This window comes from Natator depressus, chromosome 2 (assembly GCF_965152275.1).
Source record: "Natator depressus isolate rNatDep1 chromosome 2, rNatDep2.hap1, whole genome shotgun sequence".
Taxonomy (NCBI): Eukaryota; Metazoa; Chordata; order Testudines; family Cheloniidae; genus Natator; species Natator depressus.
Window position 1 is genome coordinate 21,263,487 of NC_134235.1, and position 288,358 is coordinate 21,551,844.

General features: G+C 42.9%; 4 protein-coding genes and 2 long non-coding RNA genes across 7 annotated transcripts; 2 read left to right on the top strand and 4 right to left on the bottom strand.

Moving 5' to 3' along the window:
• Positions 1-284: 284 nt before the first annotated feature.
• On the bottom strand, positions 285-9,438 carry NDUFB9 (NADH:ubiquinone oxidoreductase subunit B9). The gene is made up of 4 exons (XM_074943879.1): positions 9,282-9,438; positions 6,714-6,906; positions 1,740-1,853; positions 285-531 (listed from the first exon to the last, which is right to left on the bottom strand). The coding sequence occupies exons 1-4, from the start codon at positions 9,365-9,367 to the stop codon at positions 400-402; spliced, it is 525 nt and encodes a 174-aa protein (XP_074799980.1). The 5' UTR covers positions 9,368-9,438; the 3' UTR covers positions 285-399.
• TATDN1 (TatD DNase domain containing 1) lies at positions 9,417-38,689 on the top strand. 2 transcript variants are annotated; one of them, XM_074943877.1, is made up of 12 exons: positions 9,417-9,532; positions 10,235-10,300; positions 14,764-14,813; positions 18,427-18,490; positions 20,686-20,829; positions 20,921-20,963; positions 29,678-29,763; positions 29,870-29,910; positions 31,082-31,158; positions 32,083-32,153; positions 34,826-34,952; positions 38,283-38,689. In XM_074943877.1, the coding sequence occupies exons 1-12, from the start codon at positions 9,511-9,513 to the stop codon at positions 38,383-38,385; spliced, it is 894 nt and encodes a 297-aa protein (XP_074799978.1). In that variant the 5' UTR covers positions 9,417-9,510; the 3' UTR covers positions 38,386-38,689. The 2 variants fall into 2 exon arrangements, with proteins under 2 accessions (XP_074799978.1, XP_074799979.1); XM_074943878.1 differs by lacking the exon at positions 9,417-9,532 and adding an exon at positions 9,615-9,808.
• A 787-nt stretch (positions 38,690-39,476) lies between these two features.
• RNF139 (ring finger protein 139) lies at positions 39,477-50,059 on the bottom strand. The gene is made up of 2 exons (XM_074943880.1): positions 49,733-50,059; positions 39,477-41,915 (listed from the first exon to the last, which is right to left on the bottom strand). The coding sequence occupies exons 1-2, from the start codon at positions 49,911-49,913 to the stop codon at positions 40,111-40,113; spliced, it is 1,986 nt and encodes a 661-aa protein (XP_074799981.1). The 5' UTR covers positions 49,914-50,059; the 3' UTR covers positions 39,477-40,110.
• A 5,037-nt stretch (positions 50,060-55,096) lies between these two features.
• On the bottom strand, positions 55,097-112,480 carry LOC141981276 (uncharacterized). Its single transcript, XR_012637713.1, has 3 exons — positions 112,044-112,480; positions 55,881-56,047; positions 55,097-55,177 (listed from the first exon to the last, which is right to left on the bottom strand). It is a non-coding gene; the product is annotated as an uncharacterized LOC141981276 (long non-coding RNA).
• Positions 112,481-112,997: 517 nt separating this feature from the next.
• On the top strand, positions 112,998-163,080 carry TMEM65 (transmembrane protein 65). The gene is made up of 7 exons (XM_074943881.1): positions 112,998-113,361; positions 142,994-143,038; positions 145,799-145,866; positions 147,132-147,186; positions 149,717-149,759; positions 158,363-158,468; positions 160,503-163,080. Exons 1-7 carry the CDS (start codon positions 113,013-113,015, stop codon positions 160,596-160,598), a joined length of 762 nt encoding a protein of 253 aa, XP_074799982.1. The 5' UTR covers positions 112,998-113,012; the 3' UTR covers positions 160,599-163,080.
• Positions 163,081-192,728: 29,648 nt separating this feature from the next.
• Positions 192,729-236,109, bottom strand: LOC141982118 (uncharacterized). The gene is made up of 3 exons (XR_012637968.1): positions 235,944-236,109; positions 208,188-208,289; positions 192,729-192,854 (listed from the first exon to the last, which is right to left on the bottom strand). It is a non-coding gene; the product is annotated as an uncharacterized LOC141982118 (long non-coding RNA).
• Between the last annotated feature and the right edge of the window lie 52,249 nt (positions 236,110-288,358).

Here is a 288,358-nt window from a genome sequence, read left to right on the forward strand (position 1 = left end):
ACCAGAAGTATGCAATCAGGCAACAACAGATAGAACAAAATCAAGTACAGTACGGTTAAACTAAAAAAATAAAGGGAAAGTAGCATTCTTCTGCTGCATAGTAAAGTTTCAAAGTTGTATTAAATACATGTTTAGCTGTAAACTTTTGAAAGAACATTTTGTTCATAATTACGAACAACCTCCATTCCTGAGGTGTTTGTAACTCTGAGATTCTACTATACGATAGGTAGTTTTGATGCTAGAGTTAAGGTAGAATATCACCAAATCCCATCCAAAGTATATTCATGTTTGTTTGTTTTATTGTGCATTAAGTACAGTAGCGCATGTTACATGGAATTCCTACTGGTCGTAGAGAACAAACCACTTGAGTGTAATTCTCTTGTTCATGCACGGATTCTTTTACATTGGCTGTTCTCGGGGTCTGGTTACATGATGCCACCACAGAGGTGGCAGATGCCCTTCTTTGCGAGCTGGGGGCAAGGCTTCATTCAAAGGACCACCAGGTGGAGTTTCATCCTCTAGCTGCTTAACCTAAAACATACAAGAAAACAAACTTCACCCAGTATACTTAAGTCTTGAATCCTGGTTTGTTTCGTTTGGTATTTTGCTTTGCTCTCAAATATAGGCCCAGAACACTTCTTTATGTCACAACTATAACCAGATGAAGAACTGACTTCATGAACAGGATAGAGCCAATACAAATAAAATTCCCTCATTTAGGTTGACTGCACTATCTAGTGCTCATTTGCAATTTCAGTCACAGATCTTCTGCCCCACAATTTAAGTTAAAACTTATTAATGACAAAGCAATATTTTAAACAGAAGCTTATTCCATTATTTGTTACAGTTAATAAGTATCCTCCCTCTGCTTTGGAAGCCTATCAGATACTTTAATAAATATTAGCGACGCAAACCAGCACCACTGGACTCAATAAGTGTCTTTCCATTGCCTTTAATGGACTTGCTCTAATGTCCTTGCAGGATAAAACCTTTTTAAAACATGAAACGTTCTATATGGAGCCAAGAGCCTCAGCTCCCATTTCTGTTATTTTGAGCTGATTGTTTTTGAAGTTAAGAATGTGACACCTAGTGTTAAGGTCAGCTTCACCACCTCTATGTAATGGCATAGTCACAAATCCACTCCATTTGCCTAAACATTAATGTTTGGAAAAAGTTCAAGATTTCAACATAATTAGAAACTTTTTTTCTCCTGAAAACTAAATGAAAAATGGCCCAAGATGGTTTTGAATTCTTTAAAAGCATGTTGACAAAATGAGCTTTGCAAAAGCATGTACCTATTTCTTCAGAGCTTCTACCCACAAAAGGTATATTACAATAATAATAAAATAATAATAATTATATAATAGAGTTACTGTCCTATTTGTCCCAGTGTGACACTTACAACTTTTGTGGCTAAGTGTTGCACCCGGTACACTAGAGGATGAGACAAGGATATAATTGCAGCTTTAACTCTGAAATGATCCTTTGGAGTCCTTATGAAGTTGTATCATTAAGATATCTGCATATGGAAAGCTGTCAGTATTACAGAGCTAACAACTTTATTGGAGTAGTCTAATTAAGACTTCTGTAGGGAAATTTAAGTATCATGCCTAAATCAAGTAATCACTTTTAAAGTGTTTCTTGTCACCTAGTTGGAGTTTGGAATACATTAAATTTGCTTCTTTGAAAGCACAGAGTCAAACTAACTGAGCTTCGCTCCACAGTAAAATAGTACTGACCTCTTTTTCCCAGCTTTCTAACTGCAGCCTCTTCCACTGCTCTCTTTTGGAGAAGTAATCAGGATACATTGCCTTCTCAGAAGGATGCCAGAAATCCAAGCACCACTCAGGAGCCTGTCAAAAATCCAGGCACTAGAGATGAGAAACTACAGAATATACAGCAACACAGTTTAGGCAATCACATTAATAGGACATTGGCAAGTGGCCCATAAAGCAAAGCATTACATAATACTACCTCTTATATAGTACTCTTCAGATGTAGATCTCAAAGTGCTTTCCAAAGGATGTCAGTATTTTTAAACTCCATTTCACAGAAAGGGAAATGGAGCCACAGCAAGGTGAAGTGGCTTGCTTAAGGTCACCCTTAGGTGGCAGAGCTGGAAATAGAACCCAGGTTTCCTGAGTCCCAGTCCAGTGTTCTGTCCACTAGGCCAATTACTTTCATCTTTCCCCTTGAAAGAATGCCAATTGCTTATACTATGAGTTAACAGTTACAGAAGAGGTGTAATTAAAAAACAAAAAACAAAACATGTCCTCCTAAATTTGAGGTTTAGTTACCAGCATCTGTGATGCAAACCAGATGAAGTGATGAAGGCAAAATATAATTATAACACAGTGGTCCAACGTTCAGTTTATTTCTGCTTGTGTGCTCAGCAATCACATATCCAGAAGATTATAGTACAACCTGAACTCTGAAGTGATGTCTAGTCGAGATGAGGTGGTATATCTGGATTAAAAGGTGGATGTATCTTCTGGGCTCCAAGTAGGATGCACAGAACCCCCCCAGGAGAGAAAGATAAAAATCATAGTTCCAAGGACTACACCTGTCCAAGACCTCATGAGAATTGTTATATGGTCCAAGTTCCTGTTGTAAATATTTTCTCTCTCTGTTGTAGGGTGAAAGATGCACATCATCAAGAGGAGAAAAGGGACTATACAGAGGAAACAATGAAATGGACTAGTGCTATCAAGTGCACAAAGTAAAAACGAAAAAGATAAGAGAAACCTGTTTCTCTAACCCCTTTCAGTTTGTCTTCTTACGTGTTACTTATCTCCAAATAAGCTCTCAGACAAAAGTACCACTTCTAAATTGATGGTGTCCCCTTAAACAGCATTTTTGCTGCTATTTGTTTCAATCAGTTACTATACAAAGTGCTTGAATCTCAACAATGGACAATTTAATCTTCTCCCAGGAAATACACTTTAAGAAAATGGGATTTGAAAAACTGTGAAATGCATCAGACCAGACAGTTAGCTACATTTACAATGTTCAACCATGATGGAGTCATTAATGAATCCATTCTAAGTGCAATAGTTTTTTTTGCACATGCAAACAAAAGTGTTCAGCTTGAAGCTTTGCATGCTTCATCTTAAATCAAATCAGAATTTTGGGAAAAGCGGATAAGCTATTTAAGTTGTGGTTCTTACAACTCAGAACATGGGAAGTGCACATTTTTGTTTACGTCTCTAGGCACAAAGAATTCAGACACTTGGTACGCATTTATCCTTAATTAAAACTAGAACATAGACCTAGCTTTACTTTGTGTCTTGAATTCTTTATAAATTCTCAATGCACAGCAACAGGCAACACATGCTGTCATAAATATAAAGGGAAGGGTAAACACCTTTAAATCCCTCCTGGCTAGAGGAAAAACCCTTTCACCTGTAAAGGGTTAAGAAGCTAAGACAACCTCACTGGCACCTGACCAAAATGACCAATGAGGAGACAAGATACTTTCAAAGCTGGAGGGGGGGAAACAAAGGGTTCTCTTGGTCTGTGGGTTGTTTTTGCCAGGACCAGAGCAGGAATGCAGGTCAGTAAAACTTTCACTCCTGTGAAAAGTCAGTAAGCAATCTACTTAGATATGTGTTAGATTCTGTTTTGTTTACATGGCTGGTAAAATAAGTTGTGCTGAATGGAATGTATAATCCTGTTTTTGGGTCTTTTTGTAACTTAAGGTTTTGCCTAGAGGGATTCTCTGTTTTGAATCTGATTACCCTGTAATCTATTTACCATCCTGATTTTACAGAGGTGATTCTTTTTTTTTCTTTAATTAAAATTCTTCTTCTAAGAGCCTGATTGCCTTTTCCTTGTTCTTAAGATCCAAGGGTTTGGGTCTGTGTTCACTTATGCAAATTGGTGAGGATTTTTATCAAGCCTTCCCCAGGAAAGGGGGTGTAGGGCTTGGGGGGGAAAGACGTTTTCAACTGGGCTCTTTCCTGGTTATATTTGTTAGACGCTTGGTAGTGGCAGCAATAAAGTCCAGGGACAAAAGGTAAAATAGTTTGTACCTTGGGGAATTTTTAACCTAAGCTGGTAAAAATAAGCTTAGGGGGTTTTTCATGCAGGTCCCCACATCTGTACCCTAGAGTTCAGAGTGGGGAAGGAATCTTGACACATGCGAACACTGTTAAAAAGTTCTCATGTTAATATTCCTATTCTGGGGTCTGTCTTCCTTACAACACTGGAGCATAAATTTACATGGGATTTTCAGCTCTGGCCAAATCCCTCAACCCACAATCTGGGGACAGACCCCTGCAGCAAAGTGATAATATACCAAGGGAAGAACAATGAAAAAGATGGAGTGAGCTTTAGTGAGCCTGTTACTGACCCTTTAAAAAAAAAACCTGCACTTAATCAGAGGGGTATAAACTCTGCAGCAAACTCCCACTCCCACCCAGCTGTGGCATTTTTTAGGAGGGAAAAAACAGTCCATTCCCAGGCCAGGAGTCCCACCCTGGAAATTGTCATCTCTTGAGAGGTGAGGAAGACATAGGCAAGTCTCCCCTTTCCTGGACTCCTAGGGCAACTGCTTTCTGAAGTAGCTGATTCCTTTTCGGACAGCCAGTGCTGTCCATCTAGTCTCATCCCCAGCAATTATGGTTCTACTTGGGATTTAGCCAAAGAGAAGAGAGACATTTTAAAAACAATTATGTTGAGATGTACCTTGTCCATTTTTCTTTCATGATAAACAATTCCCATTGTTTTGATTCTGTCACTGCTGACACCACTATCATCCTCCCTATCACTTAGGCCCATGACCTGGGCATCATTGATTCCTTCTCCCTCACATCCAGGCCCTGTACTGTTGTACCAATAAATTAAAAACCAGCAGGATCTTATTAAAGGGAAAAAGGCAAAATACCACATTTATTGTGAATACAGAAAGAATCATAGTAAGCAGTTAGTTACAGCTATAACATTCCATTCAATCTCATATTTATTCACACATTCACACACACACACACACACACACACAGGTTCTGCAAGGTTGTCATCATAGTTACCAGTTAGTTATAGCTATAACATTCCATTCAATCTCATATTTATTCACACATTCACACACACACAGGTTCTGCAAGGTTGTCATCATAGTTACCAGCCTTAGAGTTGCTCATGCCAAGCCACTGGCCAGGTGGCCTGGACATGAGGAGGGAGCAGGGCCTTGTCAGATGCTCATCTGATGCTCCTGGAAGTTGGTTTGCAGAATCAGACCCCAAAGTTCTCACTTTTTAAGAGTCTATTTTTATAGGAATTTCTTCCTATGCCAGTCTATGGGAATTGCTTCATCATGCTGTTGCTGAATCAATCAGCAGATAGCACATTCCTGACGGCTCCAAGAAGTTATCTTGTTCTTTGGTTCTCCCATTCTTGAGGCTGTTGGGTGGATTCCAGTCTGCCCTCCGGGGGTCCTCTGGTTATTTCCACTTGACGCCTTCTTCAGCCGATGGACACTGGATTCTTAGGCTGGCACCTCCCTGATCATTCAGTTGTTATCCACACCAAGCATCCGTCCACATACATCCTCTATCTCTATTTTAATCACAATTGTTAATACAACAAAAGGGCGGGGAGTCTCTGGGTGCTGTGTCTGTTGTTAGAGTATTGCTTTGAGTCTCTCTCTGTGAATTGCTTTGAGAACAGACTCTGTCTTAGAATGTACTAACACAATTAGCAGCTTGCAAGTTTCACATACAGAGGGAGAGAAACAGTACCAAAAACCAAGAGACCTCTTAATTAGTAATACCCTGGAATTTAAACTATGGGGAATCAAACTCATTTGTGATTTTAATACAGAACTTCTTTAATATGATCCAACAGTACAAATCCTGTTGCTTCTCCCGCCATATCATTTCCCAAATTGACTGTCTTCTGTGCATACTGTTAAGACTCGTTCATCCCTCAACCTTGATTATTGTAACCTCCTCTCTAGCCTCCCACAACCCATGTCCCTCCCAAGTCTGTTCAAAGCACAGCTGGTCTTTTGCATTGATCATGGAAGCCCAACCCCCTTTGAATCCTTCCATCACAGCAAATTCAAGCTTCTTTCTTGTTTTCAAGATGTTTCACAGCTCTTCCCTTTCTTATGTATTTGCTTGTTTATCAGGTTGCTGTTCGATTCCCACGGCCATCATCAGCCTTGATTTCCATTTGTTTCTTTCTTGCTACCCTTTATGCATGGAACATCCTGCTGGATTTATCTGGAAGGCCACTATCCTCTCTGCCAAATCCTCTTTACTGATGTAGGAAAGGAGGAATCTCGGTTGTACCATACAGAACTATAGTCTTATTGTAATGCATATAAGAAACAAAAAGAGATCAGACTTAGAGTTCACATAAGAACTTTATTTTTAATTTTTTTTATTAACTTTACCGTTTTTCTTAGTGCCCATCATACTATAGTATTCAAGTAGCAAACCTATAATTGAGATCTACAAAGCATCTTCTGAACATCTACAAACCTAGTTCATAATATTAGCGGAGTAAGGCAATTGGGGACTGAAATAGCAGAGGTCCTTCAATAGACCAAACTGAAACTAGAGTCCTGACAGACCAGCAAAAGAGCAAGACATTATAAACAGTGCTTGAAATTCCCATCTTCCACTCCCAACAGAACAAGAGACAACTCATTAAGACAGGAGAGAACAACATAGGCCAAACATTCCACTGATACTACTTTAGAGCCTACCTACCTTGTAACATTCATATCTCTCATAAGATGTGCCTCCTGGAGAATCAGGGAAGATGTAAGGTTGAGGATGCTGGTTTGCCCAAAGTTCTTCCTCAGCAGCTCTCAGCAGTTTTGTTGCTTTGATCATATCCTTCTCATTTTTGTGTTGTTCGAACCGTTCTCTCAGCACACAGGCAAAGAATCGATAATTGTCCCTATAGATACAAATGTGCAATATTTCTAGTGGTATAAATATCAAGGTTGTTTTCTGCATTGTTTTCTAGTATGGGAATATTAGAAGTTTCCTCACCACAAACTAAAAGACTTGCCCTTGACCTTTTGAGAATTCACATCATTATCACCATTCTTCATGGAAATCAGGGATGGAAGAGCTTCCTTGGGTCATCTAGTCATTGGATGTCTACAGTAGGTTCTCCTTGTTTATGATCTAGTCTGAAATGAGTCAAACCCTTTATCTAGTTATAAACAAGTTAAGCCCTTTCTGCAGTTTGACCCATCCAGGTGCTGTCTAGCCAATTCCTTCATAACATCTCCACAATCCTGTATGTCCTCTCTGTCCACATCACCAGAACTCCCATAATCTTGCACCTTGACTACTGCAACCTCCCTGGGTTTGATTGCAAATTGAACTCAAGTTTATTTGAAATGCTGATGCTATGATAGTTTTCCTGGCTCACCACTTATCACATCATTGCACTAACCTAATCCCTGCACTGGCTCCTTCTTCATTCTTGTATCAAACAATAGTTCTTGTCTTTATCTTTAAGGCCTTCACAATTTGCCCTGCTCTAGCACTTGAGACACTGCCCACGGATAAGCTTCTCCCTTAAATTTTCTGCACTCTTCCATGCTGCCTGTTATGCAAGTAACAAAACTGTGGCCATTTCAGTTATTTTTATGTTATATCCCCATCCCTAATCCTTTGTCTGCTCCTGTATTTTTTTAGACTCATGCCTTCCTGGGCAGGGGCTGTCTCTTTATCCATGTTTGTAAAGCAGACGGCACAATGGAGCCATGATTTTGATAGGAGCCTTCTGGCTTATTGGAATGCAAAAGTTTGTTAGTAATAAGCAACCTACCCTAAAAAAGTTGTAAACCCTTTTGGGCAGAGAACATCTAAGTATTTGTATGTCAACCAGCACAGTAGGGCCCTGATGATCCTGACTGAGGCCACTGGACACTACTGTAATAGAAATAGATTAAGGCCAGAAGGGACCATTATGTTAATCTAATCTGATCTTCTGCAGAACACAGACCATAGAGCAGTGATGGGCAACCTGCAGCCCATCAGGGTAATCCGCTGGCACACCATGAGACAGTGTTTACATTGACTGTCCACAGGCATGACCACCCGCAGCTCCCAGTGGATGTAGTTCACTGTTCCCAGTGAATGGGAGCTGCGGGAAGCGGGGGCCAGCATGTTGCTACGGCCTGCGCCGCTTCCTGCAGCTTCTATTGGCCAGGAACAGCGAACCGTGTCCACTGGGAGCTGCGGGAGGCCGTGCCTGAGAACAGTCAATGTAAACACAGCCTCATAGCCCACCAGTGGATTACCCGGATTGCCCACTGCTGCCATATAGCCTCACCCAGTAATTTCTGCATCAAGTCTGTAATTTTTTTGAGCAACAGCATATCTTTGAAAAGAATAGGGAGTCCTGATTTGAAGGCCACAAGTCATGGAGAATCCACCACACCTAATATTCCATGATGTAGTGGACACAGCACTGGAGTGGAATTCAGGAGACCTGGGTTCTACTCCTGGCTCTGTCACTAATCTGCTGGGTGACGTGGGGTAAGTCCTGTCAAGTCTGTGCCTCAGGTTTCCCCATCTGTTAAGTGGGGATAAGGATACAGACGGCCTTCACAAACCTTTTCCAAGACTCTGGGTGGAAAGGGCTAGTTTAGAGCTGGGTATTAATACAACAGACTACTGTTTAAACTGAAAACTTTAAAGCCACGGAAAAGTTCAAAGTCAAGTAAGACTGAATAAAAGAGGCTTTAGCACATCGCCAATGCCAAAGATCTTCCAGCGAGTGGAGATGGGCTGAAGCCTGTAGTGTCCCGTCTCGTTTCAATACCCTTTCCTTTCCCGCCCAGCCCCAGCCCGAACCCACCTCACACCCACCCGCCTTCCACCCGTTTATTACTGACCGTTACTGGCGTCAGAAACGTCACCTGTGGGCGCAGACAGCGACCTCCCCGCTCAGCGACCCCAGCCCCCGAGCTCACCTCCGGCCGGCCCGCCCCACACCGGCCCCCAAGGAGGGGAAAGGGGCCCGAGGTGCCAGCGCTCAGGCCCAGGGGCCTGCGCGGCCAGGAGCTCGCGCTGCGGAGGGATGAGCGCCCCGGGGGCGGGCGGGGGGGGATGGGAAAGGCAGCAGCCTGAGGCACCAGCTCAAGCCCTGCCTGGCGCCCAGCCCCCCACGGAGACGGCTCAGGGGGCGCCCCACCCCGGCGCTAAGAGGCCGCTTCGGCGCGGGGACCGTGCGCGGCGCTGCGGGAGTCTCCCCCCAGCAGGGCCGAGGGCGGCTCGTAGGGGCCTCAAGACCCACCCGCGCCCCGCACTCACCGGAGGATGCACCAGGACTCGAGCTGGCGCATCGCCCGCTTATAGAGCCGCAGCACCTTCTGCTGGTGCGTTAGGTACGCCGCCATCTTGAGCTTCGGCCCTCACCTTCGCCAAGGGGGCGCGTGGGCCGACGGGAAGGGGGAGGAGCCCGCGACGCTCAGGCCGGGCGCGCGCTTGCTTGCTTGCTTCCGCCGGCCCGGGACAGGGAGGAGGCGGAGCTGCGGCCGCCATGAGCCGCTTTAAATTCATCGGTGAGGGGGGCGGGCGTGGCGGCGGCGCGAGGTCCGGGGCCGTGGGGAGTGCGGACCCCGGGCAGAGGGTTCCAGTGTGCGGGTCGCCGCCGCCCGGGGCTGGCCTTCTGCGTGCGCTCAAGAGCTTGTCTCGTTCACGGGCAGAAGCTGGTCCCATAAGCGATGTTTCCTCCGCCGCCTCGTCTTTCTGCCCTGCGGGTTGTCCCGGGGGCAAGGACTCGGGAGGGGAGGCTGGCAGGCTTGGAGAAGCTGCCTGGCCTGCCCCTTACCCAGCAGGTGCGGGAGATGCTGCCTCTTTCCCTGTGCTGGCACGAGGGAGCGCTGCTGGAGATGTGCCAATACACACCGTTCCCTAGGAGGCTTATTATTTAGGTGTTTGCTTTGCTGTGGGTGGAGTCGGGTTTTAAAAATATTTATAAGGTAGCACGAGCCTGATGCTTATTCCCAAACAGGCCACAATTTGTCATTCTTTCAAGCCTAAGAAGGATCAGTTAAACTTCAGGATGGTTGAAGAAAACCCATGCTTAAGCTTTAAACTATCCCTCTATCTCTGTGGTATCTGGTGCCCCTCGGAACTATCATGTACACAAAGATATATCTGTTTCTCCATGTCTTACTTTCAGTACCAACTCTGTTGAGCTACATGGGGAAATAGAAAGACTATAACAGCTAATTCAGCCTGCATTGTTTTTCTCACTGCAGATATCGGTATTAACTTGACAGATCCTATGTTCAGAGGCATTTACAGAGGTACACGGAAACATCAAGGTAAACGTAACTTTTGACAGATTCAAGGAAATCCTGTTTCTTACCTGAACAGTAAATATGAAATATTCATCTTTTTTTCTCATCAGTTGCTTACAGTATCTAAGCATTATTATCTATAGTATGAGATTCCAGAAGTGTCATTCTGAAGCTTAGATTAAATCTCAGGAAAAATTTCCTAACTGTAAAAACAGTAAGACAATGGAACAGCCTGTCTCGGGAGGTTGTGGAAACTCCTCACTGGAGGCTTTCAAAAGGAAGCTGGATTGCCATCTGTCATAGATGGCTTAGACACAATAAATCCTGCATCTTGGCATAAGAACAGCCATACTGGATCAGACCAATGGTCCATCTCACCCAGTATCCTGTCTTCTGACAGTGGCCAATGCCAGGTGCTTCAGAGGGAAGTAACAGGGTTATTGGCATGGGGTTAGACTACTAGACCCTTGCAGTGCCTTCTAACCCTATGATTCTAAGCTTAGTGTGAAATGATGGAAACCGCTACAAGCATGGTTGAGAGCTCTTCTTGTTTAGTTTTCAGAGTAGCAGCCCTGTTAGTCTGTATTCGCAAAAAGAAAAGGAGTACTAGCGGCACCTTAAAGACTAACCAATAATAATAAATTGATTAGTCTCTAAGGTGCCACTAGTACTCCTTTTCTTCTTGTTTAGTATATCACTAGGTTCAATCATCACTGGAATTTGTGGTATGTTAATGTCCAATATTCAAGTTCTCAGACATTGTCCACTTTTTTACACTTACTTACACCCATACAACAGCAATAGGCTTTCACCTAGTTGTTACTTGTTTCTATAGTGTTCAAGGTGAGGTTGGTGCTTTAAAAATACATGTTTATACCTTCCAATTAGAACATGTATATTTTGTAATATAACTTCCATACAGATTCAAATCTAAGTAGCTGAACATTTTGGTAAAGTCTTTCCGTGGTAGTTTTACAAGGTTATGCAGACAGATCTGAGTTTAGACTTCCAGCCTTTGTATTCCAGCTGGTATACTTTGGTGTAACTCCATTGTAATCAGTGGAGCTACTCTGATGTGCCCCAGCTGAGGGTCCTGTCCTATGTGTTTAGACTGTAGTGTCTGTCTGGTTTATATTGTAAGTTTTATGTGACAAGGTCCATGACTTCTGTTGTCTATGTACAGAGTTGTATACACTGTCTCTCAGTAAATATTTATTAGTGATAACAGTCAAGATTTCTTTCTATAAATCTTCAAGCTTCTTTTTCTCTTTAGCTTCCATGTGAATTATTTTGTGATACATTGTACTACAGGGCATTAATTTCATATTTGTTGGAGAATTCTCTCTTACACATTCCTTTTCTTTTCCACTCTCTTCTTTCAAAAAAAAAGGGGGGATTCAAAAATTTTAGGTGTGAGGTTTCATACAATGTACTGACATGAATTCCAGATAATTATAATTTCAATCCTAACATGGAGCAAATTTTCTTCTATTTTTCTTTGTTCTGGGTTTTTCTTCCTTTTTATTGGTCTGATGCTCCTCTCTGATTAGTCCTCAGAGGAATTTTAAGAGAGTGTGAGGAACACCTGCTTCTGGTGGCATAGGAAAATGCAAGTTATTTTCAGTCATGTGCCTAACTTAATCCTTGTATTAAATACTCCTGAGGGCATTCTGTGCCAAAAGGTTACAAATTCTGCTCCTAAAAATTATGTGCACAAGATTTTAAAATTCTGCAACTTTTATTTGTCAATAAATAAATGCAGAGGCTCCAGCATGGCAGTGGGGTGCACAGGCCACTGGCTGTGTACGAAGGTGGGAAATCACCCTACAGGCTCCCCACCCCTAATCATCAGGGCATGGATTCAGTGATGAGGTTGCATCCAACCCTGACACAGCACAAGGCCTGGGCCTGCCCCTCTGTGCCAGGTGTGGAGCAGGCAGGCTCAACTAGGCAGGATCCAAGTGTGGAGGGGCTTAGTGTGGAGGGATCCAGGTGTAGGGTGAGAGGATTCTGTGTGGAACAGTCTGGTTGCAGGCAGCTCAGTGGGGGGGGGTGTTCTAGGTGTGGGAGGAATCTGGATGCACAGAGGCTTGTTGGGAGGAGTTCCAGGTGCAGGGGCTTCCAGGTGAAGGTGGTTGGGGCTCAGCAGAGGGATATGGGTATGGGGGGCTCAGCAGGGGAGTCTGGATGCTGGGGGAGTGGGGCTTGGTGCCGTGGGGGTTTAGGTGCAAGGAGCTTGGGGGGGGGGGTGGTCTGGGTGGAGGGATGGGGGTCCTGAGGCAGGAGATCTGGGTGCAGGGGGGCTCCAGATGCAGGGGTTGAGGTTCAGTGTGGTGGGGTTTGGGTACGGAAGGCTAGGGGGATTCTGAATGTCTGGGGTGAGGCTTGGTGGGGGTGTCTGGGTATGGGAGTCCAGATGCATGGGTATTGGGTAGATGGGGGAGCAGCTCCCTATACAGTGACCCCTCCCCGGCAGCTGAGGAGTGATGAAAGCAGGGGAGGATGCCGAGTTTCCTGCAGCTGGGGGAGGTTTTTGGGGGTGGGTCTGACACAGCCCCAGCCACTCCTTACAGAGGAAGAGCAAGTCCTGTCCTCGCCTGCCTCCAGCCCAGCCTAGCCTGGGCTAACAGCTGATCCCGGCTCAGGGTAGGAGCTACTGGCTGGGGTTTCCCCAGCCCTGCAGTGATTTACCTCTCCACTATGTGCTTGAAACAATGTACCTGCGCAGCTAGGGAGTGGTGTGTGACTGCTCTTGCAGCTTCCTGTTGCTTCCCTGTCAGAAAGTCATTTTTCTGCGGTGAAGCAAATAAATCTGTGGGGAACATTAATTCTGTGCATGCACAGTGGCACAGAATTCCCCCAGGCATAATTAAAGAAACCAGATAAAGTAAATTGTATTATATGGTACAATTTTGATGTTTTTTCCTTATATTCACACACAATAAATCTTTCAGATGGTCACTTCCTTTGTAGCAGAGACGTTTTCCTTTGTGCTTCTAAAAGGAAGGCACAGTGCAGCATATTATATGCTGTATATTTTAATTCCAATGTTTTCCTACTATCTACTTTTTTTTTTAGTTTGTGGGAACTTAAACGCTAATCCAATCCAACTGTTCTGCTGAAAACAAGACAGCTGGATTCACTTTGTTCTAGCTAGCCAATTATTTAGGTCCAAAGACTATTCATACCATATTAAGCATAATACATCAAAGTTAAACAGCAGTGCATATGAAATGCACAGAGGTTTTTAGAGTGCATTTCTGTATGCTACAGATTCACAGGAATCAACTTTGTCATGTCAGCAGGAGTTGCATTTATGGCAGAGTTTTTAATCTTTCATTGGTCTATTTAGTAAAGCTTGTAATTTGTTTTTATGGTACATGGGCAAATGATAGGAGCATATTCAAAATACAAGTATTATTTTGTTTAGATTACTGAAGATCGTTTCCCTCAGTCTATTGCTGTTTTATGAGGTGGAAGGATAAAGTAGCTGAGCAGTATGGCTGTAAGAAATATACAAAGTTATTTTATAACTTTGTAATAAAAGATACAGAGTAGAGCCATATCTTTTTTTTTTTTTATAAATGGCTTTTTGACTAAATTTTTTCCTTTTTTTGTTTGGTGGCGAAAATTTCACTTTTTTTATTCTCTCGTCTCCCTTTCTATTGGAAAACAGTGGGGGAAAGTTTAAAAAAAAAAGTGCCCCCCCCCCCCGAAACAAAACTTCTTTTGGTTTTTTTTAAATAACCTTTAGTTTCTTTTGAAAATTTTCATGAAATATACTGACCCTTTTTCCAACCAACTCGAAAGAAGAGTTATTTAGAGAAGCTAAAAGGAAATCAGACAATTTCCCCGCTTCCCAAAGAACTTGTAATTCATTTTCATTCTTTTCTGTTCCTTAAATAAGCAGTATTTCATTTAACTGCAGTCTTTCATTTGGATTTAATTTCAGTATTGGAGAACAAGTATTGACTGACCATGCAGACAGCCCAGCTCTTGAGGCAGGAACAGAAAATCGGTGGGGTTAGTTGGCCTACAGCTACTTACAGACTCGTTAAGTGACACAGTCTCTACCCATAGAGACAACTCAGCAGATGGGGGTCCATGCAGGCGGAGTGAGCTATCAGGCTGTTGGTGTGCTGGGGCACAGTGACCCACTATACCTACTACTTTCAGCAAACACAGTTTTCAGACATAGAGCTCAAGACAAGAGGCATTTATGTAACTAGGGCCTGATTCAAATCCCATTGAAGTCTATGGAAAACATCCCATTAACTTAAATGGGTTTTAGATCCGGTTCTTAGTCATTTGCATCCTCCTCCTATTTGCCTTCCTAAAGATTAACTAATTGTATGTGTCCAAAGATTATTCACATCATGTTAAGCATATTACTAACTGTACATAAATGACTTTATAGCAAAGGAATGTGCAAGTTAAATTATGTGTTAAGAACTGGACCTTAATTTACCAAACTCTTACTTTTGCAGATGACTTTTTGGATGTAATAGAGAGAGCAGTCAAAACCGGTGTTAAAAAGGTAACTTCTCTTATAGATCATGCATATATGGTTTTGTTATGATGTTGTACATTTTTAAAAATGGATTTTAACAGCCAGGGTTTTTAGGAATATTGAAGTTGTAACAAAAACAATTTTCTGCTGAAATTAGCAACTATAAAAATACCAGAAACTTTCTTTAGTATTGCAGAGTTCTCTGCAAAATCCGAATTCTTTGTACCCAATATTACATCTTCCTGTGCACAATGATTAGCTGGTCACAAAAATACATGAAAGGGCATCCTTTTTGCAAAAAACTTCTGTATGTAAAACTGGCCATGGCAAGTTCTAACGTAAGGGAGGGGGAAGTTTTCTGGGTGTTTTTTGTGTTAAAGGAGGCCAGTATTGACTTCCATTATCTATGTAACTCTCTCACTTTGTGATTACCTCTGTCAGCCTACACCAGATATTCATGTGGCCTTGATTCTGTAAACATTTTGAGTTCAGTAGTTCTTAAACTGGGGTCCGCGAGTCATGTCCAGGGCCACAGGCCCCACTGATCAACTCCTCCCCCGCCTCCCAGTGCCTCCTGCACGCCTCAGAACAGCTGTTCAGCGGCGTGCAGGAGGCACTGGGAGGGAGGGGGAGGAGTGGGGACAAGACACGCTTGGAGGAAAGGGTGGGAAGAGGAGGGGCAGGGGTGGGGCGGGAAGTGATGGAGGCTTGGGAGCAGGGTCTGGGGCTGAGCGGGGGTTGAGCACCACCAGGGAGAATTAGAAGCCGGCTTTAATTCAATCATCTTTATGTGCTTTTCACCTGTGTAAAGTTAAGTACATCCATAGATGTTTGCAGGATTAGGCCCTTAGCTGACTCTCTGTTAGTTGATGTACTAACGGTAGACGTACAGTTAGTAGAGTTCTTACCTTTATTTAGATTTACATCATTATGTGCAAACTTGTAACTCTATGACAAAAATTCTTGGCCAAAAGCTCCTTCCCAACTACAGTGGCCAGTGAATATTCAAGAAACAAGTATTCAGTCCAACTCCTTTTTAGTGGACCTCTGTAAAATCAAAGATATTTTGGTTTTCCAAACAAAAAATAATATCACAAAACTGCTGATTTGAGCAAATTCATAAAACGGTATTTTACTATGTTAATAAAGCATAGATCTTAGTTTGTTTTAAAAAGAAAGAACCCCCACCTCTTCCACAGGAGGTTTAATAAATAAAAACATAATCTGAAAGGAGTTAAAATTTGGAGAGCAAGGGAAAAGTTCAAAGTAACTAATGGAGAATCAGTAATACTTAGCACTTATGTAAGTGCTGTACAAACATTATTCAATCCTCACATTCCTGTGATGTAATTAATTAGTAATATTCCTATTTTGCACACAGAGAAACTGATAAGCATAGATTAAGTAATTTGCCCAAGAGCACATCATTATGTCACAATCACTGTGTTGCTGTTTTGTGGCTCTCCTGATTAGTCCTAGAGAAGCTTGCATCTTTCACAGTAAGATGTTTCTGTTTCTCCTCAATAGAGCACAGTGACCAGTAACATTCATGGGAATTATTGACATATAGCAAGTAGATAATAAACCCCAGTTACATCCAGAGTACGTGAGAAATTGTTTCGCTATCATGAGCATTGTTAGCCCTGATTCTGAAAAATGTTAGGCACATACAATACATGTTTTATTATATGCTCCTGGAGGAATTCTATGCAAGTGCAGAATTAATGTCCCCCACAGATTTTACCCCACAGAAAAACTGATTCATGCATCCCTTCTGGGGAGCAGTCAGGGTTGGAGGGGCGCATCTGGTTTGGGTGTCAGGAGTAGCGCGGGGGGGATGTAAATCGCCACCTTGTGGGACAGGGCTGGGCTCTCTCTGTCCCTCTCACTTGCTATTGAAGTAGCTGGGGAGGGACAGGGCTGGGGATGCCCCAGCTGATAGCTCCTACCGGGCACCAGACTCTAGCTGCTAATCCTGGCTGAGCTGGGGAATGGGACTTCCTCTTCCCGTCCAGTGGCCACTCCCGAGGCCAGTGTCGGATCAGACCCACCCCTGGAACCTACCCTGGCTGCAGGAAGCTCCACCTCACCCCTCCCCCACCCCCACCCGCTTCCTGCCCTCATCGCTCCCTGGCTGCAGGGGAAGTGTTCACTGTATGAGACACTGACCCTGGTCTGGCCAACCCCTCTGTATCTAAACCTCCATCCCTGCACCCAGAATCCCCCAACAAGCCCCTGTGCATCCAGATCCCCCTTCTACCCAGACCCGCCACCAAGCCACTGCACCCAGATTGCCCCACACAGAACACTGTGACCTGGATCCCCCCACACTAAGCCCCTCCATATTTGGATCCTGCCAGGCTGAGCCTGCTTGCCCCACACCTGGGTCAGGAGGACAGGGCTGGGCGTGCGGGTGTGCGAGACTCTGTCCTCCTTGCTCGCTCTGGAGCCATATAGATGTACTAATATGCCTACTATGCAATCTATTTGTCAAAAAACATTTCCTGAATCTTTTTTGTAGTCTGTATTGTTACAGACTTACTTGCTGACCTGTATTTTGAAATAAATTACCAAAATAATTGAAAAATGTGTGATTATATTGTGTTGTTTTGACAAATAAAATACGCAGAATTTTAAAATATTGTGTGCAGATTTTTAAATTTTTGGTGCACAATTCCCTCAGAACTAGTAATTGCACACCTTAACTTGTATGTGCAATTGATGATGTGATTGCGTATCCCGATGAAGTAATTATGTAGTCAAATGGCCAAATCTTGGCATTTGCACATATATTAACCTATTTGCACATGCTGTCACAGCTATCAACTGTTCATTTTGCATGAGTAACTTAAAATCCAGTCCTGTGTTTCCAAAAACAAACAATAGAAAATGTTCTATAGCAAAAGCATTACCTGGTTTGAAGAAAAACTAATAGAGCTGAACAATCGTACATTTAAATTGCCTTTGTTCTCCCTTGGGAGAATGAGACATGGTTTTATTGCAGAGGCAATAAAACGCTGGATGTACATCCAACATATGAAAGGTTAAGAGGACACTTAAAACTACAATGTTAATGTAACAAGCTCTGATGCTATGGTTGGAGCATGACGCTGAGGGCCCAAAACTCCTGAATTTTTAATCCTGGGGCTCGAATACTGATTCCCTGGATGGCTCTTTAAAAATCACATCATCCTTCTACTTTGATTTCCCCAACTGTAAAATGGGGATTATACTTTACAAATGAATTAATCCTCACAGTACCCAGAAAAGTGCCTTGAAGATGAAAATCAAAAAGGTCAATACTGTTATTAATAGTGGTATTGCAATAATTGAATGGACTGTGACCGACATTATGGTGGGAGGCTAATTTATGTACTACTGATCAAAAGCCATGATTTGGCATATAGTACATTCGCTAGTATGTCTGCTGAAAGTCTTAATGAATCTTGAGACACTTGCGTGGTTTAACAGAATACTACTATATTCATAATACAAATAGCTACTAGGCTTTCCTCTGTCTAGGTTCTTCTCTGATTTCTATCACTCTGGTATCTGAGTGCCTTTTAAAGCATTTCCTGGTTGTTTGCTGTTTGTTCAAAGTTGAACACACATTTACTAACAATATTTTTCTTCGTTTCAGTTTATGATTACAGGCGGAAATCTACAAGATAGTAAAGATGCATTGCAGCTGGCACAGACAAATGGTATCCTTACTTTAAAAGACATGATATATATTTAATCCCTGTAGCTGTAGATTTCCACCCTTCCCCATGGTAATTAACATTTAAAATTACTTATTCCTGGAGCTATTGGCAGAATCCACATTATTCAGATTCAAAAAAAGAAAAAATATATCCAGGTCAGATGGATATATTCTACATAATTTATTTCTTGTTATTACAGAGGGCATGGGGTATTGGTCGATATCAGTCCTTCCTATCTTCTGTTTCTGTATTTCTAGATAAAACAAATCAAGGGTGTTTTTGGAGGAGGAGTACTTCTCTATCATAGAAGAACGTACAGAATAGCCAGCTCCCCTTATTATCTATTTCAGGGATTTTCAAAAGGCATTTGACAGCCTGCAAAGGCATACATTGCAGAATATTCTTCAGTCTTATGGAATTCCAGCTAAAGTTATCAATATCATCAATGCTATATACAGCAATGCAAAGTGTACTGTAAGAGTGAACTACCAGACAGAGTGGTTCAGTGTGCACAGTGGTATGAAACAGGGCTGCATTGTGTATCTGATGATAAACCACCATGTTACCAACACAAACACTGGCATAGCATGGGTAGTTACCAAATGCCTAGAAGACCTAGGCTTTACTGGTGATATCGTGCTATTGAACGACACCCCCAAAAGCTACAAACAAAGACCGACACCTTGGCAAAAACAGGAAGCCAAGTAGGGCTCAAAATCAGTTACGCCAACACAAACATCCTTGAAACCTGGATGTTAAGCTGTGGCATCCTATTGGAAGGTAAAAACATCAAGAAAGTAGAATAGTTCATTTACCTGGGTAGCACCAGACTAGCCAATGGAGACCTCAGGAAAGAAATGACATCAAGGATAGGAAAGGCACCCACAGCATTCACTAAACTCAACAACCTATGGAAATCAGAGATATAGAGTGCAAAAACAAAACTTAGAATTGTCAACTCAAACATAATCTCAGTGCTAATATACAGCTCTGAGAGCTGGAGATCTACCAAATGATTAAACAGAAAACCAGGTGCCTTTGAAAATAAGTGCCTTTGAAAGATCCTGGGCCTTGGATGGAAAGGTTTCATCACCAGTGAAGAGATCCAAGAAATCACGAACCAGCAGCTTGTCTCTACCAGAATCAGAAGGAAGTGCTTGATGTATTTGGGGCATGTACTCTGGATGCTAACACCCAGACTTTCACACGAACCTGTCAAGTGGAAACCAACTGGTGTGAGGAAACAAGGGTGCCCAAGAAAAATCTTAACAAGAACCCTTACTAGGGAGGGCAGAACAATTGGTCTGAACACCATAGAGCAGATGGAAGCAACAGCCAATGACAGAAGGGGATGGAAGAGACTTGCAACACTGGTGTGAGAAGGATGTAATAATACTTCTCTGGCCCCTGCCCTTCTGGAGCCAACTGTAATGTTCGTATAGTATTTACTGCTCAGGCTTGCAGTGCCACACGGTGTGGAGTTTTGCTGTTTTGTGCTGATTGTACTAACATGATTACCATGTGGAATGGGGATATTTTTCTCTTTATTGCAGTGTTTGCAGGTTCCCCCTTCTCTTTCTGTTTGAAAGCAACCTCCATCCACTGTTCACCTAGATCCCTATTTAGCAGATCATTTAAGCATGTGAATGATCCCATACCTATTCAGCAAAGCAGTTAAGCCTGTGCTTAAAATTCAGTATATGCTTAAATGCTCTGTTGAATAAGGCTGGGATTATTCATGTGCTTAATTGTTTTGTTGAGTTGTGGTATTAACTTCCTTCACAAACATACCCACAAATTCTGAATACCTAAACTCACTCGGCGCATAATTTTCTGCTATAAAAGTTCCATAGATGCCTAAGTTGTAGACTCTGGGACATGTGCACTGATGCCTCCCTTTAGGCTTCCAGTATCAAAGTATCAAAACTTCTGGACAAGTTATCCCCTTACCTAGCTGGACTGAATCTCTCCCACCCCAACAAGAATTGCACAGGAGATTGGAACAGGTGGGAGGAAGAAAGTAACATGTTAAATCATGAGCCTTAGAGCTGAAGGTCACCTGGTTTGCTTAAACCAGCCCCGCGTCTGCTCAGGGTTTGCCCCAAGGAAAAAATAAATTCAGTATGAGTTGCTGTTAATTTGATATAAACTTACTGTATTCCTGGAAATAAAATTCTAATACTGTTATGCACTAGACATGTTTTACAGTACGGTTGGCTGCCATCCCACCCGCTGTGGCGAATTTGAGCAGAGTGACCCTGACCAATATTTAGCTGAATTGCAAAATCTCGTTATAAAAAATAAGGGGAAGATCAGAGCAATTGGGGAATGTGGCCTGGGTAAGTATTGTTGGGATTGCTCAAGATTATCCTCTTCGTTGAATTCTTAAAAAAAACAAGGAATTAATTGTGTTTTTTTTTTCTTTTGTAGATTTTGATAGATTAGAATTTTGCCCTAAAGACACCCAACTCAAGTAAGAAAGATCTGATAACTATAGAGATTGATGTATAAATCTTTACAGTGATTTACAACATTTTTCATTTTGTATTATAGCAACTGGCATTTTGTTGGCTACATACTTATTCTAACGTGAAGTCTGATAAGCTACTATTTTTTGACCAGCAATAATGATTTTATAGGAAAGAGACCTATATTTAAAAAAAAAAAAAACAGGTACTTAGGGTGTAATTCACAAAGCAATTTAGGTGGTTAAATTCCAGAGAGTTAAACATGTAATCCCATTGCACAACCTCACTGCAATCCATGAAACTCCTTCTTGGCTGCCGCCTAATACTCTGGATGCCTAAACTCACTCAGCACCTAACGTTCTGCTGTAAAAGTTCCATAGATGCCTAAGTTGTAGACCCTGGGACATGTGCACTGATGCCTCCCTCTAGGCTTCCGGACACCTATCTCTCCCCAAAGCCCCAGAGCAATCTATGAACTGGGGGAAGATAGGCATTGGCCGCCTAAGTTGCATGTAAGGTCTGATGTGGTAGGCAACCTCTGAGCACACCGAACAGATTGGGTTCCATTCCGAATCTGTCCAGAGGAGGTTGTGGTGCCCACCTTACAACTTTTATCCCTGTGTTTAGAGCACTCACCTGGGATGTGGGAGATCCGCATTCAATTTCTCCCTCTCTGCCAGAGTTGTAGAAGGGATTAGAACAGGGGTCTCCCAGCTCTCAGGAGGGTGCTCTAACCATGGAGCTATGGGATATTATGATGTGGCGCTCCCTCAGTCTGTCCTGTTGAAGCTGTTCCGCTGTGGATAAATAATGAAAGAGTGATTGGAGCAAGGGGATTGGCACCCACTTAATGTGCTGGCTTTTGTGGATTGCAGTGTTGTTCCTTTGATTTTTCTAGGTACCTAAAAGGCGCTGTGATGCTCAGCGTTGCAGTGCTAAGCTCCTTCATGGAGTGTTGTGTCCAGTTCAGGGCACCACATTTCAGGAAAGATATGGATAAGAGGGAGAAAGTCCAGAGAAGAGCAACAAAAACGATTAAAGGTCTAGAAATCATGACCTATTAGGGAAGATTGAAAAAAAACTGGTTTTGTTTAATCTGGAGAAGAGAAGACTGAGAGGGGATATAACAGTTTTCAAATACATAAAAAGTTGTTAGAAGGAGGAGGGAAGTAAATTGTTCTTGTTAACCTCTGAGGATAGGACAAGAAGCAATGGGCTTAAATTGCAGCGAGGGCGGTTTAGGTTGGACATTAGGAAAAACTTCCTGTCAGGATAGTTAAGCACTGGAATAAATTGCCTAGGGAGTTTGTGGGACCTCTGTCATTGGAGATTTTTAAGAGCAGGTTAGACAAACACCTGTCAGGGATGGTCTAGGTAATACTTAATCCTGCCATGAGTGAAAGGGACTGGACTAGATGACCTCTTGAGGTCCCTTCCAGTCCTATGATTCTATTCCACTTTTAATATTGCAAAACTACTCTTATACCTGACATTGAATCAATACTTCCTTTGCTGTAAAACCAATCAGAATTTGAGAGTTTCTGGATGGAAAAGGCATTCACTGACTTTGCTATTCAAGAACTGTCTGGAGCTCCAGTCCAGAGGGAAGCCTACAATAGGGAGTGGCATAGAAGGGAGGCTTGTAGAAGGGAGTGGAACTGTCACAGAGGACAAAGCCTGCAGTGGATAAGGGGGCAAGATATTGGCAAGGGAGGCCTCTGGAGCAGGGCAATCTAGGAAAGCTGGTGAGGAGCGGGCTAGTTTGTCAGAGGGCAAAGCACGCATTAAGGAGCAGGGAAGGGACTGAGTTGTTCTGATGCTGGCACTGCACCCAGAATTGGGTTGTGGTGTTGGGGAGGAAACCCTGCAGAAATGAGTAGGGCTGTCTAGGGAAGCAGTTGAGAAATACATCTTTGACAGCAGATGATAAATTTCAACAAAATAACCTTTGGACTTGTGGATGATGCTTGTGCATTGCTGTCCGAGTAGGGAGAGAACTTCCTCCCGGTATCCCGGGAGGAAGCACAGGCAGGAACGTCTGTGAGGGGAGGGCTCCTGCCTCATACTGAGAATGAGGGGCGATCAGCAGGTTATCTCAAGTGCTTATATACGAATGCACAAAGCCTTGGAAACAAGCAGGGAGAACTGGAGGTTCTGGTGATGTCAAGGAATTATGACGTGATTGGAATAACAGAAACTTGGTGGGATAACTCCCATGACTGGAGTACTGTCATGGATGGTTATAAACTGTTCAGGAAGGACAGGCAGGGCAGAAAAGGTGGGGGAGTAGCACTGTATGTAAGGGAGCAGTATGACTGCTCAGAGCTCCGGTACGAAACTGCAGAAAAACCTGAGTGTCTCTGGATTAAGTTTAGAAGTGTGAGCAACAAGAGTGATGTAGTGGTGGGAGTCTGCTATAGACCACCGGACCAGGGGGATGAGGTGGATGGGGCTTTCTTCCGGCAACTCGCAGAAGCTACTAGATCGCACGCCCTGGTTCTCATGGGTGACTTTAATTTTCCTGATATCTGCTGGGAGATCAATACAGCGGTGCATAGACAATCCAGGAAGTTTTTGGAAAGCGTAGGGGACAATTTCCTGGTGCAAGTGCTAGACGAGCCAACAAGGGGGGGAGCTTTTCTTGACCTGCTGCTCACAAACAGGGAAGAATTAGTGGGGGAAGCAAAAGTGGACGGGAATCTGGGAGGCAGTGACCACGAGTTGGTTGAGTTCAGGATCCTGACACAGGGAAGAAAGGTAAGCAGCAGGATACGGACCCTGGACTTCAGGAAAGCAGACTTCGACTCCCTCAGGGAACGGATGGGTAGGATCCCCTGGGGGACTAACATGAAGGGGAAAGGAGTCCAGGAGAGCTGGCTGTATTTCAAGGAATCCCTGTTGAGGTTACAGGGACAAACCTACCGATGAGTCGAAAGAATAGTAAATATGGCAGGCGACCAGCTTGGCTTAACGGTGAAATCCTAGCAGATCTTAAACATAAAAAAGAAGCTTACAATAAGTGGAAGGTTGGACATATGACCAGGGAAGAGTATAAAAATATTGCTCGGGCATGTAGGAATGAAATCAGGAGGGCCAAATAGCACCTGGAGCTGCAGCTAGCAAGAGATGTCAAGAGTAACAAGAAGGGTTTCTTCAGGTATGTTGGCAACAAGAAGAAAGCCAAGGAAAGTGTGGGCCCCTTACTGAATGAGGGAGGCAACCTAGTGACAGAGGATGTGGAAAAAGCTAATGTGCTCAATGCTTTTTTTGCCTCTGTCTTCACTAACAAGGACAGCTCCCAGACTGCTGCGCTGGGCATCACAACATGGGGAGTAGATGGCCAGCCCTTTGTGGAGAAAGAGGTGGTTAGGGACTATTTAGAAAAGCTGGACGTGCACAAATCCATGGGGCCGGACGAGTTGCATCTGAGAGTGCTAAAGGAATTGGCCATTATCTTTGAAAACTCGTGGCGAACGGGGGAAGTCCCAGATGACTGGAAAAAGGCTAATGTAGTACCAATCTTTAAAAAAGGAAAGGAGGATGATCCTGGGAACTACAGGCCAGTCAGCCTCACCTCAGTCCCCGGAAAAATCATGGAACAGGTCCTCAAAGAATCAATCCTGAAGCACTTAATGAGAGGAAAGTGATCAGGAACAGTCAGCATGGATTCACCAAGGGTAGGGCATGCCTGACTAATCTAATCGCCTTCTATGATGAGATTACTGGTTCTGTGGATGAAGGGAAAGCAGTGGATGTATTGTTTCTTGACTTTAGCAAAGCTTTTGACACAGTCTCCCACAATATTCTTGTCAGCAAGTTAAAGAAGTATGGGCTGGATGAATGCACTATAAGGTGGGTAGAAAGTTGGCTAGATTGTCGGGCTCAACGGGTAGTGATCAATAGCTCCGTGTCTAGTCGGCAGCCAGTGTCAAGTGGAGTGCCCCAGGGGTCGGTCCTGGGGCTGGTTTTGTTCAATATTTTCATAAATGATCTGGAGGATGGTGTGGATTGCACTCTCAGCAAATTTGCGGATGATACTAAACTGGGAGGAGTGGTAGATACGCTGGAGAGCAGGGATAGGATACAGAGGGACCTAGACAAATTGGAGGATTGGGCCAAAAGAAATCTGATGAGGTTCAATAAGGATAAGTGCAGGACCCTGCACTTAGGACAGAAGAACCCAATGCACTGCTACAGACTAGGGACCGAATGGCTAGGCAGCAGTTCTGCGGAAAAGGACCTAGGGGTTACAGTGGACGAGAAGCTGGATATGAGTCAGCAGTGTGCCCTTGTTGCCAAGAAGGCCAATGGCATTTTGGGATGTATAAGTAGGGGCATAGCGAGCAGATCGAGGAACGTGATCGTCCCCCTCTATTCGACATTGGTGAGGCCTCATCTGGAGTACTGTGTCCAGTTTTGGGCCCCACACTACAAGAAGGATGTGGATAAATTGGAGAGAGTCCAGCGAAGGGCAACAAAAATGATTAGGGGACTGGAACACATGACTTATGAGGAGAGGCTGAGGGAACTGGGATTGTTTAGTCTGCAGAAGAGAAGAATGAGGGGGGATTTGATAGCTGCTTTCAACTACCTGAGAGGTGGTTCCAGAGAGGATGGTTCTAGACTATTCTCAGTGGTAGAAGAGGACAGGACAAGGAGTAATGGTCTCAAGTTGCAGTGGGGGAGGTTTAGGTTGGATATTAGGAAAAACTTTTTCACTAGGAGGGTGGTGAAACACTGGAATGCGTTATCTAGGGAGGTGGTAGAATCTCCTTCCTTGGAAGTTTTTAAGGTCAGGCTTGACAAAGCCCTGGCTGGGATGATTTAATTGGGGATTGGTCCTGCTTTGAGCAGGGGGTTGGACTAGATGACCTCCTGAGGTCCCTTCCAACCCTGATATTCTATGATTCTAATGTCATTCACAGAATTGGAGAGGTTACTTAGGACTTTGCACCTGCAGTATGAAGCTGTAGCTTTCGCTACAGAAGGTATAGTGGCTTGTAATGCTGTAGCTTTTAATCTATTTACCATGCTACTGCACTAGCCTCTTGTAGTAAGAGGATCAGCCAAGTGGCCAGCATATTTTTTCTTGTTCTTGTTGTTAGTTTCCAGTAGCAACCAAAATGTGCTGAATTCAATAAAGCACAGCTTGGTGAAGACTTGTTCAACCATTGCTGTGAAATGAAACACTGGAATAGTGAGCAGGAGTAGATGATGTCACTTTGAAGATTCTTCTGTTTCCTAAACAGAGCCTGAGCCTACTGAAATAAATCTTTAGAGTCTAATTGTTCCTTCCCACTGCACAAGCTAACAGATAGCTATCTGAATCAGCATGGTCAGTGATGCAAGTTCTTGACTTATAGCTTTAGTGGGCTAGAGGAAAACTTCTAATCAACCATACTTAAATTGGCGTGGGAGGGTAGAAGAGGGAAAATAGAACAGGTAGATCATCTGTTGAGTTGCAGAGGCAGAAAGTCTCTACCATCTGATTGTTCAATGGATTGTCTGAAATAAATTGGTTTTGTCAGTTCAATTCCTGTTGGCTCCACGTGGCATCCTTGCTGGAAATCACCATAGAGAAAAGGAGGGTGGGTGGGTGGGTGGAAGGGAGGGGAATGAGAGCAGGCAACAAAGAAATGTAAAATGGGGAAAGACACATGCCACTTTTAGGTTTGTAAATTTAATGATGTTGTTTTTTCCTAGATATTTTTGCATTTTGCTGGTAGCTGTCCTACATACGTCTGGGAAAATTACTGTTAAGAGAGTTTTAAAATTGCACGCCATAGTGTTAGGCATTTGGAGTTTCAAACCAAGATAAGGGAAAGTTTTTTAAAATTAATAATTTTTAAAAAAGCCCATAAGGACACTGAAAGAAAAAAAAAAAGAATGGAATGAGTGTAGCCAATTTGCCAGTTGTCAGCTTAGATGGAGTCAAACTGTTATACTACTTATTAAGATTGCTAGCAGTCAGCCAGATGTTACTGGAGTAAATTATACTCAGGTATAATCTACTGGGAAACGGTGTTACTTCTAAGTTCCATTTCATGCTTAAACATTATTTTCTGTTGTAGTGAAACTTTGTTTCCTTGGACAATTTTCTATGAAGACTAGAGAATATCTGTCTCCTGTCTTGCACAGCCATTCATGATGAAAGTCCTTTGGTAGAGCTGCCCCAGGAGCAGTTTCTATCAAGTTTTCCTTCTTCCTCTTTCTCACCTGTTGCGGTGTAGAAATTATAAAAATTGGCCAGGAGATTCAGGGACGTGTATTAAATGTAACATGAATAACTTTCAAGTTGATGGAATTCCTTTAGTGTGTCTGGATACTGTGTTTATATTAATTTGGATTCTTTGGTTAAATAATATTTGGTTGTTAGCTATTTATAGCTTTTGTGGTTAAATAATTGAAATGATTTAACAGCTGGTTTTTTATTTATTTATTTTTTTAATAAATAGCTGTTGTTGTTTTTTCTCCCCTCTCCCTTAGGAAGAGTAGGCTTTGTGTGACTGTCCCTTGATTGATGCTAGTTCTCTGGTGCTACCACTCACTCTTTTTTTTGCATTTGTCATGCTTTTCTTTCTCCCTGTTCTGTATGTATGGTTATCATATTAAGTATTTATTACCATATGTCCAGTCCACTCTGGTGTTGTGCATCATACACACCTGCATGTGGACTGGATCTTCCCTTTAAAGGATTTTTTATGTGTGAGGATAGGAATACTCTGTGCTTATTAGTTTAAGCAACAAAATATAAAGAAACTTGGCAAATGCAGTAAGAATCATTTTGTTGGGCAGGCAGCAATGTTCTCTTGCCTTGTCCAATTAATGTTATCCTCCAAAGGGCTTACTCGCAGTGAGTCTATTTATTCCTGTCCCTATCATGTTTCCTGATCGGTTCTAATTTGCCAGTCTGGTGACAGCTTGGCAGCCAAAACCAACCAGAAATGACCAATGTAGCAATCTAGAGACAGAACTAGCTACAAATGGAAATTGACATGGTGTTGAAATATTAATTGGTTTGCTTTGGAAAGTGTGTTGGGAAAACTGGCACCCTAGTTGGTTTCTCTCCACCCACCCTTCCATATGTCTTTATAGAGCTCCTGCATGACTGCTACTGGCCCTTCATCCAGCAAAGATGAGAATAGCAGGGGGTAGAAAAAGCAGGGAGAGGGAGAAAGATGAGAGAATAGGCAAACCAAATGCAGAAAAAAGGAAGGAGGAGAGGAGATAGATAACAGAAGACCTGAAGAGGGTTAAGATAGATAGAAGGAGAAATGGGGCAGAAATAATAGTAGTGATCCTAATGTTGGTACCTCAATCTTCCATTGAGAAATGACACACCAACATTTAAAGTCTTTCTTGGTAGCCTACCATACAAGTAAAATAACTGGCAGCCTGCTACCTAATTATAGTTGTTTGAGGATATAAAGGCCAGGAGAATGCTCCCCTATTTTCTCCAACCCACAGATACTCAATTTGATTGTTCTTTGTGCTGTTGATATCCAGATGACATTAACCCCCACCTGTTTCCTAAATTTTTTGGGAAACATGCTGCAATTATGCTAAATTTAAACCTAAAGTTCCTCAATTTTTAAAGCTTCCTGGAGATAATTCAGTTATCTTTAAAAAAAAAAAAAAAGGGGGGGGGGGCGGGGGGTCACACTTCTGATTCAGTGTAAACCCCTTTGCATTCCCCCAGTGTTGCCATTCCTGGCCTCTTATTAACTGACTTCCAAAATGTATCACTTAATATAGTAGTGTGTCCAGGGAAGACTTCCCTTTAAAGATCTATCCTTTAGTCATTTCACAGGCAAAAACTCCCATTCAGTGGAACCGTTAATGCGGTGATACTCAGATTTCAGTGGTTCAGGAGCCAAATTAGCCATCCACATTATCTAAAAGAGCCACAGTAGTGCAAATTCATTGTTTCTTTACTATATATACCAGTGGTTCTCAAACTTTTTTTTAGCAAACCACTTGCTCGGGGTCTCAGTGGACCACTTAATGACCTTTCCAAATGTTGTTTATATCATTAGCTATTGAAAAGCGCTTTGGATAAAAACATTCTTTTAAAAAAAACTTAATAAACATTTTTTTGTTCTACAAGTAAAAGCGCACAATTCATATTTTAATAACAGTAGTCTTACCTTTCCAATGCGATGGATGTACCCTCTCTCCCCCCGCCGCAGCAGCCCCCAAGCTGGGGCTGGGAAGAAAGGGAGTCTCTCCCCCACCACAGCAGCCACAGAGCTGCCATCTCTCCCCGGCAGCTGCAGCCCTGGAGCTGGGGAAAGTCGCCTCTTTCTCTGACCGCCACAGCCCTGCATGTCCTAAATTCCGCCCACCCCCTCTTCTCACCTCACTGTCCTCTCCCACCTACCTCCTACTTCCCCCCCCCAAGGCTACCACCTCACCTTACATGTGGGTCTTCTCCAGGGTCCAGGCTCGTAATTAGTGGAGGTTACGCCTGAATGGCTCCACTAATTAGGTGGGTGGCCCTTCATTCTCTCATGTGTGACCGCCCAAGCGCGCACCTGAGAGGGAACTATCCACTATCCATCTGAATGGAGCTTGTGGACCACTGGTTGTCCACAGACCACAGTTTGAGAACCTCTTTTTTTTTTTAAAAAGACCATTCTGTCTCATGGCCTCCTTTACACCATTTTTATTCAATCTTGCACCCAGTTTCTATCTAAAAACATATTTTTTTTTCTTACAGATACTTTGAAAAGCAATTTGACCTGTCAGAGAAAACAAAATTGCCAATGTTTCTCCATTGTAGAAATGCACACACTGAATTTTTAGGTAGGTTTTGCTCAGGACTGAATGTGACAAAAGTTTGTAATAGTTTGCTTTTGCCCTTTAGCAAATAGTTAGTTTTGCTTACATTGTTCTTTCTTTTAATTGGCAGAAATAATGAGAAGGAATAGAGATAGATGTGTGGGAGGAGTGGTAAGTATGACCAATCTTATAATAAACTCTATTCAATCTAACACTCATTTAATTGTTTTGAGTACTATTCTTTTGTTTGTAATATAATCTCGGTAGATTTCCGGTTAAACCATTTAAACCGCTACAAATCCATTGTAGCTTTACAATCCCTTTCACTACTTTTATCCTTCTCACTGTTGCTTTTCCAACAGTTTCTTGCAAGGTATGAGGATTGGTCAAGGAGAGAGAGACTTTGCAGCTGACATCAACAGTTTTTATTGGCTTGCCAGAAATGCAGCTTTAAGCATTTTTTGCTTAAACTGGCTCCTTCCCAATTCTGAAGTGTCTACAGCTGCAGTTAGTTTTAAGGAGTACTAATCCTGTCTAGAAATTGAAACCCAATATAAAATGGTGGATTTTGTACATGGATATGGGCAGGGTTCAGTTTAGATATTGATTGGTAGGATACCAGATCACCAAGAGTGTGTGTGTGTGTGTGTGTTTAAAAAAAAAGTCATACTTTTAACATAAGGGTCATGCTTACATCACTCCAAACCAGTCTGTTTTAGCGATGAAGTCCTCTCCATTGTTGGTTCTACTACCACTAATGTCTAGGATGCCTTTTCTGTGATTGACAAACTGCACTTTTTCTGGTGCAACTAACTTTGTACCACTGCATTTTTAATTTCTTGTCTGTTGCATGCTCCAGCAGGAACGGTAACCACAAACGTTCACTTTTTATATCAAAACACTTTGTCAAAACCATGTCCATATGTAACTTTCAACCAGTATATATCTGCAGAAATTAAGGTTTTATATTTTAATGTTAAAAATAGTAACTGCAAACAAAGGACAATTTTTTAAAAAACTCTTGTAGGTTACTTTAAGATATAATCATCATCCCTGGCTGAGAGAGAAGAGCAGGCCATCCTTCTGAAACGCATTCAGAACCAACGCTACTTGTCAAGGGGCTGCACTCTTGGGGTGCAGAATTCAGCCTGTGATCCTCTTGCCCAAAAGCGCTATCAGATGAGCCTTACTTACTCTATAATTCACTGAATTCTATATAAATATATCTTGCATATTACCTCTGGTTTTTACTTTACAATTAAGAACTATAAATATTTACACAAATATTAATTTTGGGTTACAGGTTTTCTTACATGATAAAGTATATAAACCTCTTTTCTAGGTACATTCATTTGATGGCACAAAGGAAGAAGCAGCTGCTATAATAGATTTGGATCTCTATATAGGAATAAATGGTTGGTAAGTTCTTTTCAACAAATGATATTTTTAAAATAGTTTCATAACTTGAAACGTAATTACTTTTTAAAATGAGGTTAAGTCTTCAAAGCCCATTAGACTAAGTGATCATTTGTAGACAGATTTAGATTTGCACTTATTAATCTGTTAACTGCAAAAAGTTCTCAATTCACAGGTCAAATGCATTCCTCTTTACTCACTGAGATAATCTAGTCTTGGGCCCTTTCTGAGATGCTCCATGCCAATTCTAGTTTGTAAATAAATGAGGTGGAGTGTAGAGGCAGCTGTATTTTAGGACAGAGTAATTAAAAAAAACAAAACTACATTGTCTAGTCCAAAAGTAACCAAGAATTAATGTGACCAGCCTGATCTACCAATGGACTGGGCTAAAATCACACTATTAATTATACTGAGACCTAACTGTTTGATTTACGTGAGCTCAGACTGCTACACCTTTTGGCAGGAGCCTTTAAATTATCCAGGTATCGAGCCAGGTGAACACAGAAACCCAGCAGAAGCTTCCATGTGCTTTACCAGGCCAGTGTGGCTGTAGAAGCTGATTTGTGGAACTGGAATTAGGACTGGGACAGCGGGCCACTTCCCAGGGTTGTCATTTTTAGCTGTGGCTTGGACGCACAGCTGGGAGCTTTTTTTTAATATAAGTTGAAGCAAATAATACTTACACATTATTTAGAAATTAACTCTTTAAGAAACCACTTTTGCTAAGAAACCATTTTTGTAAGCAAGGTAATTAAATACCAGCCAGAGAACATTGTACTTAGTTTCTAAAAGTTATGAGCTTCATAAGGCTCTGAGAAGATGATTCCAGTCACACGTGGCTTAAGTATGGTTTGAACAAAAAACCACAATCCTCTAACAAAACATCAACTTAAGTCCAAATTCACTCCCTATTCTTATGATTTCTAGCTCACTGAAAACAGAAGCCAACTTAGAAACACTGAAGTCAATTCCTAGTGAAAGATTAATGATAGAAACTGGTAAGTTGCTGTTCTGATGGACCATATTGCGTTTTTTTTGTTTTGAAAACTTTATTAGAAGTGGAGTTATGCTTGTATGGCAGTGAATATAAAGGGCAGTCTTCAGACACAAACTCACCATTACAGTAACAGGGGTTAGGAATGGGGAAAGGATTACCTTGTTCTCTATGGGTATGTCTACACTGCAGTGTAAGCCCAGGGTTGGAATTCATGCTCAAGCCTAGCCCCCTCTTCCTTCTAGACACAAATCTCGCTAACCCACGACTCAGACCCAGGACCCCAAGGAGGTGGAGGGCCTGAGCCTGAGTCAAGCCAGGACCCACAGTTCAAGCCCTATTGCTCTGCAGCATAGACGTAGCCCCACTGGGCTTCTGGTCCGGAAGACTGCGAAAAGTATTCCACAATCCCACAGGCCAACTTTTTGTCCTCTAGACAGGCACAGTGAGGTTTTTCCACACTGCACCACAATCAAAGGGTGAGAGCAGCCACATTTTGGGAGGGTGTTAAGAAGTCTGGAATATGGGTGGTTGGATTCAGCCCCACATAATGCAGTGTAGATGCTGGAGCCCCAGGTTGGGATGCAGGGTTCAACAATTCCTAACATGGGGTTACAAATGAGTGTAGATGCTCAAGCCCTAGGTCAGGGGTCGGCAGCCTGCGGCACGCATGCTGATTTTTAGTGGCACTCTGCTGCCAGCTGGGGTCCTGGCTGCCAGCCCTGCTCAACCTGCTGCCAGCCTAGATGGACGGAACCCAGGGCCAGCAGCAGGCTGAGCGGGGCCAGTGGCTGGGACCCCAGCTGGCAGGGGCTGGCAGATGGAACCCCAGACCAGCAGCGGGCTGAGTGTCTCAGTCCGCTGCCGGTCGGGGTTCTATCTGCCATCCCCACTGCTGGTCTGGGGTTCGGTTCGCCGGCCCCTGCCAGCCGGGGTCCCAGCCACCAGCCCCGCTCAGCCTGCTGCCGGTCTGGGGTTCCAGCCCCTGGCATGCAAAACCTTAAGTTACAGTAAATAAATGAAGACTTGGCACAGCACTTCTCAAAGGTTGCTGACCCCTGCCCTAGGTTATAATAAACCCAGTGTCTGCTAAGTGGAGTTCTATTAACCCTGGGCTTACATTGCGGTGTAGACATACCCTAAAAAACCCTCTGGCAGACTCAATGAGCAGAGTTCATAGGCTCCAGCAGTAGTTATATTCAGCCCTCTTCTGGTAGTAAAGAACATAGATCACCTTGACAGAGACTGAGGGCATGAATGAATAAAAGGGGAGACGCTAAGGCCTGATCTACACTGCGGGGGGGGGGGGGGGGGGATCGATCTAAGTTACACAGCTTCAGCTGTGTGAATAATGTAGCTGAAGTTGACATACTTAGATCGACTTACCGTGGTGTCTTCACCGCGGTAAGTCGACTGCTGCTGTTCCCCCCCGTCAAGTCCGTCTGCACCTCTCACGGCGATGGAGTACAGGAGTCGATGGGAGAGTGCTCGGGGGTCGATTATCATGTCTAGTCTAGACGTGATAAAATCAACCCCCGCTGGATCGATTGCTGCCTGCCAATCCGGTGGGTAGTGTAGCCATACCCAAAGCAGAGTGTAGATATGCCAAACACTATGGTAAAGAACGTGATAAAGGCCATCCCATTATCAGCAGTAATGGCACTTGGGTGCATACCAGGAAATTCCAATTCATTAAGCAAAACAATATGAAAGAGGGCCTGAAAATACCTCCTGGAATAATTAGTTACGATTGAACTGATCTATTAGTGGATATTGGTTCTACTCACATTTATTTCAGACATCAGTAGTAGGACAGTTAAAAATAGATTAGGAGATTTAGTCAACAGTTATGTAATTTGGCATATCTGAAAAAGGCTGTTTTTAAAAACCCTGTAAATCCCTGCATTTCATTTGTGTCTTAAACAAAGGCACATCAGGGTGTATATCAGTGATACTCAGACTTCAGTGGTTCAGGAGCCAAACTGGCAATCAACATTACTTAAAAGTCCCATAGTAGTGTGAATTCATTATTTTATTTACTATAGTACTAATATTCATATTTAAACAGTATGATGGGGAAATATTAGTTTATACTCACAGCAAAATGACTGACAAAGTATTATTATTTTATCAACTACAATTGGTTAATATAGTAAAAGCATCCTGATTGATTAATAACTTAGATTGGTTAATAATTAAATCAGTGTTTTAATATCACGTGCTGCAAAGAGCCGCAGGAGACCCATTAAAAAGCCACTTGTGACTCATGAGCCTCAATCTGAGTATAACTTGTGTGTATAAACTTTCTGTGGGTTACACAAGTGGTTCACTGGCTAGCAGCCCTTGTCATGGTAGCATTTCTCTCTTTGCTTCTTTTATTGTACTGCATTATTGCTGAATAAAGTGGCTAATTTTATAATATGTAAAAATCTTACAGAATTTAATATAATGGAATAGTAATTTGAAGTAATTTATTAATTATTATGGATGTTAAATGAACTAATCTCATAATCATCCCTTTATCATTTGGGAGAGAAACTGTGCTTAAGAGGAGTGATTTCTAAAATGGGCTTTGGTCTGTGGAAGGTGGGGAGGACATAAACTGACAGAAGAGCAAACAATTATATGAAATTATTAACGATTGTATACATTTAACTCTTGTTTGAATCATGCAAGATGCTCCCTGGTGTGGTGTGAAAAATACTCATGCTGGGTCAAAGTGTATAAAAACAACATTTCCCACAAAAAAGAAATGGGAACTAGAGCATTGCTTGAAGGACAGAAATGAACCTTGCCATATAATGTAAGTATGTAATTTTTATATTTGAAACAAAAGGTTTGGAAACATACGCAAGTACATACACAATTTAGTAGGCTTAAACCAATGACAGAGTTATTGAATCGGGAGCAAGGTGTTGTACTCTAAGATATGTTTTACAGAATACATTGTGACTAACTTTTCAGAGGTTCTTGCATCTCCATTGATTTCAGCAGGAATTTCGGAAGCTCAGCAAATCTTAAAATCAGGTCCTTAGTGATGTCTTTTCATTTGATATCCCATGTATCCCTTCCCTCTACTTTGTAGTTCTCCCCTTAGCACTACCAAAATAGAGTCCAAGTACCCAGATTCTAATTCATGTCGCTGTGTTGCTCCTCCAGATGTAGCTGTTAGAGTACATGCAACACCAGAAGAGCCAACTGTGATATCTTTTAAAGTGGGAGGGGCTAGTGGGACACAGAGTGGATACAAATTGTTTTTCTCCAAATCACTGCTAGTTTAAGAGTACTTCCAGCAGATGAGGAGGCTAGTGTTGGTGTAGCTGTAACCTGAGGATCAGCAGCAAAATGAAACTGATTAAGATCACATCAGTTTCGTTCTGCTCTACAGTGAGTAAAGACACCAGTTTGAGGTTTGGAGATGAACAAGAATGCCCCAAAGGGGCGTTTGGAGAGGGAAATGCTTCAGGTGCCTATGGCCCGCTTTGCTCTAGAATCTACATGTCTAGAAAAAACAAACAGCAGGGGGTAAAAGTGCTACTTTTGATTTTAAATTTGTATTAACTATAATCACTAAATGAGAGTGATGGCTGAAATACTCAAATCTCATCAAATGCTGATCCCCTATTGTTTCAGTCTGGTTTTGGGGTTAGATCTGCTTTCTCCTGTTTTTACCCACCACCACAAAACATTACGTGAAATGCTCTGATTATAAGTAGGCTTAGAGTTTGATTTTTATTATTTTATAATGTCAACTGAGGATGATTTTTTCTGTTTTTATCAATTTACATTTCACAGTTGTGGGAAATTAGGCAATTATTTAATGACAGTGGATGTGGAGAGTCAAAAAGTTAAAGCTGTATAATTGTAAAAAACAGAAATAGTCAATATCACATCTAAATATCCTTAAATCAAACTCTAATAAGTTCTCAAGCAGCATTTTTCTCTATCTGTACATTTCAGTTATCAATGGAAATATTTTTTTCATCAGTTTGTATATGGTGAAATTGACATTTACCTAAAAATCTAATTCTCCCAAGCCTAGTTGTAAGTGACTTTAATTCACTTTTGGCCCAATAACAGTTTGCAAGAGTGTCTGTCAGCAAGAATGTAAATACGTTTGTAGTAATCAAAATCTGAAACTAGTTTACTTGTAGAAATGTTCAGTTATTTTGGAAAAAAAAAAAAAAGTTTTATAGCTTAATTTTTAAAAGCCAGTGTCTTTAAAAAAAAAAAAAAAAAAAAAAAGTCTTTGGATGCAGCTACTAAAGAGTCCAAATAAATTTGGCAGATAATCCACAAGAGAGTTGATTGATCTTACTTTGATATGGCATCATCTATTATAAGAGTGTTCAGAAGCTCTTTGTGCATAGCAATTTGTAGGAGCCTTTGACTAACGTGTACTTTCCATACTTTTCAATACATTATCAGACCTTTATAGGGACACAGTTTGATTTAACAATTTCTAACAATATTTTGACAAACTTATATATGTCCCCAGCTTTACAAGTTGATCTCCTGTTTTAGAAAGGTTATCTGGATGAACCTCAAATTATGTTAAGAGTCTGTTCCTCCCCCTCTCTACACACATGCTTGTCAGCTGCTCCTGTTTCAATTTAGCTGTTAGCAGTCAATACCTTGTTACAGAGAATGGGGGAGAATATGCAGGGGAGATCCCCCCCACCCCCCCCAAAGAGCAGTACATGAGATGTGAAGTGCAACTAACTATGGATAAAATTTTATTTATTTTTTTACTGGGAGCGGGGGAAGGATTTTCTGATTTCAGTGACAGTCAGCAACCTGTAACATTAGGTATAAAATGTTTAGGTCAAAATGGGACTAAAGTCAGTCACCCTTTAAAATGATTACAAATAGCATGCAGCCAACTTCAACCCTGAATATCAATTCTAAGATGTAAATTGGACAAAACAAAAATCTTTAGTTGGTTACTTTATGGACTTCAGGTTGAGATTTTCTATTCAGGAAGCTAAATAGGTGGCCTGGTTTTTCAGAAGTGCTGAGCAGCTTCTACTGAAGTTAAAGGGTGCTGCTGGGTGCACGGAACTTTAGAAAAGGCCACTTATTTATTGGCCTAAATATGGACTTCAGCTTAAGATTTCCTAGTGAGACTTCCTGAGGCCAGATCCTCAGCTGGGGTAAATTGGTGTAGCTCTACTGAAGCTAATGTATCTACAACCAGCTGAGAATCTCTCCCTCAGTGATCACTTTCACTTACTGTTAATGTCTTGTACCTACAACAAACCACCTGTGCAGAAATTTTTCTTGTGAACTGAAGCTTTAGTGGCAATAAAGAACTTGAAAGGGCAGCACTGTAGAACTTAACTGAGCTTTTTTCTAAGCAGAAGTGTATCCACTAATTCAGCTGCATCTAAAGAAGCACAATATTGCATTAATAGTCAAAGGTAGTCTTAAGGGCTATCAGGGATCACCAAGTAGTGGAAGGAACAACTATTCAATCCTTGTTTTTCAGCTACTAATTGGAAACCTGTATTTTCTAAATACAAATAAGTGGTAGTGCATTGCTCCACCTGTCAAGACTTAGGGTAACAGTTTTTGAAAAGTGTGAGTATTTATTTAGTCTTATCCTTTGGCTTCTTCCCCATCCCTTATAACAACCAGATTTATTAAAAACCATATTCTTGAAGTGTTAAATTAACAAGCTATTGCTAAACACCTAAGAACTTGTTCATTAGAAATAAAAAATGTGGATAGGACGCAAGAGTATAGGCTATTTAATTGACTACACTCTTAACTTCACCCTCTGAACTTCTGATGGCCTATGTGAGAGATTTATACTGCACTTTATCCAAAATAGCAGAAATTTCACCCGTCCAGCAAAATCACTTTCATTGGAATGTAAGGTTGTTTAACTACCTATGTAGGCCAAGCAAAAGTTGTCAAAGGATCAAAGATTAGGAGACTGCCAGTGAGTGGCTGATGTTTTAAGTGGTAGAAGCTAATTACTGTGTACAAATGAAACTAAAGTATACTTGCACCATTAAGTCCTGACCATCTTGGTCCCCTCATAGCTAGTTCTGTACACATAAACTAAACTGACATTAGTATATTTACCATTACACGTAACTGAGTAAAATTAACTTTTTTTTCTTTTTAGTCAAGTACTAGAGATAATGACGACAGTAAGAGAGGAAGACCCACTTGAACTGGCCAACACTCTTTACAACAATACTATTAAAGTCTTCTTTTCTGATATGTAATGCTGTTCCTTACCCTTTATTTTGTATAAAAGTATGCAAAGTCTGTTAACCTTACTATAAAACTTAAAAAAAAAAAAAAACCACCCCCACTCCTGCCAAAAAAAAAAAAAATTATTTTGAGGTATGACAAGATTAAACCTGTCTTTGTAAACCTCAAATACTGAACATCTAAAGCAGGGGTTCTTGCAACAAATTTTTTGGTGGCCTCATAGTGCAGCCACCAAATCTTTCTGGTGACCACTCTGACCATTTTCCTAAAATACTTAACGAAAAAATAATAAATATGCATATATACATGTCCAAATCACTAATTTATTTGTGTGGGTTTTTTTTTGCAGACTCAATAAAAAATGTACAGTTATGTCTATTCTTTACTGGACCTAAACAGAATAGAAACAGAAAGTACTTTGCATAGTGTTGTGGTTTTTTGGGGGGGGGGGATTTTTTAAAGATTTGCTAGCTAGTAAGTCTGTTTCTGTGAAAAGTGATATTTGTATGTTAATCACTTTTCACAGCAGCAGGCTTGTTAGCTAGCTGGGAGACAGTGAATAACATACAAATATCACTTTTCACAACTGACTTACTCAATTTGTCCTCCAGCTTGCCAGAGCTAAGCCCTGGATAGGGAGGTGGGTAGGAAAGCAGCAGGGGCCAGGGGTAATGGGGGTTGAGCCTAAGGAGAGGAGCCCTGCAGCTATGCAACAGGGGTAAGAGGCCATAATGGGGGCGAGCCTGGGGCTGGAGCCCAAAGCCCCATGTCCAGGGGATGGAACCTACTGCTGCAAGGCTGAAGCTGCTGCCTGCCACCCCAGGCCTAAAGCCTACTCCTCTGGTATTTGTGGATCCAAAGGGGGTCGGTCCCAACACCTGCTGGTGCCCCTGGGGAGGGCCATTGCTTTGCCCCCCACCTCTATCAGTGCCAAGGAGACTGTGGCTGCACAAAAAGCTGCTGATGGCCACAGACCTAATGCCTCAACAAACTTGGTCTGCTTTTTGTACAGTCAGTTTTGCAGCTCTACTTCCCTCACAATGTTCTAGGATCAATTTTAAGCATAGTCTGTAGCAGCTATGCTCTCGATTCATCTTTTCTAGTACTTTGCTTTTTACAGACTTATTTTAATCTGATTCAAAGTTTTTACTTTGCATGGTACCTTCTCATATTAATGAAGTTTACCTATCCACCATACAGCTTGGTTCTGAGAAAGTTTTCCAGAAAACATAGCAATTTCATTCCTATATTCCACACACACAAGTACTTTTAAGTTTTCTACAAACCTGAACTTTATTTTGAGATAGCTATAATGTTCTGCTAATGTTTTTAAATTTATAGGTTCAAAACATTTCATCTCCAATTGTGTCTTCTAGGAATACTGAAGGTCTTTTTTCTCCAATAGTTTAAATCACAGCCAAAAATCATTCTTCTAGAATTTAGCATGCAGTCTTTGGCACAGCAGATGGATTACATGTGTCACTATATCAAGTGTTCATCCAACTTTGTCTTAAACATGTGAAAACATTTTATTCCATGTACAATAATGTACACAAGTTTAAGGTAGTCATGAAAGAGACTGGAAATAATTAGTGGTATATTTACAGTAGCACACCAGAGTAAATGACAACCGTTCACAGACAACACTGAGATACCATTGTTGTGCTTAAGTATACAGTGAAGTGAAACTTTTATTCTGTTGCTGAACTCCATTTTAAACAAATACCTCAGTGATTTTAGTCACCCAGGGAGTCAGAATCAACATTAAGAGTCTCATTCTGGTGTTCTGCCACACAGTCATCATCATCACCACTGTCGGTACTGTCATTATCTTCATTTATTTCATGTGCAGCTTCAGCAGCTTCTTCTGCAACTTCTACAGGATTTTCATTAGGTGCAACAAACCCATTGTTAGAGATATTTGCATTTTCCTTTTCTTCAATATATACTTTTTGATGGCACATTGGACAAGTGTCTTGAATATAGAGCCATTTCCGAAGGCAAAGTGCATGAAAGTAATGGTTGCATGGAGTAATACGAGCAGATGTAGTAAACTCATGGTAGCAGATTGCACATACATCATCTATTTCATGTAACCGACTTCCTTTTACTTCAGGAAGTGAGTTTATTTTCTTAACAGCTGTCCTCCGATTTATAAAAGTTTTCCAGCCATTCTTTGCTTGCAAGTAGATGTTGAAATACGCATGTAGACACATCATGCAAGCCCGAATCTTACTTCCTGATTCAAATACCATGGTATAAGCTCCATTTCCAAACATGATCACACCAAATATAAACTCAATAATATTGCCTGTTGAACGAACATAGTAGACATAATCATCAAGCTTTTCCCATAGGACATTATAGTAACCATCAATCATGAATAGTACATAAACCGTGATAGAAACAATTACTTTTAGGCAAAGTTCCACACAGAATGCTGTAACTGCAAAAAGCCATGTATTTAGTGCATAGTGGTGCCAAAGGATATAACTGAGCAGAACTGGAAGAATAAAAAGGCAAGCTGAAACAAGAAGTACAGGGAAGTGTCTGCGAAATGATGACACATGGGAGGCACTGAGAGACATTAGTACAGGGTCTGTCATTCCATGGATAAAATGCAGGACTGCAGTTAACAAAAGGCACATATTTCGACTTAGGCGAACTAGTCTCTCTTCTGGCTTTAGACCACTTAAGCCAGTCTGCAGAGCCAAAATAAAAAATAAAACAGGTGCTACAAAACCAAGCCTCTTGTCATCTTCATCAGTTGATCCAATAAAGGCCAAAATACCCAGTCCCAAATAATGGGCTATTGAAGAAATTACAGCGCTCATGCCTAAGACAGTTAAAGTAGAATCACACCCACTTATTATAAGACTGCAAACTAGTTCCCAACAATTTTCCCAAGAAATCAAGTAGAACTTCTCTTCTGTATTAGTTTCTGCCATCTTGACAACATAAGTTAACACAACTGCTTGTGCTGTAAGTCTCGTTAGCCAGAACACACGCAGTACAGCTGGAAAACGAATCCTTTTCCACGTATCTTCCATCAATAACTGTAATCCATAAATGCGATACATATGCCTTAAAAGGAGATAAACGTATCGTGTGGAATAATAGAACCATTTAATTTTCATAACTAAATTGATTGTGGTATATAATGTCAGAATTAGGCCTGAAATAAAAACTAAAATCTGTCTGACATTTAAAGGTAATTCAATGATCAAGCCTATTATAGGAATCAGTATATCGAGTATGATTAGTTGGGAGTATATGGACTGTACGTTTAACAATGTAACATATCCAATCCCAAAGGAAAGCTGAAGTATAGAAAGTGCCATCCATAGTGAGGGTCCTTTATGAGGGAGGAACTGAATTCCAAAAGCTGCTGTGTAGTAAGCACTGTAGAAGTTTATGTGCAAAGAAGCATAATAATTCACCAACACTGAGGTTGCAGCTAGCAGAAATGCTGAGCTGATCATATAAAACTTGAAAAGTGCTCGCTGTTGCAAGACCAGAACAACACTGGATACAAAGACCCCTAAAAAACAGAATGAAATCATTTAGTTTTCAGCAGAAATTAGACACACACATTTTACCTATTAACTCTCATGATACACAGTTCAGAGTTTTTAGCTTTGATGCTTTTATTTACCTTTAAACATTTCTAAAAAACATTTGTGAATAGAGCTACTGTTTAAACTTTAGCTTTTTCTGTGCAAGAGGCACCAGGGTACAGGATTACTTAATTTGCCTTTAATATACACAAAAAGTGAGCCCCACACCAATTATGCAAAAACAGTAAGTCACCACCACAACTGTCCGTCTTTTTTGCCATTTCAATACAAAGACTTAACTACTTCCCCCATCTCGGTAGAGTGGGATCCTTCCAGATCAGTGTTGAGACACAATGCAGGGAGATTCATAGATTTTAAGACCTGATGGGACATTTGTTCATCTAGTCTGACTTTCTGTATATCATACACCACTAAATTTCCTCTCAGCTACACCCGTATTGAGCCAAATAACTTATTTTTGACAAAAGCACTGAACTGCCAATGCCTGAACTCTTCAAGTACTGTGAATCTATAGAGGACTTCAGTCTGTAGGACAATTAATCCAGAGCCTTTCACTAACTTTTTTTTTTTAATTATTTTTAAAATTTAGAGAACAGTATAAGTAAAATGTTGCTATCAGAATATATTTTGAAACCTTCAGACATTCTTAAATTGCTGCTATTTTGAGGTGTTCACTTCAATCATTCTAAAAAGTCAAGCTATTACAACACCTTAAATAATCTAGTGTCCAATTAGTTTAACTTTTTAGTTTGACGATAGGAAACCAATTATTTTTGTAATATAAAAGTATGATAGTAAGAGAGAAAGCCAAGAATACAACTGCACATTCATGTTCATACAGGATACCATATTCCTATCCAGATCTGTAGAAAGTTGCTGAAAACCTAGGGTAAAACCTACAATTTTTTTTACATATTTCTAACAGCTGTTTGACTCAAATGACAAAACAATTTGCTTGAGGCAGCATTTTTCAACCTTTTGAGATTGGTGACCACTTATTCAAAGTCAAATTTTGCAATCTAACATTTTCACTCTTACTTTTATAGTAAATGTATTAACAATGATAAACCTATATATTTTTGTGTGTGTCGAGAGATTGGTAGGGAATACTTGATTTGAAGGGTAAGGGTCTGCAGGGAACAGGGGAGGAAGATTTTTTTTGTTTTAGACTGTGATACCCCAACCTCCCCAACCCAATTCCTTTCATGACCCTGCTGCGGGTTACAACCCACTGGCTGAGCAACACTGGTCTAGAGAAACCAAAAACATACTGCTCTTACAAGCTGGGAGACAATCACAGAAATTAGACCTAATTGGAAAATAGAATAGATACTAGTCACTGTAGGACATTCCCTATAACACATTTTAAAGTTTGTTTTCCCAATCTAGCTAGATTTAGTTTTCCTACATTATGCAGGGAATTTTAGGATTCCATTCCACAGCTTAATAGATTGTTAGGAAGTTTTTAGAAAAAATGTTTATTAATTTCATCTTGTAACTCCTAGATATACATCCTTCTACTACCATAAATAATTTGACATAATTTGATATTTATACTATTCAGATATTTTTGAATTGTTATGTCTCATCCTATGTAATTTAATCTTTTTTTTTTTTTTAATAAGTGTACAGATTTACTTTTATTGATCTTCTTTGAACTCCCTCTAATTCAGAGGTGGGCAAACTATGGCCCATGGGACACTCCTGCCCAGCCCCTGAGCTCCTGGCCTGGAAGGCTAACCCCCAGAATCCTTCCCTGCTGTTCCCCCTCCCCCGCAGCCTCAGCTCACTGCACCACCGGCACAATCCTCTGGGCAGCGGAGCAGCAGAGTCGCAGCCTGACCCGGTGCTCTGTGCTGCCTGGTGGTATGGCTGGCTTCAGCCGGGCGGTACAGCAGCCTGTCCTGGTGCTCTGGGCAGCGCGGCTGTAGTGCCACCAGCGCTTCAGGCAGCGCGGTAAGGGGGTGGGGGTTTGGATAGAGGGCAGGGGAGTTTGGGGTGATGGTCAGTGGGCGGGCGTGTGGATAGGGGTCGGGGCGGTCAGAGGGCAGGGAACAGGGGAGTTGAATGGGGGCATGGGGTTCCGGAGGGACAGTCAGGAAGGGGGAGGGGGGGTTGGATGGGGCGGCGGGGGGGCAGTCGGGGCAGGGGTTCCGGGGACAGTCAGGGAGAAGTGGTGGTTGGATGGGGCGGCGGGGGGCAGTCAGGAATGAGAGGAGGGGTTGGATGAGGCGGGGGGCTGCCAAGGGACAGGGGGCGAGAAGCTGGGGGGGGTCAGATGGGGGCAGGTGCCAGACCTCTATACAATTTCAGAAACCCGATGTGGCCCTCAGGCCAAAAGGTTTGCCTGCCCCTGCTCTAATTTATCTCTCTCTCTTATAAGGTCTTGTAATAAGGTGTTCAGAACTGAACAAACTCATACAGAGAGGAACTATTACCTACTTGTTTTGTGACATGATACAATTTTGTGACGTGTGTACAAAAGCATTGGTCTTTGCCTGCCATATCACAGTGAAAACTCACACCGAATTTGTTGTCTGTCAATTTCAGGTCTCAGCATATCTGTTTGCCACATTTTTCCCTCATATAGAATTTGTGATGTCTTTTGCCCCAGATTTAAAAGCTTGCATTTTTCCATGTTTAATCTTGTTGTGTTTTTCTTGGGCCATGTTTCTAATCTCTACAACATATATTTGTATTATCTCTGTCCTTCCAATGCCTCCTTCTTTAGTATCATCTATGAATTTCATTAGTGTGCCATTTATCACCTCAACAACCACCTCCAAGTCATTAATGAAAATGTTAAATACAATGGGACTCACACTAGCCTCTGTGATACCTCACTTGTCCATAGCCTTTCTGTCCATGCGACAGTGTTCACGTCCAAACCAGTTTGAATAAATTTTGACTAATATCGTGAGGATTTTTTTTTTTTTTTTTTTTTTTTGCTTCTGCAATGACACACCATTATGGGTAACGAAGAGCTGCAGGCACCTGCTCGGGATAGGATTGTACCCAGTACCAGTGTAGTTCTAGCTATAAACATATCGTGAGTTGCTAGCAACTTCATTTGGAAAATCCAAATATATCATACCTGGTTCATGTGTTTTATATAAGGACAGAACCCGGTTGCTTTCTGAAAATAATATTTTAAATTGATTGTTGCACAATGCTCTAAATCCTCTGAGAACAAAGATTTACGAACAGTAAAAAACAATTATTACTAATAGTGTAATTTGTATCTTCCCTTATACTGTAATCAATACCTCTAATTCCCTTGTTTCTATTCTCAACTACACTCCCTGCAATTTGTCAGTATCTTTCTGGTAATGTGGTACCCAGAATTCAACAGAGTATTCAAAAGTCAGTAATATAAGAGCTATATTAGAAGGAACTATTACTTGTCCACATACTATTTATTTTTTAACTCTTTAATCAGCCACTGAACTGTCTTTCCACCCCCAACTCTGTCCACCTCAAGCTCAATCTACACTTAGAAAGCAACATCTCCAGTGAAACTGTCAAATCAGCACACCCCAAAGAAGAGATATTGCCTTCTGAAGTGACAATGTAATGCATTAGACACACATGACCCCAGAAGTGATTTTAATGCTTAAAGAAAACTGGGAGCCAAAGGAGATGGTGAAAGGAGAGTGTCTAACTAGGGAGATAAAGTGAGAGGTTAAGCAGAAAGGTTAGAGAAAGCTTGGAAATAGTTTTAGGACTCCATTCTGCCCTGACTTCCTATTCACCTAATCCCAGTTGAAGCCAATGTGGTTACTTACATAGGAAGCAAATCAGGGCAGAACTGAATACAAAATTTAAACGGAAGCAAAAGGATTCCATAATGTACCATAACTGTACAGCATTCCATTCATTCTTCTCAAAACAAGATATACTATCTGGAAGAGCGTTTCAAAACTATTCAAACAGCACTCTCCAACAGTATCAATGAAATTTCATTGGGACACATAACCTTTCCTCCCATCCATAGCTAAATTAGGGTATTTATCCTATTTTTTTAAAAGTCAACTTGTTAAAAGTAGAATCAGTCCAGACAGTCACTGCCTACATGTTGGAGTTTTACCAACAAAACTCTTCCATTATTTCAATATGGCATAATCTATGGTATTTCAGAGTCAAATAATATTTCAGTTTATGTTGATCTCAGTAACACATTGTCAGCTGCAAAATGAAAGTCTTCAAGTAGTCAGAATATAGCTAGTTAACAAAATACTGTCTTAAGTATGTCTTAATAAAGTTGTTTCTGATTGCGAATGTGGACTGTAACAGTTCTCTTCTTATTTGAGGGGTAGGGAAGAGAAAAAATTAAATATAGGGAGAAACAGTCACATCAAGTCACTTCATTACTGATCAATATGAAAAATATCAATATCTTAAGGAGGTTCTCCAATTAAAAGTGGTCAACATCACTTTTGGGTAGGAAGTGTGTTTATATCAGTGCAGGATTGTTCCTACAGTATATCAAATGCTGCAACCAGTTTAGTTTTTAAAAAAAGAAAAGGAGTAGCTGTGGCACTTTAGAGACTAACAAATTTATTTGAGCATAAGCTTTCTTCCAAAACTTTTCATGGAGGAAAAAAAAAACAAAGAACAAAATGATTACCCTCTCCTTCTCCAAAAACCTATCATACAGACACCATTCTGAAGAGTGCCATAATCATATTATTAGACACTTAACAGAGATCATCCAATAACAAACACACCAACTCTCATTTATGTGGGATTAATTCCAAGGCACTTTCTAAAGCATCTGCCTCATACAAAACAGGACTTTGAAAGGTGTTTCAATGAGACATTTAGAAGTATCACTTTAAAAAAAAAAGGTAATTTATCAGTTTGAGGTAGTGCCCACACCAGCTTAGGGAACAGAGGGAGTAAGTCAGGGCCTTCCAGTCCCGCAAGACAAAGAGAGACCTTCCTAATGAACAGGAACCATTTATCCCCCTCCCTTTCTCCCACCATACAGAAAAGCAGGAACAAGAAGGGCTCCTTCTCCAAAAGCACCACCACCAGCTTCAACTGAAGGCACAGTGGGCATATGGAGGCTTTCTAGCCTGCATGCTACAATCCATGAACTCACCTAGGCACTGAGCCATGTAGCCTACCCAATTCTTCACATGAGGAGCAGCAGCCACAAGAAGCCTTTGTGTAATGACACATCCACTCCAGTAAAACTATTTCTCCTTGTGGAAGGGAGGGATAGCTCAGTGGTTTGAGCATTGGCCTGCTAAACCCAGGGTTGTAAGTTCAATCCTTGAGGGGGCCATTTAGGGATCTGGGGCAAAAATTGGGGATTGGTCCTGCTTTAAGCAGGGGGTTGGACTAGATGACCTCCTGAGGTGTCTTCCAACCCTAATAGTCTATGATTCTATGATTTCTGCTTCTACTGTTCTTGTAAAGTGCTGGAAATGGCCCACCTTGATTATCACTACAAAAGGTTCTGCCCCCCGCCGCTCTCCTGCTGGTAATAGCTCACTTTGTCACTCTTGTTACAGTCTGTATGGTAACACCCATTGTTTCATGTTCTCTGTGTATATAAAATCTCCCCACTATATTTTCCACTGTATGCATCCGATGAAGTGAGCTGTAGCTCATGAAAGCTTATGCTCTAATAAATTTGTTAGTCTCTAAGGTGCCACAAGTACTCCTTTTCTTTTTGCGGATACAGACTAACACAGCTGCTACTCTGAAACATTGTATTTTGTGTTCCTTTCCTCCACCTTCTGCCTCTCTCCTGTCTTTTGGGATTGCAAACGCTGTACAGGTGGGAACTGCATTTGTACCGTGCTTAGGACAATAGTATCCCAGTCCTGTTTATGGGACACAGGGACACTACTGTAATATAAATATATTATATATCACACAGGAAAACAATGAAAAATTCCCCAATATCAACCATGACTCCTGCCAAGTTTCACTTTTTCCCTATCTGGGAATTCTTTTTCATGCACTTTATAAGCTATATGATTGAAAAAACTGGGTTTCTTTAAGCTGAGGAAGAGAAGACTGAGGGGAGACATGATCATAGAATCACACGGTTGGAAGAGACCTCAGGAGGTCATCTAGTCCAACCCCCTGCTCAAAGCAGGACCAATCCCCAATTTTTACCCCATCCCTAAATGGCCCCCTCAAGGATTGAACTCACAACCCTGGGTTTAGCAGGCCAATGCTCAAACCACTGAGCTATCCCTCCCTGCTCCAGTTTTAAAATACATAAAAGGTTGTTACAAAGATGAAGGTGAAAAACTGTTCTTGTTAATCTTTGGAGATAGAACAAGAAGCAATGGGCTTAGATTGCAGCAACGGAGGTTTAGGTTTGACATGAGGAAAAACTTCCTGACAGGGTGGTTAAGCCCAGGACCAAATTGACTACGGAGGCTGTGGAATCTCTGTCACTGAAGGTTTTTAAGAACAGGTTAGGAACACCTGTCAGGAATGGTCTAATTATTATGTAGCCCTGCCTTGAGTGCAAGGGACTGCACTAAATATTAGATGACCTCTTGAGGTCCCTTCCAGTCCCACATTTCTGTGATTCTATTACATTCAAAGATTTTGAAGTATGTTTCAACAAAGCATATTACACTTCTGGTGGTTGTTTTTTAAAGTCTCTCTTATTAGAATGTGATTTGTGTAAGATCACTAAGCAAAGGACTGTGGAAAATCTCCAGACTACACAGAACATTACAATCTCAAATATGCAGAAAAAGAAAAACTCTAAAGAGAAATGGATAGTAATGCAAAATGGTCACATAGCAGAAGACCCATTACCACAGTGTAATCTATTTTAGAGACACTGAAGGTATTAGCTTCAGCATCACTTGCAGGCCTTGTTAGCCGGATAAAGTTACAATCATAATTCCTAACACTTCTATGGAATTTTAAAATTTTCTAGGGTTCTCAAATTGTTACTGAGGGGCAAAAATATCTCATTTGAGGGCAGGTTAGGAGCCACACGCAGAAAGCAAAAGAATGAGGAAAGAGGAGCAGAAGAAATCCCTTCAGTTTACTTCAGTTAGGAGACATGTAGCAGAAGGAATGAGCTCTCAACTTGCTGCTGTTAGGAGGGAGAGATGCTGAAGCAGAAGGAAAAAAATGATGAGTGGAGAATAAAAAAGAGTGAAGCGCTATGAGCTCAATGAAGTCAGACCAGCAGCAGGAGAGGAGGGAACTGCAGACATATCTGCTCAGTACAGGTAAAAGAGAGAAGTAGGGCAACAGAACAGAGACTAGAAGCTGGAGAATTCGGATCAGCTGGAATTGAAACAGGAAGGAAAAGAAACGTGGAGGAGCTCAAGGGAAGGGACCCTAGGTATAGAGGGGTTGCGGGGAAACAGGCGGCGTAAGACACCGAGAAGAGTTATGGGGAAAGCAGCAGCCACGAGAGAGAGGCTGGCGGGTGACTCGGCTGAGCTGGAAGTGGGGAGGGAGGCGGCCGGGCGGTGTGCGGGTGCACCAACAAGGAGGGTGGCGGACAGTTGGGAAAGTGCAGGTATCCCGGGGCCCAGGGGGATACCCAGCCCCCGCGGCAGTGCCTCCAGGAGCCGGGGTGGGATAGGAAAGGAGATGTAGAGTGGAAGAGGTCTCCCCCAGCAGCACCCCCAGGAGCCCGGTGAACAGGGGGAGGAGAGGAGAGGAGGGGGGGTCTCTCCCCCAGCAGCACCCCCAGGAGCTCAGTGAACAGGGGGAGGAGAGGAAAGGGGGGTCTCTCCCCCAGCAGCACCCCCAGGAGCCCGGCGCACGGGGGGGGGTCTCTCACCCAGCAGCCGCAGCAGCACCCCCAGGAGCCCGGCGCACAGGGAGCCCCCCGGCAGGGGGTAAGAGTTGAAGATGGCGTCGATGAGGAAGAGGCTGGGCACCCGCAGCGCAACTTCCAGCCCGGTTCGGAGCCGCGGGCCCAGCCCCAGCCCCGGCAGCTGCGGGGGGCCAGGGGCCGCCATCCCCCGGGACCCGCCGCCTCGTACCAGTCTCTGGCCCAGGCACCTCGCTATAGTCCTGCTCCCGCCTCCTGGACGGGCCAGGCCCCCCGCAGTGCGGCCGCCTCCATGTTCCTTTCGCGCTCGGGCCTCGGCCTGCGGCAGCCCGCACCACCCTACAGGGAGGGGGGAGGCGGAGACACGGCGCCGTCACAATGCGCGGCCCCGCCCCCGGCTTCCACCCGGGGCGGGGGGCTGCTGCCGCCGGTGGCTCGGGGAGTGTTTCCGCCGGGAGCCCTGCTGCCCCCGGGTCTCGCACACCGCCCCATAGACTCCCCGCACACCGGGCTGCCGCCTCAGCCCCCCGCACACCGCCCGGCCGCCCCATAGACCGCCTCACACCGTGTTGCCGCCTCAGCCCCCCGGCACACCGCCCGGCCGCCCCATAGACCCCGTCACACCGGGCTGCCGCCTCAGCCCCCCGCACACCGCCCGGCCGCCCCATAGACCCCCTCACACCGTGTTGCCGCCTCAGCCCCCCGGCACACCGCCCGGTCGCCCATAGACCCTGTCACACCATGCTGCCGCCTCAGCCCCCCGCACACCGCCCGGCCGCCCCATAGAGCCCGTCACACCGTGCTGCCGCCTCAGCCCCCCGCACACCGCCCGGCCGCCCCATAGAGCCCGTCGCACCGTGCTGCCGCCTCAGCCCCCCGCAAGCCACCCAGCCGCCCCATAGAGCCCGTCACACCGTGCTGCCGCCTCAGCCCCTCGCACGCCGCCCGGCCGCCCCATAGAGCCCGTCACACCGTGCTGCCGCCTCAGCCCCCCGCACACCGCCCGGCCGCCCCATGGACCCCGTCACACCGTGCTGCCGCCTCAGCCCCCCGCACACCACCCAGCCGCCCCATAGACCCCCTCACACCGTGCTGCCGCCTCAGCCACCCGCACACCGCCCGGCCGCCCCATAGAGCCCGTCACACCGGGCTGCCGCCTCAGCCGGCCGCCCCATAGACCTCGTCACACCGGGCTGCCGCCTCAGCCACCCGCACACCGCCCGGCCGCCCCATAGAGCCCGTCACACCGGGCTGCCGCCTCAGCCGGCCGCCCCATAGACCCCGTCACACCGGGCTGCCGCCTCAGCCCCCCGCACACCGCCCGGCCGCCCCATAGACCCCGTCACACCGTGCTGCCGCCTCAGCCCCCCGCACACCACCCGGCCGCCCCATAGACCCCGTCACACCGGGCTGCTGCCTCAGCCCCCTGCACACCTCCCGGCCCCCCTATACTCACCCCCCCCGAACACCGCCCGGCCGCCCCATTGACTCCCCACACACCACACTGCCGCCCCAGAGCCCCCCTCACACCGTACTGCTGCCCCCCATACCCTTCACAGTGCATTGCCGACCCATAGCCCCCCCACACACTGCACGGCCGCCCCCTCTTCCTGCGGCCCCATGAATCCATCCCTCGCACTGCTGCCCCATAGCCCCCCCACACCGCCCGGCCCCCCCAGACTTCTCCCCCTCACACCGCCCGGCCGCCCCATAGACTCCCTCACACCGTACTGCCACCTCACCCCCTCACATTGCACTGCTGCCCCCACCCCCCCACACTGCACTGCTGCCCCATAAACCCCCATCACACCCTACTGCTGCCCCCATCCCCTCACAGCGCATTGCCGACCCATAGCCCCCACACACGCTGCATGGCCGCCCCCTCTTCCTGCTGCCCTATGAATCCATCCCTCACCCTGCACTGCCGCCCCATAGCTCCCCCACACCCTACTGCTGTCCCCTCACAGCACATTGCCGACCCATAGCCCATCACTGTCACTCCCCTCACACCCTACTGCCACCTACAGCCCGTCGCTGTAACCCCCCCTCACACCCTACTGCTGCCCATAGCCCATCACTGCAACCCCCCCTCACACCCTACTGCCACCCATAGCCTGTCACTGTAACCTGCTCACACCCTACTGCCGCCCATAGCCCATCACTGTAACCCGCTCACACTTCACTGCCGCCCCATAGCCCCCTGCAAACCCTACTCCCATGGCCCCCTATAAGCCCCACTATAGCCACCCACATGTCCTACTGCTACTCTGTCTACCGCTCCTCCTCACACACCTCAAACCACACTGCTGCCTAATTGCCCAAACCCTGCTGCAACCCTCTTAACCCCCACAAACTCCACTGCTGCCCCTCGCATCTCCTAATAACCCTCAGACATCTCAGATGCCACTGCTGCTCCACATCCCCCCTGCAAACCTCACTGCAACCCCCTCTCACACCTACCTACTGCACCCATCACAAGCCTCAAATCCCCCCTGCAGCCTCATCCATAATCCCCATAAACCTTATTGCAACCTCCCTCTCACACATCTCAAAATCCCAGTGCAGCCCCTCTAAAACCTCCACAAACCCACTTGCAGTCTCCCTCACACACACACTTTAAACCCCCTTTGCAACCCCCTCATATGCCCCCAAACCCCACCTATACACAAACACGCACGTTGAAACCCCACTGCAGCCACACTTGTACATCTAGGCCCTGTCTACACTACAGAGTTTTGTTCACAAAAGTTATGTTGACACTCAAAAAGCGCTATAATAAAAATCGGTATTGCATGATCACACTTGTTCCCTCTGTCGGCAGAGTGCGTCCACAGTTGGGGCGCTATCATTGACAGTGTGAGCAATGCACTGTGAGTACCTATCCCACAGTGCAGTTTAACACCTGCCGTTAGGTCTAGTGGGAAGGCGGAGCGGATCGGGGCACATCTTGAGATCAGGTTCAATGTCCCATGATGCATCATTTTCCATCCCAGCATTCCATGGGCTTCTGGCTTTCTTTCACGGCATTTTTCAACAGCCCTTGTTTGCTGTGCACTCCGGCATCTTTGTGGATGGATCACGCACTGCTCTCCTGTGCTCTGATAACTGTCATTAACACATCACGAATGGCAGTGCAGTTAATCATGAAGTTCCTAATGAACAAGACTCGCAGTTGCCTGACATGGTGTGTGATATGGCTAGGAGCAACTTTAGATTTCTTTTGGCATTCTCAGAACAGCTGCAGACAGTGGATCATCGCTTTTGGGTTTAGGAAGCAAGCACCAAATGGTGGGATTGTACTGTCATGCAGGCCTGGGATGACAAGCACTGGCTACAGAACTTTCGGATGTGGAAAACCACCTTCCTGGAACTGCGTGTGGAGCTCGCCCCAGCACTGAGGCACAAGGACACCAGAATGAGAGCTGCCCTATTGATAGAGAAGCGTGTGGCAATTGCAGTGTGGAAGTTTGCGACTCCACACTGCTACCTGTTGGTCACAAATCAGTTTGGAGTTGGGAAGTCTACCGCTGGGGCTGCGTTAATGCAAGTGTTCAAATCACTTAATCACATCCTGCCACAAAGTACCGTGACTCTGGGAAATGTGCGTGAAATAGTGGATGGCTTTTCAGAAACAGGTTTCCCTAACTGTGGAGAGGAGATAGATGGCACACATATTCCAATTTTGGCACCAGACCACCTTGCAACAGAGTACATCAATAGGATGGGGTACTTCTCCATGGTGTTGCAGGCACTTCTGGATAACCATGGGCAATTCACTGACATCAGCATTGGGTGGTCTGGGAAGGTGCATGAAGGGAATGTTGAAATGCCCATAGTGATCTTGGGAGACACAGCGTTCCTCTTACAACCATGGCTCATGAAACCTTACATGGGAAAATTGGATCGCAGTAAGAAGCAGTTCAACAACAGGCTGAGTAGGTGCCAGATGACCGTGGAATGTGCCTTTGGCAGATTAAAGATGTACTGGTGAGGCCTTTATGGCAGGTTAGACCTCAGTGAGGGTAATATACCCAGGGTCATAGTCACGTGTTATAGCTTCATAAATATTATGCAACATAAAGGTGAAAGGTTTGCTCAGGGGTGGAATGTTGAGGCAGACTGCCTGGCTGCTGATTTTGAGCAGCCAGATACCAGGGCTATCAGAGGGGGGGTAATTCGAGGAAGAAATTGTGAAATTTTGGGCCTTAAATTCAAGTAAGTAAATGATTAAACTGCCTATGAATGTCTTGGTAGTGCCTGCTATCTCAATTTGTAAGACACAAATAAAGATTAGTTATTGTTCAAAACTTTGCTATTATTTCAGAAAAAACAACACACACACACAGAGTTGGTGGGAAAGGTGGTACCAGGGAAGAGCAGACTTTCAGAGCTGTGTGTAGGTCCAGCTATCATTTTGAAAGTTGTCTGAGGAGGTGGAGTGAACGGGAAACCGAGAACTTCCAGAAAGCGGAAAGGAATGTGCAGGTAGAGTTGGGTGGGGGAGGGGAGGACATGGAAAAGAGTTTTGAATGAGCTGCAGGGGAGGGCGTGCACACATCTGCTCAGTCTGCAGCATTATTAAGGACTTCAGCATCTGCTTGTTTGTTCCTCCATGATTTTAATCATCGACACGGTAGCGTCCTTAACGAATTCCTGATTTTCTTTTCTGTCCTGCCTTTTGGCTTCCCTCTACTTCCTGGAGAGGGCCGGATTAAGGCAGGAGCTTTAGGGGCTGCAGCTCAGGGCCCCGCAAAAATAAATTACAGGCAGCGATCTCTGGGATGCTAAAAGGGGCTCTCAGGCAGGCTGCCTGCCTGCCATAGCCCCACGCCGCTCCCAGAAGAGGCTTGCTGCTGGCATATCTCTGCAGCCCCTGGCGAGGGGTGGGGGAGGCACCTCCGTGCGCTGCCCCACCCCCAGCACTGTCCCCACAGCTTCCATTGGCCAGGGGCGGCACTTGCAGGTGCGGGCAGTGTATGGAGACCTGCTGCCCCCCTCCCCCAAAGGGGCACCTAGAGATGTGCTAGCAGCCAGCCACTTCCGGGAGCGGCATGGGTCTATGGCAGACAGGGAGGCAGCCTGAGCCCTGCTGCACCGCTGGCCGGGAGCTGCTTGTGGTAAGCGCCTCCCAGCCAGAGCCTGCACCTCGCACCCCCTCCTCCACCTGAACCCCCGTCACAGATCAGAATCCCCTCCTGCACCCAAACTCCCTCCCAGACCCCGCACCCCTCCTGCACCCCAATCCCCTGCCCCAACCCCCATCCTGCACCAAACTCCCTCCCAGGAAAAAGACTGGTATACAGGGGCCCCACAAAATCTAATAGCCCCGGGCCCACAGGAGAGTTAATCCGGCCCTGCTCCCGGAACATATCTTCTTTGCTCCATCTTGGGCGCTTTCTTATCTCGCGGAGACACTCTGCTGGTGTGTGTGGGGTGTCTCTAAGGTCACATCTGCAGAAGCACAAGAAACAATGCACAGAAGCATAATTGTTAAGTTCATGCACAGCATTGAAACATTTCAGTAAAATACACCTCTGGTAACATTACAATCACTCTCTCACTGACCCTTGGCAAGCACACATCTCAGCAAATACCCAAAGCATGATGAGTGTTGGCTGGATGGGAGGGCTCTCTACATGGGGAAAAGAGCACTGTAGAAGGGTTGCGGTGCAGCTGACCAGGGGAAAAAAATCTAAATTCTCCCACATTTTCCACAGGCAGGGGTCATTGTAGCAGATCTCTCACTCCTGAGGGTAAGCAGGGAAACAAGGGCACATCTACTACACACTTGTGGATTCCGCCCTGGTCCCTGTGCTGCTCGTCTGTGTGCCGGTTTGGTCCCTGCACAAGTGATTGCTGAATGGCGCGGGAAGTTTCCTACAATGGGGGAAGGAACAAAGCAGCTCTGCCAAGGAACCTTCAGCAGAGGAATGCCGAGAACTCCAAGGAAGTTTCCTAGAGATCTCTCTGGAGGATTCCCACGAGATCTTGGCATGCATCAACACCCTGTTCCGCCATATTGATTAGCTGCCCAGGAAATGTCTGGGAACACAGTAATACAGCCAGCCTTCCCATTTTTATACCCTGAGCCCACCTCCGCATTACACAAACCTCAGTCACTTACCAGGCGTCTCCTCTCTTTCTTCTTGCTTACCTGAGAGCAACTGCTGAGATTGGCTAGACACCTCTAGAGTGGTAAACAGTTCCTGGCTGCCTGCTCCACCAGGAGACCCTGTTGTGGGCTCAACATTGTCGTCTAACTCCATTCTTCATCAATGACTTCGTCCTCCGGGTTAGGTCCTCTTTCTGCCGCCTCCAGGCCTGCCAAAATATCAATGGGGGTCTTGGTGGTGGTGGTGGGGTTGCTACCAAGGATAGCATCCAGCTCCTTGTAGAACCAGCAGGTCTTGAGTGTAGCATCAGAGTGCAGGTTTGCCTCCTTTGCTGTATGGTACACCTGCCTCAGCTCCTTTATCTTCGCTCTGCACTGCAGTGTGTCCTGATCATAGCCTTTTTCGCACAAGCCTTGCACAAGTATCAAAATTCCTACGGCTGAAGCACAGCTGGGATTGCACAGCCTCCTCTCTCCAAATACTGAGCAGATACAGCAGCTCCGCAGTGGGCCAAGCGAAAGAGCGTTTGCTGCATGAAGCCACCATGGTCACCTGGGAAGATGCTATGAGTCCTCTCCACACCGAGCAAACAGGAAATGGAATTTTAAAAATTCCCAGGGCTTTAAAGGGGGAGGGGCAGATGGTTGTTTACCTGGCTGCAGGGCAGCGGAGTTCAAACCGCTGACCAGAGCGGTCAGGATGGGCATTGTGGGACACCTCCTGCAGGCAAATTAAAGCAATAAAATCAAGCATGGTGTCTACATTGGCACTTTGCCAACAAAACTTTTGTGTATCTTGACAGGGTAGTTTTATTTTGTTGTGAAAACAGGGCATTTTTGCCACCAAAAGTCGCATTGTAGTGTGTATACATCCACTGTTTTTTCAACAAAACTCTGTAGTGTAGACAAGGCCCTAGAATGCTCTCATACACACACCCTAACCCCAAACTCCCACAGGGCCCCTGACACAGCCCAAACCCCACCACAATCCCACTCACACATATCCGTAACAATGATCACAGTGCCCCTCCCACACACGCCAACCGCACTGCATCCTTGCATACTCACTCATGTACACAGCAAACACCCCCTCAGAAAATCCACCACATCCCTTAGCCACCCTCTCTCACATACACCCAGCATTAACCACCAGTACTGAAGTTAAACAGATCATCTCCTCACTGCACAATTCATCCACATATACTAAAGTTACACAAATCCCCATGCATTACTAACATTAATATGGCAGTATGACCCATTTCACATAATACACTCCACACACATAGGACATATCAAAAATGACATACTATGTATGTATATGAAACTCATATGCCATTATACAGAAGTTACATATAGAAAAATTCCCCAACCCACAAAACAGGTTTTTTTAAATGAGGAATCCATTTTTTAAAAAAAGAAATGTGTGTTTGTTTGATTTTAATAGCAATGGATCTTGAACAATCCTGAAACTCAATCTAAGGCTGGAATGGTTTCAGTTTGTTTCAACACATAATTATAAAGACTGCCATCACTCCCAGCATACCAGTATTGATGTTTTTCTGTTTTTACTAGCTCAGCTATCTTATTTTCTCACAAGAAATTGTATGTAGTTTGCACTTCAAGGCTGTGTCTACCCAGTCCTTTTTAATACAATTTCTCATAGGTGCCAGCATTTTTACCACTATATTGTCTAACCTCATTTAGATACAGGCAAATTTAGCATAGTCATTTCCTGACTTATGAGTGAGTCATTCACCTTGAAGTGTCAATGTTCTTTTAATGTTGGGGGAGGGGGCAGAAGATGTTGCATGGAATTTCCTATTTTTATGTGTAATCAGTAATGCAGAAGCTCTTGCCTTATTTCTCTGCACACCTTTCTATATCAGATGGAAGAAGGCAGTACTCCTTTGGAATCATGTCTCCTTTCCCTCATACATATTTTTTTTGGGCATGTCTACACTTACCTCCGGAGCAATCGATCCAGCAGGGGTCGATTTATCGCATCTAGTGAAGATGTGATAAATCGACCGCTGAGCGCTCTCCCGAGTGAGAAGCGTAGGCGCAGACAATGGGGGAGCGTCAGCAGTCGACCTACCACAGTGAAAACATTCTAAGAAGCTCTAAGTACGTTGACTTCAGCTATGCTATTTTCGTCGCTGAAGTTGCGTAACTTAGACCGACTTATCTCTCCCCCACCCTCTCCCCGGTGTAGTCCAGGCCTAAGAGACAGATCAGGCCCTACAGCATTGCATACAAACTTTCCTAAGCTATGTCCACATTAACGGAACCAATAGAACACTGGCAGTTTGCTAAAGGATTGCATTACAAATCCAATAAACATCCAGAAAGAACATTTAATAAAACAGACAAAACTTATCTTTGACAATTCACAACTAATTTCCACTAGATACTGATAGGCATATCTGCAACCCTGGAACTATTTCCATGCCAAATAAAAGTTGTAGGTTTTGGTTTTTTGTTTTATAATGAGAAATGTGTATTTTTTAATTTCCTCATTTTTAAAGATGCCTGATGCCTATAATAATATTGATAATATTGTTCAATTTGAAATAAAAATAGAGAGCAATACAGGCTTGAGACGAAGTATTTGAAATAAATCAACACTAATAATTTTTGAGGAGGAAAGGACGAGAAAAGGGACAACATGTATATACCTGATCATTCTGAATAAGATATATTGAAAATGTTTATCTGTATGGGGTATAATTTAAATTAACTAACAGCTGCAAAGTCTTCCTTGCAGAAGGACCCTTTGGTCTGCCTGGGGCCCCATTAACTACAGTTGGGTTCCTCACTGATGGAAGGTACACCTTTGCAGAACAGCTTGCTTGATAGGAATTTACATTGCTATTTTCATGTTGCTTTAAAGGAGTTAAGCCAACGGTCCCTAAACTGTGGGGTATACTCCCTTAGGAGGGTGCATGCAGACAAATGCTCGGGGGGGTGTGGCGGGACCCGGGCCAGCCCCCAAGGGGGTGGGAGCACCACCCAACCCCACTCTGCCCCCAGCTCCACTCCAGCTCAGGCCCTAGCTTCGGCTCCACTCCTGACTGCAGCTCCCGCTCCTAGCTGCAGCTCCCAGCCCCAGCTGCAGCTCCAGCCTCAGTCCCCGGGGGCGGACAGATTACATTACAGATGGGGGCGAGCGCAACATAAAAAGTTTGGGGACCACTGAGTTAAGCGTTAAACACAGTGGACTAGATTCACAGTGATTCATAGTTCAAGGCCAGAAGGGACCACTGTGATCATCTAGTCTGACCTGCTGAGAAACAGAGGCCAGAGAACTTACTCAAAATATTTTTTGTTGAAATACATATGCATGTTTACACACATTTATACAAGCTAATTTAGGCACACAAGTACCATCAGGTGCATGTGCATGTATATGTGTTGGGTCTTATGTGTAAAACAACTCCAACTTGTGTGTGCCCATCAGGTGTAAGGTCTAAGGTGGGTCAGATCAAATGAGCACACAAATTTTTGTACATACACTTCTGAAAATCTGGCCCAGTGTTTAACATTGCTGCTGTTATTTTTAAAAACCTTCTAAGCTCGATTATTAGCAAGCATATAGTATGAGTAAAGATAACATCTATTGCATATTTACACTTTGTGCTCCCAAATGTGGTGGTGATCATTTGGAATAATGAACCAAATTCTGCCAGTTACTCTGGTTTGGAACCTCACTGAAGTCAATGGGGTTCTATACATGAAGTGACTCTTCCCCTGTGGATAAATACTTAATAGTCATTGGGTGAAAAAGAGAGTGAGCATAAGAAGGACTATAGTTCAGTGATTAAGGCACCCACCTGACAAGTGGGAGACCCTGGGTCCACTCTCTCTTTTCCAATCACTCTATCATTATTTATTCATTGTGGAACAGCTTCAACAAGAGAGGTTGAGGGAACCCTAACATCAGAATATCCCATTGCTCAGTGGTTAGTACATCCACTCCAGCAGGGGGGAGATCCCTGTTCAAATCCTTTCTGCCTCTCTGGCAGGGGAGAGGGAGAATTGAACCTGGGTCTCCCACAACCCAGGTGAATGCTCTAGGTATTGGGCTAAAGTTATAAACTGGGTTCTACTTCTGGCCAGATTCTGAACTAGACTCGATCCACTATCTGAGCATACCTATTGGATCAGACCCTGCAGATGACTTTGGCAGCTGAACACCTATCTTCTCCTGATACATGACTCACTTTGGCATTTACATGGGAGACAGACCTTGAGGGAGGCAGCAGTGCACAAGCTCAGAGGCAGAAACATAGGCACCTAGGGAACTTTTCCCTGAAATCTTAGGTGCTAAACTGAGTTTAGGAGCCTACTGCATTCAGAAGGAGTGGAACTAATCCTGGGATTTAGGGCCTAACACTGGACCTTAAGGACCTAAATTCCCTTGTGGATCTGAGCCTTAGTTTCTTGCTATATAAATTGGATATAATAATTACCTGCCAAATTGCATTCTGAAAATTAATTAGAGTTTGAACAGTACTTTGAGATTAGAGCCAGCTGAGGATTTTTAAAATTTTGACAAAATGAATTGTGCAAAAATGCTTTAATTTTTTTTTTTTTACAAATGATTTTTACTGTTTTATAGCCAGATCATCGATTGGTCAAAATTCATGAAAATTTTCAAAAATTGTTTGAGATTTTGGGTGAGAGGTGCTATATAAATGAAAAGCATCAAGTATGGACTGCAATGGTTTGCTTGAGCTATAGCTGGTTTAACAAAATGAATGCAAATAAATTGGACATAAAAAAAAGACATTTGCTGGAGCTCAAAAAACTCCTTAAACTTGCAAATTAAAGAATGCCCTGGTACAACCACACACTTCTCACACCAGGCCCTCTATACCTTGTCACTTCCAGAAGTCAAATTTGTGGGCTTCTGTGGCCTTATGAAACTGCCATAGCTACATCAGCTGTTGGGGAAAAACTGCTGACTCATGATGACTACTTCTATTGCTGTGGTGCTATAATGGGCCCTACACCCAAAGGGCAATAGTTGCCTTAAGGCCAGCACTCAGATTGCACATTATAAAATGATAGGATTCTGCAAAATGCTCATTCATAAAGGTAAAGAAAAAGAAAAATGGGGGAAGACTTTGTGGTTGCATTCCTGTTTCTAGCTACAAATTCCTGAGAAGCATGTAAATGTATTCAGAGACCTTTTACCCTGTGTGGCCAAATGTTAATTTAGCCAGATCTAAAAAACATAAGTTACGTAAGAATTATAAACACTTACTATTTGTTAAAAGAGACTCAACTCAAAATTTGGGTATTGAAAAATTGAAGTTTGTACACAGCTTGCAAATGATGAAATAATTAATGTCTTGCTGTATTTCAAAAAGAGCTTTTTTTCCCTTCTAAAGGCTTAAATCTTTTGGAACCAATGATCTGAAAATGATTTAACACTTCTTATTGAAAAGCTCTGTGTAATAGCTCATTAATTTATCACCGGGTTTTTCACATTAGGAAGAGTGAGGATTTTTGTTCACTGGACTGGAATGAATGAGAACTGTGAAAGGAATTTGGAGTTGAGGGCAAAGGGTTTTTTTTTTATTCCCCTAACTGAATGATTTTGTAGCATTAGATAGATTAATATCTGTACATTCCTTTTTAAATGCTAAGTATTACTGTTTATTAGTATGGGCTTTGATACGCTGAGTATGCAGATGACATCCAGCCTCTTATAGAGGGACAAATTCAGTTCCCAGTTATGCTTGTGTAAAATGTTAATAGGTTTGTAACAGGTGTACTGACTACAAGGTCAATAAAATACATTTAGTGGGTACTGCACGTAGAGACTTCATATATCCTAAACCTGCACCTGTTGTTTTGCAATTCGATATAGATGGACTTTTGCACATGATACTAGAAGCATGAATGATACTTAAAGACCAGAGCAGTTGCTGCTTGGGGCTTAATGTAAGAAAATTACAATTACAGTGTATATTTTACCTGTGTCTTTAATTATAATGTGAAAAGTCTTTGCCAAGAACAAACAGTTTATATCTGCATCTGCTACTTAGGAGCAAAATAATGAAAACACAGCAAACTAGAAGCTCCTTTGAAAAAGAAGAGCAACTGACTATAACAGTAGTAGTAGTAAATATTTGCAAATGCCTTAGGGACATCTTTTTGATATTTGGTTCTCTTCCCTTTTCCCCACCCAGAAAAAAGCACACGTGTCCAAGATTCAGCTAGTAAACACAAACCGCAGGAAACTGTGTTTACCCTTTGATCTTCTTCTTCTCTGCACTCCAAGCCATGAGTTTGGTTTTCACTTTTAAAGCCAAGTAAAAAGTGTGTGAAAAGTGATTTATTCCTATTAAATACGGACAAGTCACATGGTAATTTATTTCTGTGTAAAAAAAACCCCATTTTTATTTCACATTTCTAAGACACCTATCACTAGAGTATGTAGGCACCCATTATATAACAATTCTCTCAAAAGGGAGATGAAGATCTCTTACCCATTGTCTGGCAAAACATGCTCACTGAAAAAAGGGAACAGGAGAATGTTTCTTTTGTACAAGGTAAACTATACAATGGCATTTGCGAGAAAAAAAGACACTGCAAAGTGCTTTAAGGATCCAGTAATAATGATCTCTAGGGGCAAACGTACAAAATAGTAAAGTATATGTAAAGTAAAATATAGCAAAGTAGTATAGCAGTAGCTATAAAAATGTCAATTTATCCTGGGCTGACAGAGTCAGTGTTTCTAGATTTGTTTTGGTTTTTGCTGCTCTTTAGAAGTTTGTAGTAAATAAAATACTAGACCTGCTTGTGCATTGTAACATCATTTAAAAAAACAACAACCCTCAATAGCAACTTTCCTGATGATTCAATTTGATATATTGATTTCCATAGCTAAGGAAAATGAAAGTATTTTACGCTCTAGATGCATGTAGTGCACTGATTATGTAGGTAGAGAACTTAAGGACCTGATCCTGCTCCCCAGTGACTTTGGTGAAGCAGGTTCATACCCCATTTACTTAGTTTCTGATAAATCTTGAAAACTGGAACCTGTTTTGCTTTGAGAGAACATGTGGGGAAAGACACTGAAGTCCCCTTTGTCTTTCATTGGCACCTGGATGGAGACACCACAATGGAAGAGGTCATTAGGAGTTCTGGTTCCTGTGATGTTTTGGCCCATAATGAGTGAGTGCCACCAAATGACTGATCATCTTTTTAACCAGTAAAATTTTGGAATGCAAATATTAATCTTGTGAAAGTAGAATGAATTATATTGAAATTATAATTCATTAAAGAAATGCATCTGGTAGGTTCGTTGAAATATAGTTGTCAGGAAGAGAAACATTAAGGAGTGTGAGACAATAGTCCTCAAACTAATTAACTTAGAGCTCCTACTGAGCTAGGAGATTGGTAAATGTTAGTATGCAAATAAGATATGTATCTATATTTGTCAGTTTCTGCTTCCTTTTGTCTCTTATGTTAAATTGGCTTTGGCTTATCTGTATAAATAAGTTAGCTTGAGCTTTTGCAGAGGGCTCACATCTGGGTGCATTGACGAAGCGCTTTGCTAATAAACAGAGTGGTCTGACAAATTCTGCGAGCCTTGAATCTGACTTTGACAATTTGGAGGTCCCACCGAGATGGCAACCGTCTTCACTGGGGCCGTGTGACTCCTGACCATTCTTAGGATGGCCGTGGCAAGCTGGCACCTGGGCATTTGGCCCGAGCGGTCCTCCACCAGAACGGAAGGGTGCATGACCACAGTGAAGTCTACGGCATCGAACCTGTTGGTTCCCACTCTGTTCTGGTAGGGATCCCGGGATCTGACATCAGGAATCTGGTCAGGTAATTATTTCTGTGTTTTGTCCAGACTGAGGACTGTCTTGTCTCTGTGTCTATCCGTCTTCCCTGTGGTGTGTTTGAGTCTGGGTGCCGTCTCCGTCCGGGGATCGGCTGACCAAAGGGTTCCTGTCCCCACGGTCTGAGTGAGTGAAATCTGTACAATCGCAGCCGCACCGCGCCTTGGGTAAAACCCTTGGTGTGAAAGCAAGGGCGATTGAGGCAGTAGCCTGTGGGCTCCTTTTGTATGTTGCACCGGGCATCGCTCTGACAAACCCAACTTTCCTTCTTGTGTGATTGGTGTGTAAAGTCCTCCTTTATGTGTAACCAGATGTCTAAGTCGGGACAGTTCCCTAAAGGAACGCCGGCTCATTTTATGTATTTTAGGAAGGGTCTGGACTCCTGTAAATTTCTGGAAAAATGGTCTGGGCTAACTCAGGAGAATCCCAAAATTCAGTGGCCACTGTTAGGATCTTGGGACAAAGACTGAGTAGACGTCTTAAAAGACAAAGTCGGCCAACCTAAAACTAAATTGGCAAAAGGAGAGGTTGATCGTTTCATGCAGTGGTGGGAAGAGGCAAATCATAGGTGGACAGAATCAAAACTTGCTTCTCTCAAAGATTCTGGCTTCTATCCCACCAGATGCAACTCATTTTACTGTTGTTGATTTGTGCTCTGCTTTCTTTTCTGTCCTGGTTCACCCTGACTCCCAGTTCCTTTTTGCCTTTTCTTACAAGGGGCAACAGTACACATGGACCACACTGCCCCAGGGGTATACTGAAAGCCCGTCATAGTTTTCCCAAGCGTTAGCCCGAGACCTTGCTGACCTTGTTTTCCCATCCAGGTCCACACTAGTTCAATATGTAGATGATCTACTCCTCTGTTCCCCTTCATTGTCTGCCTCTGAAACTGACTTTTAGTGCTCCTTACTGCCCTAGCAAATAAGGGTCACAAAGCTTCTCGCTCTAAACTACAACTCTGTCAAGCTTCTGTCACATACCTTGGCTTTCTCCTCTCCCAGGGTTCCCGTGCACTTTCTCCCACCCGCGTCCAAGCTATCCTTAGCTTTCCCTGACTCCGCTCCCCAGGTCCAGAAGTTTTTAGGCATGGCTGGATTTTGCAGACAATGGATTCCCCAATATGCCTCCCTTGCAAAACCTCTCCAGGAACTCACTGGATTCTCTGTGCCTGACCCCATGCCGTGGCCCCCTGAGGCCAATTCTGCCTTTATTTCCCTCAAACAGGGTTTGGCTTCTGTCCCTGCCTTAGGGCTGCTTGACTTTTCTAAGCCTTTTACCCTTTTCTGCCATGAACAATCTGGGTGTGCACTGGGAGTTCTCACTCAGATGCACGGAGAAAAGAACCGCCCAGTGGCTTATTTCTCTGCCACTTTAGACCCTGTTGCCCAAGGCTTACCCCCCTGCCTGCGTGCTGTGGCTGCTGCAGCACACCTAGTTGAAATGTCTGATTCCCTTGTTCTCTGCTCTCCTCTTACCCTCCTGGTCTCTCTCTCTGTAGAAACTCTCCTGCTACAACGTAATATAGGCCACCTCTCCTCTGCCCGCCTTACCAGGTACGAACTTTTACTACTATCAGCTTCATATATCACCATAAAGCACTGTTCTCAGTTAAACCCTGCCACTCTCCTTCCTTTGTTTAATGACGGTGATCCCCACGACTGCCTTGCAACTGTCTCTGCTGTCACCGTCCCGCGCTCTGACCTTTCTGATGTCCCTCTCCCTAACTCTGATCTTGTTTTATTTACTGATGGTTCCTGTTTTCGAGATGACCAAGGTCGTCTCCTTGCAGGATACGCTGTAGTTTCACTCTCTGAAACCCTGGAAGCTGTGCCTTTACCTTCTGTAACCTTAGCACAAGTTGCTGAATTAGTTGCCCTCACCCGTGCCTGCTTTTTGGCGGAGGGACGCTCCACCACCATTTACACTGACTCCCGCAACGCTTTTGGGGTTGTACATGACTTTGGTACCCTCTGGCAAACTCGGGGTTTCCTTACCTCTGCCGGTACCCCTATTAAAAATGGGCCCTACATCGCTGCCCTTCTGTATGCAGTTTTACTTCTGTCTGCCCTAGCTATTGTTAAGTGCCCTGGCCACTCAATGGCGGATACTGATGTTGCTAAGGGTAACGCATTTGCTGACGCCTCTGCTAAACATGCTGCTGCCATAGAACCTTCCCCAGATGCATTTCTAGGTTCCCTTTCTGTTTCTATACCGCTGCTGTCCCTCACTGACCTCTCCCTGCTCCAAGACTCTGCCCCAGAAACTGAGAGAGAATCCTGGGTTGCCCAAGGTTGCTCTCTACATCCCGATTCTTTTTGGCGCTCGCCTACTGGCGCCTTTGTAGCCCCCTTTTCACTCTACCCGTCTCTGGCCGCCCTGCTACACGGTGTTTCACATGTCGGAAAGGAGGGGATGGTCTCTGCTGTAACTAAGACAGGATGGTGGGCCCCCCATTTTAGCTCTTTTGCAGCCCGCCACTGTGCAGCCTGTACCACTTGCCAAAGCCATAATATTGGTAAACCTGTAAAAGTGGCCCAGGGGTTCCAGGATCTGCCTCAAGCACTGTTCTTGCATTGGCAACTTGATTCTGTACAAATGCCTAAGTGTCAACAATATGAATTTATATTGGTTATGGTATGTTTAGTCTCTGGTTGGATTGAAGCCTTTCCTTGCCGCAAGGCTGACTCACTGTCTGTTGCCAAATGTTTGTTAAATCATATTATGCCTGCCAAGGGAATTCCTGCTACTCTGTCCAGTGATCGGGATACACATTTTACTGGACAACTTGTTCAACACCTGGACCGTATATTGCATATCAAACACCTGTTGCACTGTCCCTACCACCCACAGAGTGCAGGTGCAGTTGAAAGACGAAATGGTGTACTTAAGAATAAGCTTGCTAAAATTTGTGACTCTACAGGATTAAGCTGGCCAGTAGCCTTACCATTAGCCCTTATGGACATGAGATCCATTCCATCCCAAAGGCATAAATTAAGTCCCTTTGAAATTGTTATGGGACACCCTATGCGAGCTATGACTATCATTACTCCTGTTCCAGATTTGAACTTGACTCACAGTGCGCTCCTTCAGTATTGCAAGGGACAAATGCAAGCTGTAAGTCACTTCCATTCACAGGTTCGCCTGGCCCACAGAACACACCTCCGACACTTGCCACAACCTTGAGCCAGGTGATTGGGTCTATGTACGGTGCCATCATCGAAAGCACGCCTTGGAGCCCCGGTGGAAGGGTCCTCATCAAGTACTGCTTACTGCACAGATGGCTGTTAAACTATCTGGCATCACAGCGTGGATACATGCTTCACAGTGTAAGAAGGCATCATCCCCAGAGAACCAATCATCACCTCAGGACAACGCAGTGTCAATTTTGACTCCAGAAGAAGACGTAGAGGAACAGTCTGCAATACCTTACAATCTACGCTCTCGTAAGGGTTGCCAGAAGCAGACGAGAAGGAAAAAAAAAAAAAAAACCTGGTGGGAGTAAAACTGTGACTGCAGTTCCCTCAGTTGAGGTTGTCAGAACCAGAAGAGCCTTGCCTCCAACATGCGCCTCTGCCTGTTCCTCGGCTGCTGGTATCTTACGGTCTGGGGAGACCATGATGACAATTCTTTTATCCAGCAGCAGGTGTGGATAACTCAGACCCTTAATATTTCTAATTGCTGGGTCTGCAGCCACATCCCAGCCTACTCTCAAACTGGTGTTCCTGTCCTGGCTATCCCACTCAAGTCCCCAGACCTCACTGGAGGGCCTCGTCCGTTTAACAAAACATGGAACAGCAATGACACTTGGGAAGCGGTGGGAATAAATGCATTTAATGGATAAGTGTGGTGGAGGGAAAAGGTCATTGGTGTTGGGTGTGTAATGGGCCAGGGATCCAGGCTTTTTCCCTGGATCTGGGGAAAAGCCGTTGCCTTCAGCATATTGTGGTCAATGGTGTATGGGATTATTCAAACAAAACTAAAAAGTGGCGGGCCGGGTATGGAGATATGAATTTTTTTCTCAACCTGGGATCAAACAGAGAAATCAATCTCATGTTCCCCCTACAGTCATGCAAATAACACCACTCCTCGTAAGGAGAATTACCCTGTACCCTTTGGGGGATACTCCTCCTCCTTTGCAAACACCTATATGACAAATGGGTGCAACCGACCCTTCCTGGCCTTAATAGGCCATCCCTGGGTGTGTGGGACCAGAGCTTATACTGCACTACCAGCTAATTGGTCAGGAATCTGTTATCCCGCCCGACTCTTCCCACAATTCCGAGTGCTAGGAACCTTCCCTCGAGAATGCCTCCACAATTTCAGGCGAAAAAGAAGGGACTTGACAGATGCCCAATGGTATGTAAATAACATAAGCCCCTTAACCTGGCAAGAGGCCATTGGCGGTTCCTTCATACCATTAGGGGGAGTAATACACCATGCAAAAAGGCTCCTAAGGTTACAAGCAGTAGTTGAAATAATGGCAAATGAAACCGGAGAAAGTTTAAGAGCCCTGGCCAAAGAAACAGGAGCAATCCGACAGATGGCCCTCCAAAACCATCAGGTGTTGGATATAGTGCTGGCGGCAAAAGGAGGGACTTGTGCTCTCATTGGAAAAGACTGCTGTGTGTATATACCAGACAACACCAATGAGGTAACAGACCATGCTAGCCACTTAGAACAAATCACATATCTTCCCCACAAAGAGCCAAGTTCTTTATGGAAGTGGCTAAGTAACCTTTTCAATTTCTCTGGCATAGGAAACTGGTTGTTTCAGGGAGCCCTACCTCTCCTGTTTGGAATCCTAATAATTTTTGTATGTTTTCAGTTACTTTCCTGTTGTATCCAAAATTGTGTCAGGCATACTACACAGATAGATGCCCCAAACCAGAGTGCTAATTTGATGATTTTAAATGTTACTGATGAACAAAGAGATAAAGAACGATTGATATGTGGAACCCAGTAATTGTTGGTCATTGCGTAGCTTGACCAAAAGGAGGGATAAGTCAGATTCAAGGCTCACAGAATTTGTCAATCTATTGGCAACTTCCAACAAATGTATCTGAAAACCCTGACCCCTACTCTCAAGTAGAATTGTTTCTTAGGGTATGTCTACACTACGAAATTAGGTCGAATTTATAGAAGTCTTTTTTTTAGAAATCGGTTTTATATATTCGAGTGTGTGTGTTTCCCCACAGAAAATGCTCTAAGTGCATTAAGTGAATTAACTCGGCAGAGCGCTTCCACAGTACCGAGGCTAGAGTCGACTTCCGGAGTGTTGCACTGTGGGTAGCTATCCCACAGTTCCTGCAGTCTCTGCTGCCCATTGGAATTCTGGGTTGAGATCCCAATGCCTGATGGGGCTAAAACATTGCCGCGGGTGGTTCTGGGTACATATTGTCAGGCCCCCGTTCCCTCCCTCCCTCCCTCCATGAAAGCAAGGGCAGACAATCGTTTCGCGCCTTTTTTCCTGAGTTACCTGTGCAGACGCCATACCACGGCAAGCATGGAGCCTGCTCAGGTAACCGTCACCGTATGTCTCCTGGGTGCTGGCAGACGTGGTACTGCATTGCTACACAGTAGCAGCAACCCATTGCCTTATGGCAGCAGATGGTGCAATAGGACTGGTAGCCGTTATCGTTGTGTCCGAGGTGCTCCTGGCCGCGTCGGCCGGGAGCACCTGGACAGACATGTGCGCAGCGACTAAATTTGGAGTGACTTGATCAAGTCATTCTCTTTAGTCCTGCAGACAGTCCTATTGAACCATCTTATGGTGAGCAGGCAGGTGATATGGATTGCTAGCAGTCCTATTGCATCATCTTCTGCCGAGCAGCCCTGAGATGTGGATGGCATGCAGTCCTTCTGCACCGTCTGCTGCCAGCCAAAGATGTAAAAGATAGATGGAGTGGATCAAAACAAGAAATAGACCAGATTTGTTTTGTACTCATTTGCTTCCCCCCCCGTCTAGGGGACTCATTCCTCTAGGTCACACTGCAGTCACTCACAGAGAAGGTGCAGCGAGGTAAATCTAGCCACGTATCAATCAGAGGCCAGACTAACCTCCTTGTTCCAATAAGAACAATAACTTAGGTGCACCATTTCTTATTGGAACCCTCCGTGAAGTCCTGCCTGAAATACTCCTTGCTGTAAAGCCACCCCCTTTGTTGATTTTAGCTCCCTGAAGCCAACCCTGTAAGCCGTGTTCTCAGTCGCCCCTCCCTCCGTCAGAGCAACGGCAGACAATTGTTCCGCGCCTTTTTTCTGAGCGAACGCCATACCAAGGCAAGCATGGAGGCTGCTCAGCTCACTTTGGCAATTAGGAGCACATTAAACACCACATGCATTATCCAGCAGTATATGCAGCACCAGAACCTGGCAGAGCGATACCAGGCGAGTAGGCGACGTCAGCGCGGTCGCGTGAGTGATCAGGACATGGACACAGATTTCTCTGAAAGCATGGGCCCTGCCAATGCATGCATCATGGTGCTAATGGGGCAGGTTCATGCTGTGGAACGCCGATTCTGGGCTCGGGAAACAAGCACAGACTGGTGGGACCGCATAGTGTTGCAGGTCTGGGACGATTCCCAGTGACTGCAAAACTTTCACATGCGTAAGGGCGCTTTCATGGAACTTTGTGACTTGCTTTCCCCTGCCCTGAAGTGCATGAATACCAAGATGAGAGCAGCCCTCTTAGTTGAGAAGCGAGTGGCGATAGCCCTGTGGAAGCTTGCAACGCCAGACAGCTACCGGTCAGTTGGGAATCAATTTGGAGTGGGCAAATCTACTGTGGGGGCTGCTGTGATTCAAGTAGCCCACGCAATCAAAGATCTGCTGATATCAAGGGTAGTGACCCTGGGAAATGTGCAGGTCATAGTGGATGGCTTTGCTGCAATGGGATTCCCTAACTGTGGTGGGGCCATAGACGGAACCCATATCCCTATCTTGGCACCGGAGCACCAAGCCGGCGAGTACATAAACCGCAAGGGGTACTTTTCAATAGTGCTGCAAGCTCTGGTGGATCACAAGGGACGTTTCACCAACATCAACGTGGGATGGCCGGGAAAGGTACATGACGCTCGCATCTTCAGGAACTCTGGTCTGTTTCAAAAGCTGCAGGAAGGGACTTTATTCCCAGACCAGAAAATAACTGTTGGGGATGTTGAAATGCCTATAGTTATCCTTGGGGACCCAGCCTATCCCCTAATGCCATGGCTTATGAAGCCGTACACAGGCAGCCTGGACAGTAGTCAGGAGCTGTTCAACTACAGGCTGAGCAAGTGCAGAATGGTGGTAGAATGTGCATTTGGACGTTTAAAGGCGCACTGGCGCAGTTTACTGACTCGCTTAGGCCTCAGCGAAACCAATATTCCCACTGTTATTACTGCTTGCTGTGCGCCCCACAATATCTGTGAGAGTAAGGGGGAGACATTTATGGCGGGGTGGGAGGTTGAGGCAAATCGCCTGGCTGCTGGTGCAGCCAGACACCAGGGCGGTTAGAAGAGCACAGGAGGGCACGGTACACATCAGAGAGGCTTTGAAAACCAGTTTCATGACTGGCCAGGCTACGGTGTGAAAGTTCTCTTTGTTTCTCCTTGATGAAACCCCCCGCCCCTTGGTTCACTCTACTTCCCTGTAAGCTAACCACCCTCCCCTCCTCCTTTCGATCACCGCTTGCAGAGGCAATAAAGTCATTGTTGCTTCACATTCATGCATTCTTTATTCATTCATCACACAAATAGGGGGATGACTACCAAGGTAGCCCAGGAGGGGTGGTGGAGGAGGAAAGGAAAATGCCACACAGTACTTTAAGCACAGCACTTTAAAAGTTTACAACTTTAAAATTTATTGAATGCCAGCCTTCTTTTTTTTGGGCAATCCTCTGTGGTGGAGTGGCTGGTTGGCCGGTGGCCCCCCCACCACGTTCTTGGGCATCTGGGTGTGGAGGCTATGGAACTTGGGGAGGAGGGCGGTTGGTTACACAGGGGCTGTAGTGGCAGTCTGTGCTCCAGCTGCCTTTGCTGCAGCTCAACCATACACTGGATCATACTGGTTTGATACTCCAGCAGCCTCAGCATTGAATCCTGCCTCCTTTCATCATGCTGCCGCCACATATGAGCTTCAGCCCTGTCTTCAGCCCGCCACCTCTCCTCCCGGTCATTTTGTGCTTTCCTGCACTCTGACATTATTTGCCTCCACGCATTCGTCTGTGCTCTGTCAGTGTGGGAGGACAGCATGAGCTCAGAGAACATTTCATCACGAGTGCGTTTTTTTTTCTTTCTAATCTTCACTAGCCTCTGGGAAGGAGAAGATCCTGTGATCATTGAAACACATGCAGCTGGTGGAGAAAAAAAAAGGGACAGCGGTATTTAAAAAGACACATTTTATAAAACAGTGGCTACAGTCTTTCAGGGTAAACCTTGCTGTTAACATTACATACATAGCACGTGCTTTCATTACAAGGTCGCATTTTGCTTCCCCCCACAACGTGGCTACCCCCTCAAGCCTCCCCCCTCCCCGTGGCTAACAGCGGGGAACATTTCTGTTCTGCCGCAGGCAAACAGCCCAGCAGGAACGGGCTCCTCTGAGTGTCCCCTGAAGAAAAGCACCCTATTTCAACCAGGTGACCATGAATGATATCTCACTCTCCTGAGGATAACACAGAGAGATAAAGAACGGATGTTGTTTGAACGCCAGCAAACATACACTGCAATGCTTTGTTGTACAATGATTCCTGAGTATGTGTTACTGGCCTGGAGTGGTAAAGTGTCCTACCATGAAGGACGCAATAAGGCTGCCCTCCCCAGAAACCTTTTGCAAAGGCTTTGGGAATACATCCAGGAGAGCCGCGAATGCCAGGGCAAATTAATCCTTTCACATGCTTGCTTTTAAACCATGTATAGTATTTTAAAAGGTACACTCACCAGAGGTCCCTTCTCCGCCTGCCGGGTCCAGGAGGCAGCCTTGGGTGGGTTCGGGGGGTACTGGCTCCAGGTCCAGGGTGAGAAACAGTTCCTGGCTGTTGGGAAAACCGGTTTCTCCGCTTGCTTGCTGTGAGCCATCTACAACCTCATCATCATCATCATCTTCTTCGTCCCCAAAACCTGCTTCCGTGTTGCCTCCATCTCCATTGAAGGAGTCAAACAACACGGCTGGGGTAGTGGTGGCTGAACCCCCTAAAATGGCATACAGCTCATCATAGAAGCGGCATGTTTGGGGCTCTGACCCGGAGCGGCCGTTCGCCCCTCTGGTTTTCTGGTAGGCTTGCCTCAGCTCCTTAAGTTTCACACGGCACTGCTTCGGATCCCTGTTATGGTCTCTGTCCTTCATGCCCTGGGAGATTTTGACAAAGGTTTTGGCATTTCGAAAACTGGAACGGAGTTCTGATAGCACGGATTCCTCTCCCCATACAGCGATCAGATCCCGTACCTCCCGTTCAGTCCATGCTGGAGCTCTTTTGCGATTCTGGGACTCCATCATGGTCACCTCTGCTGATGAGCTGTGCATGGTCACCTGCAGCTTGCCACGCTGGCCAAACAGGAAATGAGATTCAAAAGTTCGCAGTTCTTTTCCTGTCTACCTGGCCAGTGCATCTGAGTTGAGAGTGCTGTCCAGAGCGGTCATAATGGAGCACTCTGGGATAGCTCCCGGAGGCCAATACCGTCGAATTGTGTCCACAGTACCCCAAATTCGACCCGGCAAGGCCGATTTTAAGCGCTAATCCACTTGTCAGGGGTGGAGTATGGAAATCGATTTTAAGCGCCCTTTAAGTCGAAATAAAGGGCTTCATCGTGTGGACGGGTGCAGGTTTACATCGATTGAACGCTGCTAAATTCGACCTAAAGTCCTAGTGTAGACCAGGGCTTACAAGTGTATTTGTAATACATTTTACATAGAAGCAGGAGGAAAATACCAAATGGATTTGATCTTACAAAAGTTTTATAAATGCAGCTCAGTAAAAATGATTATTTATTTGTCTTTTGGATATGATAGTGTAACAAGAAAGAATATGTCAGTGCACAGATATCTATCATCAGAGATCTAGAACTGATAGGTTAGGTAAAGTTAGGTGCCGTTAGCTTGAATTTACCAAGCCACTTAGAGTGACAGGCTAAAACAACACCTTCAAGTGTGCTTAGAAACAAACTGGAATCTAATGCTGACTATGAGCACATCTTTAATTTGCTCCCTGTGGGAAACACTGCTAAATAAGTGAGCAGCAACATTCTACACCAGTTGAAGTTTCTAAGCGGTCTTCAAGTATCACTCCCTGTAGGGTTTATTTTAGTAACCTAAGCTGGATGGGGGGAAAATCATAGGTAACTGTGGTGAAATCTACATCTAAAAGACAAGATCATAACATTCTAGCTAAGCATACACACAATAAAGCCATCTTGGCAACTGCTGCTGTCAGATATTCAGCAGCCATCTAAGATATAATTACAAGATCACTCCCCCATCTGTCTCTCTAACAAAAAGCAGGCCGATATTTCCAAATGAGGGAGCTCTCTACTGGTTTCCCTCAGTCTAACATGATCTCTGTCTTTCCTGGGCTGAATGTGACCCAGCTATGTTTTCCTGTGGGTCCCAATCTGACTACACTGAGAGAGCCAATCAACATTGCTGACACAGAGCTGGGTGTCTCCTGCCTACTGAATGCACCAAAGCCCACACTATCTCCCCAAGTAGTCTCTTACACATACTGAATGGAGGGGATGACAAGGCCCCCTACCTGGGCCTGCATGCATATGCAGCACAATGCCAAATTAAATTCATTAATTGACAAATGCAAGGTAATGCACATGGGAAGCAATCATTTGAACTATCCATATACATAAATGAAAACCCAGGTAACTATAACCACTCAGGTTAAAAGAGCCAAGTGGCATTTGTGGGCAGCTCAGGTGAAACCTCTGCTCACTGTGTAGTAGCAGTAAAAAACAAAACAAAACAAAATATACCAACAACAGGATAGAAATAAATATGAGCACAATTGTGATGTTCTTACAGGTAGGTCCCTACCAAATTCACAGCCATGAAAAACGCATCACAGACTGTGAAATCTGTATAGTATATGGTAAAAGTACACAAAAGACCAGTTTCGGAGTGGTAGTTGTGTTAGTCTGTAACAGCAAAAAGAACAAGGAGTACTTGTGGCACCTTAGAGACTAACAAATTTATTTGCGCATAAGCTTTTGTGGGCTAAAACCCACTTCATCAGATGCATGGAGTGGAAAATACAGGAGGAAGATATATATACACACACAGAGCACATGAAAAGATGGGGGTTGCCATACCAATTCTAATGAGACAAAAGACCAGATTCACTGGGGAGACGAGCGTTTCTCAAACTGGGGATCCCAACCCAAAAGAGGGCTGTAAGGGGGGTTGCAAAGTTATTGTAGGGGGTTGCAGTATTACCACCCTTACTTCTACACTGCCTTCAGAGCTGGGTGGCCAGAGAGTGTTGACTGCTGGCCAAGGGCCCTCCTCTGAAAGCAGCAGCGCAGAAGTAAGGGTGGCAATACTGTACCATGCCATCCTTACTTCTGCATTGCTGCTGGCAGTGGCACTGCATTCAGAGATGGGTTCCCAGCCAGTAGCTGCCACTCTCCGGCCACCCAGCTCTGAAGAGAGCACTGCCACCAGCATCAGTGCAGAAGTAAGGGTGGCAATATCACGACCCCCCTACAATAACCTTTTGGGTTGGCACCCCCACAGTTACAATGTCATGAAATTTCAGATTTAAATATCTGAAATCATGAAATTATTTTTTAAATCCTATGACTGTGAAATTGACTAAAATGGACTGAATTTGGTAGGGCCCTACTTATAGGTCAGTGATTCATTCTCACCTTGAATGTTGCATTGATAGACATCTAAAGGTGAGGAAGATGATTAGAAGCATGAAGAGATTTTTGTATGAGGAGAGATTGGAAATACCAGAATTGTTGCGTTCAGGCCACTATTCTGCAAGCTGCTTCATGTGGACAGAGTCCTATACCATGTGGGATCTCATTGACTTCAGTCAGGCTCTGGTTTATGGCTGCATGGAGCATCTACAGGTTGGGGGGAGGAGTTAGAGATGAGAGGAGAAGAAATGGTAAACCAAGAATTCCTGTTTACCCTTTTTCATAATAAAAGAACAAGTAAATAGTTAAGGAAATTGAAAAGTATAAATTTAAAGTGGATAAAAGGAAATACCTTTTACAAAATGTGTAATTAGCCTTTGGAACTCATGGCCAGAGGATGCTATTGAAGCCAAGAGCTTAGTTGGATTCAGAAAGGAAGTAGGCATATAGATAATCAGAACATCCATCGCTATATTAAGTAGGATACATTTTTTTTAAAAGAAGGGATTAAAATACTCATGCTTAAACCTGCCACTAACTGATGAGGGGTTGGAGGACACCTCTCTTATAGGCAGACTATTCCAAAATTGTCTGCTCCAGGATTTCTTGCACCTTCCTTTGAGATATCTTGTAGTGGTCACTGTCAGAGACAGGACAGTGGACTAGATAAACCACTGGTCTGATCTGTTATTGTGTTGCCCATGTCCCTATGTTTTATATTTTTAATGACTGATTTTAATTATAATTTATTTATAAAGAAGGCCTGATTAGATTCAAGAAGACAGAACCTATGCTTTTCTCCATAACTCAAGGGCCATTGAAATCTCATAAGCCCAGGAATGTAAGCTCCAAGGCAACTTAAAATGAACTCAAAACCCTTACTATGGACTCAAAATCTTGTCTCTTTCACCAAGAGAAGTAGGTCCAATAAAAGATATTACCTCACCCACCTTGTCTCTCTGCATTCACATGGCATTTACAAATTGGCACAAAGTCTTCAAATATTATAGATTTCAGAGTAACAGCCGTGTTAGTCTGTATTCACAAAAAGAAAAGGAGTACTTGTGGCACCTTAGAGACTAACCAATTTATTTGAGCATAAGCTTTCGTGAGCTACAGCTCACTTCATCGGATGCATACTGTGGAAAGTATAGGAGATCTTTTTATACACACAAACCATGAAAAAATGGGTGTTTACCACTACAAAAAAAAAACAACAACCTGGATTTGTGCTGGAAATGGCCCAACTTGATTATCATACACATTGTAAGGAGAGTGATCACTTTAGATAAGCTATTACCAGCAGGAGAGTGGGGTGGGGGGAGAGAAAACCTTTTGTAGTGGTAAACACCCATTTTTTCATGGTTTGTGTGTATAAAAAGATCTTTTGTACTTTCCACAGTATGCATCCGATGAAGTGAGCTGTAGCTCACGAAAGCTTATGCTCAAATAAATTGGTTAATCTCTAAGGTGCCACAAGTACTCCTTTTCTTTTTGCAAATATTATAGAGCTTCCCAGGGTGTATCTTCCTCATGGATTTTGATAAATAACCCCCATATGTCAAAGCCTTTCAACTGTAATCTTTCTCAGCTATGGGGGGAGCCTGGTACAGAACCTGTATGAGGATCAGATTTATGAGATCTGAGAAGGTCAGAGCTACTTATATTCTGAACACGCATATATCATCAGCTTTTTGATTTTTTTCTCAGGGAGCTAACCAGCTCCAGATGACACCAGAAATTAATCAGCTCATTAATACTAGCTTCTATTTATAGAACCAGTTGAAAGTGGCGACTGCTTTGGAATGTAACAGTTTGATTAATAAACTGGACATTTTTCAATTAAAAATTATCTGCTTCCTGGGAAGATTCCTGTCTCTGGTCTAGCTAGCCTTAAAGGTATCTGTTTTCAGCCCTTTCCTGAGTGTCAAGCGAGGAGCTTGTCACTTGCCTTTGGAGTTATTTGTCTGTGAAATTTTGCATCTAGATGGCAAGACAAGAGTTTGGCTGGGGAGGTGGAGGGGATGAGTGTAAATAGTTGTAGGTTGGTGGTAGCATCACAGATCCTGTTACTACAATTGTTCTTCACTGATCATTAATACCAGCTGTCTTCAGTGGGAATTCCACAAATAAAATGATCTCAGGACTGCAGTATCACACCACTTTCAATAGAGGATTGTGGAAAACATATTATGATGCTACATGATTAAGGGTATAGCTCACTCTTGTGCAGAGGGCACACAAGACTCATGCTAGATTTAACGCTTAGGAGGGATTTAAGTGATGCACAGATTTGATGGCCCTCTCTGTACGGGGTGAATTTCACCTAAAATAATGGGCCAAATTCTGACTGGCAGCATGCATATGCAGATCAGAAAATTATGGGTGTCAGGGGAAGAGCTTTGTGGAAGTTGTTCTCCTTGATTCCACAACCTCCAGAAAGTTACGTAGGGCTAGGTTCACAAAGGAACTTAGGTGTGGCGATGCTGAGTGTCACCATGCCTAACATTTAGGCACTTAGAAAATCCCTGTGATTCACAAAGCCTGAATTAGGTGCCTAGACTCCCTCTACAATAGATAGGGAGAGAGAGGCGCCTCAAAGTGCTGTGTAGACATAAAGAAAAACCCAGAGCTGGCCTGTGCCAGCTGACTCAGGCTCACGGGCTCGGGCTTGTTTAATTGCTTTGTAGGCTTCTGGGCTCCGGCTGGAACTCAAGCTCTGGGACCCTCCCATCTTGTAGCAGATTGGGTCAGAATCCATGATGGAATTAACAGGTTGCTGTGTTAACACACATGTGGCTTGCCGCTTACCATGTTATTACTGCATGCAAACACGCAGCACTCTACAGGTTTCCTCCTGCCCATACCTGGCACAGTTTGGGGCAAAAACTGACACCCCACTCGTACTTGGGAGAAATGATTTGGTGACCCGCAGACAGCACAGATTACCTTTAGCTGAAATGGACTAGATTTCAGCTAGAAATAGAACACTGTTTCCCAAACACACACACTGAGTTCACTGTTTCCAGGCAGCTCCATAGACCGAGGAGCAGGGATTACAGAGCAGCAAATTTCAAGTCCTTCCTACTGAAAGGAAAACATGAGTGACCCTAGCAAACATCTGTGACTTTACACCGAAAATACTCTTTTCAGCTGTTTGAAACAGTCACCATTTTGAACTCCACATTGCGGGGGATGAGGGGGAAAGGCGACACCAACGTGCTCTGAAAAAACCTGCCATTGGCGGGCACATGCTGCTAGCTGGGGCTTCTCATAACTTTTGCATTGCTGCTTAGAGCAGAAATTCCTCCCATTCCTGTAATAATAAACTGTTAATCGGAATCATAAATTTACTGAGCTCTGGAGTGTCTTCTGTCTCCTCTGAGTTTGCTACAGGTTCAGCAGTGGGCTGTTCCTGGTGGTGGTGGTGAAATCAAACTGCTCTTCTGAGTAGGGTTGCCAGTTTTGGTGGGATGTATTCCTGGAGGTTCCATCACATGGCATAATCTTTCATTAAAGATTAATCTTCAATTCCTGGAGACTCTAGGACAATCCTGGAGGGTTGGCAACCCTAGTAGCAACAGAGAATTTGCTGTTGATCCTGATCATCAGCCTGCTCTGGTTTCATTGAGAGTAACATCATGCTCCTCAAGGGGAGCCTGCTGCTGGCTCCCTTCAGTCCCCATGCTGGATTCAGAGGCCAGCAGGGCACCATCCCAGCTCACCAGGTCAAGTTGGCTCAGTGCTGGGTGCAGTGCCTCGCACCCAGACAAACTGCTCATAAAACAGGCATGTCATTGGTGAGTTGTTCATTGTGTGGTTCTTGTCCCTTGTCTTCTGGTACTCAATCTTCAGCCTCTTACTATGCTCCCTGCACTGATCACCTGTCTGGAAAATCTGCAAAGCTGCCAGCTTTTTAAGCTATCTGCTGGTAGGCGTCATCATTCCTGGTGCTTTTGCTAAAGTCCACAGTTTTACTGACCTCATACCAGAGAGTCACCAAAATTTGACTGTGCTCCCGTGACCATGAAGCAGCGTGTTTTGTAAAAGGCATGCTCTGCTTGATCTCCATTGCAAACCCAGGAGGCTCTGCAATAGTGTGCTTGCAACTCGGTGATTAGAAGAGAACGGGTTAACGCTGCCCTGAGCTGCTGCCCTATGCCAAGATGAGGGTGGCAATAGAGTCAATTGGAGATTGTTTGGTTAGCAAGGACTAAGGGAGTTGGCCCCTGGAATTGTGGGATACTTCTGGTGGTCTCCCAGGACACGAGTCAAGAGTCACTGCGTCTGCACTGAAAAGCAATAGGGCTCAGACCCTGGGTCCCAGCTGGACTTGTGCTCAGACCCTGCAGCCCTACAGGATCCTGGGGCCCTGGGGCTCAGGCTGGGTTAGCACGATTGCAGTGTAGATGCAATGAGGCGGCGGTTAGACTTGAGCCTGAGCTTAAGCATGGGCTTATGTTGCAGTGTATACATACCTTCAAAGCCCAGGTCAATTGACTCAGGCTCATGGGGCTTGGGCTCTGGGGCTAAAAATAGCAGTGTAGGTGTTTGGGCTTGGGCTGGAGCCTGGGCTTTGAGACTCTCTCCTCTTGATGGATTTCAGAGCCCAGGCTTCACCCCAACCCCGAATGTCTATACTGCTATTTTTAGCACCTCATCCTGAGCCCTTTGAGTCCTAGTCAATTGACCCAAGCTCCAAGACTCAGTGCTGCAGGTGTTTTATTGCAGCTAGACATAACCTGTGGTTGGAGCAGTCACCTGGGTGTAGGAGTCCCAGGATCCAGTCTTCCTGCTCCAATTACTTTTTTATGTTATTTATTCCCAGTGGAACAACTTCAACAGTAGAGCCTGAGGGAGCTCTGAGCCCACTTACCAGACTGGTCCCTGCAGGCAAGTTAGGTGATTTCCCCAGTTCATGTCTTCACTGGGAAGCCTGGACACCAAGAGTGGAGCAGCAGCATGCATGTGCGGAGGCAGACACCTAGGCACCTAGGGAACTTTTACTGCAAAAATGTAGGTACTGAGTGAGCTTAGGTGCCTACAGGGTTCAGCAGCAGCTGAACGGGGCTTCTGTGAATCCCAGTGGGGCCTGATTCTTGGACTTAGGCACCTAAGTCCTTTTGCAAATCTAACCCTTAGAGACTGTATGGAAGGTTTTCATGACTGACATCAAGGAAGGGAGATAAAGGTATATGAGCAAGCCAGGTGGGAGATGTAGAAATTGGCATACTGCGCTTGTATTGAGCCTTTATACGGCTACTTAGATAAGTATACACACACCATCCCTCCCAAATTAGAGCTGTGCAGAGGACAGAAATTCCATTTTGGGAAGGATTTTGAGATTCTGAGATTTAAAAATCTGGCTTTATTCCAAATTGGAACAAACTACCAAAATTTTTAAATTCTCCGTGAAAGAAAATGTCCCCCTGCCCCTCCCTCCCCCAAATTCACTGTGGGTCAATTGAAACATTTTGTTTTGACAAAACTGAAATGTTTCGTTTCTATTTGGACTTTTTTATTTCCTTAATAATATAATATAAAAAAAAAGACATCAAAACAAGAAGTCATTTCAAAATGAGCAATCAAAATGTTTCATTTAGAAAATAGAAAAACAGGAGGTTTCAACATTTCTGGAACTCCCCCCCCCCATTTTTTCTCCAAATTTAAATTTTGGCAAAATTGTCATAATTATGTGAATTACTTCTGTTTCAATGCAATGCCTTTTCTGATGAAGAATGCTTCTATTAAAGGTTTTCTGACCAGCCTTATCCTGGATTATTGCTGCTCCTGAACACATGATGGGGCTGTATGTGTGGTGGGTCTCGAGCAGAATAAACTGCATGTCAACAATGTTTGTAGTGTACATACATGTCATTTGGTGGGGTTATGGCACTCTCACTGCATTCACCAGAATGTAGCCCTATATGTTTATATTTTAATAGATGATATTTGAAAATTAGTTTCGGCTTTGGCTAAGTCCTGAGTTCAGAATTTCATGTTTCCCTGCAACAACTGATGATTTCAGATATATATAAAACAGCTTTCCTAGACCTGAGTTCAGATGCAGATAAGTGAAGAAAGAACTAACTTTCAGATATGTATTTAGTTGTAAACTTGAAGATTTTGGGATCTCAGATAGTTCAAGGTCATACAAAACTCTGCACTGCCCTACACATCCAGTTAGTCTCTTAGTATGTCACCCTGTGCCCACCAAAAATGCCAGCCTCAATGCTCCATTTGTCCATTCCTTTCTATGTCTTTTTCCAGAGTCCTCCTTATGTATTGAATACCTTCACAATTCTGGTCCATCAATCTATTACCTTATCCATTAATATCCCTTCTGAAATATTGTCTCTCTCACCAACAGAAGTTGGTCCAATAAATGATATTACTTCACCCACCTGGACTCACTTCTTCTGTGATGCTCACAAAAAGACAATAATTATAACATTTCTTTCTAAAAATACTAGTTATTTCCTCTTGCAGGCTTCCTAGTGCATCTTGTCTATATCTGTCAGATATATGGTATATCTGTTTATACCATAAGCTCTTTGGCACACAGAGTATCTGTATTTTGTGGTTTGCTCTTCCCCTTTTAGATACTTAAGGTGGATGAATCAAATACAGAACCTGACATTCCTGAAAATGATTAGCATGATCTGTCTGGCTTTCTGGGTGATTCATAGATTTTAAAGCCAGAAGGGATCATTATGACATCTAGTTCTGCTGCCTGCATAACACGGGCCATACAATTTAATCAAGTAATTCCTGCATCAAATTTAATAACTTCTGGTTGCAGTACATCATATCTCTTAGCAAGACATCTAGTCATGTTTTGAAGACCTCAAGTCATGGAGAACTTATGTTGGAGAACTTATGTTACCTCTGAGCAAGCAAGCAAGTTCTTCATCCCCAGTTAAAAATACTTCATAAAGTTTTCTTGGGTGGGGTCAAATTCTAGTGAGTCACAAGGTTACTGTGCTTTGGCTTTTATTAGAACTGTGTGAAATATTTGCAGTGGAACCTGGCACTGTACAAACTCTACTAAAAGTTCTACTTCAACCTTGACATTTAACAAAGGTTCATCCAAATGTTCTATAATAGTTTGTGAACCTTGGGCCCCTTTTGTGGGCAATCTTGGTTTGATGCTGAAGCCATCAAAATTTGTGATTTTAATGCAAAACTAGATTAATTTTGGTTGTTTCAACAACGTGTGACTCTTAGAGTAACTGCAAACCTAAAGGAATGCTCAGGGAATGTAAACGCTGCAGAGAGAAACCAAAGAAAAGATTAAAGATGAAGCCTTGTGAACCAAAAGAGAGAAGTTTTGCATAACTCTAGGGCCAAATTTGTCCCTGATGTAATTGGGGGAATCTGTTAACATCAATGGCACCCAGGCTTAATTTGGGCCCCAGTTTCCTTGTGTCAACAACTCTCAGTATAGAAACTTTCATGTGGGAGTATTTCCAGTAATCCAGCCATTTCCATTAATCCAGCCATTAATTCAGTTTATACCTTGGTTTGACCACAAGATGGCAGGCATGTTTTGTATGAAGAATTAAAATAGCCTCTACAGAGTTTTTCAGTTTATAGTTTTTGAAAGGTTTCCAAGCAGGCTTGTGTTTTAGTTTAAGAATAAAGTTATGCAAAAGCAAGACTTTTTGACTGTAAATTACACTCCTGGGCAATTTTTAGTACTCTCAAAATTGTTAATTTTTAAAGATAACAATTTACAGTAACAGTATTTATAAATATCCTGAAAATAGCACACAGGTTTCTTTATTGAGCTCAGAAGAATAAAGATGTCCACAATTACTTTGCTGATTTTAAAGTTAATATATTCTCCCTTCTAAATCTGAGCCCCTCTTAACTTCTTGAGTCTGTATCCACTTTCACAATTGGAAGGAGCTAATACTTTTCTGGATTAGAAAAAACACAGGAATTATCACCAGTGCAAATTCTTTGGTTCATGTTATTTCTATTTTCTTCACCTTTCTATAATTTACCCAGGGATGGAAGGGAGGAGAGAAAAGGACCTAGGGGTTGAACTTTCCCTCTCACACAGGGGTGCTGAGAGCCACTGAATCAAACTGTAAACCCTGTATATAATGGAAACTACTTCAAGCCAGGGGGTGTGGCTGCACCTATACCCTCGCAACAACCACAAGGACAGGCCCTTTACTACCTTAGAAGCACTGCCTGATTATCCTTCCAGCTGGTAGTGACTGGATCTGACTTCTAAAGTTTATAAACATTGTTTCTGAGTTGGCCAAATGTATGACAGTAGAGCAAAGCTGTTGGAATTATTAATAATATTTGAAATTATGGGAAATTACCAAACACCAATTTAACCATAAATTCCATTATTAAATCCAAAGGCCAAATGGTACTTTATGTAGTTGCTCTAAACATGTCAAAAAAGCCTAAATAATAAGCAATTTACTACATCCAAATAGTAACAGAACATTTATAAGCATTAGATCAAGATACTTTCAAATGGGCTAACTCCAGGGGTGCTCAGACCCATGTTGGTCAGCTTCAGCGTGGTCAGGCAGGTGTTAGCAATGAACCCGTTCAGAGCTGACTTTCTATACCCTTTAACAAACAAGTGATGTCGTTACTGACTTCAGCTAAAAAACATTTAAGACAGTTCACCCTTATTTCCAGTTTCAATCCAGATAAGATGTATAACCTTCTTTCTTCCCAAGGTCTTTCCTCCCCTCCTTGTTGCTGTCCAACAGTTTTCCCATTGCACCTGGGTTCACACAGGCTGGAACACGTGTGTGGGTTGGGGAAGGGCCGTGTTGGCTCATTTTAGGACAGATTCTCTTTGATTTAAAACCATTTGCAGTTAGTCCTATTGGTCAGCTGCCTTCTTTTTGGAAACTTCCCCTTATCTCATTAGTTATTCTTTGAGCCAGACATCCTCCCTACTTCATTATTTCTGGCATTATAACTCATTATTTCCAAAGTCTTCCTTCTACTTGCTAGTCAGGAATGTTTTTTTTACAACATATACATATTTCTTTAACCAAACTTAAGCTAACTTTAATGTTATACTTCTCCTACAAAAGCAAAACACTTGCTTCCTCCAGGGGCTGAGCATTCCGCCTCCGTAAGACTCCCAGCCACTCACAGAATCATAGAATATCAGGGTTGGAAGGGACCTCAGGAGGCCATCTAGTCCAACCCTCTGCTCAAAGCAGGACCAATCCCCAAATAAATCATCCCAGCCAGGGCTTTGTCAAGCCTGACCTTAAAAATATTTAAGGAAGGAGATTCCACCACCTCCCTAGGTAATGCATTCCAGTGTTTCACCAGCCTCCTAGTGAAAAAGTTTTTCCTAATATCCAACCTAAACCTCCCCCACTGCAACTTGAGACCATTACTCCTTGTTCTGTCATCAGCTACCACTGAGAACAGCCTAGATTCATCCTCTTTGGAACCCCCTTTCAGGTAGTTGAAAGCAGCTATCAAATCCCCACTCATTCTTCTCTTTTGCAGACTAAACAATCCCAGGGTATGTCTACACTACGAAATTAGGTCGAATTTATAGAAGTCGGTTTTTTAGAAATCGGTTTTATATATTCGAGTGTGTGTGTCCCCACAGAAAATGCTCTAAGTGCATTAAGTGCATTAACTCGGCGGAATGCTTCCACAGTACCAAGGCTAGAGTCGACTTCCGGAGTGTTGCACTGTGGGTAGCTATCCCACAGTTCCCGCAGTCTCCGCTGCCCATTGGAATTCTGGGTTGAGATCCCAATGCCTGATGGGGCTAAAACATTGTCGCGGGTGGTTCTGGGTACATATCGTCAGGCCCCCGTTCCCTCCCTCCCTCCGTGAAAGCAAGGGCAGACAATCGTTTTGCGCCTTTTTTCCTGAGTTACCTGTGCAGACGCCATACCACGGCAAGCATGGAGCCCGCTCAGCTCACTGTCACCGTATGTCTCCTGGGTGCTGGCAGACGCGGTACTGCATTGCTACACAGCAGCAGCAACCCATTGCCTTGTGGCAGCAGACGGTGCAATAGGACTGGTAGCCGTCATCGTCATGTCCGAGGTGCTCGTGGTCGCCTCTGTGAGGTCGATCAGGAGCGCCTGGGCAGACATGGGTGCAGGGACTAAATTTGGAGTGACTTGATCAGGTCATTCTCTTTAGTTTTGCAGTCAGTCCTATTGAACCATCTTATGGTGAGCAGGCAGGTGATATGGATTGCTAGCAGTCCTATTGCACCATCTTCTGCCGGGCAGGCAAGAGATGAGGATGGCTAGCAGTCCTATTGTACCATCTTCTGCCGAGGAGCCATGAGATGTGGATGGCATGCAGTCCTTCTGCACCGTCTACTGCCAGCCAAAGATGTAAAAGATAGATGGAGTATATCAAAACAAGAAATAGACCAGATTTGTTTTGTACTCAATTTGCAAACCCCCCCATCTAGGGGACTCATTCCTCTAGGTCACACTGCAGTCACTCACAGAGAAGGTGCAGCGAGGTAAATCTAGCCATGTATCAATCAGAGGCCAGACTAACCTCCTTGTTCCAATAAGAACAATAACTTAGGTGCACCATTTCTTATTGGAACCCTCTGTGAAGTCCTGCCTGAAATACTCCTTGATGTAAAGCCACCCCCTTTGTTGATTTTAACTCCCTGTAAGCCAACCCTGTAAGCTATGTCGTCAGTCGCCCCTCCCTGCGTCAGAGCAATGGCAAACAATCGTGCATCTGAGTTGAGAGTGCTGTCCAGAGCAGTCAAAATGGAACACTCTGGGATAGCTCCCGGAGGCCAATACCATCGAATTGTGTCCACAGTACCCCAAATTCGACCCGGCAAGGCCGATTTAAGCGCTAATCCACTTGTCAGGGGTAGAGTAAGGAAATCGATTTTAAGAGCCCTTTAAGTCGAAATAAAGGGCTTCATCGTGTGGACGGGTGCAGGTTTACATCGATTTAACGCTGCTAAATTTGACCTAAAGTCCTAGTATAGACCAGGGCTTAGTTCCCTCAGCCTCTCCTCATAACTCATGTGTTCCAGTCCCCTAATCATTTTTGTTGCCTTCCGCTGGACTCTTTCCAATTTTTCCACATCCTTCTTGTAGTGTGGGGCCCAAAACTGGACACTCCAGTACTCCACATGAGGCCTCACCAATGTCAAATAGAGGGGAACGATCACGTCTCTCGATCTGATAGCAATGCCCCTACGTATACATCCCAAAATGCCATTGGCCTTCTTGGCAACAAGGGCACACTGTTGACTCATATCCAGCTTCTCGTCCACTGTAACCCCTAGGTCCTTTTCTGCAGAACTGCTGCCTAGCCATTCGGTCCCTAGTCTGTAGCGGTGCATGGGATTCTTCCGTCCTAAGTGCAGGACTCTGCACTTGTCCTTGTTGAACCTCATCAGATTTCTTTTGGTCCAATCCTCCAATTTGTCTAGGTCCCTCTGTATCCTATCCCTACCCTCCAGCATATCTACCTCTCCTCCCAGTTTAGTGTCATCTGCAAACTTGCTGAGGGTGCAATCCACACCATCCTCCAGATCATTTATGAAGATATTGAACAAAACCGGCCTGAGGACCGACCCTTGGGGCACTCCACTTGATACTGGCTGCCAACTAGACATGGAGCCATTGATCACTATCCGCTGAGCCCAACAATCTAGCCAACTTTCTATCCACCTTATAGTCCATTCATCCAGCCCATACTTGTTTATCTTGCTGGCAAGAATACTGTGGGAGACCGTGTGAAAAGCTTTGCTAAACTCAAGGAACAACACGTCCACCGCTTTCCCCTCATCCACAGGGCCAGTTATCTCGTCATAGAAGGCAATTAGATTAGTCAGGCATGACTTGCCCTTGGTGAATCCATGCTGACTGTTCCTGATCACTTTCCTCTCCTCTAAGTGCTTCAGAATTGATTCTTTGAGGACCTGCTCCATGATTTTTCCAGGGACTGAGGTGAGGCTGACTTGCCTGTAGTTCCCAGGATCCTCCTTCTTCCCTTTTTTAAACTCAACTCCATCAACCTGGCAGTGCTCTGTTTATGTTAGAAAAGGGAAGACCAAAGAAGTGTGCCTGGCACTCAGAGTGTAAGGTGGTGATATTTGTGATAATCCTTAGCTCCTGTGGGAGTTGATTATACAGTCTTGGGCTGGTCCCTGAGAAAACTCTGTCTCCTGCACAGACTACCTTTATCCTTTTCGTAGATTGTTGTTATTGTGCCAGAGGAGCAGAGCTTTGGTGGCTCGTTTAGATACCCTGGGCCCAGGCCATTGAGCGCTCAGAAGAGAGGGACTGAAACCTTGAACTTGATTTGACATTCTATAGGAAGCCAGTGTAGAGAGTGGAGGACTGGTTTGATGTGTTTGTGGTAGCTAATGTTGCTAAGGAGATGTGCTACAGTGTTCTGTACCATTTGTAATTTCTTCATCACTGAAGGCTTCATGCCCATGTATATTGCATTGCTGTAGTCCAGCTGAGAGGTGAGGAAAGTATGAATAACTGAGTTAGGTCATCATTTGCCAGGATGGAGTGGCGTCTCCTACCCAACTGGAGATGGCAGACAGCGCTACTGGCAAATGCTGTTATATGAGAGTTTAGTGTCAGTCAGAAATTCAGAAGCACTCCTAAGCTACAAACTGAATTCACCAATGTGGATGTATACCTTCAACCAAATAAGACTGTACCATGGCTACAAACTCTTCAAAATGCTTTCCTCTGCCCACCAACATCACCTGTCTCATCTGAGTTTAGCTTCATACAGCTATTCTTCATCCATGAACTGATCTCATCCACACCCTGGGCCACATTGGAGGTAATAGTATGGTTATATGTGGTGAAGTATAGTGTAGATGTTGAATAGGACTGGAGGGAGACTTGATCCTTGTGGTACTTTACAAGTGAGGAGTTTGGTAGTACAGGTGCACTTTCCCATCACTACTCACAGGGTGAATTTTTCCAGGAAGGATTCAAACCATTAAGGCTGCTAGATAAGCCTTGTCTACACTAGCACTTCTGCTGTTGCTTCTTTCAGTGGAGATGAACCACTGGTAGCAAAGCGTGTCTTTTTTTTGAGGAAAAAAGCTAGTGTTAAGAAGGCAGGATCTCCGGAGAGAGAGGGCAATGGCCTACTTCAACGGATATTATTTTCATGTCTTTACCACTTTGGTTTCAATTCTGTCAAGATTTCAATTGTCCTGACTTCTTGCTGACACATCAGTCCTGGGGAGCCCAAACTTGCATGAACAATAGAACAAAGCTTTGAAACTTATCAATATGTGGAACTATATTTAGAAAGGGAGTAGGAAAGACAGATTTCTATATATGCTATTCTGGATCAAGTCTCAAGTTTGGAAGCAATATTGGGGAGTTATACTTGAGTATGGGGGAAGAACCAAGTCCCTTTGTATTTGATTAATGATATAATAATCTACTTTTAATTTCCTGATTTAATATTAAAGATACCATTCGTACCTTAGTTATAGCAAGAGGTACAAACTTCCAAGCAAAATATATCAATAAGCAGATGAAGATGCCATGCCACTGCCTAAAATACCAAATGAGTAATTAGGCTTTTCCATTAAAGAGGTTTAAATGATTTTTAAAACGTTTTCATTTTAATCTGTCAGCTCTCAGGATAGATTATGGGAGAATTAATTCCAACCCATGTCATGGCATGATTACTTAAAACAATGCCTTTAATAGCAGGCTTCCTGAACTATTTCACTTGAATTTATTTTTAGAATAACTAAACCCTTGATTAAGGCTGAGCACTACTACAGACGATTGTGAAAGATTTAGATGTACACAGATGTGTGGTAAATTGTACATACACCCTTTGAAAATGACTCTGAGGAGGATAGAGCTGTATGTGAAAGTTAAAGTCCTGAAAGTACTTCCAAAAGAAGAGATTGCAATCCAAATGACAAAATTAGCCTTGAATCAAGAAGAAAATCCAGTTATTAGAAAATGTCCCAAGAAGTGAACTTCCACCTTATCTAGGCTGATTGGTCAGTGGGACATCATCACAATCAAAGCTAGTGGTTCATATTTCAATACTGACTCTCAGCAGTCCCTCCACTGGCTCCCCCATGCTCACTATACTAAATTTAATCTTGTCAGACTCTTCCCAAGGCCTGTAATAACTGCTCTGGCCTGTACCTCAGCTCTAATTTCTTATTATTTCTCCCCTCCTCTGGCTTTACCACTGAAGTCAGTCTTGATGAGATGTAGTCTAGCCAAGGAGTCCATCCCATGGGAGAGAATGGGGGGCATGAAGAACCCAAACTACAACTCCCATGAGGCACTGTAGCACCCTACACAGATGCAGTTTAATGTTGGCCAGACTTGAAACAGAATGCAATTCAATAAACTGAAAGGTTTTGATTGGGGTGAAACCTCCCTAAAATAAAATATTTCATTTAGATTTTCCTGACAGAAAATAGACAAATTTCAGCAAAATCATTTTTTGGGGGGCTGAAACTGCATTATCTGTTAAAATCATTTGTTGGTTAGCAATTATCCAGGTCTAAAAATGAACACATTTTTCATAAATACTGAAAAAAACAAAAAATACTGAACATTTTATTTCTATAAATAAAAATAGTGGACCAGATTCTCAGCTGGCATTAATCAATACAGCTCCATTTACTTCAGTGGAGGCATGTCAGTTTACATCAGGTGAGGATCTGGCCCAATACTTTTAATCTAAAAATGCAGAAATTACTGCTAGATACTTTAACCCAAAAATAAATAAAAACAAACAGCCCCTAATAATAAGGTGACTAACTCTTGGTTATTGTTCATCCTCTTACACATAATGCTATGTGTAACTACTTTCCTATTAATATTTATTGTTGTTTTCACTATTATTATTTATTAGTTTGTATAGCACCCAAAGGCTCCAATTAAGATCAAGGCCTTTTTGTGCTGGGCACTGGACAAATATGCAATAAAAGACAGTACATGTACCAATTTGCTTACAGTTTGATGTCCTGATTCTGCAATTAACTTCTCAATGGCAGATCTCTGGGCCTGCTCAGAGCTCATTGCAAGATTGGGGTTTAAATTAGGGTTGCCAGTTTTGGTTGGGCATATTCCTGGAGGTTTTATCACATGACAATCTTTAATTAAAGATTAATCTTTAATTCTTGCAAGATCCAGGGTTGCAACCCTAGTTTAAATAGGTCGTGTACAAGATGCAAGAAGGAGTGAAGAACACAACATGGGGTGAAATGGCAGGACAGTGCTCATGGAAATAGAAACACAAAGTTGCTTAAGGCTTCAGTGTTGCTCTATAGCTAATGTGCTATATCTCATTCAAAGTGTTCGGTTTAGGAAGCTTGGCATATTGCTGTTTCTGGGAACCGCGGATGATGATCAATTAACGTGCAGATGCTACAGCCACTTATCCCAGTATCCTGTTTCAGTGTATTGACTACATTTCATTATTAATACTATAGCCAAACTAATGGTGTGTATCCTGCTTTACCATTCAGGTTACCCCATTATGATGCATTATGTTATAACACACTCTGCAATATAGGAAGATCTGAGGAAATGTTGTACACATCAGCAGACCTGACAACCTGTAACTGAATCTTAATTCTGTGATTGTTTCAGAATCGTAGGTGGAGAAACCACAGGCCCAGACAGGCTCATTCCACTCTTCGCACACAATATGTTTCAGTGCTCTGTACTCTTATTTATAAGCTTTCCCTCATGAAGAGAAGTGATTAGTCTTTAGCCTTCATGCAGCTGGGCATAAGTTGATCAGCTGGAGGCTGTGACAGATTTCCCTTTGGGTACAGAACTGAATGGTTAGGTATATTATAGAGATTTGATGCCATCCTCAAAGTATCCGGCATTAGCCATTATGAGAGGAAGGGATCTGACGATGTTGTTAACGGAAAAATGTTGCTATTCCAGGATGACTATCCCTGTACTCTCAGAACAGTTTCAGTTAATTATTTCCATTCAGTGAAAACAACTGGCCATTTTCTTTTTAAGGGCCAAATGCTTAATCCCTGCCCAGAACCCTAATAGATAGGATTCCTTCCCATACGGCCAGCTGTGGAGCACCATGCAGAGCCACTCTATGGTTGCCATGGAAGCCTCAGGACTGCAGCAGCATCTCTGGCCCCAGATTTTGGCCAGAGGTTCTACATAGTTGTTGACCCTCTCTCATCACCCATCCCCGAACCCCTCCGCATTGGCCCAGAGGAAAGTCACCATGGTGCACTGCTTTGCTGCCGGTGGTTGGTGGAGTCTCCCTGTGTGTGCTGCTCACAACTTGGGCAGCAGAACCATGGCAGTTTTGGTGTATTAGGGCCCTTCCCTCTACAGAAGGGGATGGTGCAGAATATCTCCTCACATATTATCTAGTTGGATGTTGTAGCAAGTGAAGAAAATATAATTTACATTATGCTGGTACACAACATAAATTCATCACTAAGGGCCTGATCCAAAATCCATTGATGCCAATGGAGAGACTCCCATTGACTTCAGTGGGAGTTAGATCATGCCCTAAACCATACACACATGTCTACTCTTATCCTCTGGAAATTGATGGTACTGTTTCTTTTAATTAAATGTGGCCTGTCGGACACCTGTAGTATTACAAGATCTACGCCAGCCTATAACTGATGCTGCAATAGCTCCAATAAGCCTCATGATAGGTTTTTTTTTTCCTAGTAGCACTCATAATATGTGACAGAGGCGGTTGAAAAACAAGTAAAAAAAATTGACTTAAAAAAAATTGGATTTTCAATATATATATATATATATATATATATATATATATATATATATATATATATATATATATATATATATTTAAATAAATTAATCAAACCAGCAATCAAATTGATTTAAAATGATAACCTCTCTATGAAAATCTTCATTGGGAAAAAGATTTTTTTGGGGAGTGATGGTGGTTGAAATTAAAATTTGTAAAATTCATCAAAAGGCAGAAGAAGACATGGCCCCTGTCACAGTTCAGGGCAACGACACCTTTAGTTCCCCTCAGTGGTTCAACAAGGGGTCCCACATCAGTCCTCCAGCTCCCCAGCTGTTGGGTCTATTAGGTAGAGACATGCACCTATCTCTGTTCTGACTGGGTTATTTCCAGGCTGCACCGGTCTCTGCCTTCATTGTGTTATCTCTCACAAAGACAGTCTGCCTAAACAGACCCGCTTGCTTTCTCTTCAGATACTGATCACAGACTGATTGCTACAGGTATAAGTTACCACACAGCCCTTTCTAAGCAAGCCTCCTTTATTCTTAAGGTAAAAATCATTACAGAGAAAACACAGGAAAAAAAATAAAAGAACCTACACACATACTAATAAGTTCACCAGAGTCCATCCCAACTCTAACATGAATTCTTGCAAGAGATGTCCTTTAACACACACCCCTCACACCCCCAAAGGGATTCCTTGTGGTTACAAGTTCACCACAGCTTCAGTTCAGAACAAGCACCCAGTCTTATGAGGCCTCAGTAGGCCAAGTCCTGCCAATCTTCTCCTAAGGATTGGGGCCCTCTGTGGACCAGGGGTCCTGCCCATTTCCTGGATCAGGAAGAAGGCCCTGAGTCAGCTTAAAAGCAGGTTTTTTATCCAAAAGTCCTTTCTTTGTCTGTTGGTCTCTGGAGAATCCAGTTTGATCTAGAATATGCATATATCCCCAGGGAGTGACTTCATAAGGGTTAATAAAGGAGGAAATGCATTAGGATCACCCCTCCCTACTAGTGAAGAGACATACAATGCCACAATGCCACATACACAATTGCATTTTTAATACAATGTACCCCAAAGACATTCAATAAGGTTTAATTTCAATAATAACCTCTAGGTCAATAAAGTTTAACTTAAACTTTATTAAATTATCTTAATCCCATAAGGTTTGTTCTGGATATTGTCAGTCCATCACAGTCCCTACCCCAAAGGGCTCATAATTTAAAAAATCCTGAAAGAGAAGCTGGTAGTGATTGTGGGAATAAGATAGGTAGTAGAAAACAGGGCTATAGTATGGAGTTTGGATACCCTGTGGCATGGACATTCTTTGGGGTACCTGACCTTAGAAAAAATTGCATGGTTGCTATGGATTAACTGGCCTATTCCATATTTATTCTATCCACCTGCTGCTGCTTTCTGAGAGCATTTCATCATTGTAGCACTTTGCATTTGCAAAACATAGATTAAAAATAGAAAGCATCTCAAATGGAATAATTTTCTTCTTGCCTCAGTAAGTAACATCTGTAGGAATTATGAATGCACTAATCAAGAAATGATTCATAGATTTGTGTGTGTGTGCATGCTTGCATATCAAAAATATTGCAACTCTAAATGACAGATTAGTTTCCTGGAACACACAAAATAAAAATAGCCAATCCCCAAAGCCTTTGTTACAGGAGGACCATCTCCATTTCAGATAGATTATTTCATTCTTGCGCTATATTTCTGGAATAATTCAAAAGTGTGGGCATCCCTCTGACTGACAAACTAGAATGCCTAAATGTAATTAACTCTTTAGTTCTGGGAGTCATGTTTTTTGTTTTTGTTTTTAAATACCGCAATTAGCACAATGCACCAAATCTTAACTCTTCCTACATCAGGTATTGTGCATTGGATTAACGTATTGTAGCTACTTTGGGCGAGATTCTCAGCTGGTATAAAATGTTGTCATGCCATTGATTTCAGCAGAACTACACACTAGCTGAGGATCTGACTTTATTTATTTTGTACTAATACTTTCTGTTTAGTCATCACACATGGATGGCTTTGTATTTTTGGCAAATGTTGATACAGAATTTAAATATTTCTGCTCTAACATGACAAAATCAAGTCACGACATTCTCAAAATTGCCAGAATCTCTTCTTAATTTAAAATTTTCAACCACCAAGGGAAGATTTAGAAAACAGCCTTTACTTAAAAAGAAAAGGAGTACTTGTGGCACCTTAGAGACTAACCAATTTATTTGAGCATAAGCATCCGATGAAGTGAGCTGTAGCTCACGAAAGCTTATGCTCAAATAAATTGGTTAGTCTCTAAGGTGCCACAAGTACTCCTTTTCTTTTTGCGAATACAGACTAACACGGCTGTTACTCTGAAACCAGCCTTTACTTAGTAGGCTTTCTTCTGCTGCAGGAGAGTGCATTTTAGCTGCAAAAAACACTAAGAGCTCACCTTAACTTGTTTTCCCATTAAAGAGTTGAAATTCCATTTTGCTAATAATATGGCACACGCTGTCTGACCTATGATAAACAGTGAGTATTCAAATAATTTCAGATACAAGCTATTGCTAGACATTTTCACCTTGGGTGAAACCCAGGCTTCATTCACGGAAGTTTTTCCATTGATTTCATTGGGACTAACATGTAATGCAGGCCTTCTATTTCTATGGAGTTTAGATAAGACAGTGACCAGCATCCTAGAAATACTTAAGCTACATATATATGTATATATTTGTTTAATGTATGCTGATTTCTTCAGCCATGGTAATTCTGAGCCTTCATGGCTTTATGTGGTTGCTAGAAATTTCATTGTTTGGTCAGAAAACTGGAGACTCTTCTTCAATCTACCTGTTCAAGCTCTCATCAAACATCACTTATTTCAATTAGCCTTCCATCACTGACCTTGGCCCCTACTCCAGCCACTGTACCAAATCTTAACATCTTTTATAAATAAAGGAACCAACAAACCTATATGTAGCAATAATCATACTTCATGTTGTTGACGTTATCCTCATAATTCTATCCTCTTTCCCACACCCTTTGTTTATTGCCATTCCTTACTGTGTTATTTTTAATTTAGACTGCAAACTCCTTAGGGAATGGACTAGTCATTTTATTTGACTATTAAGTTGTATGCACACAAAGGGTGATCAGTCTAGCTGTTTTAAGAGTTGGTGGAATAGGAAAGTGATAGGTCATTTTATACCCGGAGTGAATAAAGTACCAGAGAATAATTTGTAAAGAATGTGCCTGCACTGGACTCCAGGGGTTAAACTAGATTGGCCTAATAATGATTAGTTTTCTCCATCTCTCATTCCTACCCTAACTTCGGTAAAATAATGGCAAAATTCCCAGTGTCTTCAATAGAGCCAGGATTTTACCTTTTGTTTCTACAAGAGTCTTAGGTGCTATATTTAGCATATGGAAAGTGTGTATTCTTTCCCTCTCTTTTTTAAGTTTAATACTTTTATTTGAATTTGGAGTAAATTCGTTTCATAGAAAACATTCAGTACTCTTAGCATCTCAACATTTATACAAGGTTAAGTGTAGCATATTGAATGCTATTTTCCAGTACTAAATAATTGTTCCATAGCTACTCAGATGTATACCCATAGTGATATATATGATTTAAATACTTAAAGACGGAGATTTCTATGTCCAGTTCATAAATATTGTTACATGGGAGGATCAACTTCTTAATGACAAAAAGTACCCTAAATTTGCTGCGCATTTTTACTCACCATCCACATTTCACCCCAGAGCTGGCTGCATTTCAGTGGTAGGTAAATCACCATTCAATATTCTAGAGAGAAAATAATTTTGCAAAATGTCTGCCCTTTATGCTTTGGAAAGGAAATATATAAATTCAAAATAGATACCATGCCTAAGAGAGCCTTATTCAGTGGAATGATGCAGAGATAGTGATAGTAAACTCTTCAGGGCATGACTTAAATGCGTTAACTTTATGTTTAACAAGTTTGGGTCCCATTCCAGTTGGTGCTGATCTTCCTGAACTCCCACTGAGTTCAACAGGAACTGAAGGTGGTAGAATTTCACAGGAAGCACTCAGAACCTTCAGTCCTTTATTTTCCCCACTGCAGATTTCTGCAACGCTTGCTCCTTGTAATGGCAAATACAGGTAGTTTCTCACATTAAAACAGAATCAAGGGGAGCACTTCACTACTATGCTATTCGTTTTTAATTTCTTCTCCAAACCCTCCTGTTTTTCCGCAACATTTAATCAGTACTCCAAGCACAACCACCTCCTCACCTCTGTCCCTTTTACTGTATTGTTCTGCCACTGAATAAGGCGTTAAGCTCCTCGTGGAATATGTTTTCCTCTACAAATTGTTGTATTACCTGAGAGGCTGGCTGGGGCAGGGACCATGTCATTTTCTAAATGCCAACAGTGCCATCATACATGTCTGTATACCTAGATCCCATTGAAAATGATAAAGTAAGAAAGCAACGTGAACAGTTAGCAAACAGAGAGAAAATTCTCTCCTGAGCCATTAGCTGCTTTTCACAATTCTGTTCTATCTTCACCCAATATGATTTGAGGATATTAGACTCAATCTACTGCCATCCATTTTAGGAAGTTGTGGAAGCCAGCAGCTTAATTCAGTTTTTAAGGCTTATTCATTTTATTAAAGGACAACTTTGATAGGACGCTGCTGTATTACTGGACGTGAATAATCTCCTTTTTCACCCACCTTTGATGCACTTTACGAGGAAGCATGTTCTAGAGGTTAAATTAGAAAACAAGGGATGAAATCCTGACTCGATGAAGTCAATGGGAGTTTTCCTATTGGCTTCAATGGCGCCAGAATTTCATTATAGGTATTAAAAGATGGGTCTCCATCTAATTTGCTTCCACTAATTTGCTGTGTGTTTCTGAGGAAGTCACTTAATTACGCTACTGGGTAAACATGAGTGTGACACTCTATACCTCGGGGGAGCACCCTGTAACCTCCATATTAATCATTTATATATAATTGTGATATTTCATAAAAAGCATGCCATGTAAGCCATAGACGCCGTCTTTATGAGTTGCCGGGGGGTGCTCGACCCCCCACTCTGCCCCAGTCCCCTCCCCCACTTCACCCCTTCCCCCAAACCCTTATCCCTGCCCCTCCTCTTCCTGCCCCTGCTCCACCCTCCCCCCGCTCTGCCCCCTGGCCCGGCTCCTCTCCCTCCCTCCCTCCCAACACCTCCTGCATGCCACTGAACCGCTTATCTGTGGTGGGTGGCAGGCACTGGGAGGGAGGGGGAGGAGCTGATTGGGGGACTGCCAGTGGATGCTGAGCACCCACTATTTTTTTTCGGTGGGTGCTCCAGCCTCAGAGCACCCATGGAGTTGGCTCCTATGATATAAGGAAAGGTTATGATCTGCTGAAAGCCATTGTTTCATCTAACTATGTATATTATTAGTGCATATCAAGTTTTGAGATTGTGTTGTACGTTTGTCACTAAAATATGTTGTGAGCTAGGGAATCGCCCAGATATTAGATCCCCAGAGACAACAACAAGGGAGGTAACCAGCATCTGAGCAGGTGTTGAGCAACCATCAACAGCCATTGTCCAGCAAGGGAGTTACAATTCAATGACTCACTTGCACAAGGCCACACCAGGGGAATTGCTCAGCCTTGCCTGGTCACTCAGCAATGCCCACCAGACATGCCTGGACTTGTGTTCTCCAAGCACATGAAATGAGAATATAAAATAAAGGACAGAAGCTGCATGGTTTGTCCTTTCTCCTCTTCCACCTACACTAAAGGCAACAAGAATACTGGAGCTGAGGAGACTGGTCCCCAGGCTGACAGGGAGAGCCTGTGTATGAAAGGCTGTAACCAACCTGCAGTATCCAGTAGGGTGAGAAAAAACTGCTTAATCTAGCTATTCCTAGTCTAATAAAATTGAAACGTTAGACTGCATGCTTATCTTTTATTTTCTTTTGGTAACTACTCTAACTTTTTGCCTATCACTTATAAAAATTTAAAATCAATCTTTTGTAATCAGTAAATTTATTCTAATGTTTATCCTTACCAGTGAGTTTGACTGAAGTGCTTGATAAATCGTCTCAGGTTACAAAGGCTGGTGTATGTCTGCTATCCATTGATGAAGTGGTGAACCAATTAATAAACTTGCATTTGCTCAAGAAAGGGTTTTGAGAAGTGCAAGACAATATAATCCTGAGGTATAAGGCTAGGAGCTGGTGGCGGGGGAGGGAGTTTGGCTGGTACCTTTCACTGTGTGATTTGTGAGTGGCTCTGGGAGCATTCATGCAAACTAGCTGGGTGTGGGGCTCCACATGTAGTTGTACTGAGTGGCAAGAGCACCTGGTGGGGTTTGCTACTTGTCACCAGTAAGGCATTATGAGAGACAACCTAGATTAGTGAGTTAAGGTGGCACAGCAGTCTCACAGTGCCAGATTGTACCCCGGGGATCCCGTCACAATGGGAATCCAATTTTGAAATTTGGGAGCTTAAATCCTTCCTTTGGGTGCTCAAACCACCATTTACAAGGGTTGCCTAAAAGGGCATTTAGTTTCCCAAATGCTTTGTAAGTGCTCAGCTACAGGATTTAGGCAGACAACTTTGAAAATTGAGTCCCATCTGAACGGGAAATAGGTAGCAAAAAAATTAACTACTGGAGTTGAATATGAAGAGAAGATGGGAAACAGAAAGCTGTTGTTTTCTGAATGACATGATTATATTTATGACAGTTATTTTCAGTGATTTAATATAGTTAAGGCTTCCTCTTTGGGAAAATTATTTGTGTGTATATTGGTGGAACTCCTCAAAATACTTGAGCTGCCAGTGGTACACTGCTCCTCAATCTGAAATGGACAGGCAAGTGTGTGGAAGCTGCATGACAGATATTAGGAGAATGGATTTAATTGGCCATATATGATTTCTGTTTGGAAACCAGGAGGAGTATGCCCCCATCTGTCCTCAATCAGTGGATCTGATAGTCCACAGCAAATGTTAGTTCATTTTCCTCCCCCTTTCCCCTCACCCCTGCCAGGTGTCATCTCACAATAGATGATCATGTGGAGACTAGGATAAAACCGCAATTTAATTTTCACATATGACCAGAGACAGGACTTGAATTTAAGTGATAAACTAGTGCATTAACTAACCCCCAATGCCATATCAAGAATTAAAACCAAATGATCAGCATTTTAATAGAACATCCCTGATTTCTGATAAGGATCCAAAAAGCACTTGGCAACAAAGGTCCAACATTAAATTAATTCCAAGACCAGGAAATTTACAGGAAAGCAAGCTTGAATCTACCACACAGTGCAAAAATTAGGCTTCTGAATCTCAGTTACTGTCTCAATATGCATAAAAGAAGTCACTTTCAACATATTGAGATAATTACTCTTCTGTGCACAAAGCCACGAATGTTTGAAGACCGTTATGGGTAAGGATGCATGTCACAAACTTTCACAGGAAAAACATTGCCAGTAGGTTTCACTCCTCCTCCTTATCTTCCCTCCTCCATAATCAGCTAAAATAACATGAAATGTCAAGTGGAACACCAAGACTAATTCAAGGGTAAATTGTTCCCAAAATGTTTATAGAAGCATAAAAAGTTAAATTTGTTTTATTGTGTGAATTTTCATATCATGCAACGGCAGCTATTGTGGCAGATTCCATCCAGTTATTGTGAGTGATCTTAGTGTGATCCAAACATATACAAAGACGTAGTCTGGGACCCAAAGTACTTATATACTCAGATGGACAGTCAATACAGTATTGCCACAAAATCTACAAGTTGGCTAAAAAAGCCCACAAAACAAGGAAGGTAGAGATTCCTTCTGTAAGATGTAGTTATGAGCAGGGTTCTGTGTCTGTCACGGAGATCGCGGAAGTCATGGATTCCGTGACTTTCTGTGACCTCTGTGATTTCTGCAGGGGCCAGTGTGGCTGACCCCAGGGCCTTCCAAGCAGCTGCCTCTGGGGCCAGCTGCTCAGGTGGCCCTGGGGACAGCCACACCAGCCGCTGCTCTGGTGGCCCCAGGCACCAGTCCCCAGCTGGCTGGCTGGAGCAGCCGCAGTCCGCTGGCCCTGGCAGCGATCCCCAGCCGGCTGGAGCAGCCGCAGTCCACTGGCCCTGGCAGTGGTCCCCGGCTGGCCCCAGGCCCACTCCCCAGCAGTGCCCCCCCGGACGTCCCCCCAGCTGCATCCCCCACCCTCCAAGATTTAATCACAGGTATTTTTAGTAAAAGTCATGGACAGGTCACAGGCCGTGAATTTTTGTTTATTGCCCGTGACCTGTCCATGACTTTTACTAAAAATACCTGTGACTAAATCATAGCGTTAGTTGTGAGATATGAATTGTGGAAGTATAAAGAGACAAAGGAAGTGGTTAGGTGGTCCAGTTGGTGGAAAGAGTGCAAAAATGTAACCTGAAGTGGAGTTCTATAGGGTCCTGAAGCTGAGGATAAGAAATCTGAACTTAATGGCAGACTGGGGAAAGAAAAGAATAAACAAACGACATCCAATTTGGAAAGCCTAGGTGGTGGGAAAGGTAGTGGCATCATTGACAGCGATTGGGAAAGGGGGCAGATGGGAAGTCTTGAAAGGAAAGATAAGCAGTTCATCTTCCATCATATTGAGTTTTAGCTTGTGGTTGGTCATCCAGAGTGAAGTATGAGAAAGTTAGCCAGTGAAAGAATTGTGTAGACTGTCAGTGGGAGAACCGTGTCTTTGTGCATGGGCTGAAATAGAAAAGTTTCTATGCCTCTTATATGTGGATTGATGGATCTATAAATCTGGAGCAGATAAAATTAGGATAAAACAAACATGAGAAACAAAAGTGCATGTCAGTAAATATTATATGAAATGTATTGCTGCAACGTGTCACTGAGTCCAAGAACTTAGCAGGATACAGAGAAGAACTAAACATTTATACTGATAATGTTCCATTAAATAAAATAAAAATTGAGGGAAATAAATCCTCATGCTTCAGGGCATAAGCCAACTATTAGTGACCTAGGGTTAAGAAGAAATTTCCCCTGTGAACAATTCGTTCCATAAGCGTATCTTTCTTGGAAGCAATCTGGTATTGGTCATTGTCGGCGATAGAACTAGGTGGACCACTATTCTGATTTGGTATGGCAATTCCTACGTGGCTTGGGAAATGAACTGATTGATGGTTTTTCATGTTTACAATTCCATCTTGGAAATGATGCAAATATTAAATTCAAAAATATATAATAATTCCCAAATCAGATTAACAGCAATGTTCCTTGTCTTGAATGGTTGGTGTGTGAGAAACACACAAAACATAAAAATTCTGCATTCAGAACGAACATAGATGGATGTAACATAGATGCATTCGAACATGGATGTAACATAGGTGCATTCTAAATAAATGATTCTTCATCTTTGTATTCATCCATCTAGTCATGAACAAAATCCCACAGACCCCACTGTATCCAACTTTGTTAGTTCTTTAGCTGCAGTAGAATGAGGATATCTGTGCACAGAAAGCTCTTACTCTCTGTGAAACAATATAGACTAAAGATCATTTCTTCCATAGATGTTAGGACTGTTGTGGTCTACAAATCATGATCATAACTATACAGAAATAATTAAATGGAAATTCTTGATTGACAGCAACACATGTTCTTTCTCTCCAGAATACTGATGAATAAAACCACCCTCATCTTTACTGTAGACAAAACAAATAACAGGCAAAAACAGATTCCAGTATGTTGGAGGTTTGAAGAAGGGGACTTAGGTATTTTCTAGGTATTTTCATTAATTTTCTGCCTCTATCACATGGGAAAAAAGGTATTTTCCAAATATTTTGCCAGGCAAAGACATGATGGCAGGAGGCATTATGTAGTGTGTAGCACTCATAGAATCATAGAATATCAGGGTTGGAAGGGACCCCAGAAGGTCATCTAGTCCAACCCCCTGCTCGAAGCAGGACCAATTCCCAGTTAAATCATCCCAGCCAGGGCTTTGTCAAGCCTGACCTTAAAAACCTCTAAGGAAGGAGATTCTACCACCTCCCTAGGTAACGCATTCCAGTGTTTCACCACCCTCTTAGTGAAAAAGTTTTTCCTAATATCCAATCTAAACCTCCCCCATTGCAACTTGAGACCATTACTCCTCGTTCTGTCATCTGCTACCATTGAGAACAGTCTAGAGCCATCCTCTTTGGAACCCCCTTTCAGGTAGTTGAAAGCAGCTATCAAATCCCCCCTCATTCTTCTCTTCTGCAGACTAAACAATCCCAGCTCCCTCAGCCTCTCTTCATAAGTCATGTGCTCTAGACCCCTAATCATTTTTGTTGCCCTTCGCTGGACTCTCTCCAATTTATCCACATCCTTCTTGTAGTGTGGGGCCCAAAACTGGACACAGTACTCCAGATGAGGCCTCACCAGTGTCGAATAGAGGGGAACGATCACGTCCCTCGATCTGCTCGCTATGCCCCTACTTATACATCCCAAAATGCCATTGGCCTTCTTGGCAACAAGGGCACACTGTTGACTCATATCCAGCTTCTCGTCCACTGTCACCCCTAGGTCCTTTTCTGCAGAACTGCTGCCTAGCCATTCGGTCCCTAGTCTGTAGCGGTGCATTGGATTCTTCCATCCTAAGTGCAGGACCCTGCACTTATCCTTATTGAACCTCATCAGATTTCTTTTGGCCCAATCCTCCAATTTGTCTAGGTCCTTCTGTATCCTATCCCTCCCCTCCAGCGTATCTACCACTCCTCCCAGTTTAGTATCATCCGCAAATTTGCTGAGAGTGCAATCCACACCCTCCTCCAGATCATTTATGAAGATATTGAACAAAACCGGCCCCAGGACCGACCCCTGGGGCACACCACTTGACACCGGCTGCCAACTAGACATGGAGCCATTGATCACTACCCGTTGAGCCCGACAATCTAGCCAGCTTTCTACCCACCTTATAGTGCATTCATCCAGCCCATACTTCCTTAACTCACTTATTTGTGTCTTTTATAAGACACAATTTGTTTCGTAGAGGATGGCCTATTGGGAGCATAGACATGTTTTTAAACACTCTGATATTCCTTATGTGTTAAAGAACAACCTTCCAGAAGCAGTGACTATATGACTTATCTTGCCCATGCCTCCCATATGTCTATGAAAGGGTTTGATTTTGTATATCGTATAATGGAAACTAAAATTTCACTCTGAGGGTGGAATTCACCTCTATGTGTAAGGCTCTCCAAAGCATTTAAGTCTTTAGGCTGCACTGGGAGGATTTGCTGGCTGGGTAGGAGTTAACATGCACACCCTGTTGCCTCAGGAACTGTCCCCACAGTGGCCCTGCATAGGCTGGTGAGGAAGGTCACATTGGGTTTGGACAACAGGCAGAATGGAGAGGGGCTTAAGATCTGCGTTTTCATGGCTCCAGTATTCCAGACTATAGGTAGATTTCGCCTCCATAGTTTCCCCATGCTCCACCTGCACAGAGAAATTCTATCCAGGTAGAGTGAATTTCTTTTTCAGTCAGAATGGTGCCAAGCACATTAACCTGTTTTCCTATTAAATAAGATTTATAGTCATTAAAATATATATTGAATGAGGTGTGTACAACATCAGTATTCTATCTATTCAATTATATTAATAAAAAAAAATCCTACTCTTAAATACAGTCTATATGCTAGTATTAAAAATAAAGTGAATGGGAGCCTTTTGAAATCTACCATCTATCGGAAACAAATGCAGTATACTTGACTTACTCCACTTCCTTATAGTGCAAAGGTGGCGGCATTTAGTGCAGTAAACACAGGCCAGAATCAATGAGCTTCAGTAGCAAAATCCTGGTCCCGCTGAAGTAAAGAGCAAAACTCCCATTGAATACAGTGGGAACATGATTTCATGCCTAAGTTCTAACAACAGCTCTTACAGGTCTGGTGTACAATGGGGAAATTTCCTCCCAAATTCTAACTGGTTTTAAAACTAGGTCAGCTAAACAGATTTAAAAACTGGTGGGAGCTGAAGTGTAGATCAGGCTCCCCTGTTTTTACTGATTTTTGTTCAAAACCACCCTAAGCAAGTTTTGAATTAGGTTCAGGCTGCCTGGACCCTGACCTATTCTATGGCTCCAACCAGTTTCAAAATTCCTTTAGCTGAACTGATTTTGAAACTGGTTAGAGAAAGTGTGTGTGTGTGCATTAAGAAAAGGAGTACTTGTGGCACCGTAGAGACTAACCAATTTATCTGAGCATAAGCTTTCGTGAGCTACAGCTCACTTCATCGGATGCATACTGTGGAAAGTGTAGAAGATCTTTTATACGCACAAAGCATGAAAAAATACCTCCCCCCACCCCACTCTCCTGCTGGCAATAGCTTATCTAAAGTGATCACTCTCCTTACAATGTGTATGATAATCAAGTTGGGCCATTTCCAGCACAAACCCAGGTTTTCTCAACCCCCCCCCCACCACACACACACACAAACCCACTCTCCTGCTGGTAATAGCTTATCTAAAGTGACCACTCTCCTTACAATGTGTATGATAATCAAGGTGGGCCATTTCCAGCACAAATCCAGGGTTTAACAAGAATGTCTGGGGGGGTGGGGGGGTTAGGAAAAAACAAGGGGAAATAGGTTACCTTGCGTAATGACTTAGCCACTCCCAGTCTCTATTCAAGCCTAAGTTAATTGTATCCAATTTGCAAATGAATTCCAATTCAACAGTTTCTCGCTGGAGTCTGGATTTGAAGTTTTTTTGTTGAAGAATTGCAACTTTCATGTCTGTAATCGTGTGACCAGAGAGATTGAAGTGTTCTCCGACTGGTTTATGAATGTTATAATTCTTGACATCTGATTTGTGTCCATTTATTCTTTTACGTAGAGACTGTCCAGTTTGACCAATGTACATGGCAGAGGGGCATTGCTGGCACATGATGGCATATATCACATTGGTGGATGTGCAGGTGAACGAGCCTCTGAGAGTGTGGCTGATGTTATCAGGCCCTGTGATGGTGTCCCCTGAATAGATATGTGGGCACAGTTGGCAACGGGCTTTCTTGCAAGGATAGGTGCCTGGGTTAGTGGTTCTGTTGTGTGGTATGTGGTTGCTGGCGAGTATTTGCTTCAGGTTGGGGGGCTGTCTGTAGGCAAGGACTGGCCTTTCTCCCAGGATTTGTGAGAGTGTTGGGTCATCCTTCAGGATAGGTTGTAGATCCTTAATAATGCGTTGGAGGGGTTTTAGTTGGGGGCTGAAGGTGACGGCTAGTGGCGTTCTGTTATTTTCTTTGTTAGGCCTGTCCTGTAGTAGGTGACTTCTGGGAACTCTTCTGGCTCTATCAATCTGTTTCTTCATTTCCGCAGGTGGGTATTGTAGTTGTAAGAATGCTTGATAGAGATCTTGTAGGTGTTTGTCTCTGTCTGAGGGGTTGGAGCAAATGCGGTTGTATCGCAGAGCTTGGCTGTAGATGATGGATCGTGTGGTGTGGTCAGGGTGAAAGCTGGAGGCATGTAGGTAGGAATAGCGGTCAGTAGGTTTCCGGTATAGGGTGGTGTTTATGTGACCATCGTTTATTAGCACTGTAGTGTCCAGGAAGTGGATCTCTTGTGTGTACTGGACCAGGCTGAGGTTGATGGTGGGATGGAAATTGTTGAAATCATGGTGGAATTCCTCAAGGGCTTCTTTTCCATGGGTCCAGATGATGAAGATGTCACCAATATAGCGCAAGTAGAGTAGGGGCGTTAGGGGACGAGAGCTGAGGAAGCGTTGTTCTAAGTCAGCCATAAAAATGTTGGCATACTGTGGGGCCATGCGGGTACCCATAGTGTGTGCATTGTGTGTGTGGCAGGGTGTGGGCGCTGCTAAACTTCCTCACTCTCTCAATATTTCCCCTTGGACAAGTCCTCTGGCAAGCTGCCCTGCATTGCCTGGCTCCGGCTTCCTGCCTCCGACCTGGCCAGGGGACGGGGAGAGGAGATTGTGGGGGGAGGTGTGGAGCTTCCCCCGGGACTGCCGTGCTCTTGCGCTGCAGTTTGAGGAGGAGCAATGCCCTTCATGTCCCCAACTCTGCCCATGGACTCAGGGTTTCTGCCCCACAGGGAGCACCAGGGCTCAGGGCTCCAGGCTTCAGCCCTGTGGGGGACACTGGGGATCAGGGCTTCAGCCCCGCATGCCCCAGCTTCAGTCCTACGGGGGCCACTGGGGATTGGGGCTTCAGCCATGGGGCCCCACGGCCCCCTTGAAAGGGCTCTGGGGGTCCGCGGACCCTGGTTGAGAACTGCTGATCTAGATGAGTTGGTGAACCCCCAGAAGACCTCTGCATACCCGCCCCTCTGAGAGCTGTGTGCATGCCCCTGGTTGAGAACCACTGAGCTAGAGAGATTTTTAGAGATGTCAGTAACACAAAGGTCTTTCTGTACCCAGTGAAGCATAGGAAGGAAGTTACAGCTCAAGTGGAGGAGGGACAGGCTGAGATCTGTTAATTCTAGAAAAGTGAGAGTCTGTCATACTAAGAAGGAAAATAAAAGCAGCTGACAGCCAAAATGAAAACTATAAATGTCTGTGGGCCTGGTCTAGTTCCAATTGACTGGAATGGTGTTAGGCCAAATCCCCATGTGAGAAGCTTACAAGCAAAACTAGATGATCTAGAATTCCTGGAAAAGAAGAGGACCATGACATAATAGGCAATATTAACACTTGGTGGAAAAACAAAAATCATTATAATACCTGGTTGTAAATTCTACAGAAAGGACAGATTATGGCTGTTCTTAATCTTGGTAAAAGTGGTCAGATTTAAATGTTGCAGGTTGGAGACAAGACTTTTGCAGAACAGGGGCCCTGACTGCTGTTATATAAACTTAAACTGGTTGATCTATGGCATCATGCAAGAGGTACCTGAATGTGTTACATTTGGATTTGAGTAAGTTGTTTTTGTGGTTCAGGGTGTTCTGAAAACAGATTTTTATGGTACTAGATAACACAGGTGCTGGCTTCCTCCTTTCCCCAGGGGTGCTCAAGCCCCACTCAACCACAGGCCCCACCCCACCCTGCCCCAGCTGCGCCCCTACCACCTTCCCCAAGTGCGCCCCATCCCCGCTTCTCCCCCTCTGCCCAGCGCTTCCTGGATGCTGTGGAACAGGTGATTGCGGTGGGTGGGAGACGCTGGAAGGGAGAGGGAGGAGTTGATTGGTAGGGCCGTTGGCAGGTGGGAGGCGTTGGGCGGTGGTGGTGGGGAGCTGGCTGCCAGTGGGTGCTAAGCACCCACTAATTTTTCAGTGGGTGCTCCAGCCCTGGTGATGCCTATGCTGGATAATCTTTACATATTTTTAAATAAAATGCGAACAATCTGGAGGCTATTATTAATTCATTATAACTGTCCAATTGAATGTTTAATCCTTTTCTGACTCTTGGGTGGGCTTGGTGAGTTCTGCAGCATGGTTTGGGGAGTTTATGGTGGAGAGGCTTCATAACCCTTGCACTGCCCTCTGGTGGCATTCTCCACAGCAGCATAGAGAAAAGTTAGAGGCTAGAGATGAGTATGAGCACTGTGGCCAGTGAATTCAGGATTCACTGACAGAAACCCATATTTAGCAGCCTGAAAAGGCTACATAGAACAGTGGCTCTCAACCTTTCCAGACTACTGTACCCCTTTCAGGAGCCTAATTTTGTTTGCGTACCCCCAAGTTTCACCTCACTTAGAAACTACTTGCTTACAAAATCAGACATAAAAATACAAAAGTGTCACAACACACTATTACTGAAAAATTTCTTACTTTCTCCTTTTTACCATATAATTATAAAATAAATAATTTGGCATATAAATAGTGTACTTACATTTCAGTGTATAATACATAGAGCAGTATAAACAAGTCTTGTACGATATTTTAGTTAGTACTGACTTTTCTAGTGCTTTTTGTGTAGTCTGTTGTAAAACTAGGCAAATACTAGATGAACTGATGTACCCCCTGGAAGACCTCTGTGTATCCCCAGGGTACGCGTACCCCGGTTGAGAACCCCTGACGTAGAACACTGGCAATGTTCCACTTCACCTTTGAATTGAAGAGGAAGATTTCATCTCCTCCAATCCCAGCCGCCAGCACTGGTCTCCTGTGTAAACGCTGTTCACTCCAGTTTGTAAATTGGACTGGATTTTGCCCATTGGTTGGGGAAGAAGTAGAGCAGGGGAGGGGCTTTGGGGGGAAGAGGCTGGGCAGGGGAGGTTCCAGTGCTCCTGCTGGAGTGTCTGGTTTTTGAATATTACCAAGTTGGCAACCCTGTCTGAGAATTTACCTTTGTAGCAAGCTCACAGATCCTGCTGGAGTCTCAAAGATTAATCAGAGTTACTATATATATCATGTGATGAATCTGGTTAAAAATAAAGTCTGATTAATCAAAATGTCTGCTTGCCAGAGGCTTCAGTTACACTTTCTCTTTAAATAAAAGTAATAGCAATGAAAGATAGAGAAGGCCTGTTATATCATTTGGCCCATTCCTTGCCAGTGCAGAATTGTTGCCTTCAATGTTTTTATACTAAATTTATCCTATGCAGTTTTGTATGGAACCACCGCTATTCCCTTGAGAGACTCCACAATTTACTATACTTTCTGACTTTGACCTGTAGCTTGATATTCAGCAGAAGATTTTTTCTTTTCTTAATGTTATTATAACATAACTAGTTTAATCCCCTTGACCTCTCTTTTGTCTCCTGGTGTGGTGTTTATATATCTCAACTACCTTTAGGCTGTTATGTCTATCTCCTTAAGATCCCAATCCTGCAATGAGTTCCACCATTGAACCTCCATTGATTTCACTGTGGTGACGCACAGGGATCTGCCTGTGTGTGGCTCTTTCCAGGATCAGGGCCTTAGATTGTGAGCGCCTTCCTATGAGAACAATCACTTCTTGAATGTTTGGAAAGCCCCAACCACATTTGAGCTCTGTCACACCACACCCAACCATCATAAATAATAATTGCAGGAAAGCTTGAGCAATAATGTAAGTTTTGCAACACACTGAAAAAAGGACTGCGCCCAAAATCTAATCAGTCTTCTCTGGTAGGTTATTCTGTAGTCAAGTGCTCTTTATGGAGCATTCTTTATCTCTGGCTCTCAAGTCTTCCCTCATAGTGGTCACTTCTCCAAAGATGTCACAGTTGGCTGAGTAAATCCTTCTAGTTCTCTGGTACTCTGTTGCCCTCAAAATTCTCAGTTTCTTTACAAATTAAAGATATAAAGATGCCTACCAGAAGAAACAAAAGGCCAGGAGTTAGGGCTCCTAGGTTTGTTTGGTTCTCCCATAGGTGCCAACGGAAAAAAAATGGTGGGTGCTCAGCACACTCTGGAATCCCCCCATTAGCACTTCCCCCCATCCCTGCCAGCGCCTCCTGTCCGCCGGGGAACAGCTGTCCCGCGGCATGCAGGAGGACCTGGGTGGGGCATGCTCGGGGGCAGGGTGGGGGGTGCCCTGGGGGAAGGGGAGGAGTGGGGGTGGAAAGAGGTGAGACAGGGTGGGGCATTGGGGGAAGGGGTGGAGTGGGGCAGAGCCTGAGGTGGAGCCAAGGGGGAGCAGCCCCCCGGCACATTAGCAGGTTGGCGCCTATGGGTTCTCCCACTGACCAGTCCTGTGACTTCAGCCTCTCCTCCCTGTCTCTTTCCTTATCTCTAAAATGGGGACAGTACTTGTCTCACAAGGGTGACATGATTTAGGACCCCATCCTACAATTAAATCCATGTGGGTGGATCCCTGCGCCTCCATATTCAGTGGGGCTCCTTCTAGGCACAGGGGTCTGCCTGCAAGAACTCATTGTAGAATCAGGACCTTAATTAGCACAGCCAGTTCGTAAATGTTCTCATGAAAATGAGAAATGATAAAAGATGGGGGGAAATCGTCAAAATTCTTCTTCAAAAGTTCTTAGGATTTTGCAAAAAAAACCCACCCAAAATGAAACTTTTAAATTTTTTAACAACTATTTTTTTTTTATTTTTCAGCTGAATTTTTTCAAGTTTTCACTTTCTTGGCAACCCCTATTTTCCCTTCCCACTTCAGAAAAAATTTCATAATAGGGACACTTCCTATGGAAACTTCTGTTTTGGTGAAAAAGCTATTTTTGGCTGAGAAACATTTTTGAATAAAAAAAACTTTTACCAGCTTTATTAATTAGTTAATATTAATAAAGATCTCTATATGTGTAAAATATTGATATCAGCATAACTCACCAGATAGTTATGTTTTTAATAAGGCACCACAGATGCTAAAAATATGCCCAGGCTATCATCAAAAGCTTAACTTTTCTGTACAAGGAATAAGAGCAGGGAGAATAGATTACAGAACAGTGACATTTTTCTTGAGTTTCAGAAATGAGATAGTGCTCCAAAACCAGTTGGCTGCCTGATAAAAACATGTTTAACTAGACATACAAGCCAACACCCATCTTCTTCTATTGTTTCCCTTAGTAGGCTGAAAATTACAAGCAGTGCATCATTTATTATATATGCACCGTAGAAGAAACCCCACTTATTGTGACATCTTTGTCACAGAACTTGATATTAATCCTCTGCAGCTGTTGGACAGCTGTTGCATTTACAGTCAGGTGCTTCTAACTTCTCCTCAGAAAGGATGGAGAGAGGAGAAGTGGCCTGGGCACTCTCCCCAGAAAAGTAGCAGACACTATGCTGCACTATCTGGACTTGCTTCCACCTTCCAGAAGTCTTTGTTATTCTTTCAATTAAAAGAACCAGCAACAATATAAAGAACTTTATAAATAAACCCCTTGTAGCAGAAGTGCTTGAGATCCTGAACAGTTAAAATGTAAAAACCAATAATTGCCATGTGTCTTTTTTTTTTTTTTTTTTTTTTAAAGCAAGCTAAACAAATGGGTTGCCACCTGTCTGGCCCTGGACACTCCTGACTATGAATTTAGGCCTGACACTTTCTTTGCACATAAATTAATTTCCAGGACAATAAAAATATCAGATTGCATGTTAGTGTATTTAAAAAGCTTCCCAATTCCTTTAAAACTTTGGCACATAATTGTCCTAGAGTGTTCTGATGAAAAAGATTACACTTTAGGATCATACTGGATAGTTAGTACTCATTTAAAAAAATACGAATACATTTTTATTGCAAAACCTAATTAGAAATCTGAAATCTTTGCATTTATAAAAAAGAACAACTGTCTTTTAATTTAAAAACAATTCCCCTGCAGTGATTGCAATCCAAATGTTGCAGCATTGTCCTGTTGCATGGGGGGAAGGAGGGAGAAGAGAAGAGAAAAGGGATGAAGAAACCGAAGTGAAACACAGTTTGTTTTCCACTGCCTAAATGATAGGGTATTGATTTGCTGATGTTTGTAACATGTTTTGATTATGTAAATCGCTATATCAATGTTAAGCTATTACTTATCAAATTTATTAGTAATAACAGGAAATAGCTTCTCCCCCCCCAAAAAAAACCAAAATCTGATTTGAATCTGCCAGTTTTAGTTACAACGATGACACACTTCTGAGATGATTCAAGCTTGCCCAGGAGCATGGGTTTTGGAAGATCAGAAACCACGTGCCTAAACCTGGCACACCGTCTCTGTGTAATCTACAGAAAACAGAGAGGACAGCTCTCTGAGGTTCACTGCCTGAAACTAGTTGTCCAGACTCCCTCCCCCGAGGGAGAGAGCGGTACCCCATGAATATGATGTGTAAGTAAACAGCATCTTAACCCAGCCCTCAGAGCACGTGTCAGGCCACACCGGTCCCTCCCCTCCACTGTGCGACAGCCCCACCCACTAAAAACAGACGCGAGCTCACCCGTAATCCCGGGGGAAAGGAGCGGGGTTGACTCCAGCGGGACACACTGACATGGGATAATGGCCCCAGGTTGCACGAAGAAGCCCTAGGCGGGCCAGACGCTCGCTGTGTTCTCTCTCCCGGAGCCCAGCGCGGTATAAACGCTGGCCAAGCTCGCCGCGCCCGAACAAAGCCCCGCTCCCACTGAGTCCAGCCTCGCTGCTGAGACGCGCCCGGGCTGCCCAGCGCTTGAGCGCCGCAGCGGCTCGCTCCCCTGGCACCAGCGGGCCGGGGAAACCCCGCGGGCAGCGCCCAGGCCACCGAGTGGTGGAGCCAGGCACGAACCCGCTCCTCGGCCGGGGTTGAACCAAGGGACCGCTGGGACCGGAGAGGAGCCCGCCCAGGCTGAGAGCCCGGGGGCGGGGGTGCTGAGCACGGCGGGAGGAGCCTCCCCGGGATTCCCCTGCGGCTGGGCGCCCCCACCCACGCGCTCGGAGCAAGGCGTGGGGGTCGGACACACGCGGGGGGTGGGGCCCGGGCCGGGCCGGGCGCTCGCCACTCGGCTAGGGGCGAGCCCCCGGTCTCTCTCCCGCCGTCGCTCAGGCATCAGCCGGGCGCCTGCGCGGAGCCGCCCCCTCGGCTGTCCGCGGGCGCCGCCTGTGCGGCGCGGCCGGGGTGTTCCCTTCGCAGCCGGGCCGGGGGAGAGCGCCGCTGCCAGGAGTCTCCATGGGGCGGCGCAGGCAGCTGTGACTGGCTCGCCCTTCCCCAGCCCGGAGCCCAGCCGCAGGAGGCGGCTGCAGAGAGACCGAGAGGAGCCCCCCGGCGCGTCCCCCTCCCTAGTCTCGGCCACCGGCGCACGAAGGAGCCGAGCCCGGCCGCGGCTGCTCGTTTCCCGGCTCCCGGGCTCCGCCCTGGATGGTGCCCGGCCCTGCCGCGCGCGGGGCTCCCGGGCCGGGATCCTAGCTCCCTAGCGCCGCTCCCTGCCTGCTGATGTCGGCGTGGCTGAGCCGGGCGGCGCTGCGGCTGGGGCTGCCGGGGGGCCCCGCCACCGCCGCCCCTTTCTGCCTGGGCTCCTTACGGGCCCCCCGCTGCTGCCGCCTGGCCACCCTGCGGGGCGGGTCCGAGGGGCTGCGCCTTCCCCCGGCCTCCTCCTCCCCGGCCTCGGGGCTGGCGCCCCCCGGCCGCCCGCGGGCGCTGGGCACCCACCCCAAGAAGGAGCCGATCGAGGCGCTGAACACGGCGCAGGGCGCCCGCGACTTCATCTACAGCCTGCACTCCACCGAGCGGAGCTGCCTGCTGCGGGAGCTGCACCGCTTCGAGTCCATCGCCATCGCGCAAGGTGAGCGGCCGGCGGGGGCCAGCGCCGCCCTGCCCTGCCCGCGCCGGGGCCCAGCCTGGCATCGCCGCGCCCTGGCAGCGACCCTTCCTCCAGCTGGGAGCGTGTCCTGTTCCCCCCGGCGCTGGGGGAGACGCCGACGCGCAGCCCTCCGCTAAAGTCCTCCTGTGCACGGCCTGTGCCCCGTCCTGCACCTGGTTCCCCAGCTGCATTAGCCACGGGGGGCCAGGCTGCCACCGCAGCCGCTAACGCTTTGTAACACCCTGCCCCCAAAGTAAGTGACATGGAAAGAGTTCCTCATCGCCTGCTCCCCAGCCAGGTGTCCTGAGCAGCCGGGCTGGGGTGGCTGTGGCTGTGTCGCGTACTTCAGGGTACCTTTGATGAGCTGAGCTGGGCTGTGCAGTGAAATGAGATGCTGCACGGGGCCTCGGGTTACTCGCGGAAAGTTTTCCATTAAAAAAAAAAGTAGGAATAACATGCCTGGTGTAATGGTTCCTCTCTTGCCTATCTCTGTTTATTGAAAAGTAAAACCTATTTTGGTAGAGGGAAGGTGTGTTTGAAGGGCTTTAGGACCAGGAAGGAGAGAATCTCCAGAAGGTATTAGGAAGCAGAAGAGTAGAGCAGAGGAGGTAAAACAAGTAGACGGTCTGTGAATGACTTGAAAACATCCAGCATCAAACTGGGGAAGGGTATAGTGAAATAAAGATGAAAGCGTGCTGTATGCTGACCAATTAAATTAATACTACCTTCAGGTTGTTGGTAAAGAGGGACAGGGAGAAAAAGCAAACTCTTTACCATGTTAGATAAAAACCTTAATGAAAATAGAAGCAGAAAACAAAGTGTTAAAACTAGGGCTTGCTATTTCATTCTAGACTAAATTGTCTATTTTGAGCTTTTTAAATTACGTGGAATTTAGAGATTTGGCATGTGAGATTTTAGGGAGGCTTCTCAGAACTCCAGGAAAAGAGATGGAAGTAAAATGACAGAGAAATGGAGAAAAGGAATAAAATGATTCCAAGGAACCCCTTTCACACTCTTAACTACTCAACTTGTATGAGTTTTCTGGATGTTGGTATGATTTATTGATTCAATGATGTATTCAGGTCCGACTTAATAAGAATTGAGCCTTTTCTCCCTCCTATGCAGTAGGGCCAATAGAATCCTTAAAAAGCGATAAGAGTAAGTAGGAGACTCATGTAAAATGTGACTTCAAAAAATATACTAATGAGATAGATATATATAAAGATAAATTTGTCTTTATTGTGCAGTATCAGTGCATAGGGACTGTGTCCTCGGCCTTCAACACCCGTAGCTTGGCAATTCTTGGGCAGCGTAACATTTGTGTATGTCAAAGTGTTAAGCAGCAGTTCATAAGCTTCCAAAGATGCCATGCAGGTGGCCAATTTTTAAAATTTTCACCTAGCTTTGGTCTCAAAACTTGATGTAACACACACAAGCAAAAACAAAAAATCTATTAAGCAGAGTACTGAATTTGAAATTCTGACTCTTATAATTTAACTATGAGGTACCATAATTTTTTATTACAAATATTCAAGATTCTGTAACATATTAAAGAAATCAACTCATATTTGAGGTAGGCCTCTGTGTGGCTTCAGTAGTACTGTCGTATATGTCCTTGGAAAGGGCACTTTTATGGCCTGTAGATGTACAGTGCAAGTCTCGAGGAAACATTGCAGTAAATGGAAAACAGCTACAACATTCAGCCCTAGAAGCTCTGTTTCGCTGAAGAAATAATGTGCCTTTCTTATCTTTGTTGTGTAAATGAATGCTATACTATTCTGTGATAGAGAGCAAGGGACATTTTAAAAGATTACTATGTGAATATCTCTTGAGAAAATTCAAGCTTTTGTGGAGCTTTACTGCTAGCTTTTGGCAAAGCAATACATGAGGTGTGAATAGTTGTATTCTTTAGCATAGTTGCCAAAGCAAGTTATTCAATGATAAAATAGGACAAGAAGAAATGTGATTTTTTATTTCAACATAATGTTTGAGGATTGATGCAGAGATAAACAGATTGCATTAAGTAGTTTGCGAAACTACTGCTAGTTGCATTATGGTAGCCTTCCTCTATAACTACATTTCTATAAAATCCATAGTCTGCATACCTATTAACTGAGTATTTAGAAGACTAAACAGGAAAAAAAACAGGCCATATTAATCTTTATTGTATTTGAATGATGACTTCTGTCCTCATCTGTAAAGTTACCAGGGGCACCTCTCTCATACTCTTGGCACTCATGAAAATTAGTTAATAGCATAATTAACATGAACAGAAGACTCAGCAGGAACCTCACATACTTAAATAAATGGACCACATAGTGTAGATAAAAGAGCCAGTCCATCCTCGGTAAACATTACTCCTCAAATAACATTTGTCTCCAAAAATCCCTCTAAAAATTTTTGGAGACTCCCGTGCAGGTGAGCATATCCAGGCTATTTCGAGTTGGGTATGTGTTTGTATATTCCAGAGGAAAGGGTCCCTCATCTAGAATGCCCTGCCAATTTAGTGAGAGGGATCTCTGGCTGGAGTGTCTCCACAGGTCTCTACTTCAACAGTGTGTCATGTAGAGAGAGGCAGTCTAAGTAGGCAGGCCTTGAGTCATTTAGGGATTTGTATATCTATACTAGTACCTTCAACTCCACCTGGAAATCTGCAGGCAGCCAGGACAGATCTGGGAGCACTGAAACAATAATCTCATAATGGGATGCTCTACTTGCTGAGTGGGTTGCCACATTAATGTTAGCTTCCCAGTGGATTTAAAATGCAGCTCCAAGTAGAGTGTAGTCCAGTCTTGATGTGACAGAAGTAAGAATTATTGTTACAAGGACAGCATTTGAAAGAGAATGATGTAATGTGGGAGAAAGGGTTCAAGTGATCTTAGCTACTTGTTGAAAGGTTACTGGGGATAATTGAGAATCCAACTCGATTCCACATCGAGAAGATATCCTCAAAGGGTATGTCTACACAGCAAAGAAAATCCCATGGCTGGGTCGTGTCAGTTGACTCCGGCTCAGGCTGTGGGGCTGTTTCATTGCTTTGTAGAATTATGAGCTCGGGCTGAAACCCAGGCTGTAGGACCCTGTGGGGTGGGAGGTTCACAGAGTTTGGGTTCCAGACAGAGCCCAGAAGTCTGCACAGTAATGAAACAGCCTGGTAGCCTGAGCCCCACAACCCCGAGATGGCTGGCATGGGCCAGCCTTGGGTTTTCCTTTGCTGTGTAGACATACCCTTAGAGGATATCTTCTCCATGTGGGAGACAGTATATACCCTTTGAGGAACATATCTTGTCACCACATCTTCCAATTACTTTCCCTGATCTATTAACCTCACCTTTATTTTTTTTTTTTTTTCTGGGTTGTGCCTAGTATTTGTCAATGTGAATTTGGTAGTATAGTGCATTCGTTCTGGCTTCTCATTGTACAGCAAGATATTAAGGAATTGACTGCCTGGAATCATATTTGAATTGGTTTGTTTGGTATCGCTTCAGGTTCACTTTTGATTAACAGGCTACTAGAAATTCAGCCTTCAGAATTTTCGTTTAACTTGCCATGCCTGCTGCAACTAACAAACTTTCTCCTTGATGAGAAAATAATAAAAAGTGTGCACAGTTCTGTCACCATATACACTTAAGCTTGGTTCATGTGTGTGGTCTTCTGATGTGTCCTGAAGCTTCAGCTCTTGACACAATACACCTTTATGGAAGAAGAGCCTTTAGTATGTGCCCCTTGTGACCAAGAATTCCTAGTTAGGGTAGGTTTTTTTACACCCCTCCCCTCCTTCACTACTGCTTCTGTGCCCTCACAGAGACTCTCATTAGTTAGGGGAGACTGTAAGCAGACAAGAGACATGTTCACATCAAGAACCAAAGGGGGCCTGTTTCCCAACTAATTATCCAAGCCCATCACCAGAAGAATATAGTCCCATCTACATCTACCAACTGCCTTACAGCTAGATAGGGCAGGACATCTTGCCTGCAGCTTCCACTAACAGAGGAGGCTGAAGAATAACCTACCTATTGTCACCACTGCTGCACTGAAGAACAATTGTCAGATAGGTGAGCCAGAGCCACCACCCTAAACATTTAGAAGCCACCAATCCGAAAAGGTGGGCCTATGAAAAAAGTTTGTATCATTACTATTTCAAAACGTAACCCATTCCTGTCCACCGTGATCATGTAACTATGCACGGGGATGTGCTGAGTGGATAGGATAATTCCTTGGGATGCATTCCAAGCATAACTGATTTGTTTTATGTTAGGTGTTAGTTGGAGAACTCTAGGTGCCCTCCAACTCCCTGTTGCCGAAGTGGATCCCAAGTTCTGTTTTCTTTCACCAATCCTACTGATCGGTTTACACTGGTAGACCTTATCAGGGCTATCTAGAAAAGGGCTAGAAGTGTACTTTAAAAACAGAAGTTCTCCTTTATACTTTTAGTCCTCAATCAGAAGGCCTGTCTCTGTGTGCTTGGCAGTGCCCTGCAGGGAGCCACATAGAGCTGTGCTTCTCAACCTTTCCAGATTACTGTACCCCTTTCCAGGAGTCTGATTTGTCTTGTGTACCACAAGTTTCACCTCACTTAAAAACTACTTGCTTACAAAATCAGACACAAGTGTCACATCACACTGTTATTGAAAAATTGCTGACTTTCTCATTTTTCTCATATAATTATAAAATAAATCAATTGGAATATAAATATTTTACTTGCATTTCATTGTGATATTAGAACTGTTTTTCACTTGGAAACCTTGTCAGAAGCTTGAGCCCCAGGCAGCAGGGCTGAAGCATGCTACTTAGCTTTGCAGCAATCCCTGTGGTGTGGGGCCCTGGGCAGTTGCCCTGCTTGCCACCCCTTTATGCCAGCCCTGCACTTGCAATCCCCCTAAACACGTCCTGTGGACCCTCCCATCCCCCGAGGGCTGCAACCACCCATGTTGAAAAACACTGATCTAGACGAGTCGAGTACCCCCTGGAAAACTTTTGTGTATCCCCAGGGGTACATATACTCCTGGTTGAGAATCACTGACATAGAGGAACCTCTCACAGGAGCAGTGGAGCAAGAGCATGTAGCTCTGGGTAGGAAGACTGGGAGGAGGAAAAAGTATAGAATTGGATTTTTAGGTTGTGTTGTCAGGATAATATTTTACCTTACTATGTCCGGACAATTGAGGTGGAATACATTTTTTTTTTTTTAAAGCGTTCCATGTTAAAATTTTGACAATACATCACTAGATAGTGTGCTGTATCTACAACATTAATTTTTTTTCCTTGTAACATGGAAATCCTTTGCAAGTTGTTCTCAGACAGAGAAGCTTGAGGATTATGTCTCAGAGTTTCTTTTCTTCCTGGAAAATACAGTTTGTAAATGTAATACCTGTCCCTTACAGACATTATCTTAAAGTCACACAGATGGACCGGACTCGCATCATATTTTACTTCCTCCCTCTTTACAATTATAAAATCACCAAGTGGTGGGGCTGACAAATTCCTCCCTTTTCTGTTTTGAATATACCTGGACTGCTTCCAATTTTGCTTTATTTTCTGAGTAAAAGTGGTGCCCCGACAAGCTTGCTTAGCAGTGAGACAAAGTTAATTCCTTCTCTCTGCCCCACCCTTTTAAAACATGGTCAGAGGAAGGAGGTGTCACTGATTCCAGAGTAGTGGGGAAGACTTACAGCTGGTGTCAAAAATGACTTCTAAATTTCCTTTTATGTAACAAAACCATCTTTTGATGAAAATTAAGAAATGTGTGTAGAAAAAAATTTTCAGTGAAAAGATGGTTACATTCAAGTTTTCTACTTTCAGTTTGATCAAACTTACATTTCGTAAGTGACTTTCATGAAAACACCCCTGCACAGTGTACTAAAGCATACCAAGACCAGTGGGTTGAGTGCCACTCTTTGACCCAGTGACCACTTACATGATTCTGCTGGGATCATCTCCTCTGCAAAATAAGCTTCCTTACACTGGGTAGGGTGTGGGACTATGTGTGTGTGCATATTTTGGGTAGACTAGTTGGTCTACTGTGGGGAATGTTTCTGCCAGTGTGATATGGCAGATATGGTTGAAGCTGAAGGGAAGATTATTCTGGCATCCCTTTATGGCTATTGTGTATATATGTGCAGGTGGATTTGGAGCTATGCATAGATGGAACCATCTGCCTTCTGGCTAACTCTTACATGGTTTGTGCTTTCCCGAGGCAAGCAGTTTTTTTTTCAGTGGGAGAATAAAATGATTAATTTCATCATTGTTTTGATAATCGGTGGTTGGGCAGATTTTGTGCCTATGTTGCTAAACATTCATAACAGTTTTTCAAGAATAAGCTGCTTTGACGGGTGCAAACAGTTCTACTCCAATATGACAGCTCTTTCAGCTGTATGTTTGGAAAACCCACTAGTGAGTGCAAAAGGTTGATTCATAGAATCAATGAGACTAAGATATTTCAGATGGAAATATACATTTCCTCCACCATCTCACCGTGCTTTTTCTTTTCTGAGCCTCTAAGACTAGTGTCAAAGTCTCTGTATAAAGGAGGCATGTACAGCAACTGCCATATAGCTTGTCTAGAATGTTAAAAGAAAATGCAAACAATATTGAGTTTGAACTTTGGTCAATCTTACTGTACTTTGAATATATTTTACACAAAGCATCAATTTATGGGAATCCAAGAATTACTGTTTTTTGATGCTTTATGTTAATATTTCTGTGTAGAGAAGCCGAGCAACATACATTAATGCTAACGGTCTTCTGTGGTAGAGAATATAATTGGTAAGCATTTACACCACAGTAGAAAGTCAGAAGCCTTTCATTGCTACTTTCTGTTGACATGTACAGCAATTAGCTCAATTATCAGCAATAAATCATATTTAACTTTAAGAATTTATTTCAGTTTTATGTTAAATACATTCTTTGATAATTTGTTCAAATAGCAAAAGTTGTAGGTGATAAGGTGTGAATAATATACAATGCTTTCTTGGTAAAAGAGAATGTGTATATATAATACATGCAAACCAGCCCAACCAGGGGACATTCAGAGTTAAGTCTTGCTTTATTTGCTTTGGTACAATACTTGGCCTGAGGAAAAAATGTATTTTCTTGTCAGAATCACGACCCCTCTGTTAATCCACAAAATTGTCACAGCAGCTTTTGAGTCAAAGTATTCAATGAAGCAAGTTGCTGTGCAAAGCAGATTTGGCTTTGTTGGTCTGCCCCAGCCACGCCCCTTTCTGATGGCTGGAACTGTGGATTCTGCCTTGTTCAGATAGGCATTCTATTATGGCGTTTAGCCAGGGAGAACTGAATGCCCAATTGGGCTTAAAAACTCCACAGGTAACTGTATTACTGTATATAGGCCAGGGTCAGACCTCCCTCATCAGTGAACACCACAACTACCCCACCAAGTAAATAGGGTCAAAAGTTGGATTTCTTCACTCTCCTCATCCCTAGATGAAATTATTTTGCCTTGTAAAAAATAGTCTGGATGAAGTTTCATGCTAATCTTTCCCTCCACAAATGTGGGTGGCACTAAGGTTATAGCACCTCTTGTAGCCTGCAAAACAATCAGCACCAGATGCAGGTGGAGAAGAGAGAAAAGATTGAAGACTAGGAATTTCTTTGGATACCTCAGTTATGAGCCTTCTGAGCTGAGAACTTGAAAAATATTAATCTACAAAGTTAAAAAAGCTTTAACATGTACTGCTCTTGAGGAGCTGAAAATCTTTGTTTCTAGTGGCATAAGTACCTTTGGTTGCACTACAGAGCTGCGCAACTCAGCAGTTCTTCACCTAGTTTTCTTTATTCCTCTACATATTTAAGCTTTATTTAAAAAAATACACAACGCTATGTCAATCCAAGAATAAAATTGCAAATTTAAATAGTTGGGAAACTCAATTTTAAATTTCTCATGGAGGTAAGATAACATTCCTATTACACATGTAGTATTTTTGCTAAATTAAATGTTTACCTTAATATGCCATATGGTCAAGTTAAAATTGCTTTGAGAAATTTAACTTTAATTTCCTGACTTGTTTTGTGTTTAAACTTGCAAACCTAACATTGTGTTGGTTTTGTTTAGGACTTGATCCTGGTTCCGTGTGTATAACCTGTGAAAACAGGAGCTTCTTGTAGAAAGCACTCCAGGGTGAGGCTGTTGATATATTATTAGAGTACCAAAAGTGGGGTAGGGTTTAATAGCCTAAATTACAAAGGAAGCATTTAATCATTTAAAGCAGAATTAGCCTGAAATTTATCTCAGAAAATGTCTAAACATATAGCTGTCCATTTTTTACACTAGATTCAGCAACAAACTGTTCAGTGAAATTTAACTCGTTTTATGACTCATTCACCAGATTTCACTTTCTGCTCCATCCTGCAGTGTTCTGTCTGTATATTTTTATGACGACCACTTCTTTAATTTGATATGGCATCTATTTCTCTATTCTCAATAGTTCTCTAGAAATTCTCAGAGCCTGATGCTACAGACTTTACTGTCATGAAAACATCTTATTAAAGACCAATGGTGCTGCAATCAGTGGGAGTTTTGTTTACAGGATTAGGCCTCTCTATCAGTTATTAAGGCCCTATCCTTTCTGGCAGGTAAATTATGGTAGCTGGAATGGTTTTAAATAATATAAGCTACTAGAGAATGACTTGTTCCTGTTTTTGCTTTTTAAAACGTTTAGCATCCAGATACCCAAAACCACTGGTACCCTTTGAGAAGGCAATGAAGCGGGTAACATCACCAGAGTCAACTAGTACTTTTGGTATGGTAAAATCTCTTTTATGTTTGCTGGCTTTATGCAGCACAAAAAATGTAGGAAATTATCAGTTTGACATACTTCTGCTTGCTTGTTTTGAAGCAGTTGGCATGTTTTGTTAGCAGTAATAAAGTTTGCAGTTCTGTTTATAATTCAAGAATGTCAGCTAAGTCCAAAAATTATTATGGGAATGTTTTAGCTCAATTGTAGAAAGTTGTTCTTTTCCTTCTCCTTGTGGAGAGGCTTATGAACTATATCATAACTTTTAGTTAATGCTGAAACAGGCATGCTTCTTTGAAATAGCTTTGTTCACTCTGTAAACATTGGCAACATGTACCTTATACCATCAGCATCTCTTTGCTAGGAAAGAGCTACATCTGGTACACTAAATGTTCAGTACCATAGTACTGAAATACTTTCACCACTAAAAATATTGTTACTTTTTTTACAAAAACCAAAGCAGTAATTACTGTTCATAGGTGAAATGGAATAGAATATTCTAATTTAGATTTAGGGCAAAATTTTCAAAATTGTGCATGTGCAATTTTGCATATATATTTTGTGCCAAGTTACTTCATAAATTATGCTTGCACACTTTTACATGCATGTCTTTACAAATTTGAGCCTTAAGGCCTGGTCCTGCAGATGCTTACTCGTGTTTTAACTTCAAGTGCGTGAGTAGTCATGTTGAAGTTAATGGGATTACTTACATACATAAAGTTCAGTATATACATAAGTGTTTTCAGGAGCAGGGTCTAAGTTTGAAAATATATGTAAAAGTAGTAATCTTATATCTGTAAAAGGAAGACATTTATACCTGTAAGAAGTTAGATTTTTAACTAACTTTTCTACAGGAAAATATGCTACTTTTTGACATAGTAGGACTTTTAGAGGAGATCAACATTCTGCTAACACTAAATGTGTAGTTTGATTTTTACAGTTCACATTACTATCCTAGTTAAGAACACTTTAGCAGCCATAAGCGGTATTCAGAGTGTGCATATGCTTAGTTCCATTATTTTCTCCATCAGGGGCTTAGTTCTGGTGTGTCTTCTAAATTAAAAGGAAATAAAATGTGGCGTTTTACTTAAGCAACAAGAAAAGTTTACCCTGAATTGCCAGCTCTTAGCCACTGCCGATCTTATTTAGCCAGAGTGAACTAGGTGCTGTTCAGAATTATGAAGACATAGTCTGTTTCCTCTCGAATTTACATTATAAAAAGACAAAGATCACGGAATACAGGTAGGTACGGTATAGAAGCAGAGAAGTCAGGGTAACTTTCACAAATCTTGTTAAGTTAGTTCCATTTTAAAAAATATATAGAAATGGCTAGATAGCTTGTTTTTAAAAATATCATGGAACCGTTTCAAAAACAAAAAGTATCTTCTTTTAGTTTACTCTTATTCTGTGTGAAACTTTCCTTCATAACAAATAGCATGCTTGCTTGAGTCTTGGGACATGTACTAACAACGCTTGCAATTAAATTTGTCCTTTCATTTCTGACGGCTTTTTGAATTTTCAGTTTTTGTCCCATATGAACCATATTTACTTGGTTTTAAAGGCAGAAGTTCAGAAAAATGTTTTATCCAACTGATGTGATTTTTTTCATCCAAAAACTCTCAGTGTTATATGAAAGAAGTTGAAAGTACTTCTGCAGTGTTCATTGCACTATGTCTATCTAAAGAATAAAGTATGTCAGTTTTTTAATATATAGCCCAGGTTTTGCTAAACTTTAGCAGAGTTATGGCATGTCAGCATTTGCTGTTTCTCTTCTTTCTAGTTTATTAAATGGTGTTTCCTCAGCATGTCTGCCATTTTCCATTCATCTCTGATAGTTTGTTTACATTTTGTTCTTTGGATTCCTTTGGAAGACTTGTTTGAATTATTCATTTTGTACTTCTTGTTTTTAAATTGGTGAGGATAGATGTTGATTGTGCCTTGGGGAAGGACGCACTAAGGAAAGGCACTCTATTTGTAAGCTCTTTAAAAAGAGGAACCAGATGGCTAGAGATTTAAGATTGAAGCAGCGCCTTCTTGAGCAGACTTTGAAGCCTGCCTGGATGCTGTGGACCACTTTGGAAAGTCAGGCCCCTCAAAGAGCACCAGAGCTGGGACTTCTCAGCCAAGCTCAAATTACTCATGTAGAAGGAAGAGGAACCATTGGGCTATCTGAGGAAAAAACCTCATAATACAGCCCAGGGCCATTCCAGAGGTCGGACTTGACTTCTCTGCCTAAGAATAGTACTGAGCAGCACTGAGAGTCTCCGGTATACTGGTTAGAGTGGGACTATCAACATGCTCTCCAGTACTGAGGTGGGAGCAGAGAGGGCCTGTACTGTTGACTCAGTACTGCCTTAGGTGCCTGTTGAGACTGTCGGTCTCCTCCCTATGTTATACCAATAAAATAAAAACCAGCAGGATCTTATTAAAAGGGAAAAAGGCAAAATACCACATTTATTGTGAATACAGAAAGAATCATAGTAAGCAGTTAGTTATAGCTATAACATTCCTTTGGTACCAATGGCATCATGGGGTTGAGCTATGGATGATGCTGAATGTTTAGTGGCCCCATCCAGTGACCCCAACAACACCGTCAAGCTATTTGGAGGGATCCTCACAGTTAAGCTCCCTCCCCTTTCCCATCGCTCTCAATCTCAAAGGTCATCGAGACACAGCAGGAATCACAGTCGGTAATGGGATTGGTACCATTCCTGCAGTAGAGACATGAGATCTTGGCCTAATTCTTTCTGGTTGACAATGCCTCTGTGGAAGTCCTTTGTTTTGGAGAAATGCTGGTTGTCTGTACACTGTAGGGTGAGTTCACCTGTACCTACAACGGGCTCCTTGCCAGAACCACCAGGCCTGCAGCCATCGGCTCCCTCTGCCATTGGGGTATCCTGAACCATTATGGCAGTCAGATGTCATTCTTCAAGGGATTCCATTGGTCCCAACTATATCTTTCTCCTCATCGCCAAATGACACAGGAGTACTGAGTCTTCAGTGCTGGATGACTTCAGATTTTTTCATGATCTGCTTAGTTGCCTGGCATCGGCCTTAGGAATTCAGGCTGAGTTTGTACAGGAAAACACCTACGCATTGGTGGCTATTCTCCAACCATCGGTTCCTTGGATAGTTGCAGCCCTATAAACAAAGCAATACAAGAGCCTGGTAAATCCCTGTGGAATGCCCTTGCTTTGCTAATGCACACAGCAGAGCTCGCTCTCAGAAGATACTGTGTGCCAGTGCAGGGCTTTGAGTCTATTTTTTCTCATCCAGCTCCAAATTCTCTGACTGATATAGTGGCAAATGAGAAAGTAAGACAGGGAAGATATAAATTGGTGCCTATAGAAAGAGTCCAAAAGGCTAGATTTGATGGGGAGAAAGATCTGCTTGACTCCCACTTTGCAGGTGCACATTACAAACAAGCAAGCTGTGTTATCGAAAAATAATTTTGTGAACTGGGATGCTATGTCCAAATTTGTGGACAAGTTGCCAGAATCTTTCAGGCAGGAGTTCAAGGCCTTTATTACAGAAGGCCATTTAGTGGCCAAGACATTCTTACAGTCAGCCCTGGATGTAGTCGGTGCTTCATCCAGGCTCGGGGCCTTGGCCATAACAATGAGAAGAATCTCATAGTTACAAAACTCTGGCATAGCTCCTGAGATCCAGCAAACCATAGAGTACTTGCCATTTGGTTGCTTCCTATTTTTGAAGAAAACTGAGGAGAGATTTCATTCTTTTAAGGTCTCCTGGTCACCCTGTGCTCATTGGGGACTTACACCCAGGCTGCAAAGAGATGTCATTTTGGGCACCAACAGCAATGTCATCCTCGGTGATATTTCCAGCAGTCCTTCTACCCTGTGAGGCATCAAGATTTCCCCAGAAAGGGGTACAAATCACGGAGAAGGAAACCTTCTGGGTCTAGTTTTTTCTCAAATGGCCCATCCTCTTCCTCTTTTGGTTAGACACGTTGTTTGGGCATTTTGAAAGCGCTGCCTCAGTTGTCTGTGTCGTATCCACGCCCTAGCTATGTGGGGTCAGGCTGTCTCACTTCTACGGTGTTTGGGGGACAGTAACTATGGAGAGATGGGTCCTGAGCACCATGAGATTGGGTTATATCATTCATTTCCTTTCCATTTTCCCCACTCCCGTCCTACTACCCCATCTGTCTTCAGGGATCCCTCTCAGAACTCACTGCTGTTACAGCAGGTATGAACCCTGTGTACTCTGGGGGCTGTCGAGGAGGTTCCTCATCACCTTCACGGAAAGAGATTTTACTCCTGGTACTTCCTAATCCCCAAAGCCAAAGGGGGGAATGAGACCTATCCTCGATCTCTGTGCTCTCAAGACACATTAAGTACATTAGATTTTGCCTGGGTACTCCGGTTACCATTCTCTCAGCTTTGAATCACGACCTGTTTGCTGCCCTCGACCACCAGGATGCTTATTTTCACATGGCAATTTTCCCAGGCCACAGGAAGGTCCTCGGATTCCTCATTGCTGGCCACCACTACCAGTATATGGTCCCTCCCCTTTAGCTTATCAGCCCCCATCATGGGTTTTTACCAAATGCATGGAGGGTACTGGTGGCTTTCCGCAGGAGGAGGGGACTTCATGTCTTCCTGCACCTGGGTGATATACTACTGTGAGACTATCCAAGGAACAGGTCCTCAGTCTTGTCAACTTTTCACGCTAGACCTTTTTGATCATCTAGGTCTGTTCTTAAAAGGGCAAATCAACTTTGTACCCAGCTCAGAAAATTATGTTCATTGAAGCCTGATAGGCCCTCGAATTCATAGAATCTTTCTTCCATCTGAAAAGTTCCAGACAGTTCAGCAACTTCATTAGGATCTCCAGTTGCACCCTTTGACCATGATCTCAGTATGCTTGAGGATACTGGGCCATATGGCTGTATGCACATACATAATGCAATATGTGAGGTTGTGCCTTTACCCTCCTCAGTGGTGGTTGAAGTTAGTCTATCGCTCAAGTTGCAGATAAGGGGCACCCTTGTCGAGGTGCCTCCAGAAATACTTCACTCTTTACAGTGGTGGATGGAATACAACAATGTGTATCAGGGAGTCCCCTTTTCCTGCCCTCCATCAATCAAAGCAGTGATTACCGAATGCCTGTGCAATAGGCTGGGGAGTGCATCTGGGAACATTAAAAGTTTGGGGCTTGTGTTCAGAAGAGGAAGCTCCCTCTCATCAGCCTGCTGAAACTTCGGGAGATATACAATGCCTGTCGGGTTTTTCGGGATCACATACCTACTCACTTAACATCATGGCCAGACATGTTAAAAGGCCAGGCTGTATCTATCCAGCGGTTATCTAAATCTAATTGCATTAACACTAATTAGAAATAATCCAGTTTAGATCCTTAGATGCAAATTAGGGTTTATTCCAGTAGAGCTCAGGCAGCTTCTCTAGCTTCCCTGAGAAGCATATCTGTTTCTGAGATTTATAAAGTGGCGATGTGGGGATTAGTCCATATCGTTACAAGACGTTATTCCTTGGTTGAGGTGTTGAGATCTGGTGGTTGTTTTTGCAGAGCTGGATGGCAATCCTTATATAAATTGACTCTGAGCACCCTCCTCGTACACATCAAATTACTGATTGCGAGTCACCAGAAGTGGAATATACATATGGACAATTGCTCCAAGAAGAAAACTGTTACTTAGCCTACAATAACTGTGATTTTTTTTTTTTGAGATGCTGTCCATATGTATTCCATGACCTTTATCACACCTGCATTCTGTATTGGCAAAGAAAACTGAGAAGCTATTGGGACCGCTTTCCGCTCAGTACTCGGGAGTGTGAGGGCACAGCCCGAGTGGATGCTGTTGACTTGACTAAAAGATTCCAATACAGACAACACAACTTGAAGAACCACAGTTATTATAGCGTAAATAAAGGGGGTTTAAAATTTCCTAGAAAAATCCAACATATTTGTTATGGATTTCAGTGTCATGAGAGCTACTTTCTTCATGGTTGCATACTTTATTCTATTTTATTAGGCTTCACTCCTGTCAAGGAGCCAAGGAAATTGTTTTAAATACTTCTGTATGACCATATTCTATGGAACGTATAAAATAGGCTATCTAAGAACCTGTATAATTTTAAGACTTAAAAGAAAGTGATTGCATATCAAAGCTGGCTTCCAATAGGCTGGCCTTTAAAATTAAATTTTCAAAGAATATTCAAAGTGTGGTTCTGCACTGAAAAATGAAGTGACATCTTCTGACTTGATAAGTTTCCAGTTTGCGTTTAGAGTAATATTTTCTTCCCTTAGTGACAAATATAAGATTTATTCCTGATACTCAAGGGCTATGAGAGAGAGAGAGAGAATAGAAGCCAGCTCCTTCTCATGATGCATCAACAGAATTGTTAACTAATTTCCAATTGCCATGCCAAAATTTGCCCTCTTATTTGTGCGAACCCCATATATACCACAGAAGCTTAATTTATAATGATGCATGATGTAGAAAGAAAAACTTGATTTTTCAGAGTCCAGGTTGTCTGTAGCACTGGCGGTTAGGAAAAACAACAACCCCTGTTTATATTTAAAACTAGCAGATGTGCTCTGGCTTTGGAGACATGAAAATGGAAGCATATGATGCCACTGTAGTTAGTTGTCATTAGTGAAACCATGCATTAAGAACATATGTTGTCAAGGTTCCTTCCCCACTCTGAACTCTAGGGTACAGATGTGGGGACCTGCATGAAAAACCACCTCAGCTTATTTTTACCAGCTTCGGTTAAAAACTTCCCCAAGGTACAAACTTATTTTACCTTTTGTCCCTGGAATTTATTGCTGCCACCACCAAGCATCTAACAAATATAACAGGGAAAGAGCCCACATGGAAACGTCTTTCCCCCCAAAAAATCCCCCCAAGCCCCTACACCCCCTTTCCTGGGGAAGGCTTGATAAAAATCCTCACCAGTTTGCATAGGTGAACACAGACGCAAACCCTTGGATCTTAAGAACAATGAAAAAGCAATCAGGTTCTTAAAAGAAGAATTTTAATTAAAGAAAAAGTAAAAGAATCACCTATAAAATCAGGGTGGTAAATAGATTACAGGGTAATCAGATTCAAAACATAGAGAATCCCTCTAGGCAAAACCTTAAGTTACAAAAAGACCCCAAAACAGGAATATACATTCCATTCAGCACAACTTATTTTATCAGCCATTTAAACAAAACAGAATCCAACGCATATCTAACTAGATTGCTTACTGACTTTTTACAGGAGTTCTGACCTGCATTCCTGTTCTGATCCTGGCAAAAGCATCACACAGACAGAGAGAACCCTTTGTCCCCCCCCCCCCCCAGCTTTGAAAGTATCTTGTCTCCTCATTGGTCATTTTGGTCAGGTGCCAGCGAGGTTGTCTTAGCTTCTTAACCCTTTACAGGTGAAAGGGTTTTTCCTCTGGCCAGGAGGGATTTAAAGGTGTTTACCCTTCCCTTTATATTTATGACACGTCTTCGGAACTGAAAGGCCATCAGGCCAAACCTGACCTTAAAAAAAAACAAACCAACCCCCACCCCTGTTAATCTACCTTCCAGCTTTCTCAGCCTACCCTTTAATTGCTTTCTTTTCCAAAATAAATGTAGGGTCTCGAACTCATCAGTGCTGTTTGATTCAGATATCTTTCTTGGTAAGTTTTTCACCATATGCTCATCCTCTATTTGTAGCTATTGTTTGAGTTTCCTCTTCTGTTTCCAGTTTCTTACCTTTTTGACTGTAATTTTATTGATTGTCTTACTGTGATAAAATAACATCTGCTAACCCCTTTCAAAATTTGGGAAACCTTTTAATCGCACTGAAGTTCATCATTTCTCCTGGTTGAATTATGACAAATTCCTTTTAGACTACTTAGATTCATTTGCCCTTCTCTGTCTCCTCTCCAAATTTGTATCCTGTCATGTAATATTTATATAATATATATATAATATTTATATAATATATATATAAAGGATTCCAGATACATTATTTGTGAGTCTATCAACAGTGTCTTTTCTATCTTTGTATTCTGTATTTTGTAAATCTAATAGCCCCCCCTGCCACCCCACCACCCCCCGCTACACACTGGTATATGGTGATTTAATGATTTATTTGCACAGTAACCCCAAATACTTTCTCTGAGCACAGCATTGGATGCCTGTTCCATTTTGTGCATGTCACCTAAAATGATCCATGCTCTCAGACTAGTATGATATTTTCCCACGTTGATCTTTGCAGATTGCTGTAGCCAGGACAGCAGGAATGGCAGGAGAGTCTAGTTGTCCCAAGTACTTGCCTAGCATTTTGGACAGATACATACTTGGTGTGACTAATTGTTCACATCTTTGATGCTACATTTACTGTGTTTTAGGGTGCTAGTTCAATCAAAACGACCACGGGTATGTCTCTTACACCTCAGCTAGAAGTGTAGACCTACCCTTAATGTTTTGACAAATGATTGGAGTAGAGGACTGGGAATTGAGAGTTCTGGTTTCTGTTCCCAGCATTGCCATCTACTTGGTGCAACCAGAGGCAAGATAATTGTAGTGCCTCAGTTTCTCTCATAATTTGCCTTAAGGGAAAATTGAAAAGCATTTTGAAACCTTCAAATTAAATATATAAAATTCAAAGCATACTTAATCATGTGCAGAAGTCAGGTTTCTGGATACAAGTGGTGGAGTAGTTTATTCTAACTTTGTCTACAATCTGAATAGCTGGCTTTCTGCTCAATGACTAGTAGTTAAATAGTTAACATCAATGCTAGACTCATCAGCTTTCAGCATTCCTACTCAGCTGATCTAAATGGGGCAGTTTTCACCTATCTTTCAGCAGTGATGTAGTTTGTCCAGTAGGTTTAACGCTATTTAGTGGCCTGTTGTTTTTGACCTATCTGCAGATTTGGTAACATGCCCTGTATAACTGTGTGCTGGCAGAGCCAGACCTTTAATCTGAGATGGGTATTTGTATTCCAATATGAAGTTTGTTTGTAATGTAAGGGGCTACCACAGCTCTATAACTGAGGCAATCACATTACAGCCTAGGTCATGAAGAATTGTCTTGTCCAAACTACAAACAGAAATCCTTATTTGAACAGTGATGTTTCTAAGCATCTGCTGATATAGTTATTACTGCAGTGTGGATTGGGCCTGAAACAACACTACCTCTTCATAATTGGATGGTCATTTTTGTGGCCGTAGGGACTAAAAGCTTAAAAGTAAAAACAAAAGCCTACGTGCTTTTGCTTGCTTTAGATCATCCAGTTCCAGTTTATTTGCATATTTAAAACAACCCTTGTCTCTTGCTGCTTTACTTCCAGTAGGGCTGTCTCTACACTACAGGTTATGTCGGCATAATTTGTCACTCCCGGGTGTGAATGAGTGAACAATGAGTGTCCTATGTTATGCTGTCGTAAGTGCCAGTGTGGACAGCGCTATGTTGGTGGCAGGGCTTAGCTAGCTAGCATAGCATAGCTATTGCCTCTCATGAAGAGAGCTCTCCCCTCGGCATAGAGCAGTAATTCTCAACCTGTGGCCCACAGGCCACTTGCAGCCCAATCAGCACACAGCTGCAGCCCATGTGACATTCTGAGTGCCATACAGGTCGTATATATATTGTGTGGATGTGACCCGCATAACACACAGAGCTGCATACGTGATCCACCATGGTAAATAGGCTGAGAATCACTGGCATAGAGTGTCTTCACCAGACGTACTGCAGTGGTCGATGCAGCTGCAGCGCTGAAAGTGTAGACAAGCCCTAATTTAGGTTCACTTTTATAGCTTTTTGGCTATACTCAAAAATATAAATATCCCATCCACTATTGAATGCCAGCCAGCTTTCTTTAATTCATTTAAAAAAATGTATGCATGTAAATCTTTACAAAATCTTTATCTGAAATGTGTACATTACATTGATGAAATATGGCTGTTAGAATATGTTTTAATGACTGGACTTGCTGAAGCTGTTCTACTGTGTATAAATAGTCGGTCATTGAAGCAGGGACTTTAACGTGGGTCTCACACATCCCAGGTGAGTACCCTAACCATCAGGCTGTAGTCATTTTCATTCTTTCCGTGGCTCAGTGACTATCCCTAGTTAATTATGAATTGCCACCATGATTGACAAGGGCTAGTCATTGGACCAGGGAAAGAGACTGAAAATGACTATAGCCTGGTGCCTTCATTTTGACGTTAGTCAAGCTGTTTAGAATAGCTCATGATCATGAGTGCCAACCTCAGGGCAGACTTCCAAGGAACAGGGCACAAACGACAAACTGGTTATATATTCTATAATTAGATTTCATCAACCAAGTAACAAGTGTGATCTCTTAAAGCAGTGACTCTCAACCTTTCCAGACTACTGTACCCGTTTTGGGAGTCTGATTTGTCTTGTGTACCCGGTTCACCTCACTTAAAAACTACTAGTTTACAAAGTCAGACCTCAAATACAAAAGTGTCATAGCACACTGTTACTCAAAAATTGCTTACTTTCTCATTTTTACTATATAATTATAAAATCAATTGGAATATAAATACTGTACTTACATTTCAGTATATAGTACATAGAGCAGTATAAACAAGTCATTGTATGAAATTTTAGTTTGTACTGACTTCACTAGTGCTTTTTTTGTAAACTAGGCAAATATCTAGATGAGTTGATGTACCCTCTGGCACACCTCTGTGTACCCCCAGGGGTACATGTACCCCTGGTTGAGAACAACTGTCTTAAAGCATTATAACAGCCTTTACATGGGCTCACAGACGAGTCCGTCGGGCACTCTGGTCTATCTTGCCACCCAGGCAAGCCTGCCTTTTGTGATAAATGGTCCCTTACACCAAAAATCACAATATTCAGGTTCTCCCAGTCCCAAAGGATCAGTCACTTATCCCAGGTCAATTGTACCTCTGATCTCAAACCAAAGGCAATGTTTGTAGCCAATCGTATAATACTAACTAAAGATTTATTAACTAAGAAAAAGAAATGAGTTATTTCCAAAGTAAAGCAGGTAACTATACACACGCAGATGAGAGAGTCTTCGGTTCCAAAAGGTAATAGTAGCTGCTGTAATATGGAAGATCTATATGTCTTGTGGGGCTAAGCCAAGCAGCTTGGGGATCCCTTGCTTGTGCTTTGAAATATTGCCGTTTTTGAATTCCAAGCAGCACAGTGACAACAGTTTTTTTCTTAACAGGGATTTTTATCTGTTTCCCCCAGACCTCAAGCTGATGGGAGGAGAGTTTGTCCATGTCTCTATTTCATGGGTTTGGGGGGAAGCAATCAACAGATTGTCCACTGATGTCCCACAATTACTTGTCTGACATCTATAGGCCTTCTTTCATTGGGGAGAAGATGACACCTCTTGTGGTAAACTAGCATTTCACACTTGGTAATGATTCTCCCCTGATTGTGGGGGTTTATAGTCTTAGCAAACATTTTGATAGATACAGAGCAATCACTTAAATGTTACTATATAACATGGGATACATATATAAGAAGTAAGATTAATACATGCAGCATCCTATAAGCATTTTATAACGTCTAAACACATTCTTATAATTTTAACATCTGTTTTAACAGTGCTAACACTCAGGTGAGCCAGACTGGAACACAGCCAGCTATGCATTTGTCAGTGTTCAGTGAGGCCCAGGGGCCTTGGCGTGAGCTGGCACCTAGTCTGCCATCCTCACAATTACCATTTTTATTTTTATTTTTTTGGTTTGGTCAAAACTTTGGCAAAGTCGACACAAATTTATGAATATTTTTGTGTTGACCGAAACTGAATTTTAAATTTCATCCAGCTCTAATTGCCATATTCTTTAGCATATTCTATGGAGGAAACTTGGCATCTATCATTAATCTTTCCATATTTTTTTATTTGTTCAATAGCGGGACTAGAGAAGTAAAATGAAATTATATCAAACTATAAAACTTGCAGTGCGGGGGAAACCAATAAAATGGTTATCTGCAACAGTGTTGGAGCTCTGAATACCAAACCAGACTGTCAGTGAGTTCTTAAGGAAGAAGAATAGAAATGTCTTATATCTGTGGTAATATGAGTTATGGGGAATGAGAAGAATGTAATCTGGATGAACTGATATATGGGGATGGGAACAAAATAACGTAAGAGGTGAATGTATTTGTATTTTAAATGGACGTTGTCAAAGTTGACAAGTCCACGTGTGGAGACTGTTAATTTAAATCATATGTTCTAAATGGATTTTATTTAGACTGGCAAGAGAGCTCTTATGCCTCTTATTGGCAAACAAAGAGTTGGCCACAATGATCTGAGCTTTTGTGATGTCAAAGCTGGGTTATTCTAACTCTTTACATGAGGAATGAGTGCAGTGTTCTCTAACAAGAACAACTAAATACCTAGTCCAAATAGCCACTGAGACCCTATCACCTCAGTGCTCTTGCTTATTATAAAACACTGGGTTAATTTCGAGATGTTCGTCCTTCTCTTTGAGGCCCTCCTTCGCACTACACCAAGACCACTAAAAAGAGCTATAAAGACTGTAGTTTTGAGTATGGAGATATTGTAGTTTGCCTCTTATTTGGATATTTGAGGCATTCTTTCTGCCAAGCATCTTGTAGGAGTTATGTCTTATATCTAATGATGCCATCTTACAACTAGAGATCCTGGTCTGTGGTTTGGTATGCCTTGGATCATGCTATGTGCGAATTCTGTTTGGACTGAAGTGGAAAGATAGATGTATTCAAGTCAGCCCGGCCTGATGAAATTCACTCTAGAATATTTAAGGAACTAACTGAAGCAATCTTGGAAGCTTTAGCAATTATCTTTGAGAAATCATGGAGGATGGGTGAAGCTCTAGAGACTGGAGAAGGGCAAACATAGTACATATCTTTAAAAAAAAAAAAAAAAAAAAAAAAAAAAGGAACAAAAAGGACCTGGAGAATTATAGACCAGCCAGTTTAACTGCAGTATCTGGAAAGATACTGGAACAAATAATCAAACAGTTTGTAAGCACCTAAAGTATCATCAGGTTATAAGTAATAGCCAACATGCATTTGTCAAGAACAAATCATGCCAAACAAACCTAATTTCATTCTTTGATAAGGGGTTACTGGCCTAGTGGATATGGATAGGGAGGGGGGAAACTGTAGACTTGATATTTAGTAAGGCTTTTGAGACAGACATGACATTCTCGTAAACTAAGGAAATGTGGTTTAGATGAAATTACTTATAAGGTGGGTGCACAACTGATTGAAAGACTATTCAGAGCGCAATTATCAGTGGCTTGCTATCAAACCAGGGCAACATATCTAGTGGTGCCCCACAAGAGTCTGGCACTATTCAGTGCTTCCATTAATGACTTGGATAATGGAGTAGAAGGTACGCTTATAAAATTTGCTGATGACACCGAGCTGGGAGGGCTTGCTAGGGATATGTGCTAGTACTTTGGAGGACAGGATTAGAATTCAAAAGGACCTTTGTTACCTGGGGTTTTGCTGAACCCAAAGCTCTTGGTAACTTTATTCTGTGAAGTGGTGGCAGGAAATAAATCAGTAGGGACACAGCACGTCCGACTGATAAATAGTTGATGCAAGCAGGCAAACAAAAGTGCTTTCACTTAAAGCGTCTACTTTATTTAGTCTCAAGCACTTGCATACCTCCACAACAGGTTAGTAGAGTACCCCAAATTAACCCCAGATTCATATTTATCCAGCATCTTGATGAGGTTTTGAGTGGATTTCTATAGACTTCCGGTGGCCAGCTTTTTGTCTGCAAAGGAATTTGAGAGGTGTTCAAGTGTCCAATTTCTTAGTATTACAAAGCTTGTTCATAAAACAACAACAACAACAAAAAAACTGCAGAAGCTAAGTTAAGTCTGGAGTTTTCTAGCCTGTAGTGTGGACTTTTTCATCAGTTAACCAGCTGTATCTGACACAGCAATTAACTATTGCCAGACTTTCCATCTTGCAAAACCGCATGCTTTGGAAAATACTCAAGTCAGGAGGGCACAGGGTCATGTTTACTCCTCATGATGGCTCGCTTCTCACTTCCCCTCCTGATCTGCTAATTGTACTAAGGCTTCAGAAACGGCCTTGCTAGCTGCTTTCAGCAATGAGCATAACAATTGGTATTCTAGCCGGCTGTGGTCTAGGCTTGTTACTGGGCTCTGGGCTATCAAAAATGTCCCCCTCCTACACCTTGACAAATTGGAGAACTGGTTTGAAATCAGCATGATGAAAATCAATAAAGATAAGTGTGAAGTACTGTTCTTAAGAAGGAAAATTAAATGCACAGCTACAAAAATGGGAAGTAACTGTCCAGGCAGTAGTACTGTTGAAAAGGATTTGGCGGGTACAGTGGACCACTAATTGAATATGAGCCAGTAATGTGATGCAGTTGCTAAAAAGGCAATAGTCTGCTGTGTATTAGCAGGAATGTCAGATGTAAGACAAGGGAGGCAGTTGTCCCACTCTACTAGTCAGTGGTGAGCCTCAGCTGGAGTCCTGTGTCGAGTTCTGGGCACCACACTTTCAGAAAGATGTGGACAAATTGGAGAGACTCCAGAGGAGAATGAAAATTTTAAGTTTTAGAAAACCTGCTCTGTGAGGAAAGATTGAAAAAAAAAAAACTTGGCATGTTTAGTCTTGAGAAAAGAGAGCTAAAGGGGGACCTGATAAGTCTTCAGATATGTTAAGGACTGTTACAAAGAGGTCTGTAATCAGTTCTTATGTCCACTGAATGTAGGCGAAGTAGTGATGGGCTTAATCCGCAGCAAGGGAGATTTAGGTTAGATATTAGGGAAAACTTTTAAACTATGAAAATAGTTAAGCACGGGATTAGTCTTTCACAGGAGCTTGTGGAATCCCCATCATTGGAGGTTTTTAAGAACAGGTTAGATAAACATCTGCCAGGGTTTACTTGGTCTTGCCTCAGTGCAGGGGGCTGGAGTAGTTGACCTTTCGAGGTCCATTCGAGCCCAACATTTCTATTATTCTGTGATTCTAAAATAAATCTGTAAATTTAAGGTACTGAAGTAGAGTTAGACGAGAGAGGGGAAAATGTTCCATTGTTTTAGGTGCTAGCCTGGGATTTGGGAGAACTGACGTGGATTCCCTGCTCTGCCTCAGACCTCCTTGGTGATCATGGGCAAATCATTAAATCTCTCTGTGTGTTAGTTCCTCATCTGTAAAATGGGGAATAATAGCACTGACCAACCTCATAGGAAGGTTGTGAGGATATATACATAATTTAAAAAAAAAAAAAAAAAGTGAGGTGCTAAGTTACTTTAGTAAGGCACATCATATAGGTACCGAAGATAGAAGTCGGTACCCAAAGCTCTGTACATCCTGTAGTAATATACAACATTTGAATTTTGTGTGTGATTTACAATAATGTGCAGACTAATGAGTTTCTTAATATTGAAGTATGTTTGGGAACATGGCTTAATGTAGGTTTCTTCAGGGAAGGAGCCTCATGTTAATACATATATATGAAGTGCCAAGCACACTTTTGTCACTACCATGCATAAATATAGAAGCTTGTTGCTTTTCCTTGCATAATCACCCTACATGGTGTGACACTGTCTCCTTCTAACATATACGGGTTTGTCTGCTATAGCCTTTCAGTTAAGGAACCTGGTTCTTTATCTTAGCCGGTAGGGGCTCAGGGTTTTAGATCCAGAGGTTCTGGATTCAGTCCTCATCACTTGTATACACTTATAGTAAATATGGGGTGTCATGTTATTACCTTAAATTTTTTGTTCTCGTTGTAACACCTTCTGTGGAGATTGTGCAAAATGTGGTCCAGTAGCACTGAAGGCAGTTCAGTTTAAATAATTATTTTTAAAAATAGTCCTCCTTGTATTATACAATATTTGATATTCAGATGTAAGAGTAGGATTAAGTAAATAGAAACATTGAATAACTGTAGAAGTTTCTCAGATTTTTGAGGGAGGAATGAGGCACTCTCTCTAGATGTCACTAAAATTCTCTGAGGAAGAACTCTGTGTATCTTGAAAACATCTCTCTCTCCAACAGAAATTGGTCCCATAAAAGATACTACCTCACCCACCTTTTCTCTCTAATATCCTGGGACTGAAATAGCTACAACAATGCTGCATATAAAATTCTCTGCAGATTTCCATTATTTTTGTTAATTGTTTTATGTTGGTCTTTTATCTGAACAGCACCACAAATATGCAGAGAGTTTTATGGACGAAAATATCTTTTTCCAGTGGTGATGTGGAGTCACCTATTTTCCCATGTTCTGCGAATCATGTGAATACTTTCCTCAACTTTTTTTTTTTTTTTTGGTGTATCTAAATAGTTAATATAGTACAGCATATATTTAAGCATTTCACTAGTCAGCATCTTTCCATGCTTTGACTGTCATAGCAACTGGAAACCATTTATATTGTGTGCAACAAGTGGCTGAAATTTTTTGTTTCTAGATACCGTCAGCTTGTGTTTTGGCATTTCCTGCCTGAAATATCTGACAACCACTGGAAAAGCAATGAACTTGTTCACTAAACGTTATAGCCTAAGTGTCTGCTTTATTTCCATCTCATTGTTAGGTTCTAGAGATCTTTATGATTTTACTGCCTCATGAGGCTATCCCAGTGAGTAAAATTGACAACTGCTCAGCAGTTATTATATAGAGTCCACCTCCTTCAGTATTCTTAAGTAAGTGTTACCTGGTTTCTGTGCATCTTATTCACCAGTCCAGAATTTTCCCCTAGCATAGTCCCTTTCCTCTTCATGGATACTCCTATAAAGAAAAGGAGTACTTGTGGCACCTTAGAGACTAACAAATTTATTAGAGCATAAGCTTTTGTGAGCCTCAGCTCACTTCGCTCACGAAAGCTTATTCTCTAATAAATTTGTTAGTCTCTAAGGTGCCACAAGTACTCCTCTTCTTTTTACGGATACAGACTAACACGGCTGCTACTCTGACTCCTATAAAGGATTTTAGATTAGATTATCTTTCTGATAGACATGGAAAATACTTTTGGTGGTTTTGTGTGTTTAAAGCCCTCACTGTCCTGATTATGATTATCTTGGCAAGTGATTTGCTGGCTTTGCCTCGACAGGCAGGTCGGAGAGAAACTTGTGTTCTGGACTGATGGATCTGAGGCACAGAAACTAACTTCCAGGTAAGAAATTATCCTTCAATCTGTGTATGGTAGGGGTACTAGATTGAGAGTATTAGTACTTTCCTTGACTGTTCATATTATTTCCTCCCCCTTTTCCAGCATCCACTGTTAAACTGCTAACAATGATTTCTTTTCTGTTCTGCTTTGGAGGAGACAATTAAAATATGACCAGTACAGTATCTGAAATTATTCTTTCTTACAAAATACCCTATTTAGATTTTTAACACTTTTACATTGAGACTTGATATTGCCTAGCTGTATCTTACATATTTAAGGATGCATGCATTCCCATATCATATATCACCAATAGCAGATTGCAGGATTATAATATTAGAGAGTGATTCTAATTTTTAAAATAAAATTATAACAAGTTATTACTTGGATTACTAGTAGACCCTGTGTATTTCTTTATGGCTGCCAGTTTCATTGTATCCTTATTTCTTAATCGTTTGGTCACTCACAAACTAGCACTAGTGCTTCTTTAGTAGACTTGACTAATTTCCTGAATATCCCTGGTTATCACTCACCTAATCATTTTCCTTCTGGATGGAAGGAAAAAAACCTGGATCTAAACTGCTGTATATAGCTTGAAGGAGTATAAATCAGCCACAGTCAGCAGATTTTGTCTTTTTGCTGAACTAGGAACATATTGGAAAAACAGTGCTGTATTAGCGTTCAGATTTATGTCCTTCAAGCTTAATCCTTTTGCAATAAATCTAACTTTGTTTTAAAACAATTTATCAATTATAAACATGTAAAGAACTTAGATTTGAGAAGTTGTGGGGGAAAAAAAACCCACTTCCCTAGTTGATTGCTGGGCCTCAGTTATTAGGAAATAGAGAATGCCTTACACTTCCGCATATACAGGGTATTCCAATGGTTTGCTAGTATGGTTCTCTTTCCATTTCATTCCTCCTGCTGCAAGACACAGTCTGGAGTCTCCTTCTGTTGCGTGCCTTAGCCAGAAGGTCTGGTGAGAAGCTCTCTCCAGACCTGATGCGAGGGCTGCTTTCATTTTTGAGACACACATACTCACTATAAATTCAATACACAAATAGGATGATGGTAACTCTTAAAACTGAAGCTTCTGCATGAATGTTCTACTGAGGTTGCAGGGGTTACTGGCTCTTTTTTTAAAAATGGAAAAAATTAAGAACCCTTTGCTTGTTTTTCCTTTAGTATTGTTATGTAAGGTTTCAATTTGTCCCTTTCTAGTTTAAAAATAATGAAAAATCAAATAAACCACAGCTTGTATCCATTGTGCTAAGCCTTGAAAATTCAAAAGATCAAACACAGCTTTTGTGTATGACTGTACTGTGAAGTGTATTTCAAGTTTTTAATTACATCTAGAATTTTGGTCTTTCAACTGTTGGGGGCTGTCTTGCTAATAAGATAGTGACATTAATGTGGTTACAGTCTTGTAGATTTCTGTGCTTTAAAGCCGTGGTTTTATACACTACAACAGGGGTCAGCAACCTTTCAGAAGTGGCGTGCCGAGTCTTCAGTTATTCACTCTAATTTAAGGTTTTGCGTGCCAGTAATACATTTTAATATTTTTAGAAGGTCTCTTTCTATAAGTCTATAATATATAACTAAACTATTGTATTTAAAGTAAATAAGATTTTAAAATGTTTAAGAAGCTTCATTTAAGATCTGCATTTTAATTTAATTTTATCAGTTTAGTGTGATCTTTGGCCTTGCTTTTCCTTGCTGAGTTTTCCAATGTCTGGCACATATTTGGATACTTTAAGCTGCACACAGGCTTCTGAGAGATCAGTTGTTAACCAGCTCCGAGAGGGACAGAGGACAGATTTAATGTGTGAAAATACCTGTTCACACAAGTATGTGGATCCAAATGCTGAAAGCATTGCAAACGTAATTTTCTTCAAACAGTTAAATTTCACTGGCAGGGACGTCCAGCAGGTCAGAATAGAGGCCCCATGATCTCTCTCGGTAGCTTCAAGTGCACTCCGCAGATCTCCAAACTTTGATGCCCACAATTCTGAGCTTTTTAACTGAATGAGCTGTATTTTGAAATCTTCAACACCCATCCACTGAAATACAGACAAATCCAAGTTGCTTTTGTTGAACTCTTCAGGTTTAATTAGAAAAGAAAGCATTGGGCCAAATTGCTGGAAATGTTGAAATCTGTCAGAAAGTTCTGATTCCAGTTCTTGCATGTACGTTCTAATCTCAACGTCAAACGCAGTGCGCTGTTCCATGTGGCATGATAGTGATGAAAGCAGCAAATGGGGACTTAAAACTATCCCAGTACAGTGGTGCTGGAACAATTTTTAAGGTGTGGGTGCTGAGCTGCGCCCCCTCTTGCCCCTATCTGCACCCCTCACTGCTCCACTGTGGGCCGGGACCCCAGGCTGGCAGCGGAGCCCCCGGGAATGGTGGCTGGGACCCCAGGCCGGCGGATGGAACCCCAGCTGGGACTGGTGGCCAGGACCCGGGCAGCGTGAGTGCCACTGAAAATCAGCTCGTGTGCTGCAGGTTGCGTACCCCTACGCTACAAAGTGACTGCAAAAATGGTATTCTGGAGTGTCATGGTTGTCTCAATTATTCTAGTTCAAATTTGCTTGTTGTTAAAAGAATATTTTTTTCTGCCAGCATTAAACTCAGACTTGGGCTCTGAGAATAAAGCTAGGTTCTTTCCTTCTCAAGCGTCGTGATCTGTAATAAAGGTACTGCAGGCTTTAGCCAAAGTACAGTTGTGCATGTTGGAGCATGATTGGGTGATCAATCAAGAGTTCCCTTGTGCTTTCCTTTGAAATGCAATTCCTACAGGCTTGCTGCAGCAACCTGTAGAAGAGAGCTTTAATGTCCAGTGCTTGGATAACATGCCCAGCTTCAGGTTGTGTCCCTGATCCTGGCAAAGGTAACATCAGGGTGACAGTGCATGCATATCTGAGGGTCAGTGTTGGTGGACCTGCATTTAATTTCCTGGGCTCAACTCCACATAATGAATACCACCACCAGTTTGGTCCCCACAATTCAAGGTTGGATTTCTTTTCATTACCTTAACATCTTGGTCCTTACCTTCGGGCTCTTAATGGTTTGGGCCCAGGATACCTAAATGATTTTCTCATGCTTCAGGAACTCAGTTGCTGCTGTTAAAGGCAGTGGCCTCTGCCACTGTCATATTGTTTACTTTTAATCTTGCATCAACAATGAAAAATCCATGCTATTAGATGATAAACTTCTTTCCAATATCCGTATACAAAATGCTATCTGCTCTATACTTAGAGTATCTTTTTTTAAACCTGCTTCTGTAAGGGTTTCACCCATGCACCATGAACTGTGCTGTTGTTTATTTATGTAGACCTATTACTGCCTTATTGCTGTTTTTCCAGAACTTTCCCCCAAAATTTTAAAGCAAAGGTACTCATCAAATTTTTTTGAATATAGGCAACTTATTTTGCATAATTTTGATAATTTTTCAGTTTAATAATTATATGGAACTAGTCTGAGGCTTTCCTATTCCATATTTAAAAATTACTGGAGAACATTACCATCATGACTGACATGCTATCTTGAATCCAAGTTAGCTGTATCCTTGTACAATATATTGATCCATGCCTGTATTTTCATTACTCCACTACAATCACATTCCTTTATATACCCTAGAAGGAAGAAAATAGAGAGAGATACTGTAAACATTTTATATTGCAATGAAATGGAAGTATGATTAAACTAACTTTCTAATTTCGTTTTGACCTATATAGAGAAGTTGGAAGTTGCACCACCATCCCCAGGACAGCTGAAACACGGTAAAAGAAAAAAAACTTATTAAATATAGTTAATAGTTGTATATATTCTTTGATTGCTCATACTTTTAAATACTTTGTCTTATTCTCAAAACTGTTCAGATTTATTCTAACTCCTCCTTTCATTAATGGGAGCTATCTACATATTTTCCTTAGAGACTAGTGAGAGAACCTACATCTGGAGTGCACTGAGGTATTAAAAAGTATCTGCAACCACCCTGCTGCTGTTTCATAATACGCTAATTGGGGAAATGACCAGACATCTTTGGTGTGTCTTATTGTCCCTAATGTCTAGTTTACCCAAACCCCAAGTATAAACTGTTACTGCTTGGAAAAGAAATTCAAAGCCAATATGGAACAGTGTATTGGTTCCAAGTTGTATTGTTACGGTAGCATTTTTTTTTGAAGCTGGAAATTTTAATGACCAATCAGGTTCTTATTCTTGTCGCTGACCTTTTGCAGTAGTAGTTGTAGCTTTCTTTTATTTAGTGGTCTACTTACAGATGTTACATTATTAAGATGGTAGAGGGGTGGGTGGGTGTGTGTGTGCGCGCTCATGCGTGCACATGCAGTACAAATATAGGTGTTGGATAACATTTCTGAGAACTTACTAGTCAAGTCTGTGTGGTTATAGCACAGTGTTCTCTCCTATAGATGTAAGTTTGGGATTTGGCTAAAAATTGTATGTGTTAAGATTCAGTGAATTTCTTTTTTGGCAGGAAGTGGTATCTGAGTAAATTATTTCGTATCCCACAGAAGTAGATTATCGTGTGTGTGGAGCGGTGGAGGGGGACTAGAAAAAATAAAACTATTTGTATACACTGAGTAGAAATATTTTAATTTTTTAACTGCGCTTACATCTGCTTAATGTTGATATTCCATAAACACTTTAGCAAACAGATTTACTGGCAGGAATGTTTGCCAAAGCAATTTATATTTAAGCAAATATTTCAGAATATTAATGGAAAGGAAATTTCAGATCAAAAGTGTTCATGCTGTTAGTCTGCAAAGAGCTAGTCGCATGCAGTGACCGAATTGAGTACGTGAAACAGTGAACAAATACATAAAAACTTCATTTTGATCACAGATAATTCACAAACAGGGAAAAAACCCACCCCACTCCAAATTATTCTTGACAAATTATGTGTTCAGCTCTATTTATTAACAGAATGTAAGTACCTTTTTCTTGTACATCGATGGACAAACACACTACTACACCCTTTTCTCTTTTTTAGTTGTGTAAGTTGTTTGTAGTGTTACTCGTTCAGGGATCAGTCTAAACCCTATTGAAGTTATTAAAATCTCATTGATTTCATTTAAGAGTTTGATCCATAGTTGGTAATACAGATCTTGAAAGGCACTGCAGTGTTTCACACTTGGTGTTTTCTATCTATATTGCCTTTCTAATGTCCTCCATGTTCAAGCATGCTAACATACCAGATGTATACAAATCACAATCCACTACACATTTTCAAATGCAGATATGAAGAGAGAGAGTTTTTACTGTCATGTAAAATAATTCCAAAATTCCAAACTAAACCTTTAGCATTTGGGGGCAAAAAAAACTTATTCAAGTATGGTATTTTAGTTCCAAAAATTGGATTATATCTAGGTGACTCTACTGGATAGTATGAGTTGACTGTACCATTCACCTTTTTATTATTCTTTCAGTTTCCCTTCAATGTGAAATTAATACTCACAGGTTTTCACTCTTCCCTTCTTTCTTCCTCTATCTGCCCCCCTCCCTCCCTCCCCCCCCCCCCGCCCCGGTGGTTGTACCTCTGTATGTTTACAAAATAGCGTAAATTTTAAAAGACCATAGATTTTTAAGATGATCTTGGGGAAAAAGTGTCAAATGGCAGAAACATTGGGACTATACCAAAAAAAGATGTTTTAAATGAGTCTATTCCCCACATTTGTTTTTTAAGTTATATGCGTTATACTTCAGTTCCCTATTTAATATTTATATTCTAGTAGCACCCAGAGTTTCTAATCAGGACTGAGGCTTCACTGAGACAGGTGCTGTATAAACACATACAAAGACACATTCCTAGCAGAAGAGCTGGGTATGATAGCAGAAAGAAAATTGTGCTGTAATAAAAGCCTGCTTATTATTGAAGGAAGGTACTCGTGTCATAGACCATACCAAGTTACTACAATATTGAGTTATATCAGGTGGCATTTTCTTCTCTTGAACTATCAGAGGAAAGGTGAGGGGTAGAGAAAAAGGGAAGGGTTGGGGAATGCAGAAAATGGAGATGAAACTCAGTTCTTCAAGCAGGGAAATGAGGAGCAGATTTAAGTGTAGAAAATGTTAGCACTGGCCAAGAAACATAAAGGAAGACACACTCCCTGATCTGAGGAGTTTACAGTCTTAAAAAAATCACAGCTCCAGGAACATGTTAAGGAAGCCAAGATAATGTAGATAATTATAGACCCTCGCAGGGTCTCGGAGTCTGGGCTCCAGCCTCAGCTCAAATGTCTACACTGATATTTTGTAACCCCACAGCCCAAGTTAGCTGAAGATAGCTGCAGCCATGCTGTGGGTCTTCTATTGCAGTGTGAGCATACCCAGTGAAAACAAAAAGGTCAGGACAACAAGTCCAAGCTATATAAAAGTAGCCGGGGAAAGACTACTGCATGTGTGTGTCTTAATTTATCTTTTAAATCTGATATCTCGCAATTGAACAGTTGAAACTTAGATTTATTTAAATGAGTGAACTCAGCTATAGATTCTTACTTCTTATTATTCATTTCTTTCAGTGTTCTTCCACAATGCAATACCTTTTGTAGGGTTTGGATTCTTGGATAATGCAATTATGATTGCTGCGGTAAGTTTGTCTTTGTCTGATTTTGATAAAGGAACTGTAGTGTCTCAGATTAAATAAACATAGTTTCCACTCATCACTTCTATTATGATTTCCAGAAGACTTTTTTTTCTACCATGTTGCTAACTTCAGTCCCATTTTAGTACTTCCACTGGGAATATTTTCACATTTTATTTATACAGAATATTTTCAAAATTCCTTTTTTTTTTCTTTTTCAGAATAGTGATGTTCATGTCTGAAGGGGCAAAATTAAAGCTGATCTTATTTTTGCGTGGTTTGAAAAGAACTTGCTTTTTTTTCTGCTCTTAAAGATCTGTGCAGTGTGAGCGGTCTAATGTGTGAAGAATCCTTTGTTCTGTTGACTGACACTGGCTTGCCATGTGACATTAGACATGTAATGAAACATGTCTTATTTATAAAATGGTTCTAATATATACACAGCACACGGGAGTATTGTCATGCTTAATGTTTGTAAAGAATGTTCGTGATTTGCTGATAAGCGGTCCTATAGATATGCTGTAAGTGCTTTTGCTGCTTTTTATTATATACAATATTTTATTAATCTAGGTGGGTTTAATTGGAATAACACTTTCAAATATTTCTACCTAGTTCATCGATTCTGTGGCCAGAAAAGATCATTTTGATCATCTAGTCTGAACATCTGTATAACACAGGCCATAGAACTTCCCCAAAATAATTCCTAAAGGCAAAATAAACTAGTGGAGTGGGAACAGGAGTAGAGGCCAAAAACTCTTATTTTTAATCTTGATTTTTACCACTGACCCTAGGGGGTTGGGCATGCTACTTAATCGCATTGTGTCATCTTCCTCATCTGACAAATAAGGCCCTATCTCATGTGGTGTTGAGTATTTATTATTTTGATTAGCATTTGAAGATGTAAAAGTGTTAGAATAATTATAACATGTATTAGTTTTACATTTAGCTAAGAGAATTAAAATGGGAAATTAGTGTGCTGAGATTGGGACTCCTGTTTTCTGATGTCCAGTAGATAGCCACTGTGAAACAAATATATAGTATGAAATGAATATAGGAGGTATTAAACATATGAAGCAGGGACCTGTATTTAAGGGAATGGGAAAGGCTGGAAGGAGATGTATTGATCAAGTAGAAGCTATGGTATTACCTATCTCTGTACTTCTAAATAACGAAGCAAGCAGCCGTCAGTCTGTTATGTTAAATATGAATGTTCTTAACTTATTGCTGACAAGTAATGCTCAAATAATGACAAGACGAACTTTTATTTTCAGGGAACCCAAATAGAATTATCGATTGGAGTTGTCCTGGGAATAACTACTATGGCAGGCAAGTAATATAAACACAATAAATGTAAACCAAAATAGCAAATTCCTTCAATCTAGACTGAAAATAAGCCACATGGATTTGAAACAGCTGCTCTTTGTTCCATAATTGAATCTTGTTTATAGAGAAACAATTCTGTTAAAAGTAAGTATTCCATATACAGTAATGGAATTTTCAGCTGAAATAGCCTCTAAAGATATTGATAGATTGTATAAAAATCCAGTTGTTGTGTTACTTTTTTTTTTTAAAAAGTGGCATTTCTGTAGGAAAGCTGTAAACCACCACGGGTCTGATTCTACAAGCTGCTATGTGCCTGCAACTCCAAATAAAGTACAGAGGAGTTGAGATGTAATCTAGATGTAACTCTTTTTGCAAAATTCTGCTTTACTACAAAATTATCAAAAGTATTTTTGTTTAACTAATTAACGGTGGCCAATACCAGATGCTTCAGTGGTAATGAACAGAACATGGCAATTATTGAGTGATCCATCCCTTGTCATCCAGTCCAGCTTCTGGCAATCAGAGGTTTAGAGACACTGAAAGCATGGGATTATATCCCCAAACCATCTTAGCTAATAGCCATTGATGGATCTATCATCGATTAAACTCAACTAATTCTTTTTGAACCCAGTTATACTTTTGGCCTTCACAGCATCCCCTGGCAAGGAGTTCCATACATTGACTGTGTGTTGAATGAAGAAGTACTTCCTTATGTTTAAACCTGCTGTCTGTTAATTTCATTGGTGAACCCCTAGTTTTAGTATTTTGTGAAAGGGTAAATAACACTTCCCTGTTCACTTTCTCCACACCATTCATGATTTTATAGATCTCTATCATTTTGGAATGCAGAGATGTATAGTTTCTCAATCTGGGTGTTCTCCTCAAATACTTAATAGGACATAGAATGAGTAGTTTCCTTCTCTGTTTTTAGGAAAATACACATTAGCAACAGGAATTTAGTTATAGATCCAGTAGCATTAGCAGACCTTTTTGAATGACTTTCTTGACATGGCTAGTATAGACCTAGAAAGAGTGCTCAGTTGGAAAACGTCAAACATAAAAGCCACAAAAATGTGACTAAAAATAGTGCCATGCTTTGTAATTTGCTTTACGGAGTCCCTGTTAAAATGTGAAATATCATCAAGTAAAACTGTTGATTGAAAGGGAATTGGTGTCTGATTATGCCATGTTGATTTACTTCTGTTATGTGGTGTGTGTGTGTGTGTGTGTGTGTATGTATATATATGTATATGTGTGTGTGTATGTATAATTTATTTAACTGGGAAGAAAATCTAAGTTAATTAGAACTATCCTTAAGATTAGTTTGGTAATTTAAAGCTTTTTGTTCTGCTTGCCCATACAAGATTCAATATGTATGTTGGTATACACTGACTGAATTACCAGTCTTAGACATTTTTACATCAGATCTGAAAAAGTTGTGTCTAGGCACTGCCAATGGCATTAAGTAACAGACAGGCAAAGCCTAACAGGCACTTTGGGCTTTATGGAGGCACTGTGGTGTCTTCAGTGTTTTGCAGTCCCCATGGAACGCTTTGTGACCACTCCATGTTGGATAGACTTACAACCTTTACATTGGCCAAGTGAACTGTTGTATTTTGGTGCTGGGGGTATCTGTTAAACCAAACATGTTATACTAACTATCTGAATTATCTCCTTTATGTTTACTTCTGAGATAAAGAAATAATTTAAGTTTCGAAGTTGGAAACTTCCTGTTTCCTTTCAGTGGTATGTACTCTCTCTGCACATGTGGGACAGCGGCCCAGAAGGCAAGAGGAATTGGTTTGCCTTGTGTAGACTGACTTTATCTTTTTAATGTTTATTAAATTTAAAAAAAAAAATCTAACAACAAAAAAGTAAACCTACTTGCGAGTTCTGCTCTTGCAACATAAGTGTTTTAAATGTGTGTAATGTAAAACATTACTCTTTCAGGCATGTATAAAATATATTTCTCAGAATAAGAGCTAGTCTACATGACCAATGCACCTGTACCACTGTAGCGCGTCTCGAAGACTCACTCTGCCTATGGGAGAGCACTAGCCTGTCGGCGTAATTACTCCACCTCTATGAGAGGCAGAAGCTATGTCCCTGGGATACCACTGCCTTTTACTGGAATATCTGTCATACCTAGCTATACAACTTCTGGTGCGAGTGCTGTTGCTTCTGCTAACTGACTGGAAGCCTTTTTGTGTGACTCCAACTAAGGACTCCTAGTTCCTGTGTCAGATGTACAAAGTTGGCTGATGGCTGTGGCCATTGTTAACTACAGTCTGAAAATTTGTTATTCCATGTCCCAGAACTGAGTGATTTTCCTGAATTTAATAAATTCAAGAAAATAAGTGCACCACCTATGATGTTAAAGCTCTGCTAGACCTAGTGTTACAAATTGTGCTGCTAAAAGAAATCCTAGTGTAAGAGAAGAAACTTAATTCTGGATACTCATGCTATATATCTTAATTACTCTTTTGTCAGTGGGTTTTGTAAAATAATGCTTTCCTGTTTCTCAATTTTTCAGCTGCTGCTTTGGGAAATCTTGTTTCAGATTTAGCTGGACTCGGGTAAGTCTGGATTTTGCTTGAAGTATGTTATTGCCTGATCTCAAAAAAAAAACAAAAACAAAAACCCCCCCACTCAACAAAGCTTAATATACTGTAGAAATCCCTTTGGGTGTTTCTAATTCTTGAAATGTGTATTAACAAACCAGATACCCATAAAGATACCAAAGTAATTGCTCTTCTCTCCTTGCTTTGCTCAGAAATAAAGCTGCATTCTTCTTCGAATTACTGCACCTGTGGCTCCCAGTTATGGTGTTCATGTGCCCCAGCACAGAAGTTTTGAACATTTTCAGTAGCAGCGCCCAGGAGGGGGTTACCTTGTATGCCCTCATTCCCCAAGTACATAAAGGGCACAGTGATCCCAACTGCCACCCAGTTCCTTCTAACTGCCTCAACCAGCGAGTCAGAACAACTATGGGTGTGTCTACACTGCAAAGAAAAAAACACAGGGCAGCAAGTCTCACATTCTAGGTCAACTGACTCAGGCTTGCAGGGGTTGCTGTACAGGGCCAAAAATAAAAGCTAAAAATTTCTGCTTGGGCTTTGAAATCCAGCGGAGAGGTGTGGGGGACGCGAAGGGACCTAGCATTGTCTTCACTTAGGTCAGCTTCATAGCACTGCTCAGGGGTGTGGATGTCACACCCCTGACCAGTATAGTTAAACTGACGTGCTTTTCTAGTGTAGGCCAGGTCTCAGTTTCGCAGCACCGAATCCTGTCTCTGTGGCTGGGAGGGCAGAGGAGTTCTTCAAAGGAGCTGTTATGCCAGTGCTGAGAGTGCAGAGGAGCGCTGTTGTGCTGAAGCATAGCACAGAGCTGTGACAGAAATCTTCCTCTTCCTCTTCAGCTAAAAGATCTCAAAGGAAGAAGAATTCAGACAGTCACCTTCTTTCCTCCTCTTCAGCACAGGCTTCAGCAGCACTCTCCCTTTCAGCATCAGAGTGGTCCGGACAGTCTTCTACAGTGCTTCCCTCGTTGGCACAGCACCTTTGATCAAAGCCCGTTCTGGGCCAGCATTTCAGCTGCTGAGGAAACTTCAAAGCAGGGAGAGGCATCTACAACACCCTCGCTGCAGGGACCTTTTTACAACTAAATTTGCAGTTCCAAAAGCTTCTTTTATGTCTTTGCCAAACCTCAGGGTCACTCCAGATCCTATGTCACCAGTCCTAGAAGTTCCCCGATCTTGATACCAAACATATCCCTTCCTCAAAACGAAGCCAGGGTACCGCTAAAGAAAATTGCTTTGAACCAGCATGTTGATACAATTAAGGATTTAAGTCCCAATCAAATCCTTCCATCTCCTGTTATGGGTTCTGCACAGGGCTTTGGAGCTGTGCTCTGGCTCCGCTCCAGCTCCAGGCAAAAACCTGCTGCTCCGTGCTCCAGCGTCGGGCTCCGCTCCAAAGCCCTGGTTCTGCATTAGAGGTTTCTTCATCCAAAGACGCTGACGGGAGTCCTCCACCAAAAAGGAAATTGCATGAATGGAAAGAAAATAAGTCTTGGCAGGCATATGGAAAAGACCTTCCCATTTAACCCAAGAACGCTAATTATTACTAAACTCCTAGATTCCCTCCACTACTTTCCATATGGTCCACAACCATGGCCATATTTGGCTCTCAGTAGTTGCAATTTTGAGGGACAAGTTCTCCCACAGTATATGAAATCTATTCATGAGTCACCTGCTACAAACCCTATAGTCCTGATCACCCATTAAGTTGAAGATGCAGAGGAATAACAAATTGTAAGTGATGGTGAAATACCAGCCCATCAGGACAATTCTTCTGATCTTCTTTCTTACCTGTTGGAAACCATTTCATAGGCTACACCACTTTCAGCGGATGATTTTTAAAATCTTTGAGGAATCATTGAAGCATATGACAAAAACAATAGAATTTACTATGGTGACAGTTCAGGAAAAACAAACTTTTTGATATCCTGCAGTCAGCATCCCAAAGCAGGTTTGCACTACCTATTAATGAAGGAGTATTGGATCCAACAAAAGATTTCTGGGCTACCTCTGTTTCCATTTCAGCTATTGCAAAACACACTGATCATAGATATCAGGTGCCCTCTAGGATTTGAGTATCTTTGTCACATCATCATCTCGCTTCATCACCACTGGTTGCTGCAGCCAATGAACGATCAAAACAGACTAGGAAATCTGTTCCAAAGGAGATTGGATTTTTTTTTTTTTTTGAAAGAAAATTTACTCTTCAGCATTTTTATAGATCAGGATAGCAAATTATCAAATCATGCTGTCTAAATATGATTATGTCCAGTGGGTAGACTGTCAGAGTTTAAGGACAAATTGCGCTCAGAGTAGAGCTGAGTTTAAAGCTATTTGTAAAGAAGAGCAGCTTATTGCTAAAACCTCTCCAAGCTACATTAGATGCTGCTGATTTGAGTGCTTGTTTAGTGGCTACAGGTATCATGATGCAATGCTCATTGTGGTTCTCTGCATCAGGTTTACCAAAAGAAGTGCAAGTGACAATTGAAGATCTGCCATTTGATGGTCAGAATCTATTCAGTGCCAAGACTTACGAATCTCTGCATTAATTAAAAGACTCCAGTTGCACACTCAGGTCATTGGGTTTATATAATCCTTCTTTCAAAAAGAAATTAGTTTCATCCTCAATTTTTGTTCTCCAGATATAGGAATGCTCAATATCCTTCTTTTTCATATTCCTGACACCAAAGGCCCTTCTGAAAAATCTAGAAAGAAATTTAGATATCAGAAGTAGTAGTCAACTCCACTACCCTCTTCTAGAATTACTCAGTTGGGTCAGACACACAGACGTCAGATTTGATGCTCTTTTACTCCAGCCTTTGGTTCCCATCTATTTTATTTCCTGGAGGCTTGGTAGAAATCACCACAGATTGATGGGTCCATTAAGTAATCAGGGATGGTTATGTCATTCAGTTTCAATCCTTGCCTCCTTCCCAGTCCCTTTTCAGGGACCTTTCTTATGAGAGTGCCATGCATCAGAAAATTGACAAAACTGCTCAAGCTTGGAGCAAGAGAGTTAGTTCCTCAGCAGTATATGGGAAAAGGCTTGTATTCTCCCTGTTTCCTCATATTAAAAGGAAAGGTGACTTGCGTTCGATTCAAGATCTCAGGAACCTCAACAAATTCATTTGACATGCAAGGTTCTACATGGTAACTCTTGCTTCAGTTATCCCTGTGCTGGATCCCATGGATTAGTTCATTACCTTTGACTTACAGGACACTTATTTTCATGTATCAATCACACCCAGCACACAGAAAGTATCTGTTTTATGGCTCTGGGGAGTCATTACTCATTCAGAGTACTACTTTGGAATTTCATCAGTACAGAAGACATTTACAGAATTCTTGTCAGTAGTGCAGCCCATCTCCTCAGAGAAGGGTTGCATATTTACCATTCCCTAGAAGACTGGCTTGTGTAGGGGAAGTGACGAACACAGGTCATAGTGGCAGCAAAGAAAGTGATTTGTTTGTTTTCATTCCTGGGTTTAAGGATCAACTTTAAAAAGTCTACTCAGATTCCATCCCAATACATAGAGTTCATCAGAGCTCTCTTAGACTCAATAGCAGTGAGACGTTCCTCGCGCCGGACAGATTTCAAATAATAAAAAATCTGATTCTTCACTTCCATACTTACCCACAGACAACAATAAGGATATGCCTGAAGCTTCTAGGCCATATGCTTTATGTACATTTGTAACCCCATTTGCCAGGTTACATCTGGCTGTTTCAAGCATGGATCAAAAACTGTTTACAGACCAGCAATCCACACTAAGTCAGTGAACGTGCTGATCCTAGATCAAACTCTATTCTCGATGGAATGGTGGATGATACATGGAAATGTATGTGCAGGAATTCCATTTGCCCCTCTGATTGCACCCAAAACTTTGATAACATATGCACCCAATATGAGCTGGGGGACACACACAAATCAAGACCGGAGGCCATGAGTTTGAACATATCTAGAATCCACAGTTCACATAAATGTACTTGAACCAAGGGAGGTAAGATTAGCTTGCGAAGCATTTCTACCTGTCATAAAGAATTCTTAAATCCAAGTTCTCACGGACAATTCCATGGCTGCCTATTACTTAAACAGATGGAGGCACGAGGTCCGGCCTTCTTTGCCAACAAGCCATAAAACTTCAGGAATGGTGCATTCAGAATCACATAAAACTGACAGCTCTTCGTCTCCCAGAAAAGAAAAAATGGTCTAGTGGCCTCACGGAGGAGGAAAATGTACTTATCTCACAAATGGGAAGTAAAAAAATGCAATACTAAACTGATTTTTTTCAAGTGTGGGGAATTCCCCAGATAGACTTATTTACATCCGTTCAAAATAGGAAATGTGTGATATTTTGCTCTTGAGCAGGAAAGAATCTGGAATCTCTAACAGATCATTCATGATTTCTTGGTCACACCGTTTGATGTATGCTTTCCCTCCATTTCCACTAATTCCAAGGGTGTTAGACAGTATGGCAGGAAAAGCCTTGAGGTTATACGGGTGGCTCTGGCTTGACCTTGCCAGTTTTGATTCTCAGATCAAATGCTACTGTCATCAGTTTATCACATTCACAGTTCTGGAAGGCCTGTTATCATAGAGTCACGGTCTGATTCTCCATCCAAACCCAGCCTCTCTGCCTTTCACATCCTGGATGATATCTGGATGTCCTCAACAGACAGAGAGCATTCTTCAGACGTACAGACCATTCTTCTTCGGAGTAGAAAATTATCCACTAGGGCTAAATACATGGCCAAATGGAAACATTTTTCTTTATGGGCAAGGTCGAAAGGTTACGCTCCATCTCAGTGTTCAGTTCCAATAATATTAGATTCCCTCTTATTTAAAGCATTCAAGACTTTATCTCTTCAATCAAAGTTCATTTGGCAGTGATATCTGTATTTCATTCTCCAAAAGAGGGAGATACATTTTTTTCCCCTCTCATAAATCAGTGAATAGATTTATTAAAGGGCTTGTTCACATTTTTTTCCTTTTGTGAGAGAGATTGCTTCAACATGGGACTTAAATTTAGTGCTTTCTTCACTTATGGACATCCCCACTTTGAACCTTTATCAGATTGTCCAGTTCATCTAACAGTGAAGGTAGCATTCCTGGTGCCAATTAACATCAGCTAGTAGAATAAGCATATTTCAAGCCATATGGATTAATCCTCCATACACATTTTTTTTCACATGGATAGAGTAACTGAGATTGCATCCATATTTTATTTCCAAATTACTATCAGATTTTCATATCAATCAGTTCACGCATTTACCAGTTTTTCCCCACAAAAGCTTCATTCTTCTCCTGCTGAATCTAAATTATGTATTTTAGATATGAGGTCCCTGTTATATTGCCTAGCTAGCACTAATCTTTTCATAAAATGACAAGATTTTTCATTGCTTAGGATGACAAATCAAAAGGGATGGCTATTTCATCACAGACTTTCAAAATAGCATGTCTTAGAACTGCTTATGATATTAACAGGAAGAGACATCTGTCAAGCATTCAAACCACTCCACCAGAGCATAAGCTTCATAGATAGCATGCTTAAGTCAAGTCCTAATATAGGAAATATATATAACAGCTACCAGGTCTTTAGCTCATACATTTACGAAACATTATTAGTTAATTACTGCTTCAAGACGTGACACCCATTTTGGTAGAGTTGTTTTGCCGTCTCTTTTCCAATAAGTCCTGGCTCTCATCTCTTAACAGATAACTGCTAGTTGATCACTATAAGTGGGCTCCACATGTGCAGTACTGCGAAGGAGGAGGAATGGTTATTTACCTGGTAGTAACTGTGGTTCTTTGAGATTTTCTGTGCATGTGGATCCCATGACACAGCCACCATCCCCACAGCTTAGAGTCTTATAAATGAGGATTCTGGGTGGCAAAAGGAACTGAATATTGGTTGAAGTTGCTGTGACCTTTGTGCCTTTGGAGGGGACGGGCACAAGGGCATGCAGGGCACATGTATGATGTCTACTGGACACTGCTAATGAAAATGTTCCCAACCCCTGTGCTGGGGTACGTGGACCCCATAAGTGGGATCCACATGTGCAGAACGTCTTGAACAACAGTTACTATGAGGTAAGTAACTGTTCTTTATCTGTTTCTTACAGTAGATGGAATTACGATATCGTTACTCACATTGATTTCTCTTCCCGTTTCGGAATGTATTTTAGCCTTTGCTCCATTCCAAAAATATAGCAAAGTAGCTAAAGTTTAGCTTTAAAAGTTTTGCTGTATCCATTAAAAAGTATATTCACATACTTTGCAGATGATAGATAGAATTTTCACCCATTGTTGCAAACAGAACTTGCATTCACAAAACCCATTCATTTCAATGTGTTCTGTAGATGCAAATATGAAACAGTTTCCTACTGGTAAGGGTTAGAATTGTGTTTGCACAAATGTTTGTACCTGCAAAATGTGGACCCATGTATGTATGTGCATATATGTGTTTTTGTGCATGTCTAAATGGAGACTCAGTAGAGAACCAGCTGAAAACTTGACCCTAAGGACAGTTCATTAATGTTCAAGTTGCATTAATGTGATGAAATGGCCAGAAAGTGCAAAACTGTGTTCAGATAAGAGAAACATAACTAAAGTGCCATAAATCCAACATTTTAATATTTTTCATGCTAAGCTTTTTTTTTTTTTTTTGAGCAGTTCCTTAAAAATGTCCTTGATCATCTCAGCATGACATACATTCTGTGCTAGAATATGAAGTTGCCACCAGCAGCGTGTGGAGTCAGTATCTGAGACTTTGGGCAAGATCTTTGGATAGCATCATATGCTGTCTTAGCCTCAGTTAGTTCAACGCTGTCTCATTCTGGAATAACAAAGCCCGCAGTGAGAATCTTTTGGTGTTAGTATCTTCAAATAGCTTTTCATATACAGGAAAAAATATGGAAGTAGTTATAAACTGTTCAGTCCTAATATATACATTGGACTTTATATTATAGTTTGAATAGACTCTGCATCCTTCAGTCCGTCTAATGTAGTTTACTAGTGTGCCTAGACAGGTGATCTGGAACATCCCAACAATCTGCCTTCAGGCAGGTTTGTTCAGCTGGCCTGCATCTTTGGAATACACTCCTTTTTATGGAGTTTATTTCCAGAGGACTTGTGCAACCTAGAGCTCCATAACTATTTCCTTGATGCTTATTTGGCACGCCAAGTCCTTCCCAAACTCATTTCCACCACCTTTACTGTGTAGCAGCCCACTATCTGCACCTAACGATAAAAGTGAGACTAACCTCCAGGTGGGTAAGTTGGTTAAAAGAGAGAGCTTTCCTAACTTGCATTCCTCTGCAGTGGGAAAACACTGCACTGTTAATACCAAGTGTTCCCCAGCAAGTGGCTAAAGTTCCAGGCATGCTTTGGAATATTGTCAAAGCTTTGACAAGAGGTAACAGGCTTTTAGAATCTCTACATAGAGAATTTCATGGTAATAACAATTTGCTCTTGGAAAACTGAAAAACCTGAAGAGTTGCATATAAACTAGTAATTCTTTGGAATTACTTACCTGTATTGGGAGGGGCAATCTACAAATACAGTGCCTCATACAATTTTAATATATTTTGCAAGTATTAATGTGCCTTGAGAATCACAAAAGTGGTAGAGTGGGTGAGGTAATACCTTTTATTGGACCAACCTCTGTTGGTGGAAGAGAAGCGTTCAAGCTCTGTGTCCACGTGAAAGCTTGTCTCTTTCACCAACAGAAGTTGGTCCAATAAAAGATATTACCTCACCCACCTTGTCTTTCTAATACCTGGGGACCAACACAGCTATAATACTGCAAAAGGCTAAATGGATTAACTCTGCCAAGAACTTTTCTCTGAAACTTTTTCTTTTTTCAGTTCCATTTTTAAGAAGGTAACTTTTGTTTGTCATGTAGTTACTGGTATGATAAGGGTTATGGTAAATATGCTGAATACTCACATTACATTTTAATACTAACTTTTATTTTACAGTTGTACTGTTACATTTTAAGAAAAAGGTATACAAGAGGGGGGAAGGATGTCTTTAGACTCCAGACTTGAGTAGTTATCAATGGTAAATTAGTATGTGTGAGACTTTTCTGCTTTCTTTTCCACAGGAAAAAAACATATTGAACATTGATTTCTGCCTCAGCAACTGATTATTAAAGCACAAATATATGATATGATAGAATGTTCCATGAATAATTGTAGAGAGGAAAGCTCTTACATATGTACTGGATTTTTTCTAGTACTGAAAAACATTGCTAAAAGATTAAATATTTTGTTCATAAAGTTACTGTAAATGTGTCAAACTACAATAATGTCCAGGTCTTATTACATGAAGTTTTGGGTTTTCTGGAAGGCTTGACTAATTAGGGAGTGAATTAGTCAAAAGTATGCACTTACAATGTAAATGTGAACTTTCAAGTCTGAATATTTTCTTCTATATGCCAAATTGGTGGGTGAGCAGTACAGCATGCAAGAAGAAAAACTTTTCAGTATAAGTTAGTACTACTTTTGCACAAGTAATTTAACTTCAGTTGTGCATTACTCCAGCTAATATATTTTCAAATCCAAAAGCCTGAGTACTACTGACATGTGGCTCTTTTTTAGTCTTGCAGGCTATGTTGAAGCTCTAGCTTCGAGAATGGGCCTGTCAATTCCTGATCTGACACCCAAGCAAGCAGATATGTGGCAAACGCGTCTCAGTGCACATGTGGTAAATATATTTATGTATAGTTTGTGTGTACTTTTCACTGGTAATTAGCAGGGATGGGAAGAATCCAATTTTTTTCATTTTTGCCAAATATCAAATACTTAGCTTTCAGTATTTGGCAAATACTGAATATTGTTGTGTCAAGTTGAGGGGAAGCAGATCTGGAGTTGTGTTTGGGTGATTAGAGGCCAGCTGCAGTAAGGATAGGGGTGGAAAATAGCCACACAATCTGCATATGTCTGTGAACTCTGGCTGTGGTGGTAAGATTAGGTGGGTGTCTGTGAAGTCAGTCAACGTGGTGGCTGGCAGTTCTTGTCCTTTAGAGAGTTTGGTATTTATATTCATTGTTCGTGTCAGACTTATTAAATGCTTTCTGGGAATATATCTGTAGTGTGTACAAATCTAATTCCAATCCTTAATTTATATATAAATTTGGATATGAAAACACCTTTCATCTAAGTAAAATGTGCATGTTAAAGGAATATCCACTACCTAGACTTAAGATAGAAATCATTTTCAGAATTACTGGATATTCATCATCTTACAGAGAGAAAATGTTGGATATTTTAATTTTATTAAAAATTGAAGTATTTGATATTGACTCATTTAAAATGGGGGGAATTAAATTTGCCAGTTTATTTCTGTGGCAATTCATTGTGATAAAATAAATGCTACAGCTACAAGATGAAGGAAATATCCAAGCAAAAGTTGAAAAAGTAATGTAGGAATAGTTTACCTTGGTGGAAATTAGGGTAAAAAAAATTGCAGCATTTATCTTGGAAAAGTCGTTATGGAGAGCTGTGTGTTTGTATGTCCTCATGTAACACCACCAGCAGCAAAAGAAGCAATGAATCCTCTAGCCTCATGTACAGGTACTAAATGGTTTCAATGGCACACTCGTCAGCCTCTAGCATTTAGGGTTTTCCTATGCTAATTGTTAATCCCAAATGTTAAAATTTTGAGAGTCCGACTCCTGGAACTTTAAACAAAGTTAACCGGAGAGCTACTCTGCTACTCTTCCTATACATTTTTTTTTGTAAGATCTCATTCATTCACATAGATTCAGCTTCCATTCTCATCCCAATGACTCTCAAATCTGTCTTTCTGCTGTCTCCCTCTATCCAATTTGGCTTTACAGCATCTCTTTGACAACATCTTCTGGATGTCTTAGCAGCTTAAACCTAACATGGCCAAAATTGAACTCACTATTTTTCTTCCCAAAACCTTCCCACTCAACCCTTATTTGTCACTTCACAATATTACCATATTTTTTTTGCTCAGAGATCTAACCTACACATCACCTTTGACTTCTTCTCCTTTGACCTAGACATGTGGGCCAAAATCTTGTGGGTTCTTCTTCCATAACGTTTGTGAAATCTGACCTATTTCTTTGTGTACGTGCAGCAAAATCTTACAGGTCCTCATCTCCCATTTTGATTACAATAACCTCCTCTTCTCTGGCCTCCCTGACACCTCCTTCACTCCCTCCCATTCCATTAAAGTGCAGCTGCTAAGGTATCTTCCTTGCCTGTCATGACCATGTCACCCCTTTTTTGAATCCCTCCACAATTGTCATCGTCTCCATTACAAGAAATTCAAGTTATTGGGCTCTCTTTCAAGACCCTTCACAGTTCTGCACTCCCTCCCACCCCCACTTATTCACACACTCTTCTTTTATTATGGTGTGTATCCCACTCCTTGTGCCTTGCCACTGTCAGCCTTGTCCACCTGCATATATATTCCTCTCCACCGCTCTTTGTATGTTCCCTGACTTGGGGCAAAAAAAACCCAACCCACTGAATTAATTTGACATGTTACCCTGATTGCTGTCCTTGCACATTTATATCTTTTTTTTTTTTTTTTTTTTTGTCTTCCTATATTGTAAGCACTTCAGAACAGGGTTAGTTTCTAATTATGTGCTATTGCAGTGGCTAGCATAATAGGACCTATTTCCTGATTGGGGGAGCTACCACTGTGCAAATGTGTAGCAACTGGACTGTGGAAACCCTGGTAATTTCTCTCCATTTTTTTCCTTAGGGTAAAGCTATTGGAGTGACCATTGGCTGCCTTTTAGGAATGTTTCCTTTGTTCTTCTTTGGAGATGAAGAAAAAAAACTGGAAGAGAAAAATTAACCTTTTTACAATACAAATAAAAATGTAAACTAATGTACCTCAATTATTCAATTATGCTGTCAGAATATTTAGGAATTAACTGACAGTAACAATGTATAGACCTGGGAACAAAACATTCAGCATGTTGTTTTATGGATACACTAATTTATTGTGGCTTTGTCTTATTCAGTACATCTTTTTATAAGATACCATTTAGCTTTTTATTTAGTGTAAGTTGTTGAAATGTTCTCACTTATAGTAGCAACTGACGTTTACTGATTCCCTCTCACCTTCATCCGGTAACAGGATTATTACTTACTTGCCTGCTCTGGATGTACTGTGTAGGTTTTGGGTTTCCACAGCTGCTGCCTAACTTGTAAATGCATGCCAAAAAGGATCCTTTAGCTGCTCATCAGGTCCTCCAATCCAGACTATCAGTGGGGCCAGTTGGCAGGTGATTTGGAATGATGTTATTAAGCACTTTTGCAGTTATTTTTTTCCTTTGAGCCACCATTTCACATTTCCTCAGGATAGACCTGTTTCAGCAACCCCCCACTGTTTGGTTTGCACTCCTTCACAATTCTAGCTAATGTGGCTTACAAGCCATCCATTACATGCCATCACTTCTTGACAAGGTAAGTGTTTATAGTGGTGCCTTGTTACCAGGCTCATCCTTCAGAGTTTATACACAGTCACCCAATTTTTTTTCCCCCCTGAAGCAGTATTTTGAGAATCAAGTTTAAAGTTAGTGTGTGGAGTATCCTTTCTTTCATCTAACCACCCTCTCAAATATGTTACAGCACCTACTTGCAGTAAGCATAACTTTCCTCTCTTCCTGGACTTTCACCAAACTCCAGGAATTCCAGCTGAGCCCCTAGTGGAGTAATTATGTGCTCCTGGTAACTGGATCAAAATAATAAAACTGTGTTTTGTACAGCATAGCAGATAGGCTGAGAAGAGCTGTAGACAAGGGAGGGATGTCTTGAGATGAAACTGGAAAAGGAGAGTTCTGTTTGAGGTGATGATACATACAGGAAGTCTTTTCCAGATGAGTGCACAGGGCAAAAAATGAGGTTGAATGCTTCGTGCAAAGGGTATGAACCCATGCTGTCTTCTGTCCAAGAAAGATATGACTTAAAGATCTGTTTCAGTCAAATTAAATCGGATTCCAGTGTGGCAACTCTGGACACTTTCCAGACCTGCCAGTTCTACATATTTCCCTGTAGACCACAGATTTTCAAACCATGATATGGATTTGTGGGGAAAACCTCTAATATATGGGGAAATAGCCTCTGTTCGGTTGTTCTTTCCTATTCATCTGCGTCCTGGGGAACAAAAGCCAACTGGAGCTGCTACACAAGCTGATGGACAGTCTGGTCTTCAGTCTGTGGAGCACACGAGAGCTCTGCTGCACTATCAGCTGGGTAAGCAAAGGCTTGAGGGCTGGTGGAGTGCTCAGCTCTTCGGTCTTAGAACTGGCTGGGGAGCTGCTGCTTTCTGCCAGCTCTGCAGTTCCCCTTGACCTCCCCCATCTGCCTATGTGGATTTGCCCTACCCATGACTCTCTAGCATCAGCCTACCCACCCTGGCCCCAGCTCCCCTCTTACCTTAGGAGTCTTCTGGGACAGGCCCTGATGGCCTGCCCCTCCCCTCCGTAGGTCTTCATGTGGTACCTGGCTGACTCCCCATCTCTAGTCTTTCGGGAGCTGAGAACAGGGAACCCGCTGTCTCCCAAATCCCAGAGCCCCATGGCCTTTAGAGGCAGGGACATTGCCTCCCAGGCACTGAGCTCTGCTGACTTCAATCATACTAGCCAGGAGTAGCTCTACTGAGTAATTGGGGTTTTCATACCCATCCGATGGGAAACCCCCTGTTGCTGGCAAACTCCTCCCATGGGGGTGGAACTGTTTTCAGCAGCCAGGGCTGGAGCCAGCAGAGTTTAATGCCTGCAGAGCCAGGGTGTGGATTAGGCAGTGTCCCCCACTTGACAGTCCCCCAAACACTGGAGATAGTGGGTAGCTGGTCCCTCCCAAAAGCACATAGGTGTGGGAAGCCATCGCGGGGAGGAATGGGGAGAGAGGAAAAGAATAGGGAATCATAGGCCTGGGATGTTTATCGGGAGGGATGGAACTTCCACACCTGGGATTCCCATCCTTGCCCTGGGCTGTCTATAAACGGTGAAGCCTATGGTATGCTTTCCCTCCTCTTGTGTAATGTGGGAGCTGGCTTAGTGGAGGGTTTTGTGGGTGATGGGATGACTGCATGGATTGAATTGGGTACGAGGTGCAGGGGTGTGTTTTTGTGTGTGTAAGGGGTGGGTGAGGTGTTCAGCACGGGTGGGTGGAACATGCATGGGTGTGTGAAGTGAGCATGTACAATTGGTGAGTGTGGGGCTGCATGCATAGAATGCATGTGCATTGTGTGTGTATGCAGAATGAGTGGAATGAATGGGAGGGTTGATGGAGGAATGAGTTGTCTGGGTAGTAATGAGTACGACGTTGGGTAGGAAGATGGGATGGAGTGAAAGTGGGTGTGAGATGAATGCTAGATGAGATGTATGGAATGAATGAATGAAGTGGGCATGAGTAGAACAAATGGACAAATGTATCTGAATTTATGCATGTTCATACAACTGTAGCTAAATTAAAATCTACTGGGTTTTTTATTTGCAAATGTTTGCAGGCATGGTTTCCTAATTTAGAAACTCAATATGATGGTCTCTCTCAATCTTTCTGTTGAAAGCTATCTTAAGATGAATGAGTGCACATGCCAAAAATGCTTAAACAGGTGGTTTCTCTGATTAGTCAAATTCGAGGCGGGGGGGGGGGGGGAGGATCAGTCTGGATTAGTGGATCTGATTTGCAGAATATAATTCAGAGTTAAAACTAGACGTTTGTTTGTTACTTTTGCTGTGATGGCATTTATTGGAAAAGCAGATTTGTGGGTTTTTTCCTTTTTTGCCTTATTAATTTTACTTATTTGCAGCCCTGTATAATCTTTTATGTTTATGTGGTGAGTGATGAGTTAAGTTGCAATTACCATATTAAATATTTTTAATATTTCAGTATATGACCCATCTGTACTATAATTATAAATTCCTTATAGTTGCCTACAAAGGAGAGGATCCTCTCTATGTACAATATGGAAGAAGATACCAAAAGCAGGGTAGAGCTAGGACACTTTATTTTGGCAGCTCTGCATTCTTAGATGAGTTTTTCTAATCTATAAAAAGATAGTAACAATTACATTACATCCCATGAAACTAAGTGTTTTGTTTGCTGTTGGAAAGACTTTATTATTACAGCCCTTATTTGTTTAACATGTTTGATTAGCAGCTTGCCTCCTGGGTGGTAAATCTGATCTCCCTCTTGACCACTTCCAGAGGCCCTGCCACAGCAGTACCAGCCCTTTAATCCTAATGGATGAAGAAGGAACAAAGAAATACTATCAACTTGTTAATAAGCTTTGAGATAGTACTGATCAAGCAGTGTCTCAAAATTGCACTTTGCACAAAAGGATGACTTTTCATAAACTTTCGGTTAGTATGCCCTTAATATGTAATATCAATTCAAATGTCCCTTGTTGTAGCGTAGTATAATCTTCCTTCCAGTATAAGTTTTTGTGTTTTACGAGGCGCTTGGGTGCTTTAAAATTGATCATCCAGGTAGTTGTCTTGCCTGGAAAGGACACTTTGATTTTCTTCCTCTGCATATGTATTCAGTTTGCAACAAGCTTTTCTTTTGACGACTGTTCTTTCCTGTTTTTTTCTTTACAAAGCTATAATTAGTCCCTTTAATATTTTTTTTAAGATGGAGAACACATAAAACACATTTTGGATAGCAATCTAACTGTATTCAGTTATTTTGCTATGGACATGACATAATTCATCAATTTATGGGGGCCATCTAATACTCATCAAAGTGTAACATGTGTAACAAAGTGTAACAAAGCGTTGTTACCATACTCTAATGTATAGTATTTTGCACAGAATAGTTTCAGCAGTGTTTCCCATTACAATATTGGCACTGACATTTTTAGGCAATACTCAAGCTTCTGTACTTCACTAACCGATTTAAAATTGGAACACTAACTTCATTCTCATTATTTTGAGAGCTTGCAAGAACAAATACAGAGCTAAATTCAGCTGTCGTAGTAGTGCTCATTTAAAAATGACAATATTAACTCCATGTACTATTGTTTATTACCTTGTGCATGTACATTGAGTGCATTTTGTTGATACTGTATGGTAAACTATTGTTCTGCAACCAATGTTTTTAACAAGAAAAGGTGAACTAAAAGATCTTCAAAGAAGTGAATGTGATTTTGTTTTAAAACTATTGAGCTGGCCATGAAAAAGTATAATGGGCAGGCAACACGTGGTTGGAAATAGTCTTGGGTGTCTCAGACCAGCCGTGGACAGGGAGATCATGAAGGTGACTCCCTAGGTCTCCCAGGATTTGGGAAAGGAATAGTGAATACTGTGGGTGAAATCCTGCCACCTTTGTCACCAGTGGGGAAGTTCTCACAGTTTTCAGTGGGGCTAGATGTCCCCCTGTATGTGGGATGGCTCAGCAAGGCTACAAGATTAACCCGTGTACCTCAGTAGTGAGAAAATAGGGTATCTGCCTGATCCAGAATGAGGGATTTGTGCATATTCAGTATTGTGAATCTTCCTCTGCATGTGTTTTTAATAAATGAACAAGGGCAATTCTGAGAACTCTGGCTCTGTTCTTAAAAACACAGATTTGAAAAGACCAAGCATATAACAGAAGAACTACCATGTTGTCCGTACAAGTTTTTTAAGAGACTTTGTTCTTACTCTGTTTATTTCTATCAGTTTTGTACTGTATGTAAAATGGGCCTTTAACATTAAAAACTTGGTAGATGTGAAATTGTTTATATTCTGAAATGGTATGTCTTTCATTGTAACTTTAAATTTCATTATCAGTGTGTTTTTAACAAATGATTCAAGTGATTACTGTAGTTTGAGCAATTCCTTTTGCTTCCATTGCCCATGATAGATTCAGGGACAGTTTTTAGAAATAACCAGCGAAGAACATGCATTTGATAGTATGGTGTGTGCCAAACTGGGAAATATCTTATTTTTTATGAATATTGTGCATACCTCGGTGTGTTTACGATGAGTTACTTGCTATAGGGTAAGATCAAAAGGGGTTGTTAGAGGAACCAAGCAGGAAAAGGAAAACAATCACCTAGATAAGGAATGTCTCAGCCAGGTTATTAGCTGTAAAGAAACAACTTATCTGGTGCCAACAAAGTTACACAGCTGCTTTATCAAGGCTGATGAGAGACAGAGAGAGAGAGAGAGATCAAAAGACTCAGTCAATTAAAGGATTTGCCCTGCTGAAAGAGATGGGGAGAGAGGATTGTCAGCAGACTGAGGCTGACACACTGATAGACTGAGACAGAGAGGGTCTGTGAAGATGCGAACTAACGCTCAGAAGGGAGGTCAGGAATAAGCTGGACCTACCTCAGCTATGCATAGAAAGGCTGCGCATCGGTAAGTCAGAATACATATAGGATACTTTTTTGCTTTAACTGCTTTTCCTCAATGCTGAGTTCCCTTTGGCAAATAAATATTACTTTGTTTTGAAGAAGCTGTTTCAGTGTCACTACGAACTTATTCCGTCACAAGCTCCTGGAGGAAGAGGGCTTACATGTGCCAACCTCAGTTGGTGCCCCTCAGGTTAACGCAGCTGATAAATGGGGCTGCAGCCTAGAGGTCAGTCTGAGTGGTAAGACTGCATGGTCCCACCCAGAATGAAGTGCTGGAAGCCAGGCCTGTCACGTGAGGAGAGCACTTAAGAGGGACTGAAAGGGCTCTAAAAGCGCAGCTCACCCTGTAACCGTGACATATGATCACCAAAACTATCTTTGTATATTTCTCATTCATTGAATCATAAAAGATTAGGGTTGAAGAGACCTCAGGAGGCCATCTAGTCCAATCCCCTGCTCAAAGCAGGACTAACCCCAATTAAATCATTCCAGCCAGGGCCTTGTCAAGCCGGGCCTTAAAAACCTCTAAAGATGGAGATTCCACCACCTCGCTAGGTAACCCATTCCAGTGCTTCGCCACCCTCCTAGTGAAATAGTTTTTCCTAATATCCAACCTAGACCTCCCCTACTGCAACTTGAGACCATTGCTCCTTGTTCTGTCATCTGCCACCACTGAGAACAGCTGAGCTCCATCCTCTTTGGAACCCCCCTTCAGGTAGTTGAAGGCTGCTATCAAATTGCCCCTCATTCTTCTCTTCTGCAGACGAAATAACCCCAGTTCCCTCAGCCTCTCCTTGTAAGTCATGTGCCCCAGCCCCCTAATCATTTTTGTTGCCCTCTGCTGGACTCTCTCCAATTTGTCCATATCCCTTGTAGTGGGGGGACTAAAACTGCACACAATACTCCAGATGTGGCCTCACCAGTGCCAAATAGAGGGTAATAATCACCAGCCCAATATGCCATTACTCTTCTTGGCAACAAGGGCACACTGTTGACTCATATCCAACTTCTCGTCCACTGTAATCCCCAGGTCCTTTTCTGCAGAACTGCTGCTTAGCCAGTCAGCCCCCAGCCTGTAGCAGTGCATGTGATTCTTCCGTCCTAAGTGCAGGACTCTACACTTGTCCTTGTTGAACCTCATCAGATTTCTTTTGGCCCAATCCTCCAATTTGTCTAGGTCACTTGGGACCCTATCCCTACCGTCCAGTGTATCTACCTCTCCCCCCCCAGTTTAGTGTCATCCACAGGCTTGCCGAGGGTGCAATCCATCCCATCATCCAGATCATTAATGAAGATGTTGAACAAAACTGGCCCCAGGACTGACCCCTGGGGCACTCCGCTTGATACCAGCTGCCAACTAGACATTGAGCCATTGATCACTACTCATTGATCCTGACAATCTAGCCAGCTTTCTATCCACCTTATAGTCCATTCACCCAAGCCATACTTTTTTAACTTCCTGGCAAGAATACTGTGGGAAACCGTTATCAAAATCTTTGCTGAAGTCAAGATATATCACGTCCACCGCTTTCCCCATATCCACAGAGCCAGTTATCTCATCATAGAAGATAATCAGGTTGGTCAGACATGACTTGACCTTGGTGAATCCATGTTGACTGTTCCTGATCACCTTCCTCTCCTCTAAGTGCTTCAAAATGGTTTCCTTGAGGACCTGCTTCATGATTTTTTCCAGGGACTAAGGTGAGGCTTACCAGTCTGTAGTTCCCTGGATTCTCCTTCCCTTTTTTAAAGATGGGCACTCTATTTGCCTTTTTCCAATCATCCGGGATCTCCCCTGATCACCATGAGTTTTCAAAGATAATGGCCAGTGGCTCTGCAATCACATCAGCCAACTCCCTCAGCACCCTTGGATGCATTAGATCCAGACCCGTGGACTTGTCCATGTCCAGCTTTTCTAAATAGTCCTTAACCTGTTCTTTCACCACTGAGGGCTCCTCCCTATACTGTGCTGCCCAGTGCAGCAGTCTGGGAGCTGTCTGTCTGTGAAGACCAAGGCAAAAAAAGCATTGAGTACTTCAGCTTTATCTGTATCATCTGTCACTAGGTTGCCTCCCCCATTCAGTAAGGGTCCCACACTTTCCCTGACTACCTTGTTGCATGCTCGGGCAATATTTTTATACTCCTCCCTAGTCATCTGTCCAAGATTTCCATTCGTAAACTTCCTTGTATTTAAGCTCACCAAAGATTTCTCTGTTAAACCAAGCTGGTCACCTGCCATATTTGCTACTCTTTTTTCACATCAGGATGGTTTGTTCCTGCGCCCTCAATAAGGTTTCTTTAAAATACAGCCAGCTCTCCTGGACTCCTTTTCTTCTCATATACTTTTACATGAATATCCGTGTTCAAACAGCCCAAATTGTATTCTATTAGATTAGACAGGGTAGGCCTGTTGCTCAGTGAAGGGGTGTGTGTGTGGGGGGGGGGGGAACAATAACAGAATGTGGAAATGGCAAAAATGTTAAATGACTTTTTTTATTTTTCATCAAAAAGTTTAGTAGCGATTGGACATCTAACATCATGAATGCCAGTGAATACGAGGTAGGCTTAGAGGCTAAAATGGGGAAAGAACAAGTTATAAATTACTTAGACAAGTTAGATGTCTTCAAGTCACCAAGGCGTGATGAAATGCATCCTAGAATACGCAAGGAGCTGACTGAGGAGATATCTGAGACATTAGTGATATCTTCAAAAGTCATGGAAGACTGGAGATTCTAGAGGACTGGAAAAGGGCAAATATAGTGCCCATCTATAAAATTAGGACAACCTGGGGAATTACAGATCAGTCATCTTAACTTCAGTACCTGGGAAGATAATGGAACAAATAATTAAGCAATTGATTTGCAAACACTAGAAGATAAGGTGATAAGTAATCGTATGGATTTGTCAAGAACAAATCATGTCAAACCAGCCTAATAGCTTTCTTTAACTGGGTAACAAGTCTTGTGGATGGGAGGAAGCAGTAGATGTGGTATATCTTGACTTTAGTAAGGCTTTTGATACTATCTCGCATGACCTCACAAACAAACTAGTGAAATACAACCTAGATGGAGTACTAGAATGTGGGTGCATAACTGGTTGGAAAACCATTCCCAGAGAGTAATTATCAGTGGTTTATAGTCAAGCTGGAAGGGAATGTCGAGTGGGGTCCCTCAGGGATCATTTCTGGGTCTGGTTCTGTTCAATATCTTCATCAATGATTTAGATAATGGCTTAGAGAGTACACTTGAAAAGTTGGTGGATAATACCAAGCTGGGAGGGGTTGCAAGTGCTTTAGAGGATAGGATTAAAATTCAAAATGTTCTGGACAAACTGGAGAAATGGTCTGAAGTAAACAGGATGAAATTCAATACGGACAAATGCAAAGTACTCCACTTAGGAAGGAACAATCAGTTGCACACGTACAAAATGGGAAGTGACTGCCTAGGAAGGAGTACTGCGGAAAGGGATCTGGGGTTCATAGTGAAACACAGGCTAAATCTTTGTCAACAATGTAACACTTGCAGAAAAAGCAAACATCATTCTGGGATGTATCAGCAGAAGTGTTGTAAGCAAGACACAAGAAGTAATTCTGCTCTATTTCACGCTGATTAGGCCTCAACTGGAGTATTGTGTCCTGGGCATCATATTTCAGGAAAGATGTGGACAAATTGGACAAAAAGTCCAGAGAAGAGCAACAAAAATGATTAAAGCTCTAGAAAACATGACCTCTGAGGGAAGATTGAAAAAGTTGGGTTTGTTTAGTCTGCACAAAAGAAGACTGAGGTGGGACATAAGTTTTCAAGTACATAAAAAGTTGTTATAAGGAGGAGGGAGAAAAATTTGTTCTCCTTAACCACTAAGGATAGGACAAGAAGCAATGGGCTTAAATTGCAGAAAGAGAGGTTTAGGTTGGACATTAGGAAAAACTTCCTAACTGTCAGGGTAGTTAAGCACTGGAATAAATTGCCTACGGAGGTTGTGGAATCTCCATCATTGGAGATTTTTAAGAGCAGGTTAGACAAACACCTGTCAGGGATGATCTAGGTAATACTTAATCCTACCATGAGTGTAGGGGACTGGACTAGATGACCTTTTGAGGTCCCTTCCGGTCTTATGAGTCTATGATTAAACTACTGAGTTTTATATAATGTTTTCGCTACAGTGAACTTTTTTTGTGTTCCTTTACTAGACTGTCCTCCAGTCCTTGGGAGAAATGCCCATTAATTTTCATGCAAAATGCCCATTGTAATAAGCAATACAGGAATTGAGCACTTAAGTCATAACCAATTACCTTGGTTCCTTTCATATGAGGTACTACAGGTGAGTGTGTTCAGTACATTCACGTTAGGGCATTCTCTCCTCTGCGGAGGTATTTAAATGGGTACTAAATGTGAAAATTTTTAGGAAGTAAAGTCAGCCAAACTTTGACAAATATATAGGCAAGAAGTTCAACTGCACTCTAATTTTGTGCCTGATAACTTGCATATAAACATAAGCATTCAGTTAAATAAGCCTTTGGAACGCCGCTTTAATCATTTTGGCTCTTTACTTGATTTACTACTTGTCGCTCAGTAATTGAAGCACAGAAACAAATGCCACAGATGCCATTCATTTTAATACAAGCGACTAAAATAAATATATTGAGGAAATTACATGGTCTCATTTAAAATGTATTAGTGTCTCTGGTATATGAAAAATCACACATTTTGCTGGCACCAGTAGTAAAATCAATAAAGTTCATATAAGAATGAATGAATGGCTTTCACAAATTAATAGAAGTTCAGTTACATGGATGGCATCTACCATGATTTCTACAGTAGCAGGCACTGATATCAATGGGCGTATCTCTTATTTTTGCTTCTGTACTATAGACATTTTCTAAAATTCTTCCACCTCAAAAGAAATCTTGGTTTTCAGTATTCAGTGGATGTCTGAATATTTTTTCCTTTGAAATCTTTCTCATTGCTGCTGTTTAGCGCTCATTCTTGACAGGCTTAATAGAGGGGTATGAACGATTTTGTACAGATGTTGCTGCTTCTGCTAGTTAGGTTACAATACCGGGTGAGTGTTAGCATTTTTGTTCTCTCCTGGTAGCCAACCCTGTTGAACTACTTTAGACTTTTAAAGAGAATAAAGGGCACATGAGAAAAGGAGCCAAGGCAAAAAAGTGTGTTTGCCATTCTTAGATTTGTTTTTTATTCCAGAAAATACTTTTAGAAGCATCTAGCTGAGCAGTGTCATTCTCCACGCTGCGAGCGAGATGGTCTCTAGCCAAGACGCTGTTAGTTACAAAATTAAGCTTTTTGAGGATGACTTCTGTGAGGCCTTTTGTAACGATGCTGGTTCTGGTGGGACCCAACTGAGAGTGCCAATTCAGGACAAATTGCTTAAAGCAGGGCAGTTACAGCCCAAGGCTGGGGTTTCTATGCATACCAAGGCAAACCAAACCAGCCAAACAGAGAAAACTTCAGTTTTACCCCACTGCCTAACCACAAGTCACACAAGCAATTTCCCCTAGACACTCCAGTTTCCCAGTATCCCCACCAGTGCCACTCGTTATGGGGATGGATGGTTATGAAAACCAATACCCCAGTAAAAGAAAAAAACTTCTCTCAATCCCAAAGGACCAAGCCCCAGACCCAGGTCAATATACAAATTACCCACAAATCATGCTGTTGCCAATCCTTTAGAATAAAAATTCTAAAGGTTTATTCATAAAAGGAAAAAGATATAGATGAGAGCTAGAATTGGTTAAATGGAATCAATTACATACAGTAATGGCAAAGTTCTTGGTTCAGGCTTGTAGCAGTGATAGAATAAACTGCAGGTTCAAATCAAGTCTCTGGAGTACATCCACAGCTGGGATGGGTCATCAGCAATGTTCCCTCTAATTTTTGACAGGCCGTGTGTGCAAAAAATTTCTTCTGTGCAAATTGTGCTTCTGTGCAAATTTTTGTGCACACGGTGTTTCGGATCTGTGTACACGCGCACAGCTTAGAGGGAACAGTGGTTATCAGTCCTTTGTTTAGAGCTTCCATTTGTAGCAAAGTCCCTCCAGAGGTAAGAAGCAGGATTGAAGACAAGATGGAGGAGCTGCCACAGCCTTTTATAGTCTCCTGCCATATGGTCTCTGCTTTCTTTGTTCCAAAGACAAGCTGTCCATCACATGGCATGGAAAAACCTTAGAGTTCTGTCCGTAGGCATGTCCCTGCATACCTTGCTGAGTCGCAAGGTGTATCTGCCTTCTCTCAATGGGTCAGTTGTATAGCTCATGGTCCTTAATGGGCCATCAACCAGGGTAGGCACAGCTGACACCAACTTGTCTGGGGTGTCACCCAGAAGCATAGCACAAGTTTGAGCTACAGACTGTATAGAGCCAATACTTATAACTTTAAATACAAAAATGCTACATGCAAACAGATAGCATAATCATAACCAGCAAACCATAACCTTGTCTTAGACACCTTATTTGACCCCCTTTATACAAGATTTGGTGCCACTACAGGACCTTAGTTGCAACAATGATCTATATGGTCCCAGTTCTTGATCACACCTTTATGTTGATAGCAAGACTTACATTCATAGCATAGCATTACTCCTACCGGATCAGACCACTGATTGATCCAGCTTGGATTCTAGCCTTTGGCAGTTGCCAGAATCTGAGTCTTCAAAAGAGTACAAAGGTCATCCCAAAATATACCTAGTCATTGGGACAGTACATACATAGTATTAAGCAGTTCCCTCAGGCAGTTAATTTATGCCAGAAAGCACAGCAGAATTACCTTTAGCAATATTCTGCTTAAATGTGTCAACCATAAATATGGAATAAAATCATATTGTGATAATGTGTTTATAAGACACATCAGTTCTTGTAGTGTATAGTTGCCATTGCCCATGTTTAGAAATCCATCAGTACCCTGGAGGAAGAGAAACAGACTTCCTATTTCCCCTCTTGCATGAAGTTTACATATCTTGGAATACCCTACGGAACTTCACCAAGGAAAAGTACAAGCATTGTTCAGCTAGAAAGGATCTTGAGTATATATTTAACTAACCCTTAAGCCTTTCATGTGAATTGTATCTTGAAACATAACTAGACTGAATTTGTTATTTTGTTGTAGAGTATCTTTTGCAGATGTATGAATTGGTTTTGTTCAATTTAAGATTGTCCTGATCTGTGCAGATGTAGTGAGCTAAATTTATTATTCATGTTTATTACGGTAGTGCCGAAGGACCAACCACAAATGGGGAGCTATTGTGCTAGGCAGTGTACAGGTGGACAGCCCTGGCCTGAAGAACTTAAAATCTAAATTGACAAGACAGACACAGGGTCAAAGGTTCAGTTAACCCTGAAACTGGCAACACACCAGAAAATTTTACAAATGATCCCTAAACTGGTTAGTGATAGTTTAGTTTTCAGGTGGGGTCAACCCCAAATTGACCTGCTCATGTCCACTCAGAATTCTCAGCGTCATCTCTATTGACCAGGGCTCAGAGACCAATTGCTATCAGATGCATTCCTGCTGAATTGAAGCAGTCATCTTTGTGCCTTCCCTCTATTCCTTTGATACCCAGAGTCATAAGGAAAATCAGGGAGGACTGAACAAACAGTATCCTCCTAGCACAAATGTGGCCTTAGCGGTATCGGTACACAGATCTTCTGCAGCTGACCAGAGAACTGCTGGTTCTCTGAGTTTTCCCTTGCCCAGACCTCCTTTCTCAACAGCAAGGAGAATTTGTTGAATCTGAGACACTTCACTTAGCTACTGGGGGGATCGTCTGCTGATTTCCATGGATTGCTTGTGTTCACAGAGAATTCAAGCAGTACTGTTACAGTCTAGCAAGATCTCTACCTTGAAGTGTTGCAGACTAAAATGGATGAGAATTTGGTGTTTGGTGAAGGACAATGAGTTATCTCTGTCACAGGTGGGAGTTTCTGCAGTTTCAGAGTATCTCTTGCATTTAAAATCACAAAGTTTGACAGTAGCTTCCCTAAAGGTGCCTCTTGCAGCTGTATCTGCCTCTCAGATATTGATGAGAGATTAGCCTCTATTCTCCCACTCCACAATCTCTAGGTTTCTTATGGGAATGACGAATGCCTCTCCTGCTGTTAGAGGCCCTTCCTGAGTCTCCAACGTTGATGGGCCCACCCTATGAGCCCCTCTCTCAAGCTTCCTTAGAACACCTAGCTATCAAAATGGCATTTTTAATAGTCTAGACAAAGTCGTTTGAGACTTCACCCCAGATTTCTGCCTTAAATGGACTCAGATTTTCTGCTGTCACAGTATGTGTTCTTCCACAGATCTCGTGCCCATCCAGGAGAGTTCCATTTATTTTTTTTTTTAGATGTGCAAAGGTCCCTGTGCTATTATCTGGGCAGGACTAAGCCCTTCAGAAAGCGTAAGGGACAACCTATTAGTAAATAGACTTTCTGAATGGATTAGGAGGTGTATTAAATGCTGTTTGGTGAGAAAATCAATACCCGTATGATTAAAGATGCACTCCAGTCGGGGCTACAGCTGCCTCTGTAGCTTGTTTGAGGCCAATTCCTTTTGCAGACATTTGCAAAGCAGCAACATGGAGTTTGGGTCATACTTTCACTAACCGCTGTCCATTGGACTTGCGATCTGATGCTCGGTTTGGTAAGGGGGGGTCCATTTGTGCCTAAAACTCCTTGCCCGCCATCCTCTAACGCGGGCCGTGGCTTACTAATTCCCCATAAGTGGAGAAGCACAGAGGCCCTCCAAGAATGAGGCTGGTTGCTTGTAAGTGTTCAAGAGTTGCCGCTGTGCATTCACACCACCCACCCACCTTCTGCTCTGCCTCAGAATTCTTTGTGTGTCAGGGTCAGTAGGCTGGAGAGAAAGAATGGGGGTGACTCGGGTGTGGGGCAGGTGTACTCTTTTTCTAGACATGGCTGATGACAGCATAGCAAGAGAGTGCTACTGCACCACTCCCCTCATCACCCCCACCACAGCAGACACGGCTTTCTATACCCCAAATCCCAAAAGTGTGACTGCACAGAGGCAACTCTCAGAGAGCAGCAGTTACGAGTAAGTAACCCCTCTTTCAATCCAAAATTCCCTGAGGGAGAGAGGCAGGTCACATGCTGTGCAGATATAAATGCTTGTCTTCGCACTGGAGTTGTGTTATTCGTCAAAGAATACATTCAAGGCCAATCAACCCTCAAAAGGAAGTGGTGTGCATAGTGGGGAGGAGGGGAATCATACATTCCCTCCGTTTTAATATTCAGGCTTACTGTGACACTTGCTCTGGATACTCAGGGTTGGAAGGCACCTCGCTATCTCTTGCGCCTCGTGTGAGGAAGCCCTGTCAGTGCTTGCTGTGGGTCAGCTCCCCAACTCCACCAGCCACAGGCACCACACGCACTGCCTGGAGGTCTTGCAGGCCCCGCTATTACTCTGCCAGTTAGCAACAGGCACACCCTGAGGGGAAATACAGGTGCAATTGCCCTGAACTGTGGCAGCTCTTATTAACCTTTGTGCAAATTCCACACATAGCTTATGATCTGTTAACCTTACCAAAAAGTAGAGAGGAGGGAAATCAATTTATTAGCACCTGACTCACAACTGCATTTGTTATTCCAGAATGATACTGATACATCTGATTTCAGAGGAGTTAGTCAAGTGTTACCAGGGTAGTGGAATGGTGAATGAGGTTATCAGTCCAAATACTGCTTGGTCAACAAATAGAAATATGGCAACTTATGTAATCGATTTAAAGAAGCCATTTATCTTCATTTTCAAACCAATGTAAGCCATTTGTCCACTTTTAGAGTAATTGCCTGTAAATGTTTCCTTGAAATGAAGATCAAATTTAAAACCTTCACTACCAAAGTATACAAATTAGGTGATCATGTCACATGGCAGCTTAACTATAAAAGATTGGAGACAGAGAGAGGGAGTTTTGTTGTTGGTTTTTCATCTCTCATTTTTAAATTCCAAGTTGATTTAAGAGTTTGGAAAGAAATGACTACATGTTCCCTTCTGCGTGGAAACACTTGTAGCACCATCTGATTTAAAAGATAACCAGCCATACATGCCTATAAAACTACATATGCACAAAAGGTTCATTGACCTCAGGATTGCAGGGCAGTGCAGTACACTCCCCTAGGTTGCCTTGTTGCAACAGTCAGCGGGTGCAGGGAGGAGGAAGAAGAGGAGGGCTCTCACTAGATAGTCATGGTCCATGAAAAAGGCTCTTGGCTTGGCTGGCTGGGGAACAGAGCAGCTGATATCACCAAGAGAAGCAAAGGAAGACCCGTTCCTGTTCTGCCTCCCATTGAAAATACCACCTTTTGTTCCCTATCCTTGGAGGTTGTGTTGGAGGTATTAATACATTTGCAGTCTGTTTATGCTTGCAAGTTGCATTTTGAGTTTCACAGGATGCTGTGGTTCCAGGTATTTTTCATTGGTCACTCGGAGTGCAACAATTGTGTGGATAATGTGCCTGGATACTCACAGACTTTGTCACTGGTATGGAGATTCTTGGATCTGGAAAATTTCATGGGTGTCCTGCAGGCGCTTTGCGGACCTCTGAGGCATCCTGTGAACTTTTTACTTTTGCAGTTTGTTGGCCTGGGTGCTTTGAGAACTGACGTGGTTGGTTTGTGATGTACAGCCTGAGACTGTGGGATTTCAACATCAAAAGGGTGAAGGTGGGTGACAGAGGGATCACCACAGCCCTTTCTCCCTTTTCACTGCTGCCAGTGCAGGTTGGCCCAGGAAGTGTCCTCTTATGAAATGAATAAAGTTGTGGCCACTTGGCCACAAATTCCAGAGGTCTATGTCTGTCCTTATTGGCTTCTACCATCCTCAAAAAAGATTTTTAACTACTCAGAGTATTCAGTAGTTTCACCTTAAAATCCAACGGTGTGTACACTTTCTGACTTACCTTGTCTTTATCTCAATGTCTTTGATTAGTCTCTCTAGGTGAAGCTGTTAATTATGCAAGTGTTAAGCAAATATAACTTTGCACTGGATCAGTGGAAATAGCATTGAATTTTAATTGTAAGTGCGGTAGCTTAATGACAAAGGGGCTGACACATAAACAAGTGACTTCTTTTGAAACTTTCCAGCAGGGAACTGTTCCTTATTTCTATATGATTGTTCTTGGTGACATTATATGTGGGCAGCAAATTGCAACTTTTGTTTTCATTTCAGCTGCTATGACAAACAGTGGAAGTGTCAAATGTTACAAAATAGCTCGTAGTTATTAAGGCCTTCTGTGAAGAACAATCTACTGAAATATCTTTGTGGTGGTCTATCCCAATCTGTAGAATGCATTATCATTTAACAAAATAAACATTTACTAACATGCTTATAATTAACATCGTTGAGCACTGTCAGTTTGGCATTGTTGGAAGATGCTACGATATGGTGTGGGATAAAAAGGGGAGTTTTACAGTGTTGAGCACTGAGTAATTTTATCACAAAAATTACTAAACATTTGTAGCCTAGAGAAGCAGCTCCCAGACTTTATTGGTTCCTGCACCATCTTAAATTTGTTGTGAAGTGAATGGATGGAACATCACATCACGCTTACGTACCAGAGTTTGGGAATCTCTGGTCTAGAGAAACAAGAAATGGTTGGGCAAATCTTAATTGACTCTCACTGCCAATTCAGGAATTGTGATTCCTGGTATTCTAGTCACATGGAGTTCTGCACCAGTCCTGAAGGGGCACCATGATCAAAGACACATAAAACAGAACACAAGCAGAAACACTAGTTACTTCAGATACAGTCTCCTCTGTCTGTCTGGAGAGCTTTCAACAAAGATTGCACCTTTAGAGTGGGTATGCTCTGGTGGGGACACTCTTCTCTAGGTAAGATAAGACCAAATTATATTATTCCCCAAATCAGTAGCAAGTCCTGTCTCAGTGTATCATAGATAACTAAAACAGTTTATAGATGAGCAAAGGAATTTTGTTTAAGGGTCGGTGAATCTTGTTTGAATTATCACAGATAGAAAAACAGTTTATAAATGGGCAGAAATGAGTGATCGTAACTAAGACCCATGAAACTAAAAGTACTTAACGCAGTTACTTAAAAGAAGCCATTCAAGGAGCAGTCTTGAGACAGGCAAATTAATGAATATAAAGAATCTTAAATTCAAATTAAATCCCACGATACCTGTGTACCAAGGTTAGCTGATGGCTTCTCTCCAGGAACATAGTTTGAAGAATCTGGTCTTTAACAGGAGAATATGTTAGTACACTAAATTACAATAGTATTTCAATTTCCCATTAAAATTTATTACGAGAAAAGTTTAAATCTAAAGCCTTGGCCGTGGTTTTGCAAACTCCCATCTCACTAATGATACTGAAGTCTTGGCAATGTCATCAAGTTGTAGAAGCAAAGTGCTGGACTGGAAGGTTGCTGCTTTAATAAGCTGTGCTGTGGCTTCTTTCTTCTTCGCTGTCTTGTAGCTGCTGTTTGCTTGCTTGGAGAGAGAAGATGTTTTTTTCTCTTTACAAAGCAGAGAGGTAAAGAAGGCCCAATTCATGACCTAGTTTATAGCGCTGAAAACACATCCTAAGCATCACTCCTCTTTGAAGTATTCTGAATAAAGAACATCCTCATTTTCTTTTAGACAACCAGGTCTCTTTCTAAGACAGATGTAAATACCTCACAGAGTTTGCTTTCGTGAGATAAAGCTAATATTTTAACCAAAACAGTGCCTTGCGCAAGGGGAATGTGCCCAGTTCTTTTGGAAGACACACTTGGTGATGGTTTGCCTTTTGATCAAATAGTTCCTTGCTTTGCAACCTAGCATATGTCGTACATTTACAACTTGCAGTTAAGAACTCCTATCCAATGTTCGATACAAATCACAATAACTCCCATTTGCATTTTTCAAAACCTAGAATAAAAGACAATAGCATAGAATGTTAAAAGCAAAATAAAAATTATAAAACTTCATTCCTGAGTCTGTGTAAACCCACTTGGCGGTAACAAATGTGAGGTTTTATGGGTAAGGCGGTGTCATCCTCTTTGACACTTGTGGTGCTTGTCACTGGTTGGGGAAACCAGAGAATTCCTAGGCATTCACTTAATTAGCTTGAACATTTCATTTAATTAAATAAGCAACCAAAAACATAAACATGCAAGCTATCCATATTTTCCCTAGCATAATACATATGAAAATAATTTTATCTCTTAAAATTCAGCAGAGGTGAAGTCAAGACTGTAAGAATTGTAAGATTGTAAAATTAGAATAAGAAATTATAATATTAACCATTTGTGCATCAATATTGAGATCTATTCCCCCAAAATAAGATGCACAGTATAAACATCTAATGGGGGAGGAAAATCCCACTCCTCTGAAAGTAATTGTAAGAAAATTAGTTATTTTGGTAAGTTATAGTTAATATAATATATTACTATTGTAATATATTACTTATTACTATTGTAGAATAGGCTGTGTACATTCTTACTGATGTACAGGTGGAAGTGAAACCCAAAGCTGCTGCTTTATTACAGAAATATCATTTGCAAAATAAGAAAACTCTGTAGGGAAATATAACTCTCTGACCTGCCTGAAGAGAGAGGTTAAGCACTCTAGCTAAGTATTTCATCAGAATCCCTGAAGACAATGATGAAAACAGTTTTTGGCTTCATACTAACATCTTACTTTACTTTATTTGTTTCTGGTTATCCCTTTTGACACTAATGAGGTAAAGAACAGTGTTTCTGATCTCCTCTAACTCAGTTTTGCATGTGGATTACTCCATTGACTTTAAGGGACTTACATCTTACACAGATGTAACTGAGAGCAGGATTAGTGAATTTTGCAAATGTTTTTATTCTAATCATTTTATTCTGTAAATTAGCAGAGTTCCTGATTAGATCCAATTGTACAATGCAGTCTGCGAAAGAGGAACAGTTACTGTTTCTATTTTGTGCTGGTCAGTGGGAAGAATTACTGAGGAGATTACAGTAGGTTTTGTGTCTACAATACAGTGATATAGTAATGCTGACCATAGATTTTTTTCATTTTATCACCCTGTTCCTAGGACAATGCTGTTAAGAGGTCACCTCATAATTTTTTAAACAAATAGCCTTACTTGTATTTTTATACCTTTTATTTACTGAAATAGAAAGAAGTTTTAAAAATTTCTTTTCTTTTCACCATTCATATCTGTTTGCGTATCATTTAGATTAGGTGATGGCAATTGACTAATCCAGTTGTTCTTAAACTTTTTCATAATATGAGTCCCTTGTTAAGAGAGCTTCCAGTCATGATCCCTGTATGTAACCAGTTGTTCTCTGTATGTGTGTGTATATATATAAACAATGCAGTGAAATTAGTTTTCCAAAGTATGTCTCTGCGTGTGTGAATCTGCTTGGAAAAGAGTGGAGATGTGGTAGAGGTTTATAAAATCATGAATGGTGTGGAGAAAGTGAACGGGGAAGTGTTATTTACCCCTTCCCATAACACACAAATCAGGGGTCACCCAACAAAATTAATAGACAGCAGGTTTAAAACAAACATACAGAAGTACTTCTTCACACAATGCACAGTCAACCTGTGGAACTCCTTGGCAAATGATGTTGTGAAGGCCAAAGCTATAACTGGGTTCTAAAAAGAATTAGATAATTTCATGGAGGTATTCGCCAACCTCATGCTCTGGGTGTCCCTAAACATCTGACTGCTAGAAGCTGGGGCTGGAGAATGGGCTGGATCATGCAATTAAGTGCCCTGTTCTGTTCACTCTCTCTGAAGCATCTAGCACCGGCCACAGTTGGAAGACTGGATACTGGGCTAGCAGGACCATTGGTCTGACCCAGTATGGCCAGTCTTATGTTCTTATTTCACTATAGTAATGATTTTGTATTGGTCGGAGGAGTGTTGGAAGTTCCTAAGCTGCTTTAGACTACATCTAGTTGTAGTTCTGCGCAAAAATAATATAGGTTATTTGTGGCTTCAGGCTTTGTAAATTAAGCACAAAATATCCATTACAAACCACACAAATATAAAGTCTCTAGTAAAATCAGATTGTAAACTCACCAACCTACTCTATATGTATGTTTTATTTGTGGTCTGGTCTGATAGCCTAATATTATGGCTTTGCCTTTCTAAGCACAAGACCCAGCTTTGATATGTTTCCAGTTGTGCTTCTCCTTGTCCTATGAGTCTGAGACTGAGAATGGTTATCTAACCTCTGCCCTATACAGTAGAGGGTGAAAAGTACTATTGCACCATAATTGGACCAGTTCTGGACACTCTTTTTGTAAAAAGAAGAAAAATTGCCACAAACATTGATAGAAAAAAAACTTGGGGTATGCCTTTCTTCCTCTGTTTCTCTCTGATCACATTAGAGAAGACCCAAGTGCCTGGAAGCATGTTTGCTGTCTTTATCTCCAGATTTTCAGAAAATGCGGGGCAAATGCCAGTGGCATAGAGATAGTCAGTGGCATCAATGATAATAGGGGGATGCATTTTTTTCAGTGAATTTTCCCTATCCTTGCTAGAATGCCTTATAGAATCATAGAAATTAGAAATGGAAAAAGGCCTATTAGCCCTCTCCCTGTGAGTTCATGATTGTTCCTCAAGTGTATTTGGCAGGGTTTTGTCCAGTGTCTTTTTGAATTTTCCAAGTATGTGGCTCCCACTAGTTCCCTTTGAAAACTAAATTCTGCAACTTGATCTATTTTTTACTTTCAGGAAGTTCTTACTGCTATTCATTCTTAATGTCCTTTAATTTCATTCCATTACTCTTAGTTAATTCCCCTGCCTTCATCATGGGGATTTACATGTTTACAGTATTTGTAGGGTGTTCATAGCCTTTCCTTAATCACTTCTTAGGCAAGTTATTCATATTTAGCTCATATTAACCTGTACTTATGTCAGTTCCACCAACCCCCTGATCATATCTGATGCTATTCTCTGTACTTCCTCCAGTTTGTCTGGTAATGTGGACAGAATTGAACACAATATTTCACAGCTTACAGACAGAGAAGTTAGATAACAAAATACTCTTGCTGGAAGGTTGCAATGTAACCTTAATAACCTTATTTCTTAGAATTCAGAATAACACACGAACCACAAAACAGAGCAAGACAAAGCAGGCTGCTCCCTCTAACAGGCAGGCACTACTCCATCCACCTTACTACACACAGGCTGTCTGTGTGCTGATTGACTCTATTGCACACTTCCCTAAAGAGCCCCTGCTAGCCTACAAGCAGGACAAGAAAATCCCTTACAAATTAAATGAATAGTCTGCAGTTTCAACACATTTTTCAAATACACCATACAGTATTCCCAGGATGGTCACATGATAGTGATACAGAGAGTGTACTATTATTTCCCTCACCTTCTCCTCCTAATATTTCTGCAGCCAAAATTGTGTTAGCCTTTTTGGCTGCCATCACCCAAGGCAAACTTGTATCTCATTTGCTGTCACCAGTTGGCAAGATCTTTCAGCATTACTTGTTTCTACCACTGAATACTTGTTGCAGATTTTCCACAGATGCTAGTTTGTATTTTTCCAAGGTTCACTACATATAAGCATCTACCAATGTTTCGTACCTGTCTATATCCCTATTGTAGTATTTCTCCATTTTTTGCTAATATTAGAAGTAGTTGAGAGATTAACACATTTGTTTACTTATTTCTTGGGGTATTAAAATTAACATGTTGGTTGCTCCTCTCTAAACTTGAGTCTACATCATTCTTGGCCTGTGAACAGAGGACTTGTTGGTCACCACCACTATTTTTTGTTGCTTTCTCCCTGGTTGTCATCCTCTATCTCCTTTTTTATTTTTCTAGCAATTTTACAGGATTTTGAGAGGATGTAAAACATACATTCCACATGACAAACGGTACCTGTGTTTAGTTTTGACCATGCAAATAATGAACCAGCAATTTATAGAAGCTGTCGACTTCATTCCATGGTAACGTTACTGGAGATTCTACAGCATAGCAGCCTGGTGCTCAGCAAGAAGTGTCTCAGAACAGTAGATCTCAGCACGATAAGGGTTACTGACGTGAACAATGCACAGTGAAATGATGTTCTCTTTTTTTTACATGACTATACTGTTCAGACACTAAAGCGAACAACACACTATAATAAACCTTTCACATTAAGGACTATTAGATAAAAGCAAGGGCATTATTTTTGGCTTTGGAGTGAACCTTATTATTTCCTGTCATCTTATTAAGCTCTCAGCGAAGAATTTGCACATGTACATGCATTTCTATTGGCAAGCAATGAAAAAGTTGCCATTTATTTGAAAAAGGATAAAGATTGTTTCATTCTTTGCCAAAAAGAAAAACAGTGTATCATCCACATCACAACTTGGCTTCGGTGTCTTAAATCAACTGGCTTTTGAAAAACCTGTACAGACTTCTTCATTAGGCTTCTGGTACTGACTCTGCTTCTGCTTTACAGTTTGTGAGACTGGGCAGGGCTGGAGATTGATAACGGGATATAAAGTCTTTCTCCTGTGGCACTGGTTTGAATCAGGGTTAGCATGAGTGTGGCCATATCTCATTACCAAGTGGAAATGGCACTGAGACCTATATGAAATTAGTTGCTCCCCCAAAGGGTTAGTGGGTGCAATGCACTAGCTGGGGTAAACATTGAGCTACTGACACAATCTGAGGCACAATGAGAGTCATGCTTTGATCGCTATATCTATTAAAAAAAAAAAGTTGGTAGAATGGTAGAATGTCAACCTTAAGAAATCCTGGGGATTTTGTATAGGGAGAACCCCTTCCTCAAATGACTCCAAATTTGGATCGCTACCCTTACCCTGCAGCCCCATGATGCATACCAAATTTAAATATATTATGAGTAAGCATGGAAATTTTAGAGCACTTAAAAGAATCAACCTTTAAACAGAAAGGAATTTTGAACCTTAATTTATGCAGAGCTATAATACTGTAAAAAGTATTAATATACCTTACTTTGCAGATTGACAGGTATATTAAAATGTGTGTTAGTGCAGTATAGTGAATGTTATCAATAGAAGAGATTGCTATTGATAAGGAATTTATCAATGGTCAAGGTATCTATGGTTTCTCAAGACTTCAGCCTCATTCCTTTTACTCATGAAAGCAAGTATTAAATAAAAGCATACCATAGAATTGTGAGAATAAATTAAATTATCATGCCACTTATACATATTAGCTATTTTCCCTGTAATTTTTTGTGTAGAAGTTATTGTCTTGGCTAATACTTTGAGGTTGTGTTTTGTTTAAAGTATATCTTGTTAACACTGTTGCTTCTGCCAAAAGTGTCATATGATCTTTAATCACCAGCACTCGTTAGGATCTCTTATTTTCCATTTCATGGGAGGGACAGAAATTCCAGCAATGTATCTGCCTGACCCCTCCAAAGACTCCTGAACCCTTCTCATCTCCCAGAGCCCTTCTTGTCTCCCAAAACATCTGGGCCTCACTTTCCAGACTGGTGATCCAGTTGATAGAGTCCTTCAGGTACACCCCCAGCCAGCCCCACCCCACTGAAACTCAAGAACCCTTACTAAGGGCTGATCTATGCATGGTTTTTGTACCAATGTAATGTTTTCAGTTAGGGGCATGATTTTTTTATGTTTTAGCTGTAAGCATGGTTCGAATGATTCGCCCCTGACATCTAGTCAGCTAGGGAAAAGATTTCAGGAGCTGACTGTATTTGCATAAACACACCTACTCTGCCTAGGTGTGCAGCAGAGTAGGTGTGTTTATGCAAATACAGTCAGCTCTATGATCAATGATCAATTTTGGCTGGTGTTGGGTTACAAATCACTCCAGTATTTTAATGCAGGGTAATGAAATGTTGTTATCCTAAGTGGATCAGTAAAGGGCAGCAGAACTGCGCTTAACCTGCCCTGATTGCGGAGAGTCACCCTAAACTGAACCTCACAGGGTTACAGCAGTGCAATAGTACTGTAGTGAAGATGCTCCTATGCTGACTGGAGAACTTCTCCCCTTGACATAGTTAATCCACTTCCATGAGAAGCGGAAGCTATGTCAGTGACATAGTATGGTCTACATGGGGGGTTAGGTTGGTGTAACTGTATTACTCAGGGGGGTGGATTTTTCACACCTCTGAGTGATGTAGTTATATCCACATAGACCTGTAGAGTAGTCCTGGCCTAAGCCCTAGAGATCATTTGATCATCTCTCTTCCCACTGTTTAAAGACCAAGCTGATTAGACTTAATTGTGAGTCTTTGTTTTAGGAAGAGATCACTAGAACTGAAACCCCTGTTCACCAGCGGTGGCGCCTTAGACCTGGGGTGGGACAGTCTTGCCGCGAGAGCCCAGCCTGCCGTAGCAGTGAGGTTCCCCACGACCCACGGAGAGCTGGGGTAAGTGGTGACACCTCAGAACGTGGTATCGCAGAGCGTAGCAGGTGGCAGCGGAGACGCAGCAGCAGCATCAGAGTGAAGGGAGGCAGCGGCAGAGAGCAGGGCAGAGAGCAGGGCCAGAGCCAATGGTGGCAGCAGGTGGCAGAATTAGTGACTGCTGCAGCGGGTGGTGACGGCAGAGTGAACAGCGGCAGCTGTGAGTCAGTTGCAGAGGTGTCAGCTGCTGCTGAGGCATTGCTCAATGTTTCCCTCTCCCACTCTGAGGGTGGGAGGGAGACCGATATGAACGCACCTCTGCACTCTGGGTCTTTGCTGACTAAGCACAGCCAACCGTGAGTGGGGTGCAGTGGAGGGAGAGGGGACAGATGCACTAAAGGGATGCAATATGGGAAACTGAGGCAAAGGACACTGCCCACCGTACCATGGGGTTGGTTTATGATAACGTGTTTTTGAATGTTAGTTAGTTTCCCAAACTAATGCGTGGTTCCATTTCACTTTTAATAAAAGGGTTTTTTGTTGTTGTTGTTTTTTGTTATGCAGACTCGGTGCTTGTGAGTGAGGAAGTGTTGCCTCTTAGAGGTACCCGGGGGTGGTGGTCAGTTTTCCCAGCCTACTGGATGAGGGTTCAAGCCAGTTCTGTGTTGTAGTGTTAAGAGAAACCCCTAGATACTGAATCTAGCCCTTGTTGCTGCTGACTTCAGCTGGTAGAAGGGTTACATAACTGATATAGCTATTCCAGTATCACAGCTAGTGTGGATGCAGTTATATCACTATAAAGGGGTCTTATATGTACAGTTTATTGCTCTTTTGCAAACTCTTTTTGAGTTCAGAACTCTTCATCTCCACAGCTGCAAGATTTTGTGGTTAAAAGTTTGAAATTTGGCCTTGAAATATCCCTCCTGAAGGAGAAGTACATAATAGGAGTGTTCCAGGGAAAATAGTCAAACTAGGAGAGCAGATGAACTGTATTTGTGTATATGTGTGCTGCTGTGGCACTTTAGGGCTTGTCTCCACTTGCTGAGGGATCAATGCACGGTGATCGATCCACCAGGGGTCAATTTAGCAGGTCTAGTGAAGACCAGCTAAATCAACTGCTGGTCACTCTCCTGTCAACTCTGGTACTCCAATGGAACGAGAAGCATAAGACAAGTCGTTCTCCCCTTGACCTGGTGCAGTGTAGACACCGCAATAAGTCAACCCAAGGTACGTTAACTCTGGGCAGGTCTATGCTATGGGGCTGAGTTGACCTAAGTTCTGCAACTCCAGCTCCAGGGCCCTGCTTGTTAGAGATCTGATCTCTGTGGAGTGAACTCCTGTGAGCTACCATGAAAAACACATTACTTGTGTGGCTGGTTCCCCCTTTTCCTTCGTGCCAAATTTCTTATTGATTCCTCTGACTATAAAGGGGGAGAAAACCTTCTGACATTTCCTTGCCCTCTGATTCACTCTCATTTTGAAGCAGTGAATTTAAATCAGTCCCAGAGAATATCACTCACTTTGATAGAAAACCTGACCGTCTTTGTGTTTTCCTATGATATATGCTTTGAATTAGGAGTGAGAGCCATTGGAGTGGGCATAACTAGTTAGCTGCAGGAAGAGTAGAGGGAATTTATTAAGTTTATTTTAACCATCTGTGAACAAACAAAATATTAAATTATAGCTTAAAATGTGGCTGGGGATGGGATGGAATCTTCAATTGCCATGGAGAGAAAATAAGAAATAGATGATTTGTAGTACAGGTCAAAAAGATGTTAGTAACAGGAACTTATTATTTAGCATGTATCCAGCGCTGTACAAATATAATTGAACAGCTGTATACAAGAAAATAGAATAGAATTAATCTGTGAGTGGGTTGTGGGAGGGGAGTTGGAGAAAGGAATTTTCTTCCAACTATATTAAACATTAAGGCTCAGAAGACTTATAGAAGATTTATTGCTACAAAACCTGTTGCATGTCATCAACTTAATAGGAATATTAAATAAATCATGTCTCATGCACCATGAAATTTCAGAGTTGCTGGAAGCATTCAATTCTATCTGTAAATTCAGAGGAGGAAATAGGTAGACATCTGATTTCAGATTAACACTGATTTTCATTAATACTACAGCTCTTCATCCCCAAACTGCTTTACAAAGCTTTTCAACGTATCTGGGAAGTAGCTAAGTATTATTTCTATCCTATAGCTGGTGTAACCAAGGCAGTGGTAAGTGACCTGTTTAAAATCTTAGGGCAGTTAATGCCAGAGAGAGGACTAAACCGCAAGAACCTCAAGTTGCCAGTTATTTACGTTAAGGGCCATTGTTGGTACAAGAACAAATAGATATAAACTGGCCATCAATAAGTTTAGGCTTAAAATTAGGCAAAGGTTTCTAACTATCAGATGAGTGAAGTTCTGGAACAGCCTTCCAAAGGGAGAATAGGGGGCAAAAAACCTAATTTGCTTCAAGACTGAGCTTGATAGATTTATGGAGGAGATAGTAGGATGCCTACATAAGAACGGCATGACAATGGCATATGGTCCTGTTGCCCTGGATCTGAGGGATGTGTATATCCCAGAATGTGATCAAGCTAATTGCAACCATATTATGTGCATTCAGCCATCATGAATTAATGAAATAGAACACCACAGACTTAAGGATTAATTTGGAGACAAGCTTTCAGAAGTAAGGTCAAAATCTAGCTGGTAGTTTCTGCTAATCAGAATGGGAGGAGGAGACAGACAAGTAAACAACTGAGACTGAAAACCTTGATAGTTGGAAAACCTTGAGTCTAAGTGCCTCTGACATTAAAAGTTTATTGAAAGTTAGAAAAGCAATGATCAAGTAGGGGTCATTATGACCTATGTGTTTTGTAGAACTTAGTTATTAAAGATTAGCTAATAGAGTGTACTTTGGAGCAGTTCTCTAAAGAAATCTTGAGAGAGGTTTTTCCTGGCATTTTTTCTCCCCAGCCGGTGAGCAACTTGCCACTGCGAACCTGCTATTAATTACTCAACACTGTTCCAGATGTTAGGTAGATATCTGTGATGTTCTAAACCTTTTGCTTATATCTGTGTACGTTTACATCAAATAAACTGCAGTATTAGACAAGAGCATGGTTACTTGCATTTAATCCTTGATCAGACAGAATTGCTGTGTTCCTGCTGATTTATTCCTGACACTGCTTGGAGTGAAATGGTTAAGTTGCCCCTGTTGGGGGTTTCCTCACTAGAAACCATAAAGCAAATATTTTATTTTCTTAACCAAACTTAAGCTAACTTTAATTTCATAACTATCCCTCCATTCCCCACCTTAAAACCCATATATGGGTTGTACTATATTAAGCATTTAAATTATACTAATAATGACCACAATTTGGAATGATGATCTCCGCCACGGAGGTAATCCCACATTGTATGCTTGTTTCTACCGGTAGAGGCTAGCCAATTCCCAAATTCCTTGTTCCACCTTATTATTTTGCTATTGCATTTCAGTAAGGAGTTCAGTGATTCTGGCCATTACCCTTTTAAGATCCATGCTTAAGGGAGGAATAGGATGCCCAAACTCAGGTACTGCATTTCAAGCATCCTTCAATTTTAACTTTGCCTATATTTCAGTTACAAAATGAAAAACTGGTAGGGGATATAACTTTTTTATCACCACAGGAAATTCAGGTGTGAAAGCAGCAAATAGGCCAATTAAAATAACATTCCCTGGGTCTATACTGGAAATGGTCCTTTCCAGTCACCACACGATACTTGCCATTCCCAGTATAGGTAATTTTTACTTTACCAACTTTCCAGCATCTCAGCTGTACTGTGCAATTTGCAGACTCTTCCCCCAGAGCAAACCCACATGCTGGCAACTCTGTAAGACATGACATGTTAGTGTGCCCCTGATGCAAACAGCAGTACAAGTATGGGGCTTTCCAGACCTTGTCATTGACTTGCAACAGTATTTGAGGAGGGAAAACAAACTTCTTCCACACCTTAAGGGCTGCAATGGTTTCACGTTTAACTTCATGGTATTGGATCCTTGTTAATTTCCTTACCCTGCACCAACTGGTGTCACCTCTCTTGTACCAAATTTTTAACATTTCTGCTGTGTTAAGAGGGCAAATTTTCTTGCTCCTTCTCACTTAAGTCTGCTTTTACTTTGTATAGCATGTATCTTCCATACACTATACCCATTATTATTATTAGAACACAGTGACTTAATCCCATACTTCTTAAAAGCAAGTACAATGTGTATATTATATACAGTTAACAAAGGTTCATTAATGAGTCCTTGGTTTTGCTCATTCAATGGATGCAGTATTTCTGCTGCTAGATTCTACTGAAATGCTTGGTCATGTTCCCACAGCATCTCTGTCAGCTTGGTTTCAGAGTGACATACCAGCCCCAAACAGCTCAGCTCCCATGCCAATTCCACCAAGTGACCTTCGCTTTTGTTGCTGCCCCCCTTGGCCCGCTCATCCATTTTAACACACATGTTTCAGAGTAACAGCGGTGTTAGTCTGTATTCGCAAAAAGAAAAGGAGTACTTGTGGCATCTTAGAGGCTAACCAATTTATTTGAGCATAAGCTTTCGTGAGCTACAGCTCACTTCATCGGATGCATACTGTGGAAAGTATAGAAGATCTTTTTATACACACAAAGCATGAAAAAATGGGTGTTTACCACTACAAAAGATTTTCTCCCCTCCACCCCACTCTCCTGCTGGTAATAGCTTATCTAAAGTGATCACTCTCCTTACAATGTTTTTGTTCAGAAATTCCTTTCAACAGTTCACAACCACATTCCATCAGATTCATTAGGGAACTGCAGATTGGTAAAATTCAGTGACACTGGCACATAAATAAACTGAACATCATTGTACAATATTTTCTTAGTAGCTTTTACCCTAAGCCATTAGGTGGATTTGTTTCCAATCCAGGGCATTTTGATCTTTTATAAAATTGCTTAGTTTTAATACAGTTCTTCTTCCATTTACAAAACATTGCCACATAGTTTTTCACTCCCTAATAACATTTACTTTACACCACAGTTAATGGTTAAGCTCCATTTCTTATATTCACTGATCTTCCCTGGTGTTGGGTTGGTTTCTGCTTCCAAAGCACACAGCCATCTGAAAAAGAAAACACAACTGGTTTTGGCTCCTCTCTGGAGCCCTTTTCGGATTTTAATTAAGTAGCATGTTTTGTTTACACTTCTTTTATCCTGATTATTGTACACACTGCATGTTCCATGGGAATTCACACTCCTTCCATAATTTAATTCCCTCTCTTTATTTTCCATAACATTATATTAGCCATATTAATTTGCACATAAAGTGGAGCTGCTTATTTTGTGCTTACGGAGTTTTCATCTCATGCTATCAGAGTGACTGTCTGATCACTCAGATCCACTCAGTGTTCTTAACACTGCTTCTCTTGTGCCCCGCTCCTAGGTGTAGCTCTGATTATTAATTTATTTATTTTCCTTCTGCAGCTCTTTCAGGTGTTACTTTATTACCAACAAAGTGATCCAGGGTCTCTCCCCAGTATCCTGGTTCTGGCCACCCCTTTAGTCCCTATTTGCATTTACTAATTCATATTTAACATTGATAGCCTAATTTTAAAAAGATGTTGAGCTTTGTAAAAGCATTGAGTCACCTGAAGGGTTAACTAACAAAGTTAAAACTGCCAGGAGAGGTTGACTGCTGCCCACAGAACGTCTGTCAGCTTTGCAGCCTTGAATGAAAGATTCAAATGGATTTTTAGTGGAATCTTTTAAAAGCCAATTCATTTTAAACATATAAAATAGGGTTTTGAAAACCAGCAGTGTTTGTGAGACACACAGGGGTGACTGGGAACAAGGGACCAAGTTCTGAGGTTGCAGCTGTCTCCATCCCACAGTGTCATCTGTGTCCCATAATTTTCATGCCTTTTTTCTAATCCCACAAAGCCGTGAGGCCCTCCTCGCTGTCTGCCATCTCGGATAGAAGCATGGAACCTGCACAGCTCTGCACTATTGTCGACAGCGTTGAAAGCACAGGGTGCACAATCCTGCAGTGCTTGCAGAGCTGCAAGAAGAACTGAATCAGTGACGAATCTGACGATTTCTTGGAGCACAGTTTGTTGTTGGCAGTATTCACTTCTGGGCCCAAGAAATGAGCACTGACTGGTGGGATCCCATCGTAATGCAATCTCTGGATGACCAGCAGTGAATGCAGAACTTTTGGATGCTCAAAGCCACCATCCTGTATCTGTGTGCTGAGCTCACCCCAGCCTGTCAGCACAGAGATGCCCAAAATGAGAGCTTCACTAACAGTGGAGAAGTGAATGGTGATTACTCCGTGGAAACTTGCAGCACCAGATTACTACCAGCCAATGGGAAATCAGTTTGGAGTCAGGAAATCCACTGGTGGGGGGGCAATTATCATGCAAGCATGCAGGGCCATTAATAGCATCCTGCTACACAGGATTGTGACTCGTGGGAACACAGAGGATGGATTCGCTGCAATGGGGTTCCCAAACAGTGGTGGAGCGATAGACAGGACACGTATCCCTATTTTGGCACCAGACCATCTTGCCATGGAGTACACCAACAGAAAGGGAAATCATTGATGGATCACTGGGGACACTTCACCAACATCAGTGTGGGCTGGTCAGGGAAGGTGCATGATGCTCTCATCTTTAAGAACACAGGACTTTTTAGAAAGCTGCAAGCAGGGAATATAACATTGTCAATACATCTGTTAATTTTGTGTGTGGCTTATCCTATATGTTGTATCACGTTGTCAGTAACAAGTAATTGGGTGCTTTTAGACCTGCTAAGCACTTGGTAGCAGATGTTGCAAACTAATAAAGATGTTATGTTTTAAATAACAGACATTTATTTTGTAAAAGAATTCAGTGCAAAAAAAAAAAACTCCACAACATTTTAGAACAAATATATTTAAAACTTAATACAAGCTTAATAAATGAAGAACACAGAACTTATGCAGGGGAAAGAACTTCAGCTACAGGGACTCAGGGAATTTCAGCTACACGTACATGAAGCTGTGATTGTCTTTAACGTCCCCCAGGGTGGAGTGGTAAAAGTAGGGCAGTGACCCCTGATGCCACATGGAATGTTGAGGGGAGTATAGGGAAGTCCAGATATTGAGCTCTCAGTGGACTTGCAGAGGTAGGTGAGACTGGGATTGCTGAAACTGCAGGTCAACCAGAGTCTGCAGCATCTGTGTTTGCTGTCTGAGGAGCCCCATTATGTCCCTGGTTCATCTACCTCTTCTTTTCCTACTGGGACTCCTGGGCCTTTCTCTTCTCCACTCTTTCCTTTTCCAGGCGATCAGCAATGTTCATCCTGCAGGCCCTGTGCTCACGGTCTAATGCAGCACTGGCTTGTAGGATCTCACTAAACATGTCATTCCAAGTCCTCTTCTTTTTTCTGCAATGGCAGCAGCTGCAAATAAAAAAACACAGAGGTACCCTTGTCAGTCTATTCACTATGGAAAGTGAAATTTACAATGCAGAACTCACTCCCCTTGCTCCTCTAACTACATTCTCACCTCTGCTTGGGATTGCTTGAGCACAACACCAGCCATGGTAAGTATGGACCACTGGGGGTTAGGGAAATGAGGGGGGAATTGCTCAATTGCATGAATTTTGTAGTATAGCCCAATGGCACTGAATCCTAGCACTGTTTTCCACTGGCAGTGGGGATTTTAGCTGATCTCTCACTCATGAGGGTAACAGGGGCAGAGACAGCACAGCTGCTGCTGGTGTCCCGAAGCCACCCAGACCCATATGCTGATAGCCTGTGCACTGCAATGGCGTCTGCTGAGGTAATCACTGATTAGCATGGGACAGTGTCCTGCCACGGAGGAAGAAATAAGGCAGCCCTTCCTAGAAATCTTCAGCAGAGGATTGCAAAGTACCTACATGAAAGTTTCATCAAGATCTCTCAGGAGGATTCAAGGGACATTCCGGTGCACATAAACAAACTGCTCCACGGGGTCCCCCTTCCTAACTTTAGCTCCACAGGGTCCCCCTGCATAACTTTAGAGGGGAATGAAAAGCAGATAACAACTCAATGTCTCTTGGTTGTACAATATGTATTCTAACATGAATAAATTATTGAAAAGTCAAAAGCTTTTCCTGCTACTTTGAGGACACCACCGCCTGCACTGGGCTCACTGGGGCTCAACTGGTAGGATGGTCTGGACTGTGGTGGAGTCAAGAACGCATCCTGGCTTGCTGCACAGCTGGATTCTCCAGTCGCCTCTCCTCCATCCTCCTCCTCTTCCTCGTCCACCTCCTCCTCACTGTTCACAGCAGGGGCCTGTGACTCAAACTCCTTGGAGGTCTCCACAGTGCTACGTGTATGTGATGGAGTCTTCACTGAGTATGGCATGCAGCTCTTTGTAAAAGTGCCAGGTCTGTGGCTCTGCAACGGATTGGTTGTTGGCCACCCTGGCCTTCTGGCATGCCTGCTGCAGCTCCTTAGCTTTCATGTGACACTGTTGCTGGTCCATGTCATACCCCTTTTCTTGCATCCCCTGAGCAATCTGCTCATAGAAGTCCATGTTTCCAGGGCTGGTTCAGAGCTGTGCCTGACAGCCTCTTCTCCCCACAGGCCCAGAAGATCCAATATCTCCTGTCTACTTCAGGCTGGAGCATGTATGGAGCATGTAGCCAGCATGCTCAGCTGGGCAGTTGCACTCAGCAGTGGAAAGCTGCTAGGTGTGCTTGCCAAGCCGGGCTGTCAGGAAAAGGAATTTCAAAAATTCACTGGGCTTTAAAGGGGAGGCGGGACTTCCAGTCTCTGTGAACTCCACTGCCCTGGGGTCACAATGGTGACCACAGCTGTCAGTGTCTGGTATTGTGGGACAGCTGCCGGAGGACTGTTAAGATCAACATAGGTAATGCAGTGTCTACACTTGCACTGTGTCAACCTCAGTACATCAACCATGGCTCAGTGCCACTAGGGGAGGTGCCGTTATTATGTTGGCATAACGGGGCATTCACATTGGTGGAGACAAATTTTAATGTAGACACATGCATGACTAGGTTGATACGTCATCATAAATTTTCTAGCTTAGACCAGCCTCAGTACAGTCCTTGAAGGACTGCTGCTTTTTATTTGGATTTATGCAAGTAGGTAACAGACACTGTTTTCTCCCTGACCTCCAAGGAATGTTTTCCATGTAGTTTGTTTCCTCGTGTACGACTTTAATTTGCTCTTTATGCTTTTTACATTCATCCCTCAAGGTGGCACATTTTGTTTGCAAAGATTTAGCCACCAAATTCAATCTCTGTAACACAGCTGCCTTTGTCTGTGCTTTCTTTACTTTGGAATTGTTTAAGAAGGCAGTATTAACATTGTCGTCATGTTTCAGAGTAGCAGCCGTGTTAGTCTGTATCCGCAAAAAGAAAAGGAGGACTTGTGGCACCTTAGAGACTAACAAATTTATTTGAGCATAAGCTTTCGTGAGCTACAGCTCACTTCATCACCCATGGGCCTTTTGCTTTTAAAATATCTGTGGCATTCCAGCGTCTTCCACTGTGCTTTGCCAACAAGCTTTCCATCTAGGTATCCAAAGGTACAGTACCTTCCATTTCCCTTGTGTTACGGATTTTCTCTTTAGGAGAAAGAAAAGGAGTATTTGTTTTTCCACTGAATGCATCCGATGAAGTGAGCTGTAGCTCACAAAAGCTTATGCTCAAATTAGTCTCTAAGGTGCCACAAGTCCTCCTTTTCTTTTTACAAATACAGATTAACACAGCTGCTACTCTGAAACCTCTCTTTAGGAGAGAAATTATAGTGGCCCCAAAGGATAGGTCACTACCTCTTCACTATGTGGGTTCAGAGCAACTGAAATTAATGTCAGGGGTCCCTTCATGGTTGCCAGAAATATTGGAATTATTAATAATTGAAATTATTAATGTTAATGTGGGAGACCACCAGACACCAATTTAACCATGAATTCCTTTATTAAGTCCAAAGGCCAAATGATATTTTACACAATTGCTCTAAACATGCCCAACAGCCTCAAAATAAGCAGTCAGTCCAGTTTGAAGCAGTTTATCCTTCTACTTTCCTTCCTCCAAGCCTTCCCCTGCCTTGCTTACCAGCAGAACAATGTTTCTTTTCAGACAGTTTTCCTTTTTCTTGTTACTGCAGCTTTTAATTTTATGAATTACTTTTTGAAGCATACATCCTTTCTACACTGCAAGTAATAACAAATACCACTAATTATTCTCATGGCCTTCCTTTGCTTGCTGATCTGGGGCCTTGTCCTTGCTAGCCACAAAAGGTAAAGCAAATATATTATTTTTCTGAACCAAATTTAAGCTAATTTTAATTCTTTAAAACTATCCCTACACAGCTCTTTGCTTATGAAAACACATGCCCAGTGATCTGTGCATACACAATGTGGAAGTATAATGCCTCCTCAGGAAGAAGAAGAATTAACAACAGGTAAACTATAAGGCTCAATGGCTTGCTTAGGATTATGAGTACTAGGCCATGGAGAAGAAGCCAGGGAGTCAGATGCAGAGAGATTTTTCTATATGTGTTTGAGACGGCAAGCTCTCTGGAGCACAGAATGTCTTTGACACTGTACAAGACAAAAAAGAAATGCTTTGTTCATGTGTAATATAGCTGAAAAACCCAGAGCCTACTGGCTGTCAGGGCACACTGCAAGTCGTGTCTGTCTATATGCGGTAGGTTGGGAGGGGAATCTGACTTGTGGGGGTAGGGAGTCTGGTGTTCTATCAGCAGCTTAATTATACTTGTTTTTGTAACTTATGGCAGAGATGCCTAAAGTCTTGGGTAGGTGACTCTTTATTTTTTGCATAAATCTGAAAAAGTGAATAGTAAATGGTGAGGCAAAGCTTCAGAAGTCAATAATGCATGAATCGTATCACTCTACATTCGCTTTGGAAGAGAAAGCAGTCTCCTGGCTCTAACTAGACAATTCCCTGGGGATTACAGTGCTAGTTGCTTCATGGCTGCTTAGCAGCCTAGCCCTTGGGACAGACATTGAAATGTTCTTGTAACTAATATATGGGAAGTTGCTTCAGTGAATTCTTGAAAATGATTGGTTGATTTCACTGGTACGATCCAGTTCATCCATTCTGGAGAACCACAAAGCAGCCACTTCATACTGGTGAATATGGCAGTAAATTAATAGATGTAGGTACTTAAATTTATTCTTTTAATGTATTCCTTACAGCAATTTGTAGATATCTATAATTATAACTAGAGCTATTCAAAATTTTTTGCCAACAGTTTTCCACTGAAAACAGTGCAGTTTCATCAAAATTGAAATGTTTGGGAATGTGTTGATTTTTGACAATTTTTCAATAGCAACAAGTATACACATTTTTTAGATGTGTGTTTCATTTTGACTTACTGTATAAACTATTAATTTTAAAATATGAATATACATGTTATATTATAATGTAAACATCTAAATGAAATGAATCAAAACGACACAACAAATGTTTTGACTGAAACAAAATGTTTTTCAGAATGTTTCATGTCATAGCAAATTTCAAAATTTCAGACTTTCATTTCAAACTGGAATTATTATTATTATTATTATTATTTTAAATGTCAGAATTTCTTGTGGGAACTGTTGGGAACTAAAGAAAATGTCAGTTCCCAACCAGCTCTTCTGTTAAAGAATATTTTTGTTCAGTTGAAAGCATTCATTTTAAAAGGATTTATTATAAATATAGTGTGTACAGAGGCTGGCTAATGTGCGGTCTATTTGATCTTCTGACTATGGTTTATTCAGAGATTTTTAAGGCCAGAAGGATCACTAGATCCTCTGTCCTTCTGTATAATGCAAGCCATAGAATTTCATCCATTTACCTATGTATTGAGCCCAATAGCTTGTTTGACTGAACCTGGCGGTTAATGTGGTGAATTGAATGCCCCATAATGTAGCAAGGCTGTGAATCTCAATAAATGCTCTATTGTACTAGGTAAGGAAAGCCTCCCAGGCCATCTGCTATGTCAAAAAGATAAGGGAATGCAACTAATTGTAAAACACTAATAAACCCATCAGATACAACTGTTACGCTGAGAAGTCTTGGTGACTGCATGGATAACAAACCTCTTTGACAGGTTTCAGAGTAGCAGCCCATGTTAGTCTGTATCCACAAAAAGAAAAGGAGTACTTGTGGCACCTTAGAGACTAACATATAAGTGAGCTGTAGCTCACAAAAGCTTATGCTCAAACCTCTTTGAGATTGGGTGTGAACACAGCCTTCAATTGACATAACTATTGGGATAAATTAATCACAGACCTCCCCTCACCTAAGACAAAAGTGTTGTGAACCTGCACAGGGATTTGGACTGAGTGCAGGGAGAGGGGTTTTGCTGAGCAGTGTGTGTGTGTGTGCGTGTGAGAGAGAGAGAAAAGAAAAACAACACAGAATAGAAACTGAGGACTGGTCCACACTACAAAGTTGGGTCAGTGTAAGCCGCCTTGCATTGACCTAGATTTGCATGTGTCTGAGTACACTAAAATTTGTCTCCCACTGATGTAAGCTCTTCTTTATGCTGACATAGTAACACCACCTCCCTGAGCGGTGTTGAGCCATGGTCAATGTACTGAGGTTAAAACAATGCGAGTGTAGATATTGCATCACCTATATCAACTGTGACAGTCCTCCAGCAGCTGTCCCATATGCCTGATACTGACTGCTTCGGTCACCATTGTGAACTCCATGCACAGGGGTCACAGAGATCAGAAGTTCACCCCCATCCCCTTTAAAACCCTGTGAATTTTTGAAATGCCCTTTCCTGATTGTACATCTTGGTGAGCATTAGCAGTTCTCCAGTGTTGTGTGAAACTGCCCAGATGACCCTGCCAGCTATGTACTCCAGAAGTGCTCTGGCCTGGAGTAGACAGGAGATACTTGATCTCCTGTGTGATGGGTTGGATCACAGAAAAACCTCTAGGAGCTGCCACCTGATGTGCCAAGACTACTTCTGCTCCTGCTTTCTTGCCCAGTCAGCTTAGGACTTCAGTGCCCTGCCTGGTTTGAGCCAGACCCACTAGCCTGCTGTAAACCCAGACCCAGGTCTGAACCACATCCCCTGACAGCTGTAGGCTTAACTGAAAGCAGCTTACAGAAGTGTGCCTGTCTTTAACACTCAGATGCCCAACTCCCAATGGGGTCCAAACCGTAAATAAATCCGTTTTACCCTGTATAAAGCTTACACGGGGTAAACTCATAAATTGTTTGCCCTCTATAACACTGACAGAGAGAGATGCACAGCTGTTTGCTCCCCCAAGTATTAATACATACTCTGGGTTAATTAATAAGTAAAAAGTGATTTTATTAAATACAGAAAGTAGGATTTAAGTGGTTCCAAGTAGTAACAGACAGAACAAAGTGAATTACCAAGCAAAATAAAATAAAACCTGCAAGTCTATGTCTAATAAAACTAAATACAGACAAAACCTGACCAGTTCCAGTAAGCTTCCTTTTACAGACTAATCTCCTTCTAGTCTGGGTCCAGTAATCACTCACACCCTCTGTAGTTACTGTCTTTTGTTCCAGTTTCTTTTAGGTATCCTTGGGGGGTGCAGAGGCTATCTCCTTAGCCAGTTGAAGACAAAATGGAGGGGTCTCCCATGAGCTTAAATAGACTTTCTCTTTTGGTAGAGACCCCCTCCTCTCTCCTATGCAAAGTCCAGCTCCAAGATGGAGTTCTAGAGTCACCTGGGTAAGTCACATGTCCATCCATGGCTCACAGTTTCTTACCAGGTAGCAGCCATGGGTCACATGCTACCTTGAATGTCCTCATGTAGACTTCTTATATGGATTGGAGCATTCCAAGATCCATTGTACTTTAAGTGCTTCTTGATTTGCACATTCCTTTTTCAAGAAGCTGACCAAATGCTTTACAAAGTTTACTTAAAAATCAAGCCAGTACACAGCCAATATTCATAACTTCGAATACAAAAATGACACATGCATACAAATAGGATTAATAGACTCAGTAGATCATAACCTCTACAGAGATATGCTACATGGCAGATGTAGCATAAAACATATTCTAGTTATGGCATATATACATTCATAAGCATATCTCCATAAAGCCTTATGGGGGGCACCATCACATCCTGGGCCTGTGGGGAGAATAGGCTGTGCAAGCACAGCTATGGACCAGCCATAGAAACATCAACATCTATAGGCAGATTGAACAGAGGATGCAGAAGGAGGAGTATGAAAAGGATCAGCAGCAGTGTCACATACAAGCAAAGGAACTGCAGCAGGCATATCAGAAAGTCAGAGAGGCCAACAATCAATCTGGTGCCAAGCTGCAGATCTGCGGCATTTACAACGAGCTGCATGTTGTACCTGGGGGAGACCCCACCGCCAGCAGGGATACCTCCAGAAGCTTGAGTCACAGCCTCCAGCCATGAACAGCGAGGATGAGGAAGATGTGGAGGTGGGGTGCTGGGACTATTTTTATAGTGGGGGTGCTGAACCATACTGTAAGCCCTGTATATAATGGAAAACACTTCAAGCCAGGGGGGGTAGCAGCACCCTCAGCACCCCTAATTCCAGCACCTATGTGTGGAGGAGGCAGAGGGGATGGGATTTGCGACCGGGGGAGGCCCAGCTATGTTGCGAGCCAGGACCTGTTTGAGACTCCATTGCTGTCGAGTCAGTCGCAGGAGATAAGCATGGATGAGACTAGTGCAGAGGAAGGAACCTTGGGGAAGTGTGTAAATTTATTTCCCATTAGAGTGATGACACCCCCAACTTAGCAGGACACAGCTATGAAAGTCACATGAATTTACTCATACTAGAAAAGATACAGCAAAGAGAGGTAGAATTATTTGGTTTTCATTCCCCTGTAGAGTTTGTGGAGAGGCCATGAGGAGCACTTTGTTTGTAGACACCAGGATGTCACTTGAATTCTCCTGAGAGATCTCAATGAAACTTTCATGGTGGTACTCTGCAGTCCTTTCCTAAAGGTTTCAAGGGATGGCTGCCTTATTTCTTCTTCCACAGCAGGACACTTTTCCATGCTAGTCAGTGATAACTTCAGCAGGCACCATTGCAGTGCTCAGGCTAGCTGCATAGGGGCCTGGGCAGTTTCAGGACGCCAGCAGTTGTGTTCTCTGTGCCTTTGTTATTCTCAGGAGTCAGGTATCAGCTAAAATCACCACTGGCTGTGGAAAATGGTGCCAGGATTCAGTGCCATTGCTGTATGCTCCCATCTAGTTTCATGCAGCCAAAGAATTCCTTCATTTCCCTCACCCCTGGTGAGCCATACTTACCAGGGCTGGTGCTGTGAGTGGTGCCCTGCACAACCAGTGTGAAGCAGAAGTGTCAATAAGCACATCTTGCTTAAAACTTTAGGGGAGCAAGGGAAGGGGGTTCTGAACCTTAACTTTTGATTTCCATTATGACCATACTGACAATGGAATTTCTGAGTGTTGTATCTGTAGCTGCTGCAGTTGCGGCCTCGAGGGTTTTCGTTTCCACACAAGCGGAACACCTGAGCCAGATACGGAGGAGAAAGAAGAGCCCTCAGGGTGATCTGTTCTGTGAGATGCTGCAAGCCAGTGGTGCATCAGACCATGAACAGAGGGTTTGGAGAATGAATATCACAGACTACATGGAGAGGGAAAGAGTGGACAGGAGAAAGGCCCAGCAGGGAGAGGAGAGGGAGATGCACCAGGACATAATGGGGATTCTCTGGCAGCAAACACAGATATTGCAAGTATCAGGGGGTAGCCGTGTTAGTCTGTATCCACAAAAACAACAAGTCTGGTGACACCTTAAAGACTAAGCATAAGCTTTCATGGGTAAAACACCACTTCTTCAGATGCACGAAGGCCAGATGTTGCAGACTCTTGTGGACCTACAAGGCCTGTAATCCTGGGCTTTTCTCTCTTTCCAGGCCATGGAGAACTGCAGCACATCATCTCCCTATGCTCCACCTCAGCACTCAACATGGCATCAGGGGCCACATCCCTACTCCTACCACTCCACACCAAGGGACAGTAAGGACAACCACAGCTTCATATACACTGATCTGTGAGAGCCACAGTGGATGTATGCATAGCTAAAATGCACATGAATGTTCCTTCCTCTTCTTTATGCTCTGTCTCAAATTTATTATGATTTTAATGTATTTACTTTTGACCTTTGCAGAATTTTTTGAGGTGTTTTCATTAGTCAGTAAAATTCTTTTGTTTGGAAAATAATTCATTTTTATTAGTTCCCAACAGATGCTGCATAATGCGTGGTGGCAGTGAAAGCAGGGAACACAATCAGTGACACACAAACACACAGTGTCTTAATCAAAAATGTATAGCACATACCACTACATTAATATGTGCATTGTCAGTGTTACAGTTCAAGATGTGCTGCGAGCACCACGCAATTCCTAACAGACCCTCAGACTGCAGGACCAGATGGAGCATGGAACAGAACAACACATTACTGTGACTCCCTATTAAAGTGCTCTTTCAAAGCTTCCCTGAGCCAGATAGCTCCTCGCTGAGCTCTACTGATAGCCCTTATGTCCAGCTGTTCAAGCTCAGCAGACATCTGTTCCACATCACCGTCCACCCCAGCCAGGTCCAGATTTACACCTTACGTGCCCCTAGGCACAGCATCTTCAGCACTCCCCTCCCCCCGCACCGACTACAGCTGATCTTCGTGTTTTCTGTAAAAAAATGAAACTTTTAACTCACATTTAACTTTTAGGCACCCCTAAAATGCTGGTGCTCCTAGGCACCTGCCTACTGTGCCTAATTGGAAATCTGGCCCTGACCCCAGCGGCAACTTCTCCCTCTTTGCTTCACAGATGTTATAGCTGTCTGTTGTGCCTGCATAATCATTGGGATATTTTCTCACTGAGATCTAATCTGGCAAGTAAACAACACCAGCGTCCCTTCAGTCTATCAAAAGCACCTTCAACTGTCATTCTGCCCCTGCTGAGCTGATAATTGAATCATTCTTTGATGCTGTCGAGGTGGCTGGTGAATGCTCTTATGTTTTAGGCAATTGAATGGGGACAGTGAAGTGGTTGTAAGAATTTTTGAACGTGGGCAAAATGATGTATTTTTCCATAATCTCATTGTCAGAAATGGTGGAGCCATTTCAGCAGAGCTTTCAAAAAACCTCAATCTGATGCAGACACCTAGCATGGTTCAAGTTTAGCAAAGTTACAAGCAATGCAAAACAGGATCTAGTAACTGAAAATATCAGACAATTTTAACTATAGGCAGCAGTGGTAGTGCTCTCTATAGTACATAGAGAGTACATGATGATGTGATTATAAAGGTTTTAAGGGCATGAGTTCAGGATGGGTGCATTACTCACAGGAGGGCGAAGCCACAAGTGAATTGTGCAGCTGTTCCTAAACAAGTGTCAGAAAAACCTTCCTCCTGCATCACCATGCATTCTGTATATACCACATCTTACAGAAAATCTATTTTAGAAATGGGAGTCTTACAATATTTTATTGAATCTATATTTCATATCCCTCAGTTTACAAAACCAGGGTTCCTTAGCTCCCAAGAGTCCAACTGTAAAGCCTTAAGAGGGGAAGAAAAAATATAAGTCATAGATTTAAAAAACTGGTAAAAATCTTACATAACTTTTTTTGCCTAAACAAAAATGTTCTCGCTCGGAAGTCCAATATCTCAGAACATCTCAAGGCTCAAAGCTAGAATTGGGTATCACAGTGGGAATATCTCCTGTCTAGTGGAAAACATCTTGTGTTTCTAGAGGCACCTGCCATGGGACAAAGAATGAATATTGCCCTTCCTGCATCCCAGATTAGTGGAATTTGTGGGGAAGTGATATATTTATCTGCCAGGTTACTTAAAACTTCTTTACATGGTGGGCCAAATCCTCAGTTGGTGTTAATAGTGTTGGGTTCCACTGATGTCTACATGGATTTACACTAGATGAGGATCTGGCCCACTATGTCATGATTTTATGAAACAATTCCTTAAACTAAATTGTGGAGGGGGTTTCTGCTCCCCTTTACATGGTTAGATGGGTCTTTGCAGCAAGGAAGACCCTAACTGTCTGACTATATACAAAGTGCTGACAAATGTACAAAATCAACTGAAATCAATTAGAAATGTTTTTCTACCACTTCAACAGTAATTTTCTGGTGTTGTTTCTAACCAGAGTAGGTGCACAATTTTTGGGCAGAAATGTCATTTTTTTTTTCATCCATTAACTATTATTCATTTTTTTCTTTCTCCTTGTTTTATATCCACACCTTTTCCACCCCCTGCAATGTAGTGGTGTCTAGTCCCTGCAGCTCTTTATTCGTGTGGCTAGTCCTCACTGGAATTACTCCCACTAAAATCCATGGATGAAATCCTGGCCCCACTGTGGTTAATGGCAAAGCTTCCACTGACTTCAATGGAGACAGCATGTCACCAAAGTGTTTCAGGATTCATAGCTTATAAAGACAGAAGGAACCACCACTGTGATCATCTAGTGTGCCCTTCTGCAGTGAACCCTTATGCACCGAACCTGCAATGGGCTTCTGTCAGCAAAACCCCTGCTCTTGCACAAAACCCCATTGACCTCAGTGGGGCTCCACATGCAAACAGGCAACGAGCATTTCAGGATCCAGCCCTGATGTTCATAAAGTTCTTTTCTTATGTTTGTAAAGCACCATACCCTCCTATGGCACAATCTAAATCATCAATAACACTGCTGGATTTTGTACATTCATTTCAAATGACTCAGCCAACAGCACAACATTCAGGGCCATAGCAGAGCTCTTATGAGATTTATCATTTAAATCAGAACTGCTGTGGTTCTGCTGTCGTCTTTTCAATCCCCACAGCTCAGCAGGAGCCCAGCTATTATACTCGTTAAACTTCAAATATAAAAAAATACTATGGCTAATGATTGCTGATCTGGTTTTCTTGGTTAATAACACAGATAAGAGTTATCGTTAAACACTTTGACTTACCTCTGTCTTTCCAACCCACGTCAGGTTACATGTTTATTATTATTTTATTCCATTAAAAGTTTATTACTTTTACTTCCATTAAAAGTAAAGAGAAAACAGCCCACATGCACAGCTACTTCCGTGTTGTTGGGGCAAGATTTGATTTTGTTGGGTTCACCGACCAGCTTCATAGAAAGTTTAGTTCCTCAGCTACCTGAACAGAATTTATTGGCTCTTCAAAATTTTATCCCTCAGGAAATGGTGATTTGGTATGAAAACTCCTAAAGTCCTTAGCTATTGCTTAGAATTTGTCTGTCTGATTCTCTCCAAAGTTTTCTTTGTCAAAATTATTAAATTGGTTGGTTTTTTTAAATAAGCTATTTATGCAGATGAAAATATTCATTTCTGCATTTTCTTAACAAGAATTTCAAAATGTTCCTGGTGACGGCTCTTTATTTTAAAGCTGTATAGGGTCTTTGTTCCTGGACAAAAAAAATCAAGCTCTATGCATCATCCTTCTGTCAGGTCTTGTCAGCAGCAGCGAAAAGGAATCTAAGGGGTTCAGGAATCTAAGGGGTTCCTCTTAAGATTCTAACAAACACCACAGGCTTGAGGCCACAGGGCTTACATCAGTAAGGGATGAGTGATGTTTTCAGAAAGACTTAAGTAACTTGGGCCCTAAGAAACTAAGGTGCTTTTGAACCTTTTATCTGATGTTATGCTGTGGCCAACCTGCTTATTAGCCATGTCAGGGACTGACCTGGCCCATGAAATGCCTCAGCTCTCATGGTTAAAGGTATGGTTTAAAATACTAGATAGGCAAAGTGCACATTTTCCAGATGCCATAGGCTAACTCATCCTTCTTCAGCCAAATGAATGACTCCAAATAAATGGCTTCTTGCAGCCAAAAAAGCAAGATGGGTTCTTGCAGCCAGAGTTTTTCAGTGCTAAGATAGTTTGCAAATCACTTTCAGTGTTGCATTGTCTCATCTCAGAGAAAATCTGCTTCCTTTCCACTTCACTTCCTAGTGCAAACACTACCAAAGTGCTCACCCTTCTTATGCAGCTTTCTTTTCCCAGATGGGACAATCATCAGTGGCTGAAGACATCCCATCTCCCACCCCTATCGCAGAATTTCTCTGCTGTCCCTGCAGAAGGGACAGAAACTTTGCTTTTCCACTAAACCTGTGTTTTGGTTCTAGAAGTTCCATAACAGCTGATGAGAAACTTAGCTGTTCAAGGGGGAGTGAAAGGAGCTGTATCTCGAAAGAAAGTGGTTCTGTGAGAATTCCCTTTCATGTAGAGACACTGTGTAATTTAATGGTAGGTTTCAGAGTAGCAGCCTTGTTAGTCTATATTCACAAAAAGAAAAGGAGTACTTGTGGCACTTTAGAGACTAACAAATTTATTTGACCATAAGCTTTCGTGAGCTACAGCTCACTTCATCGGATGCCATTATTAATATAATTTGAAAGGTTCCGCATTGTCTTCCGTAGTCTTTTAGAGGTTGATGATTTAAAATTTTGGCTCTGGTTTTGCCAACAGAAAGTAATCATGAGGAAACCAAATAGATTCCAGTGCCATTTTGTTGAGGTAAAATTCTAATATACTGGTAACGGAGTGTGACTATCTCCTGGCTTTTTCAGTTTGATATTGGGTCTTCTCTGCACCATTGCCTTTGGCAGCTTTTAAGCAGCACTTTGACAGCATGATTGAAACAGTCTCCTCTGGCGTTACATTCCACAATGCAAGAAAATTTCAGTACAGCAAGGTCAAACACATAATGCTGGCTTGGGCTCAGTTTAGTCTTCAGCTATTTTGTAGTTCAGTCTGAATAACTTTTTATCCTCATTTCTTCTTGCAGGATAGATTAAAAAACTGATTTTATACTGCTATTGGATTTATTCTTTGTTCCACACACACCTATTATAAAGATTTATCTAAAACTCTCTCTTGCTGCCCTACAGATTATTAAGTAAAAAACCTGCTGGTTGTTTGAAGTTAATTGTACAAAATCAGAATCCATTATGGGTATAAATCACAGTTAAATTGATAGAGATGACAGCAAAGTAAATGCACCATGTACATTTTAAATCATTTTAAGGAGCTGTAAGTGTCTTAAATTTGCATTTTCTACATGGATCCTCAGTTGTTTTATACTTTAAAAAGAAAAGGCTTACTTTGTATCTACAAAACAGGACACCTAAGTACAGGTAGCAGAAGACAAGCATTGTCCAGAGGTGAGATTAGAAAAAGTGCCTGAACCAAAATGATCTTGACTGACATCTTATGCTTTTACAGGTAAACCTCTTTCTGTTGTTCACTGCCTTGTAAACAGTTGTGGTTCAGGCCGCAGCTCTTTTAAGCGATTCTGATAATGTAAATAAAATGCTACAAAGCAAGTAATGGGCCAGATTGTGGAGCCTTTACTTACACTGATGAGCACTTATTTATGAGCAGTCTCTTTGCTATTAATACTTTGTGGGACACTACATAAATATTTCACAAATATCTGAAATAAGTCTAATAATAACTCGATGAAGTGAGCTGTAGCTCACGAAAACTTATGCTCAAATAAATTTGTTAGTCTCTAAGGTGCCACAAGTCCTTTTCTTTTTGCGGATACAGACTAACACGGCTGCTACTCTGAAACCTGTCAAATGATGTTTCAATTAAAAAGTGAGAGTCCTAATACCCTCCCTGTAGGCACCTAATGTATGATCTTAAAGCTGAACAGAAATGGATGTGTAGTGAAGCGAAGACCCACTGGTGCAGCATCTCCTGCTGGTCATCTTGGGAATTAGCTCTTCAGCCTCTGAGCGCCCTCTGCTGGCCAGTGTCTCATTTGCCTCAGGCCCCGTGTCCCTCCTGGACCCCAGTGCCCTTTTCCTCGGGGTTCTGCCCCAGCAGTACCCCTACACTCTGGGTCTCCCCTCTCAGGGAACCCTCAACCCTCTATCCCCACCATGCCTCAGTGGCTACTGCCAGTCATCATCTCGCCCCCTTTCACTGGGGGCAGACTGCAGTCTGTAATGGCCACTCGTCATTGGCAAGGGGATAGGACCTGCTGCCTTTGCCTATTCCCAGGCTGTATCTCTGCAGCCCCAGTACCTCTGTAGACCTCCAACAAGGCCTGCAGCCTGGGGTTTTACCAGGCTGCAGCTCCCCAGCTCCTTGCCCTATTCCCCAGCACTGCTCCAGTTCAGGTACCTTCCTCTCAAGCAGCTAGCCCTTCTCCCTCCAGGGCTGGAGAGAGACTCCTTCAGTTCCTGGCCCACAGCCCTCTTATAAGGACCAGCTGGGCCCTTATTGAGCTGGCCACAGCTGTGGCTGCTTTTAACCCCTGTTTCCAGGAGTGGAGCAGCTGCCCCACTATGGGATGTCTAAGGGATTGTCTATACTACTGCTTAAGTTGATATAGGTTACGTCACTCAGGGGTGTGAAAAAGCCACCCTCCTGAGCGACATAAGTTACATCGACTTAAAGTTGTGTCTACATAGTTTCCACGTCTCGTTGAGGTGGAGTAATTATGCTGCCAAGAGCGTACTCTCCCACTGGCATAGTGTGTCTTCACCAGGTGCGCAACAGCGGCATCCATGCAGCTGTGCCAGTGTAGTGCGGTAGTGTAGACTAGCCCTAAGAAATATGGCCATGAATCAGCAATGAACTTAAACGTGTGCTTAAAGTTAATTAGCCTCATTTGCTTCGGTGCTTTGCTAAATCAGGCCATCTGAGGCGAAAGGGTAGAGTCCGGAATGACGCGCTGATCAGTGTAAGTGTTTTGTAATGATACGCTTTTACTCTATGCACATGTTCTGGACTTACCACTTCACGGCTTGTCACATCGTTGGCTCCTTAACTTTTAGACTGTGTTTCAAGGTCTTGTCCATCAAAGAAATACTGCCCAAACCAGTCAGCTGGACTTCCCTTTAAATAGACAAGGTGGGTGAGGTAATATCTTTTATAGGACCAACTTCTGTCGGTGAGAGAGACAAGCTTTCAAGCGACACAGAACTCTTCTTAGGGTGTGTCTTCACTGTAATCAGAAGCATGGCTACAGCATGTACGGACAAATCCAAGCTAGCTTTGCTCTAACTAGCTCAAATGACAATAACAATGAAGTCGTGACAACACGGGCACTAGCTGTTCAGGCTTGCCCCTTGAGTATATACCCAGGGTCTTGGGCAGGCTTGTACAGACCATGATGCGGCCTGTGCTGCTCCAGCTTCATTTCTATCGTTATTCAAGCTAGCGAGTGTGTTGTACGGAGGATTGTGTTGGAATTGCAAACTGTCACTTGATCAATATGGAGTTTCCTGGTTCTGTTTGCAGGCTAGGGAGCTCTGCTGGGAAACTTACAATCAGAATCAGTTGGAAGCCAGCTGCCTAGAGTAAGACGGGGTGAGTTATGCCTCTTTATTTTAGGGAGCAGCCTACTTTGTCTCTCTCTGTTTTGGGGTTCTTTTGCAATATCATTCTAAATTATAAGAAATAAAGTAGTGTTATATTGTAACTTTCTAGCAAGAGTATTTTATATTTTTATCTAATTTCTCGGTTTGTCCGCTATGAAAACGTAACAGCTAGAGTAAAACTGGCTTGGGTATGTCTACACATGCCACAGTCATATCCCTGACTGCTGTGTAGATATACCGATAGTTGCTTCCAACATTTTGAACACCAAGGAGTCTTATAATCAGACCAGATATTTCAGTTTTCCTTCAATTGCTTCAGAGAACCAGATAAAATTTGAAACAAGAGCAGAAGTAATTTATCTGAAACCACATACTTCAGTCAGGCTTCATTAGTTGTTAGGTGTCTGGAAGATGATGTTGAAGTGTAACCCCAGATGGTCTGGATGTATGAACAGCTAACCAACCATACAAGTTACCTCTTCCAATTATAAGCATATGCTGAGGATGAATTCTGTCCAGGGAACTAGATGGCACGGGGGATTGATGTTTTGTATTAAAGTCCATTCCTATATTATCTATCATCATGGTATCTGAGAGCAAAGAGTCATTGTTGCAAAACTTGGATCCCATTTAAAACAGCAGCAGCACTGAACAAAAATGTCTCCAATCTATATGTTAAACCAGAAAATGGAAGCAAGGTGTGCAAATCTCATCTAGGGTTTTTCAAACAAGGGGGAGGGATAGCTCAGTGGTTTGAGCATTGGCCTGCTAAACCCAGGGTTGTGAGTTCAATCCTTTAGTGTTTCCATTTAGGGATCTTGGGCAAAAATTGGGGATTGGTCCTGCTTTGAGGAGGGGGTTGGACTAGATGATCTCCTGAGGTCCCTTCCAACCCTGATATTCTATGATTCTATGTCAGTTACTAAAACCTCTGAAATGCTCAGACACTACAGTGATTGGGGCCACATAAGTTTCTGAGTTAGTGATGTGGCTGCCAGTTAGTGGTTCCCAGCAGACCACTTCCTGAGATCCAGCAATTACATTTGTTGACATTTTGTGCTGTGTACAACACCAAGCACATTGGAAACACTTTACAGAAAACAATCCAGTTTGTGACTAGTGGGAACTATTTGGTTAAGGAGAGAGGAGAAACATCTGATACAGGGCCATGGCTGAGGTTCAAATTACAGGGAGAAATGGCAACCTTGCTATTAGCTTGCTTGGGTGAAAACAGGGAGACATTTGTGGGTTAGTAAGGTACAATGTCCAATGGAATGCTCCAGCGTCTGGTCCCAGGCAGGGTCAGGTAACTTTGCATATGGTGCCAGTGGCAAGGGATAGGTACAATTGTTTTTCTCATGAACTGCTTTCCCAACATGATGTATGTGGCAAGTTTAACGGGGCGTTTCTGAAGGCATTAGGGAGAGCAAGGGGCTGTGGCATTGTATGAATGGCAGCAGCTTATCTTGAAAGAAACAAGACAGTTGATGAATCCTTGGCACATAATTATTAACGTGTTCAGGCAAATGAATAGATGAATAATTTCATTAGCTGATTCACAATGTTTTACCCTGGGCAACAGCTGAGCCATGCTGATTTAAGCAGCATTGGGAAGAAGGTGAAGCCATTTCCAGTGTCTAAGTAGAATCTGGATGTTCTTTCCTTCTTGCTTTTCCTTCGGTACCTTTCAATAAAACTTTTCAGTGAATTTAGTGTCTATGCAAGTCTCCAGTCATTTTCACTGCTTTTGTAAGGGCTTGCATGGGATTTGAACTAGACTCCGCTCGCACCCAAAGTGAGCGTCTTATCCTTGTTTTATGGACAGGGAGCTGAGGCATGGAGAGAGATTAAAGGATACTGCCCAGGAAATGTATCCTAACAGCCCTGGGGAATATCATTATCTCGCATCAAGGCTTGTCTACATTAGGGATTTTGTATTGGGGTAGCTACATGACTACAGCACCACTGGTGCAAACCCCCAGTCTAGATGTGCTGCAATGGTGTAAAATGGGACTTACACCAGTGGAACTTACCCTACTTTGAAAGTGAGACTTCACATCAGTGCAGTGCATCTACATACACTGAGTTTTGCCCTGGTGCATACAGTGGTGTAGCGGTTAAAAAAATGTGCATAAATTAAACTTTTTGGTGTACTAGGCTAGAGAGTGCCATGCTAGGCACTAAGGGTGTGCAGAGATGCATTTATTTGGAATTGGATTTAGGCAAGGATGTCATCGGGGCGAAAACCAGAAGTGACGTTAAAATTGCACTGCACACAGCCAGGCTTTGCTTACCATGAGAGCGAAGGAGTGAGTCAACACTTTATTCCCCAAATGAGAAGGCGTAAACTCTGTTTACCTATGTTTTGCTTCGATTGCAGTACTAGGTGTGTAGCTACGTCACTGCAAAACTTGGCATATGGCATGCAGCACTAATGCAAGCTTTCCCACATTATCCTGCTCATGTGTCTCAACCATGTCCTGCAAGGAGTTTCTTTAGTGGGTAAAGTGATAAACCAGTATGCCAACCCCTCCTTAGTTCTGAGCCCTTCTACTTAGGGTCTCAGTTATTGAGCTGGCTGGAAAACAATTTCCTTTCCATTAAAAATGTCAAATTTTAGAAAAAAATTGTCCCGAGACAGCAGCCCAGGGAATTGGGAAGGCTGGACAACACGCCAGCCCAGGGAGTTGGTGTGACAGATGTGGCAATTCCCTGCAATATTCTGGACAAACCTTACTGAATTAAGTTTAAGTATTTTAGGAGTTCATTGTATGAAAAGTGCAAAGATTTGGATATTATGGTGGAATTGTATGGAACTTCTCTAGAGGGGAGATATGGTTATTGTAAACCCTGGGAAGTGTTATGAGCGTCAAAAAACTATTTGAAACAATGTGCCAGACAAGAATGAATCTTTTAAAGTTAAGTGGGTGTCCCAGGAAATCACTAGGGTCAGGTGTATGCAAATATAACCCCTCCAGTTATACACAACTTTTGACACTTCACCCTGAGGATGGGACCTTTGTCCTCTGTTACATGAGGACAAGATCAGCAGCCCAAACTGTATAAAGGAGTGACTCACAGATTCATGCATCTGCTTGTTCTGGGCAGAACAACCTCTTCTGTAACCTCTGAAAAACCCGTTGGTGGGGTTTGAAGGACTGACTCCTGCCAGAGCCCTTGCTGGAGTCAGAGGGTGATCTCGGGTAAGCTTATTAGCATACAAGTAGGTTTGTTTATTGTTTTAATAAATGCTGTAATGCTTTCACCTTAAAAATTAATGTGCTTGCTTAGAGAGAGCTGTGTGGTATCTTATAACTGTGGGAAGTTACGCCGCTTACAGCTTCTGAGGAGAAAGCAAAGCAGGCCTGCTTAGGCAGTCTGACTTGTCGGACTAGTCACAGCATAGGTAGGGAATGGAGCAGCCTGGAAAACCCCTGTTAAAGAGGAGAGAAACATGGGTCTCTGACCAAAAGAGATGCTGGCTGAGGAGCTGGGAACCTAAGAGTGGGTGCCCTTGGTGGAGCAGAGAGGGGGAATACAGGTGCACTTGCTCTGAAACACTGACAGCTGGGTCACCTGGAGAGTCCATGAGCTAGGCAGGCTGGCCAGAAAACAAGCAGACTGGCCTCATTCCCATTGAAACTTTCAATGGAATCGGCATGTTCCCATAAAATGTTGGGATTCCATCCAAAAATGCTTATTCAATGGAAAACTTTTCCCCTGGAAAGTGTTCAACCACCTCCAGTCAATTATGATTCTGATGGTTTCTGTGATTGTTTTTTCCCCATCAGGAACTAAATTAATATCCCAACTCTTTTTCACATGCCTTTAAACAGATGTCAGACAGTAATAACTTTTAATCATTACTGACTTGGGATGAATTGAACTTGTGACTTAGAGGAGCAAGATTTTTATAACTGTCTTACAACCTGGTTACAGCATCTTTATTCATGGTAGCAATTAGAGGTGATGACCAAGACTAGGTCCCCATTGCTCTAGGCACTGTACACACATGGTAAGAGACTTTCTGTACTGAAGCGCTTATAATTTAAATAAATACAAACAGAAAAGGGATGAGAGAAAGGCATTATTTCCCCCATTTTACAGACAGGGAGCTGAGGCACAGCGAGCTTAATTTGATTTACTCAAAGTCAAACAGGAAGTCTCTGGAAAATCTGGGCATTGATCTTAGATCTTCTGAGTCCCAGTCCGGTGCATTGACCACAAGATCATCTTGCCTCTTTACTTGTTCCTGAATTGTCCAAATACCCCTGCTAGGTTGTGAGAGAGGTTGTTTTTTCACCTCTCTTTTTCTTTGTTTACTATTGATTAAAAATCTGCAGAATATACAGAAAAGTAATTACAACTTACACTTCTGAATTACATTAAAGCACTGAAGCAATGATAGTGACAAACAGTATAGCAATTAAAATCCATGATTCACTTTTTTAAACAAATCAAAACGCTTTTATTGATTTATTTATACAAAGTGAGAGAGCCATGAATTCGGTCTCAGTTGTGGATCCTGGGAGTATAATGCATATGGAACTGTGTTGAGTATAATGGTTTGTGTTTGCATTTTAGCTGAAATTTGTGGCAGTTACTTGTAGGCTTCAAAGCTCCTCAGTGGATATAAAAAAATGTGGAAAAAATGGGCAGTGTTCCGAAAGGAACTACAAGAATGATGTACGGTCTTGAAAACAAGCCTTATAGTGAGAAACTTAAGAATCTCATTCTATTTAGTTTATTGAAGAGAAGTTTAAGAGGTACTTAATGTCCACAGTACCTACATTTCACAGAGATTTGTGATGGTAATGGCTCTTTGATCTAGCAGAAAAAGGCATCATGGAATCCAATGGTTTAGAAATACAGCACACATTTTTAACTGTGAGGGCAATTAATCATTGGAACAGCTTATCTGGGGGAATGATGGATTCATCATCACTTGAAGTCTAAATCAAGACTGGATGTCTTTCTAAAAGAGATGCTGTAGTGAAAGCAGAAGTCATGGACTTGATGCAAAGATTACTGGGTGAGGATCTTTGGCCTGTGTTATGTGTCAGACTAGACCACAATGAGCTCTTCTGGACTTAATATCTATATATTTGTCAAGCTGCTAGCCTGGAGTTCTCCTGCCCCAATCTCCTGTAGTGCCGGTGTGTGTGATTCCTGAAAATCCATTGATGTGTGTGTCTCTGCATATTGCACTTGAAACATTGTTAGAAAATACTAATGCTGAGTAACTGACATCTAACTGCAGCTTCAGTTTATCGATGTGCAAATTATCATCTGGTTTTGTAAAAGGATTCACTTAAACATCACGACACAGGAGTGTATTGTTAGCAGCAGGATTGGCCATTCTGAAATCTGTTCAGGAATAGGTTCAATATGAGTTCTTTTCTGACTAGAAAGATACTTACTTTCTTCCCTTGTACCCCAGAACCTTAGTCATACTATGAATACTTCCATTCATAAATCATGTACAATGAAATTATTATTGCATGAGCAACATTAAGACTTTAGCCCAATACTCAGGTGTGGATTTTCTCTGCAGATACTAAAGAGATCAGCAGTGTTTGCCTACACTTCCATACGTCAAGCACCCCCAAAATAAACATGTGTATACAACTGGCTACAGTAATTTACCACAAAATCAATATGGGGTCTGATCCTACAAACACTCACACATGCTGAAGTGAATGGGACTATTTACATGAGGAAAGACTGCATGTTTGAATAAGGGTTAGCAGGATAAGGGCCTGAAGTCATTAGGGTTAATATCAGACCTTCCAAGCAAGTGATCTCCCAGTTTAGATAATGGAATAGCTGTACTAACTTAAACCAGCAGAGATATTTTCATACTCTACCCTCATCCTGTGTACATCAAAGAACTCTCTTTTGTCTAATTATCTTTGGCAACTCAATGTGAGATAGAAAAGGGAAATAAGGATTAAAAAAAGCTAAGAATATGGGAGGTAGAGCATGAAAGAACAATAGGAAACATGAAGGACAAAAACATGTTTCATAAAAAGGATCCATTTCCTGGTCAAGCTGCACACTTTCCCTGGCTATTGCTACCATGAACCCATCAAGAAATTCAAAGTGTTGCCGATAGGCACTCTCATTGTCTGCAGGGAGCGAAGGGGCAGCTTGTGCCAGAGGGATGGTGAAGGTGCTCCCCCCGCCAGCATTCCCCCATCACACCCCATAGGCAAGTGCAGACATTGCCACCCTTACCTGCCCCTTTGCATGAAGGAAGAAAGGAAGGAGACTTACTGAGCCTTCCTCTCCTTTCAGACCAGTCAACATCTGCCCCTTAACTTGTCCACATTCTCCCCTGGGACAAGTTGATATTGACCCTCGGTCTTCAATGTCTCAGTGAGTGCTCATGTCCACAAGGTGTTAAAAAAGCTAAGAATACGGGAGCTGGTCCAATAAAAGAGATTACCTCGCCCACCTTGTCTATATAAGATCTCCCAGTAGCATTTTCTATGAAAGATGTCCCATGGTATTTTAGAGGTGAATTCATGCTGGCTCATATCTGCTTTCTTCCATATGCCTGGATTGGAGGAAGTCCTCAAAGTGCAGGCTAAGACTAGTGTATGTCATCTGCTCCATTGTGTCAACTTGTTTGGAAGCATGGGTCCCCATCATCCACCATCACAGTATTTTGTGAAACATCATGATTTTGTTATGTCACTTCTGGTTGCAGACAAGTCAGCCTTAGTATTATGTAATATATATTAGGTTCTAGATGCTTTACAAAGAAATGAGATAGACATGCCCCAGGATCTGGAGACCTTCATATTAACTGTAGACATGATGCAACAAGTGAACTGAGCAAACAATGTGAGCAGGAGGTAGGGATAGGGACTAGGGTGAATCAGGTGCAGGAATAAAGTCACAGCTACTTGAGTTTGTTATGCCCTCATGTGACACAGGGCCAGAAAGGGGTAAGCAACTTGCAGGCTAAATGACCCAATTCAACGTTTAAAGACATATTAGAGAAGTATATAAATGGTAATTAGGGCTATTCCTTATAAATAACTAACATAGCCATGTTAAATGGACTAGAGCTTTGAAACGCCAGCCTGTATTGTTAGAGAATCAGCGGTAATACTAATTGTATGTGTTTATTTATATCTTGTTAGATGTTAACCTTGTAGACAGATGGTTCCTGTCTATCACTGTATTCTGTTAATTAAGAGATCAAAAGGGAATATTAACATTTAGATGAAACTTGGGTGTAATTAAGTCATTTTGTATATTTCACTGTGAAGTTCCTAGAAAATTGTCTATGCACTGCTTAATGAATAATGACTTTATGTAAATGTAGCTAGTTACCAGTGATGCTTAGGAGCTAGAAGATTACTTCAAAAGCCTGTTGTTCACACAAAGACTGTGGGTTGTCAAGAGGCTGCAAAAAATCTCTACTAAAAACTTATGGGACCTGATCCTTTCATCTCAGATCTGCTTAAGCTTCGTTCAGGGGAAATTTGAGTCATAAGACTGAGGTCTCCAGTCCCGTCTGGAATGCCCTGATATTGGATATGGACATTGGACTATAACCTGATACTAATTCTGGAAAGAACTCTTTGCAACTTTAAAGCTGACCATCTCTACTACGAAACGAACCTAAGAACTCTATTCAGGTCTGTATATATAATGATCTTTTAACCAATACTCTCTCTTTTCTTTTTTAATAAATCTTAGTTTAGTTAATAAGAATTGTCTGTAAGCATGTATTTGGGTAAGATCTGATATATTCATTAACTAGGTGGGTAATATGTCTGATCCTTTGGGATTGGTAGAACTTTTTATATGATGAACAAGATTTTCAGTAATGCTCCTCATATCTCAGTTCGCTGTTTGGGAGGAAGCCCAAGGCTGGATTGCTTTAAGGGAACTGTGTTTTTGGCTTCTGGGTAACCAGTAAGGTATTGTAGAAACTGATTTGTTGCTGGCTTGGTAAATCTAAGTATACAAATAACCACCAATTTTGGTGGGTCTGCAATCTATATACATGCTGTAGATACACTTATTTTTGTTTAGGCAGTTTGGACCTAGAATGTCCTCACCCAGTTATAGCTCTTGGGTGTACCTCATTGCTCTACATCTCAAATTACATTCTGTTTAGTTTAACCTACTAAACTGCCCTCTTCACCATCCGTCCTGCTAGTCGTCCCTGCATACCACTGCTCAGGGTATGTACGTGTGCTTTCTAACGTTAGATGCAACGCACCAAACAAGAATTAAAATCTTTACCATCATGTTGCCTATGGCATGTCATGCAATGAGATGCCATGATGCCTTCTGCCACACTACAGATGGCACCAAACCAAAGCTAATCTCTTCCATCTAAGTGCCTAATTTGGGAGCAAAGGGGGGCAGGCTGTCTTCCTGCCTACCTACATTTCTGAAACAAAATTGATGCTGAAGAACCTCAAGGTTTTGCATGCAGCCTTGTTACATGAAGATCACCCCAAGCTGCTAAAAAGCTTCAAGGGGACATCAGAATACAGTGTTTCTGTGGCGTTTTGACATTATATAATGCTATGATGTCATAACTTTTGTGCTGTGGCATAAACATCACAGCATTGGTCTGAGCTAATTATAGGCTAAGGCCACAATTTTTAAACATGGCTGCCTAAAGCTAGGCACCTAAATCCATATTTGGGAGCAGTAGATGGTCAGCAGCTGTGGAAATTCGGCCTACTTTTAGGTGCCTAACTTTGGGCAGCCATGTTTGAAATTTCAGGCCTTTAATCCATTGCTGGGTGGCTCTAGACCAGGGGTGAGCAAACTTTTTGGCCTGAGGGCCACATCGGGGTTCTGAAAGGGCTGGGTAGGGAAGGCTGTACCTCCCCAAATGGCCAGGCCCCTGCCCCCTATCCACCCCCTCCCACTTCCTGCCCCCTGACTGCCCCCCTCAGAACCTCCGGCCCATCCAACCCCCCTGCTCCTTGTCCTCTGATCGCCCCTCCTGGGACCTCCCACCCCTAACCACCCCCCCGGGACCCCACCTCCTATCCAACCCCCCGCCCCCCCCGCTCCCTGCGGCCTGACTACCCTGCCCCCTATCCACACCCCTGCCCCCTGACAGCTCCCCCCTGGGACTCCCACGCTTATCCAACCGCCCCCTCCTCCCTGTCCCCTGACTGCCCCCCGGAACCCTCTGCCCTTTATCCAACCCCCCCACTCCCCGCCCCCTTACCATGCCGCTCAGAGCTGCAGGACTGGCAGCCGCGCTGCCCGGCCGGAGCCAGCCATGCCGCTGCGCTGCCTGGCAGGAGCTCGCAGTCCTGCCACCCACAGCACTGGTGGCAAGGCGAGCTGAGGGTGCGGGGGAGGAGGGACAGCAGGGGAGGGGCCGGGGGCTAGCCTCCCAGGCCGGGAGCTCAAGGGCCGGTCAGGCCGGATATGGCCCACGGGCCGTAGTTTGCCCACCTCTGCTCTAGACAAGACTGCAATTCATGCAGCTAACGTATTTTTATAAGTGTCCTTTAGGTGCTTTTGTTCATCTCCTTAGAGTACTTTTCCTCACATCCATATATTGGCCAGTCTCAAATAGTACCTTGGACTCATATTTACTGTTCTGCCATGCTGTAACTGGAGGGGTTGTAGGAGCTGCAGATTCTCAGATCTCTTAGGAATGACTTCAGCAGTTTTTGCTGGTATCCCGGTCTCCTCATTAGTGGTGTCCAGCTCAGGTGATCCCAGAGAATTTATTGACCTCTTTTGAGACACTGTGCCAAATGTTAACAAACAGTGTCTCTATTACATTCTCTCAAACAGGGGATGAAGCCAAATCCCAAAGCCATGGCAGCCACACAGTATGTATGCAGGCTAACTTTTAGGTTGACACTGTGTCAGAAGTAAGGCTCTTAGCTATGCCTGCTTAGTACGTCTGATGCCCTAACGAACCAGCTACGCTGCCTGATGGACCACCCTGCCTGATCGGCTGAGGAACTCATCAGGCCAGTTCTTAAACCTAGCAGCAGTAGTAGCTTCTTGTCTGCTCAATGCACATGCCCACGGACTCTCTGCCACCCTGTGCTAGTCTCTACAAACCCTGCTCCTGCTTTGCTCCTCCACAGATCTTGCCCTGCACCCAGCCTTGTTCCCATCCTGGTCCAGCCCTGCTCCTGCCTTCCCTGACTCCTGGTAATCCTGCTCTGACCCTTGGCCTTGACTCTGATGCTGTCTCAACCCTTGGTTCTGGCATTCGGACTCTGACCACTAGGCCTAACTCCCGCTCTGACCTCTAGGCCTGACTCCCACTCTAACCACTAGGCTTCACTGCCTATGACCCAGTCCACTGACACACTGTCCTTTGTTTTGAACGTTGATTTACATGACTGAACTGAAACATTGAGATTTTAAGGCAATTTTGTCCAAATCTATGGGAAGCAGTGTTAGAACTCAATGTTACATTGATCCGTGATACTTTTCTAAGCAGAACCTTGGCTACACCCACAGGAATCAAAGTTAACAAGACAACAAATGATGGATTCAATATTATTGCTCAAAACTATGTCATGCCTCTTTTTCTTGTGTTCATCCGGAGAGCTCATGGAAAATGGCAGAAAGATATTGCAGGAAACACCCATTTTGAAAAAAATGATTTCTGTATACTTTTGCAACAAATTACAATGGCCACTCATTTACTTCCTTAGCATCAGATCCTTGTTGTGGTCTTGTCTTTTAAAGTGGCAGTAGTAGGTACACTCAGGCAAACATTCTCTTGGAAAAGCGGAAGCAGCCTGCATATTCAGTGTACCTGAGGCAGACAACAAAGTGAAAGACTCAGACTTAGATCTGGACTCGGTCTTCTGCTCCCAGGTCTGAAATTCAGCAGACTAGGCACCGCACAGGTACAGGATGTAGGTGCAGGATGTGCAACCCCACAGTACCCCATTTTTGGATGATACAGAATGGTACATGTGACAGGTTGGTTTATATACATATATATTTGCAAAGTGCTTTGATGTCATGTGATAAAAAGAGCTATCAAAATGCAATCTTGTAATCTAATTAGGCATCTCTTTGCTAGTAGGAAAGAAGCACCAGCATAGATGGGTGGTATGTAATTTCCCTCCATTGTTCTTCCAGTGAACATCAACTTGAGTTGACAAAATAGCTCCCTTTTTACGGTTTCCTTCTCCCATGGCTTATAAGCCAGACCACATAGAATAAGAAGATAAAATGTGCTAAACATACTTTCCAGCATGATGGCCATTCCCTTCCAGGAACAAAGCTGAGGGCCACAGATCTAATTTAAATGGTCATCTTAGCATGATCTCTTGGGACCTCTCAGTCTGGGTTTTTGATAGAGCTGCATTTTACGTTGTGCTCCATTCATTTATTTCTCCTTACCCTTTCATAGAGATCTCACTGGCTTGCTGGTCTGTAGCTGTGTCGACATGATGAAAAATAACATAATTTCTAGTCTAGGTTATTGTCTTCAGTTCACGGGAAATAATCAGGGAGGGTGGATGGCCCAAGCTGTTCCCTTGTGAAAAATCTGTATTAATCAGTTGTAAATGGGGGTATCTCTCTCATTTCCAGAAGCATTCTAAGAGCAGTGAGGTTGAGAAGAGTCTCCTTCATTAATACTTTCCATGTTCGTTGTTGTCTGGACATTGTCCAGTGGCTCTTTAAGCCTTGCTGTAACTGGAAGATGCCAAAGGAAACCTTTGTGTTGAGGCACTCCTCATCTGTGGGTTTCGCTGGTAAGAAGGTATGAGGAGATGGGCCTAAAAGAAAAGCATTCAAAATGGAACCATCTCTTAAAGTGCTGTCACAAAGACCCCACTTGGACTAGGATTGCCACGAGTGACAAAATACCTGTGGCAAAGGGAGGATGAAAGTGGAGAATATAGCTGTGTGAGCTGGGGTGCCCGGTGAGACCCTGGCCACAATGGTGGGTGGGGAAAAGCAGAGGCGGGGAGAGAGGAGACAGAGACACTAGGACTGTGCAGGGTGTTGTTGTGAGTCAGTCTCATGCAATAATGGAGTTAAAATGGAGATCCTGAGAAAATCCTGTGAGTTGGATGATGGGAGTCTGGAGGCAGGAACCAGTGCATTAGAAAATCATAAAGGAAGCAAGTGGTAAAAGGCTACTACACAGGGGTGAAGTTGGGTGGAGGGGGGAGAGGAGAAGAGGAAGAGGTGAAAAAAAAGGGAGGGATGAAAGGATGATTGGAAGGAGGAGAAAAGGAAGAAGAACAGTAAAATGATCATTGGTTGTGGTTCTCACTTCTGGAAGATTTTTTTAGAAGTCTGCTCAAAAGGGTGAGAAATTAATTTTTGCCTTTGAAAACTTAAGAAAATAAAATAAATTACTTTCAGTGTGATTATTTCAACCCCACTGACCACTGACTAGCACCAGTAGGAAAAGGTTATTAGAAATAAAGTTTTGCTCTGTACAGCTGAATCATGACAATAAACAGTGATTAATGAAAGTGCATGCCACTCTATGGCTAGCTCTACCTTTTACAAGGTGCTGGCTCCTAGCCCTGTCCTTACCTGGCACTTGGTATGTATCACAAAGACTGTACATATAAGTTTTTAATGCAGATGTTTGAGGAGATGTGCTGAAGCATTATGTACCAGTTTTCTAAGCATGGAAAGCTTCATGCCCAGGTCTATCACGTTGTTGTTGTCTAGCTGAGAGGTGATGAAAGTATGCATTGTTGTGCAGTAGGGAATGGAGACTCTTAGCCAGCTGAAGATGGTGGAAAGCATTACTCACAAATGCTGCCATGGGAAAGCTTAGCATCAGTGATGTATCCAGGAGTACTCGTTAGCTATGGACTCAAGTTCTCAATTGTGGGCATGTACTTGCAACCAAAGGAGACTGTACTATGGCTGAAAACTCTTCAAAATATTTTCCTCTAGCCACTAGCATAACCTCTCTCTTGCTTGGGTTCAACTGCAACCAACTGTTCATCATCCATGAACTGATCTCCTACAGGCCCTGGTGGTAATGGTATGGTTGTATGTGGTGACGGTTAGGCAGAGCTGGATGCCATCTACATTTTGCTGGCACTTGAGTCCATGTCATCCCACCAGTTCACCAAGTGGCTGTATGTAGATGTTGAATAGGACCAGAGAGAGAATTGATCGTGGGAGGACTCCACACATGAGGGGTCTAGTAGTAGAGGCCATATAAGTACCATAGAGAGAGTTTGTGGGGCAGTTTCCCATCAGTACTCATTGGGCGCATTCCTCCAGGAAGGACTCAGATCATTTTCTCTGTATAGCTAGTTAGTTTCTTCTGTGGCTCTCATACACATCAACAGGGGAAAGAGAAGCATTTGAAAATGTAGGACAAGATATGTGAAGAAAACCTGCAACTGGTTAGAAGATAGGAAACAAAAGGTGGGAATAAATGGTCAGTTTTCATAACAGAGAGGTAAAGATTAGGGTCTCCCAAGGACCTGTGCTGTTCAACATATTCATTAATGGTCTGGAAAAGGGTATGATCAGGGAAGTGGCAAAGTTTTCAGATGATACAAAATTATTCAAAATAGTTAAATGCAAAGCTGACTGTGAAGAGTTACAGAGGGATCTCACAAAACTGGGCAATTAGGCAATAAAATGGCAGATTAAATTCAGCATTGATAAGTGTAAAGTAATGCATACTGGAAAAAATAATCCTATCTATACATATGTAATGATCGGTTCTAAATGAACTGTTATGACTCAAGAAAGAGTTCCTGGAGTCACCATGGATAGTTGTCTGAAAACTTCAGCTCAATCCAAAGCAGTGATCAAAAAGGCTAAGAATGTTAGACACTATTAGGAAAGCGATAGAAAATAAGACGGAAAACATCATAGTACAACTATATAAATCAGGGATCTCAAACTCAAATCACCATGTGGGCCACATGAGAACTAGTACATTGGCCTGAGGGCCACATCACTGAAAACTTTTCATATAACGATACAAAAACTATAGTCAAAAATGAAAAAAATGAAGAGTAATATAGTATACTATTAAAAGTCAATGTATTAACTTTTTAAAAAATGTATTGCGAAAAGTCAGTGCTAATTTTGACAGTCATTTATTTTTGGCCACTTAGCTGGCAGCGTTTTGCATCAACCAGACCATCAATATTAGGTTTGATATCCTGAGATGAAACCGATCTCAGTGTTGCTTGCAAATGTTCATCAGTGAACCTTGACCTTAGCACAGATTTGTTAATCTTCATGGAAGAGAGAAACTGTTAACATATATATGTACTTCCAAACGTTGCCATTACCCTTGCGGAAGCAGAGAATAACATGGGAAATCTTTCTTGTGAAAGAAACTGGTAGAATTCTGGAATTCCAACTTCTGTATACTTCTGCTTCAAAATGGTCTCACACTGAAGCTCCACTAACTCCATCTGCATTTCCTCTGCAACGTTGTCAATATCCACAGCAAAGGGTGTGGAAAAAAGTTGAAAATGTGATTCAAGTGCCTTGAAATCTTTAAACTGCACATCAAACTGTTTGTGTACGTTAGAAATGATATCTGCATATTCTTTCAAGGATTTGGGTTCAACTTTTCCTAAGGAATTCAGAGTTGAGAAATGGACCAAATTGCCAGCAATCAGCTGTTTCCCCCACAAAGTAAGCTTGACTTTGAATGACTTAACACTGTCATACATCTGTGTTATCACCTGTTTTCTACCCTGAAGCTTCTCGTTCAGTGTATTCAGGTGATCAGTTACATCTGTTAGAAAAACAAGGTTGCAGATAAAAGTGGAATCAGCAAGCTGTGGAAGCTCCTTGTTTTTCATTTTCATGAAGGAATCAATCTCCTCTCTAAGTGCAAAAAAACGCTTCAAAACATTTCCAAGACTCAGCCATCTAACTTCAGTATGATACAGAAGTGACCCATATTCGCTGTCCATACATTGACTTCAGTGGAGCCAGGATTTCATTCTAAATAGTTAGGGACAAATCTGGCAAACTCCTGTTGAGATGGATCCTTTGAGGAGCTGAGCATGCCCAACTGGAACTTAGGATGTTCAGCTGGTACTTGGTATATTGCAGGATGTTGCACAAGTGAAGGTTTTCCTGAGTAAAAATCCTGAATCTCAGGATTTTATATATAGTCAGTATTTAAAAAAAAAACATAATAAAACAACAACTGGAAGACCTTTATAGCCTATAGGATTTCTATTTAAGTACGTACAATAGAATACCTGAATTTGAACATATCTTATTTAAGACGCTGAAGTGAAGCCAATGCATAAATTTAAGTTCAATTAATAAAAATCTTAGTATGTTTGCAGACAATTAACAAACAGGAAGAAGGCTATAATGACTGAATAGTTCACTCAAATCTGCTGTCAAACAAGCACCTTTTCCTGTTATAATGAGAGCATAAATGTTCCCCGCTCTGCCCCCATCCCCGCCCCCACTCCACACCTTCCATGAGGCCCCACCTCCGCCTTGCCTTTTCCCACCCGTTCCCCGCCCCCATTCCAACCCCTTCCCCAAAGTCCCCGCCACAACTCTGCCCCCTCCCTGCCCCTATTCCAATCCCTTCCCCAAATCTCTGCCCCAAACCCACCTCTTCTCCACCTTCTCCCCGAGTGTGCCGTGTCCTTGCTCCTCCCCCCTCCCTCCTGGAAAGTCCTAAGCACCGCTAAACAGCTGTTTGGCAGTGGGAAGAGCTGGGAGTAGGCAGTGGAGTGGGGACGCAGCACGCTCGGGGAGGGGGCAGGAGGGAGGGGCGGGGGGAAGGGGAGCTTGGCTGCCAGTGAGTGCAGAGCACCCACTAATTTTTCCCCGTGGGTGCTCCAGCCCCGGAGCACTCACGGAGTCGATGCCTATGATGGGCCTCAGGAAATAGGGAAAAAGGGAATAGAGAAGTGTTATTTACGCTTTCCCACAATACAAAAAACATGGATCCCCTGATTAAATTTATAGGCAGCAGGTTTAAGACAAACAAGAGGAATTACTTTTTCACACAGTGCACAATTAACCTGTGGAACTCATTGCCATGGAGTTGGACTAGATGACCTCCTGAGGTCCCTTCCAACCCTGATATTCTATGATTCTATGATTGTGATGGCCAAATGTATAACTGGGTTTGAAAAAGAACCAGATAAGTTCTTGGAGGATAGGGCCATCAATGAGCCTAGGTTTTCAGGGTCTTGGCTTTGCGTCAGCCAGCGAGTCAGGCGAGCTGGCAGGAAAGCAGGCCTGGCTTCTGTCACAATATGCAACCAAATGGACATCCTCCTGCAACACATTTTGGTGAATCAGATGGAAAAATATTCAGTCAGAAAAGATCTGGCCTGCTTTAAAAACTACATAAATGATGGAGAATGGTGTGTGTCCGTGGGGAGGGGGGCGGAATTCTATTAATTTTTATGTTGATCTCTGGAATTCTCCTTCTGTCTGTGAAGGATAATTATTGTGGATCTGGCCACAGTATAGGTAACCGGCAGAGACAGCAAAATACTACTCTTTATTTTCTCAATGTGCTGAGCAGGGATTTAACTTGCTGCAGTGATTTCAAAAAGGTCACCTAATCTTATCCTTCAGTTACAGCCATAAAAATTATATTGTAGTCAAAGCAAATTTTATTAAGCACTGTTTTATGAGACAGGCATGTGGGCTGAAGGGAAGGATATGGGCTTTTCTGCTTAAGGATTGTATTGGTGGGCCTGATAATGTCTAATGGCTGGAATAACTCTTCATTTGTATGAGTACTCACATGTCCTATTAGACACGTTAAGTAGGGATTAAATTTCTCTACAACACCACGAACTTAGCACACAACCTCTCCCAGCCATTGTTTTCTTTTCTCCTGTTGTATTTTTCTCTGAAGTCTCATCTGCCCAGCCCACTGCCAAAAGCTATTAGTCTGGACCAAGGCTCAGTCTCACATTTAATGACAGAGGGACAATTGCAGAAGAGACTTGCCTGACCCACTGTTATGGGACTGACTCAAATGCTTCTGTAATAGCCATCAAAGTTCATTTGGAAGGACATGCTGTTGCAGCTTCTTTTACCATTAAGAAAGGGACAAATGATAAGACAGAAAATATCATAATGCAACTATATAAATCCATGGTTCGCCCACAGTTTGAATATTGTGTGGAGTTCTGATTGCCCCATCTCAAAAAAAGGTATATTAGAATTGGAAAAAGTACAGAGAAGGGCAACAAAAATTATTCAGGGTATGGAACAGCTTCTATATAAGGAAAGATTCAAAAGACTGAGACAGTTCAATTTAGAAAAGAGATCACTAAGGGGGAATATGATAGAAGTCTAAAAAATCATAAATGGTGAGGAGAAAATGAATAGGGAAGTGTTATTTACCCCTTCACATAACACAAGAATCAAGGGTCACCCAATGAAATTAATAGGCAGTAGATTTAAAACAAACATAAGTAGTTCTTCATACAATGTACAGTCAGCCTGTGGAACTCATTGGCAGGAGATGTTGTGAAGGCCAAAAGTATAACTGGGTTAAAAGAAGAATTAGATAAATTCATGGAAGATTAGGTCCATCAATAGTCATTAGTCAGGATGGTCAGGGATGAAACCCCATGCTCTGGGTGTCTCTAAACCTCTCACTGCCAGTAGCTGAGACTGGATGACTGAGGATGAATCACTCAATAAATTGCCCTGTTCTGTTCTTTACCTCTGAATCATCCGGCACCAGCCACTATCGGAAGACAGGATACTGGGTTAGATGGACCATTGGTCTGACCCAGTATGGCCATTCTTATGTACTCTGCAATGATCAATGTCATGGGGCAGCCATCCCACAAAAGAACAACTTTTAAACAGCAGAATGCCTGTGCCAGAAAGCCAACAATGCTGCTCTGAAGAACTCAGGGCACATTGTGCTGATGTGTTTAATTTTGAAAATTGTTCTCCATTTACTTATTCTCTGACTTGTACTGCTGGCAATGGGGTTGAGTTAGTGGCTGGAACATAGGACTTGGAGCCAGGAATCCTGGGCTCTGTTCCCCACTGTCACCTTGGACCCAATCTGGAGCCTATTGATATCTTTCCATAGACTTCAATGGGCACTGGATCCAGCCTTTAACCCTTTTGTGCCACAATTTATCCATTTGTAATGTGGGTATTGTTTGTCATATCTGTCACAGGTATAATAAGATGTATCTACCTCATTGCAAAGTGTAATTACTAACTATTTATAAAACAACCTGACAATGTTGGATGAAAGTTCGCTATCATAAGGGATTTCATCCCTTTTAATGCCCTCACATGCATACTAATGAGATGATTGGTTCAAATCCAGCCATCCAGTTCCTTTTGGTTAATTAGTCTGGGTTCCAGATATCTGAGCTGCACTCTTTAGAGTGCCAAGTAAATCACTTTATAAATGGGTATTTAGAAACCAACTGATGGTGGTTCCAGATGGTTTTGAATCTGGATTATTCCTTGATACAGAGATCCATTTGAAAACTGATAAAAGTACAAAGGAAGAGCAGACAACCTGTTCAGTATCTTGCCCAATATATAGTCTGTCGGCCATCCAGGAAAGGAGTTGTGTGGTGTTTTGTTTTTGTTTATGTTTGAACAGGAACTCAATGTTACCAGTGAAGGTCAGCCTGCTGGACAGAGAATGCCATGTGGAGCATGGCATGTAGAGGCTACAAGACTGTAATATTATCTATCTGAAAGATCGAGGCTTTCAATATTTGATGGAAACTGATTTATTCTCTAAGGCTGAGCAAATTTGTTCTCAGAAATATTATTCATATTACAGAAGTGAGTAGATTCATAGGTTCATAGAGTTTAAAGCCTAAAGGAACCATCGGGTCATCCTATCTCACTTCCTGTATATTAAATTTTACCCAGTTTCCCCTATATTGAATCTAATAACTTGAGTTTGACTAATGCATATCTTCCAGAAAGGCATTCAGTCTCCATCTGAAGACACCAAAGGACGGAGAATCCACAACTTCCTTTAGTAGTTTGTTCCAATGGTTAATCACCCTCACTGTTAAAAGTTAGCACCTGATTTCTCATCTGAATGTGTCTGGCTTCAGCCATTGGTTCTTGTTCTGCCTTTCTCCACTAGATTTAAGAGCCCTTTGGTACCTGATATTTCCTCCCCGTGAAGGTACTTAGACACTGTGATCAAGTCACCTCTCAATCTTCTTTTTGATAAGCTAAATAGATTGTGCTCTCCACCTTTCTGTTCCCTCTGTTCTGCTCCCTCTCTGATTTTTGAATATCCTTTTTCAAATGTGGACACCAGAATGGTAAGTAGTATTCCAGTATCAGTCTCTCCAGTGCCATATACAGAGGTAAAATCACCTCCCCACTCCTATTTCCCTGTTTATTCATCCAAGGATTGCACTAGCCCTCTTTGACACAACATCACACTGGGAGCTCATGTTAAGTTAAGTCCACTATGACCTCTAAATCCTTTTCAGAGTTACTGATGTCCAGGATACAGCACCATTCCGTAGGTGGCCCTTGCATTCCTTGTTCCTTGCATTTGGTTGCATTAAAATATATTTTGTTTGAATGGACCCAGTTTACCAAGAGATCCAGATTGCTCTGTGTGACTGCTCTTGCCTCACCATTTACCACTCCACCAATCTTTGTGTCATCCACACATTTTGTTTCATAGTGTAGCAGTGGCTGCACTGAGCGAGGCCCTGGGCAAACACATAGCAAGAGATAATCCTTGCTCTGAAGAGTTCACAATCTAAATACACAATAAAGACCAAGGAGAAAGAGAGAGATGAAAGGCCTTGCCCAAGATCACACAACAGATCAGTACTAGAGCCAGAAATAGAACCTCAGTCCCCTGATTCCATTCTACTGCCCTGTCCCTGGACCATACTCTTACTCTTTTGGTTATTTACATTTTCTATTTCACATTAAAGCAAATTTCAAACATGCTGCAAGTAAACTTTCTCCCCAAACCTGTGCATTTTATGCCAAGACGTCTGTCCTTTGCTTTATCTTTTCTGCACACAGCGAGTCGTACCAATGTGTTTATGTTAAAAAGTCACACAACACATATAATAATGAGTGACTCATCTGCATTAGTTCGACCAAATGTCATTTACAGTGAATTGTGTATATGGTTTGACAGTAGCATTTCCTTTAGAATTTAGGGCCAAAAGCAATTTAAAATCAAGAACGCTGCATAAACAAACCATAGGTGAACACGTGTAGTGAATGGGCTATTATTTCCAGTAAAAGTTGCAGTAATATTTTCATATACAGCAGATTTCTAAAACCATATTGAGAGTGACTTCAGAGCTCTGCAGAGAAACTAAATTTCAAAAGCAATATGTACAGTAAAACAATTTTCCAGCATTCTCATGCTTTTTCATCCGTTCCTCATACACTGAGAGCAGTACTTTGGCTCTTCCCTGACAAATCAGTCTAGATTCAGGCCATCTACGGCTTTATACTACACACATTTTGGCATTAACATGTGAACTAGACTTTGGATTCATTTGTCTGCTTTAGGTGGTAAAATCTGACAGGAAGACTTAGGGGGCAAAACCAAGAACTCTTCTGCCTAGGCTGTAAGTTGGTTATTTTTTGTTACTCCTCTGAAGTAGAATTTCAGAAAACACTTTAAAAGCCGTTTAGTGTGGTGAATGGGGCTCAACTTGATGGCCCCGGAGAAGCAAGTCCTCTGTTTTTCATAAGAGGTACAGGAAGCTTCTCCACCTTCCCCCCCGCTGTTGTATCCCAAACCCAGCCCGAAGAGACCACTTCTAGAGGTCACATGGATTTGTTGCTCATCCCCACTTCCGAGACTTCCAATAATTGGTGTAATAATCAGGGCCGGCTGTGATGACAAAAACCACTATTTGGTGACTTGGACACCTTTCCATTAACAGCTAGACTGAGATTACTAAACCCATCCAACTAAGCACCCAGATGGTAGTGACTTTCAATCCCTTCCAACCTGGGCCAGTTTTACCCAGTTACTTTGTAGCATCTGTTACCAATCCCTTCAATCATCTAGTTCCATCTTGTCTAAAACATCTTTGATTCAGAAGTACTCTCCCCCCAGCACACTCTTCAAACATACTGTTGTTTTTAAATACTGCTGCATTAACATCTGAGGTCCGTGTCCTCCCCTCCCATGCAAAAGTGAGCGGAAGAGAACAAATTAATGCAAACCTTATGTGGTTCCAAAGGACCTATGGAGCCTCAGAGTTCAGAGCACTGGGGTATGGCTTGGGACGGACACAAGGTGACAACACTCATCAAGGGATGCAAGCCTTCTACCCTGTAGATCCTGTCTCTGCAGGGAGACGGCACCTTTCCACTCCATTGCTGCCCTCACTCCTCACGCTCACCCCCTCCTCACCCATTCTACGCCCCGCTCATGGGCTGCTGAGGGAGTCACAGAGCACACAGTGGGCGTTGATGTTGCCTCAGCTTTGCAAGAGCTGAAGGTGTCTGAAGAAGCTTTTTGGCGATGTCACACACTGTTTTTTGACTCATGCTGAACTGAACCACAGCTCACTTTAAAAATAACTTGCAGGTGCTTCACACGGATCTCTGTCTGCTGCACTTTGTGAAACTGCCAAATTATTTAACTTTGCAAAGCAGCCGGGGTGCCCCTTAGCAACTCCTTTAGCTTACACGGGGACGCTTCTGCTTCCATTGGCACCCTGTCATAAATCACAGCAATTCTAGTGGTCATCATATTCCACCTGCCTAGATGTTCAGATATTTAAATGATTGGTAAACAAGTAGCTAAGTAACAGATGGGAAAATGCACCTTGGATAAGGATCCAGCACTACTCCAGTAATAGCCTACATTTATAGAACATTTCTCATGCCAAAGGGTCCCAAAGTGCTGTATTAATAATTATTATTTATTTACATCACTGTAATGTCTAAAGGCTCCAGCCAAGATCAGGGCTCCATTCTGCAAGGCACAGCGCACACACGCACACACACACACAAAGAGACCGTCCTTGCCCCAGAAAGCTTAGAGCCAAAATAGACAAGACTGAAAGGGTGGGAGAAAACCTGAGTGCTAAGTGGCTGCTAGTTTTATTTCTATTCTTGGGGAAACACCAGGTGGGGCAGTGTGCCCCAGATCCAACCATTGTGTGTATGTGTGTGTGTGTGTGTAAGTGTAAGGAATCTGCCTCAGTCCCTTCTCACCTCCTCATTCAGGTATCAAGGGGAGGGGAAAGACTCCCTTTCCTGCTCCTGCTCTAAGTGGCAGGGTAGTGACACACTATCTTATGTTCCATGTCAGAGTTAGAGAACTCAGCAGGTTCCTCAGCAACCAGATGCTTGTTGGTAAGCAAACTCAAGGCGTTCCCAGGTTACGATCTTCAGCTTGCTAGGATGCTGTCTGCCACAGCTGCTTAGTTGATGATGCTTAAACAGATTAGCCCATTTCAACATTTGTGCTGTAAATATATCCTCCTCACCCTTACCCTAGGCCTCCCCACACTTTACCTCTGATATCTTCTGCAGAGTTATTAATGACTCACCATGACCATGTATGTTTTCCCCATGCCTCTGCCAATAGTGGGAGGGGATGACTCTGCTCTCCTCCAAGAGAAGAGATGGTTAGTGGCTTGGAGCCCCTACAAAGGACTTGGATGGGGTTCTAACTGCCCTGGGACACCTAAAGTCTCTGATGAGGGGACCACTGAGTCCCAGAAGGGGAGGAGAGATCATTAATAACCCTGCAGAAGACATCTGTGGTAAAGTGTGGGGAGGCCTGGGCTAAGAGGGAGGAGGGTATATTTGTAGCACCAATGTTGAAATAGACTAATCTAGTTATACTCAGACTGCAGTGGTTCAGGAGCCAAATTAGCCATCAACATTATCCAAAAGAGCCACAGTACTGTGAATTCATTGTTTCATTTATGATAGTACTATTCATATTTAAACAGTATGGCAGCGGAAATATTTAGTTTATATATAATTCTCACAGCAAATAAGCTAATAACTTAGTGCAGGGGTAGGCAACCTATGGCACGTGTGCCAAAGGGGGCATGCAAGCTGATTTTCAATGGCACTCACACTGCCCGAGTCCTGGCCACCAGTCCCGGGGGCTCCACTGCTGTCCTGGGGTTCCTTCTGCCAGCCCCCTGTCAGCTGAGGTTCCATCTACCGGCTCCAGGTCCTGGCCACCAGTCCTGGAGGCTCCGCTGCCAGCCAGGGTTCTGGCCGCTGGTCCCAGGTCCCGGCCACCAGTCCAAAGGGCTCTGCTGCCGGCCTGGGGTCCCAGCCACCGGTCAGGGGAGCTCTGCTGTTGCCCCCAGCTGTGGCCAACTGGCCCCAGCCTGGGGCAGTGAGGCGTGCAGACAGGGGCAAGAAGGGGCGCAGCTCAGCACCCCCACCTTAAAAATTGTTCCAGCACCACTGTACTGGGATAGTTTTAAGTCCCGATTTGCTGCTTTCATCACTATCATGCCACATGGAACAGCGCACTGCGTTTGATGTTGAGATTAGAATGTACATGCAAGAACTGGAATCAGAACTTTCTGACAGATTTCAACATTTCCAGCAATTTGGCCCAATGCTTTCTTTTCTAATTAAACCTGAAGAGTTCAACAAAAGCAACTTGGATTTGTCTGTATTTCAGTGGATGGGTGTTGAAGATTTCAAAATGCAGCTCATTCAGTTAAAAAGCTCAGAATTGTTGGCATCGAAGTTTGGAGATCTGCAGAGTGCACTTGAAGCTACTGAGAGAGATCATGGGGCCTCTATTCTGACCTGCTGGACGTCCCTGCCAGTGAAATTTAACTGTTTGAAGAAAATTACGTTTGCAATGCTTTCAGCATTTGGATCCACATACCTGTGTGAACAGGTATTTTCACACATGAAATCTGTCCTCTGTCCCCCTCGGAGCTGGTTAACAACTGATCTCTCAGAAGCCTGTGTGCAGCTTAAAGTATCCAAATATGTGCCAGACATTGGAAACTCAGCAAGGAAAAGCAAGGGCAAGGATCACACTAAACTGATAAGATCTGCATTTTAATTTAATTTTAAATGAAGCTTCTTAAACATTTTAAAAACCTTATTTACTTTAAATACAACCATAGTTTAGTTATACTGTATTTATAGACTTATAGAAAGAGAGCTTTTAAAAAAGTTAAAATGTATTACTGGCACGCGAAACCTTAAATTAGAATGAATAAATGAAGACTCGGCACACCACTTCTAAAAGGTTGCTGACCCCTGGCTTAGTGCAAGTTGATAACTTACTTGGTTAATAACATAGCAAAAGCATCCTGATTGGTTAATCACTTAGATTGGTTGATAATTAAATCCCACAGTGTTTTAATATCATGTGCTGCAAAGAACCGCAGGAGACACACGAAAGAGCGACTTACAGCTCACGAGCTGCAGTCTGAGTATCACTGTCTAATCTGTTTAGGCACAATGTATATCTCTTCTAGGACTGCATTAGGCTAATGTAAATGTGTCTGTTGCTCTTTACCTTGGATGGGCTTGGTAAGTAGCCCTCAGTCTAATATATTCTATCACATGCATATGTCTTTAGGTTCCAAGTGGAGGTGAACAGGTGTTTTTAAAAAACCACATCACTGCAAACAGTGACCATCAGGTGAGTCACCCAGCCCACTAAGGAACCGGCACCAATTTCCACATGTGTATTAAGTTAATTGCCCAACAAAACAGAATCTGGTGTCGGATTAGATGACACTCAGCATAGATAAATTAATTAGCTTTCCAACATATCCTGTGATGTCCTTAATGGAAGAAAATAGGACCAGACTTCGACTGGTGAAAGTAGAGCCTTGCAACCCAACTCAAGTCCAACAGGACCTGACAACAAGTGTCAGGTTTGGGTTGCATTGAGTCTGACTAGCAATCCTGAAGACTAGCAACCCATCCTTCTTGGGATTGGATCACCTCTGATCACCTCCTCCTGGCCACAGAGGGCATTGTGATGGCAGCTGCATGCCCTGCTGCTGCTGGCCACTGCCACCTTACTGTGCTCTGAGTATGCTGCTGAGTGAATGTGCCAATGATTTGTAGCATCTCTCACTCTGGAGCATGCCCAATATGGTGAGGCAGCATCTGGCAGGAGTGGGGTTGGTCCTCGAAACAGCTTGATACTCTCAGGCTGGGTTTGGGTTGGCTGTGCTTGGCTTGGGTTTGGTCCAGGTCGGGCTTTAAAATTAGGCCTGAGCAAATCTCCAGGTGAGAGTTCAGAGAGCACCTTGTGACCAAGTTCCTTATAGAAAGCCAGTGCCAGCATCTGAGAGTCAGATCCAGAGGTTTCAGTTCAGTCAAACATCCATTTGATTAGTAGGACTGTGGGCCACTGAAGTCAATGGGAGTATGGCCATTTGACTTGAGTGTAAGTGGGATCAGACCCACAGAAAGCACTACAGCAGCTAGAGATCTGAATCAGGAAGCGTTATGCACAGAGAACAGCATCACCCAGCGACGAATGCTTGGTGAAACATTCCAGATGAATAACTGCATTGCAGAGTCTTAGATTTTAAGACTAGAAGGCACCATTAGATCATTTAGCCTGACCTCCTGCACACACAGGCCACAGAATTTCATCCAGTTCTCTCCTGCATTAAGAGCAATAACTGTGCAGCCCAATACATACAGACAAACTACAAATTTAAACTTAAATACGACTGATGTCTGTGCTGGTGAATGCACTTGAGAAAATAAAGGCATCATACCTTGTGGAAGTTTTGCCAGAAAAGGTTCAGAGCAATTTTTAGATTGATTGATTGATAGATGACAAACACCAGTTGCTGCTGGTGAAATGAATGGATGATATCAGTGCCGATAGATGTTTAATGCTTGGTTCTTATGGGTCATAACATGTAAAGAATAAATATGAGAGCCACATCCTTTGGGTTTGGGAATTAATGATGAGAAGAAAAATCAGTCACAGATTTGATGTGTTTGATGGGTTTCTAGTAAACAAATGTGTGTGATCTGTGAGATTCATAGATTCCAAGATCAGAAGGGATCATTGTGAACATTCAGTCTAAGCTCCTGTATAACACAGGCCATAGAACTTCCCCCAAATAATTCCTAGACCATGTCCTGTAGAGAAACATCCAATCTTGATTTAAAAATGGTCAGTGATAGAGAATCCACCATGATCCTTGGAAAATTGTTCCAATGGTTAATTATTCTCACTGTTAACAATTTATGCCTTATTTCTAGTCTGAATTTGTCTAGTTTCAGCTCCCAGCCATTGGATCTCGGTTACACGTTTCTCTGCTAGATTGACGAACCCATTATTAACTATTTGTTCCAATGCAGGCACTTACAGACTGTAATTAAGTCACCCTCTACCCTTCTCTTTGTTAAGCTAAATAGATTGAGCTCCTTGGGTCTATCACCTTGAGGCATGTTGTCTAATCCTGTAATCATTCTTATGGGAACAGGCCAATGGGAGCTGGGCGGTGGGGGGCGGTGCCTGTGGGCGAGAGCCATGCAGAACCATTTGCATGCCTCTGCCTAGGAGCCGGACCTGCTCCCTTAGCACCCCCGCTGCGCTGCTGAATGAGATCCACCCGAGGTAAGCCCCCACCCCAACCCCACACCCCAATCCCCTGCCCCAGCCCTGAGCCCCCCCCCCAAAACTGGGGCCCCTTACTGCACCCCAAACCCCTCATCCCCAGTCTCACCCCAGAGCCTGCACCCCCAGCCCAGAGCCCTGACCCCCTCCTGCACCCCACCCCCCTGCCCCAGCCCAGAGCCCCCTCTCACACCCCGAACCCCTCATTCCCAGCCCCAGCCCACAGCCCTCACCCCCACACCCCAACCCTGTGCCCCAGCTCTGAGCCCCTTCCACACCCCAAACTCCTCATCTCCAGCTCCACTGGGTCACGGGCATCAACACTTTTCTTCAACTGGGTCACCAGAAAAAAAGCTTGAAAACCAATGGCCTATAAGGTCTGAGCCAATACCTATCAAAATCAGTGGGAATCTTTTCATTTACTTCAGGGGGCATTGAACTGGGCCCTTAGACTATAAGATCCTCAGAACATGCTTTGGATATGACACACCTCAACTCTTGTACAGGTAAAGAGACAACACTATGTAAATAATAAGGCTTCCCATCCAACACATTGTAAGTTCTCTCTAGTTTATAAAACGATTATTGTTTCTCTCCCTTCATTCTATTTATAGAGAAGGGTGAAGAAAGGATCAAGAGGATACTTACTTTATTTGCTTCAGTCTCTTTGTGTCTCACATTATAAATCATGCTAGCCAACCCCAGCACACAATGATGCATGCACCAGCCGTGCCAGGCACAGACACAGAAGCTGAGGTACAGTACTAGCAACTCCCAGTAGAAGGTTTTGTCTTCTGTCTCTAATGCCCAGGGACGCTCTACCTCAAGCATTTCCTCTTTGAGGCTGTGTCCCTTTTATTTATGTGTACTGCTGATAGCGACTTGTGCCTGCTGTGGAAAATAACTGGGAGGAGGAGTATTCATGCAGAGAGGGGACAAAAGGAAGGACATATGCTCTTTATGGAGGCTTGTGGCTGCTTATAAAAACACAATCCCTTTTCTCTAGTATTTTGGAGAGCCCTAGCCTAAAAATAATCGGGACCTAATAGTTCTTTTCATTATAAAATTGTAAAGGTTTTGGCATTAGGTAGCCTGTCAGTGATATGCAGATAGGCATCATTTGGAAAAGAGACACACCATATTGTGCTAGATGAACCCTGTCCAGCTCAGAAAAATCTCCCTCTGCAGACAACAGCAATCTGCAGACTAAAGACGTAAAAATATTAGCCATTGATTAACTTGAAATCTAACCAGAGCTTTAGAGCAGTACATAGTTCAAATGTTACTTGTGGGGGGTGGTGATCCACATTTCTGAAGTAATTATTATGATTTTTTTTTATTACTTTATTTTACGTTTGAGGAGAATTTGGTTAGTTTTTTTTCTGGGTGATTTGGCAGTATTTGGTCACGTAAGCCCCTTGGCTCACCAGGAAAGCAGCAGCCAAGTGAATTTTCAAATGCTGGGGACAGCTCCTCCTATTTCCTCCCTCTGTTTTCCCCACCTTCAAACCTTCCTCAAGCCAAACACCTTTCATGCTGCAAAAAGCTGGTGCTCAATGCACATCAGGCTGGCAGTCCGCATGGCTGTGATCTCAGAGTTACTGACCTGCATTCTGGTTGATACATTTTTCCTGGCTCCCAACTGATTCAGGAAGGACTTGCCCCACCTAGTGCAGAAAGTTGCATGTATAGATGCAACGTAAAAAGTGATAAGCAGAACAAAACCCAAACTGCCCCCAGGCTTAAAATCCTAAAAGTATCATGTCATGGTGATGTCTAGCAAAAGCTGGACCATATTTATGGGGCTGTAATGTAGCCAGTTTATGCAACTTCAGATGACCAGCAAAGCTAGCTAGACAGGGCTGGACTGTGTTGTGTATGGTGTGCTACGGGGTTAAAACTAGCAATGCAGACCTTCCTGCTCAGGCTGGAGCCTGGGTCTCAGAACTTGTGGGGATGGAGGGGCTGCAGCCTGAGTGGAAACATCCACCCTGCTATTTTTAGCTCTGAAGCATGAACCCCAGTCAGTTGACCCTGGTTCTGCGACTCGCTGATTTTTCTTGCAGTGTAGTTGAATCCATCGAGTCATAAAGTTTAAGGCCAGCGGGAACCGAGAGATCATCTAGTCTGACCTCCTGTCCATCACAGGCCAACAGCACCTGCACACTAAACCCAACCAATACTGTAGCCGTTTCTCTATTGCTGCAGTTTTCTGACTCAGCATTCCTGCTACAGAATAAATAATTTACAATAGTAAAAATGCATGAAGGCCAGGTCAGCCTGGACCGGAGATAAATTTGGGACACCAGTGAAAGGCATCCCTCATAATGGACAGCTGAACGAATCATTATCTAATCTATTGTCTTTCCAGATACTTGTATTAATCTCTTGGCATGCAGCCAGGGAGAGGTGACAAATTCAGTAGGGCATAGGCTAATTATAGACTGGAATCGAGTTTATTTATAATCATTATCTCAACCAGGAAAATGTTTTCTGGAGTGATTTTGGAGCACTCACATATTGAACTACTCTGTTGTGTATTGACAAAGGCTTTAGATTGAGAATGAGCAGTGAAGCGAAAATAGCTTAGGTTAGAGATATGAACTGGCTGAGAGCGAAAGGCAGAACAAATGGGCTAACCACGGAAAGAAGGGAAGAAATTTAGGGAAGGAAATTATTGCTGGTTAAAGAATAAACAGGGCAGATAGCTAACGTGCATCTGGGTCTGGGTGGGGCACTCTCAGGACTTAGAAAGGATTTGGGTTAATAAAAATATTGATTTTTTGGGGGGGGGCACCTGCTTTGCCATCACAAATCCTCTGCTGTGGCAGCACATTGCTAGCTGCATGCCTAAACTCTGTGTGTGTGTGTGTGTGTGTGTGTGTGTGTGTGGTAGGAAGTGCAGGCACACATTTTGGGCAAATCTACACCACTACTTAAGTCGATCTAACTTACGTTGCTCAGGGGTGTGAAAAAGACACCTCCCTGAGCGACACAAGCTACCATGACCTAAGCGCTGTCCACACCAGCTCTCCCGCTGACAGAGCTTCTGCCTCCCGTAGAGGTGGAGTGATTACGCCGATGGGGGAGCATTCTCCCGTCGGTATAGAGGGTCTTCATCAGATGCACTTCAGCAGTGCAGCTGCATTTGTGCAGCTGCGCCAATGTAGCGCTTCTGGTGTAGACCTGTCCATAGTTGTGTACTGGTACGTACAAACACTCACCAAGATTAGTAGTGAGATGTAGACCCACTGTGTCCCAGGGTCTAGAAAAAATGCAGCTTTGAACTAGAGAGAGACATTGCAAACAGCACTTTCAGTGAGCTTAGAAAGGGAAAGGGCAGTTGCTGGAGATGGACGGTAGTTGAGATGCAAGTAGGGACAAGGCTGGTTTGTTTTTTTTTAAGATGCTTGTATTGTGAGCTGAAAGAGCTAGAGAATGAGAAGTTATGGAGAAGAGTAAGGGAGGAGATTAGAGTGGGCATGAGGGAGAGCAGCAGATGGGATGGGGTCACTAGAACAAGTAGAGAGACACAGCCTAAATTCCTGACCAAATATCAAATCAAACTGAACCCCAAACTATTTTTAAAATGTGGGATGTCCCAGCTGTTCCTTTTCCTGATCCTCTGCGAGATTTGTGAGATTTGAATAGAACAGAGAGTGAAGACTCGGGGGGATAGGATAGGTACTGATAGTGAAGAGTGTGTTTGAAATAAGGAACTTGGGGGACTGCGTTAGGAAACTGGAATCTGAGCAATTGATGAGAGGGAGCTAGGTACTTGTGGGCTTGTTTGGGGAAAGCAAAAAGAAGCTGGAAGATCAGGAGTCTGGTTGGACTGGGAGCACAGATGAAAGGAGAGGGAGAGAAGGGGAAGGAAAATTTCAGAGTCTGGGACACTCCTCAATGTAATGGGACCTTCAGCTCTTTAAGGGTCACCACTTTGCTGAGATTTCCTACAGGGGTATGTAAAGACATGATCTTGCAAAGGATAAAAATATGAACAGCTTCTAAGAATGTCTTTGTAATAGAACTGAGCTGCTGTTTGGAATTTTGATTGTATTCCACGTTACAGCACATCGGGGCGGGGGTCTGAAAAAAAATAACATGGAGGTGAAGGGCTATTAGCTGACATCCCATCCCAGAAGTCTCATCCTGGCAACAGATGTCTGTCTTTGCTGAGGGCATATGCTACCATATTGCTGATGTTTCATTAGCTATGTGTTAAATCTCCTGTAAGGCTAGAAAATGACCAATATTTTGCCTATCCCATGACTCTTGAGCCACGAGGAAGCCCTGTAGGATGCTAGTTACCTCTTCAGAAGTAGTTATGAAAGTGGCAGCAGTCTACTTGGTCAGAAATGTATTCACATTTGCATAAGGTCCTATCATGCTCAGAATCCCTGCCCGTCTCCTGTTGACTTGCTGGCCCCTTCCTTATGTCATGTCTGAAATTAGATTGGGAAACACCTCGCATGCTTTTCACTGCTGTAAAAGATATTTTTTTTAAAAAGTCATTGCCTCTATTTACCTTTCTCTTCTGTCAATCTTAGATATTTACATGGACTCCAGTTACCACTGCATCTGAGCGCTTCACAGTCTTTATCCTTACAGAGCACCCTGTGCAGGGGCAGCGAGTTATATGGGCCTGTGGTGCCCAGGCTCCAGGAATATTCAGGGCCGGGGGCCTGGCTCCACCAGTGTTTGGTGCCAGGTCTCTCCCCCAGGCCTGCCTGGAGCGTCCCCTGGCTCCCGTCTGGCCCCCTCCCCCGTGTGCCTCCCCCAGCCCCGGAGCGTCCCTGCCTGATTGGAAGCGGGTGGCTGCCCTGCCGCTCTGCTCTCCCTTGCCTGCGCTGCCGGCTGCTGCTGCCTAAGGGCTTGGCTACACTGGCACTTTACAGCGCTGCAACTTTCTCGCTCAGGGGGGTGAAAAAACACCCCCCTGAGTGCAGCAAGTTACAGCGCTGTAAAGCGCCAGTGTAGACAGTGCACCAGCGCTAGTGCTGGTAGCTACGCCCCTCGTGGAGGTGGGTTTTTTAGAGCGCTGGGAGAGCTCGCTACAGCAATAGCTCCACTGATTCCAGTGGAGATACACTCGGTTCAGCACCGCGGTATCTTGCCTACGCCAATTAAATGACTCAAGCTGCCGTTCTGTGAAGCAACTCAGATTTTCAGAATAACGTAACTGAATCAGGAGAGATAAATGCAGACTCTGTCAAACTAACATGGGCATGGGCCCAGATGCTCAAATGTTTGAGGTGCCTAACTCCCATTGATTTTAATGGGAGTTAGATACCTAAATACCTTTGAGGATCTGGGCCCTTGTGTCTAGAAAAGGGGCTGCAATTGGGGGAAACTGTAGATGTCAGAATATGTGATGGCCATACCTAAATTTCTGATTAGATTGCCATTATGATGTCAGCTATATATAAATATTTTGTGATAGTTAGCACTACAAATGCAAAAGTACACGTCCATTTGTACTACAAAACTCTGTAGCAAGGTCCTTTCAGATCAAACTGATTGCCCAGCTGACCAGTCCACTGCTGCTCAGCCTGATCCTAGCCCCACTGCAATCCATGCAAAAGTCTCACTGACTTCAATGGGAGTAGGTCCCTTACCAGTAGTTTATAAATCTGAAAGGATTTTGTAATCCAGAGGGATTGCACTTGAATTTTATTTTTAATATGGGGCTTGAGGGCACTCAGCACCTTGTTGTATCAATTTCCATTGACTTTAATGGGGAATTAAAGCCTTCAGTATCACACAAGAGGTGCTCAACACCTGGCAGGAGCGGGCCCAGACCTTGGATTGCTTTCATTGATCTTTTTAGAATGTTTACAAGGTGGAATCTAAAATGCACCCAAATATTTATGATGCTTGACGGTACGGACTGCTTTATGTTATCAGTTGGAAAAGCAAGTGCTCCCATTGGTTTCTGAATTGGATAGTGATTTATCTAGAGAGTCGTATGCTAGTACACGCTGCTGCTGCAGAGTGGAAGTAACCACAATTCTCAAGGTCATGTGCTAGTTCTTTTAAAAGGTCACAGCTCCTTATTAAATCATGATCAGTAGCAAAAACTGTCAAGACTGTCTCTCAGGGAATGTTTGCAGTCATTTCAGAGACCCTGAGATATTACCAAGAATGAACACATACTAGGCCAGAGTTTGTGGTATGTTCCAGCTCCTTTGTGTTTCTCTGGGACCACAGGGGGTCAGTAGCAGCTGGGTCTGGCCTTTGAGAATTCTTTTGGCATGAGGGAACTCAGTGGATACAGAGACAATGTAGCTAGCCTCAGCACCACCTTCCACCTGCCCACAGCATAGGTGGCATGTTGGGAGGGCGATGGATTGTGCTGCACTCCAACATATATGCTGTTCCTTGGGGCTTTACCAGCTGGTGGAGTTTAGAGCAGTCCAGAAGCTGCTCTAAAATCCACTGCGGCTGGGATCGCTGTAGAACTAGCCAGAGAATCAGGGAGCCACAGCAAGCTCCCTGGCAGTCACCCATCCTGCTGCATCAAGCTCAGCAAGAATCGTAGATACTATGGCCCAGCATAAGTACATGCCAGCCTGCTCCTGAGGGAGGCCAAGCACCTGGAACCTCAGTGGACTTTAATGGGAATTGTGTATGCTCAGCTGCTATTGCAGGGGTTCTCAAACTTCATTGCACCCCTCTGACAACAAAAATTACTACAAGACCCCAGGAGGGGGGTTGAAGCCTGAGCCCACCCGAGCCCTTCCCACCCTAGGTGGGGGGGCCAAAGCCCAAACCCCACCACCCTGGATGAAGGGGCCAAAACTGAAGCTCAAGGCCTTCAGCCCCAGGCAGGGGGCCTGTAACCTAAGCCCTGCTGTCCAGGGCTGAAGCCCTTGGGGTTTGGCCCCGGGCTCCTGCAAGTCTAAGCCAGTTCTGGCAACCCCATTAAAATGGGGTTGCGTCCCACTTTGGGGTCCCAACCCACAGTTTGAGAACTGCTGTCCTGTTGGGATTATGTGCTATATATAGTGGCAATCAAATACAAGTATATACAGATTAAGACTGATAGATGTGACATGTATCAATATTTAGAAAATAATTTAAATGGCACGATGAACAGAGAAGTATGAAAAATCTGTTACCACTGGCAAAACCAGTTCGGGGAGGATAAGGGGCACGATTCACCACTGTTGTGCCAGTTTTTAACACAACTATAATCAACGGAGTGACACCGACAGAACACTGTTATAATGCAGTGGTGCATTAAGCCCATGTTTTCACTGAAATTGCCTTAAAGCTTTCTTAGTGCCTTTAGGGTTGTTTAAGTTTCATAAGACGTTGAGAATAATCATACTGTAATGAACGGGCTAGTGTGTATACATACCTCCGCTGGATCGAATCAGAACTGCCCAAACTGCGCTGGCTCCTTTTCTGATAACCACGATTCTCTGTTAGCTGAAATGGCAAGGAGTCCGTGCTTTGGGAACAGGAGGGTCTGACATCTAGCCCATTTGTTCATGTGACATTCTGAAATGTCATGATGTGCAGCAACCCTGAAGTCCTATAAAGTACAATGGTTTTCATACCACAAAATTCTCTAATAGTTTGTTAGGAACCAAAGGGTTAAAAAGGAGCCAGATCAGATTTATTGGCTATTCAGCAGGCTGTGTGCCTCACAGATTCTAAAAGACCTAAATTTTTTATCTGATAACAGATACAGGAAAGAAGTGCTAGGTCAGGAAGCCTACGCCTGCCAAGACAGATATCTTCCTTGCTTCTAGTGCTTTGTCTCAGGGGAGGTATTTTCCATCCCTTCCCTATACGCTTATTCCGTAAACTAATAGAGCTCAATGTTAGGACATATTTCTTGTACTGTGCAAATAATATTAGGGATAATAAAAGGCTACAGAATAATCTGTTACTAGATTGAACAACCTGGGCATTGCCCCCAGTGCACAAAGCATCTTCTAATCCTCTTCTTAATTAAGTCAAGACACACTCTTTGACGCATACAGCCTTTTCGTGGGCCAAGAAACACGTAGAATCTCCACAAAAACCATGCAAAGCTGGAATTTGGAATACAGCCTTCTCATTCGGATATAAAATCATAGAAGTGTAGGACTGGAAGGGACCTCATCTAGTGCAGTCCCCTGCACCTCAAGGCAGGACTACGTAATAACTAGACCAGTGGCCAGCTACTGTTTGAAACACATTTCTGCAGAACACAGTAATAAAACATCATTTTCATTTGGAGGAGCTTATTGTTTATTTGCTGTATTACTTATTTGCCCATGAAAGTCCAAGGCAGTACGCAGCAATGAAGCAGGGAATTTTCCCCCTTACCTATATGTCATGGTCCAGGGCAACTGCACCCATTCCTCCTCATAGTCCAGCAAAGGCACCAGCTCTCAGGCTTCTGTCTCTGTAGCTGTCACCTCTCGTTGGCAGAGATCCATGTCTCACTCCCTCCTGATGGGGTTATTCCATGGCTGTTCAGTTCCCTGTCTGCTCTTTGACTTCCCCAGCAAATCAGTCTGCCTAAGCAGGCCTGCTTTGCTTTTCTCCTCAGAGGCTATGAGGAGTGTAACTGCCCAGAGTTATAAGGTACCACACAGTTTTTCCTAAACAAGCACATTTATTCTTAAGTAGAAGCATTACAGCGAAAACATAATAAGACAATAATAGAACCTAGACACATGCTAATAAGCTAACCAGAGATCACCCCCAACACCAATAAGGGCTCCTCCGAGGGGTTTTTCCGTGGTTACAAGTTCATAACCACCTTGGCTCACAACAAGCATGCCCATGAATCTGAGTGTCAGCCCTTTATACAGTGTGGGTCTCTGCTCTTGTTCATGTAACAACTGATCAGCAGACAAAGGTCCCCTCCTCAGGGTGGGCCTTCAAAAGGTTGAGCTCTTGTATAACCAGAGGGGGTGCACTTGTAAACACCTCTTTTCCTGGAAAACCACTTAACTTTAAAAGTTCATTCTTGTTGGGTGCCTTGTTTGGGTGTCCTTTGAAGCTCATAACACTTCCCAGGAGTTTACATTAATCATGTCATCTCATAAGAATGGCCATAGTGGGTCACACCAAAGGTCCATCTAGCCCAGTATCCTGTCTTCCGACAGTGGCCAATGCCAGGTGCCCCAGAGGGAATGAACAGAACAGGTAATCATCAAGTGATCCTTCGCCTGTCGCCTATTCCCAGCTTCTGGCAAGTAGAGGCTAGGAACACCATCCCTGCCCATCTTGGCTAATAGCCATTGATGGATCTATCCTCCATGAATTTATCTAGGTCTTTTTTGAACCCTGTTATAGTCTTGGTCTTCACAACAAAGGTCTTCTGGCAAAGAGTTCCACAGGTTGACTGTGTGTTGTGTGAAGAAATACTTCTTCTTGTTTGTTTTAAACCTGCTGCCGATTAATTTCATTTGGTGACCCCTAGTTCTTGTGTTATGAGATGGAGTAAATAACACTTCCTTATCTACTTTCTCCACACCAGTCATGATTTTATAGACCTCTGTCATATTCCCCCTTAGTCGTCTCTTTTCTGAAAAATCCCAATCTTATTAATTTTACCCATATGGAAGCTGTTCCATACCCCTTGTTGCCCTTTTCTGAATCTTTTCCAATTCCAATATATCTTTTTTGAGATGGGGCTACCACATCTGCACTCAGTGTTCAAGATGTGGGCATGCCATGGATTTATCTAGAGGCAATATGATATTTCTGTCTTATCATCTATTCCTTTCTTAATGATTCCAAACATTCTGTCAGCTTTTTTGACTGCCGCTGCACATTGAGTGGATGTTTTCAGAGAACCATCCACAATGACGCCAAGATCTCTCTCTTGAGTGGTAACAGCTAATTTAGACCCCATCATTTTATATGTAAAGTTGGGATTATGTTTTCCAATGTGCATTACTTTGCACATTCTCTTCCAAGAGCCGTTACAGACAGTCCCTCAATAATACCTAAGCACTTGCATTTTTAATATAGTGAATGTCTAAGATAGTTTAATTCCATTCAATATGCTTTGTCCAGGATGCTGCAGAAAACTGCCATATCTGTCTCACTGTACACTTCTGTTCTACTGAATTCTCCTATACCAATGTGGACCTACACTGTTCTCATTCCCGGGGTGTCTTATCTTGTGTAATTCTTGTCATGTGGAATATTGTCCAAGTAAAAAGGTGAGGGCAAGCACTTGGTGTAGAGTTTTGACCTAGGAAGGAGGATAGTACACTGTCAAATTCACCCCCTCACCGGTAGCAACACAAAGCCAAGACTTCCAGATTGCTACGAGGCAATGAGCAGAAGCAACAGTTACACTTTAAAAAAATGGGCCGGATTCTCAGCTGGTGTAAACCTGCATACTTCGGTGGAGGTGTGCCAATTTACACTGGCTGAGAATTTGGCTCCAATATGCTTTAAATGGTATGATCTTGCTCATGGAAGGAGCTTCCCTCTAAGGATCTGCAAAGCCCCCTCCATGGCATCCTGTATATTCTTCCTTAAAACTCTCCTTTGCCATGATGACTACAAAAAAAATTAACAATGAATAGGTAGCTGGTGTACTGAACCCATTGCCCATCATGCTGCCCTGTATTGTTTCTGCTCCCCATGTCTGTATCTACCTGTTATCTCTTGCCTTAGTCTGGGACCCAAAATGTACCTTTTTGTTCTGTTTGTACGGGGCCTAGGCGAATGGGGCTCCCAGGTGCTACTGCAAGACAAAGTATAGAGATGGGTTTAAGCCACTAAACTTGGATCTGGATTCCAAACTTGCCAAGGTTTGGGAATGTTTGGATGCAGGATTTAGGTTCAGCCTCTTATGAAGAGATAAGTCACTTGCAAAATAGAAATGTTGGCATGTCAACATGCCAAATTTGAGTACAGTTGTATGATGGGATTGCTTGTGATGGTGGAGGGCAGCGCTCAGTAGGCCTGAAGCTCACTTTTGGTTTTTGTCTTATGTTCTTAAAAGCTCATGCTTCAGGGTTTCAGATGGCCACCAGCAGGGGTCAGGAAGGGATTTGCCCCCCACTGTATCCTGGGATTTTGGTCTCTTGATCTCCTTCCTCTGAAGCATCAGAGATGGCCACAGCTGGAGATGGGATATTGGGAGGGAAGGAGTGGGGCTCTCTAAGGTGCTTGACTGTCTGATGCTTGAGAGCTAACTGATTGCCATATGTGGGATCAGGAGGGCATTTTTCCCCCCGGTCTGATTGGCAGTGATCTTGAGGATTTTTTCTTTCCTCTGCAGCGGGTGGGCATGGGTCACTTGCCAGGATTTCTGGGTATATCTCATTTAATCAATTCTCTGCCATTGTGGGGGAACTCGGTCCTTCCTATTCTATGCCTGTAGCACGTTCGTCTAGCCCCCTGTGGGCACAGGTACTCAGACTAGACTATCTGGAGGTCCCTGGCCTTAAACTCTGACTCTAAATTCTGCTTTGTGTGGGACTATCTCTACAGCCAAACCCAATAAAGCTGCAATAATGCTGCTTACGTAGCAGGATTGGTGTGTTTAAAACGTCCATGAGAACCTTTGGGCCTGTCTGTCTGTATGTATGTGTGTGTGTGTGTGTCTGCATTGAAGTCTTGCTCTCCTACTTGGGTAATTACAAACCTACTATAGAAATGCCTACTCAAAATGTATGACGGAAACGTTTAATGCAGTGATTCATAGAACAACAGTAAAGATGTTCAGTTCTTTTGTCATGCAGATAAAAAGCAGGCACAGGTTGAGCTGTTATTCGGGATATTTTCACATGAAATAGCATTATAAAGAGACACTTCAATTGTGTGTGTTTCAAACGTGTAGTGCTCAAAAAATTGGTGGAATGAAATTGTCTGTAGGATTTCTGTTGCCTGCATTAGTTAAGGGATAATACCTGACTTCGACTAATGAAAAGTGCCATGTATCTCAAAGAGCTGTACAGATATTATGTATTTATTTTCATAACACCCCACTGAGGTAGCACAGAGCTATTTTCCCCATTTTAATGGATAAGGAACTGAGGCACAGAGTGGCCAAGTGACTTGCCCAAGGTCACACAGGAAGTACTTGGCAGAGAAGGGAATTGAACCCAGGTCTCCCACATCACATGCCAGTGCTGTCCCTCAACTCAGTTGATCCCTGTGATTTTCTCTGGTCCTCTCCCTCTGTAGAGGAGGAGGACTATCTGGTTTCGTAGATAAATCCCCTTTGGGGAATCTGCCTTGTATCAAATAGGCCTGGACCAGTGCCCTATTCACTGGATTATCCTCCCTCACAACCCCTGCTATAAACCACCCCAGCATGGCTTTATTTAATGCATTAATTTATGTACTAAATTTCAATAGGGCACCATAACACAATAGGGACTACAATAGCAGTAATATGGAATTCTTATATAAGCTTCATACCTTCAAAGCACTTCAGAAATATTAATTCTCACAAGCTCTTTGAGGTAGGTAAGTTGCATTGTTCCCATTTTGCCTACAGGAAGATCAAGACACAGCTGTTAAGGCCCAGCTTTTAAAAGTTATTTAGGCTTTGCAAAGCCTAAGATTCCTTTCTGAAAAGTGACTTAGTCACTTAAGTGACTTTTGAAAATGAGACTTAGCCATTTGAATCACTTAGGGCCTTGCAATGCCTACATAGCTCTTCAAATCTGAGTCATAAATAATTTGATCAAGGTTAAATGATGAATTAATGTTAGAATCGGAATTTGAACTCAGCAATTTCTGGCACCCTGCCTTGTGCTGAGTCTGCTAGTATTAAAGAGACTTAAGGTGAGCAGCAATGTTGTTGATAGCTACATTAATAATATGTAGGACTACAGCACCTTCTGAAGATCTTAATTGACTCATCCTCATTCTTTGAAGGAGGTAGATGTGGGTGGGAAGGAACTGCAGCCTAGAGAGGCTTACTAACTTGATCACACAATATACCAATGTTGGAGTCAAGAATCGAACTTAGATTTCCTGCCTGTGCTTTTTCCTTCAGACTTTGGTCTTGTCTAAATAGGATGAGGGGGTTGGGAGACTGACTGGCAGAGCTGTTGCGGAAAAAGCTATTCTGCCATTACTATTTTGGAATGGAATAGCTCCCTGTGTGGACACTATTCTGGAATAAAAGTGATCAATTCCAGAATACTTAGTCCACTCACAAAGCAGAGTAGTTGTTCTAGAATTAGGTCACTTTTATTCCAGAATAGTGTCCACACAGGGAGCTATTGCAGAATAGCTTATTCCATAATAATCTGCTAGTCAACTTCCAATGTAGAGAAGGCCTAATAGGGCCTTAAATATTCAGTTGAAATCTGAACCCATTCACTTCGGCTATATACTCAGCCCTTCTATGTTTTCTTTCTGTGAAAAAATTTACTAGAAGGAATTTCCAAGAATGGTAAGTTTTCAGGAACATGGGGCTGGATCCCGCTTCCATTGAGCTCCATTTCCAGTTAAATCAACGAGGGTTTCGTCAATGAGTTCAATGAATATAAGAACAGCCATACTGAGTCAGACCAAAGGTCCATCTAGCCCAGTATCCTGTCTTCTGACAGTGGCCAATGCCAGGTGCCCCAGAGGGAATGAACAGAACAGGTAATCATCAAGTGATCCTTCGCCTGTCGCCCATTCCCAGCTTCTGGCAAGTAGAGGCTAAGAACACCATCAATGCCCATCCTGGCTAATAGCTATTGATGGACCTATCCTCCATGAATTTATCTAGTGCTTTTTGGAACCGTTATAGTCTTGGCCTTCACAACATCCTCTGGCAAAGAGTTCCACAAGTTGACTGTGCGTTGTGAGAAGAAATACTTCCTTCTGTTTGTTTTAAACCTGCTGCCTATTAATTTTATTTCATGACCCCTAGTTCCTGTGTTATGAGAAGAAGTAAAAACACTTCCTTATTTACTTTCTCCACACCAGTCATGATTTTACAGACCTCTATCATATTATATCCCCCCTTAGTTGTCTCTTTTCCAAGCTAAAATTTCCCAGTCTTATTAATCTCTCCTGATACAGAAACTGTTCCATAGGCCTAATCATTTTTGTTGCCCTTTTCTGAACCTTTTCCAATTCCAATATATCTTTTTTGATATGGGGTGACTACATCTGCACGCAGTATTCAAGATGTGGGTGTACCATGGATTTATATAAAGGAAATGTGATATTTTCTGTCTTATCATCTATTCCTTTCTTAATGATTCCCAACATTCTGTTCGCTTTTTTGACTGCTGCTGCACATTGAGTGGATGTTTTCAGAAAACTATCCACAATGACACTTAGATCTTTCTTGAGAGGTAACAGCTAATTTAGACCCCATCATTTTATATGTATGGTTGGGATTATGTTTTCCAATATGCATTAGTTTGCATTTATCAACACTGAATTTCATTTGCCATTTTGTTGCCCAGTCACCCAGTTTTGAGAGATCCTTTTGTAGCTCTTCGCAGTCTACCTGGGACTTAACTATCTTGAGTAGTTTTGTATCATCTGCACATTTTGCCACCTCAATATTTACCCCTTTTTCCAGATCATCTATGAATATGTTGAGTAGGACTAGGGCCAGTACAGACCCCTGGGGGACACCACTATTTTCCTCTCTCTTTATTCTGAAAACTGACCATTTATTCCTACACTTTGTTTCCTATCTTTTAACTACGTGAGAGGACCTTCCCTCTTATCCCATGACAGCTTACTTTGCTTAAGAGCCTTTGGTGAGAGACCTTGTCAAAGGCTTTCTGAAAATCTAAGTACACTATATACACTGGATCCCCTTTGGCCACATGCTTGTTGACCTCCTCTTCCCCAACAAATTATGTTCATCTTTGTGTCTGACAATTTTGTTCTTTACTACAGTTTCAACCAGTCTGCACAGTACTGAAGTCAAGCTTACCGGCCTATAATTGCCAGGATCACCTCTGGAGCCCTTTTTAAAAATTGACATCACATTAGCTATCCTCCAGTCATTTGGTACAGAAGCTGATTTAAATGATAAGTTACAGACGACAGTTAATAGTTCTGCAATTTCACATTTGAGTTCCTTCAGAACTCTTGGGTGAATAGCATCTGGTCCTGGTGACTTATTACTGTTTAGTTTATCAGTTTGTTCCAAAACCTCCTCTAATGACACCTCAATCTGAGACAGTTCCTCAGATTTGTCACCTAAAAAGAATGGTTCAGGTTGGGAATCTCCCTCACATCCTCAGCTGTGAAGACTGATGCAAAGAATTAATTTAGTTTCTCCACAATGGCCTTATCATCCTTGAGTTCTCCTTTAGCATCTCGATCGTCCAGTGGCCCCACTGGTTGTTTAGCAGGCTTCTTACTTCTGATGTACTTAAAAAAAAATTTGCTATTACTTTTTGAGTCTTTGGCTAGCTGTTCTTCAAATTCTTTTTTGGCCTTCCTAATTATATTTTTACACTTCACTTGCCAGAGTTTATGCTCCGTTCTATTTTCCTCATTAGGATTTAACTTCCACTTTTTAAAGGATGCCTTTTTGATTCTCACTGCTTCCTTTACTTTCTTGTTTAGCCATGGTGGCACTTTTGGGGTTTTCTTACTATGTTTTTTAATTTGGAGTATACATTTAAATTGAGCCTTTATTATGGTGTCTTTAAAAAGTTTCCATGCTGCTTGCAGGGATTTCACTTTTTGCACTGTACCTTCTAATTTCTGTTTAATTAACCTCCTCATTTTTGTGTAGTTCCCCTTTCTGAAATTAAATGCTACAGTGCTGGGCTGGTGTGGTATTTTCCCCCACCAAAGGGATGTTAAATTTAATTTTTTATAGTCACTGTTGCCAAGCGGTCCAGCTATATTCACCTCTTGGACCAGATCCTGTATTTCCCTTAGGACTAAATCAAGAATTGCCTCTCCTCTTGTGGGTTGACTAGCTGCTCCAAGAAGCAGTCATTTAAGTCATTAAAGTTAAGAAACTTTATCTGTACAACCCGTCTTGAGGTGACATGTACCCAGTCAATATGGGAATAATTGAAATAGAAGCATGAGTACTGTTTGGTGGCATGTGCAAATGCTTATGGTTGGCCAGAATGTGGCCCAAGTTGTGTAAATATATCTCTATTATTGTACATAGTTTGGATGAATCTATTCTGTAAACATCCCAGGGCACCTTGTCATTGGTTAAATGGTCAGTGTATGGGCATTGGTTACATGAAGGAGTCTAATAGATTTAAATCTATATTATAACATGAAGTAGAACTTTTCTAGCCTCCCCTGGGCTGCAGTACAAAGCACTTTATCAACTAAGAGTAACAGAAGGGTAACTATTCCCAGTTTGGCTCTGGCTTATTTAAACAGTATAATTAGGGCCCTACCAAATTCACAGCCATGAAAAACATGTCACTGACCGTGAAATCTGGTCTCCCCGTGTGAAACCTGGTCTTTTGTGTGCTTTTACCCTAGACTATACAGATTTAATGGGGGGGAGACAAGCGTTTCTCAAATTGGGGGTCCTAACCCAAAAGCGAGTTGCAGGGGGGTCAGAAGGTTATTGTAGGTTACAGTATTGCCACCCTTACTTCTGCGCTGCCTTCAGAGCTGGGTGGCCGGAGAGTGGCAGCTGCTGACTGAGGGCCCAGTTCTGCAGGCAGCAGCAGAGAAGTAAGGGTGGCAATACCACACCAGGCCAGCCTTACTTCTGTGCGGCTGCTGGCGGGGGCTCTGCCTTCAGAGCTGAGCTCCTGGCCAGCAGCCACCACTCTGATCCCTACAATTACAACACCATGAAATTTCAGATTTAAATAGCTGAAATCATGAAATTTACAATTTTTAAAATCACCTGACCATGAAATTGATCAAAATGGAGCATGAATTTGGTAGGGCCCTAAGTGTAACTGACTGTGGGTGAAATGCTACTGGATGATTTTTCTATCTTGAAAAATCAAGGCAATATTCAGGGACCCCAAATCTTGCCCCCATTCATTTCTGCAGCAGTCCCTCTGGGCATGCACGCTCTGTGCCCACAAATGAAGGTCAAGTTTTGATCCTAAATGCACACTTAGAAAACCCCTTTGCACCTATAGCTCTGGCTATGCACGCAGGCAAGCAATTACATGCACACTTCTGTGTGTGCAGATTCCGAGATTATAACTGAAAAATGTGGCTTGGAAAAGGGACTGATGTGGGGCTGTCATTACAGCCAGATAGGTTAGGATTTGAGCTGTGCAGAAGGCTTGTAAAATAACCCAGAACCAACTCAAAATCAGGATGGATTTGGGCTCTTTTCTGACCTGAGGAAATTTGTCCAGGAATATTGAGTAAACATGGACTGATGCTGAGTGTGAATGCACTCTGCCAAACTAGCTATGTCAGTAGCAGTATGCTGGCAGAACTTTTGCCAGTAAAACTTTCTAGCACAGACAAGCCCTCAGTTTTTAACAACGTCAGCTCCCTGCTGATGTCAAATTGAGCGAAGACCTCTGGACTTGAGCCAATATGCTGATTTTTATCGGGTATACGTCAATGAATGCTGCACAGCTCGCCCCTAAAAATGTTACTTCGTTTCTTTTGTGATGCACTACAGAGAGTTAGATGGTCAGATTATTATTAGCTTGTGTTTAACCTGTCAGCACTGGTTGGGGCACATGTAAAGCAATTTACTGATATGACTTTTTGTCTGGGCCAGGTATGGATTTGCGCTCGTAGTTACAAGAAAACTTCTTCAGATCCAAACCTTTTCCCCCTCACCATCCCCTGTGTGATCGACAATGTAGACTACTGTGTTTAAGTTACTGGGGAATAAACTGAAACTCACTCACACTTAATTTACTGATATAAAGGCACAGATGTGATCTATATTTTTATTTTGATTCTCATCCCATCAAACATTTTTCTTGATAGCCAAAGGAAAATGAGCTCATTGATTGTCTGACCATAGACATCATGTGGCCAATGTACTATGTAACCCTTTTGCCAGTTGGAGTCAGCATCAACCAGGGCCGGGTTCAATGTCTAGGGGTTCCTTTTCAACAGTCCGACACAGAACCGGCTCGAGCCCCCACCTAGTGACCTGGGACAATTACACGCCACCCCTTGGGCACCTCTAGAGGCAATTCTTCCCCTCTCGCAGGCACAGAGTCTGAGTGTAGAAAGAAACTTTTAATAAAAAGGGGGAAAGTAACCCGGCGTTACCTTGGGCAAACACCGCAAGCAGGACTCAGAACATAAAACCATGAGCAAAACACCCTCCTCAGAGTATGATAGGCAGTGTCCTTTTGCCTCAAGTTCTTAAGTCCAGCAACCAAAAGTTCCTTTAACAAACCCCTCCCTTCTCCCTCCACAGCACCCCACTCACAGTTGTTGTCCTTGGTCAGTGAAGACCCCAGTGAAGACCCAAAGGTGCAGCTCAAGAGTTCACCTCCCACCATGGCAGGGGGCGGGGGGAAAGCACCTTACTCATGCTACTGTCCTGCCACTTGCTCTGCCCCACCAGCCACCCTGCACCCTCTGGGATTTAATAGGGTCCCACCACTTAACACAGCTCTGTGATGTCGGCGTTCAGTGATCTCATGTTCGTGGGGGAGCCTCACTGCTAGCGCAGACTGAGCAGAATCTCGCATCAGAGACTGTCCCAAAGCAGGTCTAATGCTTAGCCCTGGTTATCAGTGATTTCAGCTCTGTCAGTCTACACCAAGACTCCCAAGTGAGTCTTAGTCAGCTCTGTTATTACACAGTGGGGAAGCAGGATCAAATCATGTCTGGGAGCAGAGCCCACACCTCCAGGTACAAGTACCCATGGGTGCCAACTCCATGGGTGCTGCGGGGCTCAAGCACCCAAGGAAAAAACACAGGGAGTGCTCAGCACCCACAGCTGTTCAGCAGCTGGCGGGAGGCACTGGGTTGAGCCTGGAGAGCAGCAGGAGGACTCGGGGGAGGGGCAGAGTGAGGGCAAGATCTTAGGGAAATAGGCAGAATGTGGGCACAGCCTTGGGGCACAGCAGGGGTAGAGCACCTCCCAGAAAAATAAAAGTCTGTGCCTGTGCAAGTATTTACCCCCCCACCTTCTCTCAACTCCCCTGGCCTTTGGTACACATATCTCCTGCTTAGCGAGTGCAGTTTCGTTGAGGGTGAGTCCCTCAATCAGGGTATGCCAAGCACAGTTCTGCTGCCCTTGATTCACACAACAAGGATAGACACCCCTTTATTACCTCTGCTCCAACAGCAAAGTGACTTGTGATCCAACACCAGCCAAAAATCATCATTTGGACACAGCAGTCCCATCACAGTTGTTTGTTTGTACAGTCATTTTTGTGAAATGGTACTCAAATCAACACACAACAGAACAGTCAATACTACAGACTGGCTGGTGAACGGAAAATAAATGCATCTCTCGTTTTTATTATAACAAAACACAGGGTGTGATACAGCAAGTGTCCATTTAGTATTGGCCCAGTTTGCTGTTATACAATTTAAAAATTAAACATTTTTATGCTTCCCTTTAGAAGGAAATGATGAGGTGGTAGGTGAACATCCAGGAATAAGTAGTCAAAGAAAATTGATCAATCAGATCAACACTAATGCTTTGCATGTACCTATCCCCTTTCACCTCAGTATCTGAAAGTGCTTTATCAGACGCTAATTTAGCCTCAAAGCACCACTGTGTTTTGTAAATGTAATGTGCATTGAAAAGCCCTATCTTGTGCTGCACTGAAGAGAGTCCTGAGCATGCCAGCAGATTTCTGTTATCAATGGTTAACAGTGAATGCTGGAACATGACCAACCAATCAGAACATGTATGCAAATATTAGTGTCAAAGGGAAAAGCTGTTGTCATTTATATATTTATAGCAACAATGGAAGGATTTCAGATAATTCTGATGAAGAAAGATAGTCTGTACATAATGATACATACTTCTGTTTACTGATCTGGATGGAAATGTTGTCAACCCTGACTTATGGTTGTTAACACTGGGTTAAATCATAAATCAGGTCCCAGAAATCATGAGCTTGGGGGCTTGTTTACATGGTGTGTTAGTCCGCACCAGTAGTTCAATGTAAATTCTTGTCTGCACTAATGTGTTATATACTAACTAGCCCATATAGATCCACTGGGGTGCACTAGTGCATGTTAATGTAGTTCAGTTTCTAAGTCAGGGGTCTCAAACACGTGGCCTGCAGAGTTATTTTCTGCGGTCGCCAAGCTCCTTGCATCGTCCCCCCCAAGTTATTTCCTGTGGCCACCAAGCTCCCCTCCCTCCCCACCCAGTTCACTGCGTCCCCACTCCTCTGCCTACCTCCAGGTGCTTCCTGCCACCAAACAGCTGTTTGGCGGCGCTTAGCACTTTCCAGGAGGGAGCGGGGAGGAGTGGGGAGCTGTGTGCTCAGGGGAGGAGGCAGAGAAGAGGCAGGGCTGGGGCGGGGATTTGGGGAAGGGGTTGGAATAGGGGTGGGGAAAGGGTGGGAAGAGGTGAGGCAGGGGTGGGGCCTCATGGAAGGGGTGGAGTGGGGGTGGGGCTGGGGGCAGACGGGGGGCTTTAACAGGAGTAATTCTAAAAGTAAGTGCATGTTTTGTCCTTTGAGTCACGTGCATTACTGAGTGTTTATATTTTATTAAAATTGCTCGGAAATGACTTAGTCAAAAAAAAGAACACTCATGGAAGAAGAGTGTTTCAAGACAAATGGGAGAATTTATATTTTTTCACAGAGGTAAAAGATAAAATTCAGTGCCTTATTTGTCAGCAAATGATTGCTGTTCCCAAGGAGTATAACATGCGTCGGCACTATGACACAATGCACTGTGAAAAATATGATGCATTCACCGGAAAAATCCGAGAGGAAAAAGTTCGGCTACTTAAAGCAGCATTTGCCAAGCAAAGAAATTTCTTTTTGGAGATTAACAAGTCTAGCGAAGATTCAGTAAGAGCAAGTTTTGTGATAAGCAAAACGATAGCTTAAATCATCGCAACCTTTTACAGAAGGCCTATTCGTAAAAGAATGTCTTGTGAAGGCCAGCAAAATTTTATGTCCTGATAGGAAGAAAGTTTTTGAAGGCATAAGCCTGTCTGCCAATACAGTTGCCTGCAGGATAACGGATTTAGCAGATAACGTGCAAAAACAATTGATTCAAATGGCAAAAGACTTCGAAGCATTTTCAATTGCTCTTGAGGAGAGTACAGATGTATCAGATACCGCACAGTGTGCAGTGTTCATTAGAGGTGTGGATTGCAATTTGAATATAACTGAAGAATTGCTAGACTTAATGCCACTGAAGGGTCCCACAACGGGACGTGACATATTTCAAGGACTGGAAGAGTGCATTGAAAGAGCTGTGCTGCCATGGAACAAACTCATATCTTGGGCTACGGACAGTGCGCCATCAATGTGCTCTGATAATGTTGGTGTGGTTGGATGTTTGAAGACCAAACTGAACAGCCTCAATATACTAGGAATTAGCTTCACCAGTATACACTGCATTTTGCACCAAGCAGCCCTGTGTAGTAAAAGTCTACAAATGAAGGAAGTTATGGATGTAGTTGTTAAAACCATTAATTTTATATGTGCACAAGGGCTGAATCACAGACAGTTCACTTCTTTTCTAGCAAGTATGGACAGCATATCACACTCAAGTTAGATGGCTGAGTTGTGGAAATGTTTTGAAGCGTTTTTTTGCACTTAGAAAGGAGATTGATTGCTTCATGAAAATGAAAAACAAGGAGGTTCCACAGCTTGCTGATTCCACTTTTGTCTGCAACCTTGTTTTTCTAAGAGATGTAACTGATCACCTGAATACACTGAACGAGAAGCTTCAGGGTAGAAAACAGGTGATAACACAGATGTATGACAGTGTTAAGTCATTCAAAGTCAAGCTTACTTTGTGGGGGAAACAGCTGATTGTTGGCAATTTGGTCCATTTCTCGACTCTGAATTCCTTAGGAAAAGTTGAACCCAAATCCTTGAAAGAATATGCAGATATCATTTCTAACGTACACAAACAGTTTGATGTGCAGTTTAAAGATTTCAAGGCACTTGAATCACATTTTCAACTTTTTTCCACACCCTTTGCTGTGGATATTGACAACGTTGCAGAGGAAATGCAGATGGAGTTAGTGGAGCTTCAGTGTGAGACCATTTTGAAGCAGAAGTATACAGAAGTTGGAATTCCAGAATTCTACCCGTTTCTTTCACAAGAAAGATTTCCCATGTTATTCTCTGCTTCCGCAAGGGTAATGGCAACGTTTGGAAGTACATATATATGTTAACAGTTTCTCTCTTCCATGAAGATTAACAAATCTGTGCTAAGGTCAAGGTTCACTGATGAACATTTGCAAGCAACACTGAGATCGGTTTCATCTCAGGATATCAAACCTAATATTGACGCTCTGGTTGATGCAAAATGCTGCCAGCTAAGTGGCCAAAAATGAAATGGCTGTCAAAATTAGCACTGACTTTTCACATTACAGTTTTTAAAAAGTTAATACATTGACTTTTAATAGCATACTATATTACTCTTCATTTTTTTCATTTTTGACTATACTTTTGTATCGTTGTATGAAAAGGTTTTAGTGATGCGGCCCTCGGGCCAATGTACTAGTCCCTATGTGGCCCTTGTGGTGCTTTGAGTTTGAAATCCCTGTTCTAAGCTGTGTTAACATGCATCAGAGAACTTCCATTGTGTGTGTGAGCAAACACCTCATGAGCCCCTCCTTTCTCTCCCCCTGCCCATTACGTTCACTGCACTGAAAGAGACAAAGGAAGCATTTGTGGACACTGGGGGAGGTGTCCTGACCTAATTATGTGGCATAATTTACGATTTTACATGGGGCCAAATAACTACAGTTCAGTGATTAGCAGGCTTATTGCCAGAGGTAAAAGTAAGCTGGTCCGGTCTGGTCCGGCGTACCGGCAAGAGCCAGTATGCTGTGCCGGACCGGACCAGCTTCCCCAGGCTGGCGATTTAAAAGGCCCGGGGCTCCCTGCAGTGGCTGGAGCCCTGGGTCCTTTAAATCGCCTCCCGAGCCCCGCTGCGGGAGCCCTTGGGTAGTGGTGGCAAGGCTTCGGCAGTGATTTAAAGGGCCCGGAGCTCTGCTGCAGTAGCGGCAGCCGGAGCCCCAGGCCCTTTAAATCGCTCCTGAGCCCCGGGGCTCCCAGCCACCTCTGCAGCTGGTAGCTCTGGGGGTGATTTAAAGCCCCTGGAGCTCCCAGCCGCAGCCGGAGGAGCCCTGGGCCCTTTAAATATTGAATTAAAGGGTCCGGGTATTTAAAGGCCACGCCTCTTCTGGTTGAGGCCACGCCCCCTTGCTCAGGACTCTGGAGTACCAGTAAGTCGTTTAAGTTACGCTCACCCCTGCTTATTGCATAGTGAGCCCATCACACACAGGACTTGTCACCAGATAAGAAATATCTGCTAAAGTTGTGTGTTCATAAATCTGCAATGATGGGTCACTTAATTTTCCACCCAGCTCCCTCTGTGTATTGTGACTATACAATATCGTGCAGGGATTGAAGAGCTGAGAGGTACCTAACTTCACACTTTTGAGCCCGCTGTGTACAAATCCATTAAATGCCATGTGGGTTTCTTGTAAGCAGAAGGCTGTCTGATTTCCACAAAGCGTGGATACATTCTTGCACGTTCTAACAGTGCTGTCAAACGTATCCTGCTTCTCAGCTTTCTGCTCACGCAGTGGAAAGATAAAGAGCTCAGCTTCAAAATGGTCAAAAATCCCCTACAATTCCTGCTTGTACAGCAGACAAGGTAAGTATTTTTTCTGGAAAGCAAGCCAGAAGTCAAAAAGACTGAGACTAATGTCTGCTATTGGCTCAGGGGAACTTTGACTTCTGTTTTGTTTGGGACACGTTTTTTTTTTTTTTTTTTCTTTTTGCCACTTGGGAGCATGAAACAAATACCTTGCTCACAAATGTTCAATACTTGGCCTCTTTATGTGCATTTACAAAGTTGCATGCAAAACCACTTTCACATGCAATTCTCACCGTGCTATGACTTGCCCTTGCAAGTGATGGAATGTGTACTCTCAAATGAGACGGGCTTACCTTGCACCTGGGTTGAGAAACCCATGTATGCCGCCTCTGCATGTGCAAATAGCCTCTGCACATATAAATTCTATCCCTTGCATTCACATGTCATAGTGTGTTTAAAAAAATTGTGCATGTAAATGATTCTGGATACCACGTTTCTCACACAGAGGCCAGAGTTTGCAAAACTGACCCTAAATGCTAATCTAAAAAGTTTAAAGCTGCGGTATGCATTCAGGAATGTTTTCATACAATAAATCCTACGTAAAACAATGTTACTTTTCATAGCTGCAGAAATATGTCTTGAGCCTTATACATTCGTTTAAAGAAGTCTCCTTTGAAAGATTTTTTTTTCTTTTCCAGGTTTTGTGTCATTCTTCGAAAGGGTGCAAAAGCAACACTAGAGATGGAGAGGTCATGCTGAAGCCTTGGGCTTCTAGAGCGTCTCCCTTCCATTGAGAGAGGTCAGGAATTGTATCTCCAAAATGTCTACTCTTTTCACATAGGAAACACAATCCTAGCCAGATCCTGTAGTGTTTATAAAGGATTAATGAAAGATAGTTCTATGTCTAAGGAGAGCTCTGATATCCCTATGTGATCCTTTTAGGGGATTGATTCACCTTATAGAGATCGGGGTACAAGACAGTTGCTGTGCATAGACTTACAAGTAAGACTACGTCTTTATTTTTTTTGGAACCTCATTTTCACTTGTGGAAATGCTCATGATTAGGGGTCTACTTAAATCGCAGAGAAATCACACATTTTTTGTGGCTTGGTCAGAGCATAAAGAGCAAATTTTGCAGATGTGTTCATACAGTATATAATATATACAACAAGTATTGTAGTCCACTACTGTTACGTTTGTAAGTTGCCCTGGATAAGGGAAAATACTGCAAAATACTTTTACCCGTGAATTTGGTAAGGCCCTATTCATAATAGCATGCACATATCTTACTTGCTTGGAAACCCCATTGTGGCTATAATATAGCTCTGATGTCGTTCCTCTCCCCATGAAGGGAGGCAAGTCCCAGATAAGGCAAGCAGGGCAAGTGCAACTGCAGGCTCCAAACTAGTGGCATTCCATGGCTGCTCATCAGGAATGAAAAAAGAAAAGGAGTATTTGTGGCACCTTAGAGACTAACCAATTTATTTGAGCATGAGCTTTCGTGAGCTACAGCTCACTTATGCTCAAATAAAAGTACTCCTTTTCTTTTTGCGAATACAGACTAACATGACTGCTACTCTGAAACTTGTCATTAGGAATGGAAAAGTTATTTAGAGCTAGATGGCCTCTTAGAAGTTCAATGGCAATACAGCCAGGCACATCTAGGAAGCCTCCTACACCAGCAGTTGCTAAGGAAGAAAGGCCAGAACCCTGCAGGGTTACAACAGTATGGTGGCCTTAAAGAGACAAGTCACAGTTGTAAAGGGTTTTTCTTCTACCTTTTCCCATTTATATTTGATTATATGTAGCACACACACTAGCTGGGAAGAGCAACATTCATCTCTCTACTGCTTTTGGAAAAGGAACTATTCGTAATATACCGCTACAGCATATAGGTTATTTCTTCAGTGTCAAGAAGACAAAAAAGCAATTCCCCCCACAGGATATTTGGACAGTAAAGTAATATTTTCTAATTCAATGTTATATTAATAATTGTAGCACTCAAGACTATACAAACTTTTTAAAATAAAAGAGCTTTTGCACCTCCAAGATACATCATACAATATGTATCTTCAGGTGAGCTAGTGAGGGACTTTGATCCTCTTTCTTGATGGAGATGATAGACTTCAAAATGTATGTAATAGTGTTCAGATCCTACAGCAATGAATGTCTTAGTGATAAGTACTAATAATGTGAAACAGATATATAGTCTAGAATTCTTGACATGGTGCAGTGGCTTTAAGCAGGCTCATCAGAATGTTGTGTAATCTTTTGCATAACACAGTTGCACAATATTAATATTGTGCATTTAAAGGGTGAAATCCACCCCATGCAGAGGGCTGGAATAAGGGCTTTGGACCATTTAAGGCCCACTTTTAAACTTGTTATGAGGTCTTAAATGGTGCACTGACCTTGTGCAAGTTCTCTGCACATGGGTGAATTTAGCTCACGTGCAAAAACTGATGGGTCGTGGATAGCTCGTGGATAGTGGTTTGAGCATGGGCCTGCTAAACCCAGAGTTGTGAGTACTCCTCTGTGATTGCTAAGTTTCACTCTGCCACTAGATAGAATAAACAAGTGGGGAATGTTTAGCTAAGCCTTGCATTAGCATGATGAGGAAAATATTTAAACCGTGTCTTCTCAGATCAGTTCATACCACCCTGCCCTCTCTCATCTTATTCTCCACACTTGCAAGAAAAGGAGCAGAAGTACTTACTTGAAACTTACGGCTGCTCAGCAGTGAGGACAGTGTTTAGTGCTTAACTTCACTTGCAGTGTATCCCACACACTTCCTGGGTGTGGTGTTCTGTCCCATCTAGTGGCACTGAGACCACTTAGAGAGAGAGATAAAATGAGTCTGCGCTACAGCCAGTTGGCTTTTAGCTCATGCGGTAGAGGCTCATGCATGAAACTCCCGAGGTCCCCAGTTTGATCCCACCCGCTGATGATCACGGTCTGTCGGCATTACAAATGCACACAAATCCTTTACTCAGATGCGTGGTGGAGTGCAACAGCCTTGCTTACCCTGCTGATCATCTCACTGGATCGAGATGAGTGAGAACAGCAATCTGTATTTGGAGCTGTTGAATGCTGGAAGCTAGTGGTAACATCCTATTATATCAATCAGGATTTTAACATCATTCCTATTAGGTTTCCCTAGAGCACCCTCATTTCAATCACCTTTCAGCCAATATTTTTGGATTCTCTTTCTCCTTCAACCATATATTACAGCATAGAATAGATGTACCAGACACTTTATTCAAGCCATCTGGTCACCATCTTTTCCCTGCACAGCCAAGAATGTCAGGAGAAAATTGCAATTAGATGGCTTTATATTTAGATTGGATTTGTTGGTATCCTTCTGAATTACTATGGAAATATAATGTAAATTGCGGGAATATGCAGAAAGTCTAGTGCAACTTTTAAAACCCTGTGCAGCTTCATCTCTATTAACTTTTCTAATTTCCCAGTAGAAATTGTTTCTGTAGATTTTTAATTTCAGCCAAACTGCTTGTTGGAGAGAAGTGAGGTCTGAGCAGATGGTTGGCACAAAATGAACAGCAATTAAGAATTAGTGCGCAACTATAAACAACTTCGTAGATTCTGTAATGCTGTATGCCAACATACATTACAGATGCCAGGCTCAAAAGACACATGTATGTGTGGGAAGGGACATACAGTATAATCTGGATGGATTCAAATCCCAAATCATAAGAATATAAACATAGTAGTAGGATTATACTACCAGTTCCCCGATCAGCAAAGGGATCTTGAATGCACAGTGTTGAGGCTCAACAAAGAAGTAATTAAGTAAACAAAAAACGGCAATGATGGATGACTGTAACTGCCCACATATGCAATGGTCTAATGTCACAGTGGACAAGGCTTAGATACCTTAAACAACTGCTTCTTCGAATATCTGAGTCGGAGGTAGAAACAGATTGGACACTGTGACGGAATGAACTCCGTATTCACACCCTACACACTACTGTAGTAATCTTTGTACACAATATGTCTTGTGAGGTATCACTTGAAAATTCTAGCCTTTCATTTTATTTAAAGTGAATATAGTAATGTTGTATTACACCATAGTGAGTTCAGCTCTGGTGGCTACAGTTTCAAGCTCAACAGAGTGAAAGCCACCTCTGCTACTTGTTTCAGATTTAGAATCTCTAGAAACACATAAAGACCAAGGATAGTGACCACACAGACATTCACAAGTACAAGGTCTAGTCTGTTTTGCAAGTTTTATTAAAGTTACAATTACCCAAGTAAAAAGAAATTCTATAAAGACCTATGCACAAGTTACAAATATAATTATGCTCACATCCTTAAGGATATTCTTAAGGTCTGATGTCTGCCTTGCCAACTGGTCACCAGTAGAGGGATGGTTCCTGTTGGAAGCTAATTTTTCCCAATCTGGGCACCCTCTTTTCATAATGTGATTCTGACTATACCCCGTTAGAATTTATGCACATAGTGCACCCTGCGGTTAGGGCATGTGCTAGACTATTGGATATCTTGTAAGCCAAAAATTACTCTTACTGTTAATTTTTCGCAATATCGCCCATTAGTACATCTTTGCCTGTAATCTTGTGGCATAGGGTCATTCTTCTTCTCTAAGGGTGCTCTACTGTACATGTGTCTGTGTCCCTGCACTGCTGATCGGAGAACTTTGATAGCAGTGTCCGTTGGGCCTGCACATGCGCTCCCTCTCCTTGTGCTGCAACACAAGGCTAGACAGTGCACATGGGCTAACCGCCCTCAGTTCCTTCTCAGCCGCCCCTGGCTAGAGGCAGAGCTGTTAGCTGTCCGTTAGCGGATCGTTAACTCTCTTTCATTTGTTAAATGTTAGCTTCCTTGAAAGCCTTTTAGTTTTCTTTTCCTCTTCTGACTGTTTATTTAGCTGTACCTAAAAAAAAGAAAAGAAAAATGGACTTTGTTCTTGTGTCATCCCCCGGTGTGGGGGAACCCCCCAGACAAGGGTATGCTCAGCTCTCTAGGCTTCAAGAAGTGTCACACTTGCAACGAGGTGATCCTGGTCATGGACAAAAAGAAAAGGAGTACTTGTGGCACCTTAGAGACTAACCAATTTATTTGAGCATGAGCTTTCGTGAGCTACAGCTCACTTCATCGGATGCAGTGCATCCGCTGCCTGGGTGAGGGCCACATCCAGCAGAAGTGTTCCCTTTGCCAGCAGCTCCAACCAAGACCCTGCAAGGACAGTGAGAAAATCATCTTTATGGAGGCAGCTCTCTGACCCCAGCCCTCTAATGAGGCGTGAGTCTTCCCCTCAACCTTCAACTTCAAAGGATAGTGGGTCAAAGAAGCGGTCTGGGGACTCCGCTCATAAGTTGAAAAAGAGAGTGTGAAGTCCCCTCAGCAAGCCCAGGGACAGCTGAAAGCGATTGCCATCTTGTTCGGTATCCTCAGTGCCCCAGCACCAAGATCCTCCAGCACCCTCGCTTCACACTGATAACCCCACAGACACTTTGGGCATGGGCACCAAATCTTTGATAGAGACAGATACGGGCAAACATCCTCAGATGCTCACTGTACACGAGTCGCCATTGGTACCACCAGCAATATTGGCCCACCCAGCCCTGGACAGACTGGTGTGGATGAGGTCTCCGTCTCCCCCTGGCACTGACGGTGGGGGGCTTGGAATGAGTGGAATTCCATCAGAGCGGTGACCTAGGCATGTTGGAGGCACCCAACTCTCCGTCCCTTGGTACTGAGATTACGCACCGAGCCGTGGCCAGCCACACGGTATCTCTCCACAATCATGCCATGCCCCTCCACTGTCAAGTGAGAGGTCGGATAGTGAGCTGGAAGGAGTTTCACAGTACTCTTCACAAGCTCCATATGGGACCCACTACCAACAGGATCCAGGAATGTACCACCAGATGGCATCTCCACCAGGCCCTATGCCACCACAGTGGCCATACTGGAACCCCTGGGCAGCGCACTGACAGCCTGCCTCAAGGGCGTCAAGGATGGCCTAAGAACCCTCCAGCCATGCTCCCTTGGCCACAGCATCAAGGGCCTCATAGCCTCAAGAAATTGAGGAGCAATAAGGGGACACAGAGAAGGAGGTAACACTGGATGAAACGGTCATGCCTTCACCACCTGCCATGGCAGATGACTTTTGCTTGTTCCAGGAGCTATTGAAGAGTGGTGGACACCCTCCAAATATCATTGGAGGAGGTCAAAGCCACCACCACCAGCTCATTGACATCTTTCATTCTTCACCCTCTTTGAAAATCATCCTCCCAGTCAACGAGATTAGTCTAGACCAAGCTAAGATGGTGTGGAAAACTCCGGCATTGGTGGCCCCGACTGCCAGTGGGTAGACAAAAAATATTATGTCCCTGCAAAGGAATCAGAGTTTTTATTCACTTACCCACCACTCAATTCCATTGTGGAGGACACTGTGAACTATCGTGGCCCACAACATCCCTCCAGGACAACACCCTATGACAGAGAGTGGAAGCGCCTTGATCGCTTTGGTAGGAAGATGTCCTCCTCGGCCACCTTACAGTTTCGTATTGCCAACTACCACACGCTCACAGCAAAATACAACTACCCAAGTTATAATAAGTTAAATGACTTTATTGATAAATTGCCGGAGAATTCCTGAGACTCCTTCAAGGCCATCATCTAGGAGGGGCAACTAGTGGCAAAAACATCATTGCAGTCAGCCCTTGATGCTGTTGACATGGCTGCCAGATCCATCTCTATGGCTGTGGTGATGAGATGTGTGTCATGGCTTCACCTCTCAGGATTTCTGAAGGAGGTGCAGACCACATAATTTTGGCAAAAGCATTTTTCTTCATAAATTGGACAGAATATTGATCACTTTAAACAGAACAGAACCAGGCTCCACACCTACTAAGCAGAAGGCAGCAATTGGTTTATGTCTTTGTTTAACTCTCATTCTTTATATTCCATGCATCTTTTTGAAAAAACAAGAGGCAACATCTTAGAAGGGTATCTTTTTTCCTTAAGACGCTCACCAATCAAAATATTAAACTGAATTGTGTTCTGGAATGGAACCATCTTCTTAAAAGAATGGCATTAATAATTAACTTACAATGGGATAAACAGTATTGCCAACCCCAAATATTCAAAAGTCATGAGTCAGCCCCCACACACAAATCATGAGTCACCCCACCCCCACGCACAAAAATCGTGAGATTTAAAAAAAGTTATACAGAGTTTTTTTTATCTCTTTTGATTTTTGAAACCTCCTCTCCCCCCCCTGGAAATACCTGGTATGTCTAAGTGACAAACAGTGTTACCAACTCTCTCAAAGTATTGAGTAAGGTGATTTTGGCCACTGTTGTAGGAGCTCTATCTGGCTGCCTGTAACAAGACATGGCATCTCCCCAGCTTCCTAAGGACTCTGTCACACCTTCAGTCTCTTCTAGGCAGTATTATTTTCCAGCTTAACCAACCAATCACAGTTCCTCAGTTCACCCTGAGCTACAGTCCTCGGGCACTTTTCCCCTTTACTTCTCAGGCTCACTGCCTCTTCTCCCAGAGCACTCGGGATCCTTAGCTCTCCAGGTCTCCCGATTCCCAGGAGACAGGCACTGAGAGACTCATGTCCATGCTCTGCCCTTTTAATGACTGGCTCTTAGCCTGACTTCACCCAGGCTCTCCCCCCCCTTAGGTCTCTTTCTTCCTCAGACTGAGGTGCCCTCACTTAAAGCAGAATCTGGGTCAGCTCATGCAGCACAGATGCATTGGCCTGGGTCCCTCTTGAAGGGCCAGTGTCATCCTGAGAGACTGCCTGACAGTTTATATGATGCAGAGTTTCCAGTTTCTTCTCAGTCTCCCAAATTCTAATTAATTAATTCTGTGCACCCCTCTCCCCACATCTGGCCATCCCTGAAGTCCACCAATTAATCATGTTCTCCTAGCCCCAACATCAGTTCTCACCCACATCAGTTCTTTCCCCCTCCTGCCAGCCGTTCTCGGGCCCATTGCTGGTAATGATGCTTTGGCAAGTGGATTCACAGCTCCACCTCAACCAGGCATCGCCCCACTCACCATGGATGACACTGCAACAGGCCTAGAATAGCAACATGTGGGCTTCATCCTTGGACGTGCTCAAGTGCAGTGTTACTGTTGGAAGCCAGCATGTGGATAGTCTCAGGTACCTTTACTCTGTTGACCAAGTCTACCTCTATCAGGGTAAAAGCACAAGGCAGGCTCAGCAAAACGCCATGTTTCCCTGACTATTTGTCTCTTGCGTGAGTTTCCAGGTGGCCCTCAGCTAGTTAGCTCTGTAGGGGTTGGGGAAGGTGAGGAATGGGAGGGGGCAATGGAGTACTTATGTCCACTAGTTACTTCAAATCCTTCTCTGTACCAGGCCCTGCATGTCCGGGACTTCAAGCCTGTCCTTTGCACTCACAAGCTCAAAAAAACCCACATCGTGACAAGGCTCTTGTTCACCTGCATGGATGAATTCTGCACCTTACTCTTCCTTTCCCCTACTGAAATGGTGTCAGCTCCTCACTCTCCCCCACATCAAAACTCCTCTCAGCTCCCAAGGGATGGGAGAGAGGGGAGTGAAGAGTGCTGTATGTCTCCTGTAGTATCCCTGATTGGCTGCCTTTCTCCAGAAGGTGGGGAAGTGGGGAAGGCAGCATATCAGAGGGTTTCTTTTCCATGGGGCTGAGCTAAAATTCATGGGAGGGCTGGAGCGTCTGTGCCAGTCTTGTCCCAGGCAGAGCCAAAATTGCGTTCCTCCCCATGAAATCATGAGATTTGGCCAGTCTGGCCTACTACAAGCAGAATCACCAAAGCAGAAGAACTTAAAGATGCAGCTAGTCACACTTTAAGGATGTTGTGCATGGATGCAGGAGTCCAAGTGAGTGCAAGGCTGGGCCTTTCGACTGCTCTTGGGTATTTTATGCAAACAACATTATTGAAAATATGAACACTGAAATGGTCAGGAGAATTAAGGGATTTAAATAGCAACAGAAGTCAGTGAAGAAATCTCCAAGAAAACAACATTCCTTGTATTTTGGCCTCTCAAATTCTTTCCGCTCTTCCCCACTCTACTCCTAACTGGGTTTGCACTCAGAGAAAGCGGTTGGATCTCCTGACATAAATACTGCCAGCTTTCAAGTTCCCCCACCCCCCCAGCATAGCAAGAAAACTGCAGTGAGTTCAAAAGTTGACAAATGATATAGTGAGCCTAATAGAGCTTAGACAGTCTCTGGCAAAGGGCCCTCTGAAGTTCCAGCAGCATTAACACTATCAGGAGTAGGGTGACCAGACAGCAAATGTGAAAAATCGGGACGGGGGTGGTGGGTAATAGGAGCCTATATGTAGCCCTTCTGCCTGTCAGAGTTGGCAGCAACAAGGGCCGGGTTCAGTATCTAGGGGTTCCATTCCAATAACACAATGCAAAACCGGCTCGAGCCCCCACCCAGTGACCTGGGACAAATATATACCACCCCCGCTGGCGCCTCCAAGAGGCAATACTTCCCCTCTCGCAAGCACATAGTCTGAGTGTAGCAAAAAGCCTTTTAATAACAGAGAGAAACAATGTGGCATTATGTTGGGGAAACACCACCAACAGGATTCATAACACAACCCATGAGCAAAACCCACTCCAAGCAAATTGGGGCATTTAGTTCTTGAGTCCAGCAACCCAAAATCACCCAAAGTCCCAAAAGTCCAATGACCCAAAAGTCTCTGTCTTTGGTCAGGGCGGCCCCGGAGTTCAAAAGTTTATCTGCAGAGTTTTACCTCCCAACCTGGGTGGAGATTGGGGGGGTTTAAGGGGCACCTTACATGGTCCAACACTGATGGCCCCACCTCTCCATGGGTCTCTGCTCCCCATCCCGCAAACTGCTCTACCGTATAGCTTCAGGCTCCCCCACAACTTAACACAACACTCAGTGATTTCAGCTCTTAGTAAGTTTAGCTCTTTTGTCATTTCAGCTTGTAGTAGGGGAGCCTCAGTGCTGGTGCACCATTAGCCCAAAGTGAATTCAGCTCAGCAGCCTGTAACTAGACTCCTAATAGAATCAAAATTAGCTCTGATAGTCCACAGTAGAGAGAGGAGGAAGTGCAATTAGCATGTAAGGCCCTCACCAGGGGGCCCATGCCACCAAGTATTAAAACCTGTTCTCAGCCTCTCTCAATTCACAGAGTTTTGGAACCCATGTCCCTTGCCTAGCGAGTGCTACTTAGTTGATGGCGAGTCCCTCCATCATAACAAAAGGCCAAGTGCAGTTCCACTGTCCTTGATTCCCATAATCAGGGTAATAACAATTTATTCTTCCTGCCCCAATAACAGAGACACTGGGGATCCCACAGCAGCCAAAGTGACCATTTGGGCAGCTATGGCCTCATTCTAGGCGGGGTGGGTGTGCCTATGCAAATGAGGTCAGCCCCTGAAGTTCTTTTCAACAACTTGCCACACCTCATCACCAGATGTCAGGGTGGAGCTCATCCTGACTCTGCTTACATCTATAAGAAAAAGACCCCAAAATCGGGACTGGCTCTATAAAATTCGGACATCTGGTCACCCTAATCAGGAGTTAGATATAAAAGCTGCTTCCTTGTCTTATTATTTTATGAGTGAGCAGCCTGGCTGGATTTCTTCAGTGTTGTAATCTGAACGTCACTGTTTTTATGCTTTGATGAGTCATAGTTTGATAATTGCAATTAGTCATCATGCTTTTGTTTAAATTCTTGTGGCATGTGCTTTGGTCACAGCTGAGTAGCATGTCTGAGTTTGTTCCATGACTGGATTTTGTCACAAAAAGGAACAATTTTTACCATGAGCTGAACTACATCTTTTCTCAGCACTTTGACTGGAGTGTCATGGGTTTTTTAGCTCCTTCTCCTCCCGCCTCCCGAAGACATTAGAAATAAAGTCTTGTTTCTAGAAAAAAGCAATTTGTTTGGTTACACTCGCCGGGTTTTATTTTATTCCTCTCATCTTTTGTCTTTAAATGATTGTGGGTATTTGGGGGATTTAAAAACAAGATCTAATAACTCATAACAAGTAAATTCAAGGACTTCTCCAAACACCTTATTTTCTCAGAGCCATGGTTTCTAAAAATAAACACACTTGGGACTATTCTTAGGAAACTGTTATCAGTGAATTGAGTTTGTTTTTGTTTTTTAACTTCTAGAAAACTGCTGCAAAATGTTACCATGCAAATGCTGTCTCTGGACTCCACTTGGCTAGGCACAGCAGAGTCACAAAGTAAGAGACAAACCCTTCTGCAAAAAGCTTACAGTCTAAATAGACTGGACAGACAAAGGGTGGGAAGGTACAAAGAGGAGAAGAGATGTGCCCAAGGTCAGACAGCAGTTCAGTATCAGAGCCAAAAAAACAACACAGCTCTGCTGAGTTCCGTGCTGGTGCTTTCTCTACTAGAACATGATGCCTCTTGCTATATCATAAAGGTTATTTTCATTGCAACTCTTGATGGCAATTGATAGGAAGAAAGTATCTTTCCCACAGCTTCTGAGGCAGTTGCTGGTTTGAGATTGTGAAGGAGAAAAAGGTGTTGGAGAATTTCTGCAATGCCCTTTTTTGTTATTGTGACCCAGGAATCTCTTAGAGCTAACTGGGAAAGGATGCAGAGGGGTTACAGGGATCTTCTGAGTCTGGTATGTGCAGTCTAGTTCACCAGAGAGTGTCATGTGAGGGTCAAATAAAAGCTGGTGTCATACAGAGGTCATAGTTGAGTGTCCGAGGGTTTGTCTACACTACGAAATTAGGTCGAATTTATAGACGTCGGTTTTGTAGAAAGCGTTTTTATACAGTCAATTGTGTGTCCCCCCACACAAATGCTCTAAGTGCATGTAGTCTGCGGAGTGTGTCCACAGTACCGAGGCAACCGTCGACTTCCAGAGCATTGCACTGTGGGTAGCTGTCCCACAGTTCCCGCAGTCTCCGCCGCCCATTTGAATTCTGGGTAGAAATCCGAGTGCCTGATGGGGCTAAAACATTGTTGTGCGTGGTTCTGGGTACATATCGTCAGGCCCCCCTTCCCTCCCTCCTTCCGTGAAAGCAAGGGCAGACAATTGTTTTGCGCCTGTTTTCTTGAGTTACCTGTGCAGACACCATACCACGGCAAGCATGGAGCCCGCTCAGCTAACCGTCACCGTATGTCTCCTGGGTGCTGGCAGACGTGGTACTGCATTGCTACACAGCAGCAGTTTATTGCCTTTTGGCAGCAGACAGTGCAGTATGACTGGTAGCCGTCGTTGACGTAGTCCTGGGTGCTCTTTTAACCAACCTCGATGAGGTCAGGGGCACCTGGGCAAACATGGGAGTGACTCAACCAGGTCATTTCCCTTTTAAGTTTCGTCTCATGGCAATTGAGTCCTACCGGCAGTGCACTGTCTTTTAATCAGCAGCCAGCAGAAGATAATGGCCAGCAGTCATACTGCACCATCTTCTGCCGAGCACCCAAGAGACGACAATGGCTAGTGGTCGTACTGCACGGTCTGCTGTTAGCAAGATGTATAACGATAGAAGAAGTGGATCAAAACAAGAAATAGACCAGATTTGTTTTGTATTCATTTTCTCCTCCCTCTGTGAAATCAACGGCCTGCTAAACCCAGTTCTGAGTTCTATCCTTGAGGTTTTGAGTTCTATCCTTGAGGGGGCCATTCTGTTTCTCGCAAAGCCACCCCCTTTGTTGATTTTAATTCCCTGTATGCCAACCCTGTAAGCCATGTCGTCAGTCATCCCTCCCTCCAGCAGAGCAATGGCAGACAATTGTTCCGCGTCTTTTTTCTGTGCAGACGCAATACCACGGCAAGCATGGAGCCCGCTCAGATCACTTTGACAAGTAGGAGCATGTTAAACACCACATGCATTATCCAGCAGTATATGCAGCACCAGAACTTGGCAAAGCGAAACCGGGCGAGTAGGCGACGTCAGCGCGGTGACGAGAGTGATGAGGACATGGACACAGACTTCTCTCAAAGCACGGGCCCTGGCAATGTGGGCATCATGGTGCTAATGGGGCAGGTTCATGCGGTGGAATGCTGATTCTGGGCTCGGGAAACAAGCTCAGACTGGTGGGACCGCATAGTGTTGCGGGTTTGGGACGATTCCCAGTGGTTGCGAAACTTTCGCATGTGTAAGGGCACTTTCATGGAACTTTGTGACTTGCTTTCCCCTGCCCTGAGGCACAAGAATACCAAGATGAGAGCAGCCCTCACAGTTGAGAAGCGAGTGGCGATAGCCCTGTGGAAGCTTGCAATACCAGACAGCTACCGGTCAGTTGGGAATCAACTTGGAGTGGGCAAATCTACTGTGGGGGCTGCTGTGATGCAAGTAGCCAAAGCAATCAAAGATCTGCTGATATCAAGGGTAGTAACCCTGGGAAATGTGCAGGTCATAGTGGATGGCTTTGCTGCAATGGGATTCCCTAACTGTGGTGGGGCCATAGACGGAACCCATATCCCTATCTTGGCACTGGAGCACCAAGCCGGTGGGTACATAAACCGCAAGGAGTACATTTCAATAGTGCTGCAAGCTCTGGTGGATCACAAGGGACGTTTCACCAACATCAACGTGGGATGGCTGGGAAAGGTACATGACACTTGCATCTTCAGGAATTCTGGTCTGTTTCAAAAGCTGCAGGAAGGGACTTTATTCCCAGACCTAAAAATAAATGTTGGGGATGTTGAAATGCCTATAGTTATCCTTGGGGACCCAGCCTACCCCTTAATGCCATGGCTCATAAAGCCATTCACAGGCAGCCTGGACTGTAGTCAGGAGCTGTTCAACTACAGGCTGAGCAAGTGCAGAATGGTGGTAGAATGTGCATTTGCTGTTTAAAAGCATGCTGGCGCAGTTTACTGACTCGGTTAGACCTCAGCGAAACCAATATTCCCACTATTATTACTGCTTGCTGTGCGCGCCACAATATCTGTGAGAGTAAGGGGGAGATGTTTATGGCGGGTTGGGAGGTTGAGGCAAATCGCCTGGCTGCTGGTTACGCACAGGCAGACACCAGGGCAGTTAGAAGAGCACAGGAGGGTGCGGTGCGCATCAGAGAAGCTTTGAAAACCAGTTTCATGACTGGCCAGGCTACGGTGTGAAAGTTCTGTTTGTTTCTCCTTGATGAAACCCCCCGCCCCTTGGTTCACTGTACTTCCCTGTAAGCTAACCACCCTCCCCTCCTCCCTTCGATCACCGCTTGCAGAGGCAATAAAGTCATTGTTGCTTCACATTCATGCATTCTTTACTCATTCATCACACAAATAGGGGGATAACTACCAAGGTAGCCCGGGGGGTGAGGGCTACCTGATGAGTCAGGGCTGGGTTCCCCAACCCCTTCTACTACAACCACTAGGGGTGGGTGCTGGGAACTGCAATCACTAGGCAGTGTATGGCAGATCCATTCACAATACCCCTGAGGATCCAGAGTACAGGCTTGGATTCCCCTTGCAGAAGTCTCAGGTGGTGGCCAGGAAGGGGCAGTTGCTAGGATCTGTGACAGGGACAAATTGTCTTGATTTTATTAGTCCCCTTCAGAGACACCAAAAGTGGAGAACTGAAAGAACAGGGAGGTTAAGTGACTTGCCCAAGGTCATGCAGGAAGTTTGTGGCAGAGGTGAGAATTTAACCCTGATTGAGTCCCAATCCAGTGCTATAAACTTGGGACCATCCCTGCTCACAAAATTAATCTATTAAAAACAGGCTAGTGATGTTCAAAGTTACTATCCAGAATATAGGATCAGATCTACAGAAAATTCTTTCCTGGGTATCTGGCTGGTGAATCTTGCCCATGTGCTCAGGGTTTAGCTAATTGCTATATTTGGGGTCGGGAAGGAATTTTCCTCCAGGGCAGATTGGAAGAGGCCCTGGAGGTTTTTCACCTGCTTGAGGATTCTCTGCTCCTTGAAGTCTTTAAATCACGATTTGAGGACTTCAATAGCTCAGACATAGGTGAGAGGTTTTTCTCAGGAGTGGGAGGGAGAGATTCGGTGGCCTGCCTTGTGCAGGAGGTCAGACTAGACTATCATAATGGTCCCTTCTGACCTTAATATCTATGAATCTTGAGCTGATATAAATTGGCCTAGCTCCTTTGGATAACTGGATCGAGTGCCTGGTGCTCCTACATCAGCTGAGGAGCTAGCTCAATGTTTCTCAATGGCCAGTCCCTGAGATCTCCCTGACACTGGTTAGGAAGGCAGCAAGCAGTTCCCTGGTATCAAAGGCTGAGAAACACTCAGTAGCTTATTGTGTGTGTGTATATAGTGCATTTCACAGCAGTACTTTCCCAACAACTTTGTTCTCTTTTGGTTGTCGGTATTACCAGCTGTTTCTTACTATCACAACAGTCTTAAATGCTGGGTGTAAAAATTCTTCTTAATACTGCAAGAAAAGGAGTACTTGTGGCACCTTAGAGACTAACCAATTTATTTGAGCATGAGCTTTCGTGAGCTACAGCTCACTTCATCGGATGCATACTGTGGAAAATACAGAAGCTGTTTGTTTTTATACACACAAGCCATGAAAAAATGGGTGTTTATCACTACAAAAGGTTTTCTCTCCCCCCACCCCACTCTCCTGCTGGTAATAGCTTATGTAAAGTGATCACTCTCCTTACAATGTGTATGATAATCAAGGTGGGCCATTTCTAGCACAAATCCAGAGTTTAACAAGAACGTCTGGGGAGGGTTAGGAAAACAAGGGGAAATAGGTTATCTTGCATAATGACTTAGCCATTCCCAGTCTCTATTAAAGCCTAAGTTAATTGTATCCAATTTGCAAATGAATTCCAATTCAGCAGTCTCTCGCTGGAGTCTGGATTTGAAGTTTTTCTGTTGTAATATTGCAACTTTCATGTCTGTAATCGTGTGACCAGAGAGATTGAAGTGTTCTCCGACTGGTTTATGAATGTTATAATTCTTGACATCTGATTTGTGTCCATTTATTCTTTTACGTAGAGACTGTCCAGTTTGACCAATGTACATGGCAGAGGGGCATTGCTGGCACATGATGGCATATATCACATTGGTAGATGTGCAGGTGAACAAGCCTCTGATAGTGTGGCTGATGTTGTTAGGCCCTGTGATGTCCCCTGAATAGATATGTGGGCACAGTTGGCAATGGGCTTTGTTGCAAGGATAGGTTCCTGGGTTAGTGGTTCTGTTGTGTGGTATGTGGTTACTGGTGAGTATTCGCTTCAGATTGGGGGGCTGTCTGTAGGCAAGGACTGGCCTGTCTCCCAAGATTTGAAGGAGTGTCCTTAAACTTTTTTATCCTGATCATAGAAGGAATGGAAAAGCAGTATTAGATCACCAGGCACCCAGGTTTCCTGTCCTTAATCCTCAGGCAGTACTTCAATGGGAATTATGCTTCAGTAAAAACTGCTGGGTCTGACCTCATGCTCATCTCCCTCCAAAATCAAGATACAGTCCCCAGTAACAGATGACGTGGATAATAAATTGATGGGCTAATAAATAGTAATTCACATAAAAATATAGTCTGCTCCTCTGAGCTCTCCGATTATATCTTCCAATCTTGAATGCAATGGAATACAGGATCTGAACTCTTTAATGGGCAGCACTGCCCATTACAATTGCATCTTAAATATTTCAGTCCAATTCAGCAGGCTGTCTAGTCAAGGTAGACCCAAAGTGCAGTGACACGGAGAATGAATTATCCCTCATTGAGAAGAAGGTACTGGATTTTTTGACAGCTGATCTGCAGAAAAATGAATATAAGACCTTTTTTTGTACAGCGTTTTCTAGGTAGCATGGAGAATTCTCCTTGGAATGAAAACATGCTATATCTGATCACACCTCAAATAGAGGGTAGATTTTAGACTTGAATTGAAAAACTCTCAGCGGTATTTGCCCATGGCACAGATGCTCAAAGGTATTTAGGTGCGTAACTTCAATTGAAATCCCCTTTGAGAATCTGGGCCTATAGGTTTATTATCCTAGAGTACTGCCAAACCCAAACATTCCAAAATCGTTAGTTTTGTTTTTTAAAAAAATAATAATACATTGTAGGTTCTTTTCCTTTGCCTATTGGTGTTTGAGCCTTTAGGGCTCATTTTTAAGCTTTATTCTGCAAATAAGTGCTAGAAACTTGCACTTTTTTTAAGGAAAGCCAAGATTCTCACAATCATTTGACTCAGGAGCTAGGGCTTTAAAAATCACACTGATATTGTGAGAAGTGGCAATGCCACCCTTACTTTCCAAGTAAACACTAAAACAAAATTATCCAAATATGTGTGATTATAGCCATGTAATAAACAGCCTCCCCTTTGCTCAGGGCTACTTCTAACATTCTAAATCTCAGAGCATTTTAACAGCCTCTCAAGAAGGATCGCTGTTCCTGCAGGTAAGGCACCAGACTAGACTCCAGGAGGTCTGAGTTCAGCACCTGGGCTCTGACACAGACTTCCTGTGTGATCATGGATAAGTCACTTAATGCCTCAGTTTACCATCTCTAAATTGGGGGTGATAATGCTGCCTTTGTCTATCTTGTCTGTTCAGATTGTAAGCTCTTTGGAGCATGGACAGCTTTACTATTTATTACGTGTTTGGACAGCCCCTAGCATGATGGGGTCCAGATCTGGATGGGGCTGCTAGTGTTGTAATAGCCATCTGTTTAATAACAATTGACATGGAAATGGTTTCCCCCAATTTCAAAGTGTGGAATACCAGCTTCCTCAATGCCACCCTGTGCATTTTACCCAAATTACATTAGTCTAAGGCCCAGGCCTGACAAATTCAATCATGGACCAGTGACATATTTAAGGTTGGATATCTCTCAAACTATCAAGGGTAGAAATAAGTGTTTTACCCCCTTGGGGACCTGGACATCGCCATGTCCTGTAGAATATGGAATTTGTGTCTATCCCTGAAAGGTCCTGAATTTCCAGACCTTTAAATTGTAGCATTATCCTTTACAGAATATATTAAAATCAATATTTGAATATATTGCTTTAGTCAAACAAGATATTGGGCTCAGGGGTATCTGGCAGAAATGTAAGGGCCTGTAATGTACAGGCGATCAGACTAGACAATCTAATGGGCCATTCTGGTCTTAAACTCTATGAATCTATGAAAAAAGGTAATTTTGAGAGGTTTCTAAAATGTATTAGGCTATGTCAACACTACATCTTATGCCAACAAAACTGATGTCGTTCAGGAGGGTGAATAAACCAACCCTCCTGAGCAACATAAGTTAGGGCCTGCGTAAGCACTTGTGTGCACAGCACTATGGCGGCTGAGTTTTTCTCCCCAATATAGCGTCTGCCGCATGCGAAGGTGGCTTTATTATGCTGATGGGTGAGCTCTCGGTACAGCTGCACCACTGCAGTGCTGTACATATAGACGTGGCCTGAGTTATAATTTCTCTCCCTCCAAACCCTGTATAATTGCAGTCCAGGTACTAAGACAGCCAGCTCTCTACAGGCAATAGAATACAAAAAATCGTACTAATCATGACTTTAAAAAAAAAAATTCTATATATACACCGACGCTTTGAAGTTAAGCTCTAAAATGCATCAAGAAGCAGTATTTTCAAAAGCACCCACAGGAATAGGGCTCTGATTCTGCAATGTACACATGCTTAACCTTAAGCATGTGAATAGGCCAGGGATTCTCAAATTTCATTGGACCGTGACCCCCTTCTGACAACAAAAATTGCTACGTGACCCCAGGAGGAGGGACCAAAGCCTGAGCCCCCCTTCCCTGGGGCCAGGGGAGCCAAAGCCCGAGCCCCACTGTCCTTGGAGGGACCAAAGCCGAAGCCCAAGTGCTTCAGCCCCAGGCAGGGGGCCTGGAACCTGAGCCCCACCACCCAGGGCTTTTCATATGTCAAATCATATAACTTTATTGTGGGTGATCAAGAAGCTCTGTTCTACTCCGCTGACAAATACTACTTTTTCTTCAGGCTACAATTCTGGTACAGTTGCCACGGTGATGTGATGTACAAAAACCAATCCGCTCCGAATCCTTTAGTCATGGTAGATACTGGACTTCTTAGACTCCAGAAGTCTTGACTATCCAGCAGTGGGGTAAATAACTCTTTTATGCTCTATTTACTCACAAACATTGATTTGCAATATCTGTGCAAACAGATGCTGTTAGACATCCATATGTGTATTCATATAGCTAAACGCATTCACACAATTGACAAAACAACAATATTGTCATGACCTCAAGACCTTCTGGTGGCCAGAGGGGAAACAGGCAAATAGAAATTTTTAGAAGCAAGATTGTTAATTTTGCATCAGATCTTGTTTATGGATTTGTGACACTGAAAATACTGTGAAATGTTTCTCGGCAAAAAGATGTATCTCTGACTACATCTTGAATATTCGGAGCTGCTACCAGCCTACCTTTTGGAAAAAATACTGTCTTTTCAAGGATGAATTACGTGCAAAGCTTAAATAGACTGCATTACCCAGCTAAGACCAGACTTAATAAAACGGATTCTATTATACATCTGTCTTGAGAGAGTTGATAGGTTGGCTGATTCTTAAATGTTTACTGGTTTTAAGTTATTTAGGTATCTTACAAAAAGAAAAGGAGGACTTGTAGCACCTTATGCTCAAATAAATTTGTTAGTCTAAGCTTTCATGAGCTACAGCTCACTTCATCAGATGCTTTGGACTCAAAGTGACCCATCCTACTACACCAAGGTTTTTTACGTGTGTTTGCATCCCATTTTCAAAAGTGACTTATGCACATAGAAACCGAAGTCTCATTGAAAGTCAACTGATTTTTAATTCAGGTCTACTAATTCCCAGTCCAGGGCCGTAGCCATTGGACGCTGCTGCTTATAAATCAGTAAGAGCTGTTTTTCTGATAATGTCAGGCATCCTCACAGACCTGGTCAGCTCCCCCTGCTGGACACTCAACAGGCTGCTGTGTTTAGATCCCAGTACAGGATGCTGGGCGATTCTGAGCAGCATCCAGGAACTGGCTTTGGCCTCTCAGGCTCACTCCCAGGGTATAGACTTTGTGTCAGGTGCCCCTTCTTGGAAGTGGGACCCTCAGGCCCACGTGCCTTAGGCCCTAAGACCAGTGCTGAACCCCGAAAGTCTCCCAGTAGCTTAAACACACCCTTTTCCAGAGCTCCATCCTCCTGGGTACGCCAATGTACAGTTTAACCCTCTAGGGACCCATGAAAGTTACAGCACAAAACTCAGAGGTTTTGCAAGGGAGCTTCTTAAGCACACACTCTTTATTCCTAGAGAGCCCAGAGACTTACCGATCCATTCAAAAAACAACAAAACCTGCATGCAAAGCCCCTTCCTCCAGTGTCCTCACCCCTCCAAGAGCCCATTGGGGTTTTGCTCAGTCCTTTCAGGGGCCCTAGATCCTCCTCTTCTCCTATTGAACCTTCATGTTCTCTCCAGCCTTTCAACAAGATCTCTCTAGCTTGTTAGGTCAGCAGTCAAAAGGTTCCCCTAGTTCAGGGGTGGGCAATAATTTTCACAGGGGGGGCCCACTCCATGAATTTTGGTAAGTTGTCATGGGCCGCACATTCTACTATATTAATGGAAGGGGTGCAGGGTCTGGGAGGGAGTTTGGGTGTAGGAGGGAGCTCTGGGCAGGGGACTGGGGTGCAGGGTCTGGGAGGGAGTTTGGGTGCAGGAGGGGGTTCTGACCTGGGACGGGATTGGGGTGTGAGGTGCGGGCTCTGGCTGGGAGGCGCTTACCACAGGTGGCTAAGGCAGGCTGCATGCCGTGGCTCCACACTGCTCCCGGAAGTGGCTGCAGATGGCGGCGGCTGCTGGCACGTCTCTGTGTGCTCCTTGGGGGGAGAGGGGCAGCAGGTCTCTGTGTGTTGCCTGCACCTGCAAGCACCACCCCTGCAGCTCCCATTGGCCAGTTTCTGGCCAAGGGGAGCTGTGAGGACAGTGCTGCGGGCAGGGGCAGCGTGCAGAGCCATGTGTGGCTAGTGGGAGTTGTTGCCTAGGAATGCCTTAGAAGGATTTATTGGTCCCACTGCTATAAAGCCAGACTCCTTTATGACCATGGCTCCAGCTGTACAAGACTGAAGAAGTGAATGTTGGACTAAGGGGATGGATAATGGGCATAACTTGCCAACTGAGTGTTTCCCCAGTGGCCTGAAGGAAAAGGAGATGATGACCCTCCTCAAGCCCAGCCCTGACTCCTGAGATATGCCCGTGCCTTACACTCACCCCTCTCCCAGAGCTCCACTCCAAAGGTGTGAAACTTCTGGTTTACAGTTTACCTCTTTCAGGTGCACGCAGCAGTTGTGAAGTGGTCAATGCACAGAAAGACACTTGGCTCAGAGTGTGAACCCTTTGTGCTCTTTTAGACTGAATAACATAGTATACAGGAGAGTCCAGATCATCCAAAGCAATGAACATCTGAAACTGCAAATGTCCCTGGCTTTCTAGCGCACCCTTCCCTTGTGAGCCTTTGGGAAACCATCTGAGTCCAGGAAGGCAGAATGTCTACTCCTCATAGAGGCTGTTGCATGCTAGCTGATCTCTATCTCCGTCATGGAGCCCTTACCCCAGTGCTGTGACCTTGCTGTTTCCTCCTCCATGCTTCTTCTTGTCTGGCCCCCTCTATTCCTGTGTGACTCTTTAAGCCCCTCCTGGTCACCTGGCCTTGTTTGTTCTTCTCCTAGTAAGTTTCCATTGCTCCTATCTGGCTTTTCCCCCTCCCTTCAGAGGGCCAACTAAATTGGATTTCCAAGGCTTAAACTACTTTTTAGCATACCTTTGTGAGGTCTAAGTACAGTCGTTAACCATAAGTATTTCCCTTGTATCTGTCTGGTGTGTACATGCGGCAGTAGAATTTGTAAGTTGTACAGAGGTTGCCCCAGTTCATCACAGTCCCCACTTATCTCAGATGCTGGTTGGTTTATATTATTTCTCTATGTAAATATCAAACAGGGCCTGATCCTGGGCAACCCCCAGAATAACAATAACATCTTTATTTGAGCTTCTTGTTTACTTCACCTGCAAAATGTCCTTCCCCAGATGAACTGTAGGTACAACTGATGAAATTTCAAATGATTCTCAACCTGAAATTTCTTAATTTTTTTTTTTAATATAAAAGTAGAAGCTGGTACTAGCCCTGCCCTTGTGTACCCCTGCAAATAGCTGTGGTTTTGCAAGCACATTTCCTAATGTTTAAAATGGTTTACTCTCCCCATTTGCTCTGGGGAATATCAACGTAAAAATGAGGTGGGTATGACTATTGTGAAAGAGTAAAACTGAGCCCATAAGACCTAAATAGGGACCTAAATGCTGTCTAAGCTTTGTGCTAGCCCCCTTCGCCAGAGTGCATTTCACCCTAAATCAACAAACTGAAAAGGCCAAGGGCCAGATCCTCAGCTACTGTAATAACTGTAGTTCCACTGACTTTGATGGAGCTATGCTGATTTCCACCAGTGGAGGATCCAGCCCAGGGAATTTTTTCTTTAATCTCATAAATCCAGTCATTTCAGCTGTTACATGTAAGAATAGTGGGTAAAAGACTTTCAGACAGAAATGTGAATTTCAGAATTGCCATCCCCAAGCATTCAAAAGTTGTGTGCCAGGACCCCAACAATCACAAGTGGTTTTAATAATCCTGAGATTTTAAAAGGAATAAAGCCTGAGTTTTTTATTTGCCTTCTTGTTTTTAGCCTTCATAAATTTTTAGGCTCAGAAGGGACTGTCAGATCATCTAGTTCTGTATAATGCAGGCCAGAGAATTTCTGCCAAGTACTTCCAGAAAGCTTTTGACAAGGTCCCTCAACAAAGGCTTTTAAGCAAAGTAAGCTGTTATGGGATAAGAGGGAAAGTCCTCTCATGGTAACTGGTTAAAAGATAGGAAACAAAGGGTAGGAACAAATGGTCAGTTTTCACAGTGGAGAGAGATAAATAGTGGAGTGCCCCACGGATCCATACTGGACCCAGAGGCGCCGAGTTTCTCGTTTCCCCAGGGATGCTCAACCCCCACCCCCCACTCGACCCCAGGCCCTGCCCCCACTCAACCCCTTCTCCCAAGGCCCTGCCCCACCTCTTCCCACCCCTGCTCCACCTCCACCCTGCCTCTTCCTGCCCCATTCTGCCCCCTCTCCCGAGTGCGTCCACCCCTTGCTTCGCCTCTTCCTGCCCCTGCTCCTCCACCGCTCCCCAGTGCCTCCTGCCCGCTGCTGAACAGCTGATCACCGGCAGGTGGGAGTTGCTGGGGGAGGAGGAGCAGGAGAAGCTGATCAGTGGGATCTGCTGGCGGGTGGGAGGCGCTGAGGGGGGGAGCTGATCGGGGGGTTGGCTGCCGGTGGGTGCTGAGTACCCCCTATTTTTTTTCTGTGGGTGCTCCAGCCCAAGAGCACCCACAGAGTTGGCGCCTGTGCTGAGACCATAAATGATGGGATAAAAGGGGTAAACAGTGAGGGGGTAAAGTTTGCAGACAATACAAAATTGCTCAAGATCGTTAAGTCCAAAGCAGACTGCGACAAGTTACAAAGGACTCTCACAAAACTAATTGACAGGGCAACAAAACGGCAGCTGAAATCCAATGTTGATAAATGCAAAGTAATGCACATTGGAAAACAATCTCAAATATACATACAAAATGATAGAGTCTAATTTAGCTGTTACCACTCAAGAAAGAGTTCTTGGATCATTGTGCATAGTTCTCTGAAAGCATCGGCTTAATGTGCAGCAGCCGTCCAAAAAGCAAACAGAATGTTAGGATCCATTAGGAAAGGGAGAGATAATAAGACAGAAAATATCATAATTCCACTCTATAAACCCACAGTGCGCCCACACCTTGAACACTGCATGTAGTTTTGGTTGCCCCATCTCAAAAAAAGATATATTAGAATTAGTAAAAGCAGAGAGAAGAGAAACAAAAATGTGTAGGGGTACGGCACTACTTGGATATGAGGAGAGATTAAAAAAACGAGGACTGTTCATCTTAAAAAAGTGACGGCTAAAGGGGGACACGATAGTGATCTATCAAATCATGACTGGTGTGGAGATAGTGAATCAGGAAGTGCTATCTACCTCTTCATTTAACCCAAGAACCAGGGGTCCCCCAATGAAATTAATAGTCAACAGGTTTAAAACAAACAAAAGGAACTACTTCTTCACACAACATATAGTCAACTCATTGCCAGGGGATGTTGTGAAGGCCAAAAGGATAACTGACTTCAAAAAAATTAGATAAGTTTATGGAGCACAGGTCCATCAATGGTCAGGGATGCAACCCTAGGCTCTGGGTGTCCCTAAGCCTCTAACTGTCAGATGCTGGGTCTGGGTGACAGGGGATGGATCACTTGCTAATTGCCCTGTTCTGTTCATTCCCTCTGAAGCATTTGGCAAGGGCCACTGTCAGAAGACAGGATGCTGGGGTAGATGGACCATTGGTGTGACCCAGTATGGCCGTTCTTATGTTCCTCTTGTGAGCCCAATAACCTGTGTCTGACTAAAGCGTATCTTCCAAGAGGAAGCCCAGTCAGGTAGCCTAAAAACTTTCATTTTTTTCCTGTAAAAAAGTAAGCCAAGCTTCTTTTGTAATCCATATATCCATCTTCAGGAGCTTTTAAGAAAAACACCTCATAAAACCATGATAATTTGCAACCCTGTGGATTTTAAGTGGATTATGTTAATTCTAGTTTGTTAGTGAATCTTTCAGCTGATTTTTTAGCAACGCTGGTTTCGATTGTGCAGTTGTCTTGGCAGTTTGACTCATTTAAAGCATCAGACTCCACAGACAGAACTCTAATTGAAGAGCGCAGGCTGGAGTCTCCCACCAACTGAAATGCAGGCTAGAAAATGGAGTGCAATCTGGCTTTGACAGTAAGCAGATGATGCTTGAGCTACTGTAGGAAACTAGCAGCTGCAGCAACATCTGCTGTCTGGACACTTCATGTCCACTTACTTCATTAAGAATAATGTTTCTCTTATTTTTTCTGCTGCCTTGATTGAAATTAGTTGCACTTTCTGCCTGGCCCTACTCCCACACTGTCAGTCTGTATTAGAGATCATTCCAAGAGGCTATAGGAGTGGCATGTGTAAATTTCTGTAGAATAGTAAATGATGGAATATCGGTACTAAAGGCAGAATCCTGTCTGTGTCGTGCAGGTATGCTAGAGGGTGCAGGGAGACTTGCCCTTTCCACTTGTTTTCCACCCCTAGTGTGTCCAGGGTACACTCCTCTTAACTCTCCCTTGGGAGCTAGATATGTCCAGCTAACACGCACACAGGAGTTCTATGACCTTAAAGGTGTGTGGTCTGCTGGTTTGAGGGCAGGGCCAGGGCTCCATTTCTGGTCCCTCTATGCATAGTCTACTTTTGGCAACAGCAATAAGGTGCCATCTGATCATTCATTCCCAGGGAGTCAGCCTGTTCCTGTGCAGGCAGGATGGCTCTGTGAGCGACTGCTCCACAACCTGCATGCACAGAACAGAGAGAAGCAAGGGCAGGATTATTAGTTATATATTTATTGGTCATGATTTATGGCTAGAAGCCCCGGTCATGGACTGGGACCCCATTGTCCTAGGTGTTGTACAAACACCGATTAAAAAGACAGTCCTTATCCAAAAAGAATTTATGATGCCCCATCAATGCTGCATTATTTAGCCAGTTCCCAAGACTCCAAATGAATTGTGAGGAACCCATTTCAGTTATAGCTGAAACCAAACTTCCTTGTTATCTTGGCATGAACAGAAAATACATTAATAATGCCACTGGCCATTGTTGATGATTGATTCTGATTTGGCAATGACACAAAACTGCAACCTGTCCTATTTCCTTTGTCAAATGGCATTTCTTATAACCTGTGGTATGGGAGCACTGATCTGAAGGCATTCTCAATAAAAAGTTTCCTAATTCAGGTTGACTTAATTATTTATCCCTCAGGCCCAGAGCTCTGTACCTCTCCCATCACCTGTAAGGTCAAGAAGTAGATATTTGTTTGTTTTTTAAAATAACCATTCTTCCTTGGCTATGCCACCCCTAAGGGCTCCAGGTGAGTGTGCAATGTACATTGAATTTTCCACAGATCTTTTCTGCTTGGCTGTATTTCTACCATTTTTAGTAGAGACTTTTGGATAAGTTGCAGTGCATACAAAGGACGTGAAAACTGATGGTGAGTCTGTTTAGAAATCAGTCTTAATTGCAGAAACAGTCTGAGTTCATGAATATTGGCTATTTTCTCTTTCCCGTTACATGGAAAATGATTACCACATAATGTAAATGAATGATGCAGATAAAGCCTGGGATTTTCAAACACACCTCAGGCCCAGATCTGCAAAGGTATTTAGCTATTAAAATCCACTTAGGTGCCTAAATACCTTTGAGACACTGGACCCAAATGACTTAGGAGCACTGTACGAGCCTCTACTCACCGCTATGCACCCCCTCATGACCAGGCATGGCATTTTAGCATTCTTGCTGGGATAGTGACCCCTGGTGGTTTCTCTGCCAGATAACTCAACTGGGTCTCAGATTTTTAGTCCACCCCTTCCAGGATCACAACTGCCCACTAGACTTCCACCTTCTCTGGGGCTCTCAGTCTTTTTGCTGGTTATTCAGGGTCTATCCCTGTCTGGAAAGCTTTTCTCACTTTCTCCCTTGTTTTAGCCAGGGTCCCTCCCAGGCCTGCCCTCTCAGCACTTAACCCTATCTCCTTTTATACAGGAATCCCCTGACTCCTCTGAGGTGAGGCCCATGCTTGTAATCAGGGCTGGTTTAGCCCCTGGCTCTCAAGCCACCTTGTTACAAGCACACGTCCCAAACTGAAAATGCCACCAACGTGTATAGAGCTGGACACACAAGACCACCAGAACCTGTATCCATCCAGAGGAGTCAGAGTTAAAACTGAAAATCAATTAACTCATCCCCCTGGGTCAACTGTAGGTGTTACTGCTCATTTGGTAAAAAGGTGCCCAGAGAAGAAAGGCCAACTTGTAGCAATGATATTTGGTTCTAATAAAAAGCCTTTTATCCAAGGACCTTAGAGTGCTTTATAAAAGTGGGTAAGCCTCATTTTCCCCATTTTACAGCTGATTAATGATGATAAAAGGCTTTCCTGCCCTAAATGTTTGAAACACTTACCCAGATAACACAAGAAACTTTGCAAGATCTGTTAACAGTTAAGGGCTTGATTCTGTATCCTGGGCTCATATTGAGTAGTATCTACTTACACCAATATTTGCTATGGGCATAAATAAAGTCCTACTCAGTGGGTGTGAAATTCACCCCTGTGCAGAAGCTCAGCACAAGACCTATGCATCCACTTAAGCCATATTTGGAAGGTTTAAGTGGAAATTAAATGGTGCATCAGCACTTGGCTGGCCTGCACAAAGGTGAATTTCACACAGCGTGACTAAGAGGTGAAGAGTTGCCCTAGATACTGGACTGTTACGAGACCATAGGAATTTTAATGCATCCAGAGAATGCTGTATTATGTTAAATGCAAATGTAGGGATGATATTTAAGGGCAATGGTTTTTAAACAATTTAGTGAGTCTGGATTCACAGAATGAGCATCCCTTCTAACAGAGAATCCAGGGCCAGAGCCACCCAGGCACACCATAAAAGCCCTGAACAGGAAGAACTAATCTATTTTATTTCTGTCAGGTATCAGGGGGTAGCTGTGTTAGTCTGTAGCCACAAAAACAACAAGGAGTCCGGTGGCACCTTAAAGACTAACAGGTTTATTTAAGCTGGGGGCTGTACGTGATGGCCAGTGGTGTTCTGTTATTTTCCTTGTTGGGCCTGTCCTGTAGAAGGTGATTTCTGGGTACCCGTCTCGCTCGGTCAAGTAGGGAAGTGAGGAAACAGATTGACAGAGCGAGACGGGTACCCAGAAATCACCTACTACAGGAAAGGCCCAACAAGGAAAATAACAGAACACCACTGGCCATCATGTACAGCCCCCAACTAAAACCTCTCCAGCACATTATCAGCGATCTACAACCTGTCCTGGAAAATGATCCCTCACTCTCACAGACCTTGGGAGACAGGCCAGTCCTCGCTTACAGACAGCCCCCCAACCTGAAGCAAATACTCACCAGCAACTACACACAACACCACAGAAACACTAACCCAGGAACCAATTGCTGTAGCAAACCTCGTTGCCTACTCTGTCCCCGTATGTACTCTAGCGACACCATCAGAGGACCCAACCACATCAGCCACACCATCAGGGGCTCATTCACCTGCACGTCTACTAATGTTATATATGCCATCATATGCCAGTAATGCCCCTCTGCCATGTACATTGGCCAAACCGGACAGTCCCTACTTAAAAGAATAAATGGACACAAATCGGACATCAGGAATGGTAACATACAAAAGCCAGTTGGAGAACACTTCAATCTTCCTGGACATTCTATAACAGATTTAAAAGTAGCTATACTTGAACAAAAAAACTTCCGAAACAGACTTCAAAGAGAAACCGCAGAACTAAAATTCATTTGCAAATTTAACACCATTAATTTGGGCTTGACTAGGGACTGGGAGTGGCTGGCTCATTACAAAAGCAGCTTTGCCTCTCCTGGAATTGACACCTACTCATCAATTATTGGGAGTGGACCAGATCCACCCAGATTGAATTGGCCCTGTCAGCACTGGTTCTCCACTGGTGAGGTAACTCTTCATGTGTCAGTATATAATGCCTGCATCTGCAATTTTCACTCCATGCATCTGAAGAAGTAGTTTTTTTACCCACAAAATCTTATGCCCAAATAAATCTGTTAGTCTTTAAGGTGCATCCAGACTCCTTGTTATTTTATTTCTATGCATCACTCCAAGGTGCAGCAGATGGGAGTGGCTCAGTATAGCTGCAGAGGCCAGGAACCACATACAGGAGAAACAGCCCTGGAAATACCTGACCTTCTGCCTGGCCATATCCTGCCTGTAGGCCTCTCTTGCTCTCTACCATCATGCTGCCGCACTACCTCATGCCACACCAGTTCCAGATGGTATCCCACAGAAATGCCACAGAAATAGGAATTGCTGCGTCTGAGGGGAACATGCCTCAGAGTAACTATTCCCTCACTTCTCCCCTGGCTATGTGCTTCTGATCTGTGCAGATCAGGTTCCGTCTCGGCCTCTTCTGTGGGAGAAAGGGAGCTAAGTGTTAGGGGAGGTGATTTATGCAGAGGAGGAAGCACCTTTCCCTCTGAGTAATTCCCCCCTTCTCTCCATCCCATGGATTCGTCCCATTCAATTCCCTGTGTGCTGCATAAGCAAAGGGGAGTGTATATCTAGGAGTCATGATATAAATACAAACTAAAAGAGACATGACCTCCGTGGGTCTCAAGGTTTTATACTGTACAGGCTGGCCAGGTGCTCTCACTTGGCTAGTTAATGAAGATGGTTTGCAGTTGAACACTTTACACTGTTTGGCTGCCTGGCCTTCTTTAACCAGTACAGCTAAACAGAGTGGAGATGAGTGATGTTAAATGTCCCTCTTGGG

What these genes read in the sequence shown, in the direction of transcription:
- NDUFB9 (XM_074943879.1), bottom strand. Translation starts at nt 9,367, where the DNA reads ATGGCGGCGTACCTAACGCACCAGCAGAAGGTGCTGCGGCTCTATAAG. An exon ending in AGAGATATGAATGTTACAAG is followed by an intron (nt 1,854 to 6,713) that starts GTAGGTAGGCTC and finishes GATTTTTGACAG; the next exon opens with GCTCCTGAGTGGTGCTTGGA. An exon ending in TAGAAAGCTGGGAAAAAGAG is followed by an intron (nt 532 to 1,739) that starts GTCAGTACTATT and finishes TGTATGTTTTAG; the next exon opens with GTTAAGCAGCTAGAGGATGA.
- TATDN1 (XM_074943877.1), top strand. Translation starts at nt 9,511, where the DNA reads ATGAGCCGCTTTAAATTCATCG. An exon ending in TATATAGGAATAAATGGTTG is followed by an intron (nt 31,159 to 32,082) that starts GTAAGTTCTTTT and finishes TATGATTTCTAG; the next exon opens with CTCACTGAAAACAGAAGCCA. An exon ending in AAGATTAATGATAGAAACTG is followed by an intron (nt 32,154 to 34,825) that starts GTAAGTTGCTGT and finishes GAATCATGCAAG; the next exon opens with ATGCTCCCTGGTGTGGTGTG.
- RNF139 (XM_074943880.1), bottom strand. Translation starts at nt 49,913, where the DNA reads ATGGCGGCCCCTGGCCCCCCGCAGCTGCCGGGGCTGGGGCTGGGCCCG. An exon ending in GGTGCTGCTGCGGCTGCTGG is followed by an intron (nt 41,916 to 49,732) that starts GTGAGAGACCCC and finishes TCTGTTTTTTAG; the next exon opens with GGGTCTTTGTATCCAGTGTT.
- TMEM65 (XM_074943881.1), top strand. Translation starts at nt 113,013, where the DNA reads ATGTCGGCGTGGCTGAGCCGGGCGGCGCTGCGGCTGGGGCTGCCGGGG. An exon ending in GGGAATAACTACTATGGCAG is followed by an intron (nt 147,187 to 149,716) that starts GCAAGTAATATA and finishes TCAATTTTTCAG; the next exon opens with CTGCTGCTTTGGGAAATCTT. An exon ending in CGCGTCTCAGTGCACATGTG is followed by an intron (nt 158,469 to 160,502) that starts GTAAATATATTT and finishes TTTTTTCCTTAG; the next exon opens with GGTAAAGCTATTGGAGTGAC.